This window comes from Oryctolagus cuniculus, chromosome 16 (genome assembly GCF_051225735.1).
Source record: "Oryctolagus cuniculus isolate XC-2025 breed Fujian yellow rabbit chromosome 16, ASM5122573v1, whole genome shotgun sequence".
NCBI classification, from domain to species: domain Eukaryota; kingdom Metazoa; phylum Chordata; class Mammalia; order Lagomorpha; family Leporidae; genus Oryctolagus; species Oryctolagus cuniculus.
Window position 1 is genome coordinate 12,188,255 of NC_142882.1, and position 243,256 is coordinate 12,431,510.

At 41.8% G+C, this 243,256-nt stretch overlaps 3 protein-coding genes across 3 annotated transcripts; 1 reads left to right on the forward strand and 2 right to left on the reverse strand.

The window, feature by feature from the left end:
* Positions 1-669: 669 nt before the first annotated feature.
* LOC149121483 (vomeronasal type-2 receptor 116-like) lies at positions 670-100,263 on the reverse strand. Its single transcript, XM_089315530.1, has 5 exons — positions 100,195-100,263; positions 49,065-49,451; positions 46,115-46,342; positions 45,685-45,808; positions 670-1,583 (listed from the first exon to the last, which is right to left on the reverse strand). The coding sequence occupies exons 1-5, from the start codon at positions 100,261-100,263 to the stop codon at positions 670-672; spliced, it is 1,722 nt and encodes a 573-aa protein (XP_089171656.1).
* Positions 100,264-108,868: 8,605 nt separating this feature from the next.
* Positions 108,869-119,392, reverse strand: LOC149121484 (vomeronasal type-2 receptor 116-like). Its single transcript, XM_089315531.1, has 2 exons — positions 119,181-119,392; positions 108,869-109,886 (listed from the first exon to the last, which is right to left on the reverse strand). The coding sequence occupies exons 1-2, from the start codon at positions 119,390-119,392 to the stop codon at positions 108,869-108,871; spliced, it is 1,230 nt and encodes a 409-aa protein (XP_089171657.1).
* A 5,114-nt stretch (positions 119,393-124,506) lies between these two features.
* On the forward strand, positions 124,507-167,149 carry LOC100351466 (vomeronasal type-2 receptor 116-like). Its single transcript, XM_089315532.1, has 5 exons — positions 124,507-124,620; positions 157,205-158,011; positions 162,826-163,053; positions 163,360-163,483; positions 166,245-167,149. The coding sequence occupies exons 1-5, from the start codon at positions 124,507-124,509 to the stop codon at positions 167,147-167,149; spliced, it is 2,178 nt and encodes a 725-aa protein (XP_089171658.1).
* Positions 167,150-243,256: the final 76,107 nt, after the last annotated feature.

Sequence of the window (243,256 nt, forward strand, 5' to 3'; positions counted from 1 at the left end):
GATTAGTTGACTTTTATATTTGGGAAATTAATTCCACTTAAATTATAAGCACAAAATGACAAATTCCCCATGACCTTCAGAGAAGCAACATAAAGAATGTATAACTGAAATGTGTTGTCAAATATGAACATATATAGCATCTAAATTGATAAACAAAAAGGAAGTTAGTTAGTGTGCACATTTTTAGGGATAGCCCTATCATATAAAATGTGATTGCTGTTTATAAGTTGATGGCCAGTTCTGTTTCAGTACTAAAACAGTGATTCCTTTTATGTTATATGAAAATATTTCTATCCTGAATTGTGTTTTTTGAGTGGCAGAAAGAGAAACAGAGAGAAGGAGAGAGATTGTTGAGAGAACAACCTTTCACTGCTTCACCTCTCAATGCCCACAGTGGCTGAGCCTGGATTGAGGCCAGAGCCAGAAGCCAAGAAAAAAAATTGACTGACAGGAACTGAATAACTCTGAGTTGTCACCACTCACTCAAAAGGTTTATTTTCCTGGGAATCTCAGCTACTGTCATGTGACACAAACCCATCTTAATTGCTAGGACAAATGTCTAACCAATGATGGTTTTAGTTTTGCTTATTTTCCAGTGTTGGAATGCCACTATCCTTTGGTTTCTGTTTACAAAATTTGAAAATGTGAAGAAACTCAAGAAAAAATGCTTTAGGATCCTGCATAACTGTGTTGGTTCTTTAAAGCTTTCAAAGAATTTTTATCAGATTTTATGAGTATAATGTAGCACTTGGGGGCAAAGATGCAGCCCAGGAGCCCTGCACTGGAGGCCAAGATGGAGAAGACCTCCACAGCCACCATGACCTTCCCCTTGGTGCCGTGGTAGACAGGCAGGAAGGTCACCCAGACACTGCAGAACACCAGCATGCTGAAGGTCAGGAACTTGGCTTCATTGAACGTGTCAGGCAGATTCCTGGCTAGAAAAGCCACAGTGAAGCTCACCAGGGCCAAGGAGCCCAGGTAGCCCAGGACACAGTAGAAGGCAGTGACTGAGCCCTTGTTGCAAACCAGGATGATGTGGCCATGCTCAGAGTGTGCATCTAACTCAATAAAGGGAGGATAGGTTCCCAACCAGATGCCACAGAGAGCCAGTTGGATCAGGAAGCAGATGGGAATGAGGGAGTTAGAAGCTCCTGATACCAGCAGTCGCCTCATTGTTCTTCCAGGTTTCAGTGCTTTGAAGGCCAAAATCACAGTGATGGTCTTGGCCAGCACAGTAGAAACAGCCACTGTGAACAAAAGACCAAATGCTATTTGCTGGAGGAGGCAGGTGGCTGTGTTTGGACGGCCAAGGAAGAGTAAGGAGCAGAGGAAGCACAGGAGGAGGGTGATGAGCAGGATGTAGCTGAGGGTCCTATTATTGGCCTTGACGATGGGAGTGTCTCGGTGCTTCACAAAGACCCAGAGGACTGCAGCTGTGAGGACAGAGAAGCACAGAGCCATGCAGGCCAGAGCCATCCCCAGGGATTCCTCAAAGGCTAAGAATGTCACCAGCTTGGGGAGGCAGTGGTTTCTTTCCATGTTTGGGTACTCGTGATCTGCACATGGGATACACTGCTCTGCATCTGTGGGAAAAAGGAAGACTCTGTTTCCATTTCATAATTTTCTCCTCTATCCCTGTTAAGAAATATGGTCACCTTTGCAATGTCACATTGAGTCCAGCCTGTAGTGATGGATACCAAGAAACACTAGAGAAAATTCCTGCATTCCTAATCCAGTGAGAATGCCCATTTCCATTTGGCAGAAATTCATTCAAACAAGCACCTAGGCACATGGGGCTCTGTGAACTCATCTTATCGCTCAGAGATTTTATTTTAGTGTTTTAATTTCTATAAAATGATGAATTTCCTGTATTTCATATGGGCATGGATTCTTCCAAGCCCTCTTCACTACAGCCCCCAGTTACTTTCTCAGGAGAATCCTTTTATTCACATGGATTGTAGTATTTATCTGGGGTCATCAGTGTTAAGGTTTTTCTCACTTATTCTCAAATGGAGATGACTTATATAAATCATGTGTCATTCCTGAGACCTCCGTACATTTTTCTCTACTCTAATTCCTACATGGACTCATCTTGTCAGTATTTCCATATATCTGTTGTGATACTGTGCTTGAATAAAAGAGAACTGTAGCTGTTTATCTTTCTGAGGTTATAAGAAAGTAAGTAGTATTTTCATCATGTTACCGAAACACAACTAGGTACTCTTGTTAACCTGAAAGCATGACTTTTTCACCATTTTATCTCACGTGAACACCAAATTGTACACCACATTGTCTCACTTGAAATAATGCACTTCTGCTGCTATAGCATGAGAAAAGTCATTAAGAATAGGCCAGTTGGTGAATATGTCTCTCTTTCAAATGTCAAACAAACAAAAATAGGGTCATTGTTGTGGCATAGTAGGTAAAGCCACCACCTACAATGCCAGCATCCCATATGGATATTGTTTTGTGTCCCAGTTGATCAGTTTCCAATCCAGGTCCCTGCTAATTGCCTAGGAAGAATAGCAGAAGATGGCCCAAGTACTTGGGATCCCCACACCCATGTGGGAGACCCAAAGGAAGCTCTTGGCTCCTGGCTTCTGCCTGGCCCAGCCTGAGCCAATGTTTCCATCTGGGGCCTGACAATTAGATTGAAATTTTCTCTCTCTCTCTCTCTCTCTCTCTCTCTCTCATTCTCTGAATCTCTGATTTTCAAATAAAATAGATAAATCTTTTTTAAAAAAATAAAAAAAATGTTATTAGTAGGGCTACACTTGCAGTAAGAGTCCTACTTTGCTTTTATCCTTGGTGCTCATGCAAAAATACAAGCTTCTGGGACAAGACTTGTGATGTAGTGGTTAAAGTCACTGTTTGCGATGATGGCATCTCATACAGGCACCTGTTCATGTCCTGGCTGCTTCACTTCCAAACCATCTCCATGCCAATGTGCCTAGGAAACCAGCAGAGGAAGGCTCAAATGTTTGGGCCTCTGCAAGACCTGGAAGAAGCTCCTGGTTTCTTTCTTTGGCCTGGCCCATAACCAGCTATTGCAGCTATCTGGAAAGTGAATCTACCTGATGGAAGATTTTCTCTGTATCTTCTCTCCCTCTCTATTACACTCTCCCTCTATCTGTAACTCTAATATTGAAACAAATAAATAAATATATTTTGTAAAAAGAGGGAATATGAACATTTGCAAAAATTTAGAGGAATTCTCTCTTTCAATTCTTTTCAATGTATACTGTTTACTTTTAATAGAATGTAGGTGCTTCTGGCACCTGTCTCAGAGATACCCCAGGAATACATAGGCAAGGGTATATTGTACAATGGGTTAATGCATGATACTTTAGTTTTCTTTCTTTCACTAACTTTCTCCATGCTGAGTGTTTTCACAGAAACTTGAAGTCATTTTTCTGTTATCTTCTTTATACTTGAAACTATATATAGCTTGTTTGAAGATACTGAAATCAAAATATTTCTTGAGCAAAGATTATGTGAATTAAAACATCCTTTGGAATAATTCAAATTATTAATACCATATTTATTCTACATTGAACAGTGGAACTATTTACCAATGAGATTTTTACATTTCTCAAAACATTTGGCTTTGATATTTTATTTGATGTTTAACATTCCTTAAATGTTTTTTGAGTTAGCAAGTTGCATCATTTTTAGGATGCTGTGTCTCTATATTGAATCTTGTTTTTCCTCTTCTTCTGGTTTGTACACAAAGGAAAAGTGGTTGCATTCATTATGTGTACTGCACACCATGCACTATGTCAAAGAGGCAGCACAGAAAGTAATACAGTATTCCCATCACAATTCATGTGAAGTAGCTACCTGCTTATCAGTTGTTTATTAAAAAGTTTTGATTTCAAGCCTTCTAGATATCCTTAAAAACACAAATATTGTATTTCTTGTTTAGACCTTAGATCTCAATTTGAGAGTCTTGTCCATCATTGGATGGGAAAGAAGGATGACAGATAGAATTATTGTCAGCATTGAGCTTGAGAGGATAAGCACCACTAGACAACAGCTTACACTTAATGAGATGGCAATAGTGAGCATACAACAAGGGAATGGAAATAATGAGTGAAGACTATTATCTCATCCCAAATATTCTTGGTTTACTTTTTATCAAGAAACAGTTCAGAACCTGGGGTTCTCACAGGTAAGTTATATGTTTTCTACCTGTATGATTGGAAATGTCTCTTTCTGGACAAACAACGCAAGTATAGCAGCAGACATGTTTTCCTTCCTGTGGTATTTTCCTGAATCCTGGACCACACCTCTGGCTACACAAAGACTGAGGAGTCTGATGGGGAAAGAGAAGTGATGGTTATTGCTTTGCATGACATTAAGCACTGTGATAGGATGTCTCTAACTGCCTTTTCATCCCAAGGTCATCATTATGTCCTCCCCAGTCTGTATTTGTTGATTTTATTCATACATCCCATTGGAGTTTCTAAGATGCTCATTCCAGGTTTGTCAATTGACTGCCAAATATTATGAGGGCACCTGATGGGTTTAATTTTGCTCATCACTGGATCTATGCTTCTGGGCATTTGTCTCTTTATTGAATTGCTTCCTCTGAAATCTTTTCAGTTCAGTTTTTATGTGGTAATCATTCTCAGAATGTGTATGTCTGAGACTATTTTACATGTCTCTTTCCTTTATTGAGTAGATTTTACATGCAAGAAAAAATATCCAAAAAATATGATGACTAAGTACACTTCTATTAGTAGCTACTCAGAAAAAAGACAAGCCTACAAGTAAAAGATGAGCAAATGTTAAAAACCATGGATTGCGCATTGATCTACTTCTAAATGTCTAGACACAGGGAGAGCATCAATTCCTGATTCTACCAATGCATTTGTGGTATAACATACAATAGTCATACAAATCAGCCACAAAATTGCCTGGGGTGTATCAACAGCACAATGATGATAAATTTTTTATCACAGCTGTGTGGTGATATTCAGAAGAAAAACTGAACTGATTCACAAGCACAATGACAAAGGAAAATGGGAATAGTTTCTACAAATAGTCAACTCATAATTTACTTGTGTTCATACTGCATCAAAACATAATAATGACTCTCACCAAGTGATTAAAATATCACTATGCTTATAAATATATATATATAATACATGAAATTTTTTCAAGTTATATAAATAAAAAAGTTGAAATAAAATTTTAGAATCTGTGTATACATGCATTTAGTAATTTATTTCTGTATATTGATCTCTGTCTCCATTCCTTAACCTTGCTCATTCTAGTCACTCAACCTCGGGATGCATAAATATGCCAAAAGTAAAAAACAACAATATCTAATACACATGTGCACTTCTAATACACACTGGTTCTTATATGTGTAAGGAACACCATAACTTTGGAAGCCAAGATGTGAAATGAGAGTTGAATGCTTATTTAAATTCTCACACATAATCTCCTCTCAGATTCTATTCAGAACCTCCATATGTATCCAATATTCCCATGGATCCACACCTCCTTAAATGCAACAGGCCATTCTATCATGTCTTCATTGAGGACCAACTCTTGGCCGTGTGCACTCTCAGAGGAAAACTCCCCAATTTTAATCAGCAAACGAAATCCAGCGGGAAAATTCACAATGTTGTGGATATCATAGTGTGCCATACGGTGTCTCATTTCATGGAAGGAAACATCCTCCCCAGCACTGTTGGTAAATTGGATTTTCCTCAGAAGTGGATGAAGCTGGAGGGGAGGCACAATTGGAAAGAGGGAGAACATTCAGATGAGAGGTGGGAGGTGCACATGAGAAATCCTGCTTTTCCCTCCTCTCTATCCTCAGAGAGTCTACTTGGTAAAGGCTGAGTTTTGTCTGAATGGTCACCATATTGTGGGTTCAAGTGTGGGGAATTCTGCCTCTCCCCAATTAAAATGATGGGGAGCATTTGAATCCAAACAGAGAAATCACAGAATGTATACCACAAGGTGGCTGACCATGAAGGATTAGTCAGAGATTTAGGAAAGCTCATCTTAGTTCTTCCACATGAGAACAACACGGCTTTGTATGTGAGATATCTTGATCATTGTGATGGTTCCACAGGGGAGTGAAACTGTGTGCACTTTTAAAAGTTTAATCCTACCCCCCCAAAATTATGAAATTCTCTCTTTTTTTAAAAAAAATAGATTCAGCTGGATACCATTATGCATAACGAAATATAGCCATTCCATAAAGAAAATATCAAATAATTTTTTTTGGTGACAGGTACTATTTATAGAATGGAAGAAAAACCCACAATATATAAAAATGAAACTGTCTTCTCTGGATTTGGTTTGTGTTTATTACCCTTGTGTAAATTCCTGTGGAGTAGTAGTCTTTCTACTTTTCACTTGTGGAACTTATGATTAGTAGTGTATTAACCCTGCAACTTAAAGTAAATGGAAATGATGTTATTGCAAAAATTAAAAGGAAAATAGGAAAGGAAGTAGTGGGGATTGAGAAAGGAAATAAAAGGATGGTTATCTTCTTAGAATTGTATCAATGAAATACATAAAATCTGTTCTTTTATATTAGAAAAAATTTCTTCATTTAACAAATTTGTGCTGTCTTGTGGTGCAGCAGGTGAAGCCACTTTCCACTGTGCCCAGAACCGCTGTGAGTGCCAGTTTAAATCCCAGCTTTTCTACTACTGATTCAGCTTCCTGCTAATGTGCAGTTGAATTTAATTAAATGAATTAAAAATTGAAGCATAATTTTTCTTAATAAACATTTTCCCAAATCAGCTTGTACATCCCTGGCTGCCCTTGGTAATTCTAAACTTATAAAATTATGTATGATGTATATGTGTAATTTATTGTAAAATATTTTCACCTTAGTAAAGTTTAATAATAATGTGCCATGACTTTTTTTTGACAGGCAGAGTTAGACAGTGAGAGAGAGAGACAGAGAAAGGTCTACCTTTTATATTGGTTCACCCCCCAAATGGCTGCTATGGCTGGTGTGCTGCGCTGATCTGAAGCCAGGAGCCAGGTGCTTCCTCCTGGTCTCCCATGTGGGTGCTGGGCCAAAGCAATTGGGCCATCCTCCATTGCCATCCCAGGCCACAGCAGAGAGCTGGACTGGAAGATGAGCAACTGGGACAGAACTGGTGCCCCAACCGGGACTAGAACCTGGAGTACCAGTGCCGCAGGCAGAGGATTAGCCTAGTGAGCCGTGGTGTCATGACTTTTATTTCTCTCTCTGCACTTTGACTCATTTTTATTGCATATAATGCTACCTTTTGAGATGATAGGGGATATTTTAAAATCAGAAAGATTTTTAGCTGCTGTGGGATACAACATAGTCCATATTTCCTAGTTTTGCAATCATTTCAAAGAAAAGAGTAGTTTTTGATCATTATCTTCTTTCCAGTCTTTGTAATGAGCTGTATTAAGATACTTTATAGGCCGGCGCCGCAGCTCACTAGGCTAATCCTCCACCTTGCGGCGCCGACACACCGGGTTCTAGTCCTGGTCGGGGCGCCAGATTCTGTCCCGGTTGCCCTTCTTCCAGGCCAGCTCTCTGCTGTGGCCAGGGAGTGCAGTGGAGGATGGCCCCAGTACTTGGGCCCTGCACCCCATGGGAGACCAGGATAAGTACCTGGCTCCTGCCATCGGATCAGCACGGTGCCGCAGCCTGCTGGCGGCCATTGGAGGGTGAACTAATGGCAAAGGAAGACCTTTCTCTCTGTCTCTCTCCCTCACTGTCCACTCTGCCTGTCAAAAAAAAAGATACTTTATAGCATTTCATCCTACAGTGAGAAACATTGTTCTTCTATGATCTGTCACTATAGAGTCTGAGTTGAAAATGTTGCATGGAACTAAACTCACTCCCTAGAAAAAGACAGTCTCTTCAACAAGTAGTGTTGGGAAATTTGGATTTCTATTTGCAGAGATTTGAATTCAGACTGTTACCTTACACCCTATAAAAATATCAACTCATATTTTATCAAGGATCTAAGCCTAAATCCAAAACCATCAAATTATAAGAGGCAAATACTGGGGAAACACTGCAGGACATTTACCTAGGAAACAATTTCTTGGATAAGATACAAAAAAGAAAGGCAATAAAGGCAACAAAATACATTAAGCTAAGTAACTCAGCAAAAGATACACTCATCCAAGTGAAGACACTACTTACAGAATGGGGGAAAATATTTGCAAAACATGGATCCAATAAAGTATTAATCTCCAGATTGTATAAGGAGTTCAAGAAAATTAACAACAACATAACCAAAAATCCAGTTAAGAAATGACCTAAGGATAATAACAGGCATTTTTCAAAGGATGAAATACAAATGGCCAAGAGAAATATGAAAAAATGATCAGGACTGCTAACCATTAGGGAAGTGCCAATAACAACTACAGTGAGATTTCACTCCACTCCGCCAAGAATGAGTATTATCCAAAATTTGAAAAATAACAAATTCTGATGAGGATCTGGAAAAAAATACGCCAATACATTTGATGGGAATGATTGTAAGCTGGCACAACCATAATGGAAGATAGTAGAGAAATTCCTCAAAAAACCAATACTAGTTCTACCACATGGCCCAGTTCTCTCACTCTAGTGAATGCATCCAAAGGAAACAAAATAAGCACATGAAAGAGTCACTTGCACTCCCAATTCTATAGCAGCTCAATGCACAATACCTAAGATGTGGAATCATCTAAATGTTCATCAACTGATGACTGGGTGATGGAATTCTGATATCTATCTATCTATCTATCTATCTATATATTTGTGATATATATATATTTGAATATTACTTATCCATGAGAAAAATGAAATCTTGACATTTAAAACTGGAGGACATTACAGTAAATTACATAAGCCAGGCCTACAAAAACATCTTGTTTTCTCTTATTTGTGCTAGTTAATATATAGAGTATAAAATGGTGTGGTTGTCTGATCACTGTCTATGTAATCTTAATATTGTTTCCCTGCAGCATACCATGTTATTGACAATATGCTCCTCTATCACATGTAAAAAAAGAAATTGAGTAGGGGATATAGAGCTCTATTGAGGTATTAGTAATGCTATGTTCTATTTTTCGGCATTGGTTATCAGTGTGATCAGATGTCCAAAACTATTTATCTGTAGACTTATGTGCATTTCATAGTATTTATACTGTGTTTAAATATTTTCAACATGTTCCATAGCAGAAATTGTTTTTTAAAATGTTCAATAGCAGATAACAAATCCTCCAAACACAGATAACTATTACAGATGTATCTAAACACAGTGAGGTATGAAAGAGCCCACTTTCCATCATACCTGATCATGCCATTCTCAACATGAAAACACGGTCATATGGTAATGCAAAAAAAATACCTGAGAATGCCATCAGGTGTTCAGTGCATGTCCTGTTCTGGGAGATGTTTACCTGCCATGGAAGAATCCTAGGTTGAGCTGCATCTCCTGGAGATCCCTTTTCTATTTGCTCTGAAAGCATCTTATGGAGGGCATGGGCCACTGCATACACAGCATTGTAGATGAAATAGCTGGAGTCAGATATGGTCAGCATGTCAATGTGTCCTGGGAAAAACTCAAAGGAAGCATTTGGTGGGCAGACCCAATTGTTCCACAAAGTGACCCAGGAGGTAAGCAGTGAAAAGCATGAAGCCATAGTTGACTGAGGAAGAAATCTTCTGGGTAGTGGGAAGGGTCCACTGTCTTGACAAAGTGGTTGAGGCCAGGAATTACTCCCTTGTGGTGTGAAAATGAGAAGCCTCCATGAAAAGAGTGCAGCATGTGGTCTGTCTCATGCACAACAATCTCCCACTTTGCAGCCATGATCCACACCTTCCCCAGGGTTAAATAGTATTTGCTTAGAAATTCCATGGTATAGAGGCTCCTCACATCACCATATAGAATATGCACATTTGCTGATGAAATTCGGATCCCCTCTAGGAAAGAGATTTCACTTTCTTCATACCTTGACTTAGCGTCAGGGAGCTTTACTGAATAGGCCAAGCAGACACCTTTCTTTACCATCTCAGCTTCAATATCCTGTAGGAACTGCTCTCCTTTCATGTCATTAGATACAAAGATCGCCACCCAAATCCAGCCAAAATGTAGTAGCAAGGAGAGCATTCCACAGGCCAGAGAGCTGTCACTAGTGGCCATCTGATAGAGCGATGGAAACTTGTCTCTCTCACTTAGCATGGGATCAAAAGGACCATATGTGATCTGAATGGAAAGAAAACCATGATGATCTGAGGTTTGTGGGTAGAGAAGACCACGTTCTATCATCTGGGTTCAGAGAAATCCATGCTTCAATGCTTATTGCTTTCAGGATGAGAATGGATATCCTCATTCACAGCATGCAAAAATGTGTAAGATACCTATAAATCTTCATATTCATTTGAGGGAAGAAGAGTGCATGGATTTTGGACCAGGACATTGGTTTTTCCCACTTTTCACCCCATGTTACATCTGGAGATAGCCCCCATTGAAACTGGTGTTAATGTTTCCTCTGAGCCAAACAACCTTTTACTGTGTTGATTTCTTGATAGCTTGAATTTCATTAATTTTTCTGTCATAACCTAAATTGCCTTGAAGAAAACACTCACCTACCATCTCTGAGTTTTCTTAAACTTGCTTTTCAGACCAGAATCCTCCTATGCTACTCTACTGTGAGTTTGCTGGTAATGTGTGTAGATTGCCACCTGTTTGAAGTGGGTTTCCTTTAAGAATCCTAAGAATGTGAATGCAGACCCTTGGAGGTCGCTTGAATGGATTATGTAATTGGGTTCCTGACACCTAATTGGGAGATTTGAATTGAGTTCCAGGCCCCTCAGTTTTTCAAGGGCAGTCAGCAGCAGAACCATAGTGGGTATTTGTTGACTAAACTAGTGAATGGGTGTACACTGTGTGTGTCTCATTGTTTCTCAGTTCATGAAACACACAGTAAGATTTAAATCTCTTTGTTGCACATGGAAAGTGAACTGGGAATGCTGTGAAGGAATCTGCTGAATGTGAAGAAGTCAGGATTGGAAGGGTGTGAAATCTCATGCAACTGTAACTCAGCCCCAAACACTCTTTAATGATCATTGGGGCTGTTATGTTCCGTGGAATCCAAAGGAAAGTACTGTCCCAGGACTTCATATATCCATGTATAACATGGAGTCATCCTAGGACATCTCTGTGCTGTGGGTATTTCCTGTGAACAGTCAACAATCTATATTCCCAAGAGGTGGGGATGGATACATTGGCCCCAGAAGAGTATCTTGGTGGAGGCTCTCAGCTTCCACTGTTCCTTCCCTTTCTCAGTCTAAGGAATTCCCCAAAATCTTTTTCAACTAATAGTGGAATATGTCACTTGGCTTCCACAGGACCTTGCCCCAGATGTAACAGATCTGGTGGGAGATGGAAGTATTTCTCACCAGATTTCACAACCCATTTACCTGTGGGGTTTTGTAGAGCTCCAACATCGTTCCAATTTCAGCCAAAAATGCTGATGTGGTTCCAGCAATGATGGCAACTGTCTTGCCTTGTGTCTGGCAGGTGTAGTTAGGGATGAGATGATGCTTTCCAGTCAGCCAGTGCAGAGTGCTCCTCAGGGTGAAGTGACCACTGGTTACAGAATTGTAGAGTTGGAAACCCAGGGTCAGGTTGGGGAGGAGCTGGGGGTCCTTATTGATCTCCTGGATGGCAAAGAAGAAGGCCAGCACATATTGGTAGTTCTTCCACAGCCACCTAAAGAGAGGGGCAGCATCAAAAAGAAGGGAGAGAGTATGGAATTAAGAGCAACACCACAGCCATGCCCTGAAGCAGCAATGGTCAGACTCAGGCTTCCATTCAGTGATGAGCTGAGGCTCTGGCACATGGAGGAGGTGTGAGTGAGGTTCCAAGGGCTCTAGAAGATCATGGAATGGCCATTGGACTCCTCTGAAGCAAACTGTGCCCATGATCACACTCACCTTCCCAAGCCCTTCAGGAAAGCCTTGATGTGTCCCAACATGGGATTTCACTTCTACTTAAGGATGGAACCCAAAAGGCAAGCATCAATGTTTTCAGTACCTTTTGAAATAATTGAACACCATCTGACTTGTCAGTCATTTTAGCATTTGGAAGCATCTCTAATTTATTCACCAAAGCCATTTTTATGAGCCCTTTCAGTAATTTTCCACTTAATATACCAACATTCACAGAAGCAATTTTGTTCAAACATAGTTGCTTTAAAAAAGAGCATTTCATTCAGAACGTCAAATTGTCAGAATATTTACAATGTTCACTTTATTTTATTCACTGTTTTCCTCAAGCTCTGAATTCCATTTCACCATTTCACTCTTTATTCTTTAATATTTTCTGCATGTTTCTATAAAGCTTAACCAAAATTATGAGTTCTTGGGATTTAGTAATGGCTCTCAAATTTTACCTGTCCAAGAGTGTGAATGTTTTGTTTTCACACAATGGATACCTTTGCACCTCTTCTTACAAAATTTTTTCTTATTTCTATATTTTATCCATAATTTGAATGTCAAGCAAATACATACTTGTCAATAGATTACGTGGGATTAAATCAATTTATGGAGTCATCTGTTGTTTGGGTGCATTGATCCCTTTTTAAATGTTGAGGTTAATAGATTGTTATTTCAATATGTGTTAAATTTATGAAATATGCCTATACATTTTCTAAAATTCAGTGTTTGATTTTAGGATAAGTGCATTTTTCTCAAGTTTCACACAATTCTGTATTATTCTAACAAAGAGAATTTGATTTTTTTTTACCTAAAATAGTCAAATTTTGTTACTTTTTATAAACAGGTGATTCAAAAGTTTTTTTTTTTTTATTTCAGAAACAGGGTTTATTTGTTATACACTATGTAGACCAATCAAAAAATATGCTACTGATGGGGCTGGCACTGTGTCGTAGTAGGTTAATCCTCTGCCTGTGGTGCCACATCCCATATGGGCACCAGTTTTAGTCCAAGCTGCTCCTATTCCCATCCAGCTGTATGCTATTGCCAGGGAAAGCAGTAGAAGATGGCCCAAGTCCTTGGTCCCTTGCACCCGTGTGGGAGACCCAGAAGAATCTCCTGGCTCCTGGCTTTGGATTGACAAAGCTCTGGCCATTGCGACTATTTGGAGAGTGAACCAGCAGACAGAAGACTTTTCTCTCTGTCTCTCCCTCTCACTGTCTGTAACTCTACCTATCAAGTAAATAAATTTAAAAATATGCTACTGAAGACTGTTCCATACGTAGTTTTACTTATTTGAATGAAACTTAAGAGCATTAAACTGAAATGTTTCTTGCTTTTAATCATTTTTGCTTAATTGCAATTAATTCCCTGGTACAGGGATTTTTATTCACTGCTGGGTTACTTACAGCACTTGTTGTCAGCTGCAAGCTGACAGGTTTACTTCTTTTTTCCATTACACAAGGCTGCCAGGTCTTAAGTTCAGACCTTGCATATTCATTTCAAGATTCTTGGAGGCTGATCAGGAGGTGAGATCAATAGAGTGGGTGAAAATGTCCATCTCTCACTCTCTGCGGAGTGGAGAGCAAACAGAAAATGTAAAGGGACGGTTGTGAAAGGCAAAAGAAGGGAAGCAAGTGCAGCCTTCATTGACATGCATTCCTTCAACTTCTCTATATGTTCTTTTTTAAGAATTCCCAAGTGCAATTAACCACACACAGGTACAAGCACACACTCTCTCACAGTCTGAACCACAGTTGACACATAACTCAGTGTTGGACTTACCGGTCTCTCTCCATTTTATCCGTTGGCCTGGATAAAAAAGATAACTGGATCATGTCTGATTCTGGTTCCAGGAAGTAAAGGGGGAAAAACCCACCCAGTACCAAGTCTCCATCTCTATAGACACTTGGCCTCATGGAATTATAGCATTTCCAGGGAGATATGTCCTGTGAACTGTATGAAAAATTCAGGAGTGGGTTGAGAAAAATCACAGAAAACAACATGTCAAGTGAACCAAACATAAAGTTAAAGGCTGAAGTCTCTGCTGATATTGGGAGAGAATGGTCAGTATTATCTCTGATGTCTCAGCCCCCTGCAGTGAGACTAGATATCTGTGTAGTACATAACTGGTCCCAGGATTCCTATATGCCCTCAAGCTGTAGATAGTGTGTGCTAAATACTGGTTCACACAGGGACACAGCTAGAACCACAAGGAAGACATTTCAAATGGAGTCACAGTGTTTAACCTTGCCTTAATGTCCCTGAGATCAGAAGAGCTCTGGCTTTTATATATTTTATTGCTTCATTTCTGTCCCATCCAGGAATTCATGGCATCACCCTGCCCTGAGGCTATGCACCTGCCACTCTCCATTATGGGGAAAAACAGCTTTGGAAAACATGCTTTGAACTCTCATTCCTCCCTGGGGCACTGCTGGGACAGAGCTCTGTAAACCTGTGTGCACAGGGGCCAAGAGTTGTTAGGTCAGTCTATTGTTTTGATGGATTTGTCAATTGTAGAAAGAATTACTGTTGGAATTAAAAAAAGACACACTCAGTTTTACCTGTTCACACCATCCTTCATCAAGAAGGTGAAAGGTCACATTCACCACTGATGACCCAATATGTACCCAGAAAGTCTCTTCATGGCTGTGCCTAATATCTCTCCCAGGCCTGTAGTAGTCTAATGGAGAAACTGGCTTCATGAATTTTAAATAACTAAGTATATCCAGAGAAGGGCAGTAGTGAATCCCTGCACTTACCCTTAAACATCTTTTTGTGTAATCTAATTGTGTTCAGAGTGCATCAAAATAGAGTAAATTTTCTCACCATATGTAATTATGCCTTTCAGAATGTATTCAGGAATATATGTAGCATCCGAGCATGTGTGTGTTCTTCTTTCTTTTTAATTTGCTTCTTTCCCTATTTATTAGCTTTGTTACTACAATTCTCTCAGCTGATGATACAAACTTGCACATTCGACAGACACTGGCTGAGGACATGTGTGAGGAACATCATAGTTTGTGCATATAAGTGAAATGAGAATTGAATGCATATTTTAAAATTTCACACCTCATATCCTCTCACCTCCATCTGTTTCTAATTCTCATGGAATGACACCTCCTTGAATACAGTAGGCCATTCTATCATCTCTGCATTGATGACCAAGTCTTGGTCATGTGCACTCTTGCATGGAAACTCCACAATTTTAGCCAGCAACCCAAGACCCAAAGAAAAATCCACATACTCTGTTTATCATAGTGTGCCATACTGTGCCTTGATCATGGAAGGATACATTATCCCGAGCCCTGTTTGCAAATTGGATTTTCCTTGGAAGTTGCTGAAACTGTACAATAGGCATAATTGGAAAGAGAGAGAACACTCAAATGAGAGGTGGGAGGTGCATATTTTCTTAGCAGTCATTATTTTTTCTCAAACTCCCTATCCTCAATGTTTCTTTTTGGTAGAAATTAGTTTTTTGTGTTTTTTGTGTTTTTTTTTCTTTTTTTTTTTTGGTGGCCACAACCTAATGGGTTCAAATGATTAGAAATGTTTGTCCATGAATCCTTCTAACAAATTGGGAATTGACTTAATACAATCAACATAGGTGTATGATATAGTTCAAGGTTGGCTTGGCTATGGGCTCTTTGCAACTCATCCTAAAGATTTGGTTGCATCTTTATGGAAGCTAGCCCTAGTTCTCCAATAACATTAGCAAAACATGGATGGACAGGCCACTATGATTTTTGTGTAGGTTACTCTTCTAGTGGTAGGTTTATTTTAAAATTTTATTTAAATTCAATAAATGAAATTCAAGCTCAGTTTTGGCTCAACACATGCAAATCAATCCATAGATTTTTCAGAATTCACAATTTCTGTTTAAAGACACTTTGTTTATCTGGTAGGCCCAAACTTATAAAAATGTGTACATTCTATAAATTTAAACCTATGTATAATACTACTTATGTCATGTTCCATCTCTACCCTTGGACTACTTTATGAAAATGTGATCTTCTTTTCATAATATAAGGATCAGTGTATGACCAAATACAAAACTTCCAAATCTTCACATTATATTACAGCTATTCATAGTGTGAACTAATTCTTGCCTTCTTGGATTATGATGCCTAATATAGGGTATATTAGGAATATATCTTTGGAACCCTTGACAAATTCACTGTAAATTATGCCAAATTACTGACTGTAAATAGGAGCACAGACTATTTCAAGTACTCTTACTATAAGTAAAAAAAGAAATTAGGTGGTGAAATAAACTCTCTGAGGTTAACTTTTACATATGATTATTTGTCTTTTTCCTAGAATTTAATTTCTTCAGCTAATTTAATCTATTTGTACCATGTGCATGCCTATCTGAATTACTAAATATATTTTACATATAAGTAATGAATTCAGATAATGCAGTGGTAAAACCTAAATAAATCTAGGAAGAATTCAAATTCAAAGAAACAAATTCAGGAAGAAAAGCATCCTCAGTATCTAGTGATATTGCTTTCAAGAGGAGCATAAGAGTTTCCTCTGCAAATGTGCACATGCTACACAGTGATGTAGAGTCTTGTAGGTGTATACATTGCAGAAAAATGCTTCTTCATGTGGCTAAGGTGTGGACCATGGCAGCAACGTGGGGCATGGTTGTGGATGAGGCTGTCCCCATGCCGCACTCTGTCATTCTGAGCATAGAGAAGATGACATTTCACATGACCATTGCTTTAAGGAGAGTGACTCTTCACTCACAGCATGGAAGAAAACAGACAAGATCCTCACATGCTGTGCATGCTTTGCAGTTCCAACTGAGGAATACATGGACTTTGGATGTAGATCATCAGGATAGTGGTCTTTCCCTCATTTTCTCCCCATGTCTCTGGGGAAAACAACCCCCTCTCTCAGCAGTCACTGTTATATGCTCATTAGGAGACTAATTTAAATCTTTACTGCATTGATCTCTTACAACTTTGGTGTTCATGTGTTTCCATAGCATAATCTGAGTTACCTTGGAAATAAAATCAACTTCCAGCACAGAATCCTCCAAAGCTACTGTGTTCTGTGTTTGGCATGATATGTTTAAAAGAATCTGGGAAAGCCCTTAAATAGCTTGAGCATTTTATCATTTTGTATTATTAAAGAACCTAATTTTCTGGTTTCAGAAAATATTTCTCTTTTTAAAAATAATATAAAGTAAATCAATGAATTATGAAATAGATACTTAAGAAAATAGTTATTAAAAGCAAGATACTAAGAAATGTCATGAAAAAGTCATATCTCATAAAATACTACTATACTGGCTATACCTTTATAAGTTATGTTTGCCTAGAATTTTAACACTCAACATATTTATATTTAAGTATTTTGTATATTTGGATACTAGAGATACTATTTTGTATGTTTGGATACTATATATATTTGTATATTTGTATACTAGGTTAACCCTAACCATAACCCTAACCTTTATTATTCTTATTATCTTTATTATTCTTAAAAATTTTGATTTACATGTCACTTTTTTGTTTTTTTTTAAATTTCCTTTACATTATAGAAACTAGCCTAAAACATGAATAAATAAAAACTAAAAAGTTTTACTAAAATAAACATATATATTCACTGTGTTTTCCTCATAACAATTTGAAATATCCTGTGCATTCAGAAGAGTTGAAGGTGCATACCCAAACATATATTTTTACAAGAATGCTCAGAAAAATCTGCTCATGACACCGAAAGGATGAGACCCCCAAATTGTCACCTGTGAATAATTGAACAAGTTGAATATGGGAAATCCATAACTTTGAATGTTAAACAGGCATAAAAATAATGAAGGATACCTGCTATAAATTAATGAATTGAAAGTGTAATGCCATGTGAAAGAAGGTAGATCTCAGAAGTTGCATATTATCTCATCCCATTGCTAAGAACTATCCAGAAGAGGTAAGCCCATAGAAACTGAAGGAGATGAATGGTTGCATAAACTATGTTCATGGAGGTTTACAAGCAGCTGCTTAGTGGAGAAAGGCTTTGATTATAGGGTGATGCAAAAAGCTGCAATATACACAGACATCATAATTGCATAAACTTGTGAATGTACTTTACAAAAATCAATGCAGAATTTTAATGTGAATGTACTGTAATATCACATCATTGTACAATACTTCAGTGGTTCTTATTGGGTATGTGAATTTCACCTCAATAATAGCATCATTGTTGCAAGGAATAAGAATTCTAAGCAAAGACCAAAACAGAAAGCTGTCAAATGATAGAGGGCACAATTATAGAATCATTACTATGTAATCGTGAATACTACCTACAAATGTGATAAATATAGTTTTTCAAAATAGCCAGGCCGTAATTATTTACTAAGAGTTTTGTGAACAATACAGTGTCCAAAGAGATGAATGTTCAAGGATTATTATTTTTGTATTTGGGAAAGAAATTCCATTACATTATTAACACAAAATAAAAAAAAAAAATGTTCAATGACCTTCATGGAAGCAACATAAAGCATGTATAACTGAGACATATTTTCAAATATGAGTATTTATAACATCTAAAGTGATAAAAAATCAAATTAATTAGTGTGCATATTTTCAGGGAGAGCCCTATCATATAAAATGTGATTGCTGCTTATAATTTGATGGCCAGCTCTGTTTCAATTTTAAGCAGTGATTCCTTTCATCTTATGTTACTATATTTCTGCCAGCTTTGAGTTTTTGAGAGTAAGAGAGAAACAGAGAGATAATTGAGAGACCAACCTTTCACTGCTTCACATCTCAGTGCCTGAAGCTACTGACAATAGATTGAAGCCAGAGCCAGGAGTCAGGAAAAAAATCAACCTACAAGGACCCAGTAACTCTGAGTCATCACCATTCACTCAAAGGGTTTAATTTCCTGGAAATAAGGTGTGAGGGGTCAGAGCCAAATTACAAACTCAGCTACTGTCATGTGGGACAAGGTCATCTTAATTGCTAGGCTAAATGCCTAACAAACAATGATTTATAGATTTCTTATTTGACAATGTAGGAATGCTATTTTCCTTTTGTTTTTGTTTATAAGGTTTGAAAATGTGAAGAAACTCATGAGAAAAATACTTTAGGATCCCCTCGAACTTCTCTGGTTCTTAAAAGGTTTCAAAGAATTTTAGTGAGTTTTTATAAGACTAAAATAGCCATTGGGGGAAAAGATGCAGCCCAGGAGCACTACACTGGAGGCCAAGATGGAGAAGACCTCCACAGCCACCATGATCTTCACGTTGGTGCTGTGATAGACAGGCAGGAAGGTCACCCAGACACTGCAGAACACCAGCATGCTGAACGTCAGAAACTTGGCTTCATTGAACGTGTCAGGCAGATTTCTGGCTAGGAAAGCCACAGTTAAGCTGGCCAGGGCCAAGGACCAGGTAGCCAAGGACACAGTAAAAGGCAGTGACCCAGCCCTTGTTGCATGCAAGGATGATGTGGTCAGGCTCAGGGTGTCTCTAACTCAATAAAGGAAAGACAAGTTCCCAACCAGATGCCACAGAGAGCCAGTTAGATCAAGGAGCAGATGGGAATGATGAAGTTGGAAACTCCTGATACCAGCAATAGCCTCATTGTTCTTCCAGGTCACATCACAGCGATGGTCTTGGCCAGCATGGTGGAAACAGCCACTGTGAACACAAGGCTTTTTTATTTGTTATTTGTTATTTGTTATTTGCTGGAGGAGGCAGGTGGCTGTGTTGGGATGGCCAATGAAGAGTAAGGAGCAGAGGAAGCACAGGAAGAGGGTGATAAGTAGGATGTAGCTGAGGGTCCTGTTATTGGCCTTGGTGATGGGAGTGTCTTGGTGCTTCACCAAGACCCAGAGGACCGCAGCTGTGAGGACAGAGAAGCACAGAGCCATGCAGACCAGCGCCATCCCCAAGGATTCCTTAAAGTCTAAGGAGGTCAACAGCTTGGGGAGGCAGTGGTTTCTCTCCATGTTTGGGTACTCGTGATCTGCACATGGGATTCAGAGCTCTGCATATGTAGGGGGGAAAAGACTCCATGTTTCCTTATCTCAAATTCTTCATTTTTCTCTGTTGTGAAAATTTCTGCATGCCTAACCCAGGGAGAACACGCATCTACAGGTGCCAAGTAGTACATCCAAAAAAACCTTTAGCAGATGGCAGGGCTTAAATTGCCTTTTCCTTAGGTTCACTGATGGACATGGATGCTTCTCAAATCTTTCTTCTACTGTCCACATTGTCTTTCTCATCAGCCTTGTATTTACTTGACTTAGAATAGTTGTTTAGGGGCCTGTGCTATGGCATAGCAGGCAAAGCTGCCGTCTGCAGTGCTGGCATCCCATATGGGTGCTGATTCAGGTTCTGGCTGCTCCACTTCCAATCCAGCTCTCTGCTATGGCCTTGGAAAGCAGTGGAGGATGGCCCAAGTCCTTGGGCCCCTGAACCCATGTGGGAGACCCAGAAGCTCCTGACTCCTGGCTTTGGATAGGTCCAGCTCTGGCAATTGGAGCTATTTTTGGAGTGAATCAGGGGATAGAAGACCTCTTCCTGTCTCTCTCTCTTTCTCTGTCTCTCTCTCTTTCTGTCTCCCTCCCTCTTTCTCTCTCGCTGCCTCCCTATATCTCTGCCTTTAAAATTAATAAATAAATCTTTGAAAAATTATACTTGTATAGTGTCATCAAGTTTAAAACTTTCCTTGCTCATAATCAGATGGAGAAATAAACTACTTAGTGCTCCTAGGACATCCTCACTTTAAACAATACTTATTTTCTACGATTTTGTTCTTTATATATCTTGGTATCTGTTAGAAGAAGTCTTTCCTTATTTTATATTTTCCTTTCTCTGGAATTCCTGAGGTCAGCTTTATGTATAAATATTGTGATGTATTGAACAGAAGACACTGCATTGGAATGGAATTTTATTTACTTTGGGTAAAATTGTTATTTTCATTAAAATATTGAAGAAAAGCCTGTATTTAAGAAAATTCAACTCATCTCATTTTCAGTTGAAATTATGGTTTGTTATATGCTTGTGCCATCTGCCTGTCAAGAAGACCTTGAACTCTGCACATAATATTGTGTATTTTAAGATAGCTCACCACTGTTAATATAGCAGGATAGAGGTTACAGAGCACATGTCAATTAATGGACATGCCCTTATTTTAATTAAATTTTAATCACATACAGATATCAGTATTAGTTTGTCTGTTCATTCCAGAAGAATATTACTCAGTTTTTAATAGGACAGGTTTGGGTGTAGCTGAGCATACTTATTGATCTCCTGGATGGCAAAGTGGAAGGCCTACACATATTGGTAGTTCTTCCACAGTCACCTAAAGAGAGGGGAAGCATCAGAGAGAAAGGTGAGACCATGGAATTCAGAAGAACTCCTAAGTCAGACTATGGTTGCTACTTAGTGATGTGCCAGCCCTGAGGGCCATGGAAGATCTTGAGATGCCTCTTTGACTCCTATGAAGCAAAGTGTTTCCAAATCACTGTGAGGGATGTTCAGGTTTTGTAACTGGGGTGAGGTAGCATACTCCTGTTTCCTGGACAGATATTTGAAGGTCCTACAAATAGTAGGGGTGTGTCTCCATGTGTGGACCAGACAGCAAGATGTTGGCCTCTAGTGGTGTGCAAAAGTAGTGCACACACTCAGCCTCATGAACTTTTCTGGAAAGGACTTGGTGTATCCAGTTTGCAATCCAATTTCTGCTCAGTAGCAGAAACAAACTTACAGGCATTTCTATTTCCCATAAGGTTTTGAATATTTTAAATAACCACCCAACCTGCAAGTTTTTCCAGCTTTGGAAAGCATTCTCCTCTTTATCCATATTCACCTGAGGAACTTTTTTGGGCCCTTTGTATAATTTTCTACTCTAATATGTCAACGATTATGAAAGCAGCTTTGTTCAACTATATTCTCTTAGAAAGATGAGCATTTACTTCAGGACTTATGACTTATTGTGTAGAATCCAAGCCTGTTACTCAAGTGTCTTTATTTTCAGTCCTGGTAATGAATTTTCCTCTCTTCATTTCACATTTTGCACCTGAATATGTTCTGCTTATTTTCAGTGGTTTAGCCAACTACATTTCTTCTTGGAATTTAAAAATAACTCCCACATACCATTTTTCTATGATATTTAATTGTGTTTTCTCATTGTGAATTATTTTTCTCTTCTTCTATTTGAATTATTCTCATCTTTTCTGAATTCTCAAGTTACCTTGAGAATATAATAACTTTTTTGAATATATAAACTCTTCCTTGTTAATAAATTATGAAAGACTAACAATGTTTGTCCATTAAATCATTGTTTTTTCCATGATTCTTTTGTTCTAACTAAAAAATTACATGGAATTTTATTTTGTGTTAAATCTTTAAATAATTTTGATATTCTTAATGAGATACCAAGACAGAACTAATAGCTGGTGCCCATGTTATATTACCAAGGTCTAGGCATCAAAAATTCTAGGATGTGACAAGCACTTGATGGCTGGGCCACTTCTGCACAGGACGAGGGTGGAGAGATACTTCCCTAGCTTCAGGACAGAAGGCAGAGTGCACCTCCAGCTTTGGTACCTGAGCTAAAGGCTCTCACTCTGATGTTAGGGATTCCTTCATCTTCAGATCACATTCCACCTCCTCATTTGTAACACAATGCAAACAGTCAGTAGCTGTCACCTAACCAAGGAATTCACACACATGAAAGACCTCCCACAAAAATGTTTCCATTCAGATTTTGGGTAGAAATGGAAATACTAAAAGAGATTGGGACACCAAGTGGAAACAGTAATAAGGGATAGGTTATGTAAAGGCACAGGTCAGGGAAACCACAAGGCTGCAATTCTGTCCCCAAAACAAGGAGCTCCCTCCTATGCAAGGTAACCTGCTGAGGGGACAGGTGTAAATTTCAAAAGAAACTCACAAGGGCAGACTAACTCCAATTAAACAACTTAAATGTTCCTCACCCTGTTTTGAACACATGAGCATGTGGATCTCTTGAATGTCTGAGAAGCACTCTCCACTGTTGTGACCAACAAGGTGTTAAACCCCCTTGTTAATCAGCAAACTAGCAGCCCAGCCCAGAATTAATGCCGTTTCTGTAATGCTCCTAAAAAAGTACCATCAGCATCCTAGAGCAAAAAACATTGACTCCTTAGGAAACATATTTCTTTTTCCTTTTCTTTTCATGATCAGGAACACCAATGCTTCCTCTCTGGTAAAACTGAGTTATTGATTGATGGGGGGTCTGTTTAGAGTGGTAGATCTCAGGCTTTCATAGCTTCTAGTTTAGGCACATCTCAACAATGCCCTTTTAGGCCATGATACCAGGGAGAGCCCCTTGGGATCTAAGCATGACCTTATGCCAGGTTATCAGTGTCTCAGGACAACTGTGAGCCATCTCCATGGACACTGATTAGAATCATTTGTGGATCCCAACAGTCTCACCCATTCCAATACCCCAAATAATAGATCGGGGGATGTGGCAAGATTAGTGGGCTTAAAAATGTTGACACCTCTCTTCTGTTCTGAGGGACTAGGGAGCAAACAGAAAAGGGAAATGACAGCTGTGGAAGGGAAAATAAATTAAAAGGACTCAACTTTCAAAGGACTGGATTTCTGTCACTTCTCTGTATACTTCTCAAAATTGCTCATTCCCCTGGACCTACCCCTCCACACAATAAATTTATTTCCACAAAAATCTTCTCAATTCTCTATTCTGCAACAGCAAGGCTTCTTTAAACATCCCATGGCAAGTGGAAAATCACAGGAACTGTGATAAGTGACATATCCTGTGAAAAGTGACAGAAAATGTATTCGTTATCAAACATTGATTTCCTGGTCATATCTATGTTCTCTCACATTTCATAGAAAAAATCTCAAAAGAATTTTCTTAAATACTTTTATATGATTATTTAAAATGTAACAAGTTATGGTTCCATGAGAATGATTTGCAACTGCATACACTGAGTATTGGCTCTATCCAACTATGTGTCTTGTTCATTACCTCATGTCCTTTTCATTTTTCTGTGTGACCACACTTAAAGGATGGTGTCCAAGCACTTTGCAACAGATAATATGTTTTTAGTATATTTTCTATCGTATGTAAAATATATGTAAACCTATAGAAACAAGGAAAGAGGCTGGACCTGTGTTGTACGTGGTAAAGCCAACACCTGCAGTGCCGGCATCCCATATGGGGGCTGATTGGATTCCCATCGGCTCCAGTTCCAATCCAGCTCTCTGCTATGGCCTAAAAAAGCAGTAGAAGACGGACCAAGTCCTTGGGCCCCTGCACCCATGTGGGAGACCTGGAAGAAGTCCTGGCTCCTAGCTTCGGATTGGCCCAGTTCCAGCCATGGTGGCCATTTGGGGAGTGAACCGACAGATGGAAGACCTCTCTCTCTCTCTCTGCCTCTGTGTCAGTCTGACTTTCAAATAAATAAATAAAATTCTTAAAAATTTTAAAAAAGAGCCTGAAGGAGATGGAGGGTTCTATGCCCTGTGGTCTGAGAACTTGCTGGTGGCTGCTTAATGGAGAAGAGATTGACTATGGGATGGTGAAGTGGTTTTGGATCTACATAGAGATGTTGTTTGCACAAATCTGTAAACATGTTGTATACAATGCGAATGTACCATGTAAGTATGAATATGCTTCAGTTCCACTGAGGTTTTCAGTTTAAAATGATACACTTTTTAGCTATGTGAATTATATATCAATAGAAACAGCATTCTCTGCATTTGGAATAATGGAAAAAACTCTAAGCGAAGTAAAAAATGAACAGCAGTCAATAGATAGATTTAGTCCTATGTATTTAATTACAGACTTATTTCTATGTATTCATGAAAATACATATATGTGTGATAAAGATACCACCTTATTTTTATTTTTTGAGTATGAATAAGAAAAGTTCATTAGTTAAATAATGATTCTACAATGATTTCCCCTGAAGATTATGTTAGCAGCTTTGTGGTTTCATAAAAGCATAGGAATGTGATGTTCAGGAAGAAAACATTGTAAATCATGATTAAAACAGATTCTTGGCATAAGCATATTCTCTGTTAGAGTATGTAGGATTTGGGGGATGGGGGTGGGTGTTGGGGTAGAACATAGTAACCCACAGTCAGCTAATCTGATGTTAATAAAAACAAGGATCAAGACATCTTTGAGAATACCAGCGTGTGTAGATGGGCAATGATTATTCATTAAAAGCTGTGTGGACAGTACAGTATCCATTTCAGGATAATAGCATGATCAATAGACTTTGCTACTGGGAAGGAAACCCCACTTAAATTATGGTTCCAACAGTGAAATGACAAACTCAAATGAGCCGGAGTAAACTGAACAAAAAGCATATGTAGTATAGATATCATATCAAATATGAGTGATTGTAGTGTAAGTAAATTGATTAAGGAAATAGATATTAATTCAATATTCCCAAATTCAGGAATAGCTGCTCATAAATATGACATTATTATTTATATCTTTGCTAGTCAGCTGAGGTTAGATTCACACAATTACTCTTTTTCTTTTATTTCAAAAATTCCCCAGCCATGTTTATGTTTTAATAAGTCTAAGAGGAAAGAGAAAAATCACCCACTCAGCTGGGGCTGGTTTGGGACAGAACCAGATTCCCAGAAATAAATGCACATAGGTGACAGGGAACCAATACTTGATCTGTCACCACTGCCTCACAGAGTCTGAATTACTGAGAAGTTGGGGTCAGGAGCTGGAGCCAAGGTTTGAACTCAGACACTCCACTGAGGACATGGTCATCATAATCACTAGGCTAAAATTTTTGCTATCCATTTTGTTAAAAAACAGAGAGAAATCAGCTGGTTGCTAGGTTTTCACAGCATTTGTTTGTCATAGACCCAGAGTTCTGAGATGAGTAGCTGTGAGAGACCACAGTACAGCAGAAACTGCTGAGTGGGAGATCACTAAAGATGGGAGCACAGTGACAGTGAGCATGGCTATGGAAAATACAAGTGAAGCCATTGCCCTTGCCTACAGATTTGGGAAGTGTATGTACCTTGATATAATCTATTCTTACTCTTCATCATGAAGTCATAAAATACTGATTTAAAAATGATGTCAGCCATTGGCATTGACAAAGATTTCTGGAAAAGACCCTAGAGGTACAGGCAATAAAAGCCAAAATTGACAAATGGGATTTCACCTAATTGAGAAGCTTCTGCACTGCAAAAGAATCAATCAGCAAAGTGAAGAGACTCTGACAGAATGGGAGAAATTATTTGCAAACTATGCAATTGATAAAAGATTAATAACCAGAATACATAAAGAGCTCAAGAAACTTAACAACAAAACAACCCAGTGATGAAATGGGCAAAGCACTTAAACAGACATTTTTCAAAAGAGAAAATCCAAATGGCCAACAGACACATGAAAAAAATTCTCAGGATCACTAGCCATCAGGGAAATGTAAACCAAAACCACAATGAGGTTTCACCTCACCCCAGTTAGGATGGCTTTCATATGGAAATCAACAAACAACAAATACTGGTGAGGATGTGTGCAAAAAGGAACGCTAATCTACTGTTGGAGGGAATGTAACCTGGTAAAGCGGCTATATAAAACAGTATGGAGAACCAGTTTATACCAGTTACAATGTGGAAAAAAATGAATGTCCTGCTGTAGACAAGTAGATAAAATGAATATGGTAGACAGAAAGACAAATACCACAGGTTCTCCCTAAAATGTGGGAGCTAACTTTAAAATAATCACAAGATGAAAATTAAAAAAAAAAAAAAAACACTTGGAGATGCGATGACTTTGAACAGCCCTTTTCTCAATTTTTGAGGAATGGTTTATTTTTTCATACTAGTTGTTGAACTTTTATTTAGCATAGAATTAAGCTTATGTGTATAAAGTTATTTGAAAATACATCTTGAAAAGATAGTTTAATAAAAGTGGAGTTACTGTAGTCTCAGGAAAAGGCTCGGAAAAAAATTGCAGAGGAAACACTTCCTGATCTAGTGGATATGACACAGAGGACCTACAGGGAGAGCAAGGATGCCCACGGCACTGAAGCCGAGGTGTGGAGTCTGCATGCCAGCGCTAGAAGGGGAGGTGAGACAAAAACCTCGGTAACCAAGTCATTGGCGGGGAAAGGCAGAAAGAGCCTAGAGGGAAGGAGGCTTGAAGCCCCACTGTGGAAAGTTCACCAGGCTGACTGGAATGAAGAAAAAAAATAAATAAGGGGAACTGGCATGGACACTAGCCTTTCTCTCCACTCAGCTTACAAAGCCAAGCAAGACAAAGAGCAGGCACCATTTTGGACATACAAAGCGGTGCCCACCATCAGCCAAGCAGAAAAACCTGACTCTGGTGGGGAGAAATAACTGGAGGTTAGAACATAGTGAAAGTGTGGAGCTAATGAAATGAGACTGTGAAAATCTAAGAGTGGGCGAGAGAACTCACTGAGTACACAAACTCGGTAACCTTGGCAATCTGGTGAGAGACTGCGGAGAAATTTGAGACCACACTGAGGGCTGCATAGACCCTTTGTGTGATCCTTGGGGTAGAGCAGACTAATACCCACAGGGGCCAGATTTCATACACAAACTGCCTTAAATTCCACTCAGCTGTGCAAATTACTTCCCTTCTGAGACGAGAGAGAGAGAGAGAGAGAGAGAGAGAGAGAGAGAACGAGCAAGGGAGAGAACAACCTGGGTGAGTCACCTTTTGTACAACCTTAACCCTGAAGAAACAAAAAGAGCTCTCTGGCCACACCCATCACAGCCTCTAAGGATCCATCAAAAGCAGACAGTCCACTTACTCTAGTCATAATACAACAAGAAAAAACACCACAGTGAAGAAACCAAAGAATATCTCTACAATGCCAAACAACAAATGCAGAGACCAAGGTAATAAGAACAAGGAAGACACTATGATGCCCCCAAATGAAAAAAAAAAAAAAACAATTCAAGATTATGAAGATGATGAGATAGAAGAAATGTAAGAAGCAGATCTCAAAATATTAATAAGAATATTAAGAAATTCTCAAAAACAAATTCTTGAACTACAGAATTCTTTATTGGACAGGATAGAAAAAAAATGAAAAAATGAAATATTAAGGAGGAATCAAAATGAAATAAAGCAACTAGTAGAACATGAAACTGTGATAGTAAGGGGAAATCATGATGGAATGAAGAATACAATAGATAAAATGACAAACAAATTAGAGAGCCTTAAAAACAGAATGAGTGAAGCAGAAGAGAGAATATCGGACGTAGAAGATAGAGCACAGGAAAACATACAGTCAAACCAAAGAAAAGAAGAGGGAATTAGAAATCTAAAAAATATTGTCAGGAATCTACAGGATACTATTAAAAAAAAAAAAAAAACAACATTCGAGTTCTAGGAGTTCCTGAAGGCATGGGGAGAGAGAAAGGATTAGAAGGCCTTTTTAGTGAGATACTAGCAGAAAACTTCCCAGGTTTGGAGAAGGACAGAGACATCCTAGTACAGGAAGCTCATAGAACCCCTAATAAACATGACAAAAAGAGATCCTCACCACGACACGTTGTAATTAAACTCACCACAGTGAAACAGAAAGAAAAGATCCTAAAATGTGCAAGAGAGAAATGTCAGATTACTCTCAGAGGGTCTCCAATTAGACTCACAGCAGACTTCTCATCAGAAATCTTACAAGCTAGGAGGGAATGACGAGACATAGCACAGGTGCTAAGAGAGAAAAATTGCCAGCCCAGAATATTATATCCTGCAAAGCTCTCATTTGTGAATGAAGGTGAAATAAAGACCTTTCATAGCAAACAGAAATTGAAAGAATTTGTCACCACTCGTCCAGCCCTGCAAAAGATTCTTAAAGATGTGTTACACACAGAAACACAGAAACATGGCCATCAATATGAAATAAGGTAAAGCAAGAAAACCTACCAGTAAAAGATCATAGGAACTTCAAAGCATACATGAGAAAATATCTTTGAGAAAACGGCAGGGCAATGTCACTATCTATCAATAGTCACATGGAACATTAATGGACTCAGCTCTCCATTTAAAAGGCACAGACTGGCTGAATGGATTAAGAAACAAAACACATCTATTTGCTGCTTACAAAAAACACATCTTTCAAACAAAGATGCATGCAGACTGAAAGTGAAAGGTTGGAAAAAGATATTCCATGCCAACAGAAATGAAAAAAAGCAGGTGTAGCCATATTAATATCAGACAAAATAAACTTTAACACAAAAACTGTTAAGAGAGACAAAGAGGGGCACTATATAATGATTAAGGGTTCAATTCAACAGGAAGATGTAACTATTATAAATGTATATGCACCTAATTACAGGGCACCGGTTTATTTAAAAGGTATGTTAAGGAACTTAAAGGGAGACTTAGACTCCAATACAATAGTACTGGGGGACTTCAATACTCCACTCTCAGAAATAGACAGATCAGGATGTCACACAGTCACCAGCGGGGAGAGTTGGGATGCCCAGGGCTCCAAGTCCACACATCGGCTCTGGAAGGGGAGGTGAGCTCAATAACCTGAGACATTGGCGGGGAAACGGAGGTCAGAATCTAGAGGGAGCGGGAAAGTGCACCAGACTGACTATAGGAGAGAAGGAAAAAAAGGTGGGGGGTTTCTCTCTCCGCCAACCTTGCAAAGGTTGCAAGGCTGCAAGGCTTGGGAGAGTTTGCAAGAGTTTGCAAGAGTTTGCAAGAGACAAAGAGCAGGCCCCCTCTCTGGATTTACATAACAACAGGGGAGAGCTAAGGAACTGAGTCACTACAATTCAGTAGCCTATGCAACCCAGTGGGAGTCCAGAGGAGAAACAGAACCTGCACAGACTCTTTGGGTAGAAGCCAGAGATTGGACGCTAAATACCATCAATTCTGCACAGCCGTGCATGTGGTATTACTTACCCCCTGAATAAATAAAATAAATAAATAAATAAATAAATAAATAAATAAATAAAAAGAGAGAGATTTACCATGCATAACCTGAGGGTGTCACCTTTGCACATCTGTAACAAGGAAAAACCAAGCAGAGCTCTCAGGCCACACCCATCTCAACCCTCCAAGGCTCCTCCAACAACATGCATTCCACTTAACACAGACATAGTATAAAATAAAAAAAAATAAAAAAACGCACAGTTATGAAAGAAGAATTAACTATGCCAAGCAACAAACACAGAAATCGAGGGAACAAGATCAACGATGACACTATGATGCCTCCAAATAAACAAAACACCCCAAACCAAGATTATGAAGATGATGAGATAGAAGAAATGCAAGATACAGATTTCAAAAAATTTATGATAAGAACAATTAGAAGTTTTCAAAAGCAAATCCTTGAACTACAGAAATCCTTATTGACAGGATTGAAAATCTCTCTCGTGAAAATGAAATTTTCAGGAAGAATAAAAGTGAAATAAAGCAACTAGTAGAACAGGAAAGTGTGACAGTGAGGAGAAATCAAAATGAAATGAAGAGCTCAATAGATCAAATGACAAACACATTAGAGAGCCTTAAAAACAGAATGGGTGAAGCAGAAGAGAGAATATCGGACTTAGAAGATAGAGCACAGGAAAACATACAGTCAAACCAAAGAAAAGAAGAGGGAATTAGAAATCTAAAAAATATTGTCAGGAATCTACAGGATACTATTAAAAAAAAAAAAAAACCAACATTCGAGTTCTAGGAGTTCCTGAAGGCATGGGGAGAGAGAAAGGATTAGAAGGCCTTTTTAGTGAGATACTAGCAGAAAACTTCCCAGGTTTGGAGAAGGACAGAGACATCCTAGTACAGGAAGCTCATAGAACCCCTAATAAACATGACAAAAAGAGATCCTCACCACGACACGTTGTAATTAAACTCACCACAGTGAAACAGAAAGAAAAGATCCTAAAATGTGCAAGAGAGAAATGTCAGATTACTCTCAGAGGATCTCCAATTAGACTCACAGCAGACTTCTCATCAGAAACACTACAGGCTAGGAAGGAATGACGAGACATAGCACAGGTGCTAAGAGAGAAAAATTGCCAGCCCAGAATATTATATCCTGCAAAGCTCTCATTTGTGAATGAAGGTGAAATAAAGACCTTTCATAGCAAACAGAAATTGAAAGACTTTGTGGCCACTCATCCAGCCCTGCAAAAGATACTTAAAGATGTGCTACACTCAGAAACACAGAAACATGTTCATCAATATGAAAGAAGGGAAAGGAAGAACACCTACCAGTAAAAGAGCATGGGAAGCTCAAAGCATATACTAGAAAATATCTCCGGGAAAATGGCAGGGCAAAGTCACTACGTATCAATAGTCACATTAAACATTAATGGTCTGAATTCTTCACTTAAAAGACACCGATTGGCTGATTGTCTCAAGGAACACAACCCAACAATTTGTTGCCTACAAGAAACACATCTCTCTAACAAAGATGCATGCAGACTGAAAGTGAACGGTTAGAAAAAGATATTCCATGCCAACAGAAACCTAAAAAAAAGCAGGAGTAGCCATATTAATATCAGACAAAATAAACTTTAACACAAAAACTGTTAAGAGAGACAAAGAGGAACACTATATAATGATTAAGGGTTCAATTCAACAGGAAGATGTAACTATTATAAATGTATATGCACCTAATTACAGGGCACCGGTTTATTTAAAAGATATGTTAAGGGACTTAAAGGGAGACTTAGACTCCAATACAATAGTACTGGGGGACTTCAACTCCACTCTCAGAAATAAACAGATCATCCGGACAGAAGATCAACAAGGAAACAGCAGATTTAATCGACACTATTGCCCAAATGGATCTAACAGATATCTACAGAACTTTCAATCCTACATCTAAAGACTTCACATTCTTCTCAGCAGTGCATGGAACGTTCTCTAGGACTGATCACATACTAGGCCATAAAGCAAGTCTCAGTAAATTTAAAAGAATTAGAATCATACCATACAGCTTCTCAGACCACAGCGGAATGAAGCTGGAAATTAGCAACTCAGGAAACCCTAGAAAGTAAGCAAACACATGGAGACTGAACAACATGCTCCTGAATGAACACTAGGTCATTCAAGAAATCAAAAATAAATCAAAAACTTTCTGGAAGTAAAAGAGGATAACAACACAGCATATCAAACTTATGGGATACAGCAAAAGCAGCACATCAGGCTGAGTGAAATAAGCCAGTCCCAAAGGAACAAATACCATAAGTTCTCCCTGATCGGTGACAACTGATGGAACACCAAAAAGGAAACCTCCTGAAGTGAAATGGACACTATGGGAAATGGTGACTTCATCAGCATAGCCCTGACTGTAAATGAACAACTTAATACATTATCCCTCTTAGTAGCTTTTTGTCTGTTCTACTTAATATGACTGGTTTAATTCTGTAATTAATACACAGTTATTCTTAAGTGTTGAAATTTAACTCAAATGTGATCCCTGTTAAACATAAGAGTGGGAATAAGAGAGGGAAGAGATGTACAATTTGGGACATGCTCAGGCTGACTTGCCCCAAATGGTAGAGTTAGAAACATACCAGGGGATTCCAATTCAATCCCATCAAGGTGGCATGTACCAATGCCATCTCACTAGTTCAAGTGATCAATTTCAGTTCACAATTGATCATAATGAAAGGACTAAGAGTCAAAGGGAGCACATAAACAAGTCTAGTACCTGCTAATACTAACCGATAGAATAAATAAAGGGGAGAGTGATCCAACATGGGAAGTGAGATACTCAGCAGACTCATAGAATGGCAGATGTCCTAAACAGCACTCTGGCCTCAGAATCAGCCCTAAAGGCATTCAGATCTGGCTGAAAAGCCCATGAGAGTATTTCAGGCATGGAAAGCAAATACACTCTGGAGAAAAAAAAAAAAAAAAAACAGAAACCTAAATGAAAGATCTCTGTGAGTGAGATCCCAGTGGAAAGAACAGGTCTTCAAAGAAGGAGGTACCTTTCTCTAAAGGGAGGAGAGAAACTCCACTTTGACTATGACCTTGTCTAAATAAGTAAGAGTCGGAGAACTCAAAAGGCTTCCGTAGCCTTGGAATCTCATGAATGGAGCATAGGGAGATTAGTGATGCCATAAACAGGTGTGTCAATTTGTAAAGTCAACAACAGGAGTCACTGTGCTCTTACTCCTCATGTAGGATCTCTGTCCTTAATGTGCTGTACATTGTGATTTAATGCTATAACGAGTACTCAAACAGTATATTTCACTTTGTGTTTCTATGGGGGTGCAAACTGTTGAAATCTTTACTTAATGTATACTAAACTGATCTTCTGTAAAAAAAAAAAAGAAATTATCAGTTCCCAACTTGACTCTCACTGGGATTAAACATAACAATAGTTCTGATCTGATTTCATTATCATTTAAAAAATCATCTATTATTTTTCACTTTATGTTTCTGTGTGGGAGCAAACTGTTGAAATCTTTACTTAATGTATACTAAACTGATCTTCTGTATATTAAGAGAATTGAAAATGAATCTTGATGTGAATGGAAGGGGAGAGGGAGTGGGAAAGGGGAGTGTTGTGGGTGGGAGGGACGGTATGGGGGAAGCCATTGTAATCCATAAGCCGTACTTTGGAAATTTATATTCATTAAATAAAAGTTAAAAAAGAAAGTTACACACTAGGTGAAAATATTTGCAAATCATATACCTAAAAGATATTATATTAATAATATCTAAATATTTCTTTCAACTCAGTATACTGTAAGACAATCTTAAAAAGCATAGAAGAAATCTGTCCAACAGAAATAAAAACATAGGTTCACATAAGAACTGGGGAGATTTTTTTTTCTGGCAGTCAGAGTTGGACAGTGGGAGAGACAGAGAGAAAGGTCTTCCTTCCATTGGTTCACCCCCCAAATGGCTGCTATGGCTGGCACTGCACTGATCCAAAGCCAGGAGCCAGGTGCTTCCTCCCGGTCTCCCATGCGGGTGCAGGGCCCAAGCACTTGGGGCATCTTCCACTGCCTTCCTGGAGCACAGCAGAGAGCTGGACTGGAAGAGGAGCAACCGGAACAGAATTTGGTGCTCCAACCAGGACTAGAACCCTGAGTACCAGCGCCGCAGGAGAAGGATTGGCCTAGTGAGCCATGGCGCCAGCTGGAGATGTGTTTTTGATAATATTATTCATAATAATAAAATCTGAAAGCAATTTAAGGTCTATTCCAGGTAGATGAATAAATCAAATGGCATATTTGTGCAGCGGAATTCTATTCAGCAATAACAACCTAGATACTTGATACATGCCACAGCATGGGTGAAGCTCAAAATGATTATGCTAAATTAAAGAAGCTAGTCTTTTTTTAAATTAGAAACTTTTTATTTAAGGTATAGAAACTTCATGCATTTCATATATACAAATTAAGGATCATAGTGATTCATTCTTCCCACCCCACCCTCCCTCCCACCTTCTTCCTGTTATCCTTCTTCCTCCTCCCTCTTCTATTCCCATTATTATTTTTCACTAAGAACTATTTTTAATTATCTTTATGCACCTAATTTTTAAAAAGTTTTTATTTGACAGATAGAGTTAGACAGTGAGAGAGAGACACACACACACACACAGAGAGAAGTCTTCCTTCTGTTGGTTCACTCCCCAAATGGCCACCATGGCTGGTGCTGCACTGATCCGAAGCCAGGCACTTCCTCCTGGTCTCCCATGTGGGTGCTGGGCCCGGGCACTTGGGCCATTTTCCACTGCCCTCCAGGGCCCCAGCAGAGAGCTGGACTGGAAGAGGAGCAACCAGGACTAGAACCCGGTGCCCATATAGGATGCCGGCACTGTAGGCAGAGGATTAACCAAATGAGCCACAGCGCCAGCCCTATACACCTATGATTAACCTTACATTAAGTTAAAGAGTTCAACGAATAGTATGCAAAAGAAGTCTGTTCCTCAATTGTTGAGACAAGGGCTGTTCAAAGTCATCACATCTCAAAGTGCCAAATTCAGCTCTATAGATTACCTTTTAGGTACTCTATTATATTAGTTACCACAGATTAGGGAGAACATATGGTATTTGCCTTCTTGGGACTGGCTTATTTCACTAAGTGTAATGGTTTCCAGTTGAATTCATTTTGTTGCAAATGACAGGATTCCCTTTTTTTTAATTGCTGTGTAGTATTCCATGGTGTAATATACCGTAATTTATTCAGTCTTCAACTGATAGACATCTGGATTGATTCTATATCTTAGCTATTGTGAATTGAGTGGCAATAAATATGGGGGTACAGATAAAAAAAAAAGAAATAGATCAACAGGACAGAAGATCAACAAGGAAACAGCAGATTTAATTGACACTATTGCCCAAATGGATCTAACAGATATCTACAGAACTTTCAATCCTACATCTAAAGCCTTCACATTCTTCTCAGCAGTGCATGGAACCTTCTCTAGGATTGATCACATACTAGGCCATAAAGCAAGTCTCAGCAAATTCAAAAGCATTAGAATTATACCATGCAGCTTCTCAGACCACAGCGGAATGAAGCTGGAAATTAGCAACTCAGGAAACCCTAGAGAGTATGCAGACACATGGAGACTGAACAACATGCTCCTGAATGAACACTGGGTCATTCAAGAAATCAAAAGAGAAATCAAAAACTTTCTGGAAGTAAATGAGGATAACAACACAACATATCAAAACTTATGGGATATGGCAAAAGCAGTGTTGAGAGGCAAGTTTATAGCAATAGGTGCCTATATCAAGAAATTGGAAAGGCACCAAATAAATGAGCTTTCACTGCATCTCAAGGACCTAGAAAATCTGCAACAAACCAGACCCAAATCTAGTAGGAGAAGAGAAATAACTAAAATCAGAGAAGAAATTAACAGGATTGAATCCAAAAAAAATACTACAAAAAATCAGCCAAGCGAGAAGCTGGTTTGTTGAAAAAATAAGGAAAACTGAAAACCCATTGGCCCAACTAACTAAAAAAAAGAAGAGAAAAGACCCAAATGAATAAAATCAGAGATGAAAAAGGAAATGTAACAACGGACACCACAGAAATAAAAAGAATCATCAGAAATTACTACAAGGACTTGTATGCCAGCAAACAAGAAAATCTATCAGAAATGGATAGATTCCTGGACACATGCAATCTACCTAAATTGAACCAGGAAGACATAGAAAACCTAAATAGACCCATAACTGAAACAGAAATTGAAACAGTAATAAAGGCCCTCCCAACAAAGAAAAGCCCAGGACCAGATGGATTCACTGCTGAATTCTACCAGACATTTAAAGAAGAACTAACTCCAATTCTTCTCAAACTATTCAGAACAATCGAAAAAGAGGGAATCCTCCCAAATTCTTTCTATGAAGCCAGCATCACCTTAATCTCTAAGCCAGAGAAAGATGCAGCATTGAAAGAGAATTATAGACCAATATCCCTGATGGACATAGACGCAAAAATCCTCAATAAAATTCTTGCCAATAGAATATAACAACACATCAGAAAGATTATCCATCCAGACCAGGTGGGATTCATCCCTGGTATGCAGGGATGGTTCAACATTCGCAAATCAATGTGATTCACCACATTAACAGACTGCAAAAGAAAAACCATATGATCATCTCAATAGATGCACAGAAAGCATTCGATAAAATTCAACACCCTTTCATGAGGAAAATTCTAAGCAAATTGGGTATAGAAGGAACATTCCTCAATATAATCAAAGCAATTTATGAAAAACCCATGGCCAGCATCCTATTGAATGGGGAAAAGTTGGAAGCATTGCCACTGAGATCTGGCACCAGACAGGGATGCCCACTCTCACCACTACTATTTAACATAGTTCTGGAAGTTTTAGCCAGAGCCATCAGACAAGAAAAAGAAATTAAAGGAATACAAATTAAGAAGGAAGAAGTCAAACTATCCCTCTTTGCAGACGATATGATTCTTTACTTAGAGGATCCAAAGAACTGTACTAGAGACTCTTGAAATGCATAGAAGAGTTTGGCAAAGAAGCAGGATATAAAATCAATGCAAAAAAATCAACAGCCTTTGTATATACAGGCAATGCCATGGCTGAGAAAGAACTGCTAAGAGCAATCTCATTCACAATAACTACAAAAACTATCAAATACCTTCAAATAAACTTAACTAAGGATGTTAAAGATCTCTACGATGATAATTACAAAACCTTAAAGAAAGAAAAAATGGAAAAATCTTCCATGATCATGGGTTGGAAGATTCAGTATCGTCAAAATGTCCATTCTCCCAAAAGCAATTTATAGATTCAATGCAATTCCAATCAGGATACCAAAGACATTCTTCTCAGATCTAGAAAAAATGATGCTGAAATTCATATGGAGATGCAGGAGACTTCAAATAACTAAAGCAGTTTTGTACAACAAAAACAAAGCCGCAGGCATCACAATACCAGATTTCAGACATACTACAGGGCAGTTGTAATCAAAAGAGCATGGTACTGGTACAGAAACAGATGGATAGACCAATGGAACAGAATTGAAACACCAGAAATCAACCCAAACATCTACAGCCAACTTACATTTGATCAAGGATCTAAAACCAATCCCTGCAATAAGGACAGTCTATTCAATAAATGGTGCTGGGAAAATTGGATTTCCATGTGCAGAAGCATGAAGCAAGACCCCTACCTTACACCTTACACAAAAATCCACTCAGCATGGATTAAAGACCTAAATCTATGACTTGACACCATCAAATTATTAGAGAACACTGGAGAAGCCCTGCAAGATATTGGCACAGGCAAAGAGTTTCTGGAAAAGTCCCTAGAGGTGTAGACAGTCAAAGCCAAAATTAACATTTGGGATTGCATCAAATTGAGAAGTTTCTGTACTGCAAAAGAAACAGTCAGGAGAGTGAAGAGGCAATGGACAGAATGGAAAAAAATATTTGCAAGCTATGCTACAGATAAAGGATTAATAACCAGAATCTACAAAGAGATCAAGAAACTCCACAGAAACAAAACCAACAACCCACTTAAGAGATGGCCCAAGGACCTCAACAGACATTTTTCAAAAGAGGAAATCCAAAGGGCCAACAGGCACCTAAAAAAGTGTTCAAGATCACTAGCAATCAGGGAAATGCAAATCAAAACCACAATGAGGTTTCACCTCACCCCAGTTAGAATGGCTCACATTCAGAAATCTACCAACAACAGATGCTGGTGAGGATGTGGGGAAAAAGAGACACTAATCCACTGTTGGTGGGAATGTAAACAGGTAAAGCCACTATGGAAGTCAGTCTGGAGATTCCTCAGAAACCTGAATATAACCCTACCATTCAACTCAGCCAACCCACTCCTTGGAATTTACCCAAAGGAAATTAAATTGGCTAATAAAAAAGCTGTCTGCACCTTAATGTTTATTGTAGCTCAATTCACAATAGCTAAGACCTGGAATCAACCTAAATGCCCATCAACAGTAGACTGGATAAAAAAATTATGGGATATGTACTCTGCAGAATATTATACAGCAGCGAAAAACAATGAAATCTCGTCATTTGCAACAAAATGGATGAATCTGGCAAACATGCTGAATGAAATAAGCCAGTCCCAAAGAGACAAATATCATATGTTCTCCCTGATCGGTGACAACTATCCGAGCACCAAAAAGGAAACCTGTTGAAGTAAAGTGGACACTATGAGAAATGGTGACTTGATCAGTCCTTGCTCTGACTGTTGATAAACAACTTAATACTTTATCCCTCCTAGTATTATTTTTGTTTGTTCTATTTAATACTATTGGTTTAATTCTGTAATTGATACACAGTTAGTCTTAAGTGTTGAAACTTAACTGAAAAGTGATCCCTGTTAAAATATAGGAAAGGGAATAAGAGAGGAAAGAGATGTACAATTTGGGACATGCTCAAGCTGACTTGCCCCAAACAGTAGAGTTAGAAACATGCCGGGGGATTCCAATTCAATCACATCAAGGTGGCATGTACCAATGCCATCTCACTAGTCCAAGAGATAAATTTCTGTTCACAATTGATCATAATGATAGGACTAAGAGTCAAAGGGATCACATAAACAAGACTAGTGTCTGAAAATACTAACCGATAGAATAAAAAAGTGAGAGAACCATCCAACATGGGAAGGGGGATACACAGCAGACTCATGAATGGCAGATGTGCTAAATAGCACTCTGGCCTCAGAATCAGCCCTTAAAGCATTTGGATCTGGCTGAAAAGCCCATGATAGTATTTCAGGCATGGAAAACAAAGACACTCTGGCAAAAAAAAAAAATTGACCTAAATGAAAGATCTCCACGAGTGAGATCCTAGTGGAAAGAACAGGTCATCAAAGAAGGAGGTACCTTTCTCTGAAGGGAGGAGAGAACTTCCACTTTGACTATGAACTTGTCTAAATATGATCAGAATCAGTGAACTCAAAGGCTTGCATAACCTTGGCAACACATAACAGGAGCCTAGGGTGATTACTGATGCCATAAACAAGAGTGTCAATTTGTTGAGTCAACAACAGGAGTCACTGTGCTCTTACTCCTCATGTAGAATCTCTGTCCTTAATGTGCTGTACATTGTGATTTAATGCTATAACGAGTACTCAAACAGTATATTTCACTTTGTGTTTCTATGTGGATGCAAACGGTTGAAATCTTTACTTAATATATGCTAAACTGACCTTCTCTATATAAAGATAATTGAAAATGAATCTTGATGTGAATGGAATGGGAGAGGGAGCAGGAGAGGGGAGGGTTGCAGGTGGGAGGGACATTATGGGGGGGAAGCCATTGTAATCCATAAGCTGTACTTTGGAAATTCATATTCATTAAATAAAAGTTAAAAAAAAAGAAAATAGATCTCAGTGTAAAGTAGGAATGGAAATTGGAGAGGAAGGAGGAAGAAGGATGTGGAGATTCACAATGTTCCTAAGGTTGTATTTATGAAATGTTTGAAGTTTAGATACCTTAAATAAAAGTGTTCTGGGGAAATAAAAGAAAAAAATTCATTTTGGCTATGAAATAAAAATAAATTAAAGGAAAGTAAACTGTCTGTGTGTATCATTTTGGCTGAAAATACAATATTTTGCCATACTTAGTTTTAAATCTTTGTGGAATAAATTATTAAGAACTACATGGTAGCTTTGGGATCCACAAGGAGAGAAGGCCTATACTTCTGGGAATGGAGAGACCCTACCCACACTTCTGGGAAAGAAAAGTCCTTGTGAAGGTCCACCGGTTGCCTAAAGGTCAACCCACGAGGATCAGACCTGCCTCAACCTTTAACCTCTATGCCCTATATCTATAAAAGGAGCCCTTCCAACCTCTGACGCTCTGTTGGGGCTGGGAAACCTTGCCCAGGAGCGGAATCCCAATAAAAGCTTGTGAATTAATTGATTCGTCTGCCTGGGAAGGTTTGTTATGTGCCAGAAACCTTCCACTGCACACTACCATAGCATGAATGTTCAAAAGTTATTTTAAAATTTGCTATATATAAGAGAAGTTGAACATTTTTCATTGGATTATCATTTATATCCCCTGCCTATATTCCTGCAGAACTATGGTCTTCTTTCTTGGTATTTGTTGAACACTTTATTTAGTGCAGCATTAAGCCTTTGAGTCAAATGCAAACTAAAACTATACTATCTCAAAATAACAAATAAAATATTACTAGGTTGAGCAATAAAATGAATCAATAAAATTGTAAAACAGAATGATAAAAATCTGTAAGATGGAAAGTTATACAGTTTGAAAAAGAAATAAATGATGCCTGCTGCAATGTGGATGGGTTTGAAGCCAGACTCCTATGCTACATATTGATCAGAATTATTCAGAAAAGGTAAGCTCAGAGAAACTAAAGAAGATGATTGCTTGCATGATATGAGTTTGAAACTGACTTCTTATTGCATAAAGAAATTTTTATAGGGTGATGAAAATGTCTTCAATCCACTTAGAGAAGACTATTGCACGAATGTGTGAACATACCATGCACAATCTGAATGTTCAATATGAATATGCATGTACTTAAATGCTTTTGACTTATCCAGTTTAAAATTGGTTCTTCTTAGCTATGAGAATTTCACATTAATAAAAACAGCATTGTGTCGCATGTGCAAGTGAAAAAATAAAACTTAAAACAAAGACAAAAACAAAAACCAATATATTGATGAAAGAACATACAGTTAATGATTCGGTGCCATGTTTAAATGAATATTCCATATATGTTTGATAAAGACATCATTTCAAAATAGCTCAACAATGAGAATTTATTAAGATATTTTGGGCAACACAATATCTCTACAGAGGAACACTGTATGACCAAGCACCTCCCGTGTCTGGAAAAGGAATCTCACTTAAATGACAATGTCAACAAAGAGATGTCAAGCACTCAATAGCCAGGGCAAACAGAACATAAAGCTTGTATAATTAGATGTCTTAGCAAATATGAACAATTACATTGTCTGTACATTGATAAAAAATATAAATTAATTCAGTCTCCACCATTTCAGGGATAGCCTTTTAATATAAAATAACATTGTCGTTGTAGCCTGGATGAAAATTTACATCATAATTTATTTTTACTCAATATAAAATTTTTCTCTAAAATCCATTACTAACTCTGAGAGGGAGAGAAACACAACCCCATGCCTGTCCTGGACTGAGGCTACAACCAACAACAGGCAGTCAGACCCCAGTTTTTCACATAGGTGGCCAGGACCAAGTTAACATGAAGATTCAACCCTTCCTTCCAGGGTCCCCAGGAGTCAGACGTCCATGTCAGGAGCCAAAGCCAAAGGTAGAAATTTATGCCATGCACTCAGAATGCTAGGATAATGTCCAATACAATAAGTTTTTAAAGGAAAAATCAATTTTAGTTCCCCCATATTTCTGGAATGCTATTTCAGAGTGGATTCTTGGTACTAAACTCTAAATATATGATAATAAAACAAGTGGAAAAAAATTAGAATCCTTTAGAACTTGCTTTTTTCTTTAAGCCTTTCAAAGTGTTCTTCTCAGATCTAATAAGAATAACATAGCACTTGGGAAAAAAGATGCAGCCTAGGAGCCCTGCACTGGAGGCCAAGATGGAGAAGACCTCCATGGCCACCATGACCTTCCCCTTGGTGCTGTGGTAGACAGGCAGGAAGGTCACCCAGATGCTGCAGAACACCAGCATGCTGAATGTCAGGAACTTGGCTTCATTGAAGGTGTCAGGCAGATTCCTGGCTAGGAAAGCTACAGTGAAGCTGGCCAAGGCCAAGGAGCCCAGGTAGCCCAGGACACAGTAGAAGGCAGTGGCCGAGCCCTTGTTGCACACCAGGATGATGTGGCCATGCTCAGAGTGTGTATCTAACTCAATAAAAGGAGGATAGGTTCCCAACCAGATGCCACAGAGAGCCAGTTGGATCAAGGAGCAGATGGGAATAACAGAGTTATATACGCCTGATACCAGCAATCTCCTCATTGTTCTTCCAGGTTTTGTAACCTTGAAGGCCAGAATCACAGTGATGGTCTTGGCCAGAATCACAGTGATGGATCAAGGAGCAGATGGGAATAACAGAGTTATATACGCCTGATACCAGCAATCTCCTCATTGTTCTTCCAGGTTTTGTAACCTTGAAGGCCAGAATCACAGTGATGGACAAGGCCAAATGCTATTTGTTGCAGGAGGCAGGTGGCTGTGTTGGGACGGCCAACGAAGAGTAAGGAGCAGAGGAAGCACAGGAGGAGGGTGATAATCAGGATGTAGCTGAGGGTCCTGTTATTGGCCCTGACAATGGGAGTGTCTCGGTGCTTCACAAAGACCCAGAGGACCACAGCTGTGAGGACAGAGAAGCACAGAGCCATGCAGGCCAGAGCCATCCCCAGGGATTCTTCAAAGGCTAAGAAGGTCACCAGTTTAGGGAGGCAGCGACTTCTTTCCTGGTTTGGGTACTCATCGTCTGAACACTGCATGCACTGCTTTGCATCTGATGAAGGAGAAATACTGAATTTTTACTTTGCAGAAATTTTGAATTTTTTCCTATTGTCAAAAATGGTCAACTCTGCAATGCCAGTGGGAGCTTGTGATGTATACCAGGGCACACCCAATCAGATTTCTGCATTGCTGACCAGGGAGCATGCGCATCGGCAGATTGGAATAAACTCATTCAAACAACACCTTCAGGAGATGGGGGCTCGGTTAACTCATCCTGTGACACAGTGCTGTTCCCACGAGCATGGATGCTTTCCAGCCTTTGTCTGTACTATCTCCTAAGTCAGTCTCATGTCACATCCTGTATCTCCATGCTTCAGACACAGAAATAAATAACCCAAACCTCGCAAGATAAACTTACCATCATCAATACTCCAATTGCTAGCATTTCCTGACTGCATACTACTTGATATCTGCAGAAAAAGTCTTTTCTCATTTTATATTTTTATTTCCTTGGGAACCTTGTTTCAATTTTAATGTAATCTTGAGGTGCATTTTATCAAGTAAGCAACATTTGGATTTGAACAGAGGTGTTTTTTTATAAATAAAGAAATTTGAGTGCAATTGATAATTTATCAAGTTATTGATTGAGAAATTAGATATTTTTCAAGTTAGTACATAGTATAAATTAATTTCAAAATGAATTTATGAATATATTACATTCTCAGGGTCACAACAATTGCATGATAATTACTATAACATAATTCTCACCAATTCTCATGTTAGTATGATATTAATAAAAGCAAAAGAGCTAACATTCCATTCATTGGTACCATTTTAAGATACTTCCTTTTCTCCACCTCACCTCTACCTTCCTCTGTCCCTCCCTCCTTTCCTTTCTTTTTTCTCTTTTCCTTTCTTCTTTTCTTCTTTTTCTTAATTCCTTCCTTCATTTCTTCCTTTTTATTTTTTGAAATAGCATATTTTTAATTTACATTATAGTCAAAGGCTTAAAACTCCACTAAATCAAGAATTCAACAAGTAAAAATTAATAAGACTATAGTTCAGTGGGAATGGAGGCAAAGGCTATAAACAATAACCAAAACAAAGTGTCCATTTCACTTATACATATTAAATTTTAAAATAATCGTAGAAACTCTGAGTAATTTTTTATTTTGTATTTTTTGAACTTTTCACTCATTTTCATGAAATCATGGCTTGTTACCCCATTGTTCTTGTGGATCGTGGGGAAAAACGTCAGCTTTGGACACCATGTTGTCTCTCTTGAAATAACATTTCAGTGCCAGTACGGCAAGAAATAAGTCATAGAGACAAGTCAATGAATGGACATATCTCTGTTTTAGTTAAATACAGAAGATGGCCTCCAGCGCTGTGGCATAGCAGGTAAAGCTGCCTCCTGCAATGCCAGCATCCCATATGGGCCCCGGTTCAAGTCCTGGCTGCTCCACTTCCAATCCAGCACTTGGTTATGGCCTGGGGAAGCAATAGAGAGTGGCCCAAGTCCTTGGTTGGGCCCCTGCATCCACATGAGAGACCCAGAAGAAGCTCTTGGATCCTGGCTTTGGATCAGTGCCACCCTGGCTATAGGGGCCAAATGGAGAGTGAACCGACAGATGGAAGACTCTCTCTCTCTCTCTCTGCCTCTCCTTTTCTCTGTGTCAATTTGATTTTCAAATAAATAAATCATAAAAAATACAGATGATGATATTGGGGTCTGGCTATACTTGTCATAAGATTTTGATTTAGGTTTTGTAGATGATACTTCTTCAATCATACAAGATCCCAATGTAATTTAGAGTAAATCTTTCTGGATTTCTTATCTTGAAGTACTCATTCCTCCTCTTGGGGTCTCCAGAGGCTCTGTCTTCAATCTCAGATACTTTATACAGTATTTGCACATACAAGCAAGTATTGTTTTACAACATGTTTCCAGAATTAGTTTTTTTTTTAATTCTTTTTACTTGTTATTGAATTTTTGTTAAAAAAAAAAGCATAGGTTAACTCTGTTCTGTTATCTTCTCCATGTCCAAAACTATTTATTTCCTCTAGGAAATGAATAAAGCCAGATGGTTGCTACTGCTAACACAATGGGAATTGAGATGCTCTTTTGGAGGTAATCAAATCATTACTAGGTCTATTTCTAATATTTTGAAAAAAAGAAATTATTTCTCAATGAGACCTTGCATAGTTTTTACATTCTCGGTACATTTTGTTTGATAGGTAATTCTTTTTATGTTTGTCTTGTTCAAACATTTTTAATGAGTTAATGAGTATGCCAAACTATATATTATAGCAGGATGTGATATTCATACTTCACCTTGAATCTTTCCTTTAATAAATTCTAGAAATCTAAATGTAACTGTGGTACTAATTAGACATCCTTAATACCATGCACAAGATTAATGAAAGTGCAGGAAGGAATATGGTATTTCCACGATGACATACAAGTGCTTGCTCTGTGCTTATCATGTGTTTGTAAAGATGAATTGGTTTCATGATCTACAGGCACCAATAGAAAGTCTTGATTATTATACTTCCTGAATTTCTCAGCTGCAATATAGCAGGTTCCACCTGCAAATCTCAGATGATGACTCATCTAATGTGTTGTGATGTCTTTTAGCATCAGTGCTAAAGTTGACTTTCTAGAATGAGCACCACCAGACAACAGCTTAAACATAAAGAAATAGCTGTAGTGATCATAAATTGATATATTGAATTAACAAGTACATATGTGCATAGAAAAAATGATGCACTAAAAATTCACTGGGTCCTACTGAAACTCTTTGGTTTCCCTTTTGTGGAGAATTAATTAGGACCATAAATTATGGATTGGAAATTTTCTACCTGTCTGATTGGCAATTTCTCTCTCGGGACACAAAACACAAGTATAGCAGCAGATAGGTCTTCCTTCCTGTGACATTTTCCTGAATCCAGGACCACAGCTCTGGCTACACACAGATCGAGGAGTCTGAAGGAAAAAGAGAAGCATGATCATGGTTTGGTTTATTATCAGCCACCGTGAAGGATGTCAGTAGAGCCCTCCTCACTACATAACACCTTGGTCTTCAATTGAAAGTCACAACTATATCCCCTCCTCCTGTACCTGTGGTCAATACCTAGACATCCATTTCAGTATTTCAACTATTACCACTCCTGTTTCACTGACCCTGATTCCCAAGGATTACAAAGGAACCTGATCATTTCACACTTAATCTCCTCACAAGACTACTCACGGATCTCTCTATGGGTATTCCTTGTCAAAAGAGAATCATACCACTTTGAATGCAACAGGCCATTCTATCATCTCTTCATTGATAAGTAAGCTTTGTTCATGTGGATTCTTGGAGGAAAACTCTCCAATTTTAATAAGCAAACGAAGACCACTAGGAAAATTCACAACGTTCTGGATATAGTAATGCACCATGTGGTTTCTTGTTTCATGGAAGGATACATCATCTCCAGCGCTGTTTGTAAATTGGATTTTCCTAAGAAATGGATGGAGCTGGAGGACAGATATAATTGAAATACAGAGCACATCCAAATTAGTTGTTGGAAGTCAGATGCTCTAAACAAGCCCTCTTTCTTGTCTTCTGCATTCAGATTTTCCATTTGGTAGAACATTAGTTTTCTTTGGATGGTTAAACATCTCCTGGGTTCAGGTACTCCTCTGCTCCCTCAACAAAACATCAAAGAGTGATTGTCCCCAATCAGAAAACTATAGTTTTTGGTCCAGAGGTTGACTGGAGCATAGGCTGTATTGCAGCCTTGGTCATGAAAGATTGGTTGGGGCTTTGTGGAATCTAACTCTACTGTTACTAGTTTGGAACCACATAGATGGCTACTGAAATAACTTGATAGGTGTTGTGATATATCACAAGTGTGCATCTACATAAGTTCTTCATAAGGTTCAAAATATAGTTGATGATTAGTGTATTTTGGTTGGGGAAAAATTAGAGATTTATGCATGATTGTTTCATAAGATATTTTCCATCAAGAGACTCAAGACAACTGGTAACACCTCAGAGGTCCATATTTATAAATATGTACATTATGTACATTACATATATCAGCAATATGTCTTATACCTTATAAGGTATACCTTAACACAGGTTGAATGTGGTACAACATGGTGTTCTTCCTTTCTTTGGTTTTGGGTCACTTATTGTGATGACTGTGACTATCTTTGACATATCAGGAAGTATGGTATGACTAAAGGCAAAATTTCAAATCTTTGAAAGCTTATTATGTTTTATATAGTATGTGTTAACCTTGGACCTTCTAGATCACAACACACCTGCTATGGGATACAACTAAGTTCTTATTTTTTAAACAGTTTTCACTTAATTTTTAAGTAATGTAGAGGACAAAATTCACAAATAATTCAAAATTATATCTATGGAAGCCTTCTTGAAAAATTCATTTTCTTTACCAAGGTTTGACTCTAATCATGTGGATTATAAAATATGCTTCTTATGAGTAAAATATAATTAATTTATGAAGTAAACTTTCTCATGTTAATTTTTGCATATACATTTTACCTTTTCTACATATCACACTTATTTAATTTATTCTGCAAATTTATGAATGTATTTGTCCTTTGCATACACAAACAGAAGTTCCTAAATACATTCTATATATAGGGAATGGATTATGTAAGCTAGGGTTAAAACCCAGACAGATTCATTTGTAATCCAGAGGGCATATCCTGTGCTTACGTGCATCCTCAGTAGTCTCATGTGTAAGAAATGGGACTACAGTCCATGCTCCCTGATTGCTGCAGAGTTTGTAAGGACAATTGGTCTAACATGCTTTATTTCCCATCCATTTCCTATCATGTTTAGGATATTATGTGAAATCCATGTCTATTTTCACAAAAAGTATCTTATCTCATTAAGGGCTGAGGCCACAGATTATACAGAATTATAGATCAATTTATTAATCAATAATTAATTATTGATCTAAAATCAATTATATAATAGTTAATTATTGATATAATAATTAATTGTGTACTATATTATATAATTACATAATGTATATAATTAATTTATATTATATATAATTAATCAATTATAGATTTGATCAATATTTGCAACAAAATACATGGAATTGAAGATCACTATGCTGAGTGAGATACTGCAGGCCCAGGAAAGAAACATCAGATGTTTTTCTGATTTGTTCAACTTAATATACAGAGTACAAACACTGTGATGATATCCTAGCATGTTGTTTCCATGAAGCATACCATGTATATGATATATACCCTAATTTCCCTTTATTAGGAACATTGTCATTAATCCCTCACCTTTTTAAATTAATAGTCCTATTCCAAGAAAAAGCTGTATATATGAATATATATAAATATCTACATGTGATGTACATGTAGCAGGATGCCAAAATTGTTAAATTTTACTAATGAAAAATGAATAGAAATGAAAAATAATTGGTCAATATGTCTTTTTTGGCTTTATATAAATTCCAAAGAATATTAGGGAATGACAACTTTTTATCTGTTGTTTACTCATGTGTTTCATTGTATACTTTACAGTATTTCAGCCAGCATTAGAAACTTTTCTAATATGATTTCTGATTAGAAAGTAAACATTCAAAATCTACAGTGACCGAAATTTCCAGCCAAAGCCAACAATCACAGATATACCACTAACCAAAAGAAAGAGCCCATATTCTTTTGTACCTAATCTCTCTGAACTTGAGATGAAAAGCAGGGTCATGATGCTGTACCTCAATAAAACATCTCTAGATTCCATCAAGTGGCCAGTGCTTGTTCTGTTCTAAGGGAGGTTTACCTGCCAGGGAAGAATCATGGGCTGGGCTGCTTCTCCTGGAGATCCCATTTCTACTTTCTCCAAACACATTTTATGGAGGACATGAGCCACTGTGTAGACAGCATTGTAGACTAAATAGCTGGAGTCAGATATGGTCAACAGGTCAATATGTCCTGGAAGAAACTCTAAGGAAGTATTTCGTGAGCAGGTTCCAATACATCCACAAAATGACCCTGCAAGTGAGCAGTCCAGATGGAAAAGCCATAATTTACTAAAGTAAAAGTCTTCTGGGTAGTGGGAAGGGTTTGCCATCTTGACAAAATGTTTGAGGCCAGGGATTTCTTCCTTGTGGGGTGAAAATGAGAAGCCTCCATGTAGAGAGTGCAACATGTGGTTTGTCTCAGACATAACAAGATCCCACTTTGATGTCAAGATCCACACCTTCCCCATGGTTAAAAAGTATCCTCCTGCAAAGTCCACATTGATGAGGCTCCTTACTTCACCATAGAGTATATGCACATTTGCAGATGAAGCTCTGATGCTACTCATGAAAGTGAGATCACTATCCCCATACAACTTCTTTGTGACAGGGTGCTTCACTGTAAAGGCCACACAGACACTTTTCTTGAGCATCTGTGCTTCAAAGTACTGAAGGAACTGCTCTCCCTTCATGTCATCAGACACAAAGAGAGCCACCCACATCCAGCCAAAATGCAGCAACAAGGAGATCATTCCATGGCCCAAAGAGCTGTCACTGGTGGCCATCTGATAGAGTGAGGGAAACTGGTCCTTATCATTTAGCATGGGATCAAAAGGGCCATAGGTGAGCTGAAAGCAAAGAAAAACATGATCACATTTTTGTGAGATTTGTCTTATCTCACTTGGAAGTGAGTGAAAAAAAATCTCCCCAAGGTGAGCTTTAAGTAGGTTACTATTGTGTGAAAAGAAAAAGTGCAGTGAGATGAAAAATCTTGCTATATTGACCACAGAGAAGACCATGCTTCACATGCACATTACTTTAGGTTAATAAATGTGACTCCTCATCCTTAGCTTTAAAGAAAATCTGTCAGTTTCTGTATGCTCTTCATGTCCTGCAGTGGGGACTGAGGAATAAGAAACTTTGGATGCTGCTTCACCCAGCCAGTGGTCTTTCCCACATCCTTGCCCAGGGTGACTAGTGGAGCAGAGCCACCTTCTCCATGGTAGATAACTTTAGACAGAAATCTCTACTGTGTTGATCTCTTGGTATTTGGTGTACACGGATTACCACAGGAATCCTGCATTGTCTCCAAGAATACAATTACCAACCCTCTTTGATTTGGGGCAAAATAATTTTTCCAAAACAGAAGCTTCTGCTCACCATGTGGCCTATTTTTGGCAGGCACATTTTCTTGTGTAGTGTGTCCCTGGGGAAGTATTTTTGTTTGTTTGTTTGTTTTGATAATAAACTTTTTATTAGGGAAAACACAAAGCATTATATGCTACTAGATGATGGTTCACATATATTACATGTTCAAATTATAACATTTCTCATTCCTTTTTCAAACAGATTCTTCTTTTCCCCCTAGATAAGTGTCACTCCCCCTCTTCATGGAGGAGCGACACTAGACCCTGCCTAGGTTTCCTATCCGAGTCACGGCACCATTATGTTGCTCCCCCTCTTCATGGAGGAACGACACTAAACCCTGCCTAGGCTTCATATCCGAGTCACGGCACCATTATGTTGCTCCCCCTCTTCGTGGAGGAACGACACACGACCCTGCACTGTTCTTTTGTCTGCTCGGCCCTCCCCGGGTTTGCTGCTGGTTCTTCCCGGGTTGGCTGGGGAAGTATTTTTTAGATACTGGTGCAGACCTAGGGAGGAAGTGATAATGTCTCAAGTCATTGGGTCATGGAATTCATGTGGAATGACTTCCTGGTTCTACACATCTGCTCTGGCAGACTCAGCCCAACATCATGGAGACATTTGGTGAGCAAACCAGCAGAGCTGGTTATATTGGAGCCCCTTGTCTGACTGGCTGCTTCACTGTCTCCTGAAGATTGGATTCAATGTCCACATGTTTGATATGTAGACTTGTATATGGCATGGCCACTGAGAATGTGAAAAAAATCAATCTGTGTGCTTGTGACTAATTAGGATTGAAAACATGATTGGTTGAGCTCCAGTATAACTGGATATGAGTCTCAACACTCCATGGTGGAGCCAGCCTTGTGGCACTGTGTGTTAGCCTATCAATGATGATACCAGCATCCAATTTTAAATTGTCAGTTCAAGTCCTGGCTAATATGCTTCCAATCTACTTGCCTGCCAATGTGCCTGAGGATTCAGCAATGTGTTACACAAGTACTAGGCCCCTTTCTACCATGTGGTATAACTGGAAGGAGATAGTGGCTGCTGGCTGCTGGCTGCTAGCTGCTGGCTGGCTCAGATCTAGCTGTTGTGGGAGTTTGGGGAGTGACCCTGTGGAATAGGAGATCCACCCCACCTCTGTGTGTATGTGTATGTGCCTTTCCTTCTTTCTCCATTGCTTTGCCATTTAGATAAACAAATATGGAAGTCTTTTTAAAAATAATTTTTCACTGTTACACTCAGTGTTTTCCCAAAGAGAACCAAGAGGTAGATCCCCATATCCATTAGTCCTAGATCTCTGGGTGCCACCTGAGACAGTGCTGTCCTAGGATGGGGCATGTCTGTGTGCTGTGGACATTTTTTATGAGGCATAGAGGTGAGACTATTAGATAGTCAATGCTTCCAGCAGGTGGGAGATGGTTACACAGGCCCTAGACAGGAATATTAAGAATATGGTCAGCCGGCGCCGTGGCTCACTAGGCTAAACCTCCACCTTGCAGCACCAGCACACTGGGTTCTAGTCCCGGTTGGGGCACTGGATTCTGTCCCAGTTGCCCCTCTTCCAGGCTAGCTCTCTGCTGTGGCCAGGGAGTGCAGTGGAGGATGGCCCAAGTGCTTGGGCCCTGCACCCCATGGGAGACCAGGATAAGCACCTGGCTCCTGCCATCAGATCAGTGTGGTGCGCCAGCCAAAGTGCACTGGCTGCAGCAGCCTTTGGAGGGTGAACCAATGGCAAAGGAAGACCTTTCTCTCTCTCTCTCTCTCTCTCTCTCTCTCTCACTGTCCACTCTGCCTGTTAAAAAAAAAGAAATATGGTCAACATACCCTGCTATTTGCCTTTATTCCTTATCCTTCCCTTGTTAATAATCTCATGTCCCTGAAAAATCCATGGGATCTCTCCTATACCATGGTGGAATATGCACACTCGGCTGCCCCATTTCCATTTTTCAGAGGTGAGAGAATGGTGTTGGAGGAGATTCAACTATTGTTCTCCAAATTCACAACTCATTTACCTGTGGGGTTTTGTAGAGCTCCAAAAGTGTTCCAAATTCAATGGACAATGCTGATGTGGTTCCAGCAATGATGGCAACATGTCTTCCTTGTTTATGGCAGCTGTAGTTAGGAAAAGCCAGATTCATCCCAGCCAACCAATACACTAAACTCAATAAGGTATACTGTTCACTGGCAAAGGCATTGAAGAATTTGAAACCCAGGGTCAGGTTGGGGAGTAGCTGGGGGTCCTTATTGATCTCCTGGATGGCAAAGCGGAAGGCCAGCACGTATTGGTAGCTCTTCCACAGCCACCTAAAAAGAGGGGCAGCATCAGGGAGAAGGTTCAGAGCATGGAATTCAGAGCAACAACACAGCCATGCCCTGAAGCAGCAATGGTTAGACTCAGGCTTCCACTCAGTTGTGCCACAGCTCTTGCACATGGAGGAGGTGTGAGGGAGGTTCCAAGGGCTCTAGAAGATCCTGGCAAGGTCCTTGGACTCCTCTGAAGCAAACCATGTCTATGATCACTCTCACCTTCATGAACCCTCTAGGGAATCTTTGATGTGTTCAACCTAAGGACAACACCCAGGAGCAAGCATTTCTGTTTTCAGTAATTTCTGGAGTAGCCTGAATACCACCTGACTCATCTGTTGTCCAAAATTTTAGAACATTCTCAGGGCCACCTGAGCTGTTTTTCCCTAGTCCTCACTTTAATTTTCTACTCTAATATTTTGCTTTGCTCAAATCAGATTTAACATTTTGTTTTCCTTGAATGTAAACATTTGACTCCTGAAATCTGTCAGATAATTGCTGATGATTGCTTAGTTTCCATTTATTTTTTTCTCTATTGAATTCACATTTGTCATTTCATATTTTACACTTGCATGTTGCCTCCTGTTTTCTATATATGTTCTTAAAATTGTTATTAATACAAAGATTTCATATATTTCATAGATATTCTAAGAGGATAACCATATGTCCCTCCCTCAATTATCCCTCCTTCCTTTCTCTTGTTTCATTTAATCTTTGATATAACATAATCTCAATTTACTCTATAATCACAACATATATCTTAAGTGAAAATAGGATTTCTGAGAATTTAGGAACTCTCACATTTTATGAGAGAGTAGATGGTCTATTTCCTCACTATGGATTTCTTTTATCTTCTTCCCTTGGAATTCTTTTGAACTTTTATAACTTATTACATTGCTTCCATAATTTGAAAGCTAAGAAAAGTCATACATGTTAATAAGTTACCTGGGACTCAATATATTCATCCAATCATTCCTTTAGTTACTTTGCATTGGATATTATGTTTCTGTTTTGGGCTTAATTAAGAGCTTGTCATTTATCCTTATCCTCAATATTATAAACACATTCAAAAAGTTTCTAATTGACAGTGCTTTATTTTTAGCTGAACAGTATTTATTGGGTCAGACAGTGTTGTGCATGTTGTTCTTATATGTGGAGTTTAAAATTTAATTTTGTCCTCCAGGTAAAAGTCTGTATTCTAGACACACTTAATCCAAGGAGATTTTCAGATATGTCGAGGACTTACTTGTTAAAAATGAAGTCAACCTGGCACAGAAATCATGCTACTGTCATGTGTCCATAGCTTAAATTTATTTATTTGAATAATAAATTCAAACCATTGAATAAACTTTTTTTCTTTTACACATTTAGTCTTAGTAATAGAATTTTTCATTGTGAAGGGCATACTGCATTCACCCTGGGTTATTTACAGCATGTGCTATCAGCTGAAAGTTGACTAGCTTAATTCTTTTTTTTTTCCTGAATGCAAAGTTGTGAGTTGTTAAGTACAGAACCTGGCATGCAGAGTTATTATTTTAAGTAAACAGGAGTGTCTGACACCAAAGCAGACCTAGATATTAAGATATTTTGAGAAAAGTATACTAAATATTGTTGCAAGCCACAACATGGATAAAATAGGAAAACATGGTGCACTGCAAGATGTTAGTCACAAAAGACCACAAGGGGTATGAATCAGTTCACATGGAGGGGCTATAACAGACTGATCCTCAGACACACAAGACAGATGGGTGGTATGGACTAGGAGAGAAAGAATGAAAAATGTAGAGACACTGAAAAGGACTATGGGGATTTGTGAGTGGGTGATGAACATTAACAGGTTTATCAGCAATGAGTTGGTAACTCTTTTAAAAATCTTGATAAAAGACTTTATCTCATTATTCAATGATGTACCCCAATCTTCTCAGAGAAATATACAGTTTATTAAATGAAATTGATCATTAGAGTATTACATACAGTCACGCAAAATGAATGCCAAATTAAAGGCCAAACACTGGGTAAACAAGTGTGGGATCTGCACATAAAATAACTCCTTTTAGGCAAATAACAACACATCTTCCATCAGCTTTAAGGGAGTTCAGTCATTGTATTGAAGCTGGAGCTTGAAGCCAAAGTCCACAAAGAATTAATCATCTGGCCCATATTAACTAAAGGAGACTAAAGCATACATAATTTTATTTTAGAGTGTGACAAGCACATGAAGGCTGGCATGTCTGCACAAACAAGGGTGACCAGACACTTTTCTACCTGGGGAACAGAAGGCAGGGCAAAGCCTGTCTTCCTCTTTTTGGCGTGGGCTGACCTCACCCTGAGATCATGAACAAGACAGGTCCTCACTGTCTCCCAGTGTCCCTGAGATGAGAGATTACATGGTAACACTGTGCCTCAGAGGTTGCCAGGCCCATTATCAGTTGCCCACACTGCATGGCAATCTGCTGAGTGGATAAGCTTTAAATTCCAAAAAGCATGGAAAAGCCAGACACACACCATTTAAACCAACAGCTCTCTGCCTCACCCTCTTCTGAACACATGAGCATGTGGTTCTCTGCAGTGAGTCAGAAACACACTCCACTGTCACCATCAACAAGGGTGCAGAGACAGGATGTTTGTTTCTAATCCTCTTCAGACATCCATGTTAAAAGTTACTAAAACACATGCTGCACAGGTACGTCAAGCCCAGAATTTTCTGTGTGATTCCTGGAGAACCATCAGGATCCAAGCGAAAGAACTGGGGAAGACAAACCCCTTTCTCCTTGTGACTTTCAGAGACTTAATGCCTGCAGTCTGTTGGGGCTAAGTTATTGACATGTGGTGAGACACAGTCTGTCACAGTCTGTTTATGGTGGCACATCTCAGACACACATTGATTCACTATCAAGTGCATTTCAACAATGCTCTTGTCAGCACTGACACCCAGAATGACCTCTTAATCCTAACGCTGACCCCAGACCAGGGTCTCAGTGTCTCAGGACATCTGTGCCCACTCCATGCATGCAGGTGGGATGGGATCTGGAGTCCCCACATTTTGACTCATCCCAAGATGTCCAGGGCTACATGGAGTGGGCACATTTCTATTGATGTCACTGCTCTGTCCCTGAAAGACTAAGAAACAAATGGAAAAATGAACAGGAATGTGTGGAAGGAACAAGAGTGGAGGGAACCTATGCCTTTCTTTATTGGCATTTATGCCACTTTCTGCATACCTTCCAGCATTCTCAGAAAGTATTAAACACAGACATAGTAACATACACTCACATTCAAGAATAACCAGACTTAACACATATGCACAATCTTGAACTTACCACGAAACAACAGTTTTATACTGGGGACGATGTAAAAAAGATATCTGGACCTTTTCAGTTTCTGTTTCTGGATAGTAGAGAGGGAAAAAGCCACCCAAGATCAGGTCTCCGTCTTGGTTGATACTTGGCTTAAGGTAATGATGGCATTCCCTGTGAGTCATGCCCTGTAAAGTGTGTATAGTATGCAGGAGTAGGCACAGAAGGCTCACAGACAACATCTTGCCAGTGTTTTCACAATGCAGAGATGAAGCCCAGAACATCAGCTGAGGTTAGGGAACAAGGAGCTGGCAGGTGTCAGCAGGCTCAATCCCCTGCAGAGAATCGCTCTCTGTGCAGGGCACTGCCGAATCCCAGTATCGCTGTCTTCAAGTCTAGTGAGTCAGAAAGGGGCACAACTAGCAACTACAGGGAGTTATTTCTAAGGAAGTCCATGCAGTGAGACATTGCCCTTGGTGTCCATGTGATCAGCACAGCACTTGCAGCTCAGCCTTTTCATTGCTTCACTGTGTCCCACACAGTAACTCAAGGGATCACCCAGCCCTGGGGCCCTGCACCTGTCACCCTCCATTATTGGGGAAAACATGTTGGAAAAACATGTTTTGGACTCTCTTTCCTCTCTTCCTTGTATGATTTCATCATGGTCCAACAAAGCACTGGGGACTACTGAATGATTGGACTGTGTACAAAGTGTTAAGTGTTACTCCAGGGGACTTCTTGGTGTGTTTGGCAAGTTTAGAAAGAGTCGATGCTAGGATCAACAAAATATCTAGTTGCATAATTCCACATATGAGTTGGAAAGAAGTCAAGGGCTGATGTCTATCATTGATGACTCTGTGCTCCCCACCCAGTCTCTTCATTGCTGTATCTAATATCAATCTCAAGTCTACAGAACGCTGCTGGGAACATTGGCTTCATGATTAAGAATGAACGGGCATATTCAGAAAAGGGGACCAATTCTTTCACCATGTATACCCCTCCACACAATTTATCCAGTTACCCACCTCCCTGAGGTTCTCCCCATTTAACAAGCATTTAGCATTGGTATGGTTTCCATGTGACAAGTGAAAGGAATTCTGTTCTGTATCAAACATGGATTTCTCAGGCTGTCTATTTTCTCTCACTTTTTACAGGAAACATTCTAAACAATATTCCTCTACCCTTTTTTTAAACTTTTATTTAATGAATATGAATTTCCAAAGTACAGCTTATGATTACAATGGCTTCCCCCCATAACTTCCCTCCCACCCCCAAACCACCCCTTTCCCTCTCTCTCCCCGCTTCCATTCACATCAAGATACATTTTCAATTCTCTTTATATCCAGAAGATCAGTTTAGCATATATTAAGTAAAGATTTCAACCGTTTGCACCCCCATAGAAACACAAAGTGAAAATACTGTTTGAGTACTAGTTATAGCATTAAATCACAATGTACAGCACATTAAGGACAGAGATCCCACATGAGGGGTAAGTGCACAGTGACTCCTGTTGTTGACTTAACAAATGGACACTCTTGTTAATGGCATCAGTACTCACCCTAGGCTCTTGTCATGAGTCGCCAAGGCTATGGAAGCCTTTTGAGTTCTCCAACTCTGATCATATTTAGACAAGGTCGTAGTCAAAGTGGAGGTTCTCTCCTCCCTTCAGAGAAAGGTACCTCCTTCTTTGATGACCTGTTCTTTTCACTGGGATCTCACTCTCAGAGATCTTTCATGTAGGTTTTGTTTTTTTTTTTTTTTTTTTTTTTTTTTTTTTTTTTTTTTTTTTTTTTTTTTGGCCAGAGTGTTTTGGCTTTCCATGCCTGTAATACTCTCATGGGCTTTTCAGCCAGATCCGTGTGCCTTAAGGGCTGATTCTGAGGCCAGAGTGCTGTTTCCTCTACCTTTTTAATTAATGATCTTCTTACCTGTTTTTAATTGTTAACTTTAAATCGTCTAGACTTATGGTTCCAAGTGAATGAGTTGGTATCTGTGCACATTGTGAATCAGTTCATCCAGCTCTTTGCCATGTGTTTACCTCACATCCTCTCATCATCTTCAATTTTTTGGGTTAACCACATTAAAGTCATCTGCCTCAGACATTTTGCAAGTAAACTGCATGCTGTTCCCAGGCTCCGCATGATGTGCAACACATCACTTGAACTCATTGGTCTTGTCTAAATGAAATTTTATTTCTCTAACTTCTGAGCATTGAAACTCCCAGCCTTGGTAACCTTTGTTCTTTTCTACTTCTGTGAAAAATGACATGGGGATTTTGACATGATTTGAACTAAGTTATTATATGCCTTTTCATATTATGTATATTTTAAGGCTATTAATACTTATAATACATGAATACCATATTTCTTTGCATTTATTTGTGTGCACTTCCATTTATCTTATGAAGATCTTAGTTTGTATATCTTCTACTTCCTTGCTTAAATTTATTGAGTTTAGTTTCCCCATCATGATCATGCCCTTCAAGGTTGTACCAATTACCTATGAGAAATCTGGTAGCAACCAATTACACTCATTCACATATAGGCCTCCATTCTACAAGACTCACACACCAACCTAAAAAGAAATGTGAAGAGTACTTAGTGCAGGAAGAAATAGAAATTGAATAAATAACATATCATAAAACAGAAGACAAATGCTTGACAATTTCATTAGATCAGGAAAAAAGGGGTCATGTAGATAGTGGGTAAGAATGTGATTTTTTATAGAATTCTAGAGGAATCTTTGATAGAACGGTAGCAGTAGTGGTGGGGAAGGGCCTGACTTCCAAGGGCCACCATGTAATTGAGAGATGGAGGGTCTAGAATTTGTGGAGGTTGACAGCTGAGCCTTATGCTTCCTGGAATTCATCCAACATCTCTGTAATATGGCAATGATTCAGCGAACATGAATGGATAATAATATTTTTAGCAAGCTGTCATCCTTATCTGAGCTGGAACTTTAAATTCTATATAAAATATTCTAATGATAGCATATTGTAGGCACAATACTTGGGGTAACTACTCAAAAATATATAGGCCAACAGAGAAATGAATGATATCACATTGTTGACATGAACACATATAGTCACATGTACATGGTTCATGTTTAAACCATTTCTAAGATTCTGAATCTGGGGTATGAGGGTTCCACTACTTAGGAACTAACTATGCATTAGGAATTCAACCCCTGTCGTTATGGAAAACACTTGAAAAATTCCCTAGGATTGTCCCACTCTGGCAACACAGCATGAAATAATGGCCTTGCCTGAGATCCTCCACAGAGAGGGGTTGAATGGAATAAAAGTGACAAAGGCAAATATGTATGGTATCTACAAAGGATGACTGTGTCAATCATAATCTCTTGAATCAGGGTGTACCATAGTATGATAATTATTCAAATCATATATACCTAAGGTTTTAGAATATATGAAGGAACACTTTTGGTATTTATATGTATGCATTTGGGTCACTGCCTCTTTCTGTACCACTTCCATCTCTATTCATTAGCTTTTTTGGAAAACTTTTATTTAATAAATATAAACTTCAAAAGTACAACTTTTGGATTATAGCAATTTTCCCTCCATAACCACCCTCCCACCTGCAAACCATTCCATCTCCTAATCTTTTTCCCATTTCATTCTTCATTTTTTGTAACAGGGTGAGGTGAAACCTAACTGTAGTTTTGATTCGCATTTCCCTGATGGCCAGTGATCCTGAACATATTTTCATGTGTCTGTTTGTCTGTTGGCCATTTGGATTTCCTCTTTTTTTTTGTTTTTTTTTTGTTTGTTTTTTACAGGCAGAGTGGACAGTGAAAGAGACAGAGAGAAAGGTCTTCCTTTTGCCATTGGTTCACCCCCAATGGCTACTGTGGCCAGTGTGCTGTGGCCGCCGCACCGCACTGACCTGAAGCCAGGAGCCAGGTGCTTCCTCCTGGTCTCCCATGCGGGTGCAGGGACCAAATAGCTGGGCCATACTCTACTTCACTCCCGGGCAACAGCAGAGAGCTGGACTGGAAGAGGAGCAACCGGGACAGATTCCAGTGCCCTGACTGGGACTAGAACCCTGGGTGCTGGTGCCACAGGTGGAGGATTAGCCTATTGAGCCACGGCACCAGCCCGGATTTCCTCTTTTGAAAAATGTCTATTGAGGTCCTTGGTCCATCTCTTAAGTGGGTTGTTTGTTTTGTTGTTGTGGAGTTTCTTGATCTCTTTGTGGATTCTGGTTATTAATCCTTTATCAGTTGCATAATTTGCAAATATTTTTCCCATTATGTTGGCTGCCTCTTCACTTTCCTGACTGTTTCTTTTGCAGTACAGAAACTTCTCAATTTGATGCAATCCCAAATGTTAATTCTGGCTTTGACTTCCTGTGCCTCTGGGGTCCTTTCCAAGAAATTTTTGCCTGTGCCTGTATCTTGGAGGATTTCTCTGATGTTCTCTAAAAATTTGATGGTGTCATGTCATAGATTTAGGTCTTTAATTCATGTTGAGTGGATTTTTGTGTAAGGTGTAATTTTGGGGTCGTGCTTCATGCTTCTGCACGTGGAAATCCAGTTTTCCCAGCACCATTTATTGAATAGACTGTCCTTGCTCCAGGAATTGGTTTTAGATACTTGATCAAATATGAGTTGGCTCTAGGTGTTTGGATTGATTTCTGGTGTTTCAATTCTGTTCCATTGGTCTATCCATCTGTTTCTGTACCAGTACCATGCTGTTTTGATTATAACTGCCCTGTAGTATGTCCTGAAATCTGGTATTGCGAAGCCTCTAGCTTTGTTTTTCTTGCACAAGATTGCTTTAGCTATTCGAGGTCTTCGGTGCCTCCGAATGAATTTCAGCATCACTTTTTCCAGATATGAGAAGAATGTCTTTGTATTTTGATTGGTATCACGTTGAATGTATAAATTGCTTTTGGGAGAATGGACATTTTGATGATACTGAATCTTCCAATCCATGAGCATGGAAGATTTTTCCATTTTTTTGGTATCCTCTTCTATTTCTTTCTTGAAGGTAATTATCATAGAGATCTTTGACATCCTGGGTTAAGTTTATTCCAAGGTATTGGTTTGTCTTTGTATCTATTGTGAATGGGATTGATCTTAGAAGCAAATTGGGTATATTAGGAGCATTCCTCAACACAATCAGGGCAACTTGTGAAAAACCCCCAGCCAGCACCATATTGAATGGGGAAAAGTTGGAAGCCTTTCCACTGAGATCTGGCACCAGACAGCGATGCCGGCTCTCACCATTGCTATTCAATATACTAATGGAAGTTTTATCCAGAGCCATTAGGCAAGAAAAAAAAGTTAAAGGGATACAACTTGGGAAGAAAGAAGTCAAACTATCCCTCTTTGCAGATGATATGATTATTTAGGGGATCCAAAGAACTCTACTAAGAGACTCTTAGAACTCATAGAAGAGTGTGGCAAAGTAGCAGGATATAAATTCAGTGCACAGAGAGCTGGATAGGACATGGAGAAGCCAGGACTTGAATTGGTGCCCATATTGATGCCAGGACTACAGGTGGTGGCTTTGCACACTATGCAACAGTGCCGGCCCCTATGGAATACTTTTGAAGACCATAAGCAAAATTTCTTTCTTCCCTTCAGAGAAAAGTACCTTATTTTTGGAAGACCCCTTTTTTCCCCTGGAGTTTCACCCACTGAGGTGCTTCATGTAGGACATTTTTTTTCTAAGTGTCTTGGCTTTCCATGACAGATATGTTCTTGTGGACTTTTTAGCCAGACCAGAATACCTTGAGGGCTGATTCTGAGGTCAGAGTGCTACTTAATGTGATTATCATTCTATGAGTCTGCTGTGTGGACTGCTTCCCATGTTGGAACAGTCTCTACTTTTAAATTCTATTATTATTAACAGACACTTGATCCTATTTATATGATCACTTTAACACTTAATTCTATCCAAATGATCATTTTCACACTTAAGGTGGTATTTTTACCACCCAGCCTATGGGGATTTTTGATTCCTATGGATGCCTACTTCTTTGATTATGGTACTGATATTATGATGTGTTCAATGTCCAAAGTCATCAAAATATATGCATGAAATGTGCTAAATTTGTATACTATACCTAAGGAAAGCTTGAAAAAGCAATAACATACATTTCTCCCCTGTACTTCCATAGCCCAATGAGGAAGTTCAGGGTTGGCCCCTGAGAGATGTTCCTCAGCCCTGGGCTGACTTCTGACACTTCAGCACAGTTTCTCAGAGTCTTTGCTAAATTTAAATCAAAGGAGTTGTCTGGTACCTCCCTGGTGAGTAGAAATCATTATTGATTTCTTCTGGTTTCTGGTGTGTGAGTTGACCTGTCAGGGATTGTTGGAAGGCTGGACACAGCACTACTTCCAGAACCAGGTCTGAGTTTTAGACGTTATCTCAGACCTCTGGTTTTGGTTTTCTGGTTTTGGTTCAGCCTAATTTGTATAGGAGTCATCTTTATCTGTTCATTCACTGTTGTGCCTTGTGTGCTCAGTGTTTTACTCATTTAGGAGATGGGACAGGGGTCTTCTCTTCCAGCTGACCCCTCATTGGGTTTCTTCCTGAAAGACTTTGAGGAAGTCAAAAAGTGTGCGATTGTATCTTTTGGATATTAAATAAATGCTCTTAATGTCCACCTTTTTTGTGAGCAGGAGTGGCCAATCTTTAATGTTGGGTGGCCACTGGAAAGAACCACTTACCTCTTTATAGTTTTACAGTTTCAATGGGTGATATTTGGGAAGCCAGATCATCCTGCCCTGGCCCCGTATATTAGGGTCTGGATGGATTTTCTCATAGACCCCCCCCCAACATGGCTAAAAGCCATCCTAAAGAAACAGGTAAGGTCATCAAAAGGAAAGAGTGTTTTGGTGGCCCAAGGGAAGGATAAGTCACCCCCTTCAGTCATTCCAAGTCTGCCAGAGGATTCAGATGTCCTAGACACTCCCCAGTTTGGACTTATGCCTATGACCATAAGTGCCCCTGACTCTTCCACTCCAATGTCCCCTGAGGGCCTGTCAACACCAGTAACTCTGAGGACCTCAGTGAGTCCTCTGTTGACAGGGTCTGGAGACGACTGGCCTCATTAGTCCTCTGCACACACAGAGTGGGATGAGGTATTATCTTTACCCAGAGCTGCCAGAGGTTCCAGTCTTCCCTTTATGTCGTTACCTCCCCATTCGGGGAGGGCAGGACCCCCTGAATTATCTATATTCCCTTATTCACTAGTGATCTCTATAATTGGCAACAGCAAAACCCTTCTTTCTCAGAAAAACCACAGGTTCTAATATCTCCTCTTGAGAGATTGGGATAACTGCCAGCAGCTTCTTCAGACACTTTTCACCTCAGAGGAGAGATTTTATCTGGCAGGAGACCCAAAAACTGGTCTTGGGCCTCAATGGACAGCCTACCTCTGAACCCATCAGACAGGAGAGCATACTTCCCCTTAGCTGCCCCACAACACATATTCCTTAAAAAGATTTTATTCTTCAGCTGCTTGAGCTAGAAGAATTGTAAACAATGGCATCAATCAAAATGACAGAGGTGAAACTTGACCGAGCTTTCAAATGTACGAATTGTCACTGATCTCTTCACTTGAAAATACTTCAGAGGCTGACCCTGTGGCATGGTAGGTTAATTCTCCACCTGTGGTGCCAGCATCCAATATGGGTGCTGGTTGGTGTCCCAGATGCTCCTCTTCGATTCCAGCTCTCTGAAAAGGCCAGGGAAAGTAGTAGAATATAGATCAAGTGCTTGGGCCCCTACACCAAAGTGGGAGACCCAGAAAAAGCTCCTGGCTCCTGACTTCTGATCAGCACAGCTTCAGCCACTGCAACCATTTGGGGAATGAACCAGCAATGGAAGACCTTTCTCTCTGTCTCTCCCTCTTACTGTCTGTAACTCTACGTCAAAATTAAATAAATACATAAACTATTTTTTTTAAAAAAAAGAAAATGGAGGATTGCCCAAGTCCTTGGGCCCCTGCACCCATGTGGGAGATCCTGAATAAGCTCCTGACTCCTGGATTCAGATCGGATCAGCTCCAGCCTTTGCAATCAAATGGGAGTGAACCAATGGATGGAAGAACTTTATTTATCTCTTCCTCTCCAGTTCCCTCTGTGTAGCCCTGACTTTCAAATAAATAAATAACTCTTTAAAAAATTCCTCTAAAATTGGACAAGGCTATGGAAAATATAATCATATTAAGGAGTGAGGGCACTTGTTTAACAGAATTGCATACCATAGGGAGTTCTTACTGGATTGGATTTTTCTTTTACTTTTATTGAATAAATATAAATTTCCAAAGTATAGCTTTTGGATTACAGTGGCTTTTCCCTCCCCATAACTTCTCTCCTACCCGCAACCCTCTTATCTCCCAAATATTCTCCCATTCCATTCACCAAAATTCATTTTCAATTATCTTTATATCCAGAAGATCAGTTTAGTATATATAAAGTAAAGATTTCAACAGTTTGCACCTACACAGAAACACAAAGTGTAAAGTACTGTATGAGTACTAGTTATGGCATTAAATCACAATGTACAGCACATTAAGGACAGAGATACTAAATAGAGAGTAAGTGCACAGTGACTCCTGTTGTTGACTTAACAATTGACACTCCCATTTATGGCATCAGTAATCACCTTAGGCTCTTGTCATGAGTTGCCAATGATATGGAAGCTTTTTGATTTCACCAATTCCAATCTTATTTACACAAGGTCATAGTCAAAGTGGAAGTTCTCTCCTCCCTTCAGAGAAAGGTATCTCCTTCATTAATGGCCTGTTCTTTCAACAGGGATCTCACTCACAGAGATCTTTTATTTAGATGTTTGTTTTGTGTGTGTGTGTGTGTGTGTGTGTGTTTTTCTTTTTTTTTTCTTTTTTTTGCTAAAGTGTCTTAGCTTTCCATGTAGAAATTTTCTCATAGAGCTGGGGCTGGGGCTGGCTATATTTGATTGACTATCATGGATAGACAGACTGCCAGACTATCATTATCCCAACTGACTGAGTTCTGCTCAGCAAACCCCACCTCTCATCAGCCCATCAGGCTTTAAATACCAGAATGAAGCCAAGGCTACCATTCCTCCCTGGCAAATCGGCTGGCTCTACCTCTACCTACCACACCTGGAGGCGTTCCCAGGAGCTCACCCTCTTTGAGCTCACTCTGCCAGTGAAAGGCCACAGGAAACATCCCCAGTGCTCAAGTTGTCTGGGGTACCAGCTATGGAGTGAACCCTCTGACTCAGGTGAAGAGAAGGAGCAGGAGCCAATGGGACATCTGCAGGAAGCAGACATCGCCTGGGGTTGGCACAGACAGACCAGAGAATCTGTACCATGAGTGGCTGCTGGTGCCCAAGGAGCCCCAGTGACTCCAGTCCAGAAGGGACCAGCAGCCCTGTTGGAGACAGCAGGCATGTTGGAGGAGAGTGTCTAGGTGACAGATTGAGTGTGTTTGGGGGGTGTATAAGAAGAGAGAGAGAGAGATGCCTCATAGGTTCCTGTCCCATGTCAGTGTGTGCTGAGGTGAGCACAGTTTCAGGGGTGGGAACATCAGCCCCCTGGGTCCAGTGATGCTCTTTTGTTCAGCCTGTGCTAAAGGATCTGTAGGTGGGACCCAGATTGCAGAACAGCAGAGCAGACTCCTTTTTAAGCTGAGTGGTTGGTATGGCCCCCAATTGATGTTGTACTATCCACATGGGCCTTGGCAGATCAGAAGTCCCCACCCTCGGGGGAGAAGAGGGATTCAAGCAGCCCCAGTGTTGGGCGTTGAATGTGGGGGACTGGGATGGGCTCAGGGCTGCAGGGCTGCAATGAGTTAGGGGCTTTGTGTAACAGGTCTCGCTGGTCTCAGCTGACTGAGTCCCATTCTCCTGCAGGCCACACGGGACACAAGGCAACCTCCCCAAACGGCAGAGACTACAGCAGGGTCCCAGGCCAGGTAAGGCATTTTCTATGCCCTCTCCTGAATCCCTCCTCTAGGAAAAGTTCCCCCTTCCAAGCCTGTCTGGAACAGGAGAGGGACTTTCTCTAGGATGCCCAGGGCTGGAGCCGCCTCAGCTCTGGGAGCAGCTATGCTGTCCTGGGTTTAGGAGTCCCCAGATCATCCCCTCCACTGGGTCTCCTGCAGGACAGCTGCCTCTCCTCAACATACTCTGTGTACCCAGAGGTATAGAAGCTACATAGGTGTGGCCATGTTCAGTCCACAGTGAAGTGTTGCCTCAAGTAACACTGAATGTAAGTCCTGGGGTCCCACCCAGCTGTTTGGGCTCAAGCACCCAGGGAATGTCCATAGGTTGAGCTTGCTGAGGGTTTCAAGATGGTGAGGTTTCTGTGCGGCCATGCAGATTCGGTTTCGGGCTAGGGTTGCAGTTTGGGCTGTCCTCTGCCCTGTTCCCTGAGAGCCTCTCCTTGACTAGCCCTACCTGCTGGATTTTCCTCCCCAGGGCCAACAGAGTGCCAGCACCTCTATGATCATTTATGTCTTGGAAGCAGGAACAGAGCTGCAGGTTTGCCTGGGAGCTGAGGGCCTGGTGCTGGCCCCACAGACAGCCCTGCAGCTCACACTGGGCCATGTGGTGGTCATGGTGGTCCCTGAGCATGTCCTGACAGCAGCAGAGGGGCTCTGGTTCCTGGCCAGGCCCGCTGGCTCCTGCTCACAGGTGCTGACCCCACCTGGGAGATCAGCATGGAAGACGGGTCTGCCGTTCCCCAGGGAGTAGCCGCTGTGTGTGTCCCTCAGGCAGACAGGGTGGCTGGTGCTCCCCACAGCCCCCAGCCATCTTTGAAATTCCCAGCCAATGCAGCGCCAGGAGCCCGCTCCTCTGGCCACCCAAACACCCTCTTCCTCACCCCTCGCTACAGCTACAGAGCCGCCGCCCCTCGGGGCTCCTCCCACATGCCCAAGCCTTACCCAGAGAGGCATCCCCTGCCAGCTGAGTTCCAGTTGAGTCTCCATGGCCTGGAACCCCTGGCCTGCTCTGCCCTCAGACCTCTGCCTCCCTCTCCCTCTCCCAGCCCAGGGCCCAGAGCCCCTCCCATCAAGGCCTGCCACAGGCCAGGCTGCATGGGGCACAGACATGTCTTCCAACACTGATGCCCTGGGAGCCCTCAGGCCCCACACAAACTGCAGACAAGCTGACAGCAAGACCATGGATATCTGCCCCTTCCAGGATTGCCCCCTTCCTGACCTCACCCCCTGTTGATGAGGGGGACCTTCTGGGTTTGGTGGGCTGTGGAGAAATGCCATGTGCTCTCACATCTGCCTCATGCACTGGAGAAATAGAGGCAATGATGAATTTCAGGGTTCAATGATTTCCGGTGTCCTCAGCTGTCAATGGGATGAGAGTTTTGGTGACACCATTGTAATACCCAATTCCAATTGTAAATACCAGGTCACTGTGATGACAATCAAAATAGCAGCACTGTCAGTTCTTACATATCTTGCATTTATTGAAGGTAAATTTGGACAGTTTGGGATTGTCAGGTTAATCTGTGGCCTGTAACTCTTGTGAAACCTGTGTTCATACCTGGTGTGTTACATGAACTGAAGTTTCTTTTTTTATTTTTTATTTTTTATTTTTTTAACTTTTATTTAATGAATATAGATTTCCAAAGTACAGCTTATGGACTACATTGGCATCCCACACCCCCCACCCTCGATAACTTCCTTCCCACCCTCAACCCTCCCCTTTCCCGCTCTCTCTCCCCTTCCATTCATATCAAGATTCATTTTCATTTTTCTATATATACAGAAGATCAGTTTAGTATACATTACATAAAGATTTCAACAGTTCACACCCACATAGAAACACAAAGTTAAATATACTGTTTGAGTACTCGTTAAAGCATTAAATCTCAATGTACAGCACATTAAGGACAGAGATCCTACATGAGGAGTAAGTGCACAGTGACTCCTGTTGTTGACTTTACAAATTGACTCTCCTGTTTATGGTATCAGTAATCTCCCTATGCTCCAGTCATGATGAACTGAAGTTTCTTGTGGAGTCCTTCTGCATGTGTGAAACACACCCTGGATTTAGAATTCAGAAGGAAGGACTTTGATCTGGATTATGTTTGATCTGGATTATGGGGCTCAATCCTTGGATTTCTTGGATTGAATAAAACTGCAAATAATCATGTCCATGTGTTTTGTATTTATTTTTTCTCTCTTAGAAATGCAGATCACAGAGAGAGAAGGAGAGACAGAGAAAGAGGGAGATTTCACATACATGAATCACTTCCTAAATGGCTGCAATATTTAGAGGCTGGACCAGACTGAAGCCAGGAACCTGGAGTTTCATTTGGATCTCCCACAGAGGTGGCGGGGACACAAGCACCTGGGTGATCTTCCACTGCCTTCCCAGGAGTGTTTGCAGGAAGCTAGATCAGAAGTGCAGCAACCTGTGCTCTGAGGACACTCAGCTGGAATGCTGCAGCCATGTGGGTGGCAATGTACGCTGGGCTACCACACTGGCCATCATGGATTTTGGTTCTTGTGTTCACTGTCACACACAATTTTCAAGGCATATTTTAGCAGTGCCAATGAGCAAGTCTGCAGGATGCCATCTCTACATTGAAAGGACTTAGAGGGCCTCAACCTGGATGCAAGGGTCCAAGCACTGGGGCCATCTTTTCTTGCTTTCCCAGGTGCATTAGCAGGAAGCTGGATGGGAAATGGAGCGTTCAGAATCCAAACCCCTGCTCCAATGTGTGATGCTGGCATTGCACAAGGGCTGTTTAACAAGCTCTGACATGATGCTGGCTACAAATGTGTAGTATTTTCATACATGTGAGCAGTGCACAATGACCCAAACCTGCTAACAAGTATATCCATCACCAAAAATATTTATCCATTATGGGGCTGGCACTGTGGTGCAGTGTGTTAAATCCCTGGACTGCAGCACTGCACCCCATTGGGTGCTGATTTAAGTCCCAGCTGCTCCACTTCACTCCAGCTCTCTGCTATGGCCTAAGAAAGCAGTGGAGAATGGCCCAACTCCTTTTGCCCTTGCACCAATTGAGTGACCTGGAGGCAGCTCCTGGCTCCTGGCTTTGGATTAGCTCAACTCTGGCCAAGGTGGCCATTTGGGGAATGAACCAGCAGATGGTAGACCTTTCTGTGTCTGTGTCTCCCTCTCTCTGTAACTCTTTTAAATTAAATAAAATAAATCCTTAAAAACAATAGGTATATTTTTGGTCATTTTAACCCACAAACGTATGAGATGTTTTAAAGATGTTCATGGAAAATATGATTTATAAAGAAAACCAGCCTTTCAACATTTTTACCCATCGTATTTTAAATCCATTCTTCACTCACATTTTAAAGACCTTTGCAGAGAAATTGTCAATTAAAAATAACAAATAGGGACAAGTCTTTGGTGCTGCAGTTAAGAAGCCACTGTGACGTGGACAGTGCTGTGGCATAGTTGGTAAATTCACTGCCTGCACTGCTGGCATCACATATGGGTACCAGTTCAAGTCCTGGAGGCTAACCTTCTGGTGCAGCTGTCTGCTATGGCCTGGGAATGCAGCAGATGGTGGCCTCAGTTCTTGAGCCTATAAACTCCTGTGAGAGACCTGGAGGAAGCACATGCCATTGGGGAGTGAACCAGCAGATGGACGATCTCTCTCTCTCTCTCTCTCTCTCTCTCTCTCTTTCTCTCTCTCTGTGGCAAACTATGTGTGTCTACCTCTCTATTTAATTCTGTCTGTCAAATAAATAAAATAAACCTTTAAAACAATAGGTATCATCTTTTGGTCATCTTATCCCAAAAATGTATGAGATGTATTCAAAATGTTCATGGAAAACAAGAAAAAACTATCCTTTCAACATTTTTACCCGAATCATGGATTTTTCAATCCATTCTTCACACACGTTTTTAAGGACCTTGGCACAGTAATTGTCATTAACTTTAGAAATAAGGACAAGTCTTTGGTGCTGTAGTTTAGAAGCCACTGTGATGGTGCCAGTGCTGTGGTGTAGCCGGTAAAGACACCACCTACAGTGCTGGCATCCCAAACGGGCACTGGTTCAAGTCCTGGCTGCTCCATTTCTGATCCAACTCTCTGCTATGGCCTGGAAAAGCAGTAGAAGATGACCCAAGCCCTTGGGCCCTTGCACCCATGTAGGAGACCTGGAAGAATCTTCAGGCTCCTGGCTTCAGATCTGCCCAGCACCTGCCATTGCAGCCATTTGTGGAGGGAACCGACAGAAGGAAGATCTCTCTCTCTCTCTCTCTGCCTCTCTGTTACTGTGTCTATAAATAAAATAAATAAATATTTTTTAAGATTTCTTTATTTTTACTTGAAAGTCAGAGTTACACAGAGAGAGGAGAGGCAGAGAGAGAGAGAGAGAGAGAGAGAGAGAGAGAGGGAGGTCTTCCATCAGATGGTTCACTCCCCAGTTAGCCACAATGGCCGGAACTGTGCCGATGCGAAGCCAGGAGCCAGGAGCTTCTTCCAGGCTTCCCATGTGGGTGCAGGGGCCCAAGGACTTGGGCCATCTTCTACTGCTATCCCAGGCCATAGCAGAGAGCTGGATCAGAAGTGGAGCAGCTGGGATTAGAACTGGCACCTATATAGGATGCTGGTGTTTCAGGCCAGGGTGTTAACCCACTGTGCCACAGCACCAGCCCCTAAATAAATATTTTATTTTTAAAAATAAACCACTTTGAATGTCTGTATCCAATATAGAAGGCCTGAGGTCTGGTACCAGCTCTGCTCCCAATTCCAGCTTCCTGCTGATGCGACCTTCAGAGATGAAAGTGGTAGCTGCATGGTTAGGTGCATGCCATGCCTGTGTGAGAGCTGCATTGGGTTACAGGCTTTGGAGTTGGTCCACACCCTGGTATGCTTGTTGTGGCCATCTCTCTTCCTGTTGCTCCCCCCCATCCCTCTCATCATTTCTCTTTCAAATACATTTTTAAAAATAATGAGGGGCCAGCACTGTGGCGCAGAAGGGTTAACACCCTGGCTTCAAGCCACGGCATCCCATATGAGCTCTGGTTCGAGTCCCAGCTGCTGTGCTTCCAATCCAGCTCTCTGCTATGGCCTGGGAAAGCAGTAGAAGATGGCCCAAGTCCTTGGGGCCCTGCAATCACATGGGAGCCCCAAAGGAAGCTCCTGGCTCCTGGCTTCGGATCGGCGCAGCTCTGGAAATTGTGGCCTATTGGGGAGTGAAACATCTGAGGGAAGACGTCTCTCTCTCTCTCTGCCTCTCCACTCTCTGTAACTATGACTTTAAATACATAAATAAATCTTCAAAACATGAGTAGAAATATACATACAGGAAATAAGAATAAAATGCAAACATAACCACATCTATATTTTTACAATTACAATTTCATCATGGTTATAAAAATACAGAATATTCACAAAGTTAATCCTTCATGAATGAATACGCAAAGTCTCAAGAAAAGGAAACATCATATTATTCACTCCTTATATGATGGGTAGTGGGGGGTTGAACAATGTACAGAGATGATGTCTTTAGGAGCCTTATTTATTTACTTATTAATTGAAAAAAATCATATTTACAGGGAGAGACAGAGAGAGCAAGCACAATCTTCCATCTGCTGGTTCAATCCTCCAATGGCCTCAATGGCCGGGGCTTGGCCGGGCTGATGTCAGAAGCCTCAAACTCCATCCTGGTCTCCCACAGGGAAGGTGTAGGCTCAGGTACTTGGGACATTACTTGCTGCCTTCCAGGGCCAGTAGCAGAAACCTAGATGGAAAGTAGAGTAGCTGGGACTCAAGCCAGCACTCCAATAGAGAGTTGCAGTTTCACAAGTTGCAGCTTAGTGCACAGGGCCACATTGCTGGCCTTGTCTTTTCATTCCAAATAAAATGAACCATACTTTTCTTTTTAATTTTTATTCATCTGAGAGATAGAATTGCAGACACAGAAAGACAGACAGACTGCTAAAAAGTTGATTTTCAAAAAGAATCTTGCAAAGAATGTTACTCATAATTTGTAGGAACTCCTCATAGAAGTAGAGATAAACGCATCACATTATGTCACTACCTTCCAGAGCCATTAGCAGAAACCTAGATGGGAAGTAGAGTAGCTAGGATTTGAGCCAGCACTCCAATAGATAGTTTCAGTGTCACAATTTGCAGCTTAGTGTGCAGGGTCACAATGCTGGCCTTGTCTTTACATTCCAAATAAAAGGAACCCTACTTTTTTTTTTTTTTTTTTTTTTTTTACAGATTTATTCATCTGAGAGGTAGAATTGCAGACAGACAGAGAGAGAGAGATAGACAGACTTAAAGGTCTTCCATCTGCTGGACAACTCGCCAGGTAGCCACAACAGCCAGAGCTGAGCCAATCCGAAGCCAGAAGATTCTTCCAGGTCTTCCATGGAGATGCAGGAGCCCGAGCACTAGGGCCATCTTCCACTGTTTTCCCATGTGATGAGCAGAGAGCTAGATTGGAAGTGGAGCAGCCAGGACATGAACTGGCACCCATGTGGGATGCCGGCACCACAGGTGGAGGCTTAGCCAACTATGCCACCATGCTGTCCCCAGGAATCCTACTCTTGACCCAGCGTCTGGATTGTATCATGCCACAATTCCATAGTCAATCTCTCTGATATGTGACTGTTCTCTGAATCACTGAGTACATGAGCCCGATGCTTAGGAGGAAGAAGAGGCTGACATTTTATGCACACTCATGGAAAAGTGCGCCCCCATCTTATTTGGTCATGGCCCATGCCAGACTCCAGCTGCACGCAACTATTTCTAGTTGGACTCTAGACTTCCTGTTTATGCAGCTTCCTCCTATTAGGTTCTGATTTGTTCCCAAGTTTTGTGGAAAGCATGGGTCATGTTGAAATCTCATGCATTAGTTTCTTTTGACAATTTTCTTGTTTGCAGAACTGGATGTTCTAGCAGATGATATTGGCATATTCCTGGGAGTGATTTAATAATTCCAGAAAGGAGGGACATGTTTATCTGGGTTTCTTTAAGAAGATTTATTTTTTTTATTTTTTTAAAGGCAGAATAACACAGAGAGGTGTAGGAGGAATATAGAGGGAAAGAATGAGGAAGGAGGAGAGGGAATGAGAGAGATAGAGAACGAGAGGTCTCCCATCCATTGGTTCACTCCCAAAGAGGCCACAACAGCTGGGGCTGGGCAAGACTGAAGCCAAGAGCTAGGAGTTTCACCTGGATTTCCCACATGTGTGCAAATAAAAGGAACCCTGCTTTTTTTTTTATAAATATTTATCCAGCTGAGAGGCAGTATTACAGAGAGAGAGAGAGACTGACAGATTTAAAGGTCTTCCATCTACTGGTTCACTCCCCCAGCACTTGGGCTGTCTTCTGCTATTTTCCCAGGTGCATTAGCAGGGAATCTAGAAGAAGTGGATCAGCCGGTTCTTGAATCAGTGCCCATATGGACTGCCAGTGTCTCAGGCAGAGGCTTAAACTGCTACACCCAAACACCAGCCCCAGAAGGAATATGTTGACCACTTGATCCGCTAATCTCAGTGCTTTCTGGTGAGTTGGAAGACTTGCTCTCTTATCCAGAAAATATTTCATAGTAGTGATATTCACTTTCAGCTATACCATATTATTCCTTCCATGAAATAATTGCTTAGGAATGTTTACACTGCTAAAAAGTTGATTTTCAAAAAGAATCTTGCAAAAATCTTACTCATAATTTGTAGGAACCCTCAGAGAAGTAGAGATAAATACATCACATTATGTGAGTTTCTGATTAGAACTCCTACCTAATTGTCCAAACAGACCTCCTTGGGTTGTCCTTAAAGGAAAGAGTTTTTTTGGGGAAAAAAGCTTTCCTTATTCATTTTTTATTTATTTGAGAGAGATCAAGATCCCACTTGCTGTTTCATCCCCCAAATGCATGCCATCATGGGGTTGGGCTAGGCCAGATCAAGTGCTGTGAACTCAGGCCTGGTCTACTGCCTAGGTGGCAGGGACCCACCTACTTGAGCCGACACCTGCTGCTTCCCAAGGTACAAGGACAGGGAGTGGAGCCTGAACTTGAACTCAATTACTCCAGTATTGGAGTGTGCATATTAAGCATGCTCCACAACATCCAGCCCAGAAAAGACTGTAAAAGGGCAAATTTATGCCATTGAGAAATCCTGAGGGAGTATGAAGATGACCTTAAGTGAACTTATGTGGGAGTTGTGGACATCTTTTTGGGATTAGGTACCTGAGTGTGTGGGCCAGATGGTAGAAGGGTGGGTGTGAGCTTCTCTGTCTTTTTTGTTTGTTTGTTTCAAGATTTAACTATTGGGGCTGACACTGTAGGGTAGTGCGCTAAGCCTCCACCTGCAAGGTTGGCATCCCATATGGGTGCCGGTTCGAGTCCCGGCTGCTCCTATTCTGATCCAGCTCTCTGCTATGGTCTGGGAAATTACAGGAAGATGGCCCAAGTACTTGGGTCTCTGCTCATGCGGGAGGCCAAGAAGAGGCTTCTGGCTCTTAGTTTCAGATCAGCCCAGCTCCATATGTTGAGGCAATTTGGAGAGTGTGCCACCAGAAAGAGGAAAAATATTTCTCTCTATCTCTCCCACACGCTGGATGTAACCTCACAAATAAATACATCAATCTAATTACAGAGAAATGGAGACAAAGAGAGAAAAAGAGATCAACCATCTGCAGGAGCATGTCCAAAGAGATGAAATGGCCCAGGCTGAAGCCAGAAACCAGGAAGTCCATCTGGGTCTCCTTCATGGGTGCAGGGGCCCAAGGACTTGTGCTATCCTGTGCTGTTTTCTGAGGCACAGTAGCAGGGAGCTGCACAAGAGGTGGAACAGCCGGGACTAAAACCGGTGCCTATATGGAATGCCTGCACCACAGCCAGCAAAATCATCTGTTGCACCAAAATTCCATCCACAAACTTCTAACTCATGGAGGTGGATACCACTACCTTGAGAATGTCCCTCCCTGTGTGTTCACTGTGACTTTGTCAAAAGGTGACATCTTCCAGCCAACAATTTGCCTTTTCAAATGTCTGCTTGGGAAAGAAAATAAATACAACACACACACAACTCATTTTTCTGCTTAATTCAAGCCAAAGAATCCAAGTAGCATGATTAGAAACAAAGAAATCATGTAGTGAATATGTGAATAAATTTGTCCTTTTTTTTTCACAGGCAGAGAGGAGAGACAGAGAAAGAGACAGAGAGAAAGGTGTACCTTTTTCCATTGCTTCACCCTTCAATGGCTTCTGCAGCAGGCACGCTGCGGCCGGTGCATCTGGCTGATCTGAAGCCAGGAGCCACATGCTTGTCCTGGTCTACCATTTGAGTGCAGGGCCCAAGGACTTGGGCCATCCTCCACTGCCTTTCTGAGACACAGCAGAGAGCATGACAGGAAGAGGAGCAACCAGGATGAGAACCCGAGGTGCCAGTGACACAGGCAGAGGATTAGCCTATAGAACGGAGTGCTGGCCTCTCCTTTTTCTGAATTCTAAAGACAGAGTGTATACCACAAAGAGTATGAATCTCCATATACCATTTGAATACCAAGGAGTATGGATACATTTCGTGAGTTACAAACAAGAGAATGATTGCATATGGGCAAACTGTCTCATGTAGCGGAACATTTCCTGCCATTGGAAAGTGGAGCAGCAGATCACACTCTCTCTCATCTCCATACTCTCTCTCCTTCTCCTCGCCCCACTCTCTCTCTCTGCACCTACCTCTCTCTATGTCTGTCAAAGAAATAAAATCACTCTTTACAAACAATAGGTATCCTTTTTTGGTCATCTGCAAGGTGCCTTTTAAATGTATGCTTGGGAAAGAAAATAAATAGAACACACACAACTCATTTTTAAATCTTTAAAAAAAAAAAGGCATCCCACCTGGCTCCTGGCTTCGGTTCGGCACATTACCAGCCCTAGCAGCCATCTGGGGAAGCGAACCAAAGGAGGGAGGACTTTTCTATTTGTCTCTCTCTGTCTCTGTCTGTCTACTCTCTCTCTCTCTCTCTCTCTCTCTCTCTCTCTGTGTGTGTGTGTGTCTATAAATCTATCTGTCAAATAAATAAACAAACTCCTCCGGGGGCCGGTGCTGTGGCATAGCGTGCAAAGCCGCCGCCTGCAGTGCCGGCTCCCATATGGGCGCCGGTTTGAGTCCTGGCAGCTCCATTCTGATGCAGCTCTCTGCCATGGCCAGGGCAGGGAATGCAGTACAGGATGGCCCAAATGCTTGGGCCCTGGCATCCCTGTGTGAGACCCAGGAAGGCTCCTGCCATTGGGGAGTAGACCAGCAGATGGAAGATTTTCTATCTCTCTCTCTCTGTCCCTCTCACCCTCTCTCACCCTCTCTCCCTCCCCCTCACTCTCTTTCTCTCTCTGCACCTACCTCTCTCTATGTCTGTCAAAGAAATAAAATCACTCTTTACAAACAATAGGTATCCTTTTGTGGTCATCTGCAAGGTGCCTTTTGAAATGTATGCTTGGGATAGAAAAGAAATAGAACACACACACAACTCATTTTTCTGTTGTATTCCAGCCAAAGTATCCAAGTAGCATCCTGAGAAACTAAGACATCACACGTTGTGACTCTCTCCCCTTTTTCTGAATGCTCAACCCAGGGTGTAGATCACAAAGAGAGCACATCTCCATAGAACATTTGCATACCAAAATGTGTTGATAGGATTCACAAGAGTTACAAACACGAGAATGATTGTCTATGGGCAAACTGTCTCATGGAGCGGAACATGGTCCAAGGACTGCGTAAGTCTCAGTTCTTGATGGTGGCTTTTCCACAGAGACAATGGCAGCGCACAAAATTCTCATCCAGATACAGCAGAGGAGACAATCCTCCCAGCGGGTCACAGTTGGTGAGTTCTCTCACTGTGGAGTGAACTTGGAGTCTCTTCTTTCAGCAGCTAACAAGGCAAGTGCTAGGAGCCTTTCCACCATCTTCCCCAGCCAGCACAACGGGAGGGTCGCTGGCAGCATTCCACCCCCACCCTCTCCCCCACCCCCACTCCAGCGAATCCGGAGCTCCACTTCTCCTCCAAGCATCTCCAGCTGGTGACAGTCTGGCGAGAGCCCACGGCATTTCTCCACAGCCCCCCACACCCACAGTGTCCCCCTCGTTCAGCGGGGCGTGAGGTCAGGGAGGCGGCAATCCCAGAAGGGGCAGGTGTCCATGGTCTTGCTGTCAGCTTGTCTGCAGTTTGTGTGGGGCCTGAGGGCTCCCGGGGGTGGGGGGCATCAGTGTTGGAAGAGACGTCTGCGCGCCTTGCAGCCTGGCCTGGGGCGGGCCTTGATGGGAGGGGCTCTGGGCCCTGGGCTGGGAGAGGGAGAGGGAGGCAGAGGTCTGAGGGCAGAGCAGGCCAGGGGTTCCAGGCCATGGAGACTCAACTGGAACTCAGCTGGCAGAGGATGCCTCTCCGGGTGAGGCTTGGGCATGTGGGAGGAGCCCCGAGGGGCGGCGGCTCTGTAGCTGTAGCGAGGGGTGAGGAAGAGGGTGTTTGGGTGGCCAGAGGAGCGGGCTCCTGGCGCTGCATTGGCTGGGCGTGCCGACGGTGGCTGGGGGCCTTGGGGAGCACCAGCCGCCCTGTCTGCTCCCTGGGGAACGGCAGACCCGTCTTCCATGCTGATCTCCCAGGTGGGGTCAGCACCTGTGAGCAGGAGCCAGCGGGCCTGGGCAGGGAACCAGAGCCCCTCTGCTGCTGTCAGGACGTGCTCAGGGACCACCACGACCACCACATGGCCCAGCGTGAGCTGCAGGGCTGTCTGTGGGGCCAGCACCAGGCCCTCAGCTCCCAGGCGAAGCTGCAGCTCTGTTCCCGCTTCCAAGACCACCACGATCATCTGGGCGCTGGCACTCTGCGGGCCCTGGGGAGGAAAAGCCAGCAGTTAGGGCTTGTCGTGCAGTGGCTGGCAGGGCACAGGCCAGGGCACAGCCCCAACTGCAAACCCAGCCCCCAATCCAGCCCTGCATGGCCACCCAGAAACCTCACCGTCCTGACACCCTCAGCGAGCTCAACCAATGGACTTTCCCTACACCTTGGATCCCAACAAGTCACGTGGACCCCAAAACTTACCCTTGAGCTTCCACGGGGCACCGCTACAGCATGGCATGGACACGGCCGCCATTCCTGGGCAGCTTCTGCACCTAGGGGAACACGGAGTGTGTTGAGGGGAGGCGGCTGTCCCGCAGGAGTCCCAGTGGAGGGGCATAGTTGCTCCCAGCGTGGAGGTGGCTGCAGGCCTGGGCATCCTAGAGAAAGTCCCTCCCCCGTTCCAGTCAGCCTTGGAAGGGGGAGCCTTTCCTAGTGGGGGCAGTCAGGTGAGAGCGTAGAAAATGCCTTACCTGGCCTGGGACCCTGCTGCAGTCTCTGCCGTTTGGGGAGGTTGCCTTGTGTCCCGTGTGGCCTGCAGGAGAATGGGACTCGGTCAGCTGAGACCAGCGAGACCTGTTACACAAAGCCCCTAACTCATTGCAGCCCTGCAGCCCTGAGCCCATCCCAGTCCCCCACATTCAATGCCCAACGCTGGGGCTGCCCGAATCCCTCTTCTCCCCTGAGGGTGGGGACTTCTGATCTGCCAAGGCCCATGTGGATATTACAACATCAATTGGGGGCCATACCAACCACGCAGCTTAAAAAGGAGTCTGCTCTGCTGTTCTGCAATCAGGCTCCCACCTGCACATCCTTTAGCACAGGCTGAACAAAAGAGCATCACTGGACCCAGGGGGCTGATGTTCCCACCCCTGAAACTGTGCTCACCTCAGCACACACCCACATGGGACAGGAACCTACGAGGCATCTCTGTCTATCTCTCACTCTCTGTCTCTCTCTCTCTCTCTCTCTCTCTCTCACACACACACACACACACACACACTCACTCAATCTGTCACCTAGACACTCTCCTCCAACATACCTGCTGTCTCCAACAGGGCCGCTGGTCCCTTCCTGGCAGGAGTCACTGGGACTCCTGGGGCGCCGGCAGCCGCTCATGGTACAGATTCTCTGGTCTGTCTGTGCCAACCCCAGGCGATGTCTGCTTCCTGCAGATCTCCCGTTGGCTCCTGCTCTTTCTCTTCACCCGAGGCAGAGGGATCAGCCCCCCAGCTGGTACCCCAGGCAACTTGAGTGCTAGGGAGATGTTCCTGCGTCCTCACACGGGCAGGGCAGAGTGAGCTTGGACAGAGGGAGCTCCTGGGAACGCATCCAGGTGCGGGAGGCAGAGGTGGAGCCAGGGAGGAATGGTAGCCTTGGCTTCCTCCTGGTATTTAAAGCCTGCTGGGCTGGTGAGGGGCGGGGCTTGCTGAGCGGAACCCAGTCAATCAGGATAATGAGAGGCTGGCAGTCTGTCTATCCAGGACAGTCAAAATCCAATAGAACCCTCCCTGATGAAAATCCCATCCAGGAAGAACTGCCTATGGGATGCAGTTCTGGTCAACAGGTCCTCTCACTCCTTGATGTGGTTATCTTTTCCCATGAGGCTTGTGTGATTTTACAGGAATGGATTTTTTAAAAAAACACTTTTATTTATTTTTATTGTATTTATGTTTTTGAAAGTCGGAGTTACACAGAGGGAGCTGGAGAGGCAGAGACGGAGAAAAGTCTTCCATGCACCGGTTCGCTCCCCAGTGAATTCCAAAGCCATAGCTGCGCCGATCCGAAGCCAGTAGCCAAGAACTTCGACTGGGTCTCCCCCGTGGGTACACAGGCCCTAGGACTTGGGCCATGCTCTCTGGCCTTCCCAGGCTCTAGCAAAGAGCTGGATCAGCAGTGGAGCAGCCAGGACTCAAACCAGCTTCCCCCTGGGATGCTGACACGGCAGGCAGGCGGTGGCGTGACCTGCTACACCACAGCCCCGGCCCCAGGATGGAATGTTTGAGATCAGTCTTTTCCCATCTTTACTACTGGTTTCCTTCCTTCTGTATTGATTGAGAAAGGCGGAGGGACAGTGTGAAAGGGAGACCCAAAGAGCCATCTTGCATCCACTGGCTCTTCCCACTGCTTTTCCAGGCGCATCAGGGAGCAGGATTGCAAGGGCAGCAGCCAGGACTCCACCCTGTGCCTCTATGGGATGTGGGCATTTCCACAGGTGGCTTCCTCCCCTGGGCCACAACAGCAGCACAGTTTCTCCTGTAGCCTATGAAAACCGATGCCCTAAGCAAATTGGTGTGTCTGCAAACTTGCTATTGTTTTCCATAGAGAAAATATGTTTCCCACCCAGATTTTTCCCTTGGCCTGTGGCTTCACCGCTGATGGGATTGTGACCGGGGAAAGTGACTGCATTTGTCCCGGGAGCTGTGGAGTTCCTGATGAGTTGGTTGTGTACTGTCTTCCTCTCGAAAGATGAGCCAGACGGCAGAGCTGCAGCAGCATTGTCCAAGGATCCACAGGCTGTGTGCGCATCCCGCACTGAGGGCAGCCAGGCAAACCTTGTGAGCATGGGAGAGAGAACCTGTGTCCTTCCATTCTGCAAGCCAGCCCTCCCTGGTGAGTAGAGAAGGATTGTGACTCCCCAGTGTCCACTGGTATACTTCTGCCTTCACTCACATTTCTCTCCATAACTGACAGGATGTTTTCCTTCAGATTCAGTGATCTATTTGGAAGGCTGGGTTACAGATGGGGTGGGGGGAGGGCTGGGGAGAAGCCCTCCCCCTCCTGGTTCACTCCAAACATGGCCACAACCTCAGACAGTATTATCTCATGGGTCTTCACTCCAGGGTGTCGAGGGACAGGCAATGTCATCTAATCTTTGTCATGTGAACTTTCTTGGGGTCATAGACCAGATTGTGCTGACACATTTCTTAATTGATTTCAAATAGAGAGTTACTGAGAGCAATTGGAAGAGCAAGCGTGACACCATCTTCCACCTCCCCTTCTCTCCTTCACTCTCTGTTACTCTGCTCTCCAAGAAAAGCAAACCCTGAAACACACAGCTTATTCTTTCTCATCCCCACAAACTGCCCGTGGTCCCCGTGCACCTGGCTCCAACCTTCTGGATGACAGTGGTGCCCAGTGGGAGGCAGCCTCACCCAGGAGAAGGGGAGGTGGAGGCAGCTGGGACCCCATCCACCGCTGGCAGGCTGCGTCTTCCACCTCACCTCGCTCTGCTTTGCCCACCATTGCAGCAATCTGGCGAGTGAACCAGCAGATGGAAGACCTACCACTTTGGAACTCTACATTTAAGATAAAAGAAATAAATCTTAAAAAAAAAAAGGCGTCCCACCTGGCTCCTGGCTTCGGTTCGGCACATTACCAGCCCTAGCAGCCATCTGGGGAAGCGAACCAAAGGAGGGAGGACTTTTCTATTTGTCTCTCTCTGTCTCTGTCTGTCTACTCTCTCTCTCTCTCTCTCTCTCTCTCTCTCTCTGTGTGTGTGTGTGTCTATAAATCTATCTGTCAAATAAATAAACAAACTCCTCTGGGGGCCGGTGCTGTGGCATAGCGTGCAAAGCCGCCGCCTGCAGTGCCGGCTCCCATATGGGCGCCGGTTTGAGTCCTGGCAGCTCCATTCTGATGCAGCTCTCTGCCATGGCCAGGGCAGGGAATGCAGTACAGGATGGCCCAAATGCTTGGGCCCTGGCATCCCTGTGTGAGACCCAGGAAGGCTCCTGCCATTGGGGAGTAGACCAGCAGATGGAAGATTTTCTATCTCTCTCTCTCTGTCCCTCTCACCCTCTCTCACCCTCTCTCCCTCCCCCTCACTCTCTTTCTCTCTCTGCACCTACCTCTCTCTATGTCTGTCAAAGAAATAAAATCACTCTTTACAAACAATAGGTATCCTTTTGTGGTCATCTGCAAGGTGCCTTTTGAAATGTATGCTTGGGATAGAAAAGAAATAGAACACACACACAACTCATTTTTCTGTTGTATTCCAGCCAAAGTATCCAAGTAGCATCCTGAGAAACTAAGACATCACACGTTGTGACTCTCTCCCCTTTTTCTGAATGCTCAACTCAGGGTGTAGATCACAAAGAGAGCACATCTCCATAGAACATTTGCATACCAAAATGTGTTGATAGGATTCACAAGAGTTACAAACACGAGAATGATTGTCTATGGGCAAACTGTCTCATGGAGCGGAACATGTTCCAAGGACTGCGTAAGTCTCAGTTCTTGATGGTGGCTTTTCCACAGAGACAATGGCAGCGCACAAAATTCTCATCCAGATACAGCAGAGGAGACAATCCTCCCAGCGGGTCACAGTTGGTGAGTTCTCTCACTGTGGAGTGAACTTGGAGTCTCTTCTTTCAGCCACTAACAAGGCAAGTGCTAGGAGCCTTTCCACCATCTTCCCCAGCCAGCACAATGGGAGGGTCACTGGCAGCATTCCACCCCCACCCTCTCCCCCACCCCCACTCCAGCGAATCCGGAGCTCCACTTCTCCTCCAAGCATCTCCAGCTGGTGACAGTCTGGCGAGAGCCCACGGCATTTCTCCACAGCCCCCCACACCCACAGTGTCCCCCTCGTTCAGCGGGGCGTGAGGTCAGGGAGGCGGCAATCCCAGAAGGGGCAGGTGTCCATGGTCTTGCTGTCAGCTTGTCTGCAGTTTGTGTGGGGCCTGAGGGCTCCCGGGGGTGGGGGGCATCAGTGTTGGAAGAGACGTCTGCGCGCCTTGCAGCCTGGCCTGGGGCGGGCCTTGATGGGAGGGGCTCTGGGCCCTGGGCTGGGAGAGGGAGAGGGAGGCAGAGGTCTGAGGGCAGAGCAGGCCAGGGGTTCCAGGCCATGGAGACTCAACTGGAACTCAGCTGGCAGAGGATGCCTCTCCGGGTGAGGCTTGGGCATGTGGGAGGAGCCCCGAGGGGCGGCGGCTCTGTAGCTGTAGCGAGGGGTGAGGAAGAGGGTGTTTGGGTGGCCAGAGGAGCAGGCTCCTGGCGCTGCATTGGCTGGGCGTGCCGACGGTGGCTGGGGGCCGTGGGGAGCACCAGCCGCCCTGTCTGCTCCCTGGGGAACGGCAGACCCGTCTTCCATGCTGATCTCCCAGGTGGGGTCAGCACCTGTGAGCAGGAGCCAGCGGGCCTGGGCAGGGAACCAGAGCCCCTCTGCTGCTGTCAGGACGTGCTCAGGGACCACCACGACCACCACATGGCCCAGCGTGAGCTGCAGGGCTGTCTGTGGGGCCAGCACCAGGCCCTCAGCTCCCAGGCGAAGCTGCAGCTCTGTTCCCGCTTCCAAGACCACCACGATCATCTGGGCGCTGGCACTCTGCGGGCCCTGGGGAGGAAAAGCCAGCAGTTAGGGCTTGTCGTGCAGTGGCTGGCAGGGCACAGGCCAGGGCACAGCCCCAACTGCAAACCCAGCCCCCAATCCAGCCCTGCATGGCCACCCAGAAACCTCACTGTCCTGACACCCTCAGCGAGCTCAACCAATGGACTTTCCCTACACCTTGGATCCCAACAAGTCACGTGGACCCCAAAACTTACCCTTGAGCTTCCACGGGGCACCGCTACAGCATGGCATGGACACGGCCGCCATTCCTGGGCAGCTTCTGCACCTAGGGGAACACGGAGTGTGTTGAGGGGAGGCGGCTGTCCCGCAGGAGTCCCAGTGGAGGGGCATAGTTGCTCCCAGCGTGGAGGTGGCTGCAGGCCTGGGCATCCTAGAGAAAGTCCCTCCCCCGTTCCAGTCAGCCTTGGAAGGGGGAGCCTTTCCTAGTGGGGGCAGTCAGGGGAGAGCATAGAAAATGCCTTACCTGGCCTGGGACCCTGCTGCAGTCTCTGCCGTTTGGGGAGGTTGCCTTGTGTCCCGTGTGGCCTGCAGGAGAATGGGACTCGGTCAGCTGAGACCAGCAAGACCTGTTACACAAAGCCCCTAACTCATTGCAGCCCTGCAGCCCTGAGCCCATCACAGTCCCCCACATTCAATGCCCAACGCTGGGGCTGCCCGAATCCCTCTTCTCCCCTGAGGGTGGGGACTTCTGATCTGCCAAGGCCCATGTGGATATTACAACATCAATTGGGGGCCATACCAACCACGCAGCTTAAAAAGGAGCCTGCTCTGCTGTTCTGCAATCAGGCTCCCACCTGCACATCCTTTAGCACAGGCTGAACAAAAGAGCATCACTGGACCCAGGGGGCTGATGTTCCCACCCCTGAAACTGTGCTCACCTCAGCACACACCCACATGGGACAGGAACCTACGAGGCATCTCTGTCTATCTCTCACTCTCTGTCTCTCTCTCTCTCTCTCTCTCTCTCTCACACACACACACACACACACACTCAATCTGTCACCTAGACACTCTCCTCCAACATACCTGCTGTCTCCAACAGGGCCGCTGGTCCCTTCCTGGCAGGAGTCACTGGGACTCCTGGGGCGCCGGCAGCCGCTCATGGTACAGATTCTCTGGTCTGTCTGTGCCAACCCCAGGCGATGTCTGCTTCCTGCAGATCTCCCGTTGGCTCCTGCTCTTTCTCTTCACCCGAGGCAGAGGGATCAGCCCCCCAGCTGGTACCCCAGGCAACTTGAGTGCTAGGGAGATGTTCCTGCGTCCTCACACGGGCAGGGCAGAGTGAGCTTGGACAGAGGGAGCTCCTGGGAACGCATCCAGGTGTGGGAGGCAGAGGTGGAGCCAGGGAGGAATGGTAGCCTTGGCTTCCTCCTGGTATTTAAAGCCTGCTGGGCTGGTGAGGGGCGGGGCTTGCTGAGCGGAACCCAGTCAATCAGGATAATGAGAGGCTGGCAGTCTGTCTATCCAGGACAGTCAAAATCCAATAGAACCCTCCCTGATGAAAATCCCATCCAGGAAGAACTGCCTATGGGATGCAGTTCTGGTCAACAGGTCCTCTCACTCCTTGATGTGGTTATCTTTTCCCATGAGGCTTGCGTGATTTTACAGGAATGGATTTTTTAAAAGAACACTTTTATTTATTTTTATTGTATTTATGTTTTTGAAAGTCGGAGTTACACAGAGGGAGCTGTGTGTAGCAACTCAGACTAGACTAAGTTACTGGAATTAAGACTTATTCTATGCATCTGCTCTCCTACAATATGGTGCTGAGAGAAAGAGACCAAACAACCTCTATGCAGCTGCCTCTCACCAGTTTGACTGATGAGCTGCAGGAGCTGATCCTGCTCCTGATTGGAGGAGAGCAGCATGTTCAGTGTGTGGGTATCAGAGTTGAGATTGGTGGAAGAGGACAAGGAGGAGAGAGACAACATACACCAGGGAACATCCGGATAACATCTGAGCAGCCCCCGAGAGAGCCGGCCGGCAGTGTGCCACTCCTCCGCGGAAGTGGGGAAAGTAGCAGGGGGAGCCACTCCTCCAAGGAGGTGGAGGGGTCGGCAGCCAACTTGGCAAGGACCATCAGGAAACCCGGGAAGGGCCGAGCAGACAAAACAGCCCAGGGTCCTGTGTCATTCCTCCACGAAGAGGGGGAGCGACAGAGCTGGAGAGGCAGAGACGGAGAAAATTCTTCCATGCACTGGTTCACTCCCCAGTGAATTGCAAAGCCATAGATGTGCCGATCCGAAGCCAGTAGCCAAGAACTTCGACTGGGTCTCCCACATGGGTACACAGGCCCTAGGACTTGGGTCATGCTCTCTGGCCTTCCCAGGCTCTAGCAAAGAGCTGGATCAGCAGTGGAGCAGCCAGGACTCAAACCAGCTTCCCCCTGGGATGCTGACACAGCAGGCGGTGGCTTGACCTGCTACACCACAGCCCCGGCCCCAGGATGGAATGTTTGTCACCAGCTGGAGATGCTGGCTGCCGGAATCCCTCTGTTCCCCTCAGGGTAGGGACTTCTGATCTGCCAAGACCATGTGGATATGACGGAAATAATGAGGATACTGGATAAACAAAACTCTCTGCTATCCAAATATGCAAGATATTTAAATATAAATATGTTGATTGTTAAATTTCTAGTCAAATATAAGTTATAATATTTAACCAGTATAGTAGTATTTTAAGGGATATGAATTTTACATGACATTACTTAATGGATTGCTTTTTAATGACTATTATCTTAAGTGTCTATTTCATAAACCATTTTATATTGCTTTTTAAAAATATTTTCTAAAACTTAGTCATTAATAATATTGAACAATGATAATATTCTCTAGTGGTTTAATTGCTTTGCTAATGAGTACACTCATCCCAGAATCTTTTACAGTTACACAAATACTAAAACAATTGAATAAAACTTCCATTGTTCTTAATTGATTAAAGTCTATTAAGATAACCTGCTTATCTAAATCATTTTTAGATGTCAATTTATAGAAACAGAGGGAAGCATACTTTTAGAATTCTCTACGTAACGTCTAAAGTAAAACGAACATATATTTTAAATAGAGATGCGGCTCAGGGATATGGATGGCCATGGCCAGGGCTTACAGCCTACTTGACTGCCTGTATCCTGTGTGTCCCCAGCTCACTGTGGGAAGGCTCACCTCTGTTGAGACTGGCTTCCACGTGTGCCCAGGCATGAGTATGCTCTCGATAACATCTAAATCAGTGTTTACTTTTTCTCAAGGACAGGGATGAGAGTAGATATCCTTCCTGCACACCATGAGATGGTCAGGGCAAGTCTTGTTCTGACCACACCATGCTCATAATGCCATGCTGTCTTCCAGAGTTGCCTCCCACTTCACCCACTTATCCTGTCATGTGGTCCCCCAAAGGCCGTCTTGTCATATATCCAGGTCTTTAAAAAGCAAATCCTCTCCAAATCTCTCAGTTCAAGCCCTTTTCCAATAAAAGGTCCTGTGCTCAGAAACTGTTGACCCAGAGAAAGCCCGTTGACAATCATAACTTAAGATATTGGCAGGCAGGAGGCTCCAATACTCAGGTAAGCTCAATAGGAGAGGAATAGAACCCTTGGACCTCGGGTACAGTCAGCCCTTCACACATCCTGGTGAAGAAAAGTCAGAACCATACACAAGGACAATTCAAATCCTGGCATCAGGAGAGACAATGCACAGATGTTAACCTCCACACATCCTTTACAATTTATTTCCCAGTCACAGTGCAGAGCATCAGGGCTGGGGGTTTCCCTGACTTCCTGGGATGGAGAGGGATATAGCAATAAAAGGACACAGAGTTCTGACCTGCTCTGACCACAGAGACACATAGGCGAGGTCTCAGCACTGTGACTGACTTAGAAATCTCTCCCTTTGGCTTCGAGCTGTGTCCTTGTCTGGATCACCAGACTGTGACATGCATTCTGTAGGCTGTGGACACAGCAATCCTGGGATTGGCTGTGCCCTACACAGAGACTAGTTCTCCCTGCAGAGGGCTGGCCCTGCAGACAGTATCTACCCCATGTTCTCCCCATTTCAGCTGACACTCTGGTCTCTAACTCTATGCTGAGGAGATCTTGACATGTCACCATCTCTGTATTTGCCTGCAACTCCAACTCTTGCACACTTCACTGAATATGTCGGTCTGCAGCTACCAAATTTATCTGAGGATAAATGTCTACACAGAAAGTCTACCAATAGAGATACAACCAGACTCTAATGTTCAAACCAGAAAATACAGTGTCCTCATCTTGGTAAGTTCAAGGTTGTGTGTATGTGCTAAGTATCATTGTGACTGCAGGTGAGTGTATCTTTGTGCCTTTGTGTATTCTGTCCCTATTGGCAAATCTGACAAATGTATGGCAGAAAGGCAGATGAATGAAAGCAGAGGTCCTCACCCTTGTTCTGCCTTCCATAGAATTTTGTGTTTGCTCCCCAGCCTTTCAGAGGTAGAAGACAGGCATCAAGATTTTTGGGCTCACCCCATAAGCACATCCCCTGATCCAACTCCAGGGTCTTGGCATGGATGAATTTTGAGACCCAGGACCACTACTAACAATGAGCAGATGTGTCTGGAAAGGTGCCTAGGTATTCTGATGCATGCACTACCTCATTCAACCTTGCTGCCTTGCTTATCATTCCTCCATCTTATATCTGAAATTAATTTCTTATCGGAAGACAAGAACCTCTATTTCACTTTGTCAGCCTTTGGGATGAGCTTCTTTCACTGCCCAATATTTTCATTTTTTACCCATGTTGTACTGTATCAGTGAGAAGTATACTTTTTTCAGAACATATACATGGACTTTTTGTATTAGTATATTTTTGGTTGCTTATAATAAGGTGGGAATTTTACAAGTATTTGTTCTTGAGTCTTTGATTTTTCTTCCAACTTTGTGCACAGTACAGAACTTAATAGATGACAGCTTCATATTTTGGAAAAATATTAAGGTACTCAATATTCAGCTGATTATCAGTGCTATAAATAACCCAGGGGTGAACAAATATACCCATCATAATGGCAAAGTATATCACTAGGGTAAAATGATTTTATTTTATTTTTTAATTTTTATTTAATAAATATAAATTTCCAAGTACAACTTTTGGATTACAGTGGCATTCCCCCCTCATAACTTCCCTCCCACCCACAACCCTCCTGTCTCCCACTCCCTCTCCCATTCCATTAACATCAAGATTCATTTTACTATGCCATAAACAAGAGTGTCAATTTGTTAAGTCAACAACAGGAGTCACTGTGCACTTACTCCTCATGTGGGATCTCTGTCCTTAGTGTGCTGTACATTGAGATTTAATGCTATAACTAGTACTCAAACAATATTTTACAATTTGTGTTTCTGTGTGGGTGCAAACAGTTGAAATCTTTACTTAATATATACTAAACTGCTTTTCTGTATATAAAGATAATTGAAAATGAATCTTGATGCATATGGAATGGGAGAGGGAGCGGGAGATGGGAGGGTTGCCGGTGGGAGAAGTTATGGGGGGAGGGAGCCATTGTAATCCATAAGCTGTACTTTGGAAATTTATATTTATTAAATAAAAGTTTAAAAAAAGATGCATTTTCGATTATCTTTATATACAGAAGATCAATTTAGTACATATTAAGTAAAGATTTCAACAGTTTGCTCCCACACAGAAACACAAAGTGTAAAGTACTGTTTGAGTACTAGTTGTAGCATTAATTCACATTGGACAACACATTAAGGACAGAGATCCTAAACGGGGAGTATGTGCACAGTGACTCCTGTTGTTGACTTAACAATTGACACTCTAGTTTATAGTGTCAGTAATCACCCCAGGCTCTTGTCGTGCATTGCCAAGGCTATGGAAGCCTTTTGAGTTCGCCAACTCTGATCTTATTTAGACAAGGTCATAGTCAAAGTGGAAGTTCTCTCCTCCCTTCAGAGGGAGGAGATGGAGGTTTGATGGCTCATTATTTCCACTGTGATCTCACTCGCTGAGATCTTCCATGTGGGTTTTTTTTTTTATTTTTTGTGGGGTTTTTTTGTTTGTTTGTTTGTTTCCTTTTTGCCAGAGTGTCTTGGCTTTCCATGCCTAAAATACTCTCATGGGCTCTTCAGCCAGATCCAAATGCCTTAAGGGCTGATTTTGAGGCCAGAGTGCTGTTTAGGACATCTGACATTTTTATGAGTCTGCTGTGTATCCCGCTTCCCATGTTGGTTCATTCTAGTCTTTTTAATTCTATCAGTAATATTATCAGACACTAGTCTTAGTTATGTGATCCCTTTGACTCTTAATCCTATCATTATGATCAATTGTGAACTGAAACCGATCACTTTGAATAGTGATATGGCACTGGTACAGCAAAATGATTTTAAATAATTTAATTCACCACTCTTATTACTCAATTACTCAATGGATCCACAGCATAATTTTTGCGCCAGATATATTTAGTGTCCCACAAGCGAGTCCTCTCTGTGATCAGAAATCCAATTTGGTTGGGTGTGTATGGAAAAGGAACACTTGTTTATATGTTTATACCACAGGAAAAATTTTAGATTCATGTGGCAGGATAATATATACAATAGAGTGTGACAAAATAGAAAAGTACCTTATATTAAAAATGAAACACTGCCATTTTGAAACTGTGAATATACTATATGAAGTAACAAAAGTTTTCTAAAAAAATAAAAATGTATCCCTTTGTTATTTGATACCATAGCTTACATGTAGAATATATTTAAGAGCTTGTATATCCATGTACATGGGACAAACACATTAATTAAATTAGTTGGAGGAATTAAAATCTGGGGGAAAAGGCAAATAACCATATGTAAAAATTATCCTGGAAAGTTTCTTTCACCATCTAATTTCTCTTTTTATGTATAGTAATATTGATTGAAATGCTCTGTGTACCAAAGAATCCTTAGAAAAGAATGAATTATGGGGCTGGACTGTGGTGCAGTGGGTTAATGCCCTGGCCTGCAGCAGCAGCATCCCATATGGGTGCCAGTTTGAGATGTGGCTGCTCCACTTCCCATCCAGCTCTCTGCTGTGGCCTGGGAAAGCAGTGGAAGATGGCCCAGGTCCTTGGGCCCCTGCACCTGTGTGGGAGACCCAGAAGAAGCTCCTGGCTTCAGATCGGCACAGCTCCAGCCGTTGTGGCCAACTGGGTAGTGAACCATCGGATGAAAGACCTCTCTCTCTCTCTCTCTCTCTCTCTGCCTCTCCTCTCTGTGTAACTGTTTCAAAAAATAAGTAAATCTTAAAAATAAAAAAGAAGTGAATTTGTCAAAAGGTTCCAACAATATATTCCTGATATACACTATATTAGGCATCTTGTGACCCAGAAGACAAGGGTTAGCTAACACTATAGATAATTTCAAAACAATGGGAAGATTTGGAAGTTTTCTTTTTGGTCATACCCTGAACTTATAATACCAAAAGAAATCACATTCTCACAAAATAGTCCAATGGTAGAGACAGAAGAAAACCTGAGTAATATGTATACATAGAATTGCATTTATACATTTTTTGTAAGTTTGGGTCTACCAAGTAATACAAGGTGCCTATAAACAGAAATTGTGAATTCTGAAAAATCTATGATGGATTTCTAATTGTGGAACAAAAACACAACTTGAATTTCATTTTTTTAACTTAAATAGAATTATTTTAAAAAACTTAATCCTGTATGTACACAGTAGTGCAACCTACCCAAAAATCATACAAACATCTCCATCCATGTTTTGCTTATGTTATTGAAGTACTGTAATTAGCTAACCTAAAGTTGCAACAAAACCTCCGTGGGATGGGTTCCAGAACAGTCCATACCATAATCACCCTTGCAACTACTTCATACACTTTTCTTGATTGAGTTAAAGCAATTCCCAATTTGTTGAAAGGATGCATGGACAATCAATTTCTCATCATTTAAACTCATGAGATGGTGGCCACCAAAAACAAAAGACTAAGCTTCTACCCAAATGAAACCTTTAGGATAGGGAGGTTGAGGAAAAATAAGGACTGCTGAGTACACATGCACCTCCCACCTCTCATTTGAGTGCTCTCTCTCTTTCCAATTATGCCTGTCCTACAGCTTCAGCAACTTCCAAGGAAAAGCAAATTTGCAAACAGTGCTGGAGATAACATATTCTCCCATGATTCAGGCACTGTATGACACACTGTGATATCCAGAGTGTGTGTATTTCCCTCTGGGTCTTGGGTTGTTGGCTAAAATTGGAGAGTTCCCCTGCCAAAAGTGTACATGAATAAGTCTTGGTCATCAATGCAGAGATGATAGAATGGCCTCCTGCATTCAAGGATGTGTCATTCTATGAGAAGATTTAGAAACAGAGAGAGGTGGGAGGAGATGATATGTGAAATTTTAAATATGCATTGAATTCTCATTTCACATGTATGCATAAAATATGATGTTCCTCACACATGTCCTCAGCCACTGTCTTTCATATGTGCAAGTTTGTATCAGCAGCTGAGAGAACGGTAGGAGCAAAGTTAATACATGGAGAAAGAAGCAACTTAAGACAACAGAAGCACAAACACACACACACATACACAGATGCTACATATATTTCTTTATACATTCTAAATCATTTAGTCATATATGGTGAGAATCTTTGCTGTATTTTGATATACTTCGAAATCAAGCAGATTACACAAGAAGTTGAGTAAAAGGATTAATTTTGTGGATGTGTCAGTAGGGGGATGAACTTCTGCCCTTCTCTGGATATGCTTACACATTGGCAAATCATGAAGCCCATTTCTCCATTAAAGTTCTGTAGGCCTGAGAGAGATATTAGACAAAGCCATGAAGAGACTTCCTAGGGTACACATAGGGTCATCAGTGGTGAATGTGACCTTTCACCTTCTCGATGAAGGATCATGTGAAATGATGAAACTGGATGTGTTTTTTTTTTTTAATTCGAACACTAATTCTTTCTACAATTGCCAAATCCCAAATTCCCATTACATCTACTGATGTAATGACCCTTGCCTCTGTGCACGCAGGTTACAGAGTTCTTTTCCAGCAATGCCCTAGGGAGGAATGAGAGTCCAAATCATGTTTTTCCAAAGCTGTTTTTATGCTCATAGAGAGTGGCAGACGCATAGCCTCAGGACAAGGTGATGCCTACAGTTCCTGGATAGGGCAGAAATGAAGCAATGAAAATCAGATCAGCTGATCTGATCACAGGGACATTAAGGCAAGGCCTCAACCCTGTGACTTCCTTTGAAATGTCTTCCTAGTGATTCTAGCTGTGTCTCTGTGTGACTAAGTAGATTAGCACACACTGTCTACTTGTTGAGAGCATACAGCAATACTGGGACCAGCTTTGCCCTACACAGAGATACTCCCCTTGTAGGGAGCTGAGATAGCAGACATAATCCAGTCTATTTTTTCCTAATATCAGTAGAGACTTGGGCTTTTAACTTTATGTTGGGTGGACTTGACCTGTTTTCTGTGATTTTTCTCAAATTACTCTTGAATCCTATATGCAGTTCACAAGACATTCCTCCCTTGATCTGTTATAATTTCATGAGGCCAAGTGTCTACAGAGATGGAGACTTGCTATTGGGTGGGTTTTCCCCCCCTTTACATCCTGGAACGAGAAACAGACATGGCCTGGTTACCTTTTTTATCAGGGCCAAAGTATAAAATGTCAGTTAATTGGTAAGTCCAACATTGAGTTATGTGTCAATTGTGGTTCAGACTGCAAGTGAGTGTCTGCTTGTATTGGTTAATCTGCTTGAGAATTCTAAAAAATGTACACAGAAGTTGCAGCAATGCAGATCAAAGAACTCTGAAGTTCCTTCCTTTCTTTTGCCTTTCACAACGTTCCCTTTCCATTTTATTTTGCTCTCCACTCCTCTAGAAGAGAAGAGAGAGAGATGGACATATTTTATATCCACTCTATTAATCTGATATCCTAATCAGCCTCTAAGAATCTTGAAATGAGTGGACTAGTGGAACTCCAGCCCCCATCCTTGCCCCCACCCTTGTCTGCCACAGACAAAACCCATGGAATAGAGAATGGCCTGAGGTCAGCGTTAGGTCTAAGGCACTCACCCTGGGTGTCATTGCTAACAAATATGCCTCGTGTAGAAGCTATCATTGTCTGAGATCCACCACCTGAAATAGAGCCTGTCCCCCCATACATTGCATTCTACCTACTGTTCAACTGGCAAACAATGTCCATCTCCATTCTATGCAGAAGAGAGTCAGTCATCATGTGTGTCCATCTGATGTCTCAGGAATTACTGTGCCTAGATGTAGAAAAGTCCTATATGGGCACAAACTGCCAATTCTATGTGTCATTAGACTTCCACATGACACAATATGCCATGAAAGTATTTCCCCCTAACTGATGGACATTATGTTATGGCCACCAAGTGTCATTTCATATGCATAACTCATACTTGTTTACCCAATATTGAATATTTGGAATGTCACTCATTTCTTGCTTCTCGATGTAATATATTAATGATAATTTTATTTGTATATTTCTCTGACTGAAATAATTGGGGCAAATTCTTGGATCATGAGGTATATTTCTTTATAAAGCTTATGGTACTTCTTGACAAATTCTTGCTGATAAACCCACAGGTTTCCATTACCCTCACAAATCCCCACACCCATTGTCAGTGTGTCCCCATACTCAGGCCTTCCTCCTTCCCAGCACACCCCCAGTTCACCTTGTGTCTCTATGGGTCTGCTTGTTGTGGAGACTGCATATAAACTGATTCATAGCCTTTGTTATCATCTGTTGATTGGCACCTTTCACTGCACAATGTTTTCAAGTCTTTTCCATTTAATGGCTTGTATCAACCTGTAGCATAATTTTCTCATAATATTTTTAAAGATTTATTTATTTATTTGAAAGTCAGAGTTACACACAGAGAGAAGGAGAGGCAGAGGGAGAGAGAGGGAGAGAGAGAGAGCGAGAGAGAGAGAGAGAGAGAGAGAGAGGTCTTCCATCCATTGGTTCATTCCCCAGTTGGCTGCAATGGCCAGAGCTGTGCCAACCTGAAGCCAGGAGCCAGCATCCTCCTCAGGGTCTCCTACACAGGTGCAGAGGCCCAAGGACTTGGGCCATTTTCTATTGCTTTCCCAGGCATAACAGAGAGCTGAATTGGAAGTAGAGAAGCCAGGACCTGAACTGGCACCTATATGGGAATACAGAAGTGTAGGAGGTAGCTTTACCAGGTACGCCACACTATCACCCCCCTTCTCATAATAACTTAATAGATAGGTCTACATTTGCTATCCAGATGCTTGTGTTTACTTATTATTGATATAAAATTAGGAATATATGTTTTTCTTTGTTATCAAAATTCTATTCTTTTTTTTACTTACGTAACTTATTTCACATGATTTATATCTCACAACTTGGAAAACCTAAACTTTATGAATTTTAGAATATACTGAACAAAATATCGGTTATTCATCAAATAATTTACCGAGTACCTCTCATGTGCCAAACTAAACATGCTATGCATGGTTATAGTACAAATCATGAAATCACTGGATGTCTACATGTGAGACAGGTATTTTTTATCTAAAATGATCACACATTCTGGTTTGCTTCCTACAGCCAATTTATGCAAATAATCCTTGAGTATTCATTAATGTCATCCCATCTTGTTGTTAAAAGTGTATCAGCTTGGAATGTCAATTACCTGGTCACTGTAGACTTGGAAGAAGTATGAGAAATGTTTACAGACAGGTAGGAGATATAAATCCTGACTTTGCCTTCTATCTGTTTATTACATCAAACCTTATATTCTTCATCTGCTAATTAAGAATATTACTACTGCAAAACAAAATTCTTATTATGATAGCATTAAAGGTTTATAAAATGCTTGTCCCCCCTCCCTCAACTGTCCAGCATCCTTGTAGATGAAATGAAATTATTTAATATGTTTTTTGCTAAGAATACATGCTTTTCAATCTTCTGGATAGACACTTTACCATTGGTGTTATCTATAACTTAAATATTTGGCAAATTGACCAATGAAGCAATCAAAGATCTTGTTCTGCCTCCAGGCTCCAGAGATTGTAGAATCAATCTGCTTACTCAGAAGTGTACCTAGTCATACTGATTTTTGGATATTATTTTTCTGGCATGTAAAATCTACTCAATTAAGGAAAGACACATGTAAAATAGTCTCAGGCATACACATTCTCAAAATAATTACCACATTAAAAGCTGAATGGAAAAGATTTCAGAGGAAACAATTCAATAAAGAGAGAAATGTTCAGAAGCATATATCTGGTGATGAATGAAATTTAAGTGATCAGGTACCCTCATATTATTTGTTACACAGATGAAAAACCTCTAACGAGCATCATAGAAACTCCAAATTGGATGCCTAGGTAAAATCAAGGAGATACAGAATCAGATTGGGAAGGACACAGTGATGTCCTTGGGGGTGATGAGGCAAATAGTCATCCTATCACAGTGCCTAATGTCGTGCAAAGCAATCATCATCATTCTCTTTTCTCCACAGACTCCTCAGTCTTTGTGTAGCCAGAGGTGTGGTCCAGGATTCAGGAAAATGACACAGGAAGGAAGACCTGTCTGCTGCTATACTTGTGTTATTTGTCCAGAAAGAGACATTTCCAATCATACAGGTAAAAACCCTAGAACTGACCTATGAGAATCCAGCCTCTGAACTATCTCTTGATAAAAAGGAAACCAAGAATATTTGCATTGGAATCAGAGTGCCCTATTGTTCTCCATGCACACCTTCACTCACTCTTTCCATACCCTTGTTGTATGCTCACTATCACCATCTCATTATGTATAAGCTGTTGTCTGACGGTGCTCATCCTCTCTAGCTCAACTCTGAAACTGATTCTATCTGGTGTCCTTCTTTCCCATCCAGTCCTGGAGGAGACTGTCTCAATCTGAAACCTAATGTCTAAACAAGAAATATAATATTTATATTTGTTAAGGCTCACTTTGGATCTAAAGGGCTTGAAATCAGAACTTTTCCATACACAACTGACGAGCAGGGCGCTACTTCACATGAATTGTGATGGGAATACTGTGTTATTTTCTGTGCTACATCTTTGACACTGTGCATGGTGTGCAGTACACATAACGAAGGCCACCACTTTGTCCTTTGGATGTATATAATAGAAGAAGAGGAAAATCAATGTGAAATGTAGAGACACAAAATCCTAAAAATGATACAACTTGGTAACCCCAAAAACCATTGCAAAAGGTCAACATTTAAGCAATGTTAAATATCAAAGCCAATCATTTTGAGAAATGTAAAAATGTACTAAGTCTCAATGATAAATATTTCCACTGTTCAATGCAGAATAAATATGTTTATAATAATTTGAATTCTTCCAAAAGTATATTTAATTTCCATAATCTTAGCTCTAGAAATATTTTTATTGCAGTATCTTCAAATAAGGTCTATATAGTTTCCTTTATGAGGAAGATAACAAAAATGACTTCAAGTTTTGTTAAAATATTCAACATGCAGTAAGTTAGTGAAATAAAGAAAACTAAAGTACCATGCATTGACCCATTGTGCAATGCACACTTGCCTATGTGTGTCCAGTGCATCTCTGAAACGGGTGCCAGAAGCACCTACATTCTATAAAAAGTAAAGGGTGCACGTTTAAAAGAATTTTAAGAGAGAATTCTTCAAATATTTACAGATGCTTATATTCTCTCTCTCTCTCTCTCTAAAACATTTTATTTCTCTGTTTGAATGTCAGTTACAGAGAGAGGTAGAGCCTAATAGAGAGAGAGAGAGAAAAAAGTGAAAGATAAGATCTTCCGTCAGGTAGATTCACTCCCAAGATAACTGCAATGGCTCGAACTGGGCCTGGACAAAGCCAGAAACCAGGAGCTGCTTCCAGGCATCGCAGAGGCCCACCTATTTGGCCTTCCTATGATGGTTTCTCAGGGACATTGGCATGGAGTTGGTTTGGAAGAGGAGCAGCCAGGACGTGAACTGGTGCCTGTATGGGATGCCATCATCCCAGGCTGTGGCTTTTCCTCCTACATCACAACTTCAGTCCCTGAAGCTTGTATTCTTGCATGAACACCAAGGATAAAAACTGAGTAGGACTCTTACTGCAAGTGTAGCCCTACTAATACCATTTTCTTGCTTTTTAAAAAATATTTATTTATTTTATTTGAAAATCAGAGATTCAGAGAACAGAGGGGAGAGAGAGAGATAGAGAGAGAGAGAAAGAGAGAGAGAGAGAGAGAGAGAGAGAGAGAGAGAGAGAGAGAAAGTATGAATGTAATTGCTCATGCCCCCAATGAAATCAATGGCACTGGCTGGGCCAGGCAGAAGCCAGGAACCAGGAACTTCATTTGAGTGTCCCACATGGGTTGGGGGTCCCAAGTACTTGGACCACCTTTTGATATATTGTGTTGTTATCTTCATTTACTTTTTGATTTCTCTTTTGATTTCTTCTGTGACCCAGTGTTCATTCAGGAGCATGTTGTTCAGTCTCCATGTGTTTGCATATGCTCTCAGGATTGCTAATTTCCAGATTCATTCCACTGTGCTCTGAGAAGCTTCATGGTATGATTCTAATTTTTTGAATTTGCTGAGACTTGCTTTATGGCCTAGTATGTGGTCAATCCTAAAGTAGGTTCCATGTACTCCTGAAAAGAATGTGTATTCCTTAAGTGTAGGATGAAAAGTTCTGTAGATATCTGTTAGGTCCATTTGGTTTATAGTGTCGATTAAATATGTTGTTTCTTTGTTGATCATCTGTCTGGTTGATCTGTCTATTGCTGAATGTGGAGCTTTGAAATCCCCCAATTCTATTGTATTGGAGTCTAAGTCTATCTTTAAGTTTCTTACCATATCTTCTAAATAAACCGGTGCCCTGTACTTAGGTGCATATACATTTATAATAGTTACAACTTCCAGTTGAATTGATCCCTTAGTCATTAAATAGTGCCCTTCTTTGTCTCTCTTAACAGTTTTTGTGTTAAAGTTTATTTTGTCTGATATTAAGATGGCTACACCAGCTCTTTTTTGGTTTCTGTTGGCATGGCATATCTTTTTCCAACCTTTCACTTTCAGTCTGCATGCATCTTTGTTGGAAAGATGTGTTTCTTGTAGGCAGCAAATAGATGGGTTTTGTTCCTTAATCCATTCAGCCAGCCTGTGTCTTTTAATTGGAGAGTTGAGGCCATTTACATTCAATGTGACTCTTGATAAGTAGTGACTTTGCCCTGCCATTTGCCAAAGATATTTCTAATATATGCTTTGAACTTCTTGTGATCTTTTACTGTGAGGTTTTCTTCCTTCACCTTCTTTCATATTGATGGCTGTGTTTCTGTGGGTAACACATCTTTAAGCATCTTTTGCAGGGATGGATGTGTGTTGACAAATTCTTTCAATTTCTGTTTGCTCTGAAAGGTCTTTATTTCACCTTCACTCACCAATGAGAGCTTTGCAGAATATAGTATTCTGTGAAATCAGTTTTTCTCTGAGCACCTGGGCTATGTCTCGCCATTCCCTCCTAGCCTGTAGGGTTTCTGATGAGAAGTCTGCGTGAGTCTAATTGGAGATCCTCTGAGAGTAATCTGACGTTTCTCTATTGCACATTTTAGAATCTTTTCTTTATGTTTCACTGTGGTGAGTTTGATTACAATGTGTCCTGATGAGGATTTCCTTTGCTCAGGTTTATTGGGGGTTCTAGGTGCTTCCTGTACTTGGATGTCTCTTTCCTTCTCCAAACCCAGGAAGTTTTCTGCTGGTATCTCACTAAAAAGGCCTTCTGAACCTTTCTCTCCCTCCATGCCTTCAGGAACTCTTAGAACTCAAATGTTGGGTTTTTTAATAGTATCCTGTAGATTCCCAACAATATTTTTTGATTCCTAAATTTCCTCTTCTTTTCTCTGGTTTGACTGTATACTTTCCTGTGCTCTGTCTTCTAAGTCCGATATTCTCTCTCCTGCCTCACTGATTCTGTTTCTAAGGCTCTCAAATGTGTTGTTTATTTGGTCTATTGAATTCTTCATTTCATTTTGGTTTCTCTTCAATATCTCAATTTCATGTTCTACTAAATTCCTCATTTCATTTTGATTCCTCCTTATGATTTCATTTTCATGAGAGAGATTTTCTGTCCTGTCCTGTATGGATTTCTGTAGTTCATGCATTTGTTTTTGAAAACTTCTAAATGGTCTTATCATAAATTTTTTGAATTCCATATCTTGTATTTCTTTGATCTCATCGTCTCCATAATCTTGTATTGGAGTGTCATGAAGTCTTCCTTGTTCTTGTTTCCTCAGTTTGTTGTTTGGCATTGTGGAGATATTCTTTGGTTTATTCTTTTTTTTCTGTGGTGGCTTTTCTCATTATACTATGACTCTAGATTAAGTGGACTGTCTGCTTTTGGTGAATCTCCAGAGGTTTGTGGTGGGTGTGGCCAGAGAGCTCTATACAGTTTTTCAGGGTTAAGGCTGTGCCAAAGGAGACACACCCAGGTTTGGAGTGGTAACTCTCTCTCTCTCTTATCCAGAAGGGAAGTAATTCCACTCAGCTGAGCTCTTCTCCTCGATGGCAATCAGTGCCTGAGCACTAGTCACAGTGGGTATAATCTTCGTCTGCTCTGTCCCAAGGACCACACAAAGGATCTGTTCAGTCCTCAGTGTAAGCTCAGATTCCCCTGCAATGTCTCTCACCGGGTAGCCAAGGCCACTCGAGTTTGTGGCTTCTCCCAACGAGACTGTGGTGGAATGAGAAGGCCATGCCAAGATGGCTGCTGGGAAGTGAGTATCAGTTACTCAGGAATTGCTTCAAAACCCACCTGGCAATGGAGCCTGCCTGGAACAGGCTGTGATTGGTTAGGGCATAAACCACCCCTTGACTGGATTGGCTGCCTTGGCTGCCTTGGCTACCTTGGCTGCTGTACCAACTGAAATAAACAAGTCTGCAGGCTGCTCACCTCTGGCCTGCTTTCACCAGTCTCCCGGGGTCTGTGTGGTGACTCCGCACCTCCTGAACCCACCACGCTCCTCCTCTCCGAACAAATCCACAGAAACATGAGACTACTCACATCTCAGCCACACTGTGAGTTCTCCCACACACTCTCAATTTTTTTTTCCACAGTCCCGGTTCATAAGCTCCACACATTCACTAAGTCTTAGTCTCCTGTTATTACTCCCAACCTGAGTTAGGTTTTTCTGCTTGCTTGAGGGTGGGTGCAGCCTTGAGCTGGTGCAGATGATATGTATGTCCAAAATGGTGCCTGCTCTATTGTCTTGCACACCTTTGTAAGGTGTGTGGAGAGAGAGAATCATGTCCGTACCATCCCTTTTACTTTTTTCTCTCCTCTAGTTAGGCTAGTGTACTTTCCCCCATGGGGATTCAAGCCTCATTCCCTCTAGGCTCTTCCTGCCACTTTTCTGCCAGTGTCTCGGGCTACTGTGGTTTTGCCTCACCTCTCTTTTCAGTGCTGGTGCGGAGGAGAAGATTCTCGGCAGCTGGGCTCCTGAGCCGTGGGCGCCCATGTCCTCTACGTAGATCTACCATGTCCCTCTAATTCTGGAAGGGTTTCCTCTGCAGTTGTTTTTCCCCTAACTCTTCTCTGAGACTTCACTATCTCCACTTTTATTAAACTATCTTTCTTGGGCCCTGCACCCACATGGGAGACCAGGAGAAGCACCTGGCTCCTGGCTTCGGATCAGCATGATGTGCCAGCCGCAGTGGCCATTGGGGGGTGAACCAACGGCAAAAAGGAAGACCTTTCTCTCTGTCTCTCTCTGTCACTCTCTGCTCTGCCTGTCAAAAAAAAATTAAACTATCTTTCCCTGGACTATCAATGAACTCCCTCCTTCCATTCCACCATCTTGGAGCCCCTCTATTTCTTTTTCATTCTCCTCTTCTCTTGTTATTGTTTCTGATACTATACTAAGAGTGTTGAAACTGAATGTCTTTGTCTTCTTCCAGATCTGAGGGGAAATGATTTCAGATTTTCCTCATTCAATATGATATTGGCTTTTTTAAAATGTAGAGTCATTGCAATTTTGGTGTATGTTCTTTCTGTACCTAGTTTGGTACGTTTTTTAAAAATTGTGAATGAATGTTGAATATTATCACATAATTTTCTGCAGCCAGCACCGTGGCTCACTTGGCTAATCCTCCACCTGTGGCACTGGCACCCCGGGTTCTAGTCCCAGATGGGGCACTGCGTTCTGGTCCTGGTTGTTCTTCTTCCAGTCCAGCTCTCTGCTGTGTCCTGGGAAGGCAGTGGAGGATGGCCCAGGTGCTTGGGCCCTGCACCCACATGGGAGACCAGGAGGAAGCACCTGGTTCCTGGCTTTGGATTGGCCAAGCACAGCGGCCGTGGAGGCCAATTTGTGAGTGAACCAATGGAAGGAAGACCTTTCTCTCTGTCTCTCTCTCTCTCTCTCACTGTCTAACTCTGCCTAAGTTAAAAAAAAATTCTGCATCCATTGAGATGATCATGTGATTTTTTTCCTTCATTCTGTTGATGTGATTTACTACAATATGTGATTTGTGAATTTTAAACCCAGTTGGCATTCCTGGGTTAAATCTCACTTCATCACAATGTATGGTATTTTGTTGTAGTGTTAAATTCACCTTGCTAACATTTTTTGGGGAATTTTTGCACTTGTGTTTTTTAAGTATATTGATCAGTATTTTTTTTTCTGTTGTGTCTGTGTTTCATTTTGGTATCTGAGTGATGCTGGTAGAGTTCCATCCTTTTCAATATTTTGAAACAGTTATAGAAGAATCAGAGTTATTTCTGTAGAATTCAGTTTTGAAGCCACTGGGCCCTGGATTTTTCTTTGATGCGATATTTCATTACTGCTTTAGTGTTATTAGGTTAGGTTTTATATATCTTCTTTTTTTTTTAAATTATTTATTTGAAAGGCAGAGTTATAGAGAGGCAGAGGTAGAGGCAGAGAGAGACAGAAAGGACTTTCATCTGTTGGTTCACTCCTCAGATGGCTGCGATGGCTGGAGCTGTGTCAATCCAAAGCCAGGGATAGGAGCTTCTTCTGGGTCTCCCACATGGGTACAGGGGCACAAGGACTTGGGCCATCTTCCACTGCTTTTCCAGGCCATAGCAGAGAGCTGGATCAGAAGTGGAGCAGCCAGGACTAAAACCAGTGCCCATATGGGATGCTGGTACTTCAGGCAGTGGCCTTACCCGCTGCACCACCGTGCCAGCCCCCTATACATCTTCTTGATGTAATTTTGACAAGTTGCATGTATCTAGGTTCCTTTCCATTTCTGCAAAGTTTTCTATTTTGCTTACATACAGTGGTTTGTAGTAATTTCTTATGGTTCTCTGTGTTTCTGTGATATCAGTTATGATGTTTCCACTTTCATCCCTAATTTTATTCAAATTTTTCTTTGTTGTCCTGAGTAAAGTTTTGTCTATTTTGTTTATCTGTACATAGTACCAGTTTTTTGTTTTGTTGATCTTTTTCATTTTTTAATTTCAATTTTATTTATGTTTGTTCAGTCCCTTTCATTTCTCACCTCCTTCTAATTTGGAGTTTCATTTGTTCTTGCTTTTTTAAGTCCTTGAAAATGCATTGTTATACTGTTTTATCTGAAATATTTCTGTATTTATTTATTTCTGAAATTTCTTAATTCTACTTTTGGTAGAATAGATAAATACACTTGACATGCTGTGTTTTCATTTTTTGTTTCAAGGAATTTTTAAAAACTGTAGTTGATTTTTAGATTTAATAAGTCTTAACAGTTTGCCAAATTCCTTTCATATGTAGATATTATATATGTACACATACTATATTTAAATATTAATATGACATAATGCAGGACTCATGACAATGATCATAAACTGAGGAAATAAGGGTATATTATATTGATGTTATAATTTAGTGAAGACAATATTTATAACTTTTATACACCAAACAATATAACACACCTACATTTTTTATACTCTACATGTATTAACTTTCACATATGAGAGAATATGTGGTATTTCTCTGTCTGTGTCTAGCTTAGTCAGCCTATGAAAGAGATACATGAACTCTGTTTATTGAAGCACAATCCATAATAGTAACAATGAGTAAATGAAGAAAATGTTGAATATGTAAATTCTGAGACCTGATTGTCACCCAATGTATGATTTATCCTGGACATTGCTTGGTGTGCTAATGAGGAGAATGTGTATTCTTGTGGTTTTTAATTAAAATGTTCTGTCAATGCCTGTGTTGTTCATTTGCTCCATGGTTTGGCTCTCTTATATACCTTTGTGGAGTTTCTGCATAGATAATGTGTCCATTAATGACAGTGAGATATTGAAGTGCATCACTATTATTGTATTGCAATCTATCTCTCCATTTATTTATAATAATATTTGCTTTATATATTTGGGGTTTTGTATTATATATGTATATATATATAGTTATGTCTTCTTTCTAAATGATTTCTCTTATTAATATATAATCTTCTTTGTCTCTTTTTAAATTTCTGGATTGAAATCTGTTTTTACCTGATATGAGTACATCTACTCCTGATCATTTTTTCTCTCTATTTGTATCTAATATTTTTTGCAATCCTTTACTCTCAGTGAATGTGTATCTTAACCTGTGAAGTGAGTTTTTTATGGATAATGTAGGCTTGGGTATAGTTTATTTAAAAAATTTTATTTACTTATTTGAGAGGTAGAGTTACAGACAATGAGAGGAAGAGACAGGGAGAAAGGTCTTCCTTCTGTTGGTTCCCTCCCCAAATGGCTGCAATGGCCAAGGCTGTGCTGATCCAAAGCCAGGAGCCAGGAGCTTATTCCAGGTCTCCCACATGGGTGCAGGACCCAAGCACTTGGGCCATCTTCTACTGCTTTCCCAGCAGGGAGCTGAATCAGAAGAGGAGCAGCTGGGACAACAATCAGCACCAATTTGGGATTCCAGAGCTTCAGGCCAGGGATTTACCCCACTGTGCCACAGCACCGGCCCACTATTATTACCTTTTGACAATTTGACTGCAACATTCCTTATGGAACATCTTTATTGGTTGAGTCTGTAAAGGGTTGAACGTCCGTTATCTGAATGTTCATATCTCTTTCAAGAACTAAGAAGCTTCCAGTTATTATTGCATTCAGGAAGTTCTCCATAGCCTTTTCCTTCAATTATTCCTGTAACAACAAATGTTTGTTTACTTATTGATATGCCATATATCACACTGGCCTTTTCATTATTTTTACCAGACTGTATTATTCCAAAAATCTATTCTCAAGAACAGCAGTTTTGTTTCCCCTCTGTCTTGGTTTATCTGTTCTTGAAGCTCTAAACTGTATTTAATTCATTGATTTAATTTTAAATTGCTCCTCTTCCAGTCCATCTCTGATTCTGGTTCCAGAAAGTAAAGAGGGAAAAACCCACCCAGTACCAGGTCTCCCTCTCTGTAGACACTTGGCCTCATGGAATTATAACAGTTCCTGGGAGGTATTTCCTGCGAACTGTATGAAAAATTCAGGAGTAGGTTGAGAAACATCATAGAAAACAGCATGTCAAGACAACCAACCATAAAGTTAAAGGCCCGAATCTCTGTTGATATTGGGTAAAAATGGTCTGGATTATATCTGCTATCTCAGCTCCCTGCAGGGAGAATAGAGCTCTGTGTAGGGCACAGCTGATCCCAGTAGCTGTATGTTCTCAACCTGTGGACAGTGTGTGCTAGTCTACTGAGTCACACAGGGACACAGCTAGAATCACAAGGAAGACATTTCAAAGGGAGTCACAGGGCTGAGGCCTTGCCTTAATGTCCCTGTGATTAAATCAGCTCTGGCTTCTATATATTTCCATTGCTTCATTTCTGTCCCATCCGGGAACTCAGGGCATCATCCCTCCCTGAGGCCAAGCACCTGCCACTCTCCATTAGGAGGAAAAACAGTTTTGGAAAAACATGCTTTGGACTCTCATTCCTCCCTAGGGCATTGCCAGGACAGAGCTCTGTAAATTTGCATGCACAGGGGCCAAGAGTTGTTAGGTCAGTCAACTGTTTTGAGGGATTTGGCAATTGTAGAAATAATTAGTTTGGAGCTAAAAAAAATATTCAATTTCATCATGTCACAAAATCCTTCATCAAGAAGGTGAAAGGTCATCTTCACCACTGATGACCCTATGTGTACCTCCAGGAAGTCTCTTCATGGCTGTGTCTAACATCTCTCCCAGTCCTGTAGTACTCTAATGGAGAAATAGGCTTCATAAATTGGAAATAGTATGTACATCCAGAGAAGGGCAGTAGTTTATCCATATACTTACCCTTTTACATCACTTTGTGTAATCTAATTGTCTTTGCAGTACATAAAAATACAGTAAAGATGCTCACCATATATAATTAAGCCTTTCAGAATGTATACAGGAATATACATAGCGTCTGTGTTTGTGTGTGTGTGTGTGTGTGCTTGTTTCTTCTTAATTTGCTTCTAGCACATGTATTAGCTTTGTTCCTAATATTCTCTCAGCTGCTGATAGAAAGCTGCACAATTGAAAGACATTTGCTGATGACACGTGTGAGAAACATAGATGTTTCAGAATTCACAATTTCTCCTTAAAGACACCTTGTGTTATCTGGTGGCCCAAAGTTACAAAACGTTCACATTCTATAAATCTAAACATATGTATGCATACTACTTATGTTATGTTCTATCTCTACCCTTGGACTATTTTATGAGACTGTGATTTTCCTTTGAAATTAAGGATCAGGGTGTGACCAAAAAGAAAGCTTCCAAATCTCCACAAAATATTGCAACTATTCATAGTCTGAGCTAAACTTTATCTTCTGTGCTTATGATGCCTAATATATGGCATATTAGGCATACACCTTTGAGACCCTTTGACAAATTCACTGTAAATTATTCCAAGTTACTAACTGTAAATAAGAACACAGACTATTTCAAGAACTCTAACTACAAGTAAAAAATGAAATTAGATGCTGAAATAAACTCTCTGAGATTTTTTTTTACATACAGTTATTTGCCTTTTCCCTAGACTTTAATCTCTTCAACTAATTTAATCTTTTTGTCCCATGAGTTAATAAACATAAGTGTGGGTTCAGATAATGTGGTAGTAAAATCCACACAAATCCAGCTATAATTCAGGAAGAAAAGGCATCCTCAGTATCCAGTGATATTGCTTTCAAGAGGAGAACAAGAATTACTTCTGCAAATGTGCACATGCTACACAGTGATGTAGAGTCTTGTCAGTGTATACATTGTAGAAAAATGCTTCTTCATGTGGGGAAGGTGTGGATCATGGCAGCAACGTGGGGCATGGTTGTGGATGAGGCCATCCCCATGCTGCACTCTGTCATTCTGGACATAGAGAAGATGACATTTCACATGCACATTGCTTTAAGGAGTGTGACTTTTGCTCACAGAAGGAATGAAAATAGGCAAGATACCCAGAGGCTCTATGCTTTGAAATTCCAAGTGAGGAAAGCATGAACATTCGGTGCAGCATCATCAGGACAGTGGACTTCCCTCATTTTATCTCCATGTCTCTGGGGAGCACAGCCCCCTCTCTCAGCAACCACTGTTATATATTTACTCTGAGACTAATGTAAATCTTTACTGCATTGATGTCTTACAACTTTGGGGTTCATATGTTACCAAAGCATGACCTGAGTTACCTTGGAAATAAAATCAATTTCTAGCTCAGAATCCTCCAGAGCTATGTTCTGTGTTTGGCAGTGATATGTGTGAAAGAATCTGGGATGGGTGTACTCATTAGCAAAGGCTTTAAATTGCTTCGGTATTTTATCATCATTCTGAATTATTTTTTGAAAGATTTTTATTTATTTATTTTAGAGATGGAGCTACAAACAGTGAGTGTGAAAGAATCTGGGATGGGTGTACTCATTAGCAAAGCCTTTAAATTGCTTCAGTATTTTATCATCATTCTGTATTATTTTTTGAAAGATTTTTATTTATTGATTTTAGAGATAGAGTTACAAACAGTGAGAGGGAGAGACAGAGAGAAAGGTCTTCTGTCCATTGGTTCACTCCCCAAATGGTTGCAATGGCTGGAGCTGCGCCGATCCAAAGCCAGGAGACAGAGCCTCTTCTGGTCTCCCACACAGGTGCAGGGGCCCAAGGACTTCAGCCATCCCCCACTGCTTTCCCAGGCCATAGCAGAGAGCTGGATTGGAAGAGGAGCAGCTGGGACTAGAACCAGCACCCACATGGGATGCCAGCACAGCAGGCAGAGGATCAACCCATTGTGCCGCAGTGCCGGCCTCATCATTCTTCATCTAAAGAACATAATTACCTACTTTTAGGAAACATTATTTAAATATTTAATATAAAATAAATAAATGAATTATGAAATGGATATTTAAGAAAATAGCAAAACATAAGAAATGTCATGAAAATTCAGATCACATAGAATACTACTGTAATGGTTACACACTTATAAGTTATATTTGCCTAGAATTTTAAAACTCAACTTATTTATGTTTATGTATGTGTTATGTTTGGATAACAGAGTTTTGTTTCTTCAGTATCTTCATTACTTTCAAAAACTTTTCACTTAGAAGTCACTTCTTTTGGGGGGTGTTTTTTTAGTTGTTTTAAGCTTTAGAAACTCTCTTAAAACATGAATAAATAAAAACTAAATTTTTCACTAAAATAAACATATATATTCACTGCATTTTCCTCAGAACCATTTGAAATATCCTGTGCACTCAAACAGTTGGAGGTACATACCCAAACATATATTTTTAAAAGAATAGTCAGGATAATCTGTTCATAACACTGGAAGTGTGGAAACAACACAAATCATCACCTGTGAATGATTCAATAAGTTGAATATGGCAGATCCATAAGATTGAATGTTCTACAGCTATAAAAATAATGAAGGAAACTGAAAGACAGCAGACCATCAACTTATAAATAGCAATGTCATTTTATATGGTAGGGTTATCCCTGAAAATATGTACACTAATTAATTTCCTTTTTGTTTATCAATTTAGATGCTATAAATGTTTATATTTGAAAACATGTCTCAGTTATACCTGCTTTATCTTGCTTTCCTTCAGGTCTTGAATTTATCCTTTTGTTGTTATAATTTAGTGGAATTTATTTCCCAAACACAAGAGTCAACTAATCCTTGAGCATTCTTCACTTTGGACACTGTATTGTTCACAAACATCTTAGTCAATAATTACTGTCTAGTTATTTGGACAGCATATCTTTATCACAACTATCGGTAGATTCCACGATTATAGACATTATTCTGTAATTGTGTCCTCCATCATTTGACTGCTTTCTCTTTTTGCCTTTGCTTAGTGTTCATATTCCAGGAGACAATGATGCTATTATTCCGATGAAATTCACATACCCTGTGGGAACCACTGAAGTAATGTACAAATATGTTGTATTACAGTACTTTTACATTCAAATTCTGCATTGACTTTTTATAAAGTATGTTCACAGGGTTGTACAATTATCATGTCTATGTAGATTGAAGCCTTTTGCATCATCCCATAATCAAAGCCTTTGTCCACTAAGCAGCCACTTGCAAACTTGCATGAACGTGGTTCATGCAACCATTCATCTCTTTATTTGCTATGTGTTTACCTACTCTGGACAGTTCCTGGCAATGGAATGAGGTAATATGAGACCTCTTAGATCTAGCTTCTTTAACATGGCATTACATTTTCAATTTATCCAAATCATATCAGATATATGAAAATATTTCTAGACTGCCTTGTATTTTTTGAGAGGAAGATAGAAAAACTGAGAGAAACGGAGAGATGGTTGAGAGACAAACCTTTCAGTGCTTCACCTCACAATGTCTGTAGTGGCTGAGCCTGGATTGAAGACAGAGCAAGGAGCCAGGAAAAAAAATAACTGACAAGGATCCAATAGCTTGAGTTGTTACCACTCACTCAATGGGTTTTTTTTTTGGGGGGGGGAACTGGGGTCAGGAGTCAGAACCAAATTAGTAACTGAGATACTATTATGGAATGCAAGGTCATCTTAATTGCAAAGCCAAATGCCTAACCAACAATGGCTTTCAGTTTTGCTTATCTGACAAAGTTGAAAGGCTACTTCACTTTGGATTTTGCTTACAAATGTAGAAATGTGAAGAAAATCTTGAGAAAAATAATTTAGGGTCTTCTAAAACTACTCTGATTCTTTAAAGCTTTGAAAGAATTTTTATCAGGTTTTATGAGAATAACATAGCATTTGGGGGCAAAGATGCAGCCCAGGAGCCCTGCACTGGAGGCCAAGATGGAGAAGACCTCCACGGCCACCATGACCTTCCCCTTGGTGCTGTGGTAGACAGGAAGGAAGGTCACCCAGACACTGCAGAACACCAGCATGCTGAAGGTCAGGAACTTGGCTTCATTGAATGTGTCAGGCATATTCCTGGCTAGGAAAGCCACAGTGAAGCTCGCCAGGGCCAAGGAACCCAGGTAGCCCAGGACACAGTAGAAGGCAGTGACTGAGCCCTTATTGCACACCAGGATGATGTGGTCAGGCTCAGAATGTGCATCTAACTCAATAAATGGAGGAGAAATTCCCAACCAGATGCCACAGAGAGCCAGTTGGATCAAGGAGCAGATGGGAATGATGAAGTTAGAAGCTCCTATTACCAGCAATCGCCTCATTGTTCTTCCAGGTCTCAGAGCTTTGAAGGCCAGAATCACAGTGATGGTCTTGGCCAGCACAGTAGAAACAGCCACTGTGAACACAAGGCCAAATGCTATTTGCTGGAGGAGGCAGGTGGCTGTGTTGGGACGGCCAAGGAAGAGTAAGGAGCAGAGGAAGCACAGGAGGAGGGCGATGAGCAGGATGTAGCTGAGGGTCCTGTTATTGGCCTTGACGATGGGAGTGTCTCGGTGCTTCACAAAGACCCAGAGGACAGCAGCTGTGAGGACAGAGAAGCACAGAGCCATGCAGGTCAGAGCCATCCCCAGAAATTCCTCAAAGCCTAAGAAGGTCACCAGCTTGGGGAGGCAGTGGTTTCTCTCCAGGTTTGGGTACTCGTGATCTGCACATGGGATGCACTGCTCTGCATCTGTGGGGAAAAGCAAGATCCACGTTTCCATTTCACAATTTGCTCCTTTTTCCCTGTTCAGGAAAAGGGTCCCTTCTTCAATATCATGTTGAGTCCATCCTGCTCTGATGTATACCAAGAAACACTAAAGGATATTTCTGCACTCCTGACCCAGGGACAATGCTTGACTCCCATAGGAGAAACTGGTTCAAAGAAGCTCCTTTGCACGTGGGGCTCTGTGGTCTCATCCTGTCGCTCAGACTTTTTTTCAGTGTTTTAATTTCTATAAAATGGTGAATTTCCTGTAATTCATATGGGCTTGGATTCTTCCAAGCTCTCTTCTCTACAGTCCCCAGTGTCTTTCTCAGGAGAAGCCTTTTGTTCACATGGGTTAGAATATTTTTCTGGGGTCATCAGTGTTAAGGTTTTTCTCACTTATCCTCAAATGGAGATGACCAATATAAATCATGTGTCATTCCTGGGACCGCCATACATTTTTCTCTACTCTAATTCCTACATGGACTTGTCTTGTCAGTATTTCCATATAACTACTGTGATACTGTGGTTGAATAGAAGAGAATTGTAGCTGTTTGTCTTTATGAGGGTATATGGTAGTAAGTGGTATTTTCATCATGTTACTGAAAAACAACTAGGCACTCTTGTTAACCTGAAAGCATGACGTGTTCACCATTTTAGCTCCTGTGAACACCACATTGGACACCACATTGTCTCACTTGAAATAATGCACTTCTGCTGCTACAGCATGAGAGAAGTCATTAAGAACAGGCCAGTTGGTGAATATGTCTCTCTTTCAATCATATGTCAAACAAACAAAAATAGGGCCAGTATTCTGGCAAAGCCACCACCGACAATGCCAGCATGTCTTATGGACATTGTTTTGTGTTCCAGTTGATCACTTCCCAATACAGGTCCCTGATAATTGCCTAGAAAGAAAAGCAGAAGATGGCCAAAGTACTTTGAACCCCACACCCATGTGGGAAAGGCAAATGAAGCTCCTGGTTCCTGGATTGTGCCTGGTCCAGCCCAGGCCACTCTTTCTTTCCATCTGGGTAGTGAACAATTAGATTTTCTCTCTCTCTCTTTCTCTCTCTCTCTCTCTCTCTCCATCTCTGAATCTATGATTTTCAAAGTCATTAAGAACCAGTCAGCTGGTAAATCTCTTTCAAAGAAATGTCCATTAAATAAACAAAACTAGTGGGGTCAGTGTTTGGCATAGTAGGTAAAGCCATTACCTGCAATGCTAGCATCCCATATGGACATTGTTTTGTGCTCCAGTTCATAAATTTCCAACGCAGCTTCCTGTGAATAACCTACAGAAAGCAGCAGAAGGTGTTCCAAGTATTTGGGGCCCCCAAATCCATGTGGGAAACTCAAATGAAGCTCCTGGTTCATGACTTCTGCCTGGCCCAGCCCAGGCCATTGTTTTCATCTGGGGCATGAGCAATTCTCTCTCTCTCTCTCTCACTCACTCTTGCTCTCACTCTCTCTCTCTCCTGTTCTCTGAATCTCTGATTTTCAAATAAAATAAATAAATCTTTTCTGAAAAATCAAGAAAATGCTATCAGTAGGGCTACACTTGCAGTAAGAGTCCTACTCAGTTTTTATCCTTGGTGTTCATGCAAGAATACAAGCTTCAGGGACTGAAGTTGTGATGTAGGAGGAAAAGCCACAGCCTGGGATGATGGCATCCCATACAGGCACCAGTTCGTGTCCTGGCTGCTCCTCTTCCAAACCAACTCCATGCCAATGTGCCTAAGAAACCATTATAGGAAGGCCAAATAGGTGGGCCTCTGCAATGCCTGGAAGTAGTTCCTGGTTTCTGGCTTTGGCCAGGCCAAGTTCAGGCCATTGCAGCTATCTGGGGAGTGAAACTACCAGATGGAAGGTCTTATCTTTCACTTCTCTCTCTCTATTAGGCTCTCCCTCTCTCTGTAACTCACATTCAAAAAATAAACATATTTGGTAAAAAAAAGGACAGAGTGAAAGAATATAAGCATCTGTAAATATTTGAAGAATTTTCTCTTACAATTCTTTTCAACGTGCATCCTTTACTTTTGATAGAATCTCTAGGTGCTTCTGGCACCAGTATCAGAGATGCACTGGACACACATAGGCAAGTGTACATTGTACAATGAGTCAATGCATGATACTTTAGTTTTCTTTCTTTAACTTAATGCATGTTGAATATTCTCACAAAACTTGAAGTCATTTTTGTTATCTTCTTCATAAAGGGAACTTTATAGACCTTATTTGAAGATACTGAAATAAAATATTTCTAGAACTAAGATTATGGGAATTTAAACAACCTTTTGAAAGAATTCAAATTATTATAAAGATATTGACTTGATCAGCATAGCTCTGACTGTTAGTGAACAACTTAATACATTATCCCCCTTAGTAGTTTTTTCTGTCTGTTCTACTTAATATGACTGGGTTAATTCTGTAATTAATACACAGTTATTCTTAAGTGTTGAAATTTAACTGAAATGTGATCCCTGTTAAACATAAGAGTGGGAATAAGAGAGGGAAGAGATGTACAATTTGGGACATGCTCAAGCTGACTTGCCCCAAATGGTAGAGTTAGAAACATACCAGGGGAATCCAATTTAATCCCATCAAGGTGGCATGTACCAATGGCATCTCACTAGTCCAAGTGATCAATTTCAGTTCACAATTGATCATAATGAAAGGACTAAGAGTCAAAGGGAGCACATAAACAAGTCTAGTACCTGCTAATACTAACCGATAGAATAAATAAAGGGGAGAGTGATCCAACATGGGAAGCGAGATACTCAGCAGACTCATAGAATGGCAGATGTCCTAAACAGCACTCTGGCCTCAGAATCAGCCGTAAAGGTATTCCAATCTGGCTGAAAAGCCCATGAGAGTATTTCAGGCATGGAAAGCCAAGACACTCTGGCAAAAAAAAAAAAAAAAAAAAAAAAAAAAAACAAAACTAAATGAAAGATCTCTGTGAGTGAGATCCCAGTGGAAAGAACAGGTCTTCAAAGAAGGAGGTACCTTTCTCTGAAGGGAGGAGAGAACCTCCACTTTGACTATGACCTTGTCTAAACAAGATAAGAGTCGGAGAACTCAGAGGGCTTCCATAGCCTTGGAAACTCATGACTGGTGCATAGGGAGATTACTGATGCCATAAACAGGAGTGTCAATTTGTAAAGTCAACAACAGGAGTCACTGTGCACTTACTCCTCATGTAGGATCTCTGTCCTTAATGTGCTGTACATTGAGGCTTAATGCTATAACGAGTACTCAAGCAGTATATTTCACTTTGTGTTTCTATGGGGGTGCAAACTGCTGAAATCTTTACTTAATGTATACTAAACTGATCTTCTGTAAAAAAATAAATAAATAAAAAAAATCATCAATTCCCAACTTGACTCTCACTGGGATTAAACATGACAATAGGTCTGATCTGATTTCATCATCATTTAAAAAATCATCTATTATTTTTCACTTTATGTTTCTGTATGGGAGCATACTGCTGAAATATTTACTTAATGTATGCTAAACTGATCTTCTGTATATAAAGAGAATCGAAAATGAATCCTCATGTGAATGGAAGGGGAGAGGGAATGGGAAAGGGGAGGGTTGCGGGTGGGAGGGACGTTATGGGGGGAAGCCATTGTAATCCATAAGCCGTACTTTGGAAATTTATATTCATTAAATAAAAGTTAAAAAAAAAAGATATTTATTCTACATTGAACAGTGGAACTATTTACCAATGAGACTTAGTACATTTTTACATTTCTCAAAATGATTGACTGTTATATTTAACATTGCTTAAAAGTTGACCTTTTGCAATGGTTTTTGGGGTTACCAAGTTGTATCATTTTTAGGATTTTGTGTCTCTACATTTCACATTGATTTTCTCTTACTCTATTATATACATCCAAAGGACGAAGTGTTAGCTTTTGTTATGTGTACTGCACACCATGCACAGTGTCAAAGATGTAGCACAGAAAATAACACAGTATTCCCATCACAATTCATGTGAAGTAGCGCCCTACTCGTCAGTTGTGTATGGAAAAGTTTTGATTTCAAGCCCTTTAGATCCAAAGGAAGTGTTAGCTTTTGTTATGTGTACTGCACACCATGCACAGTGTCAAAGATGTAGCACAGAAAATAACACAGTATTCCCATCACAATTCATGTGAAGTAGCGCCCTACTCGTCAGTTGTGTATGGAAAAGTTTTGATTTCAAGCCCTTTAGATCCAAAGTGAGCCTTAACAAATATAAATATTATATTTCTTGTTTAGACATTAGGTCTCAGATTGAGACAGTCTCCTCCAGGACTGGATGGGAAAGAAGGAAACCAGTGTCAGAGAAGAGCTAGAGAGGATGAGCACTGTCAGACAACAGCTTATACATAATGAGATGGTGATAGTGAGCATACAACAAGGGTATGGAAAGAGTGAGTGAAGGTGTGCATGGAGAACAATAGGGCACTCTGATCCCAATGCAAATATTCTTGGTTTCCTTTTTATCAAGAGATAGTTCAGAGGCTGGATTCTCATAGGTCAATTCTAGGGTTTTTACCTGTATGATTGGAAATGTCTCTTTCTGAACAAACAACACAAGTATAGCAGCAGACAGGTCTTCCTTCCTGTGGTATTTTCCTGAATCCTGGACCACACCTCTGGCTACACAAAGACTGAGGAGTCTGTGGAGAAAAGAGAATGATGATGATTGCTTTGCACAACATTAGGCACTGTGATAGGATGACTATTTACCTCATCACCCCCAAGGACATCACTGTGTCCTTCCCAATCTTTATCTGTATCTCCTTGATTTTACCTGGACACCCAATTTGGAGTTTCTATGATGCTCGTTAGAGGTTTTTCATCTGTGTAACAAATAATATGAGGGTACCTGATCACTTAAATTTCATTCATCACCAGATATATGCTTCTGAACATTTCTCTCTTTATTGAATTGTTTCCTCTGAAATCTTTGCTGTTCAGCTTTTTATTTGATAATTATTTTGAGAATGTGTATGCCTGAGACTATTTGACATGTGTCTTTCCTTAATTGAGTAGATTTTACATGCCAGAAAAATAATATCCAAAAATCAGAATGACTAGGTACACTTCTGAGTAACTACTCAGGAAAAGACAAGCCCACACAGAAAAGATGAGCAAATATTCTAAAACGTAGATTGCCCATTGATCTACTTCTAGACTTCTAGACCCAGGGAGAGAATCAATTCCTAATACACCAATGCATTTGCAGTATAACAAACAATAGTTATAAAATCACCCCAAAAATTGGGTATTTCACAGCTCAGTGATGATAAAATTTTTGATCACAGTTTTGAGGTTCTACTCCAAAGAAAAACTGAACTGATTGGCAAGCGCAATGAAAATATAAATAATGGAAATGGTTTCTACAAATAGGTGATGGATAAGTCCACTCATAATTTACTTGTGTTCATACTGCATCAAACATAATTACGACTCTCACCAAAAGATTAAAATATCACTATGCTTATAGATATATATCTAATACATGAAGTTTTTCACATTATATGAATAAAAAGTTGAAATAAAATTTTGGAATTTGTGTAGACATGCATTTAGTAATTTTATGTCTACATATTGATCTCTATCTCTATTCCTTAACATTGCTCTTTCTAGTCACTCAAACTCGGGATGCATAAATATGCCCAGAGTAAAAACATCAATATCTAACACAAACGTGCACTTCTAATATACACTGGCTCCTATATGTGTAAGCACCACCATATCTTTTGAAGCCAAGTTGTGAAATGAGAACTGAATGGTTATTTAAAGTTTCACACATTGTATCCTCTCAGACTCTCCTCAGACCCTCTGTATGTATCCAACATTCCACACCTCCTTGAATGCTACAGGCCATTCTATCATTTCTTCATTGAGGTCCAAGCTTTGATCATGTTTACTCTCAGAGGAAAACTCACAATTGGAAAGAGGGAGAACATTCAGATTGGAGGTGGGAGGTGCACACGACTAAGAAATCCTTCTATTCCCTCCTTCTAACATCAGAGAGTGTATTTGGTTTACTTTTGCCTGAATGGTCTCCATATTGTGGGTTCAAGTAAGGGGAATTCTGCCTCTCCCCTATTAGAATGATGGGGAGTATCAGATTCCAAACAGAGAAATCACAGAATGTGTCCCACAGAGTGGCTGACCATGAATGATTGGTTAGAGGTTTAGGAAAGCTCATCTTAGTTCTTCCACATGAGAACAACATGGCTTTATATGTGAAATATCTTGATTGTTGTGATGGTTCCACAGGGTAGTACATTCATGTGCACTTTTAAAAGTTTAACTCATTCCCCAAAAAGGAATTAAATCTGTTCTTTGGCAAAAAGTGGTTTTTGCTGGATACCATTATGCATAGTGAAATACACCCATTCCATAAAGAAAATATCATATAAGTTTTTTGGTAATATGTACTACATAATATAGATTGGAAAAAAAGCACAATGTATAAAAATGAAACTGACATCTCTGGATTTGATTTTTGTTTATCACCCTTGTGTAAATTCCTGTGGAGCAGTGGTATTTCTACATTTCACTTGTGGAACATTATGATTAGTGCAGTATTAAACCTGTGAGTTAACGTAAATTGAAGTTAAAAAGAAAAAGGAAAGGAATTAGAGGAGATTGAGAAAGAAAAGGAAGACACGATGGTTATCTTCTTAGAATTGTATGAATGAATACATGAAATCTGTTCTTTTATATCAGTAAATTTCTCTTTAATTTAACAAAAATTAGGCTGACCTTGTGGTTCAGCAGGTAAAGCTGCTGTCCACAGTGCCCAGCATCCCTGTGAATGCCGGTTCAAATCCCAGTTGTTCTACTGCTGATTCAGTTTTCTGCTAATGTGCCTGGGAAAGCAGCAGATGAGGGTCCCAGTGCTTGGGCCCCTGCACTCATATGGGAGACGTGGTTGAAGCTCCTGCATCCTGGCTTGGCTTGGCCTATTCCAGGTCTTTACAGGTCTTTACAGCCATTGGTGAGTGAATCAGCAGATGCAAGATCTGTTCTCTTTCTCTCTCTATCTCTCCCTCCCAGTAACTCTGATTTTCAAATAATTTTTTAAAGTTTAACAAAACTGAATGAAATATTTGTTGATTTTGGTTAAATGAATTAGAAATCCAAGCATAATTTTTCTTAAAAACATTTTGCAAAATCTGCTTGTACATCCCTGGCTGCACCTGGTAGTTAAACTTATAAAAATGTGTATGCTGTGTATGTACAGGTCTATTTGTATAGCATTTTCACCTCAATAGAGTTTAACAGAAATATGCATGACTTTTATTTGACTCTCTGCACTTTGACTCTTTTGTTTGGGAATAAAGGTACCTTTTGAGATGATAGGGGAAATATTGTATAACCAAAAAGATAATTAAGAATACCCTGATGGTAGTTAGGATCTGAACAGTGTGTACTAGCCCTGACTTTTGGAGTCACTTGATGCCTTTGTGGGATGACCAGTTCTTTAAACAACTGTCATCATGTCTTCACTAACTTGAAACAAGAACTTCATAAATATCAATAATCTTATCTTTGTAAACATACTTGGCCAAGATACTTACTTTTCTCATTATGAGGCTACCAAATCACATCTGTCTGTCAACTATTACTGTACATAAACACAAAAGTTACATAGTCAAGTAAACATGCTGATGTCCATTTACATATATGCATATATAGATTATATATTTTATAATATAATATACAATATATATTATATAATATATTAATATATAATTTTTATATATTATATATAGATTATATGTATTTCTACTGTGACATTAAATTTATTTGAAGTGCCAATAAAAACTACAGTGAGATTTCACTCCACCCCACATAGCTTGACTATTATCCAAAATGTGAAAAATAACAAAGTCTGGTGAGGATATGGAAAAGAAGTACCCCAATACATTGATGATGGGAAAGATTGTAAGCTGGTACAACCATAATGGAAGTTAGTAGAGTGAAACCTCAGAAAACCAATACTAGTTGTAACTTATGGTCCAGCTGTCCACACCTGGGAATGTATTCAAAGGAAATATTCATGTCCTTGTAATGAGCTGTATTAAGATATTTGACAGCTCACTAATTTATATTAATACAGCTCATTACAAGGACAACTTGTATTCATGTGAAATCAGCACATGAAGGAATCACCCATACTCCCATGTTTAAAGCAGCTCAACGCACATTAGCTAAGATGTGGAATCATCTAAATGTCCATCAACTGATGACTGGACGAAGGAAATGTGACATATATACATATATATACATACAAATATATATGTACACACATATATATACATACACACACACAAGCATATATAGTGGAATGTTACTCAGCCATGAGAAAGAATGAATATTTGACATTTAAAACTGGAGATCATTACATTATATTATATAAGCCAGACATAAAAAATAGTAAGTTTTCTCTTATTTGTGCTAGTTAATGCATAGAGTATAAAATTGTGTGGATGTCAGATCATTGACTATGCAATATTAATACTGCTTCACTGAATCATAGCATGCTAATGACAATATTCTCCTCCTTCACATATTGAAAAAATTGAGTTGGGGATACAGAGCTCCTTAGCGATACTAGTAATACTATAAGCTTGCTGAATTTGGGTGTTGATTATGAGTGTGATGCAAAAACAAAAACTCATTTATCTGTAGACTTATGTGCATTTCTTAGTATATATACTGTTTTTAAATATTTTCAACATGTCCATAGCAGAAAATGTTTTCTGAAATGTTCAATAGTAGATAACAAATCCTCCACACATAGATAACTATTACAGATGTATCCATGCCCAGTGAAATGTTAAAGAGCCCACTTTCCAACATGCGTGATCATGCTAGTTTTTTCAAAATGAAAACCTGGTTATGTGGAACTACAATAAACACCTGAGGATGCCAACAGGTGTTCAGTGCGTGTCCTGTTCTGGGAGATGTTTACCTGCCATGGAAGAATCCTAGGTTGAGCTGCATCTCCTGGAGATCCCTTTTCTATTTGCTCTGAAAGCATCTTATGGAGGGCATGGGCCACTGCATACACAGCATTGTAGATGAAATAGCTGGAGTCAGATATGGTCAGCATGTCAATGTGTCCTGGGAAAAACTCAAAGGAAGCATTTGGTGGGCAGACTCCAATTGTTCTGCAGTGTGACCCAGGAGGTAAGCAGTGAAGAGCATGAAGCCATAGTTGACTGAGGAAGAAATCTTCTGGGTAGTGGGAAGGGTCCACTGTCTTGACAAAGTGGTTGAGGCCAGGGATTTCCCCCTTGTGATGTGAAAATGAGAAGCCTCCATGGAAAGAGTGCAGCATGTGGTCTGTCTCATGCACATCAATCTCCCACTTTGCAGCCATGATCCACACTTTCCCCAGGGTTAAATAGTATTTGCTTAGAAATTCCATGGTATAAAGACTCCTCGCATCACCATACAGAATATGCACATTTGCTGATGAAATATGAAGATCAGCTAAGAAAGACATGTGAGTGTTTTCATACCTTTTCTTAGTGTCAGGGAGCTTTAATACATAGGCCAAGCAGACACCTTTCTTTACCATCTCGGCTAAAATATCCTGAAGGAACTGCTCTCCTTTCAGATCATTAGATACAAAGATTGCCACCCAAATCCAGCCAAAATGGAGCAGCAATGAGAGCATTCCACAGGCTAGAGAGCTGTCACTTGTGGCCATCTGATAGAGTGATGGAAACTTGTCTCTCTCACTTAGCATGGGATCAAAGGGACCATATGTGATCTGAATGGAAAGAAAACAATCATGATCTGACTTTTGTGGGTAAAGAAGGTCAATTTCTATCAACTGGGCTCAGAGAAGCCCATGCTTCAATGCCTATTGCTTTCAGGAGGATAAATACATATCCTCATTCATAGCATGAAAGAAAATGTGTAAGACACCCATATATCTTCCTATTCATCCAAGGGAAGAAGAGTACATGGATTTTGGATCAGGACATTGGACTTCCCCACTTCTCACCCCATTTCACATGTGGAGAGCAGCCCACACTGCAACTGATGTTAAATGTTACCTCTGAGACAAACAACCCCTTACTCTGTTAATCACTTCATAGTTTGAATTACATATGTTTTCACAGCATAACCTATATTGCCTTGAAAGATACATTCACCTACCACCTCTGAGTTTTGGTGAAGTTGCTTTTCAGACCAGAATCTTCCTATGCTATTCCAGTCTAGCTTGATATTAATCTGTGCAGATTGCTACCTGTTTGAAGTGGGTCTCTTTCAGAATCCTGAAACCGTGAATTCAGACCCTTGGAGGAAGCTTGATCGAATTCTTTAATTGGTTCCTGAGACTTTCTTATGAGATTTCAATTGAGTGCTAGTCCCTCATTCTCACCACAGAGCGTCAGCACCAGCACCATAGTGGGTATTTGATGACTCAACTAGTGAATGTGTGTACACTGTCTTCCTCTCTTTGTTTCTCAGTCTATCAACCACACTCTAAGATTAAATCAGTGTGCTGACATGGAAAGTGATCTGGGAGCCCTGTGAAAGAATCTGCTGAATGTGATGAAGTCAGGATTGGGATAGGGAGAGGGTAAAATCTCACCTAAATGCAACTCAGCATCAAACACTCTTTGATGATCATTGGGACTCTCATGGTCCTCATGTGCTCCAAATGAAAGTACAGGCCGATGACTTATATACCCATGTCTAACATGGAGTCATCCTAGGACATGTCTGTGCTATGGGTATTTCCTGTGAGTAGTCAACAATCAACATTCCCAGCAGGTGGGGATGGATACATTGGCCCAAGCTGGATCTGGGTGGAGGCTCTCAGCTTCCACTTCTCCTTCCCTTTCTCACAGCCAAAAGAGATCTCTGGAGATCTCTTTCAACTAACAGTGGTATATGTCACGTGGCTTCCAATGACCCTTGCTTCAGATGTGGCTGATCTGGTGGCAGATGGAAATATTTCTCACCAGAATTCACAACCCATTTACCTGTGGGGTTTTGTACAGCTCCAACATCATTCCAATTTCAGCCAAAAATGCTGATGTGGTTCCAGCAATGATGGCAACTGTCTTGCCTTGTGTTTGGCAGGTGTAGTTAGGGATGAGATGATGCTTTCCAGTCAGCCAGTGCAGAGTGCTCCTCAGGGTGAACTTACCACTGGTAACAGAATTGTAGAGCTGGAAACCCAGGGTCAGATTGGGGAGGAGCTGAGGCTCCTTATTGATCTCCTGGATGGCAAAATGGAAGGCCAGCACATATTGGTAGTTCTTCCACAGCCACCTAATGAGAGGGGCAGTATCAGGGAGAAGGGAGAGACCATGGAATTCAGAGCAACAACACAACCATGTCCTGAGGCAGCAATGGTCAGACTCAGGCTGCCACTCTGGGGTGCCTCAGCTCTGGCACATGGAGGAGGTGTAAGTGAGATTCTAAGGGCTCTAGAAGATCATGGAATGGCCCTTGGACTCCTCTGAAGCAAACTGTGCCCATGATCACACTCACCTTCCCGAGCCCTTCAGGAAAGCCTTGATGTGCCCCAACATGGGATTTCACTTCTACATAGGGATGGTACCCAAGAGGCAAACATCTTTATTTTCAGAAACTTCTAAAATAGTTTAACACCATCTGACTTGTCAGGTATATTAGCATTTGGGAGCATCTCTAACCTATTCACCAAGGCCATTTTCATGAGTCTTTTCTGTAATTTCCCTCTTAATATACCAACAATCACAGAAGCAATTTTGTTCAAATATATTTGCCTTGAAAATGAGCATTTTATTCAGAAGGTCAAATTCTCAGAAGATTTACGAGGTTCACTTTATTTTTATTCATTGTTTTCCTTATGCACTGAAATGTCTTTTAACATTTCACTTTTTATTCCTTAACATTCTCTGCATGTTTCTATAAAGCTTAAGCAAAAATATGAGTTCTTGGGATTTAGTAATGGCTCTCAAATGTTACCTGTCCAAGAGTGTGGATGTTTTGTTTTCACACAATGGATATCTTTGCTCCTCTTCTTGGAATTTTCTTTCTTATTTTTACAATTCATCCATAATTTGAATGTCAAGCAAAAACACATACTTGTCAATAGATTATGTGGGATTTAATAAATTTATGCAATCATCTGTTGTTTAGGTGCATTGATTCATGTGTTTAAATGCTGAGCTTAATAGATTGTCATTTCAATATGCGTTCAATTCATGACATATGTTTATGCATTTTCTAAAATGCAGTGTTTGATTCAAGGTTAGTACATTTTTTCTCAAGTTTCACACAATTTTGTATTATACTTACAGAATTTGAAAGTTTATTTTTCCATAAAAATAGTTAAATTTTGTTCCTTATAGTAAAAGTTTGATTCAAAATGTTTACTTCAGAAACAATGTTTATTTCTTATACATTAAGTAGACCTATCAAAAAATATGCTACTGAAGACTGTTCAATACTAAGTTTTACTTACTTGAATGGAAATTAAGAGCATTCAATTGAAATGTTTCTTGCTTTTAATCATTTTGCATAATTGCAATTATCATCATCTTGTGCAATTTTATTCACTGCTGGGTTACTTACAGTACTTGCTGTCAGCTGCAAGCTGACAAATTTACTTCTTCTATCCCTGAGTACAATGTTGCCAGCTCTTAAGTTCTGACCTACACATTCATTTCAGGACTCTTGGAGGCTGATCAGGAAGTAAGATCAATAGAGTACATACAAAATGTCCATCTCACACTCTGTGCAGGAGTGGAGAGCAAGCAGAAAATGGAAAGGGAAAGTTGTGAATGGCGAAAGAAGGGAAAAAACTCCAGCCTTCATTGATCTGCAATCCTGAAACTTCTGTATATGTTCTTTTTTGGAAAATTCTCAAGTGCAATTAACCACTCACAGAAACAAGCACACTCTCACAGTCTGAACCACAGTTGACACATAACTCAATGTGGCACTTACCAATCTATCTCCATTTTATCCTTTGGCCTGGATAAAAAAGATAACAGGATCATGTCTGATTCTGGTTCCAGAAAGTAAAGGGGGAAAAACCCACCCAGTACCAGGTCTCCATCTCTGTAGACACTTGGTCTCATGGAATTATAACAGTTCCTGGGAGGTATCTCCTGTGAACTGTTTGAAAAATTCAGGAGTAGGTTGAGAAACATCATAGAAAATAGCATGTCAAGTCAACCCACCATAAAGTTAAAGGCCCAAATCCCTGTTGATATTAGGTGAAAATGGCCTGGATTATATCTGCTATCTCAGCTCCCTGAAGGGAGAATAGAGTTCTGTGTAGGGTACAGCTGATCCCAGTATAGCTGTATGTTCTCAATCAGTGGACAGTGTGTGCTAGTTTACTGAGTCACACAGGGACACAGCTAGAATCACAAGGAAGACATTTCAAAGGGAGTCACAGGGCTGAGGCCTTGCCTTAATGTCCCTGTGATCAGATCAGCTCTGGCTTCTATATATTTCCATTGCTTCATTTCTGTCCCATCCGGGAACTCAGGGCAACATCCCTCCCTGAGGCCAAGCACCTGCCACTCTCCATTAGGAGGAAAAACAGTTTTGGAAAAACATGCTTTGGACTCTCATTCCTCCCTAGGGCATTGCCAGGACAGAGCTCTGTAAATTTGCATGCACAGGGGCCAAGAGTTGTTAGGTCAGTCAACTGTTTTGAGGGATTTGGCAATTGTAGAAATAGTTAGTTTGGGAAATAAAAAAATTCAGTTTCATCATGTCACAAAATCCTTTATCAAGAAGGTAAAAGAGGCTGGTGCCGAAGCTCACTAGGCTAATCCTCCGCCTTGCGGTGCCAGTACACCGGGTTCTAGTCCTGGTTGGGGTGCCGGATTCTGTCCTGGTAGCCCCTCTTCCAGTCCAGCTCTCTGCTATGTCCTGGGAGTGCAGTTGAGGATGGCCCAAGTGCTTGTGCCCTGCACCCCATGGGAGACCAGGAGGAGCACCTGGCTCCTGCCTTCAGATCAATGAGGTGTGCTGGCTGCAGTGGCCATTGGAGGGTGAACCAATGGCAAAGGAAGACCTTTCTCTCTCTCTCTCTCTCTCTCTCTCTCTCTCTCTTACTGTCCACTCTGCCTATCAAAAAAAAAAAAAGGTGAAAGGTTACCTTCACCACTGATGACCCTATGTGTACCTCCAGGAAGTCTCTTCATGGCTGTGTCTAACATCTCTCCCAGTCCTGTAGTACTCTAATGGAGAAATAGGCTTCATAAATTGGAAATAGTATGTACATCCAGAGAAGGGCAGTAGTTCATCCATGCACTTACCCTTTTACATCATCTTGTGTAATTTAATTGTCTTTGTAGTATATCAAAATACAGTAAAGATGCTCACCATATATAATTAAGCCTTTCAGAATGTATACAGGAATATATATAGCATCTGTGTGTGTGTGCATGCATGTGTGTGTGTGTGCTTGTTTCTTCTTAATTTGCTTATAACACATATATTAGCTTGTTCTTAATATTCTCTCCACTGCTGATAGAAAGTTGCACATTTGAAAGACACTTGCTGATGACTTGTGTGAGGAACATCATATTTAACGCATACATGTGAAATAAGAATTGAATGCATATTTAAAATTTCACACGTCATCTATTCTCACCTCCCTCTGTCTCGAATTCTACTCATGGAACAACACCTCCTTGAATGCAGTAGGCCTTTCTATCTGTCTGCATGGATGACCAAGCCTTGGTCATGTGCACTCTTGTAGGGAAACTCCGATTTGAGCCAACAACCCAAGACCCAGAGGAAAGTCCACACACTATGGATATTGTGGTGTGCTATATGGTGACTTGATGATGGGGGAATTTTTCAACCCCAGCACTGTTTGTAAGTGGGCTTTTCCTTGGAAGTTGCTGAAGCTGTACAATAGGCATAATTGGAAAGAGAGAGAGCACTCAAATGAGAGGTGGGAGGTGCATGTGTACTCAGCAGTCCTTATTTATTCCTCAACATCCCTATCCCCAATGCTTCTTTTTGGTAGAAATTAGTTTTTGTGGACAGCATGTCATAGGTTCAAATGATGAGAAATTTTTTTCCATGAACCCTTCCACCAAATTGAGAATTTTCTTAACACAATCAAGATAGGTGTATGATGTAGTTCAAGGTTGGCTAGGGTATGGGCACTTTGGAACTCATCCCAAAGATTTGGCTGCAACTGTGTGGAAGCTAAACCTAGTTCTTCAATAACATAAGCAAAACATGGGTGGACAGGTCAGTATGATTTTGTGTAGGTCAAACAAAAAGTGGTAGGTTTATTTAAAATTCTATGTAAGTTCAACAAATGAAATCCAAGCTCAATTTTGGTTCAACAAATACAAACTGATCCATAGACTTTTCAGAATTCACAAGTTCTCCTTAAAGACATCTTGTGTTATCTGGTAGGCTCAAAGTTACAAAAATGTGCACATTCTATAAATTTAAGCCTATGTATACATACTGCTTATGTTATGTTCCATCTCTACCCTTGGACTACTTTATGAGACTGAGATTTTTCTTTGAAATTAAAGATCAGTGTGTGAACAAAAAAGAAAGCTTCTGAATCTCCACACGATATTGTAACTATTCATATTCTGAGCTAAACCTTATCTTCTGGGCTTATGATGCCTAATATAAGGCATATTAGGCATACATCTTTGAGACCCATTGACAAATTCACTGTAAATTATTCCAAGTTACTAACTGTAAATAAGAACACAGACTATTTCAAGAACTCTTACTAAAAGTTAAAAAAATGAATTAGATGGTGAAATAAACTCTCTGAGATTTTTCTTACATATGGTTATTTGCCTTTTTCCTAGACTTCAATCTCTTCAACTAATTTAATCTTTTTGTCCCATGAGTTAATAAATATAAGTTTGGGTTCAGATAATATAGTAGTAAAATCCAGAGAAATCCAGCTATAATTCAGGAAGAAAAGGCATCCTCAGTATCCAGTGATATTGCTTTCAAGAGGAGCATAAGTTTCCTCTGCAAATGTGCACATGCTACACAGTGATGTAGAGTCTTGTCAGTGTATACATTGTAGAAAAATGCTTCATCATGTGGCTAAGGTGTGGACCATGGCAGCAACGTGGGGCATGGTTGTGGATGAGGCCATCCCCATGCTGCACTGTCATTCTGAGCATAGAGAAGATGACATTTCACATGCACATTGCTTTAAGGAGAGTGACTTTTGCTCACAGAAGGAATGAAAATAGGCAAGATACCCAGAGGCTCTGTAGGCTTTGAAATTCCAAGTGAGGAATGCATTAACATTGGATGCAGCATCATCAGGACAGTGGACTTCCCTCATTTTATCTCCATGTCTCTGGGGAGCACAGCCCCCTCTCTCAGCAACCACTGTTGTATATTTACTCTGAGACTAATATAAATCTTTACTGCATTGATGTCTTACAACTTTGGGGTTCATGTGTTACCAATGCATGACCTGAGTTACCTTGAAAATAAAATCAATTACTAGCCCAGAATCCTCCAGAGCTATATTCTGTGTTTGGCAGTGATATGTGTGAAAGAATCTGGGATGGGTGTACTCATTATCAAAGGCTTTAAAACGCTTCAGTATTTTATCATCATTCTATATTATTTTTTGAAAGATTTTTATTTATTTATTTTAGAGATGGAGTTACAAACAGTGAGTGTGAAAGAATCTGGGATGGGTGTACTCATTAGCAAAGTCTTTAAATCACTTGAGTATTTTACCACCATTCTGTATCATTTTTTGAAAGTTTTTTATTTATTTATTTTAGAGATAGAATCACAAACAGTGAGAGGGAGAGACAGAGAGAAAGGTCTTCCATCCATTGGTTCACTCTCCAAATGGTCGCAAAGGCTGGAGCTGCAGCAATCTGAAGCCAGGAGCCAGGAGCCTCTTCTGGTCTCCCACACAGGTGCAGGGGCCCAAGGACTTGAGGCATCCTCCACTGCTTTCCCAGGCTGTAGCAGAGAGCTAGATTGGAAGAAGTGCAGCTGGGACTAGAACCAGCACCCATATGGGATGCTGGCATGGCAAGCAGAAGATCAACCCATTGCGCTGCAGTGCCGGCCTCATCATTCATATTAAAGAACATAATTACCTACTAGGGAGCTTTGTTTCTTCAGTATTTTCATTATTTTCAAAAAATTTTCTCTTGGAAGTCACTTCTTTTGGGGAGTGTCTTTTTAGTTGCTTTAAGTTTTATTTTTGTTATTTTGAAATTTTGTGGGTTTTTTTGGTTTTACATGTTTTTTAACTTTTATTTAATAGATATAAATTTCCAAAGTACAGCCTTTGGATTACAGTGGCTTTTTTCCCCCATAACCTCCCTCCCACCCACAACAATCCTATCTTCCACTCCCTCTCCCATTCCATTCACATCAAGATTCATTTTCAATTATCTTTATATACAGAAGATCGATTTAGTATATATTAAAGATTTCATCAGTTTGTACCCACACAGAAACACAAAGGGTAAAATACTTGCCTAAAACATGAATAAATAAAAACTAAAAGTTTTTACTAAAATAAACATATATATTCACTGCATTTTCCTCAAAACCATTTGAAATATCCTGTGCACTCAAAAGAGCTGGAGGTACATGCCTAAACATATATTTTTACAAGAATACTCAGGGCAATCTGTTCATAACACTGGAAGTGTGGAAACAACACAAATCATCACCTGTAAATGATTGAATAAGTTGAATATGGCAGATCCATAAGATTGAATGTTCAACAGCTATAAAAATAATGAAGGATATCTGCTATAATTTGGATAAATTAAAAATGGAATGCCATGTGAAAGAAGCTAGATCTAAGAGGTCTCATATTACCTCATTCCAATGCCAGGAACTGTCCAGAGTAGGTAAACACATAGCAACTAAAGAGATGAATGGTTGCATGAACCACGTTCATGCAAGTTTGCAAGAGGCTGCTTAGTGGACAAAGGCTTTGATTATGGGATGATGCAAAGGGCTTCAATCTACACAGACATGATAATTGCACAACCCTGTGAACATATGTTATAAAAAGTCGATGTAGAATTTGAATGTAAAAGTACTGTAATACCACATCCTTGTACATTACTTCAGTGGTTCCCACAGGGTATGTGAATTTCACCACAATAAAAGCATCATTTTCCCCTGGAATATGAACACTAACCAAAGGCAGAAAGAGAAAGCAGTCAAATGATGGAGGACACAATTACAGAATAATGCCTATATTCATGGAATCTACCGATAGTTGAGATAAAGATATGCTATCCAAATAACCAGAAAGTAATTATTGACTAAGATGTTTGTGAACAATACAGTGTCCAAAGTGAAGAATGCTCAAGGATTAGTTGACTTGTGTTTGGGAAATAAATTCCACTAAATTATAACAACAAAAGGATAAATTCAAGACCTTGAGGAAAGCAAGATAAAGCAGGTATAACTGAGACATGTTTTCAAATATGAATGCTTATAGCATCTAAATTGATGTACAAAAAGGAAATTAATTAGTGTGCATATTTTCAGGGATAACCCTACCATATAAAATGACATTGGTATTTATAAGTTGATGGTCTGCTGCGTTTCAGTTTAAAGAGTGATTCCTTTTACTTTATATGAAAATATTTGTGGACTGCATTGTGTTTTTTGTGAGGAAGAGAGAGAAACAGAGAAAGTGAGAGGTGGTTGAGAGACCAACCTTTCACTGCTTAACCTCTCAATGCCTGCAGTGGCTCAGCCTGGATTGAAGTCAGAGCCAGAAGCCAGAAAAAAAAAAAAATAACTGAGTTGTTACCACTCATTGGGTTTTTTTTTTTGGGGGGGGGACTGGGGTCAGGAGTCAGAACAAATTAATAACCCAGATAATATTATGGGGTACAAGGTCATCTTAATTGCAAGGCCAAATGCCTAACCAACAATGGCTTTTAGTTTTGCTTATTAGACAATGTTGAATGGCTACTTCCCTTTGGCTTTTGTTTACAAAGGTAGAAATGTGAAGACAGGCCTGAGAAAATTAATTTAGGATCTCCTAGACTTCTCTGATTCTTTAAAGCTTTGAAAGAATTTTTATCAGGTTTTATGAGAATAACATAGCATTTGGGGGCAAAGATGCAGCCCAGGAGCCCTGCACTGGAGGCCAAGATGGAGAAGACCTCCACGGCCACCATGACCTTCCCCTTGGTGCTGTGGTAGACAGGCAGGAAGGTCACCCAGACACTGCAGAACACCAGCATGCTGAACATCAGGAACTTGGCTTCATTGAATGTGTCAGGCAGATTCCTGACTAGGAAAGCCACAGTGAAGCTCGCCAGGGCCAAGGAACCCAGGTAGCCCAGGACACAGTAGAAGGCAGTGACTGAGCCCTTATTGCACACCAGGATGATGTGGCCAGGCTCAGAGTGTGCATCTGTGTCAATAAAGGGAGGAAAACTCCCCAACCAGATGCCACAGAGAGCCAGTTGGATCAAGGAGCAGATGGGAATGATGAAGTTCGAAGCTCCTATTACCAGCAATCGCCTCATTGTTCTTCCAGGTCTCAGAGCTTTGAAGGCCAGAATCACAGTGATGGTCTTGGCCAGCACAGTAGAAACAGCCACTGTGAACACAAGGCCAAATGCTATTTGCTGGAGGAGGCAGGTGGCTGTGTTGGGATGGCCAAGGAAGAGTAAGGAGCAGAGGAAGCACAGGAGGAGGGCGATGAGCAGGATGTAGCTGAGGGTCCTGTTATTGGCCTTGACGATGGGAGTGTCTCGGTGCTTCACAAAGACCCAGAGGACAGCAGCTGTGAGGACAGAGAAGCACAGAGCCACGCAGGTCAGAGCCATCCCCAGAAATTCCTCAAAGCCTAAGAAGGTCACCAGCTTGGGGAGGCAGTGGTTTCTCTCCAGGTTTGGGTACTCGTGATCTGCTCTGGGATGCACTGCTCTGCATCTGTGGGGAAAAGCAAGATCCACATTTCCATTTCACAATTTGCTCCTTTTTCCCTGTTCAGGAAAAGGGTCCCTTCTTCAATATCATGTTGAGTCCATCCTGCTCTGATGTATACCAAGAAACACTAAAGGATATTTCTGCACTCCTGACCCAGGGACAATGCTTGACTCCCATAGGAGAAACTGGTTCAAAGAAGCTCCTTTGCACGTGGGGCTCTGTGGTCTCATCCTGTCGCTCAGACTTTTTTTCAGTGTTTTAATTTCTATAAAATGGTGAATTTCCTGTAATTCATATGGGCTTGGATTCTTCCAAGCCCTCTTCTCTACAGTCCCCAATGTCTTTCTCAGGAGAAGCCTTTTGTTCACATGGGTTAGAATATTTTTCTGGGGTCATCAGTGTTAAGGTTTTTCTCACTTATCCTCAAATGGAGATGACCAATATAAATCATGTGTCATTCCTGGGACCGCCATACATTTTTCTCTACTCTAATTCCTACATGGACTTGTCTTGTCAGTATTTCCATATAACTACTGTGATACTGTGGTTGAATAGAAGAGAATTGTAGCTGTTTGTCTTTATGAGGGTATATGGTAGTAAGTGGTATTTTCATCATGTTACTGAAAGACAACTAGGCACTCTTGTTAACCTGAAAGCATGACTTGTTCACCAGTTTAGCTCCTGTGAACACCACATTGGACACCACATTGTCTCACTTGAAATAATGCACTTCTGCTGCTACAGCATGAGAGAAGTCATTAAGAACAGGCCAGTTGGTGAATATGTCTCTCTTTCAATCTAATGTCAAACAAAAATAGCGTCAGTGTTGTGGCACAGTGGGTAAATCCACCACCTGCAATGCCGGCATCTCTTATGGACATTGTTTTGTGTTCCAGTTGATCACTTCCCAATACAGGTCCCTGCTAATTGCCTAGAAAGAACAGCAGAAGATGGCTAAAGTAATTGGAACCCCCACACCTATGTGGCAGACCCAGATGTGGCTCCTGGCTCCTGGATTCTGCCTCATCCAGCCTGGGCCATTGTTTCCATCTGGGGCCTGAGCAATTGGATTGAATCTCTCTCTCTCTCTCTCTCTCTCTCTCTCTCTCTCTCATTCTCTGTATCTCTGATTTTTAAATTAAATAAATCTTTTTTAAAAAAGCAAGAAAATATTATTAGTATGGCTACACTTGCAGTATGAGTCCTACTCATTTATTATCCTTAGTGCTCATGCAAGAATACTCGCTTCAGGGACTGGAGTTGTGATGTAGTAGTTAAAGCCACTGCCTGCAATGATGGCATCTGAACAGGTGCTTATTCATGTCCTGGCTGATCCACATCCAAACCATCTCCATGCCAATGTGCCTAGGAAACCAACAGAGAAAGGCTCAAATGTGGGTCCTGTGCAAGACCTGGAAGAAGCTCCTGGTTTCTGGCCTTCGCCTGGCCCGGAACTTGCCATTGCAGCTACCTGGAGAGTGAATCTACCTGATGGAAGATTTTCTCTGCATCTTCTCTCCCTCTCTATTATGCTCTCCCTCTATCTGTAATGCTGATATTCAGACAAATAAATAAAGATATTTTGTAAAAAAAATGAAATATAAATATTTGCAAAAATTTAGAGGAATTCTCTCTTTCAATTCTTTTCAATGTGTTCCCTTTACTTTTCATAGAATGTAGGTGCTTTCAGCACCTGTCTCAAAGATACCCCAGGAACACATAGGCAAGTGTACATTGTACAATGGGTCAATACATGATACTTTAGTTTTCTTTCTTTCACTAACTTACTGCATGTTGAGTATTTTCACAGAAACTTGAAGTCATTTTTCTGTTATCTTTTTTTTGACAGGCAGAATTAGACAGTGAGAGAGAGACAGAGAGAAAGGTCTTCCTTTATCCATTGGTTCACTCCCCAAGTGGCCACTGTGGCTGGCGTGCTGCGTCCATCTAAAGACAGGAGCCAGGTGCTTCTCCTGGTCTCCCATGCAGTTGCAGGGCCCAAGGACCCGGGCCATCCTCCACTGCCTCCCCGGGCCATAGCAGAGAGCTGGACTAGAAGAGGAGTGACCGGGACAGAATCCGGCGCCCCAACCAGGACTAGAACCTGGTGTGCTGGTGTTGCAGGTGGAGGAATAGCCTAGTGAGCCACAGTGCCAGCCTGTTATCTTCTTTATACTGGAAACTATATATAGCTTGTTTGAAGATACTGAAATAAAAATATTTGTAAAGCTCAGATTATGTGAATTAAAACATCCTTTTGGAAGAATTCAAATTATTATAAAGATATTTATTCTACATTGAACAGTGGAACTATTTACCAATGAGACTTAGTACATTTTTACATTTCTCAAAACAATTGGCTTTGATATTTTATTTGATACCTAACATTGCTTAAATATTTGCATTTTGCAAATTGTTTTGGAGTTAGCAAGTGGCATCATTTTTAGGATGCTGTGTCTCTATATTTCACCTTGTTTTTTCTCTTCTTCTAGCATATACATAAAAGACAAGCGGTGGCATTCATTATGTGTAGTGAACAGGATGCACAATGTGAAGGATGTAGCACAGAAAGTCATATAATACTCCCATCACAATTCATATGAAGCAGCTCCCTTCTCGTCAGTTATGTATAAAAAAGTTTTGATTTTAAGCCTTCTAGATATCCAAATGGAGCATTAGGAAACACAAATATTGTATTTCTTGTTTAGACCTTAGATCAAAAGATTGAGAAGGTCTCATCCTGCACTGGATGGGAAAGAAGGACACCAGATAGAATCAGTGTCAGAGCTGAGCTTGAGAGTTTGAGCACCGCCAGACAACAGCTTATACATAATGAGATGGTGATAGTGAGCATACAACAAGGGTATGGAAAGAGTGAGTGGAGGTGTGCACCAGACAATAGGGCACTCTGATCCCATTGCAAATATTCTTGGTTTCCTTTTTATCAAGAAATAGTTCATAGGCTGGAGTTCTCACAGGTAAGTCAAATGTTTTCTACCTGTGTGATTGGAAATGTCTCTCTCTGGACAAACAACACAAGTATAGCAGCAGGTATATTTTCCTTCCTGTGAATTTTCCTGAATCCTGGACCACACCTCTGGCTACACAAAGACTGAGGCGTCTGTAAGGGAAGGAGAAGTGATGGTCATTGCTATGCACGACATTAGGCACTGTGATACGATGTCACTATTTGCCTCTTCATCCCAAGGTCATCACTATAATCTCAACAGTCTGTGTCTTGTCAATTTTATCCAAACATCAAATTCAAGTTTCTATGATGCTTATTTAAAGTTTGACAACAGCCTATCAAATATTGTGAGGGCACCTGATGGGTTTAATATTGATCATCATCAGATCTATGCTTCTGGACATTTGTCTCTTTATGGAATTGCTTTCTCTGAAATCTTTTCAGTTCAGCTTTTTATGTGGTAAAATTATTCTCAGAATGTGTATGTCTGAGACTATTTTACACTCCTCTTTCCTTAATTGAGTAGAAGATTTTACATGACAGAAAAAATATTCCAAAAAAATGATGACTATGTACACTTCTGATTGTAACGACTCAGAAAAAGACAAGCCTATAAAGAAAAGATGAGCAAATATTATAAACTATGGATTGTGCATTGATCTACTTCTGGACTTCTAGACCCAGGGAGCAAATCAATTCCTGATACTACCATTGCATTTGCGGTATAACACAATAGTTATAAAAATTGCCCACAAAATTGTCTGGGGTATTTAAACAGCACAATGATGATAAAATTTTTGATCACAGCTGTGTGGCACTATTCAGAAGAAAAACTGAAGTAATTGGTAAACACAATAAAAAAGGAAAATGGGAATGGTTTCTTCAAATAGTCAACTCATAATTTACTTGTGTTCATACTGCATCAAACATAATTACGACTCGCACCAAAAGATTAAAATATCACCATGCTTATAGATATATATCTAATACATGAAGTTTTTTCACCTTATATAAATAAAAAAGTTGAAATAAAATTTTAGAATTTGTGTAGATGTGTCTTTAGTAATTTTATGTCTACATATTGATCTCTATCTCTATTCCTTAACATTGCTCTTTCTAGTCACTCAACCTCAGAATACATAAATATGCCCAAAGTAAAAACAACAATACTAGTACAAATGTGCACTTCTAATACACACTGGCTCATATATGTGTAAGCAACACCATATCTTCTAAGCCAAAATGTGAAATGAGAGTTGAAAGCTTATTTAAAATCGCACCATAATATCCTCTCAGATGCTACTCAGACGCTCTGTATGTATGCAATATTCCCATGGATCCACACCTCCGTGAACGCTACAGGCCATTTTATCATCTCTTCATTGAGGACCAAATCATGGCCATATGCACTCTCAGAGGAAAACTCCCAGATTTTGATCAGCAACTGAAATCCAGCAGGAAAATTCACAATGTTGTGGATATCATAGTGTGCCATACGGTGTCTCATTTCATGGAAGGAAACGTCCTCCCCAGCACTGTTGGTAAATTGGATTTTCCTCAGAAGTGGATGAAGCTGGAAGGGAGACACAATTGGAAAGAGGGAGAACATTCAGATTAGAGGTGGGAGGTGCAAATTAGAAATCCTGCTTTTCCCTCCTCTCTATCCTTGGAAAGTCTATTTGGTGTAGGCTGACGTTTTTTCTGAATGAACATCATATCATGGGTTCAAGTGTGGGGAATTCTGCCTCTCTGCTATTAAAATGATGGAGAGCATATGAATCCAAACAGAAAAATCACGGAATGTGTCCCACAGGGTGGCTGACCATGAATGATTAGTCAGAGGTTTAGGAAAGCTCATCTTAGTTCTTCCACATGAGAACAACGTGGCTTCATATGTGAAATATCTTGATTGTTGTGATGGTTCCACATGGTAGTACATTCATGTGCACTTTTAAAAGTTTAACCCATCCCCCAAAAAAGAATGAAATCCTCTCTGTGGCAAAACAATAGATTCAGCTGGATACCATTATGCATAGTGAAATATACCCATTGCATAAGGAAAATATCATATAAGATTTTTGGTGATATGTACTGCATAATATAGAATGGAAGAAAAACCCATAATGTATAAAAGTAAAACTGGCATCACAGGAATTGATTTGTTTTTATGGCCCTAGCTTAAATTCCTGCGGAGCAGTGGTCTTTCTACATTTCACTTGTGGAACATTATGATTTGTGGGGTATTAAACCTAAAATTTAAAGCAAATTCAAATGATGTTATTGCAAAAATTAAAAGGAAAATGGAAAGGAAGCATGGGAGATTGAGAAAGCAAAGGAAGAAAGGATGGTTATCTTCTTAGAATTCTATCAATGGAACACATGAAATCTGTTCTTTTATAGCAATAATTTTTTTTTTAATTTAACAAAATTTTGGCTGACCTTGTGGTGCAGCAGGTGAAGCCACTTTCCACAGTTCCCTGCATCACTGTGAGTACTGGTTCAAATCTCAGCTGCTCTACTGCCAATTCAACTTTCAGCTAATGTGCCTGGGAAAGCAGCAGATGAGGGTCCCAGTGCTTGGGCCCCTGCAGTCACACTGGAGACATCATTGAAGCTCCTGCATCCTGACTTGGCCTGCCCTAGTCCAGGTCTTTGCAGCCATTGGTGAGTGAATCGGCAGATACAAGACCTGTCTCTCTCTCTGACTCTTTCTCACACAGTAACTCTGATTTTCAAATAATGTTTTTAAAGTTTAACAAAATAGAATGAAATATCAGTTGAATTCAATTAAATGAATTATATCCAAGCACAATTTTCCTTAGTACACATTTTCCCAAATCTGCTTGTACATCTCTGGCTGCCCCTGGTAGTTCTAAACTTATAAAGTTGTGAAGTTGTGTATATGTAGTTTATTTGTGTAAAATTTTCACCTCGGGGAGAGCGACAATATGGTGGAATAGGAAGGGAGCACACTGATAGTCCGGGAAGAGACAGTTTAATAAAAGTGGAGATACTGCACATTCAAGGAAGAGTAGGGGAAGAAACAGCAGAGGAAACTCTTCTGGAACTAGTGATTCATGGTTGGCCTGCATGGAGGGCATGGGAGCCCATGGCTCGGGACACCAGTGGCAAAATCAACGCACCAGCACTGGAACATGAGGTGAGCCAAACCTCAATAGCCCAAGAAACTGGTGGGAAAGTGGAAACAGGAGACTAGAGGGAATGAGGCTTGAAACCCTGTGGGGAAAAGTTCACCAGGCTAACTAGAAGAGAAAGGAAAAAAAAAAAGTGACTGGTACGGACACGAGTTTCTCTCTCTCCACTCATCTCTCAAAGAAGAGCAAGACAAAGAGCAGGTGCCATTTTGGACATACGTCATAAGTGGCTGGACCTCAGGACTGCACCCACCCCCAGCCAAGCAGAAAAACCTGACTCAGGCAGGGGGTGAAATAACAGGAGATTAGGACCTAGTGAATGTGTGGTGCTAATGAAATGAGACTGTGAAAAAAGAGATGGTAGAGGAGAGAACTCATGGAATTGACGTGAGTACTCTCCAGAGACACTACAATTTGGTAACCTTGGCAACTCAATGGGAGGCTGCAGGAGAATTTGAGCCCACACTGAGGACAGAACTGATTCCCTGTGTGGCCCTTGGGAAAGAGCTTCTGATCTCTGGCTCCTGTGGATATATCATTCACCTGCCAACTACCTTCAATTCCGCTCAGCTCTGTGGAATTACTTCTCTCTGTATCAAAGAAAGAAAGAGAGAGAGAGAGAGAGAGAGAGAGAGAGAGAGATTTACCATGCCTAACTTGGGAATGTCACCTTTGGCACAACCTTATCCCTGAGGAACCAAACAGAGCTCTCAGGCCACACCCATCTCAAGCATCTAAGGCTCCATCAAAAGCAGACAGTCCACTTAATACAGTCATAGTATAACAAGAAAAAAACACCACAGCGAGGGAAGAATCCAAAGAATATCTTCACAATTCCAAGCAACAAATGCAGACACTGAGGAAACAAGAAAAAGGAGGAAATTATGTCACACCCAAATGAACAAGACACCCCAAACCAAGATTATGAAGATGATGAGATGGAAGAAATGCAAGATATGGATTTCAAAAAACTTATGATAAGAACAATTAGAAGTTTTCAAAAACAAATGCTTGAGCTACAGAAATCCTTACTGGACAGGATAGAAAATCTCCTTCAAGAAAATGAAATTTTAAGGAGGAATCAAAATGAAACACAGAAACTTGTAGAATAGGAAAGTGTGATAGTGAGGAGAAATCAAAATGAAATGAAGAACTCAATAGATCAAATGACAAACACATTAGAGAGCCTTAAAAACAGACTCAGTGAAACAGAAGAGAGAATATTGGACTTAGAAGAAAGAGCACAGGAAAGTTTACAGTCAAACCAAAGAAAAGAAAAGGAAATTAGAAATCTAAAAAATATTGTGGGGAATCTACAGGATACTATTAAAAACCCCAACATTCTGGTTCTAGGAGTTCCTGAAGGCATGGAGAGAGAGAAAGGATTAGAAGGCCTTTTTAGTGAGATACTAGCAGAAAACTTCCCGGGCTTGGAGAAGGACAGAGACATCCTAGTACAGGAAGCTAATAGAACCCCTAGTAAACATGACCAAAAGAGATCCTCACCATGACACGTTGTAATCAAACTCACTGCAGTGAAACATAAAGAAAAGATCCTAAAATGTGCAAGAGAGAAACGTCAGATTACTCTCAGAGGATCTCCAATTAGCCTCACAGCAGACTTCTCATCAGAAACCCTACAGGCTAGAAGGGAATGGCGAGACATAGCACAGGTACTAAGAGAGAAAAATTGCCATCCCAGATTATTATATCCTGCAAAGCTCTCATTTGTGAATGAAGGTGAAATAAAGACCTTTCATAGCAAACAGAAATTGAAAGAATTTGTCGCCACTCGTCCAGCCCTGCAAAAGATGCTTAAAGATGTGTTGCACACAGAAACACAGAAACACGGTCATCAATATGAAAGAAGGTAAAGGAAGGAAACCTCACAGCAAAAGATCACAGGGAATTCAAAGCGTATGTTAGAAAATATCTTTGGGAAAATGGCAGGGAAGTTACTATTTATCAGTAGTTTCATTGAATGTTAATGGCCTGAACTGTCCAGTTAAAAGACACGAATTGGCTGAATGGATTAAGGTACAAAACTCATCTATTTGCTGCTTACAAGAAACACATCTTTCCAACAAATATGCATGCACACTGAAAGTGAAAGGCTGGAAAAAGATATACCATGCCAACAGAAATGAAAAAAGAGCGGGCATAACCATCTTAATATTAGGCAAAATAAACTTTAACACAAAAACTGTTAAGAGAGACAAGGAGGGACACTATATAATGATTAAGGGATCAATTCAACGGGAAGATATAATGATTATCAATGTATATGCACCTAATTACAGGGCACTGGTTTATTTAAAAGATTTGTTAAGGGAGTTAAAGGGAGACTTAGACCCCAATACAATAGTACTGGGGGACTTCAATACTCCACTCTCAGAAATAGACAGATCAACAGGAAAGAAGATCAACAAGGAGACAGTAGATTTAAATGCCACTATAGCCCAAATGGATCTAACAGATATCTACAGTACTTTTCATCCTACACAGAAAGCATTTACATTCTTCTCAGCAGTTCATGGAACCTCCTCTAGGATTGACCATATACTAGGACATAAAGCAAGTCTCAGCAAATTCAAAAGAATTAGAATCATACCATGCAGCTTCTCAGACCATAAAGGAATGAAGTTGGAAATTAGCCACTCAGGAATCCCTAGAGCATACACAAACACATGGAGATTGAACAGCATGTTACTGAATAAACAATGGGTCACAGGAGAAATCAAAAGAGAATTCAAAAACTTTCTGGAAGCAAATGATGATAACAACACAACATACCAAAACTTTTGGGATACAGCAAAAGCAGTGTTAAGAGGAAAGTTTATAGCAATGGGTGCCTACATCAAGAAATTGGAAAGGCACCAAATAAATGAGCTTTCAATGCATCTCAAGGATCTAGAAAACCTACAGCAAACCACACCCAAATCTAGTAGGAGAAAAGAAATAATTAAAATCAGAGAAGAAATCAACAGGATTGAATCCAAAAAAATTACACAAAATCAGCCAAAGAAGCAGCTGGTTTTTTTTAAAAAATAAACAAAATTGACACCCCATTGGCCCAACTAACTAAAAAAAGAAAAGACCCAAATCAATAAAATCACAGATGAAAAAGGAAATATAACAACAAAACACCACAGAAATAAAAAGAATCATCAGAAATTACTGCAAGGACTTGTATGCCAGCAAACAGGGAAACCTATCAGAAATGGATAGATTCCTGGACACATGCAACATACCTAATATGAACAAGGAAGACATAGAAAACCTAAACAGACCCATAACTGAGACAGAAATTGATACAATAATAAGGGCCCTCCTATCTAAGCAAAGCCCAGGACCAGATGGATTCACAGCTGAATTCTACCAGATATTTAAATAAAAACTAATTCCAATTCTTCTCAAATTATTCAGAACAATCAAAAAACAGGGAATGCTCCCAAATTCTTTCTATGAAGCCTGCATCACCTTAATTCCTAAGCCGGAAAAAGATGCAGCATTGAAAGAATATTACAGATCAATATACTTGATGAACATACATGCAAAAATCTTCAATAAAATTCTGGCCAATAGAATGCAACAACACATCAGAAAGATCATACACACAGACCAAGTGGGATTTATCCCTGGTATTCAGGGATGGTTCAATGTTCGCAAAACAATCAATGTGATATACCACATTAACAGACTGCAGAAGAAAAACCATATGATTATCTCAATTGATGCAAAGAAAGCATTCGATAAAATTCAACACCCTTTCAAGCTGGAAACTCTAAGCAAATTGGGTACAGAAAGAACATTCCTCAATATAATCAAAGCAATTTATGAAAGATATTCTTCTCAGATCTTGAAAAAATGATGCTGAAATTCATATGGAGACACAGGAGACCTCGAATAGCTAAAGCAATCTTGTACAACAAAAACAAAGCCAGAGGCATCACAATACCAGATTTCAAAACATTCTACAGGGCGGTTGTTATCAAAACAGCATGGTACTGGTACAGAAACACATGGATAGACCAATGGAACAGAATTGAAACACCAGAAACCAATCCAAACATCCACAGCCAACTTATATTTGATCAAGGATCTAAAACCAATCCCAGGAGTAAGGACAGTCTATTCAATAAATGGTGTTGGGAAAACTGGATTTCCACATGCAGAAGCATGAAGCAAGACCCCTACCTTTCACCTTACACAAAAATCCACTCAACATGGATTAAAGACTTAAATCTATGACCTGACACCATCAAATTATTTGAGAGCATTGGAAAAACCCTGCAAGATATAGGTACCAGCAAAGACTTCTTGGAAAGCACCACAGAAGCAAAGGCAGTCAAAGACAAAATTAACATTTGAGATTGAATCAAATTGAGAATTTTCTGTACTTCAAAAGAAACAGTCAGGAAACCGAAGAGGCAACAGACAGAATGGGAAAAAATATTTGCAAACTATGCAACAGATAAAGGGTTGATAACCAGAATCTACAAAGAAATCAAGAAACTCCACAAAAACAAAACAAACAACCCACTTAAGAGATGGGCCAAGGACCTCAATAGACATTTTTCAAAAGAGGAAATCCAAATGGCCAACAGGCACATGAAAAAATGTTCCAGATCACTAGCAATCAGGGAAATGCAAATCAAAACCACAATGAGGTTTCACCTCACCCCGGTTAGAATGGCTCACATTCAGAAATCTAGCAACAATAGATGCTGGAGAGGATGTGGGGAAAAAGGGACACTAACCCACTGTTGGTGGGAATGCAAACTGGTCAAGCCACTATGGAAGTCAGTCTGGAGATTCCTCACCAACCTGAAGATAACCCTACCGTTCGACCCAGCCATCCCACTCCTTGGAATTTACCCAAAGGAAATTAAATTGGCAAACAAAAAAGCTGCCTGCACCTTGATGTTTATTGCAGCTCAATTCACAATAGCTAAGACCTGGAATCCACCCAAATGCCCATCAACAGTAGACTGGATAAAGAAATTATGGGATAACTACTCTATAGAATACTATACAGCAGTAATAAAATGAAACTAAGTCATTTGCAACAAAATGGAGGAATCTGGAAAACATCATGCTGAGTGAAATAAACCAGTCCCAATGGGACAAATATCATATGCTCTCCCTGAGCGTCGATAATTAAGTGACCACCAAAGGGGAAACCTGTTGAAGTGAAATGGACACTCTGAGAAAGAGTGACTTGATCAGCCCTTGTCCTGACTGTTGATGTACAATGTAATACTTTATCCTTTTTAGTATTTTTTTTTGTTCTAGTACTATTCGTTGAACTCTTAATCAACACTCAGTTATTCTTAGGTGTTTAAATTTAACTTCAAAGTGATCCCTGTTAAATATAATAGTGGGAATAAGAGAGGGAGGAGATGTACAATTTGGGACATACTCAATCGGACTTTCCCCAAATGGTGGAATTAGAAACGTGCCAGGGGATCCCAATACAATCCCATCAAGGTGGTATGTACCAATGCCATCTCTCTAGTCCAAGTGATCAATTTCAGTTCACAATTGATCACACTGATAGGTCTAAGAGTCAAAGGGATCACACAAACAAGACTAGTGTCTGCTAATACTAACTGATAGAATCAAAAAGGTAGAGAACGATCCATCATGGGAAGCGCAATACACAGCAGACTCAAAAAATGGCAGATGTCCTAAACACCACAATGGCCTCAGAATCAGCCCTTCAAGCAGTCGGATCTGGCTGAAGAGCCCAGGATAGTATTTTAGGCATGGAAATCCAAGACACCCTGCGGGGAAAAAAAAAAAAAGAAGACCTGACTGAATCTCTGTGAGTGAGATCCCAGTGGAAAGAACGGGGCCATCAAAGAAGGAGGTACCTTTCTCAGAAGGGAGGAGAGAACTTCCACTTTTACTATGACCCTGTCGGAATAAGATCGAAGTCGGCAAACTCAAAAGGCTTCCATAGCCATGGCAACTCATGACTAGAGCCTAGGGAGATTACTGACACCATAAACAAGAGTGTCAAATTGTTAAGTGAACAACAGGAGACACTGTGTACTTACTCCTCATGTGGGATCTGTCCTTAATGTGTTGCCCAATGTGAAGTAATGCTATAACTAGTACTGAAACAGTATTTTACACTTTGTGTTTCTGTGTGGGTGCAAACTGATGAAATCTTTACTTAATATATACTAAATCGATCTTCTGTATATAAGGATGATTGAAAATGAATCTTGATGTGAATGGAATTGGATAGGGAGCAGGAGATAGGAGGGGTGTGAGTGGGAGGGAAGTTATGTGGGGAAACCCATGGTAATCCATAAACTATATTTTGGAAATTTACATTTACTAAATAAAAGTTAAAAAAAGAAAATAAAAAAAATTCACCTCAGTAAAGTTTAACAAAAATTTACCATGGCTTTTATTTCTCTCTCTGCACTGATATGCTGGGATGGTTTAAATTTGCAAATCAATCAATGTGATACACCACATTTTCAAACTGCAGAAGAAAAACCATATGATTATCTCAATAGATGCAGAGAAAGCATTTGATAAAATACAACACCCTTTTATGATGAAAACTCTAAGCAAAATGGCTATGGAAGGAACATTCCTCAATACAATCAAAGCAATTTATGAAAAACACATGGCCAACATCCTATTGAATGGGGAAAAGTTGGAAGCATTTCCACTGAGATCTGGTACCAGACAGGGATGCCCACTCTCACCACTGCTATTCAATATAGTACTGAAAGTTGCAGCCAAAGCCATTAGGCAAGAAAAAGAAATTAAAGGGATACAAATTGGGAAGGAAGAACTCAAACTATCCCTCTTTGCAGATGATATGTTTCTTTATTTAGGGGATCCAAAGAACTCTATTAAGAGATTATTGGAACTCACAGAAGAGTTTGGCAAAGTAGCAGGATATAAATCAATGCACAAAAATGAACAGCCTTTGTATACACAAGCAATGCCACAGCTGAGAAAGAAATTCTAAGATCAATCCCATTCACAATAGCTACAAAACAAATCAAATACCTTGGAATAAACTTAACCAAGGATGTCAAAGATCTCTATGATGAGAATTACAAAACCTTAAAGAAGAAATAGAAGAGGATACCAAAAATATAAAAATCTTCCATGCTCATGGATTGGAAGAATCAATATCATCAAAATGTCCATTCTCCCAAAAGCAATTTATAGATTCAGTGCAATACCAATCAAAATACCAAAGACATTCTTCTCAGATCTGGAAAATTTGATGCTGAAATTCTTATGGAATCACAGGAGAAATTGAATAGCTAAAGCAATGTTGTACAACAAAAACAAAGCCAGAGGCATCACAATACCAGATTTCAAGACATACTACAGGGCAGTTGTTATCAAAACAGCATGGTACTGGTACAGAAACAGATGGATAGACAAATGGAACAGAATAGAAACACCAGAAATCAGTCAAAACTTCTACAGCCAACTTATATTTGATCAAGGAGCTAAACCAATTCCTGGAGCAAGGACAGTCTATTCAATAACTGGTGCTGGGAAAACTGCATTTCCACATGCAGAATCATGAAGCAAGACCCCTACCTTTCACCTTACACCTTACACCTTACACCTTACACAAAAATCCACTCAACATGGATTAAAGATCTGAATCTATGACCCAACACCATCAAATCATTAGAGAACATCAGAAAAACCCTGCAAGATATAGGCACAGGGAAAAACTTCTTGGAAAAATATTAGAGACACAGGCAGTCAAAGCCAGAATTAACAGTTGTGATAACATCAAATTGAGAAGTCTCTGTACTGCAAAAGAAACAGGAAAGTGAAAAGGCAACAACAGAATGGGAACAATATTTGAAAATTGTGCGACTGATAAAGTATTAATAACCAGAATCTACAAAGAGATAAAAAAATAACCTCCACAACAACAAAACAAAGAACCCACTTAAGAGAAGGACCAAGGACCTGAATAGACATTTTTCAAAGAAGAAATCCAAATGGACAACAGACACATGAAAAAATGTTCAAGATCACTAGCAATCAGGGAAATGCAAATCAAAACCACAATGAGGTTTCACCTCACCTCGGTTAGAATGGCTCACATACAGAAATCAACTAACAACAGATGCTGGTTAGGATGTGGGGAAAAAGGCACACTAATTCACTGTTACTGGGAATACAAACTGGGAAACTCACTATGAAAAACAATTTTCGAGATTGCTCACATACATGAATATAGCCCTACCACATGACCCAGCCATACCACTCCTTGGAATTTACCCAAAGGAAATTAAATTGGCAAACAAACAAGCTGTCTGCACATTAATGTTTATTGCAGCTCAATTCACAATAGCTAAGACCTGGAACCAACCCAAATGCCCATCAACAGGAGACTGGATAAGGAAATTATGGGACACATACTCCATAGAATACTATACAGCAGTAAAAAAGAAATGAAATCCGGTTATTTGCAACAAAATGGAGGAATCTGGAAAACATCATGCTGAGTGCAATAAGCCAGTCCCAAAGGGATAAATATCATATGTTCTCCCTGATCAGTGACAACTAACTGAGCACTTAAACGGAAACCTGTTGAAGTGAAATGGACACTCTGAGAAAGAGTGACTTGATCAGCCCTTGTCCTGAAAGTCGAGGAAGAACTTACTATTTTATTTATTTTAGAATTTTTTTCTACTTAATATCATTGGTTGAACTCTTTAATTAACACAAAATTGTTCTTAGGCATTTAAATTTATTCAAAAAGTGATCCCTGTTAAATATAAGTGAGGGAATAAGAGAAGGAGGAGATGTATAGTTTGGCACATGGTCACGTGGACTTACCCCTAATGGTAGAGCTAGAAACATGCCAGGGGATCCAATTCAATCCCATCAAGGTGACATGTACCAATGCCATCTCACTAGTCAAAGTGATCAGTTTCAGTTCATAATTAATCATAGTGATAGGTTTAAGTTTCAAGGGGATCAGATAAACAAGAGTAGTGTCTGCTCATAATAACTGATAGAATTAAAAAGGAGCATGTCCCAAATTATACATCTCTTCCCTCTCTTATTCCCGCTCTTATGTTTAACAGGGATCACATTTAAGTTAATTTTCAACACTTAAGAATAACTGTGTATTAATTACAGAATTAAACCAGTCATATTAAGTAGAACAGACAAAAAACTAATAAGAGGGATAATGTATTAAGTTGTTCAAACCTGACTTGCCCCAAATGGTAGAGTTAGAAACATACCAGGGGATTCCAATTCAATCCCATCAAGGTGGCATGTACCAATGCCATCTCACTAGTCCAAATGATCAATTTCAGTTCACAATTGATCATAATGAAAGGACTAAGAGTCAAAGGGAGCACATAAACAAGTCTAGTACCTGCTAACACTAACCGATAGAATAAATAAAGGGGAGAGTGATCCAACATGGGAAGTGAGATACTCAGCAGACTCATAGAATGGCAGATGTCCTAAATAGCACTCTGGCCTCAGAGGGCTTCCATAGCCTTGGAAACTCATGACTGGAGCATAAGCAGATTACTGATGCCATAGACAGGAGTGTCAATTGGTAAAGTCAACAACAGGAGTCACTGTGCACTTACTCCTCATGTAGGATCTCTGTCCTTAATGTGCTGTGCATTGAGGCTTAATGCTATAATTAGTACTCAAACAATATATTTCACTTTGTGTTTCTATGGGGGTGCAAACTGTTGAAATCTTTACTTAATGTATACTAAACTGATCCTCTGTAAAAAAAAAAAAAAAGAAATTATCAACTCCCAACTTGATTCTCATTGGGATTAAACATGACAATAGGTCTGATCTGATTTCATCATCATTAAAAAAAATCATCTATTATTTTGCACTTTATGTTTCTGTGTGGGAGCAAACTGTTGAAATCCTTACTTAATGTATACTAAGCTGATCTTCTGTATATTAAGATAATCGAAAATGAATCTTGATGAGAATGGAAGGGGAGAGGGAGTGGGAAAGGGGAGGGTTGTGGGTGGGAGGGACGGTATGGGGGGGAAGCCATTGTAATCCATAAGTCGTACTTTGGAAATTTATATTCATTAAATAAAAGTTAAAAAAAAAGAACATATCCACATGAAAAAAAAAGAATTAAAAAGGAGAGAATGATCCAATATGGGAAGTGGGATACAGAGCAGACTCATAGAATGGCAGATGTCTGAAACAGCACTCTGGCCTCAGAATCAGCCATTAAGGCATTCGGATCTGTCTGAAGAGCCCATGAGAGTATTTTGGGCATGGGAAGCCAAGACACCCTGAAAAAAAAAAGAACTAAATCAAAGATCTCTTTGAGTGAGATCCCAGTGGAAAGAACGGACCATCAAAGAAGGAGGTACCTTTCTCTGAAGGGAGGAGAGAACTTCCACTTTGATTATGGCCTTGTCTAAATAAGATTGGAATATGTGAACTCAAGAGGCTTCCATAGCCTTGGCAGCTCATGAGAAGGGCCTTGGGTGATTACTAACATCATAAATAAGAGTGTCAATTGTTAAATCAGCAACGGGAGTCACTGTGCATTTACTTCCCATGTAAGATCTCTGTCCTTCAGTATGAGAAACAGTGACTTGATCAGCTCTTGTCCTGACTGTTGATGTACAATGTAATACTTTATCCATTTTAGTATTTTTTCTTTGTTTTGTTATAGTACTATTGGATGAACTCTGTAATTAACACACAATTATTCTTAGGTGTTTAAATTTTAACTGAAAAGTGATCCCTGTGAAATGTAAGAGTGGGAATAAGAGAGGGAGGAGATGTACAATTTGGGACATACTCAATCGGACTTTCCCCAAATGGTGGAATTAGAAACGTGCCAGGGGATCCCAATACAATCCCATCAAGGTGGTATGTACCAATGCCATCTCTCTAGTCCAAGTGATCAATTTCAGTTCACAATTGATCACACTGATAGGTCTAAGAGTCAAAGGGTCACACAAACAAGACTAGTGTCTGCTAATACTAACTGATAGAATCAAAAAGGTAGAGAACGATCCATCATGGGAAGCGCAATACACAGCAGACTCAAAAAATGGCAGATGTCTGAAACAGCACTCTGGCCTCAGAATCAGCCCTTAAGGTATTCGGATCTGGCTGAAGAGCCTGTGAGAATATTTTAGGCATGGAAATCCAAGACACCCTGCGGGGGGGAAAAAAAAAAAAAAGAAGACCTGACTGAATCTCTGTGAGTGAGATCCCAGTGAAAAGAACGGGGCCATCAAAGAAGGAGGTACCTTTCTCAGAAGGGAGGAGAGAACTTCCACTTTTACTATGACCCTGTCAGAATAAGATCGAAGTCGGCAAACTCCAAAGGCTTCCATAGCCATGGCAACTCATGACTAGAGCCTAGGGAGATTACTGACACCATAAACAAGAGTGTCAAATTGTTAAGTGAACAACAGGAGACACTGTGTACTTACTCCTCATGTGGGATCTGTCCTTAATGTGTTGTCCAATGTGAAGTAATGCTATAACTAGTACTGAAACAGTATTTTACACTTGTGTTTCTGTGTGGGTGCAAACTGATGAAATCTTTACTTTATACTAAATCGATCTTCTGTATATAAAGATAATTTAAAATCATTGTTGATGTGAATGGAATGGGAGAGGGAGCAGGAGATGGGAGGGGTGTGAGTGGGAGGGAAATTATGGGGGAGAAGCCATTGTAATCCATTAACTGTACTTTGGGAATATATATTTACTAAATAGAAAATATAAGCTGATCTTCTGTATATTAAGATAATCGAAAATGAATCTTGATGTGAATGGAAGGGGAGAAGGAGTGGGAAAGGGGAGGGTTGTGGGTGAGAGGGACGGTATGGGGGGGGAAGCCATTGTAACCCATGAGTCGTACTTTGGAAATTTATATTCATTAAATAAAAGATAAAAAAAATGAAAAAAAAAATAAATGCTGTTGAATTCGTAAAAAAAAATAAATAAAATGTAATGTATTGGAGTGCAAAAAAAAAGAAAATATATTAAATTTAAAAAAAATTAAAAAAGATCTCTGTCCTTAATGTTTTCACTATGCAAATTAATGGTAAAACTAGTATTCACATAGTACTTTATACTTTGTGTGTCTATGTAGGTGCAATCTGTTGAAATCTCTGCTTAATATATACTAAGTTGATCTTATGTATATGAAGATAATTGAAAATGAATCTCAATGTAGAATTGGGGGGGGGCGGTGCTGTGGCACAGAAGTTTAATGCCCTGGCCTGAAGCACTGGCATCCCATATGGGCACCTGTTCAAGACCCAGCTGCCTCACTTCCGATCCAGCTCTCTGCTACGGCCTGGGAAAGCAGTAGAAGATGGCCCACATCCATGGGCTCCTGCACCCATGTGGGAGACCTGGAGGAAGCTCCTGGCTCCTGGCTTTGGATCAGCATAGCTCTGGCCATTGCAGCCATTGGAGAGTGAACCATCGGATGCAAGACCTCTTTCTCTTTCTCTCTCTCTCTCTCTCCTCTCTGTGTGTAACTCTGACTCTCAAATAAATAAATAAGTCTTTCAAAAAATGAAGAATGGGATGGGAAAAGGAGTAGGAAATGGGACGGTTTGCAGGTGGGAGGGTGGTTAAGGGTGGCGGGGGACTGCTATAATCCAAAAGTTGTACTGTTGGAATTAAATAAAAGTTTTCCAGGAAAAAAAGCTAATGAATAGAGATGGAAGTGGTACAGAAAGAGATGGCAACCCAAATGCATATATGTAAATACCAAATGTGTTCCTTCATATATTCTAAAATGTTAGGTATATATAATCAGAATAATTATCATATTTTGGTACACTATAATTCAAGAGATTATGATTGACACATTCATCTTTGTAGAGACCATACATATTTGCCTTTGTCACTTTTTTCCATTCAAATTTCAACCACCTCTTTATGGAGGATCTCAGCCAATGTCCATTATTTCATATTGTGTTTCCATAGTGGGACAATCCTAGGGAATTTTTCAAGTGTTTTCCATAACAACAGAGGTTGAATTCCTAATGCATAGTTAGTTCCTAAGTAGTGGAACCCTCACACCCCAAATTCGGAATCCTAGAAATGGATTAAACATGAACATGTCCATGTGACTATATGTGTTCATGTGAACAATGTGATACCATTCATTTCTCTGTTGGCCTATATATTTTTGAGTAGTTACCCCAAGTATTATGCCTACAATATGCTATCATTAGAATATTTTATATAGAATTTAAAGCTCCAGCTCAGACAAGGATGACAGCTTGCTAAAAACATTATCAGGCATACCTGTTGCCTGAATCATTGCCATGTTAGAGAGATGTTGGATGAAGTCCAGGAGGCATGAGGCTCAGCTGTCCACCTCCACAAATTCTAGACCCTTCATCTCTCAGTTACATGGTGGCCCTTGGAAGTAGGCCCCTTCCCCACCACTGTTGCTACCCACCATTCAAAGATTCCTCTAGAATTCCACAAAAAATCACATTCTTACCCACTACCTACCTGACCCCTTTTTCTTCCTGATCTGATGAAACTGTCAACCATGTGTCTTCTGTTCTATGACATGTTATTTCTTCAATTTCTAATTCTTCATGCATTTATTAAGTACTTTTCACCTTTCTTTTTAAGTTGGTGTGTGAGTCTTGTAGAATGGAGGCCTATTTGTGAATGAGTGTAATTGGTTGCTACCAGATATATCATAGGTAAGGGGTACAACCTTGAAGGGAATGATCATGATGGGGAAACTAAACTCAATAAATTTAAGCAAGGAAGTGAAAGATATACAAACTAAAATATTCATAAGATAAATGGATATACACACAAATAAATGCAAAGAAATATGATATTGTGTATTATAAGTATTAATAGTCTTAAAATATACGTAATATCAAAAGGCATATAATAACTTAGCGCAAATCCTGTCAAAATCCCCATGTCATTTTTCACAGAAGTAGAAAAGAACACAGGTTACCAAGGCTGGGAGTTTCAATGCTCAGGAGAAGTTAGAGGAATAAAATTTCATTTAGACAAGACCAATGAGTTCAAGTGATGTGTTGCACATCATGGGGAGCCTGGGAACAGCATGCAGTTTACTTGCAAAAATGCTGAGGCACTTGACTTTAACGTGGTCAACCCAAAAAAATGAAGAGGATGTGAGGTAAAACACATGGCAAAGAGCCAGATGAATGCATCCACAATGTGTACAGCTATCAACACATTCACTCAGATCCATAAATCAAGATGATTTAAAGTTAACAATTAAACAGGTAAGGAGATTATTAATTAAAAAGGTAAAGGAATCTGGTTGAGAATGTTTCCTGTAAAAAGTGAGAGAAAATAGACAGCCTTAGAAATCCATGTTTGATACAGAACAGAATTCCTTTCACTTGTCACATGGAAACCATACCAATGCTAAAGGCTTGTTAAATGGGGAGAACCTCAGGGAGGTGGGTAACTGGATTAATTGTGTGGAGGGCTATACATGGTGAGAGAATTGGTACCCTTTTCTGAATATGCCTGCTCAGTCTTAATCATGAAGCCAATGTTCTCAGCAGAGTTTTGCAAACTTGAGAATGATATTAGACACAGCAATGAAGAGACTGGGTAGGGAACACAGAGTCATCAATGATAGACATCAGCCCTTGACTTCTTTCCAACTCATATGTGGAATGATGCAACTGGACGTTTTGTTGATCCTAGCATCAACTCTTTCTAAACTTGCCAAACACACCAAGAAGTCCACTGGAGTAATTCTTAGCCCTTTGTGCACTGTCCAATCATTAGGTGGTCCCCAGTGCCTTGTTGGACCATGATGAAATCATACAAGGAGGAGAGGAATGAGAGTCCAAAACATGTTTTTCCAACGTGTTTTCCCTGAGAATGGAGAGTAACAGGTGCAGAGGCCCAGGACAGGGTGATCCCTTGAGTTTCTGTATGGGACACAGTGAAGCAAAGAAAAGGCTGAGCTGCCAGTGCTGTGCTGATCACATGGACACCGGTGTCTCACTGCATGGAGTTCTTTAGAAATGACTCCCTGTAGTTTCCAGTTGTGCCCCTTTCTGACTCACTAGACCGGCAGACAGCAATACTGGGATTCAGCAGTGCCCTGCACAGAGAGCAGTTCTCTGCAGGGGATTAAGCCTGCCGACACCTGCCAGCTCCTTGTTCCTTAATCTCAGCTGACATTTTGGACTTCATCTCTGAATTGTGAAAACCCTGGCAAGATGTTGTCTGTGAGTGTTCTGTGCCTACTCCTGCACACTATACACACCTCACAGGGCATGACTCACTGGGAATGCAATAATTACCTTAAGCCAAGTATCAACCAAGATGGAGACCTGATCCTGGGTGGTTTTCTCCATCTCTACTACCCAGAACCAGAAAGCAAAAAGGTCCAGATGTCTTTTTTACACGGTCCCCAGTATAAAACTGTTGTGTCTTGGTAAGTTCAAGATTGTGTGTACGCATTAAGTGTGGCTACCATTGAATGTGAGTGTGTGCTACTACTGTGTTTAATCCTTTCTGAGAATGCTAGAAGGTATGAAGAAAGTGCCAAAATGCCAATAAAGGAAGTTGCAGGTTCACTCCATTCTTGTACCTTCCATGCCTTGCTGTTCATTTTTCTATTTGCTTCTTGGTCCTTCAGGGACAGAGAAGTGACATCAATGATTACCTGCCCACTCCATTGGCTTAGATCTCTCAAATACAGCCCTCAGCATCTTGGAATGAGACAGAATGTGGGGACTCCAATCCTACCTGCATGCATGGAGTAAGCACAGGCGTCCTGAGGCACTGAGACCCTAGTCTGGGGTCAGTGCTAAAATTAAGGGGTCACTCTGATTGCCAGTGCTGAAAAGAGCATTGTCACTATTGTACCCAATAGTGAATCCATGTGTATCTAAGATGTGCCACCTTAAACAGACTTTGTCCCACCGCACATCATTAACTGAGCCCCTTCAGACTGCAGGCTTCAGTCCCTGAATGTAGCAAGATTAAAGGGATTTATCTTCCCCAAGACATTCACTTGGATCCTGAAGGTTCTTCTCCAGGAACCACACAGAAACTGCATTAATTCTGGGCTTGACGCACCTGTGCAGCATGCGTTTTAGTAACTGTTAACATGGATGCCTGAAGAGGATTAGAAACAAGACATCCTGTCTCTGCACCCTTGTTGGTGGTGACAGTGGAGTGTGCTTCTGACTCACTGCAGAGAACCACATGCTCATGTGTTCAGAAGAGAGTGAGGCAGAGAGATGTTGGTTTAAATGGAGCATGTCTGTTCTTATCAGCACTTTTGGAATTTAATGCTTATCAACTCAGCAGGTTGCCATGCACTATGGGCAACTGCTAATGGGCTGGCGACCTCTGAGGCACAGTGTTAAAACATGTAGTCTCTCCTAGTCGGTGCCTTCACAGTGTTCTGTCCCTTCTCAATGTTTCATTAAATTTCTTTGTGCATTTTTAATTTCTATATTATTAGTGAAAATGCCTAATGGGACATTTATGGTAAATACTTTATGCATGTGAATCTTCTGGTTATGTGGCAGCTACTGATTGTTTGTACTCTGTCAGATTTAGGGAGATAGGATGTGATTTTCTAAAGGTGAATTAATCTCTCATCTCAGGGACTCTGTGTGGGAGACAGTGAGGAGCTACTTTGTTCATGATCTCAGGGTGAAAGGTCAGCCCATGCCACAAACAGGAGGCCAGACTTTGCTCTCTGCCTTCTCTTCCCCAGGTAGAAAAGTGTCTGGCCACCCTTATTTGTGCAGACCTTTAGCCCTCATGTGCTTGCCACACTCTAAAATTGCATTTGCTTCAATCTCCTTTAGTTAATATGGGCTCAGATGATTAATTTTTTGTGAAGTTTGACTTCAAGCTCCAGCTTCAATACTGTGATTGAACTTCCTTAAAGCTGATGGAAGTTATGTTGTTATTTGCCTGACAGGAGTTATTTTATGTGAATATCCCTCATTTGTTTACCCAATATTTGGCCATTGATTTGGCATTAATTTTGTGTGGCTGTAATACTCTAATGATCAGTTTTATTTAATAAACTGCATATTTCTCTGAGATGCTGGGGGTACATCATTAAATAACGAGATAAAGTCTTTTATCAAGATTTTTAAAAGAGTTACCAAATCATTGTTGATAAACATGTAGATGTTTATCACCTGCTCACAAATCCCTAACTCCTTTTCAGTGTCTCCACATCCTTCATTCCTTCTCTCCTACTGCATACCACCCCTCTGTCTTGTGTCTCTGAGGGTCAGCCTATTATGGCCCCCTCATGTGAATTGATTCATATCCTTTGTGGTCTTTTGTGACTGACAAATTGCAGTGCACCATGTTTCCTGTTTTATTCATGTTGTGGCTTGCAGCAACATTTAGTATACATTTCTCAAAATATCATTTTTAAAATTAATTTTATTTATTTGAGAGTCAGAGTTACTCAGAGAGAGGAGAGGCAGACAGTGAGAGAGGTCTTCCATCCACTGAAGCCAGGAGCAAGGAGCTTCTTTCTGACCTTCCCACATGGGAGCAGGAGCCAAAGATTTAGGCCATCTTCTATTGCTTTCCCAGACTATAGCAGAGAGCTGGATCAGAAGTGGAGCAGCCAGGACTTGAACCAGTGGCCCTATGGGATGCTGGCATTGCAAGTGGCAGCTTTACCTGCTATGCCACAGTGCTGGCACCCAAAATATCACAATATCTAAGTCTGCCTTGGTGTCAGACATTCCTGTTTACTCAAAATAGTAACTCAACATGCCAGGTCCTGAAATTAACAACTGACAACTTTGCCTTCAGCAAAAAAGAATTAAGCTAGTCAACTTTCAGCTGACAGCAAGTGTTACAAATAACCCAAGGTGAACGCAGTATGCTCTTCACAGTGAAAAATTATTCTACTAAGGCCAAAAGATTAACAGAAAATGTTTATTCAATGAATTTATTTTGTAATTCAAACAAATAAATTTAAGCTATGGACACATGCCACTAGCATAAATTCTGTGCCAGGTCAACCTCAATTTTAAGAACTCCTCTATGTGATCTGAAAATCTCCTCAGATTAAGTGTGTATAGAATGTTGACTTATCAATAAGACAAAATTCAATTTCAAACTCCACATATAAGAACAACATGTACAACACTGTGTGACCCAATAATTGGCAATCAGAAAAAATAAAGCACTGCCAATTAGAAACTTTTTGAATATGTATTATAATATTGAGGAGATGAAGAAATGACAAACTATTAGTTAAGCCCAACACAGAAACATAATATTCAGTGCAGAGCAACTAAAGGAATGATTGGATGAATATATTAAGTCCCATGCAACTTATTAACAGGTATGAATATTCTTAGCATTCAAATTCTGGAAGAAATGTAATAAGTTATAAAAGTTCAAAAGAATTCCAAGGGAAGAAGAAAAAAAGAAACCCATAGTGAGAAAATAGACCATCCAATTTCTCATACACATGAAATGTGAGAGCTCTTAAATTCTAAGAAACTATTTTCATTCAGGATATATGCTGTGATTATAGAGTAAATTGAAATTATGTTGTAGCAAAGATGAATAGAAAAAAGAGAAAGGATGGAGGAAGAATTGAAGGAGGGAAGTGTGGTTATCTTCTTAGGACTGTATCTGGAATATATACAATCATATCTCTTTGTATTAGTAACAAGTTTTTAAGAAGATATATAGAAAAAAGGATTGAACATACAAGTGTAAAATATGAAATGAAAAATGTGAATTCAATAGAGAAAAAATGGAAACTATGGAAACATCCTAAATTATCTGAGTTCAGGAAAAAAATGTTTACATTTCAAGGAAAACAAAATGTTAAATCTGATTTGAGCAAAGCAAAACATTAGAATAGGAAATTAAAGCAAGGACCAGGGACAAATGGCTCAGATGGACCTGGCTGAGGAGGAGAATGTTCTAAAACTTTAAACAACTGATGAGTCAGGTGGCATTCAGCCTACTCCAGAAATTACTGGAAACAGAAATGCTTGCTCCTAGGTGTTGTCCTTAGGTTGGGATGCACTGAAGCTTTCCTGAAGGGTTCATGAAGGTGAGTGTGATCATGGGCACAGTTTGCTTCAGAGGAGTCCAAGGGCCATTCTACAATCTTCTAGAGCCCTTGAAACCTCATTTGCATCTCCTTCTTTTTCCAAAGCTGAGGCACAACTGAGTGGAAGCCTGAGTCTGACTACTGCTGCTTCAGGGTGTGGCTGTGTTGTTGCTCTGAATTCCATGGTCTCACCCTTCTCCCCGATGCTGCCCCTCTCTTTAGGTGGCTGTGGAAGAACTACCAATACGTGCTGGCCTTCTTCTTTGCCATCCAGGAGATCAATAAGGACTCCCAGCTCCTCCCCAACCTGACCCTTGGTTTCAAATTCTTCAATGCCTTTGCCAGTGAACAGTACACCTTACTGAGCATAGTATATTGGTTGATTGGGATTAATGTGCCTTTCCCTAACTACACCTGCCATACACAAGGGAGACACATTGCTGTCATTGCTGGAACCACATCAGCATTGTCTGTTGAGTTTGGAACGCTTTTGGAGCTCTACAAAAACCCACAGGTAAATGAGCTGTGAATCTGGAGGGCAATAGTTAAATTTCCTCCAACACCATTCTCTCACCTCTGAAAAATGGAAATGGGGCAGCCAAGTATACATGCCACACCATGGTATAGGAGAGATCCCATGGATTTCCTAAGGATGTGAGATTATTAACAGGGGAAGGAGAAGGGAGAAAGGGAAATAGCAGGGCCTGTTGACAGCCTTCTTAATATTCCTGTCTAGGGCCTGTGTAACCATCTCCCACCTGCTGGAAGCATAGACTGTCTAATAGTCTCACCTCTACACTTCTTAATGTCCACAGCACACAGATGTTCCCCATCCAAGGACAGCACCATCTCAGGTGGCATCCAGAGACCTAGGACAGTTGGATATAGGGAATGCATCTGGGTTCCCTTTGGGAAAACAATGAGGGTAACAGACAGTGAAAAATATTTTTAAAAGACTTCTATATTTGTTTATCTAAAAGGCAAAGCAATGGAGAAAGATGGAAAGGCACATACACATACACACGGCATTGGAGTGGATCTCTTAACCACAGGTCACTCCCCAGATGCCCACAACAGCTAGATCTGAGCCAGCCAGCAGCCAGCAGCCAGGATTTCCCTCCTGTTATACCACATGGTAGAAAGGGGCCTAGTACTTTTGTTATACATTGCTGACTCCTCCAGTACAACAGCAGGCAAGTAGATCAAAAGCAGATTAACCAGGACTTGAACTGGCACTTAGAAGTGGGATGCTGGTATCATCATTGGTAGGCTAACACACAGTGCCACTATGCTGGCTCCACCATGGAGTGTTGAGACTCACATCCAGTTATACTGGAGCTCAATTGATCATGTTCCCAATGCTAATTAGTCACAAGCACACAGGTTGATTTTTCTCAGGATTCCCAGTGGCCATGCCATCTACAACTGTGCATATCAGAACTGTGGACATGGGTTTATTCCAATCTTTGGGAGACAGGGAAGTAGCCAGGCAGACAAGGAGCTCTAGTATAAACAACTCAGCTGATTTGCTTACCAAATGTCTGACATGGTGTTGGGCTTAGTCTACCATTGCACATGTGTAGAACCAGGAAGTCATTCCACATGAATGCCATGACCCAGTGAGTTGAGTCATTATCACTGCCTCCCCAGGTCTGTGTCAGTAACTCAAAAATACTTCCCCAGGGACCCACTATACAAGCAACAATCAGAACATGTGCCTGTCAAACATAGGCCATATGGTGAGCAGAGGATTCTGGATTGGAAAAAATATTTTGTCCCAAATGAAAAAAGGTTGGTGATTATATTCTTGGAGACAATGCAGGTTTCCTGTGGTAATCAATGCACTCCAAATACCAAGAGATCAACACAGTAGAGATTTCTGTCTCAGAGTTATCTACAATGGTGGCTGCTGGAGGAGGTGGCTCTACTCCACCAGTCACCCTGGGCAAGGATGGGTGAAGCAGCATCCAAAGTTCCTTCTTCCTCAGGCCCCACTGCAGGACATGAAGAGCATACAGATACTGACAGATTTTCTTTAAAGCTATGAAGGAGGAGTCACATTTATTCACCTAAAGCAATGGGCATGTGAAGCATGGTCTTTTCTGTGGCCAGAGTAGCAAGATTTTTCATCTCTACTGCACTCTTTCTTTTCACACAATAGTAACCTACTTAAAGTTGACCTTGGGGAGAAATTCTTTTCACTCACTTCCAAGAGAGATAACACAAATCCTACAAAAGTTTGATTATGTTTTGCTTTGCTTTCAGCTCACCTATGGCCCTTTTGATCCCATGCTAAATGATAAAGATCAGTTTCCCTCACTCTATCAGATGGCAACCAGTGACAGCTCTTTGGGCCATGGAATGATCTACTTGTTGCTGCATTTTGGCTGGACTTGGGTGGTGCTCTTTGTGTCTGATGACATGAAAGGAGAGCAGTTCCTTCAGTACTTTGAAGCAGCAATGCTCAAGAAAGGTATCTGTGTGGCCTTTACAGTTAAGCTCCCTGTCACAAAGAAGTTGTGTGGGTATAGTGATCTCACTTTCATGAGTAGCATCAGAGTTTCATCTGCAAATGTGCATATACTCTATGGTGATGTAAGTGGTCTCATCAGTGTGGACATTTCAGTGCAGTCCTTTGTAACTGTTGGGAAAGTGTGGATCATGACATCAAAGTGGGATCTTGTTATGTCTGAGACAAACCACATGCTGCATTTTTTGCATGGAGGCTTCTCATTTTCACCCCACAAGGAAGAAATCCCAGGCCTCAAACATTTTGTCAAGACAGCAAACCCTTCCCACTACCCAGAAGACTTTTATTTCAGTAAATTATGGCTTTTCCATCTGCACTGCTCACTTGAAGGATCATTTTGTGGACATATTGGAAGCTGCCCACCAAATACCTCCTTAGAGTTTCTTCCAGGACATATTGACTTGCTGACCATATCTGACTCCAGCTATTTAGTTTACAATGCTGTCTACACAGTGGCCCACGTCCTCCATAAAATGATTTTGGAGAAAGTAGAAATGGGATCTCCAGGAGAAGCAATACAGCCTATGATTCTTCCCTGGCAGGTAAACCTCCCCTAAAACAGAATAGAAAGTTGCCACCTGACGGAATCTAGAGATGTTGTATTGAGATACAGCATCATGACCCTGCTATCTTCTCAAGGTCAGAGAGATTAGGTACATCAGAAGTTGGGTTCTTTCCATTAGTTATTGGTATATCTGTGATTGTTGGCTTTGGCTGGAAATTTCAATCTCTATGGATTTTGAATGGTTACTTTCTGAATAGAAATGGTATCAGAAAAGTTTGTAACATAGGCTGAAATGCTGCAACACATGAGAAAATTTAACAGATAAAAACTTGTCATGCCATAATATTCCTTGGAATTTATACAAAGCCAAAAAAAGACATATTGACAAATTATTTTTCATTTCTATAAATTTTTCATTTGTAAAATTTAACAATTTTGACATCCTGCCACATGTACATCAAAGGTACATATTTTATATATATCCATATCTACAGTTTTTTCTTGGAATAGGGATATTAATATCACAAGGAGAGTGATTGATGACAATGTTGCTAGTACAGGAAGATAAGGGTATATGTCCTATACACCGTATGCTTCAGTGAAACAACATACCAAATGCTAGGATACCGTCACAATGTTTATACTCTGTATATTAACTTCCACAAATCAGAAAAACATATGGTATTTGCCTTTCTGGGCCTGGAGTACTTCACTCAGAATAGTGATCTTCAGTTCCATGTATTTTGTTGCAAATATCGTTCAAATCTGACAGCAGTTTAATTTGATTTATAATCCTGCATAACCTGTGGCCTAAGCCCTGGATGAGATAAGATACTTTTTGTGAGAACAGAAATGGATTTCACATAATATCCTAAACAAGATAGGAAATGGATGGGAAATGAAGCATGTTAGACCAACTGTCCTTACAAACTCTGCAGCAATCAGGGAGCATGGACTGTAGTCCCATTTCTTACATATGAGACTACTGAGGATGCACATGAGCACAGGATTTGCCTGCTCAGTCAGCTGAATATTTCTGGGTTTAACCCTGGCTTACATGAATCCATTCCCCACATAGAGAATGTATTTAGGAAATTCTGTTTGCATGTGCAAGGACAAATACGCTCATAAATTTGTAGAATATAGTAAATAAGGGTGATGTGTAGAAAAAGTAAAATATTTGTAAAAATTAGCATCAGAACATTTACTTCATAATCAAATTGTATTTTATGCATTAGAAGTATGTTTTATAAACTACAGTATTAGAGTCAAACCTTGTGAAAGGAAATTAATTTTTCAAGAAGGCTTCCATAGATATAATTAATGAATTATTTGTAAATTTTGTCCTCTACATTATTTAAGAATTAAGTGGTAAACTTTCCCTTGACAATCAGGTCATGGAATCTTTGAGTCTTTTTTTTTTTTTTTTGACAGGCAGAGTGGACAGTGAGAGAGAGAGAGACAGAGAGAAAGGTCTTCCTTTGCCGTTGGTTCACCCTCCAATGGCTGCCATGGCCAGTGCACTGCAGCCGGCGCACCACGCTGATCTGATGGCAGGAGCCAGGTGCTTCTCCTGGTCTCCCATGGGGTGCAGGGCCCAAGCACTTGGGCCATCCCCCACTGCACTCCCTGGCCATAGCAGAGAGCTGGCCTTGAAGAGGGGCAACCGGGACAGAATCTGGTGCCCCAACCGGGACTAGAACCTGGTGTGTCGGCGCCGCAAGGCGGAGGATTAGCCTAGTGAACCACGGCACTGGCCTAGGTCATGGACTCTTGAAGACATTGATTCTAAAAGTACATTGTTACTTTTTACCGTGTATATCCTCTTTATTTTGTTCTGTTGGGTTTTTTTCTCTGTTTTCTATCTCTCTCCCATTTCTCTTCTTCATACTGAACCCTCTAGGTAACACAGAGTTCTATTTATTTTAAGGCAATTGGGAAAAGATCCCAGATAAAAATAAGAGGGGGAATAAGAGATGGAGGAGGTAGTCTACAACTGTAAAACAGTCTAGTTCTGCATATAGTTATAAAGACTGAGCTCTAATGGTACAGCCTAAGAACTAGTCATGGTGCTCCAAAACCATAAGAACTGGTGGTACAAATGCCATCTTCACTGTTAAAATGGTCATATTAAATGTTAAAGGCAACAGAAAGATCAGTCTAAGTTTAAAAAGGATGATATAGCCGGCGCCGTGGCTCAATAGGCTAATCCTCCACCTTGCGGCGCCGGCACACCGGGTTCTAGTCCCGGTTGGGGCGCCGGATTCTGTCCCGGTTGCCCCTCTTCCAGGCCAGCTCTTTGCTATGGCCAGAGAGTGCAGTGGAGGATGGTCCAGGTGCTTGGGCCCTGCACCCCATGGGAGACCAGGAAAAGCACCTGGATCCTGGCTCCTGCCATCGGATCAGTGCGGTGCGCCGGCTGCAGCGGTGGCCATTGGAGGGTGAACCAACGGCAAAAGGAAGACCTTTCTCTCTCTGTCTCTCTCTCACACTGTCCACTCTGCCTGTCAAAAAAAAAAGGATGATATAATGATAAAAGTAACATCAAGTACCTGGGAAAATAATATAATTAAAAAAGGAAGGAAAGACCAACATGGGAAGTAGTCCACACAGCAGACTCCTAGAATAACATTTGCTATAAATAACACTCTAACCTCAGAATCAACCCTTAAGCCTTCCTTGTTGGGCTAAAAGGGCTGTGAGATCTTTTCAGGCATGGAAAGCCAAGACATTGTGACAAAAAAATATCCTACACAGAGGATCTCTGTGAGACCTCAGAGGACAGAGTCATCAAAGAAGGAGACACTCTTCTCTGAAGGGAGGAGAGAACATCCACTTTGCTTATGGCCATGTCCAAATACCGATGGAATCTATGGTCAAAAAAAAGTCTTCCATAGCCTTGGGAACCCATGGCAAGAGCCTCAGATGATCGCTGATGTCATAAAAAGAGTGTTAATTATTAAAGGAACAACAGTAGTCACTGTGACTTGCTCCCCATGTAGGATCTCTGTCCCTAATGAATGTTAATATGAGAATTGACTGCAAATTCTCTCCCTAAACTGTACTCTATATGTTGTGTGTGTGCCTGGGCGCAAATTGTTGAAGTCTATGCTTAGCATGGTGTTGGTCCTCTGTTTATAAAGTCATACTAAAAATGAACCATAATGAAGAAGGAGATAGGAGAGGGAAAGGGAGGTGGGATGGTACCTGGGGTGGGGGGGCTATAGGGGAAAGAACCACTATATTCATAAAGTTGTATCTATGTAAAAATGTACTCATTAGCCGGTGCTGTGGCTCACTAGGCTAATCCTCCGCCTGCGGCACTGGCACTCTGGGTTCTAGTCCCAGTTGGGGCGCCGGATCTGCCCCAGGTGCTCCTCTTCCTGTCCAGCTCTCTGCTGTGGCCTGGGAAGGCAGTGGAGGATGGCCCAAGTGCTTGGGCCCTGCACCCACATAGGAGACCAGGAGGAAGCACCTGGGTGTCCTGGCTTTGGAGGGGCACAGCATGCTGGCCATAGTGGTCAATTGGGGGGGTGAACTAACAGATAGGAAGACTTTCTCTCTGTCTCTCTCTCTCACTAACTCTGCCTGTCAAAAAAATGCATTCATTAAATAAAAATTTAAAAATTAAAAACACAATTAGGAGCCGGCGCCGTGGCTCAATAGGCTAATCCTCCACCTTGCGGCGCCGGCACACCGGGTTCTAGTCCCGGTTGGGGCGCCGGATTCTGTCCCGGTTGCCCCTCTTCCAGGCCAGCTCTCTGCTATGGCCAGGGAGTGCAGTGGAGGATGGCCCAGGTGCTTGGGCCCTGCACCCCATGGGAGACCAGGAAAAGCACCTGGCTCCTGGCTCCTGCCAGGATCAGCGCGGTGCGCCGGCTGCAGCGGCGGCCATTGGAGGGTGAACCAACGGCAAAAAGGAAGACCTTTCTCTCTCTGTCTCTCTCTCTCACTGTCCACTCTGCCTGTCAAAAAAAAAAAAAAAAAAAAAAAAAAAAAAAAAAAAACACAATTAGGTGATAGTTGTTTAAAAATAACAACTTAGTTGTATCCCAGTACAGATGTGTTGTGATCTAGAAGGTTCAAGGTTAACACATACTATAAAAGCATAATAAGCTTTCATAGATTTGAAATTTTGTCTTTGGTCATACCATACTATCTGATATGTCAAAGATAGTCACAGTCATCACAATAAGTGACCCAAAGCCAAAGAGAGAAAGAACACCATGTTGTGTCATGTTCAACCTGTGTTAAGGTATAAGTACACCTTAAAAGGTATAATGTATATTGCTGTTACACATAATATACATATCTTATAGATATGTACTTCTGAGGTATTACAGTGGCCTTGAGTCTCTTGATGGAAAATATATCTTATGAAACAATCATGCATTAATCTCTAATTTTTCCCCAACCAAAATACACTAATCATCAACTATATTTTGAACCTTATGAAGAACTTATGTAGATACACACCTGTAATATTCAAAACAGCTATCAAGTTATTTCAGTAGCCATCCATGTGCTGCCCAACTGGTAACAGTAGAGTTAGCTTCCATAAAGCCCCAACAAATCATTCATGGCCAAATCTTCAATAGGGTCTGTGCTCCAGTAAAACTCTGGACCACTAACTATAGTTTTCTGATTGGGGACAATCACTCTTTGATGTTTTGTTGAGGGAGCAGAGGAATACCTTAACCCGGGAGATGTTTAAGCATCCAAAGAAAATTAATGTTCTACCAAATGGAAAAGCTGAATGCAAAAGACAACAAAGAGGGCTTGTTTAGAGCATCTGACTTCCCACAACTAATTTGGATGTGCTGTCTATTTCCAATTATGCCTGTCCTCCAGCTCCATCAATTTCTGAGGAAAATCCAATTTACAAACAGTGCTGGAGATAAAGTATCCTTCCATGAAACAAGAAACCACATGGCACATTATGATATCCAGAACGTTGTGAATTTTCCTAGTGGTCTTCGTTTGCTTACTAAAATTGGAGAGTTTTCCTCCAAGAGTCCACATGAACAAAGCTTACTTTTCAATGAAGAGATGATAGAATGGCCTGTCACATTCAAAGTGGTATGATACCCTTTTGATACGAGATACCCACAGAGAGATCTTCCAATAATCTTGTGAAGAGGTTAAGTGTGAAGTGATCATGTTCTTTTGTAATACATGGGAAATAGGTTGGGGAAACAGAAATGGCAATCGTAGGAATGCTGAAATGGATGTCTAGGTATTAGTCACAGGTACAGGAGGAGGGGATATAGTCGTGACCTTCAATTGAAGGCCAAGGTGTTATGTAGTGAGGAGGGATCTACTGACACCCTTCACGGTGGCTGATAACATACCAAACCATGACCAGTGCTTCTCTTTTTTCTTCAGACCCCTCAATCTGTGTGTAGCCAGAGCTGTGGTCCTGGATTCAGGAAAATGTCACAGGAAGGAAGACCTATCTGCTGCTATACTTGTGTTTTGTGTCCAGAGAAAGAAATTGCCAATCAGACAGGTAGAAAATTTCCAATCCATATCTTTACTGTTCTAGTTATTTCTCCACAAAAGAGAAACCAAAGAGATTTGCAGTTAGTTCCTAGTGCATCATTGTTCTCTATGCACACATTTACTCATTCATTCAATATATCCATTTATGATCACTAAAGATACTTTATGTTTAAGTTCTGCTCTGGTGATGCTCATTCTAGTAACGTCAACTGTAGCACTGATTCTAAAAGATATCACACCATGTTAGATAAGTCATCATCTGAGATTTGCAGGTGGAACTTGCTATATTTCCAACTGAGAAATGTAGGATGTGTAATCATCAAGGCTTTCTATTGGTGCCTGTAAATCTTGAAACCAATTCATCTTACAAACACATGATAAGCACAGAGCTAGTGCTTGTATGTCATCATGGAAATACTGTATTCCTCCCTGCACTGTCTTTAATATTTTCCACGGAATTAAGGATGTCTAGTACCACAGGTACATTTAGATTTATAGAATTTATTACAGGAAAGAGTCAAGGTGAAGTATGAATATCACATCCTACTAAAATATACAGTTTGGTATGCTCATAAAAACTTTTGAACAAGACAAACATAAAAATAATTACCTATCAAAATACATGTACCAGGCCAGCGCCGTGGCTCAATAGGCTAATCCTCCACCTAGCGGCACCGGCACACCGGGTTCTAGTCCAGGTCGGGGCGCCAGATTCTGTCCCGGTTGCCCCTCTTCCAGGACAGCTCTCTGCTATGGCCTGGGAGTGCAGTTGATGATGGCCCAAGTGCTTGGGCCCTGCACCCCATGGGAGACCAGGAGAAGCACCTGGCTCCTGCCATCGGATCAGCATGGTGCACTGGCCACAGCGCGCCAGCCGTGGCGGCCATTGGAGGGTGAACCAATGGCAAAAGGAAGACCTTTCTCTCTGTCTCTCTCTCTCTCTCTCACTGTCCACTCTGCCTGCAAAAAAAAATACCAAGAATGTAAAAAATGTGCTATATCTCACTGAGAAATACTTCTATTTTTTTAAAAAATATGGGAAATAGACCTTGTAATGATTTGATTTCCTCCAAAAAGGCTTCTCAATTCCTATTGTGTTAGCATTAGCAACCATTTGGCTTTAATCATTTCCTAGAGGAAATAAATAGTTTTGGCCATGAAGAAGATAACAGAACAAAGAGATACCCTGTGCACAAAGGTTTTGCAAAAATTCAATAACAAATAAAAAGAATTTAAAAACATATGCTGGAAGCATGTTGTACAACAACACTTTCTTGTATGTACAAACACTGTAGAAAGTATCTAAGATTGAAGCCAGAGCACCTGGTGTCCCCAAGAAGAGAAATGGGTGCTTCAAGATAAGAATGCCAGGAAGATTGACTCTAATTTACATTAGGATCTTGTATGGTTGAAGAAGTGTCATCTAAAAAGCTAAATCAAACCCTCACAACAAGTGTAGCTAGACCCCAATACCATCTTCTGTATTTAACTGAAACAGAGATATGCCCATTCATTGACTTGTCTCTATGACTTATTTCTTGCTGCATTGGCAAGAAAATGTTATTTCAATAAATAGAGAAAATGTGGTGTCCAGAGTTGAATTTGTTCCCCACCTTCTACAAGAACAATGGAGTAACAAGTTATGATTTCATAGAATGAGTGAAAAGTTCCAATACAAAATAAAAAATTTCTCAGAGTTTCAGAATGATATACTGCTATAAATGATCTGTGATTTCTTTACATTTAGCATGTATAAGTGAAACAGGCACTTTTATTTGGGTATTGTTTATATCCATTTCCTACAATTCCCACTGATCTATAATCTTATTACTTTTTACTTTTTGAACTCTTGATTCAGTGGAGTTTTAAGACTTTGACTATAATGTAAATTAAAAATATGCTATTTCAAAAATTAAAAGAGGAAGGAATGAAGGAAGGAAGAAAAAGGAAGGAAAGACAAAGGGAAAAGAGAAAAAAGAAAGGAAGGGAGGTGGAATGGAGGAATAAATCATCTTAAAATTGTACCAGTGAATGGAATGGAATCTCTTCTGCTTCTATTAATATCACATTAACATGAGAATTGATGAGAATTGTGTTATACTAATTATCATGCACTTGCTATGACCCTGAGAATGCAATGTATTAATTCATTTTGAAATTTATATTATATACTAACTTGAAAAATATCTAATTTCTCCATCAATAACTGGGTAAAATATCAATTACATCCAAATTTCTTTATTTTAAAAACACCTCTATTCAAATCCAAATGTTGCTTATTCAATAAAATGCACCTTAAGATTCCATTAAAAATTGACAAAAGGATTCCCAAGGAAATGAAAATATAAAATGAGGAAAGATTATTCTGCCAGATATCAAGCTAATAACTGTAGTATTGATCGCTGTAAGGTTATCTTAGGAGTTTGGGGTTGTTTATTTCTGTGTCGGAGCTACAGAGATACAGGATGTGACATGAGGCTGACTTAGGGGATAGAACAGAGAAAGGCTGGGAAGCATCCATGACCATGGGAACAGGAATGTGTCACAGGATAAGTCAACCTAGCCCCCATATGCTGAAGGTGTTGTTTGAATGAGTTTGTTCCAATCTGCAGATGGGCATCCTCCCTGGACAGCAATGCAGAAACTTGATCAGATGTACCCTGCTATATATCACAAGCTCCCAGCAGCATTGCAGTTGACCATTTTCCACAACAGAAAGAAATTCAGAATTTCTACAAAGTAAACCTTCAGTATTTCTCCTTCCTCAGATGCAAAGCAGTGCATCCCATGTGAAGATCACGAATACCCAAACCAGGATAGAAGTCGCTGCCTCCCTAAGTTGATGACATTCTTGGCCTTTGAGGAATCTCTGGGGATGGCTCTGGCCTGCATGGCTCTGTGCTTCTCTGTCCTCACAGCTGCCGTCCTCTGGGTCTTTGTGAAGCACCAAGACACTCCCATCATCAAGGCCAATAACAGGCCCCTCAGCTACATCCTGCTCATCACCCTCCTCCTTTGCTTCCTCTGCTCCTTACTCTTCCTTGGCCGTCCCAACACAGCCACCTGCCTCCTCCGGCAAATAGCATTTGGCCTTGTGTCCACAGTGGCTGTTTCTACTGGGCTGGCCAAGACCATCACTGTGATTCTGGCCTTCAAGGTTACAAAACCTGGCAGACCTGTCAGGCGATTGTTGATATCAGGAGTTTCTAACTCTGTCATTCCCATCTGCTTCCTCCTCCAACTGATTCTCTGTAGCATCTGGTTGGGAACTTCTCCTCCCTTCATTGAGTTAGATACACACTCTGAGCCTGGCCACATCATCCTGGTGTGCAATAAGGGCTCGGTCACTGCCTTCTACTGTGTCCTTGGCTACCTGGGTTCCTTGGCCCTGGCCAGCTTCACTGTGGCTTTCCTAGCCAGGAATCTGCCTGACACGTTCAATGAAGCCAAGTTCCTGATGTTCAGCATTCTGGTGTTCTGCAGTGTCTGGGTGACCTTCCTTCCTGTCTACCACAGCACCAAGGGGAAGGTCATGGTAGCTGTGGAAGTCTTCTCCATCTTGGCCTCCAGTGCGGGGCTCCTGGGCTGCATCTTTGTCCCCAAGTGCTACGTTATTCTCATAAGACCTGAGATGAACTCTTTGAAAGGCTTAAAGGATAAAGGCAAGTTCTAAAGGATTCTCGAATTTTTCCACTTGTTTTGCTATCACATATTCAGAGTTTAGAACCATGAATCCAGACTGAAGTAGCAATCCAGAAATAATGAAGGAACTAAAATTGATTTTTTTCCTTTAAAAACTACTTATGTATTGGACATACAGCCTAGCATTCTGAGTGCATGGCATCGATTTCTGGCTCTGGCTTTGGCTCCTGACCTGGACTTCTGATTCCTGGGGACCCTGGAAGGCAGTGGTGAATCTTCACGTAACTTGGTCCTGTCCAACCATGTGAAAATCTAGGGTCTGACTGACTGTTGTTGGTTGTAGCCTCATCCCAGGCACAGGCATGGGGGTGTAGAGATGTGAGGCATTGAATGGGAGGTCTCTCTGTCTCTGTCACTAATCTTCTGTTTCTCTCCATCTCAGAGTAATGGGAGTTTAGAGAAAATTTTTATATCGAGTAAAAATAAATTATGGTGTAAATGCCCATCAAGGCTACAACAACAATGCTATTTTATATTAAAAGGCTATCACTGAAATAGTTGAGATGAATTAATTTCTATTTATTTATCAGTGTATAGACAATGTAAGTGCTCATATATGTGAGGACATCTAATTAAACATACCTTGCATTCTGTTTGCCCTGGCTACTGAGTGCTTGTCATTTCTTTGTTTACATTGTGATTTAAGTGAGATTTCTTTCCCAGATACAGGAGGTGATTGGTCATGCAGTGTTCCTCTGTTGAGATACTGTGTTGTCCAAAAATATCTTAATAAATACTCATTGTTGAACTATTTTGAAGTGGTGCTTTTATTACACATATATGGAATATCCACTTACACATGGCACTGAATCAGTAACTGTATGTTCTTCCGTCAATATAGTGGTTTTTATTTTTTCTTTGCTTTAAGTTTTCTTTTTCCAATTGCACATGGGACACAATGCTGTTTGGATTAATGTGAAATGCTCATAGCTAAGATGAACCAATTTTAAACTGGACAAGTCAAAAGCATTTAAGTGCATGCATATTCATATTGAACATGCAGATTATGCACAGTATGTTCACACATTCAGGCAGTAGTCTTCTCTAAGTGGATTGAAGGGTTTTCATCACCCTATAAAAATTTCTTTATGTAATAAGAAGTCACTTTCAAACTCATATCATGCAACCAATCATCTCCATATGTTTTTATGAATTTACATTTTATGAATAATTCTGACAAGTGGCAACAGTCAATATGTGGCTTAGGAGTCTTGGTTCAAACCCATACACATTGCACCATCATCATTTATTCCTTTTTCAAACTGTATAATTTTCCATCTCACAGATTTTTACCATTCTTTTTTGCAATTTTATTGTTTCATTTTTCTGCTCAACCTAATATTTTATTTGTTATTTTTGAGATAGCATAGTTTTAGTTTGCATTTGACTCAAAAGCTTAAAGCTCCACTAAATAAAGCGTTCAACAAGTACCAAGCAAGAAGACCATAGTTCTGCAGGAATATAGGCAGGGGCTATAAACAATAATCCAATGAAAAATGTTCAACTTCCCTCACATACAGCAAATTTTAAAATAGCCATAGAACATTCATAGTGTAGTAGTGTTTAGTTATTAATAATTTTTAAACAAAGTTTTAAAACAAAGTAAGGCAAAATACTATATTTGTAGCCAAAATGATATAAACAGACATATTTATTTCCTTTATTTTTCTTCACAACCAAAATGAATTTTTCTTAGATTTCCCCAGAACCCTTTTATCTAAGGTATCTAAACTTGACACATTTCATAAAAACAACTTTAGGAACGTTGTGATTTTTCCCACGCTACCTGTCCTTGCACCTACACTTCTACTCTTCTTCCTCCTTCCTCTCCTTTTCCCATTCTTATTTTACACTAAGATTTATTTTCAATTAACTTTATGCACCTAAGATTAATTCTATATTAAGTAAGAGTTCAACAAATAGTATGAAAAAAACAAACTGTTCCTCAACAATTGACACAAGGGCTGTCCAAAGTTATCAGATATCAAATTGCTATTTTAAATTTTCATCTTGTGACTATTTTAAAAATGTTAGGTACCACATTTAAGGGCGAATCTGTGGTATTTGTCTTTCTGTCTACCATATTTATTTTATCCAACAGCCCACAGCAGGACATTCATTTTCTTACACCTTGTTACAGGTATAAACTTCCATAGCGGCTTTATCAGCTTACATTCCCACCAACAGTGCATTAGGGTATGTTTTTCCCCACATCCTCACCAGCATTTCTTGTTTGTTGATTTCTGTATGAAAGCCATCCTAATTGGGGTGAGATGAATACTCATTGTGGTTTTGATTTGCATTTCTCCTACTGCTAGAGATCCTAAGCATGTTTTTCATGTGTCTCTTGGTCATTTGGATTTTCTCTTTTGAAAAATGCCTCTTTTGGCCTGCGCCATAGCTCACTAGGCTAATCCTCTGCCTGTGGCACCAGCACCCCGGGTTCTAATCCCAGTTGGGGTGCCTGACTCTGTCCCAGTTGCTCCTCTTCCAGTACAGCTCTCTGCTGTGGCCCGGGAGTGCAGTGGAGGATGGCCCAAGTCCTTGGGCCCTGAACCTGCATGGGAGACCAGGAGGAAGTACCTGGCTCCTGGATTCAGCTTCGGATCAGTGCAGTACACCAGCTGCAACATGCTGGCCACAGCGGCCACTTGAGGGGTGAACCAACAGAAAAAGGAAGACCTTTCTCTCTGCCTCTCTCTCTCGCTGTCTAACTCTGCCTGTCAGAAAAAAAAAAGAAAAAGAAAAAAAAATGCCTGTTTAAGACCTTTGCCCATTTCTTCACTGGATTGTTTTGTTGTTGTGGAGTTTCTTGAGTTCTTTATGTATTGTGGTTATTAATCTTTTATCAGTTGCATAGTTTGCAAATAATCTCTCCCATTCTGTCAGTTGTCTCTTCACTTTGCTGATTGTTTCTTTTGCCTGGCAGAAGCTTCTCAATTTGATGTAACCCCATTGATTTTGGCATTTATTGCAGGGCCCATGAATTTGAATTTTTGTGGTCAGCTCCTTGCATCTGTCTGAGGCTGTCATCCTGTTGTAGCAGGCATACCTCAAACTGTTTGTTGCTGAGTCATACTCAATGTGTGAACCAATGGCAATTTAAAATCCCATGTACCAGCTCATCAGTGCTTGAGTTCTTCTGGTCCTTCTTTGCTGAATCTAATTGGTGACAGGGTTGGCATTGTGGCACAGCAGGTTAGGCTGCCACCAGCAATGTCATCATCATGTACTGAACACCATTTTGATTCTGGTTGCTCCTTTGCCGATTCAGCTTTCTGCCAGTGCACCAGGCAAAGCAGCCGAAGCTAGCCTGAGTGCTTCTCCACAAAAGACCTTGGTGGAGTTCCTGGCTCCTGGCTTTGACCTGGCCCAGCCATCTGGGAAGTGAACACAGGCAGGGTGAGCTTGACAGAGTGAGCCCAAGGAATGCCTCCATGTGTGGTAAGCAAGGTAGAGCCAGAAGATTTTCCAGGGAGGAATGGTAGCATTGGCTTCCTCCTGGTATTTAAAGCCTGAGGGGCTTGTGAGGGCAAGCCTTGCTGGGCGAAACTCAGTCAATCAGAGAAAATGATAGGCTGGCATTCTATCAATGAAATTCAATCAAATAGAACCCTCCCTGATTAAAATCCCATCCAGTAAGTGTGCGGGCCTGCTGCACTAGTTGAATGGAACCTGAAGGAGGGAGTGAGAATGAAAAGAGGGACAAGGGCGCAGAGAATGGAGCCAAGACAACAAGGCTGATCAAGGCTCATTTATTCCAATGTCTCGGTGGTATTTATACATAACCAGCACAAAGAAGCACAAAAGATAACTACATACGTAAGCAACTTATCAGGCCTCTGGTAACACAGACAATTCTAACAGAGCATTCTTATTTATTTATTTATTTATTTATTTATTTATTTTGACAGGCAGAGTGGACAGTGAGAGAGAGAGACAGAGAGAGAAAGGTCTTCCTTTGCCGTTGGTTCACCCTCCAATGGCAGCCGCTGCAGCTGGTGCACCGTACTGATCCAATGGCAGGAGCCAGGAGCCAGGTGCTTTTCCTGGTCTCCCATGGGGTGCAGGGCCCAAGCACCTGGGCCATCCTCCACTGCACTCCCTGGCCATAGCAGAGAGCTGGCCTGGAAGAGGGGCAACCGGGATAGAATCCGGTGCCCCGACCAGGACTAGAACCCAGTGTGCCAGTGCCGCAAGGTGGAGGATTAGCCTATTGAGCCACGGCGCCTGCCACAGAGCGTTCTTGATTACCACCCTCCTTCAGGATGGGAGTATGTGACTTTCTTGTCCCAAGAACTCCACAAGCCAAGACTGGCCTTGATTTGTCCAAAGGCTGCCCACAAGTAAGAACTGCCTATGGTATGCAATTCTGTTAAACAAGTTCCCTCGCGCCTTAATTTGATTATCTTTTTCCATGAGTCCTGTGCATTGCTACAGGACTTGATTTTTTTAAAAGATTTATTTGTTTATTTGAAAGTCAGATTACACAGAGAGAGGAGAGGCGGAGAGAGAGAAAGGTCTTCCATCTACTGGTTCACTCACCAGTTGGCTGCAATGGCCAGAGCTGCGCAGATCCAAAGCCATGAGCCGGGAGCTTCTTCTGGGTCTCCCACATGGGTGCAGGGCCCAAGGACTTGGGCCATCTTCCACTGCTTTCCCAGGCCATAGCAGAGAGCTGGATAGGAAGTGGAGCAGCCAGGAGTCAAACTAGTGCCCAAGTGGGATGCCGACACTGCAGGTGGCAGCTTTATCAGCTACACCACCATGCCAACCTTAGGATTTGATTTTTGAAATCAATCTTTTCACATATTTACTGATTTACTTGCTACTTATTTATTTAGAAAGGCATAGGGGCAGCGAACAAGAGAGACAGACCCAAAGAGCCATCTTGCATCAGCTGGTTCTTTCCACTGCTTTCCTAGACCCATCAGGGAGCAGGATTCAAAGTCTACCAGTCGGAACTCCAACCTGGCCCTCTATGGGATGTGGGCATTTCCAGAGGTGGCTTAATCCACTGGGCCACAGTACCAACACAGTTTCTACTTTAGCCTATTAAAACCAATGTCCTACTTTTCATTTTTGTCTTCAGCAGCAAATACTGGCATTTAAGACATGGCATTAAACAGTTTAAGAACTGTGGGTGTTATTCACAATTCTCCTAGATGTAAAAACTAGGAGTAAAAACTAGAAGATGGTCAAAGAGGTTTAAAAATCAGTAACACCATTAGCTTCCATGTTTATGTAAATTCATTGCCTTAAAAAGGCAGCTATTACTCAAATTTGAAAAATTCCACAAAAGCACTATCCCTTTTCAGTGCAATCAATGTCACTTTAAATCATATTTTAGCAGAGTCTACAGTGCAATTATAAATTCATTATACTGGCCTTTTGGCAGCACTGAGGATCCAAGACAAGGCAATGCTACTGACCACCTGAGGAAAATGGTGAACGACTTTTGAATTTTTATTTTTCCGATTCTTAAAAGCTTATTTGATCAGTAGCGTTTTTGTAAAAGCATTACAAAATAGTACTAAAATACTATGCCTTTTTTGAATAAATTAAAAAAAAACTTTACAAATACTATTCCAGTTCAATGATTACATATGGCTAAGGTCATTGAGGAGTTTCTGCATTTTCTAACAAAAATGAAAAGTAGGATGAAAATAATAGAATGCACTGTTTATTATTTTGTCAGATGTAAGCAAGGACATAACCCGATCATAGAGGAGAAAGGGCATGTATCTCATTCAGATGTGCCTTTGTTTTTGGCAGACTATGGTGTCTTTAGCTCATCAGTTGCCTATTGTTTTGGAAAACAAAGTTAATATGCCATCAATGTACAGTTTTGTTTATATTGTATATTTAAAGATAATGCTAATAACCTATATAAATTTAAGTGACTTGAGGACTACAATACAATCTGCTACTTTACTAATGCATAAATTCAAAGGAAAAATTTCTTATGGCATAGGAGCCTTCAAAACCTAGTAACCTTCTCTGTAAATCTCATGTTAACTGAAATTTTTTTAAAAGATTTTTTAGATTGGTAATATTTAAACCAGCAAATACTTAAAGCTTTATTAAACTTTTTAATCAGAGGAGTGACACTTTCCTTTTTGGTATTTGTACACCCTCATTGGAAGTGATGAAAAGTGTATTGCGGACAGTGCTGTAACAGCAATTATAAAGTAGCCCAAAGCCACGTTGTTTATTTACTGGTCTGTGGCCTTTTACTGTGTTTTGTATCAGAGTTCTTAACAAGATTAATAAATCACCCAGTCTTAATTTTTTAAAAAAAATAAAAAAATAAAAAAATAAAAAAACAATGTCATATGCAAATTTATATATATGGAAACTTTCTAATTTTTACATACAGAAAATGCTTCCCGCATATATTTTCCCTTGGCCTGTGGCTTATCCACTGATAGGATTGTCTACTGGTGGAAGTCATTGTATTTTTCCCAGGATCCGTGGATTTCCCAATGAGTTGGTTGTCCACTGTCTTCCTCTATAAAGGACGAGCCAGAGGGCAAAGTTCCAGCATTTTCCAAGGATCCACAGGCTGTGCACATCCCACACTGAGGGCAGCCAGGCAAACCTTGTGACCATGGGAAAACCTGTATTGTTCTCATCTCCAAGCCAGCCCTCCCTAGTGAGTAGAGAAGTATTGTGAACGCAGAGTGTACACAGGTGTACTTTTTCCTTCACTGAAATTTCTCTGAGTAACTCACAGAATTTTTTCTTAAGATTTACTAATTTATTTGGAAGGCTGAGTTACTGGGTGAGGGGAGGGTAGAGAAGCCCTCCATCTGCTGGTTCACTCCAAACATGGCCACAACCTCAAACAGTATTATCTCCATGGTTTTGAGGGACAGGCAATGTCATCTACTCTTTGTTATGTGAACCTTCTTGGGATCAGAGACCAGATTGTTCTGAAACGTTTCTTAATTTATTTCAAAGAAAGAGTTACTGAGAGCAATTGTAAGAGCAAGCGAGAGACGTTCTTCTGTCCTCCCCTTCTCTCCTTCACTCTCTGTCACTCTGCTATCAAATAAAAACGAACTCTAAAACACACAGCTTTTCCGTCTCATCCTCACAAACTGCTCATGCCCCAAGCCTTCTGGATGTCAGCGGTGTACAGTGTAAGGCAGTTTCGCCCAGAAGGGGAGGTGGAGGCAGCTGGGACCCCATCCATGGATGGTGGTCTGTGTCTTCCACTCTGCTCAAGTTTGGTTTTGTTTTTCAAGAGGAGGCTGAGAAGAACAATGATTCCTGAGACCTTTCGAAGGAAGCAAGAAGCGTATGTGATGAAGACCAAGCCGAGACCTGGCACAGGCTCCGCAATGCCGCTCAGACCAGCTGCGCCTTCCAGAGCCCGGTTACTCGAGTTACTGCCCTCTCGGGCAATGCATTCCAGGGCCGCCGGCCGAGGGGAACCTGGAAAAGCCCCAGCAGGTCTGTGCACTCAGGTGGCTGCAGGGCTCTGGGCCAGCAGCAGCGAGTGAGAGCCTTTACCCAGTTTGAATTTTGCAAATGCCTGGAAGATGACAGCACCGGCAATCCCAAGCAGAGCCCCAGGTCCGGCTGGTGCTGTGGGTCTGCAGTCCAGGCCCATGCCCACGCCCACCCCTGGGCCAGCCTCGGAGATGACTTTGATGGTTCCACCCGCAGATCCAGGGGTTTCCTGGTCTTTCTACAGCCGGCAGGTAACTCCTACGGACATCCAAAGGAAGACAAGGAAAGTGAAGAAGCTGAGTAGGAGACTGGCTGAGGCCCTGAATGCAGACAAGATCATCAGAGAGGGAGAGAAGGCGGGAAGGGGAGACTGACGGGGCAGAAGCTGGAGAGAAGGAGCAGCCACGTGGTGCAGGCACTGTGGGGGCAAGGAAACCCCCCCAAGAAAGAGCTTTCTGTGTAATGCCAGTCCCACCCTCTTTGCTGATCCTGTAATCCCCAACTGTTCTTTATGAAACTCTTTAGACTGAAACTGTGGAGTGCACCTCTTTTTATGGATGACAGGATAGTTTTCCCATAAGAAAGGAACTCTTTCAATAGTTCAGTTTTTCTTTACAATACCTTTTCTTTATTTTAATATCAAAGTCTACATGGATAATATAGCATGAGGGATTATATAGTATTTGATACAATTTTTTTCTTACAATACATAATGTTCAAGGGTAAGATATCTGCTCCTATGAGATTTTCTTCATGTTATGGGCATTTGAGTCAGATTAAAATCCTGATTACTTTCCTGGGTTCAGCCTTGCCCTACTCGGGCTTCGAGCCATTTTGAGAGTGAATCAGCATATGGAAGATCTCCCTCTCTCCCCCTCTCCAATTAAATTATATATATATATGACTTTTTAAACAATTAGAGGTGAGAACAGGCAGCAGCCATAAAGCTCAACTTTGCCCTATTCAATGCAATCTTTGTAACTGTAGCAACCTCAATGTAAACTATTTTAACTGGTATTATAAAAGTTGTTGACACGAGTGGCATTCAATGGATCTTCTTAAAAGTTCTTAAAAGAACTTATGGAATAAAGGTACTCAAGAATTTTTTTGCAAAAAAATGTATTAAGGACATAGGTTATAACATGATTGTTTCATGCTGAAACAAGCTAATCAAAAATGGCCAAATATTATTATACAGTGTAGAGTAGGCCTAGATAACATGGTTTGACTGTATGTGTTTAGGGCCCTACTATTCATGGATAGCTTTGCAAGGATCTGGAACGGGCCATTCAGGGAATCACTTTTGTTGTTGCCATTTCTACTATTAGATATGACTGGGAGTACTTGCTCAAATTTGCTTCCATGCATTTTGGGAGAATAATTTTGCTTGCTCAGATCCCAGATTTTGTGTCTGTGCATAATTGTTCCTTTCCCACTTTTTTTTCCCACTCCCTTCTTACATCTCTTTCACTTTCAGTCCTGTTCCTAGCACCCCTCTCCCTTTCCTCTGGGGCTATTCAGCGGGGAATACAGCAGATAAAAGGATTGTGTTGGGTGCAGGCTATTCAATGGTTCGATTTTGGGGGGAGATTTGTTGCTGGGCTCCTGCCATTCCTATCATGGGAGCTTTGGCATTATCTGTTGGCTTGTGAGAACCACTCTCGACTTTCATGTTCTGAGACAACATCCCCTGGGGAAGGAGATACTTGGTTCATTGGGGCTCTGTTCATCCACTACAATGTGGGGACAGTGGCATAGGATACTTGTACTGCAAGGAGAGGCTGCCTGCTGAGACTGGTTATTCCTTGTGTTTGGGATAAGGGAAGTCTCACCGTGGGTGCAGTCATCTTATGCTGAGGGAGACCTGCGGAATTTGCATTCTGGGATCCCCTCATCTGTGATGAATGCTGCTGGCAGATGCTTCTATCAGCTGCAACTTTAACAATGGCATGAGAGGTAGTTTCCCAGCATATGAAATGTTGTAGACCATGGCGGGCTACCTGTGGAGACTCTCAATTGTCTCAAAGGTGTCTAAGGTGTCACTGCTGGAAACATTAATATCTAGTCTTGGAGAGAGGGAGGCAAGCTGGGACCTGCACTGAGGGACAGTGGTGTGGCATTTACTGGGTAGGGAATTGGGAGTTGCTTTTTCAGGATTTCCATCAAGTTGTGATACAGGGTATGACTTGAAACCTCCAACATGTGAACAAACCCCCATGACATAAGGGTTAATTAGGGGACCTAAAGCTTTGGATCCTGTTTTCTCTCATGTCTCCTATGTGAGTGCAGGGGCCCAAGCACCTGAGTTATATCCTGCTGTTTCCCCAGGCTCCTTAGCAGGGAGCAGATCTGAAGCTGAGCAGCCAGGTCTCAAACTGGCATCCAAGTTGGATGCCGATGTCACAGGCAGCAGCTCCACTCACTATGACAATGCTGGTCCCTTCCATTTTTCAAATCTTGGGATGACAGAGGTCCCATCATCTCCAGTTCAGGGAGATGGCAGGTGGCAGGGGCGGTTATTGCATGGGGCCTCATTTACCTCTAGCCAATGGAAGCAGAAGGATCTCTAATAGCTTCTATTCTTTCTCTTGTTGTGGGGGACCAGCAGTCATTCTGGGTCGTGTCTACTTACTTGGTCTGGACTTGGTCATCCACTGGATATGGGCTCTCCATTCTCTAGAGTTGAGGGGCAGCTGAGGAAGTCTCTTGTGATGCTACCCCCTTTCTAGTATTGCATATGACTACAGTGTTGGCTCAGATCCTCATCAACTCTCGTTTTGTAAGGATGAAAGTTTTGCTTGGACCCACTGTTTTGTATGAGGATGACAGTTGCTATCTGAGCACCTGTGGCCTGTAATTATTTTGTTATTTATTTATTTTTTTGATTTATTTTTTGACAGGCAGAGTGGACAGTGAGAGAGAGACAGAGAGAGAAAGGTCTTCCTTTTGCTGTTGGTTCACCCTCCAATGGCCACTGCGGCTGGCGTGCTGTAGCCACCATACTGCGCTGATCCGATGGCAGGAGCCAGGTACTTCTCCTGGTCTCCCATGGGGTGCAGGGCCCAAGTACTCAGGCCATCCTCCACTGCACTCCCTGGCCACAGCAGAAAGCTGGCCTGGACAACCGGGACAGAATCCGGCACCCCGACCAGGACTAGAACCCAGTGTGCCGGTGCCACAAGACAGAGGATTAGCCTAGTGAGCCGTGGCGCCGGCCTAGTGCCTGTAATTTTAAGGAGCTCGGTAGTTCCATGGAAGAACCTGTCAGCTCCACTGTTGGCTAGACCATGAGCCACTTGCTGGGATGATTATAATCTCTAGTCTTGTGGGAAGGACTGGGGATCTCCTGAAGTGCCTTCTGCCATCTCTGGTTTTGGGGGAAGTTTAATGTGGTTTTCAAGAGCATTTTATTTTGAAAAAGTAGATGTACATAAAAGTTGTAAAACTATACAGGGTTTATACAGTCAGTATTCATTTATATTTATTTGCATTTTATGTCTTGATTATCTAAATTCCTGGAGTTATATATCTCCACATTAAATCATCTTCCTGCAGCAGCCTGAAGAAATCTCTGTAGTGTTTCTTCTAGTGCAGTTACACTTTTCTGTGTTTCCAGCTTTTCAAAAAAGAGAAAGACAGGTCTTCCATCCACTGGTTCACTCCACAAATGGCCGCAATGGCCGGAGCTGGGCCAATCTGAAGCCAGCAGCCAGGAGCTTCTTCTGCGTCTCCCACATGGGTGCAGGGGCCCAAGGACTTGGGTCATCTTCTGTTGCTTTCCCAGACCAAAGCAGACAGCTGGAACAGAGGCGGGACAGCCAGGCCTGGGACTGGGACCCATTTTGTCTTCATTTTTGAGGAATATTTTCATCAGTTCTAAATTTTTAGGAAGTCACAGTGTCTCCTTGTCCTACGTTAACCCTTGAAAAGTCAAATATCATAATCATCATCCAATGTCGTCTTACTTCCATAGGTCCTTTTGAAAGTCATCAATATTGTTGCTCCTTTAATAGAAATTGTCTTTTTTCTTTGGTTGCTTTGAGGACTTTCAGGTTGTCTTTGATTTTCTATGGTTTGTCCATATTTTCTCAATTTTCCTTAGTATTTTAATCATAGTCATTTCAAATTCATCATTACTTCTAACCACTATCCTTGTCTAACTCTAGCACCTGAATTTTCTCTGGGCCTATTTCTATTGATTTTTATATTTGTAATTGAGAACATCTTCTTGCGGCTTTGCCTGTCTAGCTTTTGTCCGTGCGCTGGATGTAGTAATAGTTACAGAGGGTCTTAACTATGTCATCTGCCACTAAATACTGAATTTTGTTATGACAGGCAGTTTAATACTAACAGATCACCCTCAGACTACGAAATTTAGGTTTTGTACCTTTTAGGGAAATACCATTTCAGTTTTGCATTTACTCCTAAGATATAGTCCTTATTCTTAGTGTATGCTACTTACTCCCACAGTGGGACATTTCTAGGATTTTTATTATAATTGAGGTTCCCCTCTAGGTCATTCCACTTTGGATGAGTCCAAACTTCAACTCCCAGCATTTGTGACCTCTGAAAGTTCTGCACAACTCTTCAGCTTTCAATACTCCCTGCCAACTCTGCTAGCCTTCTTCCACAACTCCTTGCATGTCCTCCTTCATCTATGCAAGATTCTCATTTGATTGAGGTTCTTCACCTGATACTGTGATCTCTTCTCAGGTGAGGTAGAGTGTTTTCTTACTAACTCTTGGGAACACAATCTCTATAAAGGATTGAATCAAGATTGAATTGTGATAAACTAAAATAGAAGACAGTTGATTCTATGGGGAATTCTGGAAGTGGGGTGGCCCTTCAGGGAGGTTCCAAATTGAGACAAGGGAACTGAGCCATAATCTGATGATCCTCCCCTCTCCAAATTAACCAGTCAGAGGAAGTGGAGTAGGGGCCACATTCTCAGATGAGGTACTTTCCTTTTGCCTAAAAGAATTCTCAGAGAGGATAGCAACATAATCCATTAGCAAATAATACTTCCAACAGCTGAAGGAATAGCTTAGTCTTGCAGGATCTAGAAAACAAACTGCTATATCCACTATGGTCCGCAATTTATGCCATTCACATGCACTTGCTTTTATTTTTTTAAGATTAATGTTTTTATTTACTTGAAAGGCAGAGTTACAGAGACAGGGCAGATCTTCTGTCTACTGGGTCACTCTTCAAATGGCTGTAACAGCTGGGGCTGAGCCAGGCTGAAGCCAGGATCCGGGAGCTTTTTCTGGCTCTCCCACACAGGTACAGGGTCCCAAGCACTTGGATCCTCCTCTGCTGTCTTCCCAGGTGCACTGGCAGAGAACTGGATTGGAAGTAGGGCAGCTGGGTCTCGAACTGGCACCTGCATGGGATATTGGCATCACAGATAGGCTTAAACTGCTATGGCACCACGCTGGCCCCATACTTGCTTCTTAAAGTGCCTGCACCCAGGGGCTGGTGTTATGGCACAGCATCCCATACTTAGTTCCGGCTGCTCTGATTCTGACCCAGCTTCCTGCTAATGTACCTGGAAAGACAGAAGCAGGTGGTCCAAGTGCTGGGATTCCTGCAACCCATGTGGGAGACCAGGATGGAGGGAGACCTGGCTTGACTGGCTTACACCTGGCTGAGTATTTAGGGTGTGAATCAGCAAATGAAAGAGCCATATCTCTACCTCCCCTGCCTTTCACATTTAAATTTTATATATATAATACTTGATGTAAATAATATATCATTATATATATATAACTTGATATTCTACATATGTATGTGTGTGTGCATGTGTGTATACATAAAGTGCCTGCTTTAGGATGGTCTTGAGAAACTTACAAGGTCAATGGAACAAATTAGACAGCTCCCTCCACCCCTAACAAACCGGTCTCAAATCTGCAATTGATATCATCACTACTCTCCTCTACTACCCCATTCTAGATTCCCTTCACCCTGGACTGACACCTCTGGGGGCCTAGGTGACTAAGATTCTGAATCTGGGGTATGAGGGTTCCACTACTTAGGAACTAACTATGCATTAGGAATTCAACCCCTGTTGTTATGGAAAACACTTGAAAAATTCCCTAGGATTGCCCCCTCTGACAACACAGCATGAAATAATGGCCTTACCTGAGATCCTCCACAGAGAGGGGTTGAATGGAATAAAAGTGACAAAGGCAAATATGTATGGTATCTACAAAGGATGAATGTGTCAATCATAATCTCTTGAATTAGGGCATAACATAGTATGATAATTATTCAAATCATATATACCTAAGGTTTTAGAATATATGAAGGAACACTTTTGGTATTTATATAGATGCATTTGGGTCACCGCCTCTTTCTGTACCACTTCCATCTCTATTCATTAGCTTTTTTGGAAAACTTTTATTTAATAAATATAAACTTCAAAAGTACAACTTTTGGATTATAGCAATTTTCCCTCCATAACCACTTTCCCACTTGCAAACCATTCCATCTCCTAATCTTTTTCCCATTTCATTCTTCATTTTTTGAAAGACTTACTTATTTGTGAGTCAGAGTTACACCACAGAGAGAGGAGGGGCAGAGAGAGAGAGAGAGAGAGAAAGAGAGAGAGAGGTCTTCTATCTGATGGTTCATGCTCCAATGTCCACAACAGCCAGAGCTATGCCAATCCAAAGCCAGGAGGCAGGAGCTTCCTCGAGGTCTCATGCAGGTGCCAGTGATTATGGACTTAGGCCATCTTTTACTTCTTTCACAGGCCTTAGCAGAGAGCTGGATCATAAGTGGAGCAGCTGGGTCTCAAACAGGTGCCCATATGAGACACCAGTGCTTCAGGCCAGGGTATTTACCCTCTGTGCCGCAGCACCTGCCCCCCATTCTTCATTAAGATTCATTTTCAATCTTTATATACAGAAGATCAACTTAATATACACTAGGCAAAGATTTCAACAGATTGTACCTAAACAGACACACAAAGTATAAAGTACTATTTTAATACCAGTTTTACTATAAATTTACAAAGGAAAAACATTAAGGACAGAGATCCTACATGGGGAGTAAGTACACAGTGGCCCCTGTTGTTGATTTAACAATTGACACTCTTATTTATTTATTTATTTACTTATTTATTATTTTTTTGGACAGGTCGAGTGGATAGTGAGAGAGACAGAGAGAAAGGTCTTCCTTTGCTATTGGTTCACCCTCCAATGGCTGCCACGGCTGGCCCATCGCGCTGATCCAAAGGCAGGAGCCAGGTGCTTCTCCTGGTCTCCCATGGGGTGCAGGGTCCAAGCACTTGGGCCATCCTCCACTGCACTCCCTGGCCAGAGCAGAGAGCTGGCCTGGAAGAGGGGCAACCGGGACAGAATCTGGTGCCCCAACCGGGACTAGAACCCAGTGTGCCGGCACCGCAAGGCGGAGGATTAGCCTAGTTAGCCACGGCACAGGCCACCGACACTCTTATTTATGACATTTAGGACATCTGCCATTCTATGAGTCTACTGTGTATTCTGCTTTCCATGTTGGCTCTTTCTCTCCTTTTTAATTCTTACAGTTATTAGCAGACACTAGTCTTGTTTATGTGATCCATTTGACACTTAATCCTATCATTATGATCAATTATGAACTTTGATCACTTTGACGAGTAACATGGCATTGGAACATGCCACCTTGATGGGATTAACTTGGAATCCCCTGGCATGTTTCAGTTTTACCATTAGGGGTAAGTCCGACTGAGCATGTGTCTAACTGTACATCTCCTACCTCTCTTATTCACATTCTTATATTTAACGGGAGTCTCTTTTCAGTGAAATTAAACACCTAAGAATAATTTTGTATTAATTAAAGAGTTCGACCAATGGTATTAGGTAGAACAAAAAACATACTAAAAGGAATAAAATTGTAGGTTGTTCCTCGACAGTGAGGATGAATGTGTCAATCATAAATAAAATCATTGTTTCTCATGGTGTCCATTTCACTTCAACAGTTTACCTTTTAGGTGCTCAGTTAATTGTCACCAATTAGGGAGAACATATATTTGTCCCTTTGGGACTGACTTATTCACTTAGCATGATGTTTTCCAGATTTCTCCATTTTGTTGCAAATGACCAGATTTCATTTTTTACTGCTATATTGTATTCTATAGGGTACATATCCCATAATTTCATTTTCCAGTCTTCTGTTGATGGGCATTTAGGTTCATTCCATGTCTTAGCTATTGTGAATTGAGCTGCAATAAACATTGAGGTGCAGACAGCTACTTTATTTGCCAATTTACTTTACTTTGGGTAAATTCCAAGGAGTGGGATGGCTGGGTCATATGGTAGGGCTACATTCAGGTTTCTGAAAAATCTCCAGACTGACTTCCATAGTGGCTTTACCAGTTTGTATCCCCACCAACAGTGAGTTAGTGCCCCTTTATCCCACATCCTTGCCAGCATCTGCTGTTAGTTGATTTCTGTATGTAAGTTATTGTAACAGGGGTGAGGTAAAACCTCATTGTAGTTTTGATTTGCATTCCCTGATGGCCAGTGATCCTGAACATTTTTTCATGTGTCTGTTGGCCATTTGGATTTCCTCTTTTTTTTTTTTTTTTGACAGGCAGAGTGGACAGTGAGAGAGAGAGACAGAGAGAAAGGTCTTCCTTTTCCGTTGGTTCACCCCCCAATGGCCACTGCGGCCCGTGTGCTGTGGCCACCGCACTGCACTGACCTGAAGCCAGGAGCCAGGTGCTTTCTCTTGGTCTTCCATGTGGGTGCAGGGCCCAAAGAGCTGGGCCATACTCTACTTAACTGCCGGGCCACAACAGAGAGCTGGACTGTAAGAGGAGCAACCGGGACAGAATCCAGTGCCCTGACTGGGACTAGAACCCTGGGTGCTGGTGCCACAGGTGGAGGATTAGCCTATTGAGCCACGGCACCAACCTGGATTTCCTCTTTTGAAAAATATCTATTTAGGTCCTTGGACCATCTCTTAAGTGGGTTGTTTGTTTTGTTGTTGTGGAGTTTCTTGATCTCTGTGGATTCTGGTTATTAATCCTTTATCAGTTGCATAATTTGCAAATATTTTTCCCATTCTGTTGGTTGCCTCTTCACTTTCCTGTTTCTTTTGCAGTACAGACACTTCTCAATTTGATGTAATTCCAATTGTTAATTCTGGCTTTGACTTCCTGTGTCTCTGGGTTCCTTTCCAAGAAATCTTACCTGTGCCTGTATCTTGGAGGATTTCTCTGATGTTCTCTAAAAATTTGATGGTGTCATGTCATAGATTTAGGTCTTTAATTCATGTTGAATGGATTTTTGTGTAAGGTGTAATGTTGGGGTCTTGCTTCATTCTTCTGCATATGGAAATGCAGTTTTCCCAGCACCATTGGTTGAATAGACTGTCCTTGCTCCAGGAATTGGTTTTAGATCCTTGATCAAATATATGGTGGCTGTAGACATTTGGATTGATTTCTGGTGTTTCAATTCTGTTCCATTGGTCTATCCATCTATTTCTGTACCAGTACCATGCTGTTTTGATTACAACTGCCCTGTAGTATGTCCTGAAATCTGGTGTTGCGAAGCCTCTAACTTTGTTTTTCTTGCACAAGATTGCTTTAGCTATTCGAGGTCTTCGGTGCCTCCATATGAATTCTGGCATCACTTTTTCCAGATCTGAGAAGAATGTCTTTGTATTTTGATTGGTATCGCATTGAATATGTAAATTGCTTTTGGGAGAATGGAAATTTTGATGATACTGAATCTTCTAATCCATGAGCATGCAAGATTTTCCATTTTTTGGTATCCTCTTCTATTTCTTTCTTTAAGGTAATTATCATAGTGATCTTTGACATCTGGGGTTAAGCTTATACCAAGGTATTGGTTTGTCTTTGTATCTATTGTGAATGAGATTGATCTTAGAAGCAAATTGAGTATATTAGGAGCATTCCTCAACACAATCAGGGTAACTTGTGAAAAAGCCCCCAGCCAGCACCATATTGAATGGGGAAAAGTTGGAAGCATTTCCACTGAGATCTGGTACCAGACAGGGATGCCGGCTCTCACCATTGCTATTCAATATAGTAATGGAAGTTTTAGCCAGAGCTATTAGGCAAGAAAAACAAGTTAAAGGGATACAACTTGGGAAGAAAGAAGTCAAACTATCCCTCTTTGCAGATGATATGATTCTTTATTTAGGGGATCCAAAGAACTCTACTAAGAGACTCTTAGAACTCATAGAAGAGTGTGGCAAAGTAGCAGGATATAAATTCAGTGCACAGAGAGCTGGATAGGACACGGAGAAGTCAGGACTTGAATTGGTGCCGATATTGATGCCAGGACAACAGGTGGTGGCTTTGCACACTATACCACAGTGCCAGCCCCTATGGAATACTTTTGAAAACCATAACCTAAATTTCTTTCTTCCCTTCAGAGAAAAGTACCTTATTTTTTGAAGACCCCATCTTTCCCCTGGGGTTTCACCCACCGAAGTGCTTCATGTAGGACATTTTTTTTTCTAAGTGTCTTGGCTTTCCATGACAGATATGTTCTTGTGGACTTTTTAGCAGACCAGAATGCCTTGAGGGCTGATTCTGAGGTCAGAGTGCTACTTAATGTAATTATCATTCTATGAGTCTGCTGTGTGGACTGCTTCCCATGTTGGAACAGTCTCTACTTTTAAATTTTATTATTCATTGTTATAGGAGGAGGCAAGATGGCGGAATAGGAAGGGAGCACCCTGATAGTCTGGGGAGAGACAGTTTAATAAAAGTGGAGATACTGCAGGTTCAAGGAAGACTAGGGGAGGAAACAGCAGGAGAACTCTTCCAGAATGCGTGATTCACAGTGGACCTGTGTGGAGAGCGTGGGAGCCCACAGTTCGGGACACCAGCAGCAGACTCAACACACCAGTGCTGGAACGCAAGGTGAGCTGAACCTCAATAGCCCGAGACACCGGCAGGCAAGCAGAGAGAGGAGACTAGAGGGAATGACCCCCGGGGGGGGAAGTTCACAAGGCTAACTGGAAGAGAGAGAGAGAGAGAAAAAAAGGTGACTAGTACAGACACGGGTTTCTCTCTCTCCGCTCACCTCTCAAGGGCGAGCAAGACAAAGAGCAGGCGCCATCATGGACAGACGTCATAAGCAGAGCGACCTCAGGTCTGCACTGGCCCTGAGCCTAGCAGAAGAACCTGACTCTGGGTGGGGCGAATTAACAGGAGATTAGGACCTAATAAATTTGTGGTGCTACTGAACTGAGACTGTGAAAAAAGAGATGGTGGGGGAGAGAACTCACAGAATTCACGTGAGTACTCTCCAGAGATGCTACAATTCCATAAATTTGGCAACCCAGTGGGAGACTGAAGGAGAATTTGAGCCCACTCTGAGGCTAGAACAGATTCCCTGTGTGGTCCCTGGGAAAGAGCTTCCGATCTCTGGCTCCTGTGGGTATATCATTTGCCTGATACATCCAACTTCATTCAGCTGTGCAGAATTACTTCCCTTTTGAATCACTTAATCTACAGTCATAGTATAACAAGAAAAAGCACCACAGTGAAGAAACCAAATATCTCCAATATGCCAAATAACAAACGCAAAAACCGAGGTAGTAAAAACAAGGAAGTCACCATGATGCCCCCAAATGAAAAACACCCCAATTCAAGATTATGAAGATGATGAGATAGAAGAAATGCAAGAAGCAGATCTCAAAAAATTGATAAGAACATTAAGAAGTTCTCAAAAACAAATTCTTGAACTACAGAAATCCTTAATGGACAAGATAGAAAATCTCTCTCATGAAAATGAAATATTAAGGAGGAATCAAAATGAAATGAAACAACTAGTACAACAGGAAACTGTGATAGTGACGAGAAATCATAATGAAGTGAAGAATTCAATAGATCAAATGACAAACACAATAGAGAGCCTTACAAACAGAATGGGTGAAGCAGAAGAGAGAATATCGGACTTAGAAGACAGAGAACAGGAAAGGATACAGTCAACCCAAAGAAAAGAAGAGGAAATTAGAAATCTAAAACATATGGTAGGGAATCTACAGGATACTATTAAAAAAGCCAACATTCGGGTTCTAGGAGTTCCTGAAGGCATGGAGAGGGAGAAAGGATTAGAAGGCCTTTTTAGTGAGATAATAGCAGAAAATTTCCCAGGTTTGGAGAAGGACAGAGAAATCCTAGTACAGGAAGCTCATAGAACCCCTAATAAACACGACCAAAAGAGATCCTCACCACGACACATTGTAATTAAACTCTCCACAGTGAAACATAAGGAAAAGATCCTAAAATGTGCAAGAGAGAAACGTCAGATTACTCTCAGAGGATCTCCAATCAGACTCACAGCAGACTTCTCATCAGAAACACTACAAGCTAGGAGGGAATGGCGAGATATAGCCCAGGTACTAAGAGAGAAAAACTGCCAGCCCAGATTATTATATCCTGCTAAGCTATCATTTGTGAATGAAGGTGAAATAAAGACTTTCATAGCAAACAGAAATTGAAAGAATTTGTCACCACACGTCCAGCCCTGCAAAAGATGCTTAAAGATGTGTTACACACAGAAACACAGAAACACGGTCATCAATATGAAAGAAGGTAAAGGATGGAAACCAAGGAAGGAAACCTCACAGCAAAAGATCACAGGGAATTCAAAGCATATATTAGAACTTATCTTTGGCAAATGGCAGGGCAAAGTTACCACTTATCATTAGTCACATTGAACGTTAATGAACTGTCCAGTTAAAAGACACTGATTGGCTGAATGGGTTAAGGTACAAAACTCATCTATTTGCTGCTTACAAGAACCACATCTCTCCAACAAATATGCACGCAGACTGAAAGTGACTTAGACCCCAATACAATAGTACTGGGGGACTTCAATACTCCATTCTCAGAAATAGACAGATCAACAGGACAGAAGATCAACAAGGAGACAGTAGATTTAAATGACACTATAGCCCAAATGGATCTAACAGATATCTACAGAACTTTTCATCCTACACAGAAAGCATTTAAATTCTTCTCAGCAGTACATAGAACCTTCTCTAGGATTGACCACATACTAGGCCATAAAGCAAGTCTCAGCAAATTCAAAAGAATTAGAATCATACCATGCAGCTTCTCAGACCATAAAGGAATGAAGTTGGAAATTAGCAACTCAGGAATCCTTAGAGCATACGCAAACACATGGAGATTGAACAACATGCTCCTGAATGAAAAATGGGTCATAGAAGAAATTAAAAGAGAAATCAAAAATTTTCTGGAAGTAAATGAGGATAACAGCACAACATACCAAAACTTCTGGGATACAGCAAAAGCAGTATTAAGAGGAAAGTTTATATCAATAGGTGCCTACATCAAGAAATTGGAAAGGCACCAAATAGATGAGCTTTCAATTCACCTCAAGGATCTAGAAAACCTACAGCAAACCAGACCCAAATCTAGTAGGAGAAGAGAAATAATTAAAATCAGAGAAGAAATCAACAGGATTGAATCAAAAAAAATTACAAAAAATCAGCCAAAGAAGGAGCTGGTTTTTTGAAAAAATGAACAAAATCGACACCCCATTGGACCAACTAACTAAAAAAAGAAGAGAAAAGACCCAAATCAATAAAATCAGAGATGAAAAAGGAAATGTAACAACAGACACCACAGAAATAAAAAGAATCATCAGAAATTACTACAAGGATGCCAGCAAACAGGGAAACCTATCAGAAATGGATAGATTCCAGGACACATGCAACCTACCTAAATTGAACCAGGAAAACATCGAAAACCTAAACAGACCCATAACTGAAAAAGAAATTGAAGCAGTAATAAAGGCCCTCCCAACAAAGAAAAGCCCAGGACCAGATGGAATCACTGCTGAATTCTACCAGACATTTAAGTAAGAACTGACTCCAATTCTTCTCAAACTATTCACAACAATTGAAAAAGAGGGAGTCCTCCCAAATTCTTTCTATGAAGCCAGCAACACCATAATTCTTAAGACAGGAAAAGATGCAGCATTGAAAGAGACTTACAGACCAATATCCATGATGAACATAGATGCAAAAATCCTCAATGAAATTCTCGCCAATAGAATGCAACAACACATCAGAAAGATCATCCACCCAGACCAAGTGGGATTTATCCCTGGTGTGCAGGGATGGTTCAACATTCGCAAATCAACCAATGTGATTCACCACATTAACAGACTGCAGAAGAAAAACCATATGATTATCTCAAGAGATGCCGAGAAAGCATTTGATAAAATACAACACCCGTTCATGATGAAAACTCTAAGCAAACTGGGTTTGGAAGGAACATTCCTCAATACAATCAAAGCAATTTATGAAAAACCCAAAGCCAACATCCTATTGAATGGGGAAAAGTTGGAAGCATTTCCAGTGAGATCTGGTACCAGACAGGGATGCCCACTCTCACCACTGCTATTCAACATAGTTCTGGAGGTTCTAGCCAGAGCTATTAGGCAAGAAAAAGAAATTAAAGGGATACAAATTGGGAAGGAAGAACTCAAACTATCCCTCTTTGCAGATGATAAGATTCTTTATTTAGGGGATCCAAAGAACTCTACCAGGAGACTCTTGGAACTCATAGAGGAGTTTGGCAAAGTAGCAGAGTATAAAATCAATGCACAAAAATCAACAGCCTTTGTATACACAGACAATGCCATGGCTGAGGAAGAACTTCTAAGATCAATCACATCCACAATAGCTACAAAAACAATCAAATACCTTGGAATAAACTTAACCAAGGGCGTTAAAGATCTCTATGATGAAAATTACTAAATCTTAAAGAAAGAAATAGAAGAGGATACCAAGAAATGGAAAAATCTTCCATGCTCCTGGATTGGAAGAATCAATATCATCAAAATGTCCATTCACCCAAAACCAATTTTAGATTCAATGCAATACCAATCAAGATACCGAAGACCTTCTTCTCAGATCTGGAAAAAATGGTGCTGAAATTTATATGGAGGCACAAGAGACCTCGAATAGTTAAAGCAATCTTGTACAACAAAAACAAAGCCAGAGGCATCACAATACCAGATTTCAGGACATACTACAGGGCAGTTGTAATCAAAACAGCATGGTACTGGTACAGAAACAGATGGATAGACCAATGGAACAGAATTGAAACACCAGAAATCAACCCAAACATCTACAGCCAACTTATATTTAATCAAGGATCTAAAACCAATCCCCAGAGCAAGGACAGTCTATTCAATAAATGGTGCTGGGAAAACTGGATTTCCACATGTAGAAGCATAAAGCAAGACCCCTACCTTACACCTTACACAAAAATCCACTCAACATGGATTAAAGACTTAAATGTATGACCTGACACCATCAAGTTATTAGAGAACATTGGAGAAACCCTTCAAGATATTGGCACAGGCAAAGAATTTCTGGAAAAGACCCGGGAGGCACAGGCAGTCAAATCCAAAATCAACTATTGGGATTGCATTAAATTGAGAAGTTTCTGTACTGCAAAAGAAACAGTTAGGGGAGTGAAGAGACAACCGACAGAATGGGAAAAAATATTTGCAAACTATGCAACAGATAAAGGGTTAATAACCAGAATCTACAAAGACATCAAGAAAATCCACAACAACAAAACAAACAACCCACTTAAGAGGTGGTCCAAGGACCTCAATAGACATTTTTCAAAAGAGGAAATCCAAATGGCCAAAAGGCACATGAAAAAATGTTCAAGGTAACTAGCAATCAGGGAAATGCAAATCAAAACCACAATGAGGTTCCACCTCACCCCAGTTAGAATGGCTCACATACAGAAATCTACCAACAACAGATGCCGGCGAGGATGTGGGGAAAAAGGGACACTAACACACTGTTGGTGGGAATGCAAACTGGTCAAGCCACTATGGAAGTCAGTCTGGAGATGCCTCAGAAACCTGAAGATAACCCTACCATAAAACCCAGCCATACCACTCCTTGGAATTTACCCAAAGGAATTTAAATTGGCAAACAAAAAAGCGGTCTGCACCCTAATGTTTATTGCAGCACAATTCACAATAGCCAAGACCTGGAACCAACCTAAATGCCCATCAACAGTAGACTGGATAAAGAAATTATGGGATATGTACTCTTTAGAATACTATACCACAGTAAGAAACAATGAAATCCAGTCATTTGCAATAAAATGGAGGATTCTGGAACACATCATGCTGAGTGAAATAAGCCAGTCCCAAAGGGACAAATACCATATGTTCTCCCTGATCAGTGACAACTGACTGAACACCAAAAAGGAAACCTGTTGAAGTGAAATGGACACTATGAGAAACGGTGACTTGATCAGCATAGCCCTGACTGCTAATGAACAATGTAATTCATTATCCCTCTTAGTAGTTTTTTTTGTCTGTTCTACTTAATATGACTGGTTTAATTCTGTAATTAATACACAGTTATTCTTAAGTGTTGAAATTTAACTGAAATGTGATCCCTGTTAAACATAAGAGTGGGAATAAGAGAGGGAAGAGATGTACAATTTGGGACATGCTCAGGCTGACTTGTCCCAAACAGTAGAGTTAGAAACATAACAGGGGACTCCAATTCATTCCCATCAAGGTGGCATGTACCAATGCCATCTCACTAGTCCAAGTGATCAATTTCAGTTCATCATTCATCATAATGAAAGGACTAAGAGTCAAAGGGAGCACATAAACAAGTCTAGTACCTGCTAATACTAACCGATAGAATAAATAAAGGGGAGAGTGATCCAACATGGGAAGCGAGATACTCAGCAGACTCATAGAATGGCAGATGTCCTAAACAGCACTCTGGCCTCAGAATCAGCCCTAAAGTCATTCCAATCTGGCTGAAAAGCCCATGAGAGTATTTCAGGCATGGAAAGCCAAGACACTCTGGCAAAAACAAAAACAAAAACAAAAACAAAAAAAAACAAAAACAAAAACAAAAAACCTAAATGAAAGATCTCTGTGAGTGAGATCCCAGTGGAAAGAACAGGTCTTCAAAGAAGGAGGTACCTTTCTCTGAAGGGAGGAGTGAACCTCCACTTTGACTATGACCTTGTCTAAACAAGATAAGAGTTGCAGAACTCAAGGGGCTCATAGCCTTGGAAACTCATGACTGGTGCATAGGGAGATTACTGATGCCATAAACAGGAGTGTCAATTTGTAAAGTCAACAACAGGAGTCACTGTGCACTTACTCCTCATGTAGGATCTCTGTCCTTAATGTGCTGTACATTGAGATTTAATGCTATAACGAGTACTCAAACAGTATATTTCACTTTGTGTTTCTATGGGGGTGCAAACTGTTGAAATCTTTACTTAATGTATACTAAACTGATCTTCCGAAAAAAAAAAAAAAAAAAAAAAAAAAAAAAAAAAAAGAAGAAGAAATTATCAATTCCCAACTTGATTCTCACTGGGATTAAACATGACAATAGGTCTGATCTGATTTCATCATCATTTAAAAAATCATCTATTATTTTTCACTGTATGTTTCTGTGTGGGAGCAAACTGTTGAAACCTTTACTTAATGTATACTAAGCTGATCTTCTGTATATAAAGAGAATCGAAAATGAATCCTCATGTGAATGGAAGGGGAGAGGGAGTGGGAAAGGAGAGGGTTGCGGGTGGGAGGGATGTTATGGGGTGGAAGCCATTGTAATCCATAAATCGTACTTTGGAAATTTACATTCATTAAATAAAAGTTTAAAAAAAATTATTATTATTACCAGACACTTGATCCTATTTATATGATCACTTTAACACTTAATTCTATCCAAATGATCATTTTCACACTTAAGGTGGTATTTTTACCACCCAGCCTAAAGGGACTTTTGGTTCCTATGAATGCCTACTTCTTTGATTATGGTACTGATATTATGATGTGTTCGATGTCCAAAGTCATCAAAATATATGCATGAAATGTGCTAAATTTGTATACTATACCTAAGTAAAACTTGAAAAATCCATAACATACATTTCTCCCCTGTATTCCCATAGCCCAATGAGGAGGTTCAGGGGGCGGCCTCTGGGAGATGTTCCTCAGCTCTGGGCTGACTTCTGACACTTCAGCACTGTTTCTCAGAGTGTTCGCTAAATTTAAATCAAATGTGTTTTCTGGTATCTCCCCGGTGAGTAGAAATCATTATTGATTTCTTCTGGTTTCTGGTCTGTGAGTTGACCTGTCAGGGATTGTTGGAAGGCTGGACACAGCACTACTTCCAGAACCAGGTCTGAGTTTTAGATGTCATCTCAGACCTCTGGTTTTGGTTTTCTGGTTTTGGTTCAACCTAATTTGTGTAGGAGTCATCTGTATCTGTTCATTCACTGTTGTGCCTTGTGTGCTCAGTGTTTTACTCATTTAGGAGATGGGACAGGGGTCTTCTCTTCCAGCTGACCCCACATTGCGTTTCTTCCTGAAAGACTTTGAGGAAGTCAAAAACATGCAATTGTATCTTTTGGATATGAAATAAATGCTCTTAATGTCCACCTTTATTGTGAGCAGGAGTGGCCAATCTTTAATGTTGGGTGGGTACCAGAAAGAACCACTTATATCTTTATAGTTTTATAGTTTCAAAGGGTGATTTTTGGGAAGCCAGATCATCCTGCCCAGGCCCCGTATATTGGGGTCTGGATGGATTTTCACATAGACCCCCCCAACATGGCTAAAAACCAGCCTAAAGAAACAGATAAGGTCATCAAAAGGAAAGAGTGTTTTGGTGACCCAAGGGAAGGATAATTCACCCCCTTCAGTCATTCCAAGTCTGCCAGAGGATTCAGATGTCCTAGACACTCCCCAGTTTGGGATTGTGCCTGTGACCATAAGTGCCCCTGACTCTTCCACTCCAATGTCCCCTGAGGGCCTGTCAACACCAGTAACTCTGACGACCTCACTGTGTCCTCTGTTGACAGGATCTGGAGAAGACTGGCCTCATTAGTCCTCTGCACACACAGAGTGGGATGAGGTATTATCTTTACCCAGAGCTGCCAGAGGTTCCAGTCTCCCCTTTATGTCAAGTTACCTCCCCATTTGGGGAGGGCAGGACCCCCTGCATGATCTATATTCCCTTTTTCACTAGTGATCTCTATAATTGGCAACAGCAAAACCCTTCTTTCTCAGAAAAACCACAGGTTCTAATCTCTCCTCTTGCTTCTACTTTCTTCACCCACAAACTGACTTGGGATAACTGCCAGCAGCTTCTTCATGACACTTTTCACCTCACAGGAGAGAGATTGCACCTGGCAGGAGACCCAAAAACTGGTCTTGGGCCTCAATGGACAGCCTACCTCTGAACCCATCAGACAGGAGAGAATACTTCCCCTTAGCTGCCCCACAACACATATTCCTTAAAAAGATTTTATTCTTCAGCTGCTTGAGCTAGAAGAATTGTAAACAATGGCATCAATCAAAATGACAGAGGTGAAGCTTGACTGAGCTTTCAAATGTACGAATTGCCACTTGAAAATGCTTCAGAGGCTGACCCTGTGGCATGGTAGGTTAATTCTTCACCTGTGGTGCCAGCATCCAATATGGGTGCTGGTTGGTGTCCAAGCTGCTCCTCTTCCATTCCAGCTCTCTGAAAAGGCCAGGGAAAGTAGTACAATATAGATCAAGTGCTTGGGCCCCTACACCACAGTGGGAGACCCAGAAAAAGCTCTTGGCTGCTGACTTCTGATCTGCACAGCTTCAGCCACTGCAGCCATTTGGGGAATGAACCAGCAATGGAAGACCTTTCTCTCTGTCTCTCCCTCTTACTGTCTGTAACTCTATGTCAAAATTAAATAAATACATAAACTATTTTTTTTAAATAAAATGATTCAAATGGACATGAAAGAAAGAGAGTCTTTGGAGCAGGGGCCATCTTTTCCTTCAATGTTAAGTAGTAGAAGAAGAAAAATAAGTATGACAATAACCCCTCAATGGGTTACCCATGGAGATATTGATGTAAAAATGAAACCTTTCTCTGAAGGAAGGAGAGAACTTCCACTTTGATTACAACCTTGTCTAAATAAGGTCAGAGTTTGTGAACTCAAGATGCTTCCATAGCCTTGGCAGCTCATGACAAGAGCCTCAGGTGATTACTGATGTCATAAATAAGAGTGTAAGTTGTTAAATCAACAACAGGAGTCACTGTGCACTTACTCCCCATGTAGGATCTCTCACTTTAATGTGTTGTACTATGCGAATTAATGGTAAAACTAGTCTTCAAACAGTATTTTATAGTTGTGTGTCTGAGTGGGTGCAATCTGTTGAAATCTTTACTCAGTAGGCACTAAATTGAACTTCTGTATATAAAGATAATTAAAATGAATCTTAGTGAAGAATGGGATGGGAAAGGGAGTAGAGATGGGATGGTTTGCAGGTGGGAAGGTGGTTATGGGGGGAAAACCACTATAATCCAAAAGTTGTACTTTTGAAATTTATAAAATAAAAGTTTAAAAAAATAAAATAAAATAGCCACATAGGGGCCAGTGCTGCAGCACAACAGGTTAAGCCACTGCTTGAGCCACCAGCATCCAATACTGGAGAGCCAATTCCATCTCAGCTGCTCAACTTCCAATCCAGCTCCCTGCTAATGTGCCAGGGGAAGCATAGGGTGATGATACAAGTACTTGATTTTCTGCTATTCATGTAGGAGACAAAAGTAGAATTCCTGGCTTTTGGTTGTGGCTGGGATCAGCCTTAGTTGTCTGGATGAAGTAGACAGACATAGAGGTCCAAATTCCGATCATATATGTGGCACCCCAGATGGGACTTCTGGGGAATATTAAGGGGCAACATTATGATATATTTTAAGGGGTCAAATTCAAATGTCATGGGGACATTTGGGGAGTGAACTAGAGGATAGAAGAGCTCACTCTCTCTGTAAGTACCCCTCTCTCTTTGTCACTCTACATTTAAATAAATAAAATAAATCTTAAAAAAAAACACACTGTAAAGATAAACTGAACCACTGAAAGAGTTCCTTTCTCATGGAAACTTATGCAGTCATGCACAAAAAGAGGGGCACTCTACAATTTCTGTCTATCAAAGAGTTTAATAAAAAAAAGTTGAGGATTGCTGGATCCATAAAGGGGGCAGAACTGGCATTACACACAAAGACAAACATGGAAAGCTCTTTCTTGGAGGGTTTCCCACCCCTACAGAGCCCGCACCAAGTGGCTGCTCCTTCTCTCCAGTGTCTCTATGGTCAGTCTCCCCTCCCCACCTTTTCTCCCACTCTGATGATCTTGTCTGCCTGCAGGGCCTCAGCCAGTGTCCTCCTCAGCTTCTTCACTTTCCTCGTCTGCCTTTCGATGTCCTCAGGAGTTACCTGTTGGCTGTAAACAGGACAGGAGACACCCAGATCTGCTGGTGGAAGCATCACTGCCATCTCTGAGGCTGGCTCAAGGGTGGGCTTGGACCTGGGTTGCAGACCCCCAGCACCAGCCAGACCTGGGGATCTGTTTGGGATTGCTGGTGCTGTCATCTTCCAGACATATGCAAAATCCAAAGTGGGTAAAGGCTCTCCCTTGCTGCTGTTGGCATGGAACCCCTGCAGTAGTCTGAGCACACAGACCTGCTGGGGTTTCTCCAGGTTCCCCTCCACAGGCTGGCGCTGGACTGCATTGCCTGAGTGGGTGTTGACTCAAGTGACAAGGCTCTGGAAGACACAGCTGGTCACAAGCACTTCTTGCTTCCTTTGCAAGGTCTTGGGAATCATCATTCTTCTCAGCCTCCCCTTGGAAAACAAAACCCTTTGAGCAGAGTGGAAGATGCAGACCTCCAGCCATGGATGGGGACCCAGCTGCCTCCACCTCCCCTTCTTATGACTTTGTCCTGTAACCTCTTCCTTTATAGAGGAAGACAGTAGATAACCAAATCATCAGGAAATCCATGGATCCCTGGAAAATACAAGGACTTTCCCCAGTAGACAGTCCTATCAACGGATAAGCCATGGGCCAAGGGAAAATATATGTGGGAACCACATTATCCATATGTAAAACATGGAAAGTTTCCATGCACATAAATTTGCGTATTACATTGGTTTTAATAGGTTAGAGAAGAAACTGTGTTGGTGTAGCAGCCCAAGGGGAATAAGCCACCTCCAGAAATGCCCACAAACCTTAGAGGCACATGTTGAATTTCTTGCTGCCACACTTACAATCCTGCTCCCTGAAGAGTCTGTAAAAGCAGTGGAAAGAACAAGCTAATGCAAGATGTCTCTTTGGGTCTCCCTTTCTCACTGCTACTCTGCCTTTCTAAATAAATAAATAGGTAAATAAACCAGTAAATATGTTAAAAGATTGAATTCAAAAATCAAATCATGGAGCCAGCACTATGGCATGGTAAAGCTACCGCCTGCAGTGTTGGCATCACATATGTGTACCAGTTTGAATCTCGGTTGCTCCATTTCAGATTCAAACTTCTGCTATTGCCTGGGAAGGCAATGGAGTATTGCCCAAGTCCTTGGGTCCCTGCACCCATGTGGGAGATCTGGAATAAGCTTCTGGCTCCTGGATTCAGATCAGATCAGCTCCAGCCTTTGCAATCAAATGAGAGTGAACCAATGGATGGAAGAACTTTATTTATCTATTCCTCTCCAGTTCCCTCTGTGTAGCCCTGACTTTCAAATAAATAAATAACTCTTTAAAAAAGTCAATTCCTCTAAAATTGGACAAGGCTATGGAAAATAGAATCATATCAAGGAGTAAGGACACTTGTTTAACAGAATTGCATACCATAGGGAGTTCTTACTGGATTGGATTTTTCTTTTATGTTTATTGAATAAAGATACTTTTCCAAAGTATAGCTTTTGGATTACAGTGGCTTTTGCCTCCCCATAATTTCTCTCCCATTCCATTCACCAAGATTCATTTTCAATTATCTTTATCTGCAGAAGATCAATTTAGAAAATCTGAAGTAAAGATTTCAACAGTTTGCACCCACACAGAAACATAAAGTGTAAAGTACTGTATGAGTACTACTTTTAGCATTAAATCACAATGTACAGCACATTAAGGACAGATATACTACATGGAGAGTAAGTGCACAGTGACTCCTGTTGTTGACTTAACAATTGACACTCCCGTTTATGGCATCAGTAATCACCCTAGGTTCTTGTAATGAGCTGCCAATAATATGGAAGCTTTTTGATTTCACCAACTCCAATCTTATTTAGACAAGGTCATAGTCAAAGTAGAAGTTCTCCCCTCCCTTCAAAGAAAGGTATCTCCTTCATTAATGGCCTATTCTTTCCACAGGGATCTCACTCACAGAGATCTTTCATTTAGGTGTTTGTTTTGTGTGTGTGTGTGTGTGTGTGTGTGTTTTACAAAGTGTCTTAGCTTTCCATGTAGAAATTTTCTCACGGGGCTAGGGCTGGCTATATTTGATTGACTATCATGGAGAGACAGACTGACAGCCTATCATTATCCCGATTGACTGAGTGCTGCACAGCAAACTCCACCTCTCATCAGCCCATCAGGCTTTAAATACCCGAAGGAAGCCAAGGCTACCATTCCTCCCTGGCAAATCAGCTGGCTCTACCTCTGCCTACCACACCTGGAGGCGTTCCCAGGAGCTCCCACTGTCTGAGCTCACTCTGCCAGTGAAAGGCCACAGGATCACCTCCCCAGTGCTCAAGTTGTCTGGGGTACCAGCTATGGAGGGAACCCTCTGACTCAGGTGAAGAGAAGGAGCAGGAGCCAATGGGACATCTGCAGGAAGCAGACATCACCTGGGGTTGGCACAGACAGACCAGAGAATCTGTACCATGAGTGGCTGCTGGTGCCCAAGGAGTCCCAGTGACTCCTGTCCAGAAGGGACCAGCAGCCCAGTTGGAGACAGCAGGTATGTTGGGGGAGAGTGTCTAGGTGACAGATTGAGTGTGTGTGGGGGGTGGAGAAGTAGAGAGAGAGAGAGAGAGAGAGAGATGTCTGGAAGGTTTCTGTCCCATGTCTGCATGTGCTGAGGTGAGCACAGTTCCAGGGATGGGAACATCACTCCCATGGGTCCAGTGATGGTCTTGTTCAGGCTGTGCTAAAGGATCTGCAGGTAGGACCCAGATTGCAGAACAGCAGAGCAGACTCCTTTTTAAGCTGAGTGGTTGGTATAGCCATAATTGATGTTGTAATATCCACATGGGCCTTGGCAGGTCAGAAGTCTCCACCCTCAGGGGAGAAGAGGGATTCCAGCAGCCCCAGTGTTGGGGGTTTAATCTGGGGGACTGGGATGGGCTCAAAGCTGCAGGGCTGCAATGAGTTAGGGGCTTTGTGTAACAGGTCTCGCCGGTCTCAGCTGACTGAGTCCCATTCTCCTGCAGGCCACAAGGGACACAAGGCAACCTCCCCAAAGGCAGAGACTGCAGCAGGGTCCCAGGCCAGGTAAGGCATTTTCTATGCCCTCTCCTGACTCCCTCTGCTAGGAAAGGTTCCCCCTTCCAAGCCTAACTAGAATGGGGGAGGGACTTTCTCTATGATGTCCAGGCCTGCAGCCACCTCAGCTCTGGGAGCAGCTATGCTGTCCTGGGCTTAGGAGTCCCCAAATCAGCCCCTCCACTGGGTCTCATCCAGGACAGCTGCCTCTCCTCAACATACTCTGTGTACCCAGAGGTGTTGAACCTACACAAGTGTGGCCATGTTCAGTCCACAGTGAAGTGTTGCCTCAAGTAACACTCAATAAAAATCCTGGGGTCCAACCCAGCTGCTTGGGCTCAAGCACCCAGGGAATGTCCATAGGTTGAGCTTGCTGAGGGTTTCAAGATGGTGAGGTTTGTGTGCGGCCATGCAGATTTGGTTTAGGGACTAGGGTTGCAATTTGGGCTGTCCCCTGCCCTGTGCCCTGACAGCCTCTCCTCGACAAGCCCTAACTGCTGGCTTTTCCTCCCCAGGACCCACAGAATGCCAGCCCCTCTATGATCATGTGTGTCTCGGAAGCAAGAATAGAGCTGCAGCTTCGCCTGGGAGCTGAGGGCCTGGTGCTGGCCCCACAGACAGCCCTGCAGCTCACGCTGGGCCATGTGGTGGTCGTGGTGGTCCCTGAGCACGTCCTGACAGCGGCAGAGGGGCTCTGGTTCCCTGCCCAGGCCCACTGGCTCCTGCTCACAGGTGCTGACCCCACCTGGGAGATCAGCATGGAATACGGGTCTGCAGTTCCCCAGGGAGTAGCCGATGTGTATGTCCCTCAGGCAGACAGGGTGGCTGGTGCTCCCCACAGCCCCCAGCCATCTTTGAAATTCCCAGCCAATACAGCACCAGGAGCCCGCTCCTCTGGCCACCCAAACACCCTCTTCCTCACCCCTTGCTACACAGCCGCCGCCCCTCGGGGCTCCTCCCACAGGCCCAGGCCTCACCCGGAGAGGCATCCTCTGCCAGCTGAGTTCCAGTTGAGTCTCCATGGCCTGGAACCCCTGGCCTGCTCTGCCCTCAGACCTCTGCCTCCCTCTCCCTCTCCCAGCCTAGGGCCCAGAGCCCCTCCCATCAAGGCCTGCCGCAGGCCAGGCTGCTAGGCACACAGACATGTCTTCCAACACTGATGCCCCACACCCCTGGGAGCCCTCAGGCCCCACACATACTGCAGACAAGCTGACAGCAAGACCATGGATATCTGCCCCTTCCAGGATTGCCCCCTTCCTGACCTCACCCCCTGTTGATGAGGGGAACCTGGGTTTGGTGGGCTGTGGAGAAATGCCGTGTGCTCTCACATCTGCCTCAGGCACTGGAGAAATAGAGGCAGTGATGAATTTTCGGTGTCAATGATTTCCAGTGTCCTCAGCTGTCAATGGGATGAGAGTTTTGGTGACACCATTGTAATACCCAATTCCAATTGTAAATACCAGGTCACTGTGATGACAATCAATATAGCAGCACTATGAGTTCTTACACATCTTGCATTTATTGAAGGTGAATTTGGACAGTTTGGGATTGTCAGATTAATCTGGAGCCTGTAACTCTTGTGAAACCTGTGTTCATACCTGGTGTGTTATATGAACTGAAATTTCTTGTGGAGTCCTTCTGCATGTGTGAAACACACCCTGGATTTAGAATTCAGAAGGAAAGACTTTGATCTGGATTATGTTTAATCTGGATTATGGGGCTCAATCCTTGGATTTCTTGGACTGAATAAAACTGCAAATAATCATTTCCATGTGTTTTGTATTTATTTTTTCTTTCTTAGAAATGCAGATCACAGAGAGAGAAGGAGAGGCAGAGAAAGAGGGAGAGTTCTCATACATGAATCACTTCCTAAATGGCTGCAATATTTAGAGGCTGGACCAGACTGAAACCAGGAACCTGGAGTTTCATTTGGATCTCCCACAGAGGTGGTGGGGACACAAGCACCTGGGCGATCTTCCACTGCCTTCCCAGGAGTGTTTGCAGGAAGCTAGATCAGAAGTGCAGCAACCTGTGCTCTGAGGACACTCAGCTGGAATGCTGCAGCCATGTGGGTGGCAATGTACGCTGGGCCACCACACTGGCCCTCATGGATTTTGGTTCTTGTGTTCACTGTCACACACAATTTTCAAGGCATATTTTAGCAGTGCCAATGAGCAAGTCTGCAGGATGCCATCTCTACATTGAAAGGACTTAGAGGGCCTCAACCTGGATGCAAGGGTCCAAGCACTGGGGCCATCTTTTGTTGCTTTCCCAGGTGCAATAGCAGGAAGCTGGATGGGAAATGGAGCATTCAGAATCCAAACCCCTGCTCCAATGTGTGATGCTGGCATTGCACAAGGGCTGTTTAACAAGCTGTGACATGATGCTGGATACAAATGTGTAGTATTTTCATACATGTGAGCGGTGCACAATGACCCAAACCTGCTAACCAGTATATCCATCACCAAAAATATTTATCCATTATGGGACTGGCACTGTGGTGCAGTGCGTTAAATCCCTGGCCTGCAGCACCGCACCCCATTGGGCGCTGGTTTAAGTCCCAGCTGCTCCACTTCACTCCAGCTCTGCTATGGCCTAAGAAAGCAGTGGAGAATGGCCCAACTCCTTTTGCCCTTGCACCCATTGAGTGACCTGGAGGCAGCTCCTGGCTCCTGGCTTTGGATTAGCTCAACTCTGGCCAAGGTGGCCATTTGGGGAATGAACCAGCAGATGGTAGACCCTTTTGTGTCTCTGTCTCCCTCTATCTGTAACTCTTTTAAATAAATAAAATAAATCCTTAAAAACAATAGGTATATTTTTGGTCATTTTAACCCACAAATGTATGAGATATTTTATTTTTTTAATTTTTATTTAATGAATATAAATTTCCAAAGTACAGAATATGGATTACAATGTCTCCCCCCAATAATGTCCCTCCAACCCTCAACCCTCCCCTTATCCACTCCCTCTCCCCTTCCATTCAAATCAAGATTCATTTTCGATTCTCTTTATGTACAGAAGATCAGTTTAGCATACATTAAGTAAAGATTTCAACAGTTTGTTCCCACACAGAAACATAAAGTGTAACATACTGTTTGAGTACTAGTTATAGCATTAAATCTCAATGTACAGCACACTAAGGACAGAGATCCTATATGAGGAATAAGTGCACAGTGACTCCTGTTGTTGACTTAACAAATTAAACTCTTGTTTATGGCTTCTGTAATCACCCTAGCCACTTGTCATGAGCTGCCAAGGCTATGGAAGCCCCCTGAGTTCACTGACTCTGATCATTTTTAGACAATGACATGGTCAAAGTGGAAGTTTTCTCCTCCCTTCAGAGAAAGGTACCTCCTTTGATGACCCATTCTTTCCACTGGGATCTCACTCATAGAGATCTTTCATTTAGTTTTTTTTTTTTTTCCCCCACAGTGTCTTGGCTTTCCATACCTGAAATACTCTCATGGGCATTTCAGCCAGATCCGCATGCATTTAGGGCTGATTATGAGGCCAGAGTGCTGTTAGGACATTTGCCATTCTATGGGTCTGCTGTGTATCTCTCTTCCCATGTTGGATCATTCTCTCCCTTTTTGATTCTATCAGCTAGTATTTGCAGACACTATTCTTGTTTATGTGATCCCTTTGGTTCTTAGTCCTATCATAACGATCAATTGTGAACAGAAATTGATCACTGGGACTAGTGAGATGGCATTGGTACATGCCACCTCGATGGGATTGAATTCGAATCCCCTGGTATGTTTCTAACTCTACTGTTTGAGGTAAGTCAGCTTGAGCATGTCCCGAATTGCACATCTCTTCCCTCTCTTATTCCCACTCTTATATTTAACAGCGATCACTTTTCAGTTAAGTTTCAGCACTTAAGAAGAATTTCGTATTGATTACAGTATTCAACCAAAAGTATTAAGTAGAACAAACAAAAAAAATACTAAGAGGGATACCATATTAAGCTGCTCATCCACAGTCAGGGTGAGGGCTGATCAAGTCACCGTTTCTCGTAGTGTCCATTTCACTTCAGGAGGTTTCCTTTTTGGTGCTCAGTTAGTTGTCACCTATCAAGGAGAACAAGTGGTATTTGTCCCTTTGGGATTGGCTTATTTCACTCAACATAATGTTTTCCAAATTCCTAACAGGGATCACTTTTCAGTTAAAGTTTAAACACCTAAGAATAATTGTGTGTTAATTACAGAGTTCGACCAATGGTACTAGAAGAAAAACAAAATACTAAAATGGATAAAGTATTACCTTGTACATCAACCATCAGGACAAGAGCTGATCAAGTCACTGTTTCTCATAGTGTCCATTTCACTTCAACAAGTTTCCCCTTTGGTGCTCAGTTAGTTGGCGCCAATCAGGGAGAACATATGATATTTGTCCCTTTGGGACTGACTGGCTTAATTCACTCAGCATGATGTGTTCCAGATTCCTCCATCTTGTTGCAAATGACTGGGTTTAGTTGTTTTTGACTGCTGTATAGTATTCTATAGAGTACATGTCCCATAATTTCTTTATCCAGTCTACTGTTGATGGGCATTTGGGTTGGTTCCAGGTCTTAGCTATTGTGAATTGAGCTGCAATAAACATTAATGTGCAGACAGCTTTTTTGTTTGCCAATTTAATTTCCTTTGGGTAAATTCCAAGGAGGAGTGTGATGGCTGGGTTGAATTGTATGGTTATATTCAGGTTTCTGAGGAATCTCCAGACTGACTTCCATAGTGGCTTAACCAGTTTGCATTCCCACCAACAGTGGGTTAGTGTCCCTTTTCCCCCACATCCTCGCCAGCATCTATTGTTGGTAGATTTCTGAATGTGAGCCATTCTAACTGGGGTGAGGTGGAACCTCATTGTGGTTTTGATTTGCATTTCCCTGATTGCTAGTTATCTTGAACATTTTTTTTATGTGTCTGCTGGCCATTTGGATTTCCTCTTTTGAAAAATGTGTATTGAGGTCATTGGCCCATCTCTTAAGTGGGTTGTTTGTTTTGATCTTGTGGAGTTTTTTGATTTCTTTGTAGATTCTGGATATCAACCCTTTATCAGTTGCATAGTTTGCAAATATATTTTCCCATTCTGTCGGTTGTCTCTCACCTTCCTGACTGTTTCTTTTGCAGTACAGAAACTTCTCAATTTGATGCAATTTCAAATGTTAATATTGGCTTTGACTGCCTGTGTTTCTGGGGTGTTTTCCAAGACGTCATTGCCGGTACCTATATCTTGCAGGGTTTTTCCAATGCTCTCTAATAATTTGATGGTGTCAGTTCGTAGATTTAAGTCTTTAATCCATGTTGAGTGGATTTTTGTGTAAGGTGTAAGGTAGGGGTCTTGCTTCATGATTCTGCACATGGAAATCCAATTTTCCCAGCACCATTTATTGAATAGACTGTCCTTACTCCAGGGATTGGTTTTGGACCCTTGATCAAATATGAGTTGGCTGTAGATGTTTGTGTTGATTTCTGGTGTTTCAATTCTGTTCCATTGGTCTATCCATCTGTTTCTGTACCAGTACCATGCTGTTTTGATTACAACTGCCCTGTAGTATGTCCTGAAATCTGGTATTGTGATGCCTCTGGCTTTGTTTTTGTTGTACAAGATTGCTTTAGCTATTCGAGGTCTCCTGTACCTCCATATAAATTTCAGCATAATTTTTTCTAGATCTGAGAAGAAGGCCTTCGGTATCTTGATTGGTATTGCATTGAATCTAAAATTGGTTTTGGGAGAATGGACATTTTGATGATATTGATTCTTCCAATCCAGGAGCATGGAAGATTTTTCCATTTCTTGGTATCCTCTTCTATTTCTTTCTTTAAGGTTTTGTAATTTTCATCGTAGAGGTCTTTAACGTCCTTGGGTAAGTTTATTCCAAGGTATTTCACTGTTTTTGTAGCTATTGTGAATGGGATTGATCTTAGAAGTTCTTCCTCAGCCATGGCATTGTCTGTGTATACAAAGGCTGTTGATTTTTGTGCATTGATTTTATACCCTGCTACTTTGCCAAAATCTTCTATGAGTTCCAATAGTCTCCTAGTAGAGTTCTTTGGGTCCCCTAAGTAAAGAATCATATCATCTGCAAAGAGGGATAGTTTGACTTCTGCCTTCCCAATTTGTATTCTTTTAATTTCTTTTTCTTGCCTAATAGCTCTGGCTAGAACCTCCAGATCTATATTGAATAGCAGTGGTGAGAGTGGGCATCCTTGTCTGGTACCAGATCTCAGTGGAAATGCTTCCAACTTTTCCCCATTCAATAAGATGTTGGCTGTGGGTTTTCATAAATTGCTTTGATTGTATTGAGGAATGTTCCTTCTATACCCAATTTGCTTAGAGTTTTGATCATGAAAGGGTGTTGAATATTATCGAATGCTTTCTCTGCATTTATTGAGATAATCATATGGTTTTTCTTCTGCAGTCTGTTAATGTGGTGAATCACATTGATTGATTTGCGAATGTTGAACCATCCCTGCATACCAGGGATAAATCCCACTTGGTCTGCGTGTATGATCTTTCTGATGTGTTTTTGCATTCTATTGGCGAGTATTTTATTGAGGATTTTTGCGTCTATGTTCATCAGGGATATAGATCTATAATTTTCTTTCAGTGCTTCATCTTTCTCTGGCTTAGGGATTAAGGTGATGCTGGCTTCATAGAAATAATTTGGGAGGATGCCATCTTTTTATTGTTCTGAATAGTTTGAGAAGAATTGGAGTCAGTCTTCTTCAAATGTCTGGTAGAATTCAGCAGTGAATCCATCTGGTCCTGGGCTTTTCTTTGTTGGGAGGGTCTTTATTACTGTTTCAATTTCTGTCTCAGTTATGGGTCTGTTTAGGTTTTCGATGTTTTCCTGGTTCAATTTAGGTAGGTTGCATGTGTCCTGGAATCTATCCATTTCTGATAGGTTTTCCTGTTTTCTGGCATACAGGTCCTTGTAGTAATTTCTGATGATTCTTTTTATTTCTGTGGTGTCTGTTGTTACGTTTCCTTTTTCATCTCTGATTTTATTGATTTGGGTCTTTTCTCTTCTTTTTTTAGTTAGTTGGGCCAATGGGGTGTCAATTTTGTTTATTTTTTCAAAAAACCAGCTTCTCGCTTGGCTGATTTTTTGTAGTATTTTTTTTGATTCAATCCTGTTAATTTCTTCTCTGGTTTTAATTATTTCTCTTCTCCTACTAGATTTGGGTTTGGTTTGCTGCAGTTTTTCTAGGTCCTTGAGATGCACTGAAAGCTCATTTATTTGGTACCTTTCCAATTTCTTGATATAGGCACCCATTGCTATAAATTTGCCTCTCAATACTGCTTTTGCTGTATCCCATAAGTTTGATATGTTGTGTTGTTATCCTCATTTACTTCCAGAAAGTTTTTGATTTCTCTTTTGATTTCTTGAATGACCCAAGTGTTCATTCAGGAGCATGTTGTTCAGTCTCCATGTGTTTGCATACTTTCTAGGGTTTCCTGAGTTGCTAATTTCCAGCTTCATTCTGCTGTGGTCTGAGAAGCTGCATGGTATGGTTCTAATTCTTTTAAATTTTCTGAGAATTGCTTTATGGCCTAGTATGTGACCAATCCTAGAAAAGGTTCCATGCACTGCTGAGAAGAATGTGAAGTCTGTAGATGTAGGATTGAAAGTTCTGTAGATATCTGTTTGATCCATTTGGGCTATAGTGGCATTTAAATCTACTGTCTCCTTGTTGATCTTCTGTCCGGATGATCTGTCTATTTCTGAGAGTGGAGTATTGAAGTCCCCTAGTACTATTGTATTGGAATCTAAGTCTCCCTTTAAGTCCCTTAACATATCTTTTAAATAGACTGGTGCCCTGTAATTAGGTGCATATACATTGATAATCATTATATCTTCCTGTTGAATTGAACCCTTAATCATTATATAGTGCCCCTCTTTGTCTCTCTTAACAGTTTTTGTATTAAAGTTTATTTTCTCTGATATTAATATGGCTACACCTGCTTTTTCCTGGTTTTTGTTGGCATGGAATATCTTTTTCCAACCTTTCACTTTCAGTCTGCATGTATCTTTGTTAGAGAGATGTGTTTCTTGTAGGCAACAAATACTTGGGTATTGTTCCTTAAGCCAGTCAGCCAATCGGTGTCTTTTAACTGAAGAGTTACGTCCATTCACGTTTAATGTGACTATTGATACATAGTGACTTTGCCCTGCCATTTCCCAAAGATAAGTTCTAATATATGCTTTGAGCTTCCCTTGCTCTTTTACTGGTAGGTGTTCTTCCTTTACCTTCTTTCATATTGATGGCCGTATTTCTGTGTTTCTGAGTGTAGCATATCTTTAAGTATCTTTTGCAGGGCCGGACGAGTGGCCAAAAAATCTTTCAATTTCTGTTTGCTATGAAAGGTCTTTATTTCACCTTCATTCACAAATGAGAGCTTAGCAGGATATAATATTCTGGGCTGGCAATTTTTCTCTCTCAGCACCTGGGCTCTGTCTCACCATTCCCTCCTAGCCTGTAGTGTTTCTGATGAGAAGTCTGCTGTGAGTCTGATTGGAGATCCTCTGAGAGTAATCTGACGTTTCTCTCTTGCACATTTTAGGATCTTTTCTTTATGTTTCACTGTGGAGAGTTTAATTACAACGTGTCGTGGTGAGGATCTCTTTTGGTCATGTTTACTGGGGGTTCTATGAGCTTCCTGTATTAGGATATCTCTGTCCTTCTCCAAACCCGGAAAGTTCTCTGCTAGTATCTCACTAAAAAGGCCTTCTAATCCTTTCTCCCTCTCCATGCCTTCAGGAACTCCTAGAACCCGAATGTTGGCTTTTTTAATAGTATCCTGTAGATTCCCTACAATATGTTTTAGATTTCTAATTTCCTCTTCTTTTCTTTGGGTTGACTGTATCCTTTCCTGTTCTCTGTCTTCTAAGTCTGATATTCTCTCTTCTGCTTCACCCATTCTGTTTGTAAGGCTCTCTATTGTGTTTGTCATTTGATCTATTGAGCTCTTCATTTCATTTTGATTTCTCATCACTATCACAGTTTCCTGTTGTACTAGTTGTTTCGTTTCATTTTGATTCCTCCTTAATATTTCATTTTCACAAGAGAGATTTTCAATCCTGTCCAATAAGGATTTCTGTAGTTCAAGGATTTGTTTTTGAAAACTTCTAAATGTTCTTATCATAAATTTTTTGAGATCTGCTTCTTGCATTTCTTCTATCTCATCATCTTCATAATCTTGGCTTGGGGTGTTTTGTTTATTTGGAGGCATCACAGTGTCATCGTTGATCTTGTTCCCTCGATTTCTGTGTTTATTGCTTGGCATGGTTAATTCTTTTTCCCTCACTGTGAGGTGTTTTTTTTATATACTCTGTCTGTGTTAAGTGGACTGCCTGCTGTTGGAGGAGCCTTGGAGGCTGGAGATGGGTGTGGCCTGAGAGCTCTGCTTGGTTCTTCTGGGTTATGGGTGTGCAACGGTGACACCCTCAGTTTATGCGTGGTCAATCTCTCTCTATTTATTTATTTATTTTATTTATTCAGGGGGTAAGTAATACCTCATGGCACGGCTGTGCAGAATTGATGGTAGTTAGCTTCCAATCTCTGGCTTCTACCCAAAGAGTCTGTACAGGCTCTGTTTCTCCTCTGGATTCACACTGGGTTGCCTAGGCTACTGTATTGTAGTGACTCAGTTCCTTAGCTCTCCCCTGTTGTTATGTAAATCCAGAGAGGGGGCCTGCTCTTTGTCTCTTGCAAACTCTTGGAAACTCTTGTAAGCCTTGCAGCCTTGCAACCTTTGCAAGGTTGGCAGAGAGAGAAACCCCCCACCTTTTTTTTCCTTCTCTCCGGTAGTGAGTCTGGTGCACTTTCTGGCTCCCCTCTAGATTCTGACCCCCGTTTCCCCACCAATGTCTCGGGTTATTGAGCTCACCTCCCCTTCCAGCGCCGATATGTGGACTCAGAGCCCTGGGCGTCACAACTCTCCCCGCTAGTGTCTGTGTGACATGCACTCCCCTTCCTGCACTGGCACGCAGACCCTGCTGCTCCCACAGCTCGGCTTCTGCGCTGTGGGTGACCTTGTTCTCCCAGTAGGTCCTCCGATTCACAGCCACTAGATCCAGAAGAGTTTCCTCTGCAATATTTTCCTGGTCCTTTTTCTGAGGCTACCGTAACTCCCCTTTTATTAAACTAAATTTTCCTGGACTATTGGTGCGCGCCCTCACTATTCTGCCATCTTGGCTCCACCCCTCCCATCCACGAACTTCTAACTCATGGAGGTGGACACCACTACCTTGAGAATGTCCCTCCATGTGTGTTCACTGTGCCTTTGGCAAAAGGTGACATCTTCCAGCCAACAATTTGCCTTTTTAAATGTCTGCTTGGGAAAGAAAATAAATACAATACACACACAACTCATTTTTCTGTTTAATTCAAGGCAAAGAATCCAAGTAGCATGATTAGAAACAAAGAAATCATGTTATGAATATTTGAATCAATTTGTCCTTTTTTTTTCACAGGCAGAGTGGAGAGACAGAGAAAGAGACAGAGAGAAAGGTGTTCCTTTTTCGATTACTTTACCCTCCAATGGCTTCTGCGTCAGGAACACTGCGGCTGGTGCATCTGGCTGATCTGAAGCCAGGAGGCACATGCTTCTCCTGGTCTACCATTCTAGTGCAGGGCCCAAGGACTTGGGCCATCCTCCACTGCCTTTCCGAGACAGAGCAGAGATACGACAGAAAGAGGAGCAACCAGGATGAGAACCCGAGGTGCCAGTGACACAGGTGGAGGATTAACCTATACAACCGAGTGTGGGCCTCTCCTTTTCCTCAATTATAAAAGCAGAGTGTATACCACAAAGAGTATGAATCTCCATATGACATTTGAATACCAAAGAGTATTTCGTGAGTCACAAACAAGGGAATGATTGTATATGGGCAAACTGTCTCATGTAGCAGAACATTTCCTGCCATTGGGGAGTGGACCAGCAGATAGAAGATCTCCTCTCTCTCTCTCTCTCTCTCTCTCTCTCTCCCTTCCCTCTCTCCTTCTACCCCCTCACCCTCTCTCTCTCTCTCTCTGCACCTACCTCTCTCTATGTTTCTCAAAGAAATAAAATCACTCTTTACAAACAATAGGTATCATTATTTGGTCATTTGCAAGGTGCCTTTTGAAATGTATGCTTGGGATAGAAAAGAAATAGAACACACACACAACTCATTTTTCTGTTTGATTCCAGCCAAAAGTATCCAAGTAGCATCATTAGAAACTAAGACATCACACGTTGTGACTCTCTCCCCTTTTTCTGAATGCTCAACCCAGGGTGTAGATCACAAAGAGAGCACATCTCCATAGAACATTTGAATACCAAAGTGTATTGATAGGATTCACAAGAGTTACAAACACGAGAATGATTGTCTATGGGCAAACTGTCTCATGGAGCGGAACATGTTCCAAGGACTGCGTAAGTCTCAGTTCTTGATGGTGGATTTTCCACAGGGACAATGACAGCACACAAAATTCTCATCCAGATACAGCAGAGGAGACAATCCTCCCAGTGTGTCACAGTTGGTGAGTTCTCTCACTGTGGAGTGAACTTGGAGTCTCTTCTTTCAGCCACTAACAAGGCAAGTGCTAGGAGCCTTTCCACCATCTTCCCCAGCTAGCACAACGGGAGGGTCACTGGCAGCATTCCACCCCCACCCTCTCCCCCACCCCTACTCCAGCGAATCCGGAGCTCCACTTCTCCTCCAAGCATCTCCAGCTGGTGACAGTCTGGCGAGAGCCCACGGCATTTCTCCACAGCCCCCCACACCCACAGTGTCCCCCTCGTTCAGCAGGGCATGAGTTCAGGGAGGCGGCAATCCCAGAAGGGGCAGGTGTCCATGGTCTTGCTGTCAGCTTGTCTGCAGTTTGTGTGGGGCCTGAGGGCTCCCGGGGGTGGGGGGCATCAGTGTTGGAAGAGACGTCTGCATGCCTTGCAGCCTGGCCTGGGGCGGGACTTGATGGGATGGGCTCCGGGCCCTGGGCTGGGAGAGGGAGAGGGAGGCAGAGGTCTGAGGGCAGAGCAGGCCAGGGGTTCCAGGCCATGGAGACTCAACTGGAACTCAGCTGGCAGAGGATGCGTCTCCGGGTGAGGCTTGGGCATGGGGGAGGAGCCCCGAGGGGTGGCGGATCTGTAGCTGTAGTGAGGGGTGAGGAAGAGGGTGTTTGGGTGGCCAGAGGAGCGGGCTCCTGGCGCTGCATTGACTGGGCGTGCCAACGGTGGCTGGGGGATGTGGGGAGAACCAGCTACCCTGTCTGCTCCCTGGGGAATGGAAGACCCGTCTTCCATGCTGATCTTCCAGGTGGAGTCAGCACCTCTGAGCAGGAGCCAGCGGGCCTGGGCAGGGAATCAAAGCCCCTCTGCTGCTGTCAGGACAGGCTCAGGGACCACCACGACCACCACATGGCCCAGCGTGAGCTGCAGGGCTGTCTGTGGGGCCAGCACCAGGCCCTCAGCTCCCAGGCGAAGCTGCAGCTCTGTTCCCGCTTCCAAGACCACCACGATCATCTGGGCGCTGGCACTCTGCGGGCCCTGGGGAGGAAAAGCCAGCAGTTAGGGCTTGTCGTGCAGTGGCTGGCAGGGCACAGGGCAGGGCACAGCCCCAACTGCAAACCCAGCCCCCAATCCAGCCCTGCATGGCCACCCAGAAACCTCACCATCCTGACACCTTCAGCAAGCTCAACCAATGGACTTTCCCTACACCTTGGATCCCAACAAGTCACGTGGACCCCAAAACTTACCCTCGAGCTTCCACGGGGCACCGCTACAGCATGGCATGGACACGGCCGCCATTCCTGGGCAGCTTCTGCACCTAGGGGAACACGGAGTGTGTTGAGGGGAGGTGGCTGTCCTGCAGGAGTCCCAGTGGAGGGGCATAGTTGCTCCCAGCGCGGAGGTGGCTGCAGGCCTGGGCATCCTAGAGAAAGTCCCTGCCCTGTTCCAGTCAGCCTTGGAAGGGGGAGCCTTTCATAGTGGGGGCAGTCAGGTGAGAGCATAGAAAATGCCTTACCTGGCCTGGGACCCTGCTGCAGTCTCTGCCGTTTGGGGAGGTTGCCTTGTGTCCCGTGTGGCCTGCAGGAGAATGGGACTCGGTCAGCTGAGACCAGCGAGACCTGTTACACAAAGCCCCTGACTCATTGCAGCCCTGCAGCCCTGAGCCCATCCCAGTCCCCCAGATTAAACGCCCAACACTGGGGCTGCCCGAATCCCTCTTCTCCCCTGAGGGTGGGGACTTCTGATCTGCCAAGGACCATGTGGATATTACAACATCAAGTGGGGGCCATACCAACCACTCAGCTTCAAAAGGAGTCTGCTCTGCTGTTCTGCAATCAGGCTCCCACCTGCAGATCCTTTAGCACAGGCTGAACAAAAGAGCATCACTGGACCCAGGGGGCTGATGTTCCCACCCCTGAAACTGTGCTCACCTCAGCACACACCGACATGGGACAGGAACCTACGAGGCATCTCTCTCTATCTCTCACTCTCTCTCTCTCTCTCTCTCTCTCCCCCACACACACACACACACTCAATCTGTCACCTAGACACTCTCCTCCAACATACCTGCTGTCTCCAACAGGGCTGCTGGTCCCTTCCTGGCAGGAGTCACTGGGACTCCTTGGGCGCCGGCAGCCGCTCATGGTGCAGATTCTCTGGTCTGTCTGTGCCAACCCCAGGCGATGTCTGCTTCCTGCAGATCTCCCGTTGGCTCCTGCTCTTTCTCTTCACCTGAGGCAGAGGGATCAGCCCCCCAGCTGGTACCCCAGGCAACTTGAGTGCTAGGAAGATGTTCCTGCGGCCTCACATGGGCAGGGCAGAGTGAGCTCGGACAGAGGGAGCTCCTGGGAACGCATCCAGGTGTGGGAGGCAGAGGTGGAGCCAGGGAGGAATGGTAGCCTTGGCTTCCACCTGGTATTTCAAGCCTGCTGGGCTGGTGAGGGGCGGGGCTTGCTGAGCGGAACCCAGTCAATCGGGATAATGATAGGCTGGCAGTCTGTCTATCCAGGACAGTCAAAATCCAATAGAACCCTCCCTGATGAAAATCCCATCCAGGAAGAACTGCCTATGGGATGCAGTTCTGGTCAACAGGTCCTCTCACTCCTTGATGTGGTTATCTTTTCCCATGAGGCTTGTGTGATTTTACAGGAATGGATTTTTTAAAAGAACACTTTTCTTTATTTTTATTGTATTGATGTTTTTGAAAGTCGGAGTTCCACAGAGGGAGCTGGAGAGGCAGAGACGGAGAAAAGTCTTCCATGCACCGGTTTGCTCCCCAGTGAGTTGCAAAGCATAGCTTTGCTGAACCGAAGCCAGTAGCCAAGAACTTCGACTGGGTCTCCCCCATGGGTACACAGTCCCTAGGACTTGGGCCATGCTCTCTGGCCTTCCCAGGCTCTAGCAAAGAGCTGGATCAGCAGTGGAGCAGCCAGGACTCAAACCAGCTTCCCCATGGGGTGCTGACATGGCAGGCGGTGGCTTGACCTGCTACACCACAGCCCCGGCCCCAGGATGGAATGGTTGAGATCAGTCTTTTCCCATCTTTACTACTGGTTTCCTTCCTTACGTATTGATAGAGAAAAGCGGAGGTTCAGTGTGAAAGGGAAACGAAAAGAGCCATCTTGCATCCGCTGGCTCTTCCCACTGCTTTTCCAGGCACATCAGGGAGCAGGATTGCAAGGGCAGCAGCCAGGACTCCAACCTGTGCCTCTATGGGATGTGGGCATTTCCACAGGTGGCTCCCTCCCCTGGGCCACAACAGCAGCACAGTTTCCCTGTAGACTATGAAAATCGATTCCCTATGCAAATTGGTGTGTCTGCATACTTGCTATTGTTGTACATAGAGAAAATATGTTTCCCACCCAGATTTTTCCCTTGGCCTGTGACTTTACCGCTGATGGGGTTGTGACCGGGGAAAGTGACTGCATTTATCCCGGGAGCTGTGGAGTTCCTGATGAGTTGGTTGTGTACTGTCTTCCTCTCGAAAGATGAGCCAGACGGCAGAGCTGCAGCAGCATTGTCCGAGGATCCACAGGCTGTGTGCGCATCCCGCACTGAGGGCAGCCAGGCAAACCTTGTGAGCATGGGAGAGAGAACCTGTGTCCTTCCATTCTGCAAGCCAGCCCTCCCTGGTGAGTAGAGAATGATTGTGACTCCCCAGTGCCCACTGGTATACTTCTGCCTTCACTCACATTTCTCTCCATAACTGACAGGATGTTTTCCTTCAGATTCAGTGATCTATTTGGAAGGCTGGGTTACAGATGGGGTGGGGGGAGGGCTGGGGAGAAGCCCTCCCCCTGCTGGTTCACTCCAAACATGGCCACAACCTCAAACAGTATTATCTCATGGGTCTTCACTCCATGGTGTCGAGGGACAGCCAATGTCATCTACTCTTTGTCATGTGAACTTTCTTGGGGTCATAGACCAGATTGTTCTGAAACATTCCTTAATTGATTTCAAAGAAAGAGTTACTGAGAGCAATTGGAAGAGCAAGCGTGACACCATCTTCCACCTCCCCTTCTCTCCTTCACTCTCTGTGACTCTGCTCTCCAAGAAAAGCAAACCCTGCAACACACAGCTTTGCTTTCTCATGCCCACAAACTGCCCGTGGTCCCCGTGCACCTGGCTCCAACCTTCTGGATGACAGTGGTGCCCAGTGGGAGGCAGCCTCACCCAGGAGAAGGGGAGGTGGAGGCAGCTGGGATCCCATCCACCGCTGGCGGGCTGCGTCTTCCACCTCACCTCGCTCTGCTTTGCCCACCATTGCAGCAATCTAGCGAGTGAACCAGCAGATGGAAGACCTACCACTTTGGAACTCTACATTTAAGATAAAAGAAATAAATCTTAAAAAAAAAAAAAAAGGCATCCCACCTGGCTCCTGGCTTCGGTTCGGCACATTACCAGCCCTAGCAGCCATCTTAGGAAGCGAACCAAAGGAGGGAGGACTTTTCTATTTGTCTCTCTCTGTCTCTGTCTCTCTACTCTCTCTCTCTCTCTCTCTCTCTGTGTGTGTGTGTGTGTGTCTATAAATAAATCTGTCAAATAAATAAACAAACTCCTCTGGGGGCCGGTGCTGTGGCATAGCGTGCAAAGCCGCCGCCTGCAGTGCCGGCTCCCATATGGGCGCGGTTTGAGTCCTGGCAGCTCCATTCTGATGCAGCTCTCTGCCATGGCCAGGGCAGGGAATGCAGTACAGGATGGCCCAAATGCTTGGGCCCTGGCATCCCTGTGCAAGACCCAGGAAGGCTCCTGCCATTGGGGAGTAGAACAGCAGATGGAAGATTTTCTATCTCTCTCTCTCTCTCCCTCTCACCCTCTCTCCCTCCCCCTCACTCTCTTTCTCTCTCTGCACCTACCTCTCTCTATGTCTGTCAAAAAATAAAATCACTCTTTACAAACAATAGGTATCCTTTTTTGGTCATCTGCAAGGTGCCTTTTGAAATGTATGCTTGGGATAGAAAAGAAATAGAACACACACACAACTCATTTTTCTGTTGTATTCCAGCCAAAGTATCCAAGTAGCATCATGAGAAACTAAGACATCACACGTTGTGACTCTCTCCCCTTTTTCTGAATGCTCAACCCAGGGTGTAGATCACAAAGAGAGCACATCTCCATAGAACATTTGCATACCAAAATGTGTTGATAGGATTCACAAGAGTTACAAACACGAGAATGATTGTCTATGGGCAAACTGTCTCATGGAGCGGAACATGGTCCAAGGACTGCGTAAGTCTCAGTTCTTGATGGTGGCTTTTCCACAGAGACAATGGCAGCGCACAAAATTCTCATCCAGATACAGCAGAGGAGACAATCCTCCCAGCGGGTCACAGTTGGTGAGTTCTCTCACTGTGGAGTGAACTTGGAGTCTCTTCTTTCAGCAGCTAACAAGGCAAGTGCTAGGAGCCTTTCCACCATCTTCCCCAGCCAGCACAACGGGAGGGTCGCTGGCAGCATTCCACCCCCACCCTCTCCCCCACCCCCACTCCAGCGAATCCGGAGCTCCACTTCTCCTCCAAGCATCTCCAGCTGGTGACAGTCTGGCGAGAGCCCACGGCATTTCTCCACAGCCCCCCACACCCACAGTGTCCCCCTCGTTCAGCGGGGCGTGAGGTCAGGGAGGCGGCAATCCCAGAAGGGGCAGGTGTCCATGGTCTTGCTGTCAGCTTGTCTGCAGTTTGTGTGGGGCCTGAGGGCTCCCGGGGGTGGGGGGCATCAGTGTTGGAAGAGACGTCTGCGCGCCTTGCAGCCTGGCCTGGGGCGGGCCTTGATGGGAGGGGCTCTGGGCCCTGGGCTGGGAGAGGGAGAGGGAGGCAGAGGTCTGAGGGCAGAGCAGGCCAGGGGTTGCAGGCCATGGAGACTCAACTGGAACTCAGCTGGCAGAGGATGCCTCTCCGGGTGAGGCTTGGGCATGTGGGAGGAGCCCCGAGGGGCGGCGGCTCTGTAGCTGTAGTGAGGGGTGAGGAAGAGGGTGTTTGGGTGGCCAGAGGAGCGGGCTCCTGGCGCTGCATTGGCTGGGCGTGCCGACGGTGGCTGGGGGCTGTGGGGAGCACCAGCCGCCCTGTCTGCTCCCTGGGGAACGGCAGACCCGTCTTCCATGCTGATCTCCCAGGTGGGGTCAGCACCTGTGAGCAGGAGCCAGCGGGCCTGGGCAGGGAACCAGAGCCCCTCTGCTGCTGTCAGGACGTGCTCAGGGACCACCACGACCACCACATGGCCCAGCGTGAGCTGCAGGGCTGTCTGTGGGGCCAGCACCAGGCCCTCAGCTCCCAGGCGAAGCTGCAGCTCTGTTCCCGCTTCCAAGACCACCACGATCATCTGGGCGCTGGCACTCTGTGGGCCCTGGGGAGGAAAAGCCAGCAGTTAGGGCTTGTCGTGCAGTGGCTGGCAGGGCACAGGGCAGGGCACAGCCCCAACTGCAAACCCAGCCCCCGATCCAGCCCTGCATGGCCACCCAGAAACCTCACCGTCCTGACACCCTCAGCGAGCTCAACCAATGGACTTTCCCTACACCTTGGATCCCAACAAGTCACGTGGACCCCAAAACTTACCCTTGAGCTTCCACGGGGCACCGCTACAGCATGGCATGGACACGGCCGCCATTCCTGGGCAGCTTCTGCACCTAGGGGAACACGGAGTGTGTTGAGGGGAGGCGGCTGTCCCGCAGGAGTCCCAGTGGAGGGGCATAGTTGCTCCCAGCGCAGAGGTGGCTGCAGGCCTGGGCATCCTAGAGAAAGTCCCTCCCCTGTTCCAGTCAGCCTGGGAAGGGGGAGCCTTTCCTAGTGGGGGCAGTCAGGTGAGAGCATAGAAAATGCCTTACCTGGCCTGGGACCCTGCTGCAGTCTCTGCCGTTTGGGGAGGTTGCCTTGTGTCCCGTGTGGCCTGCAGGAGAATGGGACTCGGTCAGCTGAGACCAGCGAGACCTGTTACACAAAGCCCCTGACTCATTGCAGCCCTGCAGCCCTGAGCCCATCCCAGTCCCCCACATTCAATGCCCAATGCTGGGGCTGCCCGAATCCCTCTTCTCCCCTGAGGGTGGGGACTTCTGATCTGCCAAGGCCCATGTGGATATTACAACATCAAGTGGGGGCCATACCAACCACTCAGCTTCAAAAGGAGTCTGCTCTGCTGTTCTGCAATCAGGCTCCCACCTGCAGATCCTTTAGCACAGGCTGAACAAAAGAGCATCACTGGACCCAGGGGGCTGATGTTCCCACCCCTGAAACTGTGCTCACCTCAGCACACACCGACATGGGACAGGAAACTACGAGGCATCTCTCTCTCTCTCTCTCTCTCTCTCTCTCTCTCTCTCCACACACACACACACACACACACACTCAATCTGTCACCTAGACACTCTCCTCCAACATACCTGCTGTCTCCAACAGGGACGCTGGTCCCTTCCTGGCAGGAGTCACTGGGACTCCTTGGGCGCCGGCAGCCGCTCATGGTACAGATTCTCTGGTCTGTCTGTGCCAACCCCAGGCGATGTCTGCTTCCTGCAGATCTCCCGTTGGCTCCTGCTCTTTCTCTTCACCTGAGGCAGAGGGATCAGCCCCCCAGCTGGTACCCCAGGCAACTTGAGTGCTAGGGAGATGTTCCTGCGGCCTCACACGGGCAGGGCAGAGTGAGCTTGGCCAGAGGGAGCTCCTGGGAACGCATCCAGGTGTGGGAGGCAGAGGTGGAGCCAGGGAGGAATGGTAGCCTTGGCTTCCTCCTGGTATTTCAAGCCTGCTGGGCTGGTGAGGGGCGGGGCTTGCTGAGCGGAACCCAGTCAATCGGGATAATGATAGGCTGGCAGTCTGTCTATCCAGGACAGTCAAAATCCAATAGAACCCTCCCTGATGAAAATCCCATCCAGGAAGAACTGCCTATGGGATGCAGTTCTGGTCAACAGGTCCTCTCACTCCTTGATGTGGTTATCTTTTCCCATGAGGCTTGTGTGATTTTACAGGAATGGATTTTTTAAAAGAACACTTTTCTTTATTTTTATTGTATTGATGTTTTTGAAAGTCGGAGTTCCACAGAGGGAGCTGGAGAGGCAGAGACGGAGAAAAGTCTTCCATGCACCGGTTCGCTCCCCAGTGAATTGCAAAGCCATAGCTGCGCCGATCCGAAGCCAGTAGCCAAGAACTTCGACTGGGTCTCCCCCATGGGTACACAGGCCCTAGGACTTGGGCCATGCTCTCTGGCATTCCCAGGCTCTAGCAAAGAGCTGGATCAGCAGTGGAGCAGCCAGGACTCAAACCAGCTTCCCCCTGGGATGCTGACACGGCAGGCGGTGGCTTGACCTGCTACACCACAGCCCCGGCCCCAGGATGGAATGGTTGAGATCAGTCTTTTCCCATCTTTACTACTGGTTTCCTTCCTTCTGTATTGATTGAGAAAGGCGGAGGGACAGTGTGAAAGGGAGACCCAAAGAGCCATCTTGCATCCACTGGCTCTTCCCACTGCTTTTCCAGGCGCATCAGGGAGCAGGATTGCAAGGGCAGCAGCCAGGACTCCAACCTGTGCCTCTCTGGGATTCTATGGGATGTGGGCATTTCCACAGGTGGCTTCCTCCCCTGGGCCACAACAGCAGCACAGTTTCTCCTGTAGCCTATGAAAACCGATGCCCTATGCAAATTGGTGTGTCTGCAAACTTGCTATTGTTTTCCAGAGAGAAAATATGTTTCCCACCCAGATTTTTCCCTTGGCCTGTGGCTTCACCGCTGATGGGATTGTGACCGGGGAAAGTGACTGCATTTATCCCGGGAGCTGTGGAGTTCCTGATGAGTTGGTTGTGTACTGTCTTCCTCTCGAAAGATGAGCCAGACAGCAGAGCTGCAGCAGCATTGTCCAAGGATCCACAGGCTGTGTGCGCATCCTGCACTGAGGGCAGCCAGGCAAACCTTGTGAGCATGGGAGAGAGAACCTGTGTCCTTCCATTCTGCAAGCCAGCCCTCCCTGGTGAGTAGAGAATGATTGTGACTCCCCAGTGCCCACTGGTATACTTCTGCCTTCACTCACATTTCTCTCCATAACTGACAGGATGTTTTCCTTCAGATTCAGTGATCTATTTGGAAGGCTGGGTTACAGATGGGGTGGGGGGAGGGCTGGGGAGAAGCCCTCCCCCTGCTGGTTCACTCCAAACATGGCCACAACCTCAAACAGTATTATCTCATGGGTCTTCACTCCATGGTGTCGAGGGACAGCCAATGTCATCTACTCTTTGTCATGTGAACTTTCTTGGGGTCATAGACCAGATTGTTCTGAAACATTCCTTAATTGATTTCAAAGAAAGAGTTACTGAGAGCAATTGGAAGAGCAAGCGTGACACCATCTTCCACCTCCCCTTCTCTCCTTCACTCTCTGTGACTCTGCTCTCCAAGAAAAGCAAACCCTGCAACACACAGCTTTGCTTTCTCATGCCCAAAAACTGCCCGTGGTCCCTGTGCACCTGGCTCCAACCTTCTGGATGACAGTGGTGCCCAGTGGGAGGCAGCCTCACCCAGGAGAAGGGGAGGTGGAGGCAGCTGGGACCCCATCCACCGCTGGCGGGCTGCGTCTTCCACCTCACCTCGCTCTGCTTTGCCCACCATTGCAGCAATCTGGCGAGTGAACCAGCAGATGGAAGACCTACCACTTTGGAACTCTACATTTAAGATAAAAGAAATAAATCTTTAAAAAAAAAAAAAAGGCATCCCACCTGGCTCCTGGCTTCGGTTCGGCACATTACCAGCGCTAGCAGCCATCTTAGGAAGCGAACCAAAGGAGGGAGGACTTTTCTATTTGTCTCTCTCTGTCTCTGTCTCTCTACTCTCTCTCTCTCTCTCTCTCTCTGTGTGTGTGTGTGTGTGTCTATAAATAAATCTGTCAAATAAATAAACAAACTCCTCCGGGGGCCGGTGCTGTGGCATAGCATACAAAGCCGCCGCCTGCAGTGCCGGCTCCCATATGGGCGCGGTTTGAGTCCTGGCAGCTCCATTCTGATGCAGCTCTCTGCCATGGCCAGGGCAGGGAATGCAGTACAGGATGGCCCAAATGCTTGGGCCCTGGCATCCCTGTGCAAGACCCAGGAAGGCTCCTGCCATTGGGGAGTAGACCAGCAGATGGAAGATTTTCTATCTCTCTCTCTCTCTCCCTCTCACCCTCTCTCCCTCCCCCTCACTCTCTTTCTCTCTCTGCACCTACCTCTCTCTATGTCTGTCAAAGAAATAAAATCACTCTTTACAAACAATAGGTATCCTTTTTTGGTCATCTGCAAGGTGCCTTTTGAAATGTATGCTTGGGATAGAAAAGAAATAGAACACACACACAACTCATTTTTCTGTTGTATTCCAGCCAAAGTATCCAAGTAGCATCATGAGAAACTAAGACATCACACGTTGTGACTCTCTCCCCTTTTTCTGAATGCTCAACCCAGGGTGTAGATCACAAAGAGAGCACATCTCCATAGAACATTTGCATACCAAAATGTGTTGATAGGATTCACAAGAGTTACAAACACGAGAATGATTGTCTATGGGCAAACTGTCTCATGGAGCGGAACATGGTCCAAGGACTGCGTAAGTCTCAGTTCTTGATGGTGGCTTTTCCACAGAGACAATGGCAGCGCACAAAATTCTCATCCAGATACAGCAGAGGAGACAATCCTCCCAGCGGGTCACAGTTGGTGAGTTCTCTCACTGTGGAGTGAACTTGGAGTCTCTTCTTTCAGCAGCTAACAAGGCAAGTGCTAGGAGCCTTTCCACCATCTTCCCCAGCCAGCACAACGGGAGGGTCGCTGGCAGCATTCCACCCCCACCCTCTCCCCCACCCCCACTCCAGCGAATCCGGAGCTCCACTTCTCCTCCAAGCATCTCCAGCTGGTGACAGTCTGGCGAGAGCCCACGGCATTTCTCCACAGCCCCCCACACCCACAGTGTCCCCCTCGTTCAGCGGGGCGTGAGGTCAGGGAGGCGGCAATCCCAGAAGGGGCAGGTGTCCATGGTCTTGCTGTCAGCTTGTCTGCAGTTTGTGTGGGGCCTGAGGGCTCCCGGGGGTGGGGGGCATCAGTGTTGGAAGAGACGTCTGCGCGCCTTGCAGCCTGGCCTGGGGCGGGCCTTGATGGGAGGGGCTCTGGGCCCTGGGCTGGGAGAGGGAGAGGGAGGCAGAGGTCTGAGGGCAGAGCAGGCCAGGGGTTGCAGGCCATGGAGACTCAACTGGAACTCAGCTGGCAGAGGATGCCTCTCCGGGTGAGGCTTGGGCATGTGGGAGGAGCCCCGAGGGGCGGCGGCTCTGTAGCTGTAGTGAGGGGTGAGGAAGAGGGTGTTTGGGTGGCCAGAGGAGCGGGCTCCTGGCGCTGCATTGGCTGGGCGTGCCGACGGTGGCTGGGGGCCGTGGGGAGCACCAGCCGCCCTGTCTGCTCCCTGGGGAACGGCAGACCCGTCTTCCATGCTGATCTCCCAGGTGGGGTCAGCACCTGTGAGCAGGAGCCAGCGGGCCTGGGCAGGGAACCAGAGCCCCTCTGCTGCTGTCAGGACGTGCTCAGGGACCACCACGACCACCACATGGCCCAGCGTGAGCTGCAGGGCTGTCTGTGGGGCCAGCACCAGGCCCTCAGCTCCCAGGCGAAGCTGCAGCTCTGTTCCCGCTTCCAAGACCACCACGATCATCTGGGCGCTGGCACTCTGTGGGCCCTGGGGAGGAAAAGCCAGCAGTTAGGGCTTGTCGTGCAGTGGCTGGCAGGGCACAGGGCAGGGCACAGCCCCAACTGCAAACCCAGCCCCCGATCCAGCCCTGCATGGCCACCCAGAAACCTCACCGTCCTGACACCCTCAGCGAGCTCAACCAATGGACTTTCCCTACACCTTGGATCCCAACAAGTCACGTGGACCCCAAAACTTACCCTTGAGCTTCCACGGGGCACCGCTACAGCATGGCATGGACACGGCCGCCATTCCTGGGCAGCTTCTGCACCTAGGGGAACACGGAGTGTGTTGAGGGGAGGCGGCTGTCCCGCAGGAGTCCCAGTGGAGGGGCATAGTTGCTCCCAGCGCAGAGGTGGCTGCAGGCCTGGGCATCCTAGAGAAAGTCCCTCCCCTGTTCCAGTCAGCCTGGGAAGGGGGAGCCTTTCCTAGTGGGGGCAGTCAGGTGAGAGCATAGAAAATGCCTTACCTGGCCTGGGACCCTGCTGCAGTCTCTGCCGTTTGGGGAGGTTGCCTTGTGTCCCGTGTGGCCTGCAGGAGAATGGGACTCGGTCAGCTGAGACCAGCGAGACCTGTTACACAAAGCCCCTGACTCATTGCAGCCCTGCAGCCCTGAGCCCATCCCAGTCCCCCACATTCAATGCCCAATGCTGGGGCTGCCCGAATCCCTCTTCTCCCCTGAGGGTGGGGACTTCTGATCTGCCAAGGCCCATGTGGATATTACAACATCAAGTGGGGGCCATACCAACCACTCAGCTTCAAAAGGAGTCTGCTCTGCTGTTCTGCAATCAGGCTCCCACCTGCAGATCCTTTAGCACAGGCTGAACAAAAGAGCATCACTGGACCCAGGGGGCTGATGTTCCCACCCCTGAAACTGTGCTCACCTCAGCACACACCGACATGGGACAGGAAACTACGAGGCATCTCTCTCTATTTCTCACTCTCTCTCTCTCTCTCTCTCTCTCCACACACACACACACACACACACACACTCAATCTGTCACCTAGACACTCTCCTCCAACATACCTGCTGTCTCCAACAGGGCTGCTGGTCCCTTCCTGGCAGGAGTCACTGGGACTCCTTGGGCGCCGGCAGCCGCTCATGGTACAGATTCTCTGGTCTGTCTGTGCCAACCACAGGCGATGTCTGCTTCCTGCAGATCTCCCGTTGGCTCCTGCTCTTTCTCTTCACCTGAGGCAGAGGGATCAGCCCCCCAGCTGGTACCCCAGGCAACTTGAGTGCTAGGGAGATGTTCCTGCGGCCTCACACGGGCAGGGCAGAGTGAGCTTGGCCAGAGGGAGCTCCTGGGAACGCATCCAGGTGTGGGAGGCAGAGGTGGAGCCAGGGAGGAATGGTAGCCTTGGCTTCCTCCTGGTATTTCAAGCCTGCTGGGCTGGTGAGGGGCGGGGCTTGCTGAGCAGAACCCAGTCAATCGGGATAATGATAGGCTGGCAGTCTGTCTATCCAGGACAGTCAAAATCCAATAGAACCCTCCCTGATGAAAATCCCATCCAGGAAGAACTGCCTATGGGATGCAGTTCTGGTCAACAGGTCCTCTCACTCCTTGATGTGGTTATCTTTTCCCATGAGGCTTGTGTGATTTTACAGGAATGGATTTTTTAAAAGAACACTTTTCTTTATTTTTATTGTATTGATGTTTTTGAAAGTCGGAGTTCCACAGAGGGAGCTGGAGAGGCAGAGACGGAGAAAAGTCTTCCATGCACCGGTTCGCTCCCCAGTGAATTGCAAAGCCATAGCTGCGCCGATCCGAAGCCAGTAGCCAAGAACTTCGACTGGGTCTCCCCTATGGGTACACAGGCCCTAGGACTTGGGCCAGGCTCTCTGGCATTCCCAGGCTCTAGCAAAGAGCTGGATCAGCAGTGGAGCAGCCAGGACTCAAACTAGCTTCCCCCTGGGATGCTGACACGGCAGGCGGTGGCTTGACCTGCTACACCACAGCCCCGGCCCCAGGATGGAATGGTTGAGATCAGTCTTTTCCCATCTTTACTACTGGTTTCCTTCCTTCTGTATTGATTGAGAAAGGTGGAGGGACAGTGTGAAAGGGAGACCCAAAGAGCCATCTTGCATCCACTGGCTCTTCCCACTGCTTTTCCAGGCGCATCAGGGAGCAGGATTGCAAGGGCAGCAGCCAGGACTCCAACCTGTGCCTCTATGGGATGTGGGCATTTCCACAGGTGGCTTCCTCCCCTGGGCCACAACAGCAGCACAGTTTCTCCTGTAGCCTAGTAAAACCGATGCCCTATGCAAATTGGTGTGTCTGCAAACTTGCTATTGTTTTCCATAGAGAAAATATGTTTCCCACCCAGCCCTGAGCACATCCCAGTCCCCCAGATTCAACGCCCAACACTGGGGCTGCCCGAATCCCTCTGTTCTCCTCAGAGTGGGGGCTTCTTATCTGCGAAGACCCATGTGGATATGATGGAAATAATGAGGATACTGAATAAACAAAACTCTCTGCTATCCAAATATGCAAAATATTTAAATAGAAATATGTTGAATGTTAAATTTCTAGTCAAATATAAGTTATAATATTTAACCAGTATAGTAGTATTTTATGTGATATGAATTTTACATGACATTACTTAATGGATTTCTTTTTAATGACTATTATCTTAAGTGTCTATTTCATAAACCATTTTATATTGCTTTTTAAAAATATTTTCTAAAATTAGTCATTAATAATATTGAACAATGATAATATTCTCTAGGGGTTTAATTGCTTTGCTAATGAATACACTCATCCCAGAATCTTTTACAGTTACACAAATACTAAAACAATTGAATAAAACTTCCATTGTTCTTAATTGATTAAAGTCTATTAAGATAACATGCTTATCTAAATCATTTTTAGATGTCAATTTATAGAAACAGAGGGAAGTATACTTTTAGAATTCTCTACATAGCGTCTAAAGTAAAACGAACATACATTTTAAATAGAGATGCGGCTCAGGGATATGGATGGCCATGGCCAGGGCTTACAGCCTACTTGACTGCCTGTATCCTGTGTGTCCCCAGCTCACTGTGGGAAGGCTCACCTCTGTTGAGACTGGCTTCCACGTGTGCCCAGACATGAGTGTGCTCTCGATAACATCTAAATCAGTGTTTACTTTTTCTCAAGGACAGGGATGAGAGTAGATATCCTTCCTGCACACCATGAGATGGTCAGGGCAAGTCTTGTTCTGACCACACCATGCTCATAATGCCGTGCTGTCTTCCAGAGTTGCCTCCCACTTCACCCACTTATCCTGTCATGTGGTCCCCCAAAGGCCATCTTGTCATATATCCAGGTCTTTAAAAAGCAAATCCTCTCCAAATCTCTCAGTTCAAGCCCTTTTCCAATAAAAGGTCCTGTGCTCAGAAACTGTTGACCCAGAGAAAGCCCGTTGACAATCATAACTTAGGATATTGGCAGGCAGGAGGCTCCAATACTCAGGTAAGCTCAATAGGAGAGGAATAGAACCCTTGGACCTCGGGTACAGTCAGCCCTTCACACATCCTGGTGAAGAAAAGTCAGAACCATACACAAGGACAATTCAAATCCTGGCATCAGGAGAGACAATGCACAGATGTTAACCTCCACACATCCTTTACAATTTATTTCCCAGTCACAGTGCAGAGCATCAGGGCTGGGGGTTTCCCTGACTTCCTGGGATGGAGAGGGATATAGCAATAAAAGGACACAAAGTTCTGACCTGCTCTGACCACAGAGACACATAGGCGAGGTCTCAGCACTGTGACTGACTTAGAAATCTCTCCCTTTGGCTTCGAGCTGTGTCCTGGTCTGGATCACCAGACTGTGACATGCATTCTGTAGGCTGTGGACACAGCAATCCTGGGATTGGCTGTGCCCTACACAGAGACTAGTTCTCCCTGCAGAGGGCTGGCCCTGCAGACAGTATCTACCCCATGTTCTCCCCATTTCAGCTGACACTCTGGTCTCTAACTCTATGCTGAGGAGATCTTGACATGTCATCATCTCTGTATTTTCTTTGCCTGCAACTCCAACTCTTGCACACTTCACTGAATATGTCGGTATGCAGCTACCAAATTTATCTGAGGATAAATGTCTACACAGAAAGTCTACCAATAGAGATACAACCAGACTCTAATGTTCAAACCAGAAAATACAGTGTCCTCATCTTGGTAAGTTCAAGGTTGTATGTATGTGTTAAGTATCATTGTGACTGCAGGTGAGTGTATCTTTGTGCCTTTGTGTATTCTGTCCCTATTGGCAAATCTGACAAATGTATGGCAGAAAGGCAGATGAATGAAGCAGAGGTCCTCACCCTTGTTCTGCCTTCCATAGAATTTTCTGTTTTCTCCGCAGCCTTTCAGAGGTAGAAGACAGGCATCAAGATTTTTGGGCTCACCCCATAAGCACATCCCCTGATCCAACTCCAGGGTCTTGGCATGGATGAATTTTGAGACCCAGGACCACTACTAACAATGCACAGATGTGTCTGGAAAGGTGCCTAGGTATTCTGATGCATGCACTACCTCATTCAACCTTGCTGCCTTGCTTATCATTCCTCCATCTTATGTCTGAAATTAATTTCTTATCGGAAGACAAGAACCTCTTCTTCACTTTGTCAGCCTTTGGGATGAGCTTCTTTCACTGCCCAATATTTTCATTTTATACCCATGTTGTACTGTATCAGTGAGAAGTATACTTTTTTCAGAACATATATATGGACTTTTTGTATTAGTATATTTTTGGTTGCTTATAATAAGGTGGGAATTTTACAAGTATTTGTTCTTGAGTCTTTGATTTTTCTTCCAACTTTGTGCACAGTACAGAACTTAATAGATGACAGCTTCATATTTTGGAAAAATATTAAGGTATTCAATATTCAGTTGATTATCAGTGCTATAAATAACCCAGGGGTGAACAAATATACCCATCATAATGGCAAAGTATATCACTAGGGTAAAATGATTTTATTTTATTTTTTAATTTTTATTTAATAAATATAAATTTCCAAGTACAACTTTTGGATTACAGTGGCATTCCCCCCTCATAACTTCCCTCCCACCCACAACCCTCCCGTCTCCCACTCCCTCTCCCATTCCATTCACATCAAGATTCATTTTACTATGCCATAAACAAGAGTGTCAATTTGTTAAGTCAACAACAGGAGTCACTGTGCACTTACTCCTCATGTGGGATCTCTGTCCTTAGTGTGCTGTACATTGAGATTTAATGCTATAACTAGTACTCAAACAATATTTTACAATTTGTGTTTCTGTGTGGGTGCAAACAGTTGAAATCTTTACTTAATATTTACTAAACTGCTTTTCTGTATATAAAGATAATTGAAAATGAATCTTGATGCATATGGAATGGGAGAGGGAGCGGGAGATGGGAGGGTTGCCGGTGGGAGAAGTTATGGGGGGGGGAGCCATTGTAATCCATAAGCTGTACTTTGGAAATTTATATTTATTAAATAAAAGTTTAAAAAAAGATGCATTTTCGATTATCTTTATATACAGAAGATTAATTTAGTACATATTAAGTAAAGATTTCAACAGTTTGCTCTCACACAGAAACACAAAGTGTAAAGTACTGTTTGAGTACTAGTTGTAGCATTAATTCACATTGGACAACACATTAAGGACAGAGATCCTAAATGGGGAGTATGTGCACAGTGACTCCTGTTGTTGACTTAACAATTGACACTCTAGTTTATAGTGTCAGTAATCACCCTAGGCTCTTGTCGTGCATTGCCAAGGCTATGGAAGCCTTTTGAGTTCGCCAACTCTGATCTTATTTAGACAAGGTCATAGTCAAAGTGGAAGTTCTCTCCTCCCTTCAGAGAAAGGTACCTCCTTCTTGAAGACCTGTTCTTTCCATTGGGATCTTACTCGCTGAGATCTTCCATGTGGGTTTTTTTTTTTATTTTTTGTGGGGTTTTTTTGTTTGTTTGTTTGTTTGCTTTTTGCCAGAGTGTCTTGGCTTTCCATGCCTAAAATACTCTCATGGGGCTCTTCAGCCAGATCCAAATGCCTTAAGGGCTGATTCTGAGGCCAGAGTGCTGTTTAGGACATCTGACATTTTTATGAGTCTGCTATGTATCCCGCTTCCCATGTTGGTTCATTCTAGTCTTTTTAATTCTATCAGTAATATTATCAGACACTAGTCTTAGTTATGTGATCCCTTTGACTCTTAATCCTATCATTATGATCAATTGTGAACTGAAACCGATCACTTTGAATAGTGATATGGCACTGGTACAGCAAAATGATTTTAAATAATTTAATTCACCACTCTTATCACTCAATTACTCAATGGATCCACAGCATAATTTTTGCACCAGATATATTTAGTGTCCCACAAGTGAGTCCTCTCTGTGATCAGAAATCCAATTTGGTTCAGGTGTGTATGGAAAAGGAACACTTGTTTATATGTTTATACCACAGGAAAAATTTTAGATTCATGTGGCAGGATAATATATACAATAGAGTGTGACAAAATAGAAAAGTACCTTATATTAAAAATGAAACACGGCCATTTTGAAACTGTGAATATACTATATGAAGTAACAAAAGTTTTCTAAAAAAAAAAAGAGAGAAATGTATCCCTTTGTTATTTGATACCATAGCTTACATGTAGAATATATTTAAGAGCTTGTATATCCATGTACATGGGACAAACACATTAATTAAATTAGTTGGAGGAATTAAAATCTGGGGGAAAGGCAAATAACCATATGTAAAAATTATCCTGGAAAGTTTCTTTCACCATCTAATTTCTCTTTTTATGTATAGTAATATTGATTGAAATGCTCTGTGTACCAAAGAATCCTTAGAAAAGAATGAATTATGGGGCTGGACTGTGGTGCAGTGGGTTAATGTCCTGGCCTGCAGCAGCAGGATCCCATATGGGTGCCAGTTTGAGATGTGGCTGCTCCACTTCCCATCCAGCTCTCTGCTGTGGCCTGGGAAAGCAGTGGAAGATGGCCCAGGTCCTTGGGCCCCTGCACCTGTGTGGGAGACCCAGAAGAAGCTCCTGGCTTCAGATCGGTACAGTTCCAGCCGTTGCAGCCAACTGGGTAGTGAACCATCGGATGAAAGACCTCTCTCTCTCTCTCTCTCTCTGCCTCTCCTCTCTGTGTAACTGTTTCAAAAAATAAGTAAATCTTAAAAATAAAAAAGAAGTGAATTTGTCAAAAGGTTCCAACAATATATTCCTGATATACACTATATTAGGCATCTTGTGACCCAGAAGACAAGGGTTAGCTAACACTATAGATAATTTCAAAACAATGGGAAGATTTGGAAGTTTTCTTTTTGGTCATACCCTGAACTTATAATACCAAAAGAAATCACATTCTCACAAAATAGTCCAATGGTAGAGACAGAAGAAAACCTGAGTAATATGTATACATAGAATTGCATTTATACATTTTTTGTAAGTTTGGGTCTACCAAGTAATACAAGGTGCCTATAAACAGAAATTGTGAATTCTGAAAAATCTATGATGGATTTGTAATTGTGGAACAAAAACACAACTTGAATTTCATTTTTTGAACTTAAATAGAATTATTTTAAAAAACTTAATCCTGTATGTACACAGTAGTGCAACCTACCCAAAAATCATACAAACATCTCCATCCATGTTTTGCTTATGTTATTGAAGTACTATAATTAGGTAACATAAAGTTGCAACAAAACCTCCGTGGGATGGGTTCCAGAACAGTCCATACCATAATCACCCTTGCAACTACTTCATACACTTTTCTTGATTGAGTTAAAGCAATTCCCAATTTGTTGAAAGGATGCATGGACAATCAATTTCTCATCATTTAAACTCATGAGATGGTGGCCACCAAAAACAAAAGACTAAGCTTCTACCCAAATGAAACCTTTAGGATAGGGAGGTTGAGGAAAAATAAGGACTGCTGAGTACACATGCACCTCCCACCTCTCATTTGAGTGCTCTCTCTCTTTCCAATTATGCCTGTCCTACAGCTTCAGCAACTTCCAAGGAAAAGCAAATTTGCAAACAGTGCTGGGGATAACATATTCTTCCATGATTCAGGCACTGTGTGACACACTGTGATATCCAGAGTGTGTGTATTTTCCTCTGGGTCTTGGGTTGTTGGCTAAAATTGGAGAGTTCCCCTGCCAAGAGTGTACATGAATAAGTCTTGGTCATCAATGCACAGATGATAGAATGGCCTCCTGCATTCAAGGATGTGTCATTCTATGAGAAGAATTAGAAACAGAGAGAGGTGGGAGGAGATGATATGTGAAATTTTAAATATGCATTGAATTCTCATTTCACATGTATGCATAAAATATGATGTTCCTCACACATGTCCTCAGCCACTGTCTTTCATATGTGCAAGTTTGTATCAGCAGCTGAGAGAACGGTAGGAGCAAAGTTAATACATGGAGAAAGAAGCAACTTAAGACAACAGAAGCACAAACACACACACACATACACAGATGCTACATATATTTCTTTATACATTCTAAATCATTTAGTCATATATGGTGAGAATCTTTGCTGTATTTTGATATACTTCGAAATCAAGCAGATTACACAAGAAGTTGAGTAAAAGGATTAATTTTGTGGATGTGTCAGTAGGGGGATGAACTTCTGCCCTTCTCTGGATATGCTTACACATTGGCAAATCATGAAGCCCATTTCTCCATTAAAGTTCTGTAGGCCTGAGAGAGATATTAGACAAAGCCATGAAGAGACTTCCTAGGGTACACATAGGGTCATCAGTGGTGAATGTGACCTTTCACCTTCTCGATGAAGGATCATGTGAAATGATGAAACTGGATGTGTTTTTTTTTTAATTCAAACACTAATTCTGTCTACAATTGCCAAATCCCAAATTCCCATTACATCTACTGATGTAATGACCCTTGCCTCTGTGCACGCAGGTTACAGAGTTCTTTTCCAGCAATGCCCTAGGGAGGAATGAGAGTCCAAATCATGTTTTTCCAAAGTTGTTTTTATGCTCATAGACAGTGGCAGACGCATAGCCTCAGGACAAGGTGATGCCTACAGTTCCTGGATAGGGCAGAAGTGAAGCAATGAAAATCAGATCAGCTGATCTGATCACAGGGACATTAAGGCAAGGCCTCAACCCTGTGACTTCCTTTGAAATGTCTTCCTAGTGATTCTAGCTGTGTCTCTGTGTGACTCAGTAGATTAGCACACACTGTCTACTTGTTGAGAGCATACAGCAATACTGGGACCAGCTTTGCCCTACACAGAGATACTCCCCTTGTAGGGAGCTGAGTTAGCAGACATAATCCAGTCTATTTTTTCCTAATATCAGTAGAGACTTGGGCTTTTAACTTTATGTTGGGTGGACTTGGCATGTTTTCTGTGATTTTTCTCAAATTACTCTTGAATCCTATATGCAGTTCACAAGACATTCCTCCCTTGATCTGTTATAATTTCATGAGGCCAAGTGTCTACAGAGATGGAGACTTGCTATTGGGTGGGTTTTCCCCCCCTTTACATCCTGGAACGAGAAACAGACATGGCCTGGTTACCTTTTTTATCAGGGCCAAAGTATAAAATGTCAGTTAATTGGTAAGTTCAACATTGAGTTATGTGTCAACTGTGGTTCAGACTGCAAGTGAGTGTGTGCTTGTATTGGTTAATCTGCTTGAGAATTCTAAAAAATGTACACAGAAGTTGCAGCAATGCAGATCAAAGAACTCTGAAGTTCCTTCCTTTCTTTTGCCTTTCACAACGTTCCCTTTCCATTTTATTTTGCTCTCCACTCCTCTAGAAGAGAAGAGAGAGAGATGGACATATTTTATATCCACTCTATTAATCTGATATCCTAATCAGCCTCTGAGAATCTTGAAATGAGTGGACTAGTGGAACTCCAGCCCCCATCCTCGCCCCCACCCTTGTCTGCCACAGACAAAACCCATAGAATAGAGAATGGCCTGAGGTCAGTGTTAGGTCTAAGGCACTCACCCTGGGTGTCATTGCTAACAAATATGCCTCATGTAGAAGCTATTATTGTCTGAGATCCACCACCTGAAATAGAGCCTGTCCCCCCATACATTGCATTCTACCTACTGTTCAACTGGCAAACAATGTCCATCTCCATTCTATGCAGAAGAGAGTCAGTCATCATGTGTGTCCATCTGATGTCTCAGGAATTACTGTGCCTAGATGTAGAAAAGTCCTATATGGGCACAAACTGCCAATTCTATGTGTCATTAGACTTCCACATGACGCAATATGCCATGAAAGTATTTCCCCCTAACTGATGGACATTATGTTATGGCCACCAAGTGTCATTTCATATGCATAACTCATACTTGCTTACCCAATATTGAATATTTGGAATGTCACTCATTTCTTGCTTCTCGATGTAATATATTAATGATCATTTTATTTGTATATTTCTCTGACTGAAATAATTGGGGCAAATTCTTGGATCATGAGGTATATTTCTTTATAAAGCTTGTGGTACTTCTTGACAAATTCTTGCTGATAAACCCACAGATTTCCATTACCCTCACAAATCCCCACACCCACTGTCAGTGTGTCCCCACACTCAGGCCTTCCTCCTGCCCAGCACACCCCCAGTTCACCTTGTGTCTCTATGGGTCTGCTTGTTGTGGAGACTGCATATAAACTGATTCATAGCCTTTATTATCATCTGTTGATTGGCACCTTTCACTGCACAATGTTTTCAAGTCTTTTCCATTTAATGGCTTGTATAAACCTGTAGCATAATTTTCTCATAATATTTTTAAAGATTTATTTATTTATTTGAAAGTCAGAGTTACACACAGAGAGAAGGAGAGGCAGAGGGAGAGAGAGAGAGAGAGAGAGAGAGAGAGAGAGAGAGGTCTTGCATCCATTGGTTCATTCCCCAGTTGGCTGCAATGGCCAGAGCTGTGCCAACCTGAAGCCAGGAGCCAGCATCCTCCTCAGGGTCTCCTACACAGGTGCAGAGGCCCAAGGACTTGGGCCATTATCTATTGCTTTCCCAGGCATAACAGAGAGCTGAATTGGAAGTAGAGAAGCCAGGACCTGAACTGGCACCTATATGGGAATACAGCAGTGTAGGAGGTAGCTTTACCAGGTACGCCACACTATCACCCCCCTTCTCATAATAACTTAATAGATAGGTCTACATTTGCTATCCAGATGCTTGTGTTTACTTATTATTGATATAAAATTAGGAATATATGTTTTTCTTTGTTATCAAAATTCTATTCTTTTTTTTACTTACGTAACTTATTTCACATGATTTATATCTCACAACTTGGAAAACCTAAACTTTATGAATTTTAGAATATACTGAACAAAATATCGGTTATTCATCAAATAATTTACCGAGTACCTCTCATGTGCCAAACTAAACATGCTATGCATGGTTATAGTACAAATCATGAAATCACTGGATGTCTACATGTGAGACAGGTATTTTTTATCTAAAATGATCACACATTCTGGTTTGCTTCCTACAGCCAATTTATGCAAATAATCCTTGAGTATTCATTAATGTCATCCCATCTTGTTGTTAAAAGTGTATCAGCTTGGAATGTCAATTACCTGGTCACTGTAGACTTGGAAGAAGTATGAGAAATGTTTACAGACAGGTAGGAGATATAAATCCTGACTTTGCCTTCTATCTGTTTATTACATCAAACCTTATATTCTTCATCTGCTAATTAAGAATATTACTACTGCAAAACAAAATTCTTATTATGATAGCATTAAAGGTTTATAAAATGCTTGTCCCCCCTCCCTCAACTGTCCAGCATCCTTGTAGATGAAATGAAATTATTTAATATGTTTTTTGCTAAGAATACATGCTTTTCAATCTTCTGGATAGACACTTTACCATTGGTGTTATCTATAACTTAAATATTTGGCAAATTGACCAATGAAGCAATCAAAGATCTTGTTCTGCCTCCAGGCTCCAGAGATTGTAGAATCAATCTGCTTACTCAGAAGTGTACCTAGTCATACTGATTTTTGGATATTATTTTTCTGGCATGTAAAATCTACTCAATTAAGGAAAGACACATGTAAAATAGTCTCAGGCATACACATTCTCAAAATAATTGCCACATTAAAAGCTGAATGGAAAAGATTTCAGAGGAAACAATTCAATAAAGAGAGAAATGTTCAGAAGCATATATCTGGTGATGAATGAAATTTAAGTGATCAGGTACCCTCATATTATTTGTTACACAGATGAAAAACCTCTAACGAGCATCATAGAAACTCCAAATTGGATGCCTAGGTAAAATCAAGGAGATACAGAATCAGATTGGGAAGGACACAGTGATGTCCTTGGGGGTGATGAGGCAAATAGTCATCCTATCACAGTGCCTAATGTCGTGCAAAGCAATCATCATCATTCTCTTTTCTCCACAGACTCCTCAGTCTTTGTGTAGCCAGAGGTGTGGTCCAGGATTCAGGAAAATGACACAGGAAGGAAGACCTGTCTGCTGCTATACTTGTGTTATTTGTCCAGAAAGAGACATTTCCAATCATACAGGTAAAAACCCTAGAACTGACCTATGAGAATCCAGCCTCTGAACTATCTCTTGATAAAAAGGAAACCAAGAATATTTGCATTGGAATCAGAGTGCCCTATTGTTCTCCATGCACACCTTCACTCACTCTTTCCATACCCTTGTTGTATGCTCACTATCACCATCTCATTATGTATAAGCTGTTGTCTGACGGTGCTCATCCTCTCTAGCTCAACTCTGAAACTGATTCTATCTGGTGTCCTTCTTTCCCATCCAGTCCTGGAGGAGACTGTCTCAATCTGAAACCTAATGTCTAAACAAGAAATATAATATTTATATTTGTTAAGGCTCACTTTGGATCTAAAGGGCTTGAAATCAGAACTTTTCCATACACAACTGACGAGCAGGGCGCTACTTCACATGAATTGTGATGGGAATACTGTGTTATTTTCTGTGCTACATCTTTGACACTGTGCATGGTGTGCAGTACACATAACGAAGGCCACCACTTTGTCCTTTGGATGTATATAATAGAAGAAGAGGAAAATCAATGTGAAATGTAGAGACACAAAATCCTAAAAATGATACAACTTGGTAACCCCAAAAACCATTGCAAAAGGTCAACATTTAAGCAATGTTAAATATCAAAGCCAATCATTTTGAGAAATGTAAAAATGTACTAAGTCTCAATGATAAATATTTCCACTGTTCAATGCAGAATAAATATGTTTATAATAATTTGAATTCTTCCAAAAGTATATTTAATTTCCATAATCTTAGCTCTAGAAATATTTTTATTGCAGTATCTTCAAATAAGGTCTATATAGTTTCCTTTATGAGGAAGATAACAAAAATGACTTCAAGTTTTGTTAAAATATTCAACATGCAGTAAGTTAGTGAAATAAAGAAAACTAAAGTACCATGCATTGACCCATTGTGCAATGCACACTTGCCTATGTGTGTCCAGTGCATCTCTGAAACGGGTGCCAGAAGCACCTACATTCTATAAAAAGTAAAGGGTGCACGTTTAAAAGAATTTTAAGAGAGAATTCTTCAAATATTTACAGATGCTTATATTCTCTCTCTCTCTCTCTCTAAAACATTTTATTTCTCTGTTTGAATGTCAGTTACAGAGAGAGGTAGAGCCTAATAGAGAGAGAGAGAGAAAAAAGTGAAAGATAAGATCTTCCGTCAGGTAGATTCACTCCCAAGATAACTGCAATGGCTCGAACTGGGCCTGGACAAAGCCAGAAACCAGGAGCTGCTTCCAGGCATCGCAGAGGCCCACCTATTTGGCCTTCCTATGATGGTTTCTCAGGGACATTGGCATGGAGTTGGTTTGGAAGAGGAGCAGCCAGGACGTGAACTGGTGCCTGTATGGGATGCCATCATCCCAGGCTGTGGCTTTTCCTCCTACATCACAACTTCAGTCCCTGAAGCTTGTATTCTTGCATGAACACCAAGGATAAAAACTGAGTAGGACTCTTACTGCAAGTGTAGCCCTACTAATACCATTTTCTTGCTTTTTAAAAAATATTTATTTATTTTATTTGAAAATCAGAGATTCAGAGAACAGAGGGGAGAGAGAGAGATAGAGAGAGAGAGAAAGAGAGAGAGAGAGAGAGAGAGAGAGAGAAAGAGAGAGAGAGAAAGTATGAATGTAATTGCTCATGCCCCCAATGAAATCAATGGCACTGGCTGGGCCAGGCAGAAGCCAGGAACCAGGAACTTCATTTGAGTGTCCCACATGGGTTGGGGGTCCCAAGTACTTGGACCACCTTTTGATATATTGTGTTGTTATCTTCATTTACTTTTTGATTTCTCTTTTGATTTCTTCTGTGACCCAGTGTTCATTCAGGAGCATGTTGTTCAGTCTCCATGTGTTTGCATATGCTCTCAGGATTGCTAATTTCCAGATTCATTCCACTGTGTTCTGAGAAGCTTCATGGTATGATTCTAATTCTTTTGAATTTGCTGAGACTTGCTTTATAGCCTAGTATGTGGTCAATCCTAGAGTAGGTTCTATGTACTCCTGAGAAGAATGTATATTCCTTAGGTGTAGGATGAAAAGTTCTGTAGATATCTGTTAGGTCCATTTGGTTTATAGTGTCGATTAAATATGTTGTTTCTTTGTTGATCGTCTGTCTGGTTGATCTGTCTATTGCTGAATGTGGAGCATTGAAATCCCCCAATTCTATTGTATTGGAGTCTAAGTCTACCTTTAAGTTCCTTACCATATATTTTAAATAAACCGGTGCCCTGTACTTAGGTGCATATACATTTATAATAGTTACATCTTCCTCTTGAATTGATCCCTTAGTCATTAAATAGTGCCCCTCTTTGTCTCTCTTAACAGTTTTTGTGTTAAAGTTTATTTTGTCTGATATTAAGATGGCTACACCAGCTCTTTTTTGGTTTCTGTTGGCATGGCATATCTTTTTCCAACCTTTCACTTTCAGTCTGCATGCATCTTTGTTAGAGAGATGTGTTTCTTGTAGGCAGCAAATAGATGGGTTTTGTTCCTTAATCCATTCAGCCAGCCTGTGTCTTTTAATTGGAGAGTTGAGGCCATTTACATTCAATGTGACTCTTGATAAGTAGTGACTTTGCCCTGCCATTTGCCAAAGATATTTCTAATATATGCTTTGAACTTCTTGTGATCTTTTACTGTGAGGTTTTCTTCCTTCACCTTCTTTCATATTGATGGCTGTGTTTCTGTGGGTAACACATCTTTAAGCATCTTTTGCAGGGATGGATGTGTGTTGACAAATTCTTTCAATTTCTGTTTAATGTGAAAGGTCTTTATTTCACCTTCATTCACAAATGAGAGCTTTGCAGAATATAATATTCTGTGAAATCAGTTTTTCTCTCAGCACCTGGGCTATGCCTCGCCATTCCCTCCTAGCCTGTAGGGTTTCTGATGAGAAGTCTGGGTGAGTCTAATTGGAGATCCTCTGAGAGTAATCTGACGTTTCCCTATTGCACATTTTAGAATCTTTTCTTTATGTTTCACTGTGGTGAGTTTGATTACAATGTGTCCTGATGAGGATTTCCTTTGCTCATGTTTATTGGGGGTTCTATGTGCTTCCTGTACTTGGATGTCTCTTTCCTTCTCCAAACCCAGGAAGTTTTGTGCTAGTATCTCACTAAAAAGGCCTTCTGAACCTTTCTCTCCCTCCATGCCTTCAGGAACACTTAGAACTCAAATGTTGGTTTTTTTAATAGTATCCTGTAGATTCCCAACAATATTTTTTGATTCCTAAATTTCCTCTTCTTTTCTCTGGTTTGAGTGTATACTTTCCTGTGCTCTGTCTTCTAAGTCCGATATTCTCTTTCCTGCTTCACTGATTCTGTTTCTAAGGCTCTCAAATGTGTTGTTTATTTGGTCTATTGAATTCTTCATTTCATTTTGGTTTCTCTTGAATATATCAATTTCATGTTCTACTAAATTCCTCATTTCATTTTGATTCCTCCTTATGATTTCATTTTCATGAGAGAGATTCTCTGTCCTGTCCTGTATGGATTTCTGTAGTTCATGAATTTGTTTTTGAAAACTCCTAAATGTTCTTATCATAAATTTTTTGAATTCCATATCTTGTATTTCTTTGATCTCATCGTCTTCATAATCTTGTATTGGAGTGTCATGAAGTCTTCCTTGTTCTTGTTTCCTCAGTTTCTGCATTTGTTGTTTGGCATTGTGGAGATATTCTTTGGTTTCTTCTTCTTTTTTTCTGTGGTGGCTTTTCTCATTATACTATGACTCTAGATTAAGTGGACTGTCTGCTTTTGGTGAATCTCTAGAGGCTTGTGGTGGGTGTGGCCAGAGAGCTCTATACAGTTCTTCAGGGTTAAGGCTGTGCCAAAGGAGACACACCCAGGTTTGGAGTGGTAACTCTCTCTCTCTTATCCAGAAGGGAAGTAATTCCACTCAGCTGAGCTCTTCTCCTCGATGGCAATCAGTGCCTGAGCACTAGCCACAGTGGGTATAATCTTCATCTGCTCTGTCCCAAGGACCACACAAAGGATCTGTTCAGTCCTCAGTGTAAGCTCAGATTCCCCTGCAATGTCTCTCACTGGGTAGCCAAGGCCACTCAAGTTTGTGGCTTCTCCCAACGAGACTGTGGTGGAATGAGAAGGCCATGCCAAGATGGCTGCTGGGAAGTGAGTATCAGTTACTCAGGAATTGCTTCAAAACCCACCTGGCAATGGAGCCTGCCTGGAACAGGCTGTGATTGGTTAGGGCATAAACCACCCCTTGACTGGATTGGCTGCCTTGGCTGCCTTGGCTGCTGTACCAACTGAAATAAACAAGTCTGCAGGCTGCTCACCTCTGGCCTGCTTTCACCAGACTCCCGGGGTCTGTGTGGTGACTCCGCACCTCCTGAACCCACCACGCTCCTCCTCTCAGAACAAATCCACAGCAACATGAGACTACTCACATCTCAGCCACACTGTGAGTTCTCCCACACACTCTCAATTTTTTTTTCCACAGTCCCGGTTCATAAGCTCCACACATTCACTAAGTCTTAGTCTCCTGTTATTACTCCCAACCTGAGTTAGGTTTTTCTGCTTGCTTGAGGGTGGGTGCAGCCTTGAGCTGGTGCAGATGATATGTATGTCCAAAATGGTGCCTGCTCTATTGTCTTGCACACCTTTGTAAGGTGTGTGGAGAGAGAGAATCATGTCCGTACCATCCCTTTTACTTTTTCTCTCCTCTAGTTAGGCTGGTGTACTTTCCCCCATGGGGATTCAAGCCTCATTCCCTCTAGGCTCTTCCTGCCACTTTTCTGCCAGTGTCTCGGGCTACTGTGGTTTTGCCTCACCTCTCTTTCCAGTGCTGGTGCGAAGGAGAAGATTCTCAGCAGCTGGGCTCCTGAGCTGTGGGCGCCCATGTCCTCCACGTAGATCTACCATGTCCCTCTAATTCTGGAAGGGTTTCCTCTGCAGTTGTTTTTCCCCTAACTCTTCTCTGAGACTTCACTATCTCCACTTTTATTAAACTATCTTTCTTGGGCCCTGCACCCACATGGGAGACCAGGAGAAGCACCTGGCTCCTGGCTTTGGATCAGCATGATGTGCCAGCCGCAGTGGCCATTGGGGGGTGAACCAATGGCAAAAAGGAAGACCTTTCTCTCTGTCTCTCTCTGTCACTCTCTGCTCTGCCTGTCAAAAAAAAATTAAACTATCTTTCCCTGGACTATCAATGAACTCCTTCCTTCTATTCCACCATCTTGGAGCCCCTCTATTTCTTTTTCATTCTCCTCTTCTCTTGTTATTGTTTCTGATACTGTACTAAGAGTGTTGAAACTGAATGTCTTTGTCTTCTTCCAGATCTGAGGGGAAATGATTTCAGATTTTCCTCATTCAATATGATATTGGCTATTTTTTAAAATGTAGAGTCATTGCAATTTTGGTGTATGTTCTTTCTGTACCTAGTTTGGTACGTTTTTTAAAAATTGTGAATGAATGTTGAATATTATCACATAATTTTCTGCAGCCAGCACCGTGGCTCACTTGGCTAATCCTCCACCTGTGGCACTGGCACCCCGGGTTCTAGTCCCAGATGGGGCACTGCGTTCTGGTCCTGGTTGTTCTTCTTCCAGTCCAGCTCTCTGCTGTGTCCTGGGAAGGCAGTGGAGGATGGCCCAGGTTCTTGGGCCCTGCACCCACATGGGAGACCAGGAGGAAGCACCTGGTTCCTGGCTTTGGATTGGCCAAGCACACTGGCCGTGGAGGCCAATTTGTGAGTGAACCAATGGAAGGAAGACCTTTCTCTCTGTCTCTCTCTCTCTCACTGTCTAACTCTGCCTAAGTTAAAAAAAAATTCTGCATCCATTGAGATGATCATGTGATTTTTTTTCCTTCATTCTGTTGATGTGATTTACTACAATATGTGATTTGTGAATTTTAAACCCAGTTGGCATTCCTGGGTTAAATCTCACTTCATCACAATGTATGGTATTTTGTTGTAGTGTTAAATTCACCTTGCTAACATTTTTTTGGGAATTTTTGCACTTGTGTTTTTTAAGTATATTGATCAGTATTTTTTTTCTGTTGTGTCTGTGTTTCATTTTGGTATCTGAGTGATGCTGGTAGAGTTCCATCCTTTTCAATATTTTGAAACAGTTAGAGAAGAATCAGAGTTATTTCTGTAGAATTCAGTTTTGAAGCCACTGGGCCCTGGATTTTTCTTTGATGCGATATTTCATTACTGCTTTAGTGTTATTAGGTTAGGTTTTATATATCTTCTTTTTTTAAAAAAAATATTTATTTGAAAGGCAGAGTTATAGAGAGGCAGAGGTAGAGGCAGAGAGAGACAGAAAGGACTTTCATCTGTTGGTTCACTCCTCAGATGGCTGCAATGGCTGGAGCTGTGTCAATCCAAAGCCTGGGATAGGAGCTTCTTCTGGGTCTCCCACATGGGTACAGGGGCCCAAGGACTTGGGCCATCTTCCACTGCTTTTCCAGGCCATAGCAGAGAGCTGGATCAGAAGTGGAGCAGCCAGGACTAAAACCAGTACCTATATGGGATGCTGGTACTTCAGGCACTGGCCTTACCCGCTGCACCACCATGCCAGCCCCCTATACATCTTCTTGATGTAATTTTGACAAGTTGCATGTATCTAGGTTCCTTTCCATTTCTGCAAAGTTTTCTATTTTGCTTACATACAGTGGTTTGTAGTAATTTCTTATGGTTCTCTGTGTTTCTGTGATATCAGTTATGATGTTTCCACTTTCATCCCTAATTTTATTCAAATTTTTCTTTGTTGTCCTGAGTAAAGTTTTGTCTATTTTGTTTATCTGTACATAGTACCAGTTTTTTGTTTTGTTGATCTTTTGCATTTTTTAATTTCAATTTTATTTATGTTTTTTCAGTCCCTTTCATTTCTCACCTCCTTCTAATTTGGAGTTTCATTTGTTCTTGCTTTTTTAAGTCCTTGAAAATGCATTGTTATACTGCTTTATCTGAAATATTTCTGTATTTTAGTGTATGCATTTATTTCTGAAATTTCTTAATTCTACTTTTGGTAGAATAGATAAATACACTTGACATGCTGTGTTTTCATTTTTTGTTTCAAGGAATTTTTAAAAACTGTAGTTGATTTTTAGATTTAATAAGTCTTAACAGTTTGCCAAATTCCTTTCATATGTAGATATTATATATGTACACATACTATATTTATAAAAAACAGTATATTAATATGACATAATGCAGGACTCATGACAATGATCATAAACTGAGGAAATCAGGGTATATTATATTGATGTTATAATTTAGTGAAGACAATATTTATAACTTTTATACACCAAACAATATAACACACATGCATTTTTTATACTCTACATGTATTAACTTTCACATATGAGAAAATATGTGATATTTCTCTTTCTGTGTCTAGCTTAGTCAGCCTATGAAAGAGATACATGAACCCTGTTTATTGAAGCACAATCCATAATAGTAACAATGAGTAAATGAAGAAAATGTTGAATATGTAAATTCTGAGACCTGATTGTCACCCAATGTATGATTTATCCTGGACATTGTTTGGTGTGCTAATGAGGAGAATGTGTATTCTTGTGGTTTTTAATTAAAATGTTCTGTCAATGCCTGTGTTGTTCATTTGCTCCATGGTTTGGCTCTCTTATATACCTTTGTGGAGTTTCTGCATAGACAATGTGTCCATTAATGACAGTGAGATATTGAAGTGCATCACTATTATTGTATTGCAATCTATCTCTCCATTTATTTATAATAATATTTGCTTTATATATTTGGGGTTTTGTATTATATATGTATATATATATAGTTATGTCTTCTTTCTAAATGAATTCTCTTATTAATATATAATCTTCTTTGTCTCTTTTTTAATTTCTGGATTTAAATCTGTTTTTACCTGATATGAGTACATCTACTCCTGGTCATTTTTTCTCTCTATTTGTATCTAATATTTTTTGCAACCCTTTACTCTCAGTGAATGTGTATCTTAACCTGTGAAGTGAGTTTTTTATGGATAATGTAGGCTTGGGTATAGTTTATTTAAAAAAAATTATTTACTTATTTGAGAGGTAGAGTTATAGACAGTGAGAGGAAGAGACAGGGAGAAAGGTCTTCCTTCTGTTGGTTCACTCCCCAAATGGCTGCAATGGCCAAGGCTGTGCTGATCCAAAGCCAGGAGCCAGGAGCTTATTCCAGGTCTCCCACATGGGTGCAGGACCCAAGCACTTGGGCCATCTTCTACTGCTTTCCCAGCAGGGAGCTGAATCGGAAGAGGAGCAGCTGGGAAAACAATCAGCACCAATTTGGGATTCCAGAGCTTCAGGCCAGGGATTTACCCCACTGTGCCACAGCACTGGCCCACTATTATTACCTTTTGACAATTTGACTGCAACATTCCTTATGGAACATCTTTATTGGTTGAGTCTGTAAAGGGTTGAACGTCCGTTATCTGAATGTTCATATCTCTTTCAAGAACTAAGAAGCTTCCAGTTATTATTGCATTCAGGAAGTTCTCCATAGCCTTTTCCTTCAATTATTCCTGCAACAACAAATGTTTGTTTACTTATTGATATGCCATATATCACACTGTCCTTTTCATTATTTTTACCAGACTG

Excerpts from the sequence above, each read along its gene's own strand:
- LOC149121483 (XM_089315530.1), bottom strand. The coding sequence starts at position 100,263 with ATGGGCGCCCACGGCTCAGGAGCCCAGCTGCCGAGAATCTTCTCCTCC. Across the intron at positions 49,452-100,194 it reads CACCAGCACTGAAAAGAGAG|CTCACCTATGGCCCTTTTGA; the intron begins GTGAGGCAAAAC and ends CTTTGCTTTCAG. Across the intron at positions 46,343-49,064 it reads ACTTTTTAACCATGGGGAAG|CTCCATCCATTTCTTAGGAA; the intron begins GTGTGGATCTTG and ends TCTGTCCTCCAG.
- LOC149121484 (XM_089315531.1), bottom strand. The coding sequence starts at position 119,392 with ATGGTAAAGAAAGGTGTCTGCTTGGCCTATGTATTAAAGCTCCCTGAC. Across the intron at positions 109,887-119,180 it reads GTGTGGATCATGGCTGCAAA|AGCAGGATGGACTCAACATG; the intron begins GTGGGAGATTGA and ends GGTATACATCAG.
- LOC100351466 (XM_089315532.1), top strand. The coding sequence starts at position 124,507 with ATGGATGACCAAGCCTTGGTCATGTGCACTCTTGTAGGGAAACTCCGA. Across the intron at positions 158,012-162,825 it reads CTATGATTCTTCCCTGGCAG|CTCCATCAATTTCTGAGGAA; the intron begins GTAAACCTCCCC and ends CCTGTCCTCCAG. Across the intron at positions 163,054-163,359 it reads GGCCTGTCACATTCAAAGTG|ACCCCTCAATCTGTGTGTAG; the intron begins GTATGATACCCT and ends TTTTTTCTTCAG.